The following is a 269,680-nucleotide window of genomic DNA, read 5'->3' as shown; positions in this document are numbered from 1 at the left end:
CCCCTCACCCTCGCGGGCCTCTGCCCTTTGACCCTGGTCCTGGAACCTTTCCTGACCGGTTGCCTCACCCCTCTGCCCTTGTGCAGGCAGCTTCGCAGAGCAGAAACTCGTCTGAGAGCCTGACAGCCTAGCACCTGACTCTTAGGCGCCTTATTACATTGAAACGGAACGACTTGCCCTCTTTATGTAACCCCTTCCCCTGATTTGGTGGCTATATATCCTGGCCTACATCCCTTGCTTACAAAGCTTCATTCCGCTGCACAAACCTTAACAGTAGCCCAGCTAATTTTGCCTTAGGGCATCTGAGCCCTAGACCTTTTCCTCGGCCTGGAAAACTTCCACCTTTCTCCTTAAGTTCTCAGCTCACTTGTCCCTTCAGAGGGCCCTCCCCTGACCACACGAATATAGCGAATATAGCGCTTCTACCTTCCAGCAACACCCTCCCCCATTGCTGTATCATATTTATTATACTATCAATTATATCACTAGTTTTATTATTTTCTCAGCATATTAAATCTGAAGTGATCTGATTCATTTATTTGCTTCCTTTTTTTTTTCCTGTCTGCACCACATCCATAAAAGCTCCATGAAAGCCGGCCCTTTGCATGTATTGTTCTGTGCCCAGAACAGAGCCTGGCAACATAATGGACAATCTCTTTAATTACAACAAAACCTTCTTGAGTTCCAGTTTCCTTTTTTATCATTGGAATTACTAGCCCTTCATTAGAGCCTTAAGAAAATTAAGTGAGATAAAATATGTAAATATCCATAATAAGCACGTGATAATGACAGGATAAATGGTGGTGGTTATTATTGTAAGTTCCCATTTGGCCTTCTTATGTAGATTGTCCTATCCCCAGGTTGCAGTAATCAAATGAGATAATCCATGTAAGGCACTCCACATAATTCCTAGCCTGCAGCGAGAGCTGTCCACTGATCAGAAAAAATTATACAAATACCAAATCATTATGCTGTACACATGAAACTACTATAATGTTACGTGTCAATTATACCTCAATTTAAAAAATAACAACAACACAATAACTCACCATTACCTACAGCTTCAAATCCTAACATTCAGATGCATGGTGTATACAGTGGAGCGAGCCATCATAACCCCTCTCCCAAACACTGGGTACTTTCACACACCCACATCCAAACACTTTGATACTTTCAGTGTGAATTGAGCACAACTCATTTATGCTTTCTACTCTGGAATGCTTTTTTTTTTTATTAGCTATTCAAATCCTCCCCTTTCTTAGAGTAAGAGGACAACACCTACTTTAACTTTGATACCATCTAGAGTTTGGTTTGCACTCTTCAATATGGTAATTACCAATCATACATGGGGGGATGCAAAAGAAAACCGTGGAATTATCTTCTGGGGGCTGGGCCCCTTGTAGTCCAGGCTTCCCCTGCTAGGTGAATGTTCTAGGAAGCCATCTGTATAAGTGTACCAGCTCGCATGGTTGTGAAAGACTGCATTTAGCTTCAGTGAATTTTTTTTTGAAGATTCTCAACACATTTGCCCATTTCGTGATGCCTGATTTATGAGTGCACCTGCCCACACCACTGTGCGTGTTCAGCATTTGTTGACCCAAAATGGCATGACCCCCTCTGCTTCACCCTCCTTATTCACCTAATCTGGACCCAAGCAACTCTTTTTTTGCTTCCCTGGATGAAAAAAAGTCCTCAAAGGGAAACATTTTGCCAACTTGGAAGAGATGAAACAAAAAAACAAGTACTAAAAGGCATCAAAATTGCTGAGTTCAATAACTGTTCTGAGCAGTGGGAAAAACATCTCAGTAACTGTATTGCATCAAATAGAAAGTACTTTGAAGGCAACTGAAGTTTAAACATAAGAATAAAAACACAATTTTTTATAAATACTGTTTTTTTGGATCTCCCTTATAACAATTTAAAGATTCAATTCTTCAACGCACTAACCATACTTTAAGTACTTGGTAAACACATGTGGCCAGTGACTACTGTGCTAATCAACACAGAAGAAACATTTCCATCACTATAGAAAGTTCTATTAAATGGTGCTAATCTAAACCATGACCATACAGTACAAAGTAACCAGCCACTCCTTAGCCTGCTTATAGGACTTCTCTGTGTTGTCATTTAATGCATAGGTGCACACTGCACCTCTGTTTTTAAAATACTTACCTTATTAGCTCAACTAGATTGTTAGCTCCTAGGTCAGGGCTGACTTTTCTTTTTCTTCCCCAAAACTTAATAGCATAGAAAACAAATAAGAGAAGGGGCCTCATATTTAACTGAGGAGGAAACTAGGATGAGCAGAGATCTTTAAATTCCCTTCTTACTTTGTATTGGCCTTTCTACCCAATGCATAACTGTTTTAGGCCTAAACCTTGGTTTGTCAGAGAAGGGTCTCTAGAAGCAAGAGGAAAAAAATTCAGTTTTCAGAATTATAAATTATTTTTCTATGGTTGTATTTCTGCACACAAGAAAAAAAAGAATCTACGCACACAAATACCACCTTAGTATCAAATGGACTCTTGCCCACATTCAGTTCAGTCTGGAGAATCTGTCATTTGCAATCGTTCTGAACCTTGCTCTGATTCGCCCCTCCACTCCAAATTCGATTCTCTGTAATATTTAAGTAAACATTTTTCTTTTTTAAAAAAAGGAGACCAAAATACATATTCAACTGTAAAAATAAATTAGAAAACACAAAAAAGTAAACAGTAATCCCATGAAATCCCAAACCCCAGGGGAAAAAATCAGTTTTAACATTTAGGGTGAATTTCTAGAGTTTTTCTTGTGAATACAAATACACATCTATATGTGCATTTTTATAAAAAGGTAGCTATTATTATATATATTTTGTAAACTTTTTGATATCCACTTCAAAACATTTTTCTAACAAAAAATAGTTTATGGAACTGCTTTTGACATCTTTTTGAAATGTTAAATAGCTGTTACATATAACTACATCTTAGCACTCACCCTTATTCAATATATTTCATGTAGTCTATTCACTTTATTTTCAAAACCCTGAAACTAGACAGAGGCCAGATGAAGTCAAAATTTCATTTTTTAGATTTGAGAATTTATTTAAAAATTGCTTTAGAAATGTACTTTTATGCAAAATATACTTTCAGGTAAGGGTAAGAAAGAATATGTTTATAATTATTTTTTTAAAAAGGCCTTATGGAAAAGACCTTGCTAATTTACTGACTATGCTAGCTGACAGACACTATAAAGCCATGGGTCAACTGATAAAATGTGTTATTATGAAATACTGAATTATGAAAAATGTTATCCCTTTTCATCATTATTTAAAATTTCATTATTTTCAAGCCAAAAAAAATTTCCACATGAGACATTCCTGGAAATTGCTACTAAGACCCAAGGGGGTCCGCTTCCAGACCACAAAGTCCCCTGGTTTGTCACAAATGAAATAATGAGTTGTTCCAAACACCATTTGCCTGTCAAGGAAAGGGGAAGGTGATTCTCTCTAAAGGAGAATGCCCTGGAACCCCTGTGCTCATTAGTTTTTACTGAGAGGGTTACAAGCCAGGGATAGGTAGCAGGAATGTATAGGTAATCCAATTACATCAGTAATTTAAGCTTACAGACAATAGGTGTTTTTAAAGAAGGCAATGGCAGAAACACACTGACCTGCTGCTTTGGATCTGAGTTGAGCAAACATTATGCTGCCAGGTGGGATTTGGGTCAGGGTCTAGGAATTTTGTAAATTTCTTTCCTAGCCATAAACTGGTTATCTGGTATAAGATTAACAGAGCTTGAGGGAGAAACAAAGCATGCTTCAAGGAGTGTAATTTACTTCTAAATCTGATTTCTCCTGGGGCCCCTTGGAGTTATTATTGGGTCTTGCTTGTCTCCGCATTACCAGTGTTCTGACCAAGTCTTGAGGGTCTGCTCCCAGGCCCCAGCTTGCGTGGGACTTCAGTTCCTGATACCACTCTAAGCGGCCCCCTACAAAGACCAGTTTGAGAAATGGATGAAAGCACAACTATTATTAAAAATATTAATCTGAATGTTTTCTACTTTTAGAAACCACAAATTTCTTGTGGTTTGGGGACACATTGCTACTTAAATGACTGTTTGGTGGCTGGCTGGATGACACTTGCTCCCATTAAAACTGACTTTTAGGAATTGGATAGGCCATGTTGACAATGATGCCTTTTCGTCTTTATCTACTACCCCCTTCTTTCAGCCCCACTAATGTTTGTACAAGACACCCTCTCTCACCATCAAAGCCCTCCCAATGTAGTCTTCACCACTTGTGAAGGCCAGGGCGCTTCTCATTGGATGCCTACCAGTCAATCTACTCCCTTTCTCTCTCTCTCTCTCTCTCTCTCTCTCTCTCTCTCTCTCTCTCTCTCTCTCGATGGTATTTAGGCATTGCCCTCATATATGGTGCTCAGCCTGTAGGGGTTATTTATACCTTTTAGACCTGCTCCTTCAGGCCTTATTTATCTGAATCTTTTTCTTTCTGGAGTATGGGGTGTCTTTGCACACTTTTGTTTTCTGCTTACTCATTTGTGTGCTTTACCAAGTGTAGCAGGAAGGGTATTAGCACTGTAACCCTAAAGCAATTCATTCAACCTCGCCCAGCCTCTGTTTCCTTATCTATAAAATGAGAAGCTTGAAATAGATGACCTTTAAGTCCCTTCTAGTTAAAATTACAGAGATGGCAATGTTTATTAAGCAACATGTGAGGTGCTACACAACCAAACAAGAATGGACAGATGCACCCTCCCTGCTCCTGAAAGCTTCGAGTCTGAATCATTACTTCCTCGTTATGGAAATGCAGTGGGGTTTTTTGCTTTGTTTATTTTTAATAATAATAACAGCAGCTACCATTTATTAAGCCAGGCACTTTGCTTTAAATAATATGTGATTATCCAATGGGACCTTTTAAATTAAATATTGTGATTCTCATTTTACAGATGAAGAAACTGAGGCACAGAGGGGTTTAAGTAATTTTTCCAAGATTACACAACTTAAACATGGTGTTGTTGGAATTTGAATTTAAATCTTCCTGACTTTAAAGCCCATAAGGTACTGTACCTCAAAAAGACAAAATCATGCTCCATAATTACTTGTCAAGCATGATATTTCTGATAGAACAAAGAATCATTTATCCTAGGTAGTGTGGTTTGGTAATAGGAGCCCAGAGCTAAAATTCACAAAAATCATAACACTTGTACTTACCAGCTCTTCAACCTTAGGCAAGAAACTTAACCAAAGAGCCCCTTCTTTTTAAAAATAACAATACCTACTCCACCTACTTTGTTAACATTGTTGAGAATAATTTTTATATATATACATATAAATGCATACATTTAATTAATAAATGTATAGAGCATATGTATATAAAAAGTGTATATTAAATAGGATCCAGAACCTTATCTGTAAATCATGAAGCCCTACATAAATTTAGGGTGCTATATTCCTTTTATTAGGAATGCATTTGATTCATCTGTTTATATATCTTACTATGCATCTGTTCAGGACAGAGTCTTAGTTGTAAATTGCTGAAATACAAGATTCACAACTTTTGACAACCTGGAGGAAACTCCAGGTGGTAAATTAAGCAGGTGTTTAAAAAATGGCCTTTTGAGGAGACTTACAGGTCCACTAACATGAAATAATCCCATTCCTCAGTAAAAACTCTGGACATAACACACACAAAAAGCATGGGAATACTTTGAAAAGAAGTTGGGCTACATAAGGATCTTGGCACTTAAGGAATGACACAGTAGTAAGTTCCTGGGTTTCTTTTTTCTCTGTCATATCTCAGGGCACTGCAAAAACCTCAAACCCAGCACCACAAACAGTCACAGATAATAAATGCTCAAGAAAAGCCTGTATTGCTTAGCCAAACGATGGGAAAAAGGGTGGCCTTACAATCGTCTTTATCTACTACCCCCTTCTTTCAGCCCCACAGTAAACCTTACTGGCAACATCTGTCTTACTCCATTCAAACCCAGAGAGACTGCACTCTCTCCCACAGCATGGTTTCAGCAGATCTGAGAAGGGAGTTATTTTTCCTCTTAATCCCCCTAATCCATGGATGGAAGAGCCAGCAGTCCAATTCTCCTGCAGAATAGTTTTGGAAGGGCTGAGTGAGGAACTGACCTTCCATCCTCTGCCTAGCAAAAGAGCGTGGTGTTCCAATTCCCCCAGCATGTGGGATCAACAGGTTGGGCTCAGAGATGAGTTTATACTCCTACTCAGAGGAACAAGACAGTGGGAGTCTGTGCCCCATTTTCACTGGGAAGTTGTCGGTGGAACAAGGGGCGAGCTGAACAACCACCCCACCCATTTGCAACAAGGCAGTGTGATTCAGTGGTCCATTTTTGCCAAAGTGGTGTCGGCAGAGACCAGAAAAAATATAAACACACACACCCAGCAGCCCATGTGCAAAATGTCAACAGGGGACTGCCTGATAAAAGAAAAAGATTAAATAAAATCCTGAGCTGTATAATATACTATACAAAGTGTTCAGCATACAACTTAAAAAAAAAAAACCACAGCATGAATGAGAAAAGACACTTGATGGATGTCAACAACAGGATGAATCAAAAGTTGAGATTATCTGATAATATGTTAAAGCAATTATAAAAGACTTCAACAATCATTTACAAATTCTCTTGAAACAAATTAAAGATAAATGATTCAGCAAATAAATAGAAGTTATCAGAAAGAACTAAATAGAAATCGTAGAACTGAAAAATACATACATAAAATAAAATTTTGCTGTATGGGCTCAATAATAGAGTAAAAATAACAGAGATAGAATCAGTGAACTCGAGGAACAGACCAATAGCATTTACCCAACCTGAACAACAAAGGGGAAATAGTATGCAATAAAAGGAAGAGAGTCTCAGGGACTATAGGATTTTTTTAAAGGTAAAAATCATATCATTGTAGTCACAGAATGAAAAGAGTATGAAAGGAGGACTGAAAGTGTGTTCAAGGAAATAATAGCCAAAAACTTCCCTAACTTGGTAAAAAACATTAACCTACAAATTCAAGTTGTACAAATCGCAAATAAAATAAGCCCAAAGAAATCCACTCCAAGACATATGACAATTAAACTTCTGAAAACTAAAGACAAGAAAATATCTTGAAAGCATCCACAGAGAAATGATGCATTAAAGGAGAACACAAATATGAATTACAGCAAATACCTCACCTTTACCATGAGGGCCAGAAGGAAGTGGCACAACATTTTTTAAGTACTAAAAGAATTGTCAACCCAGTGTTCTATATCCAGTGAAAATTTTTTCTCACTGCCTTTGATTGAGTTCTTATTCAAAATTAGATGTTCAAAGTAATTTACCCTTCAGGGAATAAACAAATATAACTTTATGCAAGAGGCTTCTTTTCTTATATGGTGGTTTTTCTTTTCTGTGGGCTTCTCCTCAGCTTCTGTCTTTTTTGGTAGTGGCAGCTTTTTTTCCCATAAAATGCTTCTTTTGCTTCATAACGCCACCAGTCTTCTTTTCTTTCTTCTCTACCCTAGGCTTCTTGCTGGAACCCCTTCTCATCTGATTTGGCTTCCAGAACTATTGCTGCTTTATACCCCTGGAGCTTCTGGTTCTTAGCCTGCCAAAGATTGGTGTTCTGACACATGGTCTTTGCATATGGGTTTAGCTTCAACATGATTCTCAGGTTTTTCAGTGGATTCTTCTTCAGGATTCTGCAATAAATGTCCTTGCGTAGTGCTCAGAGGGCTCTTGGGGTCTCCAGGGTTTTCAAGATTCTGCTAATGTCTGTGTTGAGCATCTTGTGCATGGGAAGGCTGAAGCTAGTCTTGAGAGGGGCAGCTTACACCAAGTGCTGTACAGATCATCTAATTTGCAGAAAGCACTTTCAGTCCAAATACAGAAACAGCCCACATGTTCACCAGGAGCAAGTTTCAAAATGTTCAATTTGCTTACATTAAGCAGAGTAATTCCATTCCTAAATCTCAGCGTTATTTTCTCCTTTCTCTGTTTCCTATTTAAAGAAAAAACAAAAAACAAAGAACAAAAACCTTGTTAACATAAGAAACATCAAAACCTGTAGGTAACTTTTATGATTTTATTTGAAAACAAAAACAATTAATTTAAACAAAAAAAAGTTTATTTGAGCCAACTGACAAAATGTGCATGAGAATAAGGTCTCAAATGCTCCCCTAGGGATGTTTCTGAAGACTTTGATGATACCACTGCCCTCATTATAGATGATAGAAGAATTGCACTGGATACAATGACAGTTTCTTATTTTACCCTTGACTGCTCTCATTCCCTAAGACTCATAAACCTTTTTGATATCATTCCAGGACTAAAGTTTCTTAAGAAGCAAAACAGCCTCTTAGTCTTCTTGCAGCCTTCAACTTTATCTTTAACCACCAAAGGAAGTTCAGGAACTTTTTTCATATAATGGCCTTTAGACATGACCAGCATTAATAAGGCCAAGCCTGCCAGCATAGAGCAGATGGCATATCGCTTCCATGTTGTGTTCCCTCTGTGGTGCCAACAGCACCAGGTTTTGATGGTGCAAATGTGCAGCCCCCACAACACGTATGTCCAAAAGGACCCTGGCCAGAATGATGAGTTTCCCCACCTGGGACTTTGGGAATTTGAGCCACAGCTCTGCTGGTACCCCAAGACTCAGCACTTGTTTGAAGACCTGTGAATTCACTGATAGCATAGGGCTGTCTGTTGTTTTTGCACAAGTTGGTGTGAACTAAGTTCACGCTATCTGGTTAAGTGGGAGCCTTGAACATAGCAGGCAAAATGACACTTTTGTGAGATGATTCCCTCTGTTCAGAGTACACTGATATTTGTGGCCACACTCCTCTCAAGCTGGTGGCTCCCATAGGAAAAAGGGGAAATATTCTTTAATAATGAAAAGGAAATCAAGATGTCCTCAGATGAAGGAAAACTAAGAGAACTCGTCATAAGCGGACTTACCAAAAACAGTGTTTTTTAAACAAAGAAAATAATAACCAAAGGAAACTTGGGACATCAAGAAGAAAGAAATGACACAATAAGCAAAAATATCAGTGTATGCAATAGTCTTTCCTTTCCTCTTCAGTTTTCTAAATTTCAAAATTAATAATGAAAGTAAAAACTATAAAAATGTTTGATGTGATTCTAAATGTATGTAGAATAAGTATATTGACCTAACAATGTTCAAACTTGTAGAAAATTTTTATAAAAATTTATTTGAATCAAACAGAGGATATACATGGAAGAAAGATCTCAACAGGTTGAGATAAATGCTACCAAAAAAAACTACAGTTGCCAGCTTCTTTTATGCATTGGAAATTAAGGAGGGAATGTAAGGAAGGTTATACAAAAGTGATAGAAAACAAAGTAGGGATCAGGTAACAGGGAGGTTAAGATCATGTGCTCTCTTTAAGATGGTCAGGTTTTAGTAAGAGGGATCTGAAAAAGAGGCATTTCAAGGGTGTGTTAACCTAGACATGCAGAAAAAAATGGGCAGGAATTGCTTAAGGCAAAGATAAGCCTTTTGCTAAAGAAGCAATGTGCCTGGGACATGCCTACCCACCATGACCTGCCCAGTTAGGAATTTATGATCATATAATCCTGTGAGGTTACTTTTCATAGAACCCCTTTTTTGTTCACAGTATTTAAGACAATTATATTATAAACAGAGAGGTCAAAGATGTAAATGAAGGTAAGGTTTTTATACTAAACTTGCACTAGTAAAATGATGACACAAGTAGATTGTGATGAGTGTGCATAATGTAACACCTAGAGCAACCACTAAAATTACACAAGGCGTAAAATTTTAAAGTACTCTAGATAGGGGGAAATGGGGAGTTACTGTTTAAAGTGTACAGAGTTTATGTTTGTGATGACAAAAAGTTCTGGAAATGGATAGTGGAGGTGGCTGTATGTACAATATTGTGAATGTATTTAATGCCACTGAATTGTACACTTAAAATGTTTTAAAATAGTAAGTTTTATGTTATGTACATTTTACCAAAATTTTAAAAATAGGTAATAAAAATGGTAATTAAAAAACTATAGAGGTGGTGATCATTTTACAATACATAAGTTTACCAAATGAGCATATCGTACACCTTAAAGTTACACAATATTATATGTCAATTGTACCTCAGTAAAGCTGGTGAGAACTCTATAGTGTTGACAATAAAAGGATTCTATGGTAATTAACATCAGGGGGTAATTTGCTCATAAATTCCTGCTGGGGCAGGTCTTTCTACAGTCATTCCCCAAGCATATAACTTTTTAATAAAAGGCTTATCTTTGCCTAAAGCAAGCCCTGTCCATTGTTTCTGTGCATCTAGGCTAATACACTTTTGAAATAGCCTGTAACCACTCTCAAGAGAGCACATAATGTTATCAGCTATCCTGTACTCCAATTCCCACTTTGCTTCCACTCAGCTCCATGTAATCTTTTTTACATTTCCTCTTTAATTATAGTGCATAAAAGAAGCTGCAAAATCATTATTCTCAGGAGCATTTGCTCCCTGCCATATGTCATCAGTTTTGCTCAAATAAACTCATAAAAACTCTCTACACATCTGGCCATTTCTTATGTCAACACTAGATAAATCAAAACAGGACCCTTCAAAAATGTTCAAGTAACCCACAGGATGGCAGGGAAAAAAAAAACCCTAGAGAAATGGAAAACAATGAGAACACAAATAAAACAAAAATATAATGCAGACCTAAACTCTAACATATCAATAGTTTCATTAAATATAAATGGTCTAAGTACACCAATTAAAAGACAAAGTTGGCAGAATGGATTAAAAAACATGACCTAATCCTGACCAAGTGGCTCAGTCAGTTGGACCAAGGTCCCATACATAAAAAGGTTTTGGGTTCAATTTTTGGTCAGGGCACATACCTAGGTTGCAGGTTCCATCCCCAGGTCAGGGCGTGTGTAGGAAGCAATTGATCAATGTCTCTCTCACATTGATGTTTCTCTCTCTCCTTCTCTCTCTCTCTCCTTCTCTCTCTCTCTCCCCCCCCTTCCTCTTTCTCTAAAATCAATGACCATATCTTCAGGTGAGGATAATAAAAAATAAAACATGACCTAACTATATGATGTCTACAAAAAGCTTATTTCAAATATAATGAAAAAGCAGGTTGAATATAAAATAATTCTTTTTTATCCTCAACTGAGGACAGTTTTTCATTGTTTTTTTTGTTGGTTTTTTTTTTTTTTTTAGAAAGAGAGGAAAGGAGAGAGAGAGAAAGAGAAACATGGGCTGGTTACTTGCTTATACATGCTCTGACCAGGGATCTAACCCGAACCTTTTGGTCTACAGGACAACGCTTCAACCATCTGAACCACACCAGTTAGGGCAAAATAATTTTAAAAGACTTATTATACAAACAATCAAAAGAAAACAGCAAATGATATATTAATATTCCATAAAAAAGACTATAGATCAAAGAAAATTACCAGAGATAAAAATGGCCATTCCATCATGACAAAAGAACCAATCCACCAAGATGGCATAGCAATTCAAAATATGTATGTCCCAGACAACAGAACTGCAAAATATGTGAAATAAAAACTGATAGGACTAGAAGAGGGAAGAGACAAATTCACAATAATAGTTGGAGCCTTCAACACCCCTCTCTGAACAACTTTTAGAACAACTAGGCAGAAAATCAGCAAGGTTATAAAAGAACCCACCACTGCTAACAACCAGCAAGATCTGATTAACATTTATAGAATATTCCAACCAATAACAGCAAAATACACATTCTTATTAAGTGTCCATGGAACATACACCAAGATCAATCATATCATCAACCATAAAACAATTTCACTAAATTTAAAAGAAACAGCCCTGGTTGGTGTGGTTCAGTGGATTGAGTGCCAGTCTGCAAAACAAAGGGCCACCGGTTCAATTTCCAGTCAGGGCACATGCCTGGGTTGTGGGCCAGGCTCCCAGCAGGAGGTGTGCGAGAGGCAATTACACATTGATGCATCTCTCCTTCTCTTTCTTCCTCCCTTCCCCTCTCTCTAAAAATAAATAAATAAAATCTTGAAAAAAATTATACTAAGTATGTTGTTCAAGCACAATGAAATCAAACTAGAAATAAATAATAGAAAATAACAAGAAAATGTCCAAATACTTGGGAACTAAACAACTTCTAAATAATGCATGTGTCAAAGAAGAAGCCTTACATCAAGAAACTAGGAAAAGAGCCCTGGCTGGTGTGGCTTAGTCGATTGAGCACCAGCCTGTGAAGCAAAGGGTCTCTGGTTTGATTCCCAATCAGGGCACATGCCTGGGTTGCAGGCCAGGTCCCCAGTATGGGGTGTTCAAGAGGCAGGCACACATTGATATTTCTCTCCCTCTTTTCTCTCTCCCTCTTTTTCTCTCTCCCTCTTTTTCTCTCTCCCATCATCTTTCTCTAAAAATAAATAAATAAAATCTTAAAAAAAAAAACTAGGAAAAGAAGTGCACAAATAAATTCAAAGCAAACAGAAGAAATAATAAAAACAAAAGCAGATATCAAAAAATTGTAAATATGAAAACATTAGAGAAAAATCAGTAAGCAAATTAACAAACCTCTAGCAAGACTGACAAAAGATAGAAGAGAGAAGATACCAATAACCAGTATCAGAAATGAAACAGGGCATATCAAATACAGACCCTGCAGACATCATAAAGAGAATAAGGAAATACCACTGCAACTCTAAATATATAAAGTCAATGACTTAGATGAAATAAAACTATCCTCAAAAACACAAGCTAGCACAACTCACTCTGTAAAAAATAGATCATTTGAATAGCCCTATATTTATTAAGAAAATTGAATCCATAATTTTAAAGCTCTTAAAAAATAAATCCCTAGGCTCACATGGTTTTACTGGAGAATTCTGCCGAACCTTTAATGAAGAATATACACCAATTCTATACAATTTTTCTCAGAAAATACAGAGGGGAGAATACTTCCCAATTCAGTCAATGAAGCTAGGATTACCCCAATGGCAAAACTAGGCCAAGACAGCAAGCCAAAAGAAAACTATAGACCAATATTTATCTTAAACTTAGTTGCAAATATACTCATGAAATAGTAAATCAATTCCAGCAATATATAAAGAGGTTTATACTTTAGATAACATGATATAATAGGGTTGATTTTAGGAATACAAGGATGGTTCAGTGTTCAAAAATCAACCACATTAATAGGCTAAAGAAGAAAAATCATTAATTATATCAATTTAACTAGAAAAGGCATTTCATAACATCCAACATTTGTTCATGATAAAAAGTTCCAGTGAGCTAGGAATCAATGGGAATTTCCTCAACTTGTTAAGGAAGGTCTACAAAATCTGCAGCTAACCTTGTACTTACCAGTGAAAAGTTGAATGCTTTTTCCCTTAAGATGTCCTAGGATGTCCGTTCTCACCACTCTAGTGAAGAACCTGGAAATTCAAGCCAGGTCAATAAAGCAAGAAAAAGAAATAAAAGGTATTACACACCAATTGGAAAGGAGGAGATAATACTGTCCCTATTTGCAATGACATTAATGTCTACATAGTAAATTTCAAGGAATCTATACATCCATACAATCTCAGAACTAATAAGGGATTTTAGCAAAGTCACAGGATACAGTAAGATCAACACAAAAACCAATTACATTTCTATATACTAACAACATAGAGAATATTTAAAATACAATGCCATTTACAATTGTTCCAAAAATAGTTAGGTATAAATATAATAAAGCATATACAGTATCTGTATGCTGAAAATTATAAAATGTTGATGAAAGGAATAAAACAAGACCTAAGTAAATTGATGAACATGCTATGTTCATGAATTGAAACACTCATTGTAGTAAAGATGTCAGTTCTCCCCAAATTGATTACTATAGATTTAATACAATTCTGATCAAAATCTCAGCAAGATATTTTCTAACATAGACAAGCTTGCTGTAGAATTTATATGGAAAGATGTAGGACCTAGAATAGCTAAAACAATTTTGAAAAAGAAGAAAAAATTGGGAAGACTCATTTTATCCAATGCTGTCTTAATACATAGCTACATACGCAATACATAGCTTAACATATAACCAAGACTATGATATTGGCACAGGAATAGACAGATGGATCAATGGAATAGAATAGAGAACCAAATATAAGTCCATGCAAGTATGCCCAAGTGATTGTTAACAACAGTGCAAAAGAAGTTCAACAGAGGAAAGATAGCCTTTGTAGAAAACAGGGCTGAAAAGTAATTGGACATTGGGCATTCATTGGCAAAAAAAAAAACAAACTCTACCTAAATTATCTCAAAAATGAATCATTGACCTCAACGTAAAACAGATAAGGTAAAATGTAAAATAACAACAAAAATATAGGTAAAAATCTTTGGGACATAAGCAAATAATTCTTATATTTGACAGCAAAAGTACAATATACTAAATGAGAAATTGATAGGTTGAATCTGAGAGAATATATTTGCAAACTACATATCTAAGAAATTGTATCTGTATCTAAATTACATACAGAAAACTCAACAGTAAAAAGAAACAAAAAAAGAAACAGAAATCAATCCAATCAGAAAAAAGCAAAGGGCATGAACATTTATATCACTAAAGAGGAAATAAGCACATGGCAAATAAACACATAAAAAACTGTTCAACAATCATTAGCAGTCAGCACAATACAAATTTAAACCACAATAAGATATCACTACACACCTATCACAATGATTAAAATAAAATATAGTGATATATGAAAAGGAGGTGAGGATGTACTAAAACTGGATCACTCATTCATTGCTGGTGGGAACATAAAATGATACAAGCATTCTGGAGCAAAGTATGGCAGTTTCTTATAAAACTAAACATTCAACCTGGCTGGTGTGGCTCAATGGATTGAGTGCTAGCCTGTGACCAAAAGGTCCACAGCATGTGAGAGGCAACCTATCAACGTATCTCTCACACCTTGATGTTTATCTTCCTCTCTTTCTCCCTCCCTTCCTCGCTCTCCTAAAGTAAATAAAATCTTTAAAAGAAAAAAGACTAAACTTGCACTTACCATGGATCTCAGCAATTGTGCTTTAGGCATTTCTCTCAGAGAAATGAAAACTTACGTTCACATGAAAACCTGTACACAAATGCTCATAGAAGTTTTATTTGTGATGGCCCCAAACAGGAAACAAACCGAATGTTCTTAACAGGTGAATAGTTAAAACTGTGGTAATACATACCATACAACAATAAAAAGAAATGATTTATTAATACATACAACATGGATAAATCTCAAGGAAATCTTGCTAAGTTGGAGGGAAATCTCAAAAGGTTCCTTTTATATAGCATTCTTGAATGCCATAATTAGAAAAATGGAGAACAGACTGGAAATTACCAGGGATTAGGAATAGTAGGAGGGGCAGTGGTAGCTGTGGCTACAAAAGAGTAACATAAAGAAACCTCTGTGATGGGGCTCTGCTGGCATCTTGACTGTGGTGGCCACACAATTCTACACATACGTGATAAAGTTGAATAGAAGTAAGCTTGAGCCTCTCTGTGTGCACATGCACACAAGTGAATGTAGAACTGGTGAAAATTGAATAAATTTGATGGGTTGTACCAATGTTAATTTCCTGATTGTGATATTGTGCTATGTAGGCTCTCTCTGCATTATTTCCTACAACCGCATATGAATCTATAATCATTTCAAAAATACATTTTTAAACTGGTCTTTTGAGGATAATTATGTTAATTAGAAGAGGCAACCACTCTCTTTAGGTCCCTAATTATTACATCTACAGTATCTTCTCTTTGTGTATAGTTATCTTGTTTACTTTTTCCAGTGATTAATTCTGAGTTTCGATTAGTCACCCCTTTTCTGTCCTCTCCATTTTTCCTGTCAAATAAACAGTAGCTTATTTGGTTCTGATGCAAGATTATTTCAAGTTACATTTAAATGTAGAAACTTGATTGTGGTGCTCAAACTGATGACTGATCTTCCTCATCATCCCAAGGGTAGGGAAAGTATTACAGTTTTTCGTTCTGTCTAGTGGACAGCACATGGGAAGTCTGTAAAAAGTCTGCTTCTGTTGCTACAAAAGACAAATGCCCCCATTACTAATCCTATGTGTGTTGAAAGGAGTTTTCTGCCCAACTCATTCTGAACTCCTGCCTTTGCCCTTGGTTGAGAACCACAAGGCACTCTTTTCTAAAAAGGGTCTGGCTTACTAGAATTCAGAGAAGGTAGTGTTTACCAATAGAAATAAAGGTCAGAATATGAAAAAGACCACAAAATGGATTACAAACATTTGAAAAGAATAGTAACATATGTTGCCCTGGTCAGATAGCTCAGTTGGCTAGAGCATCATCCCCATATGCCAAGGTAGGGGGTTCGATTTCCCATTGGGGCACACACAAGAATCAACTAATGAATGCATAAATAAGTGGAACAACAAATCAGTGTTTCTCTCTCTTCCTCCTTTCCTCTCTCTCTCTAAAATTAAAAAAAAAAAGTTAAACATATAGTACCATATGTCCTTGGCAAGTACAATGTTGTTTTGTGCCCCATACCTTAGCATACACTATTCCATCTTCCCGGAATGCCTTCCTTCCACGCTACAAATCCTCTTTAAGTGTCTGCGCATCCCTCTAACCCCTTTGTTGTATGGACATTATCTTTCCTTATGTTGTGCTACATCTGTAAAGTGTACAAATTTCTATCATGGTATATAAACTTGATTATGCAGTACAATGTAGTGATTAAAAACTTGAACTCTGGCACCAAACTGAGTTTGAATGCCAGGTCCACTAGCTGTGTGACTGTGAGCAAGTTACTTAACTTCTTGTTTTCTCAATTTCCTCATCTATAGAATGGCAATAGTAGTAATACTTAACTCACAGAATTGTCTTAAGGATTAAATTAATCATATGTATGGCATATAGTAAGTACTATACGTGTTAGTTATTATCTTTATATATTTATTTCACTTAATTAGATCGTAAGCTACTTGATGGCAATGTAAGTTACCTACTGCTCTACTCATACTACTCCAAAACTTAATGACTCAAACAACAAATTTTACATCATGGTTTTGTGAGTCAGGAATGTTGGAGCACTTGACTGGGTCCTCTGGTTCAGGGTTCCTCACAAGGCTGCAGTCAAAGGCTTGGCTAGACTGGCAGATATTTGAAGGATCAGCTAGGGGAGGATCAAGGGTACTGGCAGGATTAAATTCCTCACAGATTGTTGGACTGAGACTTCCTTACTGACTGTTGGCCAAAGGCCACCCTCAGTTCCTTACCACCGGGATTCTTTACAGGAGACCTCACAACATGGCAGCTGGCTTCCATCGGATGAACAAGCAAGAGAAAGGAAGCAAGGCAAAAGTCACCCTATTTTATAACCTAATCTCGGAAATGACATACTCATCTTTCCCGTATTCTATCTGCTAGAAGCAAGTCATGAGGTCCAGCCCACTTTCAAGGTGGGAGGATTACACAAAAGCAAGAATAAGAGGAGCTTGGATCACTGGTAGCCATCATAAAAGCTGCCACCCCAATGACTGACATTCCTCCCACACACAAAATATACTCATTGCCTCCCAAAGTCCCCAAAGTCTGATCTCATTTAGGCAGGGACTGTATCTTATTCATATTCATAACTATAACCAATTTTCTTACTGATTTAAACAAAAGGAAAAGGGTAATGTTCTTGTTATGAAAGAAAAGTATAAAATCTCACGTCATTAAACGTAAGCTATATGAATATAATTTTATAAATAAAAATGTAATAAACAAAGTTTATTACAAATGTAAGGTTTTCTTAGCTGTTATTTGGAATGCTGTGAAATTTTCAAAGAATGTAATAACTATACAAATTTTAAGCATTTATTATTTTATTCATTTTTATGTTTTGTTTGAGTAATCCTATATCTTAAATTTTGATAAACTCATCCATATAATGTTTATCTTCTCTATTTACAGTTGGGTTCATGATACTATGAAATGTGGATAATTTAAACTTTTTTTATCAAATCAAGTGCTGATCATGGTTGTCCAATAAGGTAGAACCAACTAAAAACATCATTGTATTCAAATGGAAGTTTTCCCATCTAACTGTCTCTTAGAACATTTCTCTAATCTCTAACTATACATGCATTCACCTATGATATGAAAGGAACACTGTAGGGATATGCCAAACCCAGTGACCCTTTGCTGTCTATCCTTCCTCTCATGATACACATTATTTTGAAGCTTAAGCAAAATCCACAGAACCAACTGCTTTACCATGGAGCCTCTGGCTGGATCTGCAACAGCCTGTAGGAGTAAGACAAATGGGGGCTGGGCGGGAGGAGACTTCTCCTTATAAAGATCTGAGTTCAGTGTCATGAGACACACCAGAAGAACTGAATCTGAATGCAACAGTTCTGCTCAAGGTATATATTTTAATAACACAATAATTAAAATCTTTTTTTTTCTTTTTCCCAAACCAGTTGGGCAGAAAACCTTTTTCTTCCTTTAAAACACTAGAATTTTTAAAATAAACTTAAGTTTTGAGGTTTAAACTATTGAAGTAAAGTCATGTATTCAAGCTACTTCATCTATCAGGGCTAAAGATCCTGGTACCCTGTTCTTATTTACTCCTGCTTTTAAGAAAAAAAAGAAAGAAAGAAAAAAAGCATAAAAATTTCTGTAGGGATCTTTGGGATAATAGTGTTATTTTTCAAGAGAAACTATGAAGGATATTATTCACAAAAAAATCAAACAGCATGGTATAAATAATAAATAATTCTGTCCATTAACCACCAATCTCCTGAAATATCACTTCTAGGGATTTCCATGTGCTGCTCACTGATTAAATTCAGTAACCTTGCTTTTCCTGCCCACCACTTACCCATTTATCCTCAAAACTACTTCCCAGCATGAACCTTCAGCTCTGACCGCAATCAGTCTCATTTCTCTGCCCACGTTGTTCTTGCTTCTGTCCCATCCCTCTGCAAATCTAGTGTCCTTCTCCCAATCCCCTGAAGTCTAATCCTATGCTTCCCAGGCCAACTTAAACCACTATTTCCCCTCAAAGCCTCTCTTCCCCAAGAGCCCTCCCAAGTCTCTCCCTTCTGTGGATTTCTCTTGTAGATAAAATTGTCAGTATTTACTTTGTTCCTTAACCAAATACTCCATTTTTACTTACCATATAACCTTTTCATGAGTGAGTGTCCATCACAAAGCTGTCATCTCATGGTATTTGTTTTGCAATTTTAGTCCTTTGGAGATTAATATGAAGTAGGAGTTAGTCCTACATATGCTGTACAATGCTACCAAGTGGTGGTAAACAGTACTGCAAATTCTTGGTAATGAAGAGTACAGAAGCAGATTTGCTTCATTTGCTTACTTATATTACTTAGTATAAACCCTCTAGGTCCAATCATGTTGCTGCAAATGGCAAGATTTCGTTATTTTTTATGGCTAAGTAATATTCCACTGTATACATATACTACTTCTTTATCATACCTATTGATGGATGCTTAGGTTGCTTCCATATCTTGGCTATTGTAAATAATTCTGCAATAAACATAGGAGGGGATATGTTTTTTTCAAATTAGTGTTTGGATTTCTTTGGATAAATAACAAGAAGAAAAAAATTGTTCGGTCATGTGGTAGTCCTACATTTCATTTTTTGAGGAATCTCCATATTGTTTTCCATAGAGGGCCCACCAATTTACAAACCTACCAACAGGGCACAAGGGTCCCTTTTGCTCCACATTCTCACCAGCACTTGTTGTTTATTAACTTATTGATGATAGCCATCCTAACAGGTGTGAGGTGATATCTTACTGTGGTTTTAGTTTGCATTTCTCTGATGATTAGTGATGTTGAGCATCTTTTCATATGTCTATTGGTCATCTGTATGTCCTTTTTAGAGAAATGTCTATTCAGGTCATCTGTCCATTTTTAATTGGATTGTTTATATTTATGGTGTTAAGTTGTATGAGTTCCTTATATATTTTTGATATTAATCCTTTATTGGATATATCATTGGTGAATAGCTTCTCTTTAACATTTCTTGTAATTCTTGTTTTGATGATGAACTCCTTTAGCCTTTTCTCATCTGGGAAGCTCTTTATCTGTCATTTGAGTCTAACTGATAGCCTTGCTGGGTAGAGTAATTTTGGTCATAGGTCTTTGTTTTTCATCTTTTGAATATTTTGTGCCAATCCCTTTTGGCCTGAAATGTTTCTGCTGAGAAATTGGCTGATAGTCTTAAAAGAGCTCCCTTGTAGTTAACTAACTGCTTTTCTCTTCTTTTAAGAATATCTTTGTCTTTAATTTTTGGCATTTTAATTATGGTATGTCTTGGTGTGGGCTTCTTTGGGTTCATCTTGTTTGGAATTCTCTGTGCTTCCTGGGCTTGTATGTCTATTTCCTTAGCCAGGTTAGGGAAGTTTTCTATCATTATTTCTTCGAATAGGTTTTCAATTTCTTTCTCTCTTCTCACCTGGTACCCCTATGATGCAAATGTTCTTATGCTTGATGTTGTCCATGAAGCCCCTTAAACTGTCCTCATTGTTTTGTATTCTTTTTTCTTTTTGCTGTTCTGATTGGGTGTTTTTTGCTACCTTGTATTTCAAATTGTTGATTAGATCCTCTGTTCATCTAATCTATTGTTGATTCCCTGTAATGTATTCTTCAGTTCAATTATTGTATTCTTCATTTCTGGCTAGTTCTTTTTTATGTTTTCTATTGTATCTGTGCTGAAACTATTTTTTTGAACAAGACCTTTTCTTATTTTTGTTTTCTTAGTTCAAACTTGCCTTGTTTAGCCTGATGGCACCATGACTCACTTGCCTCCTTTCTTTTTTTTTCCTTAAACCTTTAAAGCCCTTAGAACATCAGGTTCTTGTCAGTGTCAATCTGTCTTAAGAAAAAGCCTCAGGTCTGTTGATCAAGGGAACAGAGTTTCAGTCAAACTAAAGATAACATCTTGTCCTCCTTGTATTTCAGCCCCAGGCCCATGACACTAGAATGGTCCTTTTGGCCACACCCTCATGAACCCAGACAGAATAGCACCAAGGCTGACATTAGGACCTGATACAACAATCAATTACTCCCTGCCCTAGCCCCAACCAATAGTAGAGCCCATGACCCTAACTCCCTTAATCATCACGAATCATTTTTTCCTCTATATAATCTGTGCCCATGCGGGCCATGGAAGAGCCAGGTGTTAGACCACTAGTTCATCTGTGACTCCAGGATCAGTGCCATTTCCTTAAGTAAACCTTTATTTTCTTTGCTGCAAACTTATTTATGTTTGACTGAACTTAATGCAAGACGCAAACAAACCCCTTTACTTTTATAAACTATTTCCATTTTTATGTTTCCTTTCTCTTTGTTAAAATTTTTACTGAATCGATCTACTCTTCCCCTAAGTCCATTGAACATGCTGATAACCAGTGTTTTGAACTCTGCATCTGTTAGATTGCTTGTCTCCATTTAATTTAGTTCTTTTTCTAGAATTTTGTTCTGTTCTTTCATTTGGGCCATGCTTCTTTGTCTCCTCATTTTGGCAGCCTTCCTGTGTTTGTTTCTAATTATTAGGTAGAGCTACTACATCTCCCAGTCTCAATAGAGTGGCCTTATGTAGTCAGTGTCCTGTGAGGCCCAGTCTCTCTGGTCAACTGAGCCGAGTGCTCTACGGTGTCTCTTGTGTGTGCGCTCCTGTTGTAGATGAGCCTTGATTGCTGTTGGCACAAATGGGAAGGATTGCCCCTCAGGCTGATTAGTCATGAGGACTGGCTGTGACTACAGTGGAGGAGCTGTTGCATAAGGCTGACCCCACACAGCGGGATTCACTTTAGCAGGGCTTTGGTACCTGTCTAGCCTGCCCTTTGGGTGTGTCATTTGTGGAGCTGATCAGGTGGTGCTCTGGTGTGGTCTAAAGCTGGCCACCAGATGCATTGGTTTTGGTACTTCTTGGGAGAGGCTCTGGTGTAGGTCAAGGTAGGCCCATGCCTATGCCCTGCTGGGACCACTTGCTATGAACTACAAACTGACCTGCTTATGGCTGCCTCTTGTGCTGGGCTTGGAAGCACCTGGGAGAGGCTAAGCTCTGAACTGAGGCTGACTACCACTAGTGCTGGAATTGGAGCTTTAGCAAGAGGTACAGGGCATGTTGAGGACAGATGCTGCTTTTGTTTGGGTTTTGTAAACCTTTGAGAGATTTTAGGAATGTCTGAGGCATGATCCAAGACAGACTGATTATATGGAAAAGCCACTGGAAGTGGCTTGGATGGGCCTGCAAGTTGGGTGTCAGGGTCTTAGGGAATCATGGGGTGGGGGCATTCAAAGGGTGTTAGCTAGGTTTATGGAAACTGACACCTGGAACTTACCTGTGCCTGCAGGCTGGGTGGGGAGAGGGCTCAACAAAAAAACAACAGCTTCTGCCCACTTCTGTTTGAGAGAGAACTGCCCTCCAGCCCTCATCCAGCCAGACTACATGTGTCCCTGGTGCTTTTTGAGCTGCTGCTCCAGCTCTTGAGCTCAGAGAGAGTAAGTCAATGTATGGGCCCTTTAAGAGGAAGACTTGAGTCTCTAGCAGCCCTCTGTCTCACCTGGATGGAATCCCCACTGATTTTCACAGCCAGATGATAAGAGGGACTTCTCTTCCTGGCACTGTGCTCCAGGCTGGGAAGTCCAGTGTGGGGTCAGGTCCCCTCACTCCTCGGGGTGCACCTCCACAGCTAAGATATCCCTCCTGATTTTTAACCACCACACATAAGTGTGGGACCAGCCCAATTCAGTGTCTCTGTTCCTCCTATCTATCTCCACATGATTTCTTCTGTATATCCTTAGTTATAGAATTTCTGTTTAACTAGACTTCAGGAAGTTCTCAATGATGGTTGTTCTGTAGTTTAGTTGTAATTTTGATGTGGTCTTGGGAGGAAGTGAGAGCCGTGTTTACCTATTCTGCCATTTTGACTGGAACTTTAGCTCTGAGCAGTTTATAAGTATTAATGAGTATTATTCTCATAATCCAAGATGTAGTTACTACTATTCATCCTACTTTATAGATGAAGACGCAAGCAAGAAGGAAAAAAGGAAGGAAATGAAGAAAAAAAGAAAGAAAAGAAGCAAGGAAAAACATTTGGGTAACTTCGTCAAGGTTACATAGACTTTAAGTGAACTGAGACTTAAACACCAACAGTCTGTCTCTGGAATTTATAATATATAAATTATTTTAGGTGTAAATGGATTAAGTACTCCAATTCAATTAAAAGGCAGAGGTTATCAGATTGTATTAAAAATATCAAGATCCTATTAAATGCTATTTACAAGCAACAGACTTTACATTTAAATACACATTCAGGTTGGTAGTAAAGGGATAGGAAAAAATATACCATGCAAACATTAATATTAATAAAGCTGGAGAGGAGATATTAATATCAGATAAAATAGACTTTAAGACAAGGACTATGAATAGAAATAAAAAGGGACATTTTAACAATAAAAAGATCAATTCTTCAATAAGATATAATCATTATCAATGTATGTTGCACCTAGTAACAAGGTTTCAAAATACACTAAGCAAAACTACAGAACCAAAGGGAAACATAGAAAAATGTGTAATCATGTTTAAAGAGTTTACTATACTTTTCCTAGTAATTGACAGAACAAGGAGGCAAAAAAATCAGTAAAGACACAAAAAAAATCAGTAAAAATCAATAGTATTTCAACAATACTATTAAGCAACTTGATCTAATGGACATTGATAAAACATTACCTAACAAACACAGGATACATGTTCTTTTAATGTGGAAATCATCATCATAAAGAAAATATTGCACATGTTCATTTTTTGTAATGAAACTCTTGAAAGACATAAAACTGGAAAATTCACAAACTAGAATTTTTATAAAAGAATAATCGCACAGCAGCTAAATAATCAGAGCTAATTTCATGCACATTGATTAATTGGGTAAGTTTCAAAAATCTAATAAGTAAAAGAAGCAAGTTACAGAATGAAAAGTAAAGTACCAATTTATTAAAAGTCCTTAGGCACTCGCCCTTTGGGGAGCATGCCCACGCCTTTCCTTTTTTCCTTTCCCCCGGGTGCATTACCTTTGCCTTTCCCTCTCCTAAACTCCAAGTGACCTTCTTTTGCTTCTGAAACTTGTTCCCTGAGCTTACGGAGCCCAGCTGGCTCACTTCTACTACATCTATCACTTTCTAAGTAAACTTTCTCTTATAATTTGAAAAAAAATAAAAGTCTTTAAACATACAAAACAATGTTGTATATAAATTATATACAACTAAATACTTATTAAAAACATATTAGATGTATGGGGATGACATATTGTCAATTCAGGACACCGGTTACTTCAAAGGGGAGAGGGGGAAAAAGTATATCAGGCATTTAAATGTATTAGTAACATAATTTTTTAAGGAAAAAGAAACTGATGACAAAATTACTTTTGCCATTATTTAAAATACTGAAAAATTAGAAACTATCTCACACTAAGCAAATTCAACATTCTACCTACACCCAGGATGCCGAAAACTTCTGGGGCAAACCACACCAGGAAGCACATCAGGAAACCACCTCAACATTGATTTTTATTTTCCGTTGGGGTCTTAGCCTTCCAGGCTCAAAGGATGAGGTGGTCCTCTTCCTATCCAATCTCTTTATCACTACATTTAATGCCTATTTCCTACTCCCAACTCCAGAGTCCCATTCCATCAATTATCGCCTCCCTCCAATGCTTGTTCAATCTCTTGTTCTCTATAGCCTGTAAACAAGCTCAAATATTTGTCACTTTAAAAAACAAACAAACATCTAGAACAGGAACAGAATCACAGAAATGGAGATTACACAGAAGGAGATCAGTGGGAGTGGGGAGAGGGGAGAATGGGGAAAAAGGTACAAGGAATAAGAAGTATAATTGGTAGGTACAAAGTAGGTAGGGGGAGGTTAAGAATAGTATGGGACGTGGAGAAGCCAGAGAATTTATATGTACGACCCATGGACATGAACTCAGGGGGGACAATGCTGGAGGGGATGTGGGTACTGGGTGGGTACTGGATGGAGGGAGATAAAAAGAAAAAAGAAAAGAAGTGGGACAACTATAATAGCATAATCAATAAAATATACTTAAAAATAAAATAAAATAAACAAAAAACTTATCTTACCCTTGATATCATCATCTTTTTATCTGCAGCTAAATTTTTCAAAAGGGAAATCTAATTACCTCTATTTATTTCCTCAATTCTGCAACCTGGTTTCCACTCCTACTACTTGTTTGAAACTGCTATGGAAAGCCCACCTATTGTCTAATTTCCAGATCCAGAGGTTACTTTGCAGCCCTTACCTCACCTACCTCTCAGTAGGTTCTCTTTTTCACTCTCTCTCTCTCTCTCTCTCTCAATTTTTAACCACGGACTTCTAAGACCCACATCTTTCCCATTTGTCTTGGGTCTCTCTTCTTCAGGCTCCTTCTTTGGCTTCCCTTCTCAAAGCTCAAGCCTTCCTCCTCAGTTATTATTCTAACTAACCTTATTTACCTTCTATGATCTTCTTCTGCCTTTGTGCTGATGAGCTCCCAAATCTCTATCTGTAGCAGGACCACTTCCAGAACCCTACACCTACATATCCAGATGACAAATAGTCCTTTCCACCTGTACATGCCATAAGTACCTCGAAAATGAACCCATTGTCTTTTCTGTGGTGCTATATCCCCCTGCTCCCATCTCCATTCCTTATCTTAATGCATCTGTTGCTACCCCAGTTACCCAGAAGAAACCCTTAGTTAGATCTTCCCACTTCCTTTTGCTGCTATGTTAGTTGAGGGCCAGCTTGTCTCACCCATGCTATAGCCAGTCTTTCTGCCTACACATCTTTTAACTCCAGGTTTTCGTTCAAACCATTTGTTCTTCTCCCTCCTGCCATAATTATTTTTCTAAAATGCAAATTTAATAAATTCCCTTCCTTGCTTCAAATCCCACAGTGACTTCCCTTTGTCCATACCACACAGTCCAAGCTCCTTAGCATATCTCACAAAGTCCTATATAATCTGGTTCCTGCTCACTCATTCAGGCTCATCTCTAGTCCCTCCTCTGCTGTGCTCCAACAGTAATTGAAGAATTTAATATTGAAACACCTCTAAGGTACCAATTCACATCTACTGAACTATTACAATAGGTGAATAGTACCAACCTGAAAATTACCCAAATGTTCATTAAATGAAAAATGGATAAAGAAATTATGGTAATACTCATTTAATGAAATAATATTCATCAATAAAGAGAATGAGCCACTGCCATACACAACAAGAATATGGATAAATTTCATAGATATAATGATGAGGAAAAGAAGGCAGGTACACAAGAGTGCAATCTGTAAGATTCTATTTATATAGAGTTCAAGATCAGGCAAAACCAATCTACAGTGATAGGAACAGCATACTGGTTACTTCTGGGGGTAGTGATGACTAAGAGGGGCACAGAGAAGCTTCTTGGGGGCTAAAAATATTCTGAATCTCCGTGGGGGGGTGATTACAAGGAGTATATCTATATAGCTCTTTATATCTACCTGTAAATATTAATCAAGATGCACAGTTAATATTTGCATACTCAGCTCTTCATATGGTACACCTCAATTTAAAAATTGTTATATTTATAAAAAGTTTGCTAAATGGGTATGGGAAGATAGGTATGCTGCTGGCTGCACACTAAATCGATGATAATCTTTTGGAAAGCAGTCAGGCAATATGTAATTAGAATTAACATGTGGCATCCTTTCACCCACCGATTTCACTTTTTTTAAAAGATTTTATTTATTTATTTTTAGAGTGGGGGGAAGGGAGGAAGAAAGAGAGGGAGAGAAACATCAATGTGTGGTTGCCTCTCACGCATCTCCCAGGTAGGGGCCTGGCCCACAACCCAGGCATGTGACCTGACCGGGAATCAAACTGGTCACACTTTTGTTCTCAGGCCAGTAACCAATCCACTGAGCCACACCAACCACTGCTGATTTCTTTTGATAAGAAAATTTCCTAAAAGAATAACAGGGAAAAAAAATTAGAAACCACTTGTACAAAGATGTTTAGAATAATATTATAAATAACTTCCAGTCAATATGGTGGCATAGGTAAACATAGCTCATCTCCTTACACAACCACATCAAAATTACAACTAAATTATAGAACAACCATCATGCAGAACTGTCAGAAATCGAGTTGAATGGAAGTCTGACAGCTACAGAATTAAAGAAACCATGTCCATCCAGACTGGTAGGAGGGGTGGAAATGCAAAACAAGCTGGTTCCATACCCACGTGTGGTGAATAAAAATTCGGGAGGAATATCTTGAGAGAGAGGAGTCCCAGCCCCACAACAGGCTCCTTAGCTCAGGGCTCCAGTGCCAGGAAGATAAGTCCCCATAAGTTCTGGCTGCAAAAATGAGCAGGAATTGAGTCGGTGGAAGAAACTTCTGGAATCCCAAGTAATTCCTCTTAAAGAACCCACACACAGACTTACTCAGACTTACTGCCTCTGAGCTCCAGCACCAGGGTGGCGGCTTGAAAGGCATCAGTGGTATAGAGGGAGGAATTGAAGTGTCTGGCATCAAGGCGAAAGCTGGGGGACAGCTTTCTCCCAAACAGAATGCATGCAGAGGTCATTGTCCCTTTTCTGAACCCACCCCCACAGAGCCATAGAGCAGGCAGGGGGGTGCCATATCTGAGATTCCATCAACCTGGCTAACACCATTTAGCCTGCCCTGGAGATTTCCTGAGACTCCTTCCCACCCAACTTAGGGGCCCACCCAAGCTGTTAACAATGACTTTTCCATATGAATGGCTGGTCTTGGCTTATACTTCACAACTTCCTAAATCCTCTCAAATAAGCTACAGTTGGCCTCATTCAACCTCCAGCCCCCATATCTCTTGCTAAGTGGCCCAGCACTAGCCACAGCCAGCCTACATTCACAGCTTGGCTTCACCAGGGAATCTACAAGCCCAGCACAAGTAGCAGCCATCTCAGATTGCTTTATAGCTCAGGAAGGGTGGCTCTGGACAGGACACAGGTCAGGGCTGACCTCAGCCTGTACCACCTGGGAAACCTCAGAGCCTGCATGTTGGGAAACGCCCTGTCTGGTTTCAGGAACTGTAACCCAGCCAACAGACTGGAGGGCCCCAAGGCTGGAAATAATTAGGAGGCCTTGGAGAAACAGGCTCCTGAGGAGACATAACCTGTCCCCCCGGCAGGGTTGTAGCTCCTGCCTCTCTGCTTTGCCATGGATGATCAGTGATCAAAGACAGGTAAGTTATCTTGAGCTGAGGTATACAACTTAAGACAGCTGCCAATCGAATATTGGCAGCATACAAGAAATTGGGGGACACGGAGAAAGGGCAAAAAGACCCGAACCCCTTGGCTAGGCTTGGACATGGCTGGAGTCCTCATTCTATCCGAAAGAAGTCTCCTTGTCTCTTGGCAGCTCCCTCCCCCTTCCCGACTTAGGCTCAAAACAATACCGCAGAATCAGTCCTAAACCAGATCTGGCGGTTCCCAGGGAAATCAGGCCTAAAAGAAAATTCTTTAAAGTGTGCTTTGTTCTTCCTTCAGAAGCCCTAACCAGCTCATGCTGGGAAGGAAATTTACATTATTCACAGACCCTAACCCTACACCCTTAGGCACTGTTATGTGTACTATGCTCTCATGTTTAGTCTCTCTCTTGTTTACTACTCTCCTCTCAGACCCATGTAAATCAGTGTGTTCCTGCCATTTGTTTTCTTCAAAACATCACCCATTCTCTGTGAACATTAACATACGGATGTAATGAGATAACCTGTGCATTTCTGTTAACCTGGCCCCACTGAGAGATAAGCTTTTCAATAAAAGCCTTTGAACAAAGGGATTTGCAACGCAACACCTGTGCACCTAGTGGGCAGCTGCAGGCCACGTTGGAGCACCACCACGCTGTCCCTACACAACTGATCTTCCACACGGGTGGAGTTTTGTGGTCAGTGGTCACAGCCAGTCCTTAAAGCTGGCTGGCCTGGCTAAATCCCTCCCATTGACCTGCCAACTGCAATCAAGGATCAGCTACAAGAGAAGGGTGTACTCAGCCTACCCCAAGTACCAAACTTGGGTCATAGGGGAGGCTATGCCACTGGACCATACAGGACACCCACTACATTAGGCTACCTTACAAAGATAGGGAGTCATAGCAGCTCTACCTAATACATAGAAACAAACAAAGGGAGGCTGCCAGAACAAGGAGATAAACATGGCCCAAGTGAAAGAAGCGATCGAAACTCCAGAAAAAGAACTAAACAAAATGGAGATAAGCAATCTATCAGATGCAGAGTTCAAAACACTGGTTATAGGGATGCTCAAGGAACTTAAGTGAGGATCTCAACTGCATAAACAAGATCCAGTCAGAAATAAAAAGTACAGCCCTCGCTGGTGTGGCTCAGTGGATTGAGCAACAGACTGCTAAACCAAAGGGTTGCTGGTTTGATTCCCAGTCAGGGCACATGCGTGGGTTGCAGACCAGGTCCACAGTTGGGGGCGTGTGAAAGGCAACCACAGATTGATGTTTCTTTTCTTCTCTTTCTCCCTCCATTCCCCTCTCTCTAAAAATAAATGAATAAAATCTTTTAAAGAAAAAGAAATAAAGAGTATATTGATTGAAATAAAGAACAATTTATAGGGAAATGACAGTACAGTGGATGCAGCCCAGAATCAAATTGGTGATTTGGAACATAAGGAATGAAAAAACAACCAATTAGAACAAGAAGAAAAAAGAATCCAAAAAAACAAGGATAGTGTAAGCAGCATCTGGGACAACTTCAAGCATTCCAACATTAGCATCATAGGGGTACCAGAAGGAGAACAGAAAGGGCAAGAAATTGGAAATCTATTTGAAAAAATAATGAAAGAATACTTCCCTAATTTTGTGAGGGAAATAGACATGCAAGTCCAGTACCAAGCCAGATGGATGCAAAGAGGCCCACTCCAAGACACATCATAATTAAAATGCCAAAGGTTAAAGATAAAGAGAAAATCTTAAAAGCAGCAAGAGAAAAGAAGTTAGTACTTACAGGGGAGTTCCCATAAGACTGTCAGCTGATTTCTCAAAAGAAACTTTGTAGGCTAGAAGGGATTGGCAAGAAATATTCAAAGCCATAAAAATCAGGGACCTACTGCTAAGATCGCTCTACCCAGCAAAGACATCATTTAGAATCGAAGGGCAGATAAAGAGCTTCCCAAACAAAGTAAAACTAAAGGAACTCATCATCACCAAATCATTATTATGTGATATGTTAAAGGAACTTATTTAAGAAATAGATTACCAATACTATGAACAATAAAATGACAATAAAAACATATATCTATCAACAAATGAATCTAAAAAACAAGCTAAGCAAACAAGAAGAACAGAGACAGAGTCATGGATATGGAGAGAGCTTTGATGATTGCCAGATGGCAGGGGGGTGTGGGAGAATGGGTGGAGAAGTGAGGGGATTAAGAAGTACAAGTTGATAGTTACAGAATAGCCATGGGGATGTAAAGTAGAGTACAGGAAATGGACTAGTCAAAGGACTTATATGCATGACTTCTGGACATGAACAGTGATGCAGGGATTGCCCGAGGGAGTGGAGGGTGCTCTCTGTAGGGGGGACAAACGGGGGAAAATGGGACAACCATTGTAGCATTTTCAAGAAAATATAATTAAAAAATAAAAATAATAATAAATAAAAGGACTTATTTAAAAAAGCAAAATTATGACCCTAGCTTGGTATCTCGGTTGGTTAAAGCATCATTCCAATATGCCAAGGTTGCAGGTTTGATCCCCAGTCAGAGCATGTACAAAAATCAACCAATGAATGCATATGTAAGTATTAATAAAACAACAAACTGATGTTTCTCTCTCTCTCTTTCTTACATCAATAAATAAAAATATCTTTTTTCTTTTCCAATATTGTATTTATTTTTAAAATTTTTTCGTTATTGTTCAAATACATTTGTCTCCATTTTCCCACCACTACTTTCCCCTGCCCCACTCACCCCTGCTCCCACCCTCAATCCTTCCCCACTTTGGCTTCGTCCATGGGTCCTTTATGCATGTTCCTTGACTTGACCCTTCCCCTTCTTTTCCCCATTACCTGACTCCCTCCTTCCCTCTCGTTACTGTCTGTTTTTTCTTTCAATGTTGCTTGTTATATATTTCCTGCTTGATTGTTTTGTTGATTATGTTCCACTTACAGGTGAGATCATAGGGTATTTGTCTTTCACCTCTTGGCTTATTTCACTTAACATAATGCTTTCCCGTTCCATCCATGCTGTCAGAAAGGATAGTAGCTCTTTGTTTCTGCTGCATAGTATTCCATTGTGCAAATGTACCATAGTTTTTCAATCCACTCATTTACTGATGGGCACTTAGGTTGCTTCTAGCACTTGGCTATTATAAATTGTGCTGCTGTCAACATGGGGCTGCATAGGTTCTTTTGAATTGGTGTTTTGAGATTCTTAGGGTATAATCCCAAAAGTGGAATTGCTGGGTCAAAAGGCAGTTCCATATTTAGCTTTTTGAGGAAATTCCATACTGTTTTCCGCAGTGGCTGCACCAGTCTGCATTCCCACCAACAGTGTCCTAGGGTTCCCTTTTCTCTACAACCTTGCCAGCACTTGTTGTTTGTTGATCTGTTTATGATGGCCATTCTGACTGGTGTGAAGTGGTATCTCATTGTGGTTCTACTTTGCATTTCTCTGATGGCTAGTGATACTGAGCATCCTTTCATATATCTCTGGGCCTGTGTATGTCCTCCTTGGAGAAGTGTCTGTTCATGTCCTTTGCCCATTAATAAACTTAAAAAATCTTTTAAAGGAATAATATTATCCATAAGATGGAAAACTGTATACAAACCAAATGTTTAATTATCAAGAAAAGTTTAACTAAACTATGGTAAAGTAATAAAACATAACTGCATATAGTCATTTTAAATGGTTATCTTGCTACTTGTCAAAATACATAAAAATTATATTCAAAATAATGACAATTCCAAATTGAAATATCACGTGCCCAATTACATCAGTTAACTATTATTGCATATAAACTACTTAAAAGTTATAAGTGGCTCAAAACAACCAAGCTTTTATTTGCTTACAATTCTGTGGGTTGACAGTTTGGGCTGGGTTTACTCATGTGATGCATGGTGTGTTAGCTGGCCTGGCCTGGGGTTACACAAGTGACTATAATCTTCTGGCAGCCTGACTAGGGTGGACGGTCTCAGATGCCTTTGTTCACATGTCTGGATTTTGTTACTGGCTGAAGGGTGGTCCTTCATCTCTGTACATGATCTCTCATTGGAGGGAGGTTAGGTCAAACTTCTTTACATTTTGGTGGCAGCATTATGAGAGGACAACAGAAGAGACTACAATCGTTTGGCCAAAGTCCCTCCTAAGGCCAGCTGAGATTCAAGAGGACAGGCAATAGGTTCCATATTTTGATGAAGAGAATACCTAGGTCACATTGCAAAAAGATGAGTGGTCATTAGTGAATTACACACTGATGATTCACAGCCAGTCCCACAGGAGCATTAAATCATATGTATGTATGCTAATGAAAATTGAACAAAGATCCAAAAGCTCTACCAAGTTGTTTTCTACATATTTTTTTCTGTAAAATTGTTAGTAAAATTTTAAAAAATAGAAAAGAAATTTATGTTCCAAAATGCATTCACTTGACCACATTAAAAGGGAACACAGAAGACTATTTTGTGTACAACGAGTGCTCATAAAAGGTATCAGACAAGTAACTCCAGGATCTTAGACTCTAATATCAGAGCAGATAGGGCAAGGACTGGATTGACTTTCCTGGTAGCTTCAAAGTTTTTCTGAAAGATTTCCTATAGTTTGTTATAGAAGAAAATGCTACATACTTTTGCTTATGAGCAAAGGTTTTTATTTAATCTATAACTTCTTAGTAGCATTGCCCTACACAACTAAAAACAGCTCCCACCATTATTTTAGAATTCCACTCAATGAACATGTCCTAACATTCTCATTTCTAAATATTTTTTACTTCACATTCATGTTTATTTGATACCCATTACTGTATTTATTTTACCATTTTGTTCTGATCTAGGATTTCTCCTAGATATATGGATATACAGCTCCTAAAACTTAGGGTGACTACAACTGAGTTCATATTGCCCCACAAGCTACTGCACTTCTTGCCTCCCTCCTTTAATGGCACCCTTATCATTCTACGCACATCCAGGCTCGTAACTCTGGAGTCACCTTTATTTCTTCCCTCGCAATCTCCTCTTGACATCAAGTTGGCTTCCTCAGCCAGCTGAGTTGACCACTGAAAATTCTCTTCTGGCTGCTTCCATTCTAATTTTCAAGAACCCTTGTCAATTCTTGCTTGATATAGCTGCTTCTCATCTCTTCATGATTCTTTTCTATGCCTCATACTGACATCTGTATTATCTTTTTAAAATAGATCCATCGAGATAACCTGATGAGGAAATAAGCACCATTAGTCTTCTAGGTCGTCACGCCCATGTGCTTTGTGTGCTTAAAGCTCGGACACCGAGTCTGAGCTCTTGGAGAAATAGAAGGAGAGGTAGAGAGTTGAGGCTGAGATGCATGTCTGTTACGATGTAATACTTTATGGATCAAAATGTGATCTGCGGACCACCAGCAACAGCAGTACCAGAGAGTATCCAGAAAAATGTAGAGTCTCAAGTGCTACCCCAGATATATTGAGTCACAATATGCATTTTAGCAAAATCCCTAAATGATTTGTGCACACAGTAAAGTTTGGGAAGAATTCTGGGGGGCACCTCTTGTGCAACACTTTAATCCTGTTGGCCTCACTTCTTACTCCAGCAGTAGGTAGGAGTGGTCAAGAGTGGCCAGCTCACCTATATATCTATACATTGCCTTGGCCTCTTTCGCTCCCTGTATCTTTCATTCCTGCTTCTAGGTCAACTTCCTAAATAACTACTGCACTCAAGTCCTTATTTCAGGTTCTACTTTCAGGAAAACCCAGGCTCAGATAATAAGAAAGTTAAGGGGGGCCTCAGCCAGCAGGGCAGCAGTGCTCTAGAGATGCAGAATCACAGCCGCTGGTGATGAGGGGAAAGCCCAGGGCCTTGGCAACAATCACCGAACTTTGGGGGAAACACAGGGGAGAATATTGGGGCTTGGTTTGTCAAAGAAGTGTATCTCACTGGAGGTTGCCAGCCCTCAAGGCAGGGCCAGCTTTATGGGTCTGAGATCTGTGCAGTAACACAGAGCCCCACATGCAGAAGGACCCCACACTAGGTTTAATGCTCTGCTGTCACTATCTTGAATTTCTTAATTTTTGAACAACGGCTCTGAAGTTTCATTCTGCCACGAGCCCTGCAATATGTAGCTGGTTCTGCTCAGGGTAAAAAGAAAAAGCAAAGCTGAGGCCATAGGCTGATTGACCTTGTCTTTAGGACACCAATAAATTTCCAGAACTCTCTCATATGATCCTAACAGAGTTGGGAGGGTGAGGAGAATTCCTCCCCAATACCACCATTTCCCACAAAACTGGGGATTTGCCAATTGTGGTAAATGGGGAATGAAGCAAATGTGATACCCTTTTGAAAAACAAAAGGATGTAACATTTCTTGTACTTCAGGTGTTACAGAGAAAATGCTTACCCCCTCCATAAAAATTTTATTTCAATCTTCTGTTTAAAACTCTATAGTGTTTCTTGCCCTGGCCAGGTGGTTCATTTGGTTGAAGCATTGTCCCATGCACCAGGGGGCTGTGGATTCCATCCCCAGTCAGGGCACATACATAGGTTGCAGGTTTGATCCCTGCTTGGGGCACATATGGGAGGCAACTGATTGATGTTCTCTCTCTCTTTCCTTTTCCCCTTTCCCTCTTCCCCTTCTTCTGTCTCTAAAAATCAATAAATATATCCTTGGATGAGGATTTAAAATTAAATTAAATTAAATTCTGTAGTGGTTCTCGATTTCCTAGAAACCAAAGTACAAACCCTGTGGTAAAGCATTCAAGGCTTTGCATGATCTAACACCACCCTAGCACTGCTGTCCAATTCTCTCTTGGATATTAAATTCTAGTCCCAGTAGCAAGTTTTCCCTACACCCTTGTCCCCCTCCCCCATCCACCCAGATTCCCTACCCACCTCCAAATAGTCAACCCCTGAGATTAGTTTCTTGTAAGAATACAGAAAATTTAAATATTTATACAAGCAAATAATACATACTTTATTTTCCTGTCTTACACAAAAGGTAGCATACCATGTTCACTATTATATCCATTCTTTTATTTATGCTACTGCCCTTGGCCTGGGATATTTTTCTATAGTATCTTCATCACTAAGTCAAGCAGTCTTCAACACCCATTGCAAACACCTCTTCTTGAAGCATTCTCAAATCCCTCTAGTTGCAATTAAAGATTAAGTTCCTGGAAAATTAAACAGGAACTTTGTAATTAAACTGCATTTAGCTGTTTAATATCTCAAAGTATCTTGGTTCTTATTCAGCATAACAAATACCAGAATCTATATATTAGGGAAAACCATATAAAATTGTTGTTATTTCACTGTTTTAACTGAAAACTGACATTTCATAATAGATTGAAATTTAAGTAGGATTTTCCCCTCACCTCTTTAGTTTCCTACAGGATTCTCTTTTTTCCTACCAAGAAGCATAGCATCTAGTGACCTATATTCTTTTATTCCAATACTTCCCATTAATAATATTAACTTTGTATGAATCTAAGGCTTTCTAGGATTATAACTGCCTTTTATTTCCATATTACATATGGTTCTTACTCAAGAGTAACGACCCCTCTTTTACTATCTCTACCATCCTTTTCACTAGTATGACCTGTTCACATTCTTATCACCCTTACAACCCACTGATTTTCTAAGGCATGAAGTCACTCAGACATTGCCATTGGTATTGCTTTCACCTATGTTTCTCTTGCTCTGCTTGCAAGTTCTAGATGAGGATATAGCAATAGCAGTTGATGCATCAAGCAGGTCATGCTCTCCATTAATCACCTCATAACTTATTCATGTTAAGAAAATTTGTGCTAAAATCCTCCTCTTGAAGATGGACTCTTAATGCCTAGCAGGAAGCATGCCCTCCAACAGTTTTGGGCTTACAGAGAAAAAATTCAGTGACCAAAAGGGAAGAAAAGAATATCAGTCCAGTTAGAAAATGTTTGGACAAGAATTCAGATTGTCCTGCCTGGCATTATATGCCCATCCCTGAAACAGTCACTGTGGCCAGAGGGATATAATAGTATTATTGCCAACTGCTATAACCAAGGACCAGGTTACTAACAGAAGAAGCTGGGGAGGAGGAGGCATCCTGAGTAGACAACCATATCAATCACTGCTCCATGTTGAATTGAAACAGATTCTCCTACCTGCACCTTCACTACTAGGTTTTGTTTTACCTCTTGTGTTACGAATACTTGTCACATACTTGTTATATAAATCAAGTTTAATCTCTTTCCCACAAGAAAACCTTCAACTATGTTAACAGCGCATGTTTCCTCCCTGTTTCTTCCCTTCTCTAGCCAGCGACCTCACTGCTGGTTTCCCCCTGGGTGTCTGGCCATTCCTTCTTTTTCTCCTTCTCTGGTCCTTCTTCCTTGGCCCTTACCCCACCCCAAGATGTTGGCCTTCTCTGGATTTTTCCTTAGCCCTTCTCTTCTTTCACGACACATTTCTCTCTGGGTAAATTAGACATTACCACTAGCACGCCACCCCAGCACTTTGGACTCTTCAGTACTCCATGTTTGTTTGTTTGTTTGTTTGTTTTTTAAATACAAGCAAAAGTTTATTTAGAAAATCACAAAGGTAGAAGAAATGAGCCATGGAAGAAGAGTCACCTGGGCTGCATGGGCTCAGAAAGGAAGTTACAGAGACAAAAGAAGGGCCTTTGGAGCTCAGAAAAAAGGAAGCAAAGAGACACACCTAAAGGAAAAAGGTGTGGGTAGCTCTAGAGAGAGAGGGAGTCGCCTCCTGCTTTTTCTGTGACAGAGTTTACGTGTCACAGTTACATAAAATCTTGCAACACCCCTGCCCCTTAAAAATTTTATAAATTATTTAATCACTTGTAAAAGCTAGGATTGCATTTATCACATAAAAGATAGATGGTGTCTTAGTCTGTTCAGGCTGCTATAAACAAAAATACCATTGACTGGGTGGTTTAAACAACAAACATTTGTATCTCACAGTTGTGGAGACTGAGAAGTCCAAGATTAAGGGGCAGACACATTTGGCGTCTGGGGAGACTCCTGGTTCATAAATGGCAGTCACAGCAGAAAGGGCACTAATCTCATTCATGAGAGCTCTATCCCCATGACCTAGTCACCCCCCAAAGGCCCAGCCTCCAAATACCATCACACTGGGGGTTAGGTTCAACATATGAACTTTGGGGGAACACAAACATTCACTCTCTAGCAGCAGACTGCTGTGACTGAAAAAGTAAGTGGTTTCTATGCCTGAAGTCACAAGAAGTTAGGAGGTGCTCAGTGCAGTGCTAGTGTAGACGCTCCCCAGCTCCATCCATGACCATGGTCCTACTACAACAGATCTCCTACTATTTCCCTGCACTTCATTAAAAGTACTGTCATACCTCAGTGACTGTTGGCTTTAGAGCTCATCAAACTCTGTGCTTGTCTCATTTTGACGAGAAAAAAAATGTTTCAGCATTCGGCGCTTGCTCAGGACTCGTCGCACTTGTTAGAACTCTATGAGTCACGATGCCACCTGCAAGGGAAAGTGCTTCATCACTTATCATTTGCTTGGTGCTCATCAGTTTCAGCATTTCGTCGTAAGTTCCGGAATGAATCAACAAGTACCGAGGTACCACCATATTTTGTAAACCATAAAGCGCTGTGTAAGCATGAATTGCTAACAATTAATCCTTAGATTTTTCTATCTGGACTTTCTGAGATTCTCTCTTCTGCTGGCTTCTGAGCCTGTAAGCCCCTTTCTGGCTCTTTTGCCCTCCAGCCTTGGAATGATGTCCCTGAAGCCCCTTTGTTCTTTTATAAAACATATACTGATAGAAGCAATTTTACAACATAAGCAAAAATACACAATGATTGCTTCACCTTTCCTTTAGTAGGTTTTTCCTTTCTTCTATTTTTATCCATTGTTCTGTGTTTCAAGCTCCCAACCCTGGGAGAAATCCATCTGCCTAGCCCTGATTACCTTGAGCTACCTACCCTAATCCCACTTTAGATGTAGAAAGCAATTCCATTTGCACTGTGTTTGACTCACAGATGAAAAGGGATACACGTGAGCTTATAACAATCTTTTTTTATGGAGTTTGTCTTAAAGTAACAGTATGTACACTGACAGTGGGAGTGATAAATCAGTATAACTTCTTTGAAGGACAATTAGAAAAATATATCAAAATATCTTTTAAATGTTCACATCCTCTGACAAAGCAATTCCTCTTTTAGAGAATTTCTCCTAAGGAAACTATCAGTGATAATAATCCATGCAATCATGTGATAGAATCAAAGATGACCAACAAAGCCTTCTTTGGAATCTCAAAATTATTGATTGATTAAATTGATGATTATATGTCTACGTAAAAATTACTGATGTTGCAGAAATGCATCAACTAAAATGAAAAAATTTTCAGTATAGCCAAGAAAGTAATTTATTTTAAAAAGTGCATATTGTGCTATTATTTTATTTTTGTTTCTTTTAAAAATGCATAGAAGGATTCTGGAAAGGTTTTCACTAAGGTTTTTATAGATAAGTGAGATTACAAGGCTATGATTATTATAGTCTCTTCTTGCTTGCTCATGTTTTTCTATTTTTCTCTCAAGATCACCAAGTATGGAAAAACAGTTACACTCTGTTTTGGAAAAAGTTCTCATGTTACACCCTGACCATCTCTACTCAAATAACTGCAGAACTATCAAGAATTTCAGGTTTCACAGCTTGATGCTCTGATGCAGACAATTTGCCCTAATTTCAACAGATTTACCTATTTGCTAAAGGAATGAAGACTGCAAACCTCATTGTCTGCAGAATTCAGTAGTATTTTATTAAAATTTGACATTATTTCCTTTAAAAAAAAGAGCTCTCTACATTTACTTCTTTAAGATAGATGGCAAAATATGGCAAAATGTTCTGTACATCCTAGATTTTCTCAATTATAGCCTCTGTCTTCATGGTTTTTGAAATATCATTGACCTACAATAAAATCATTATCGTTGCCCTAGCCAGTTGGCTCAGTTAATTGAAGCATATTCCTGTACACCAAAGAATGTTGAGGGTTCAATCCGTGGTCAGGGCTTATGCCTGGTTTGCGGGTTTTGTCCCCAGTTGGATGCTAACGGGAGGCTGCCGATTGATGTTTCTCTCTCACGTCAATGTTTCTCTTTCTCTCTCACCTTTCTGATCTCTCTAAAATCAATAAACATATCCTTGGGTAAGGATTCTAAAAAAATCATTATCATCAGCAATCACATTATTGAGTACATACAATATGCTAAACATTATATTATGTACATTTTGTGTATTACTCAATTTGAAATTCCCAGCCCATTTTGAGCTTTGAGGCAGCTCAAATATGTATATATTTTAAGTCAGATTTTATTATTAGCCTCTGTGGTAGATAAGTGTAAGTGACCAACTTAGCACTTCACTTCCCCATTTTCTAACAATACACTGGAAAATGGGGATAATGGGAATATAGAACTCATAGGATGTCTGTGAGTTTTAGCTAAGTGAATACATGACTATCACAAATAAAGCTGCTATACACATTCATGTACAAGTCTTTGTATAGATATATGCTTTTCTTTCTCTTGGGAAAATAGCTAAGAGTGGAATGGCTGGGTAAGTTTTAAATTTTAGCCATTCTAGTGAGTTTGTACTGGCTACTCACTGTGATTTTAGTTTATCTTTTACTAATGGCTAATTATGTTGAGCACCTTTTCATATGTTTATTTGTCAAACATATATCTTCTTTAATTAATTGTCTATTGAAATCTTTTGCCAACTTTCGCATGGTTTGTTGGTTTGCTTATAATTGAGTTTTGAGAGTTTTTATATATTCTGATTCAAGACGTCTATCAGATATATGACATGAAAATATTTTCTCTCAGTCTTTGCTATGCCTTTCATTCTCTTTACAGTGTCATTGGAAAAACAAAAAGTTCTGAATTTTTATTAAATCTAATTTATTCATTTGTTTTTTATGTATAGTACTTTTGGTACATATCTAAGAAATCTTTACTCAATTCACCAAGGTTAATGCCTATCTTTTCCTCTAAAAAGTTTGTAGTTTTATATCGAAGATCTATTTTGAGTAAATTTTGTATATGGCACAAGTATGAATTGAAGTAAAGTTTTGTGGGGGCTTTTTGCATATGGATATCCAGTTGTCTCAGCACCATGCAATGACAAGACTATTATTTTTCCACTAAATTGCCTTGCATCTTTGAAAAAAATCAGTTGTCCATATATGTATAGATGTATTGCTGGATTATCTATTTTGTTTCACTGATACATTTTTCTAATATTGTTCCAGTACTACATTGTCTTGATTACTGAAGTTTTATAATAAGTTTAGAATTGGATAGTGTTAGTTCTCCATCTTTGTTCTGCCTTTTCAGTATCTTTTTGCTTTTTCAGGTTCTTTGCATTTCTGTGAAGTTTAGAAACAGCTTGTCAATTTCTACCATAAAAGGCTGATGCAATTTTGATTAAATTGCATTAAACCTTTGGATCAATATTAAGTCATCTGACCCATGAACACAGTATAGCTCTCTATTTTATTAATTTCTTCAATTTCTCTTAGACATGTTTTGTAGTTTTCACTGCATAGGTCTTTTGTCAGGTTTATCACTAACTATTCAATATGTTTAGTGTTAGCATTGTAAATGCTAATTTTTAATTCAACTTCCAATTGTTTGTTGCTAGTATATAGAAAAACAATTGATTTTTGTCACTTGATCTTGTATTTCAGAACTTAGCTAAACTCACTTACTCTAAACCCACAAAAGAATTAAGAGATTCCATTGGATTTCCTACAGAGATTATCATGTCATTTCAAATAAATAAAGCTTTACTTCTTCCTTTCCAATATGGATGCCCTTTATTTCTTTATCTTGCCTTACTGCACTGGCTAAAACCTCAAGCATAATGCTAAGTAGAGAAGAAAAGCATTCATTTTTTTCACCATTAAGTGTGATGGTATTTGTAGACTTTTTGTAGCTGCCCTTTATCAGGTTGAGGAAGTTCCCTTCTAATCTCATTTGCTGAGAGTTTTTGTCAGGAATGAATATTAGATTTTTGCCAAATGCTATTTCTGAATCTGTTGAGATAAGCATATGTCTTTTGTTTCTGAGTTTATTAACATGGCAAATTACATAACTGATTTTAAACCAATTGTGCATTCTTGGGATAAAACCCACTTGCTCATGATGTATTATCTTTTTGTTCATTGCTGGTTTAACCTGCTAATATTTTTAGAATTTTTGAATCTATGTTATAAGGGATATTGCTCTGTAATTTTCTTCTGTAAAATCTGTTTGGTTTTGATATCAGAGAAGAGTTTGTATAATATTTATTTCTTAAATATTTGGTAGAATTTACCAGTGAAGTAATCTTTGCCTGGAGCTTTCCTTGTGGAATGGCTTTTAACTACAAATTTAATTTCATTAGTAGCTATAGGGCTACTCAAGTCATCTATTACTTCTCAAATAAACTTTGGTATTTTGGGTCATTCAAGGAATGTGACCATCTCTTCTAAGTTGTTGAATTACTGGCATAAAGATGTTTATATTATTCCTTCATTATGCTTTTGTTATCTGTAGAAGATGTAGTGATGTCACGTTTTACTCTTTATGTTGTCATATATATTAACTATACATGTGGCATAAACTCCATAATGCATTTTTTATTATTTCATAATTATTTTCATTACTTTTATTTTTAATTGATTTTTTTTTAGAGAGAGACAGGAAGGGAAAAAGAAAGGGAGAGCAAGAGAGAAAAAGAAACGATTTGTCATTCCACTTATTTATGCGTTCATTGGTTGATTCTTGTATGTGCTCTGACCGGGATCAAACCTATAACCTTGTCCTTTTGGGATGATGCTCTAACCAGCTGAGGTACTCAGTTAGGGCATTATTTTCATTTAAAACATTAAATTAAATTATCTTTAATTTAATATAAAAACATATAATTAAATTATCTTTAAAAGAGATTTAAATAATAAGAAAAATATCATATATTTACCAGTTATCATTTCCAATGCTCTTTATTCCTTTGTGTAGACCTATAATATATTTCCATATGGCATCATTTTCCTTCTGTTTGTAGGATTTTTTTCAACATATCTTAGAATGCAGGTTGGCTCAAGGTGATTCTTTCATCTCTTATATGTCTGAAAAAGTCTTTGTGTTTTTTCCTTTTCCTTTTTTTTTTTTCTAAAAAATTGAAATATATTTCACAAACCATAATATTCACTGTTTAAAAGTATATAAATCAGGGGCTGGCAGTGTGGCTCAGTTGATTAAACCATCATCCTATACACCAAAAGGTAGTGGGTTCAATTCCTGGTCTGGGCACATACCTAGGTTGCAGGTTCAACCCCTGTTCAGCATGCATACAGAAGGCAACATATCACATTGATGTTTCTCTCTCTCTCTTAAATCAATAAAAACATATACTTAGGTGAGGACTTTTTAAAAAGTATATGATTCATTGGTTTTTACTATATTCACAAAGTTGTGCAATTATTGTCACTATCTAATTCTAGACCATTTTATCACCTCCCAAATATCCATTCCCATTAGTAGTCACTCCCCATTCTCCCCTCCCCCTCAGACCCTGGTAAACACTAATCTACTTTCTGTCTCTATGTCTTTCATTTTTGAAAGATATTTTTATTTCCTAAAGAATTCTATGATGAAGGTGTTTTATTTACAGTTCTTTAAAATATTTTTTCACTGCCGTCTCATATTATTTTTAATTTTTAACTTTTCATTTACAGTTGACATTCAGTGTTATTTTACATTAGTGTCAGGTGTACCACATAGTAGTTAGACATTTATATTGATATAATTCACAAAATGATCACCCTGTTAAGTCTAGTACCTATCTGGCACCATACATAGTTATTACAATATTATTGACTATACTCCCTATGCTGTACTTTGTATCCCCATGACTATTTTGTAACTACCAATTTGTACTTCTTAATCCCTTCACTCAGCCCCCAATCTCCTCCCCACCAATCTGGCAACCATCAGTCCATTCTCTATATATGAGTTTGTTTCTGTTTTGTTTGATTATTTACTTTGTTCCTTAGATTCCACATATAAGTGAAATCATATGACATTTGTTATTCTCAGTCTGATTTCATTTAGCATAATACCCTTTAGATCCATCCATGTTGTCACAAATGGTAGGAGTTAACTTTATGGCCACGAAATAATACCAACTCTACACAAACTCTTCCAAAAATATCAAACAGAAAAGAATAGCTCCCAGCTTATTTTAGGAGGCCAGGATTATCTTTAAAGTGAAACAAGACAAAGACACTATAAGAAAAGAACACTATATGAAAATCCCTCATGAACAAAAATTCTATATAAAATATTAGCAAATTAAATTCAACACCTTATTAAATGGATAACATATCATATGACCAAATGAGGTTTATCCTTGGAATGCAAGGTTGGTTTAACACTTGAAAATCAATCAATATACATCAACATATAAGCTAAAATTAATAACTGTATGCTCATCTATACAGATATCAAAAAAGCATTTAACAAAATTCAACATCTATTATTGTTTAAAAGATTTTATTTATTTACTTTTAGAGAGAGGAGAAGGGAGGGAGAAAGAGAGGGAGAGAAACATCCATGTGTGGTTGCCTCTCACGTGCCCCCTACTAGGGGCCTGGCCTGCAACCCAGGCATGTGCTCCGACTGGGAATTCAACCGGCAACCTTTTGGTTCACAAGCCGTTGCTCAATCCACTGAGCCACACCAGCCAGGCTCAACATCTATTCTTGATAAATACTCTCAGGAAACTAAAGTTAGAAGGAATTGTCCTCAGTCTCATAAAGGCCATCTGAAGAACTCTATTGTTCCTGTCATAATGGTAAGACTTAATACTTCCCACATAAGATGAGGAGTCAGATTTCTTCTCTTATCACTTTAATTCAACACTGTACCAGTGTTTTAGCCAGTGCAATCAGGCAAAATAAGAAATAAAACCACCCAGAATGAAAAGTAAGAATTTGAACTGTTTTTATTTGTAGATTACATAATCACCTATATAAAAAATATGATGGAATTTTTTAAAAAGTTAGACCTAATAATTAATTCCAGTAAGGTTGCAGGATACAAGATCAATATACAAAAATCAATTGTATTTCTCGGTACTAGTAATAAGTAATTAAAAATTTGAATAGAAAAACATTAGCATATATTATAACATGAAAATATGAAATACTTAAGAGATGAACTCAACAAAAGAAGTGAAATATGTGTACACAAAGATTGTAAAATATTGCTGAAAGAAATGAAAGAAGAGCTAAATAAATGGAAAGATATACCTTGTTCATGGATCAGAAGTTTGAATATCATAAAGATGCCAACTGTCCTCAAATTAATTTATAGATCTATGCAATGCCAATCAAACTCCCAGCAGGACTTTTTATAGAAACTGATAAGTTGATTCTAAAATTCTTATGGAACTGCAAAAAATCTAGAATATTCAAACTACTCTGAAAAAGACAAACAAATCTGGAGGCATAACACTTTTGATTTCAAGATTTATGATAAAGCTACATTAATTAAGGCATTATTAACATAAAGTTAGACAAATAGATCAATGGAATAAAATAGAAAGTTCAGAAATAAACTAATCACACAGTATGTCTGGGCAACTGATTTTTTAACAAAAACACAATTGTAATGCAGTGGAGAAAGGATAGTCTTTTCAACAAATTGTGCTGGAACAGTTGTATATACATATGCAAAAAAAAGAACTTTGATCCACATCTCATATCATATGCAAAATGTAACTCAAAATGGGTCATAGACTTAAATGTAAAAACATAAATCTATAAAACTCTAGGAAGAAAATAGGAATAAATCCTTCTGACCATGGGTTAGGCAAAGACTTCTTAGATATAAGATTAGAAGTACAATTCATAGCCCTGACTGGTGTGGCTCAGTTTGTTGGGTGTTGTCCTGCAAAGCAAAGGGTCACCAGTCAATTCCTGGTCAGGGCACATGTCTGGGGTGCAGGTTCTGTCCCTGATTGGGGCATATATGAGAGGTAACTGATCAATGTTTCTTTCTCATATCGATGTTTCTCTTCCTTTCTCGGTCCATTCCGCTGTCTCTAAAAATAAATAAAATCTCTCTTTAAAAAAAGTACAATCCATAAAAGAACCAGTTGATTAATAGGCTTGGTTAAAACTTAAAACTTCTACTCTTTAAATGACACTCTTAGTATAATGAAAAGACAAAACACAGACTGGAAAAAAATATTGGCAAATCTGTTAAAAGACTTGTATCCAGAATATATATTTTCAAAACTAAACAATGAGATAACAAACAAACCAATAAAGAATTGAGTAAAAGATTTGAACAGACTCTTTAAGATACACAGATGGCAAATATACATAAAAAAGATGCTCAACATCATTAGTTATTAGGAAAATGCAAATTATTTTTTAAACGTTTTTTAGATTTTATTTATTTATTTTTAGAGAGAGGGGAAGGGAGGGAGAAAGAGAGGGAGAGAAACATCAATGTGTGGTTGCTCCTCGTGCGCCCCTTACTGAGAACCTGGCATGCAACCCATGCCTCTGCCCTGACTGGGAATCAAACCAGCGACTCTTTGGTTCTCAGGCCAGCACTCAATACACTGAGTCACACCAGCCAGGGCAGCAAAATGCAAGTTAAAACCACAATGAGAAAACACTACGTAACTATTAGAACAGCTGAAATTAAGGAAGACTTACCATTGCAAGTATTGAGGAGAATAGGAAGAACTGAAACTCTTGCAAACTTCTGGTGACAATGTCAATATTACAACCATTTTGGAAAACAATCTGACAGTTTCTTAGGTTGAACATACAAGGAACATATGATCCACTCAGTATACTCTCAGGTATTTGCTCAAAAGAAAAATAATTATTGACTACATAAAGACTTGTACACAAATGTTTCAGAGCTTTATTTATAATAGTCCCAAACTGGAAACAGCTCAACTGTCCATCAACAGGTGAACAGATAAACAAAGCAGCATATTCATAAAATAGAAATCACTCAGCAATGAAAGAGAATGAACTCTTTCATTGCTACACGTAACAACATGGGTGAATCTTAAAATTATCATGCTGAGTAAAAGAAGCCAGCCAAAAAATAAAACATACTGATGAATAAACTGTAGAGAATTCAAAACTAATCTATGATGACAGAAAAGAGATTGGTGGCTGTTTGGAGATAGGGGACAGGAAGGTGTGGGAGGGAAAGATTACAAAAGTACAAGAGAAAACTCTTGGAGGTGAGACGTATGTTCACTATCTTGATTTTAGCGATGACTTCATGGGTATATATAATATTGTACATTTCAAACACATGCAGTTTATTATAAACTACATAAACTTTAGTAAATTTATATGCATATAAACTTTGTATATAAAATTAAACCTCTTTATTGAGGTGTAAATGACATATAATAAACTATATATATGAAATTTTTAAAACTTTATCTCAGAAGTGAAAATGTTACTTCCTCTCATGTTTCATTGGCCAGTGAAAGTCAAATGTTCACCCCTCACTATAAGGGGCTGGGAAAGTGCATTCTTACCACATGCCCTGGATAGAGTTGAATATTTGTGTTTGTGTATAGTTCTAATGAGTCCGAATATGACTCAGCAGTAAGCATGCTGCTTTTTATAAGTAGAACACTTACCCTAGTTATTATGCAATAGAATTCACATTTATTTGTAGAACCAACAAACAATAGTAGACTTAGCTACCCTCACTCAAAAGTCCTACAAAGTTTCAGTTGTTTTGCTTATAACAGTCAGGAACACAAATTAAATCATATTGTCCAAGTAACCCAGACCTTTCCCTACTAATTCTGAAATTAGTGTTTCTTAGAATCTAAGAAAATAAATAGAACTAGGAGAAAACATGAATAACCATTTGGCCTAGTTCCTGTCTCCTAGATGATTAAATTTAATGCCCTAGAAGACAGATGGAGGGTCAGAAATTTTATAATGATAAATTCAGCCTTCTAAATTTATTCTCTTTATGGCCAAGAAATTGTTTCTCATGTTTGACTAAAAAACTTTTTTTTAAAATTTGAACTAATCTATTTTTGTTCTGTTCTTATCAGTCACTTTGATGAATTGGTCAGAAATATTGAAGCAAGAGTTCTATGGCATAGGAAAAGATTAACATCCTTATTGTACAGAAATCTCTTGCACATTGACAAGGAAAAAATATAAACATTTTACTTCTTTTTTTAGCAACATGGCAAATAGTATTACTACAGCCTCTATCTCACACTAGTAGGGCTTCTCTCTGAAAAACACATAGAAATTCTGCATCTGCTCTATTATTTTCTGTAGTTTTTTATATGTACTTTAAAATATTTCTAATTTTTTAAAAGAAAACAAAAATCTTAATTAAAAATGGTCTATGGACACAGGCAATTCAGAAAGAAAAATTTATATGACAGTAAACATATAAGATGAGAAAAGTAATTTATTATTCAAAACAGTAATTTAAACAAAAATAGCGATAAGATGCCATTTCAGCTGTAAAATTAGCAAATATATGTTAAAAATGAAAATACTCAGTATCCTTAATGGCATCAAATCTGTTTACAGTAGGATAATCAATTGGTACAAACTTTTTCATTGTATGAGAATGATGGGAGTGTGCATACTTATAATTCTTTCTTTTTGCTAATATGTATTTTCTAAGTTTTCTGTAATAAACATGTACTACTTTTATAACAAAACATACAGTTTTAATTGAAAGCAATATTGCTATTTTAAAGTTCTCTCTTACCCTTCTCTTCTCCATGTTAACCAACTCCAATTTCTTTCATCTTTCCTTTCAAGGCCTATTTTTTCAGCGTTTTCAGAGCTTTTTTCATTTTCTCCATGTTATCAGTTCAGTTGAGCTTACTGTCTGAATTAGTCCACTATAACAGGTTTGAATTTTTGAAAAATGCTTTTCTGGCTTCTCTTTTAAATAAGTTACATCTTCATTGCATATTGCCTACAGTGTCCATTAGCTTGACTGACATTTAAAAACATGTTCATACTAACTGTATTCTTTAGTCCAAAAGTACTTATTAAGTACCTTTTATATACTCTGGTACTGTCCCTCTGTGCCTAGCAGAGATGTATGCGTGTCCATGTATGTAAATACATGGTAAGTACTACCTATGTGTATGTCCATGTGTTTAAAACATGTGTTTGTCACTGGGCTTAGTGCCTTATAAACTTTACTTCATTCAGTCCTCACAACAATCTTATGAGCTTATTACATTATTTCTCATTTCTCACTCATGATTAAGAGGAGCTGTAATATGCCAGAGAATAGTTGGTAAGAGTAGGAAGCTAAGCCTTGCAGATGGTATCCAGGAAGGGAAGAAGGTAGAGAAATGAAACTGTACGAGGCCATATGAGAAATTCCACAAATGTGACTGAGAAAACAAAGAGCTTTCTGGGCCTTCACTGGTTTCAATAATTTTATCCCACACATCAGGCTTCAGGGGTGTGTGAATAGAGCCATGGCATAGGACCCCATGTTCAGACAGGCCCCACATTTGGCGTTTAATGCCCTGCAATTGCCACTTTGGAATTCTAAGTAATTTTTCTTTAAATTTCTGTTTTGTAAATGAAGTCTGACGAACATTGGAAGCACGTGCCTTGGAGTCTTCAGCTCCCAGTCCATCTGCCTGCTGTCAGCTCCCCACTTCCTGGCAGCTGGCTCTCTGTCACCTGGTGTCTGGGGCCTTGCCCCACCGCACCCTCTCCATGTCTGCCATCCCGACTGTGACCACTGCTGCCTTCCACCCAGAGTGGCAACTGGGTTGTGTTCTGCTGTGAGACCCATGTTATGAGGTCCATGTTCTGTGCTGGCCCTCTGACTTCAGTAGGGCCCAGGAAGGCTGGGATTGGTCACGTGCATCCCAGGAATGCTTTTCAGCAAGGCATGGGTAACAGCAGCCATCCCTGCCAGGGCTGACAGCACCACAGCTGTTGGGCGGAAGGGGAGTACTTGCCAGTGAAGGCCTCTTGCCCACCCCTGATCCAGGTACTGAGTGTGTTCTGGTGCTGGGGTTGCAAGCGGTTTCGAGACTCACCGGCTGCTGCAGGGGACTGCGGCTAGAAGGAGGGGTCCATGGCTAGAGGGACGGAGTCCAGGTGCCTGACAGGACCCACACTAACCCTGTGGGTATCCCCTGTCCAAGGCAATTACATTAAATAGCAAATTTAAAAACACCATGACAGGTCAAGAGAGAAAGTGGGAAAGAAAGGGAAAGCTTCATATAGTACCGTTTACAGTGCTTTTTTTCCTGTTTTTTTAAACAAGGGGAGTGTATTTTCATTTTGCACTGGGCAGGAAAGTTGTTGCCAGCCCCGCTGTCCTATGATCAGACCACATATCACTGTAAGTACAGATGACAGAGGAGGGAAGGAATGGTTTACTCTAAGAGGAAAGGTGACTTATTTGATTACTCCACCCTTATTTACCTTTGCCTTCAAAGTGTTTATCAAAGAGTCCTACTGCTTGCTGTTCCTGGTATTGGAAGGTGAGGACACACAGGGGATTGCTGGCTGGCTGGCTGGCCAGAGGAGAAGGCTGTTTGTTATATGGGAGGTAGTGTACAAAGCAGAGCTGCCCCAGGGTGCATTCCTTTCAGCTTTATTGAAAGCCACTTTCTGTAGGGATCTCTCTGCTGAAAAGAGGTTCTTCCTTTTGAAGATGCCTGCTTGAGTGCCAAACAGGTCTCTCGCACTACTTCCCCAACATTGCTTATTCCTGCAGATAACTGCCTTAATGCACTAAAAAAGCAACTTGGTACCAATGCTGTGATGACAGTCAACAGGATCATCTCGACATAGAGAGGACAGACAGGACAGACAGGACAGACAGTTCTCAAAACACAGCCAGGCATGTCCCTGGAGAAGGCACTCATGGGTTACTAGGATTTTCTCACACAAACAATGTAATTAGGTAGCTACATACCTAAGGGTTAATCTGAACTCTTCTCTTTTAATGACCATAAGTGCCATATTCAAATCAGCTGTAAGTTATATAATTGTATACTGTCCAATAGTAAGCTTTCAAAATGTAAATCAGTCTGATTATAAGGAAATACATCTTATAAACTTTCAGTCACCTTTGTTTCATTGTTTAGAAGATTCCTCCAGAAAGGGGTGTACGCACCGATGGGAAGAATGGGGAGGAAAGGACCAAAAGAGGGCAGAGGAGCTAAGGGCAGGGAGGGGAGGATCCAGTGGACAGTAGGTTTCAGGGGTACGCACTGCCTGGCATCACCTCATAACAGTGTGTGCCTGGCAAAATGCTCCCAGGAGAAATTGCTGAAGAGTGAGCTGCTCTAGGTCAAGGGCTACCCTATCATATTATTATTGTTAGTTATTAATGAAACAAACATTTATATCCTTGAAATGAGAAACATCAAATATGTTTTTATGCTGGAGACCAACTTAAAATCACTCTTTTACCTGCCTCAAATCTATGGTTAGCTGGGTAAAACCACACATAAGATAGTAAACACCAAAATTATCTACACAGGACTTGGATTTCTAGTCATTTTTTAAACCATTTCTCACCATTTCAACCCCCCTTTACTTTTTTTTTTTAACCAAAATGTGTTCTTGGTAATACAGTAAGAGAGAAAAGTAAAGAAAATGGCATTATTCCTTTTCCATTTATCTGCCACTCTCCTCGCCCCCATCAGAAGGCAAAGTGAAATGTTGGGATACCTTTTCCTATGCTTCCTGTCTATCATTCTGAAGTTTCTGCAGGTCCCACCGTTCCTCCTCTAGCTCTGTGGAATTGATTGTGTCTTAGATACAGAGAGCTCTATAATCAGAAAAAAAAAAAAAATAGAGGCAGGAAATCGGAACAAATCCCAGGGGCCCCAGGACGTGTTGTAGTACAGAGGTCTCAGGATCCACTGCCTGACCACCCAATCTGGAGAAGGCTGGTAGCTGAAAGGGTTAGACGTCACTACTTGTCTCCTACTGGCTGCATTTCAGTCACAGAAGCTAAATGCAAGAAAGGCTAAAAGCTGTGGTCTGTCGCACTAACTCTGCCACTCTAAACAGTTGATGCCACAAAACCTACGAAAAGTTCAGAAACTGTAAGAACAACACTTTGGAAGCCTAGAGTGGTGGGTGGGGCTGAAAACTGGAAGATTTGCTAAAAGTTTTATTAGATACAATTAGACCCTGTGCAGCCAGATACTTGCCTCTCTCCCACCCCAGGAGCAGATGGGAAGTTTATCCTTTGAAGTAGACATGCAGGCTGTAGACTTGGAAATACCAGCATAGATATGTGAAGGAGATAAGGAACCTTACTGAAAACCATGGCATTAAAGTTCAAGACTAATGACTAAGATTTGATATTCCCAGCCTCTTCTCCCACTCAGTCCCAGGATGCTGGAAGCCATACTTGAACTTTCCATTCAGGAATCCTTTTCAACAAAACCAAATAGCCTACGAGAAAGGACTTACAGATCCTCCAGGTGAAATGGCTGGGCCCTGATCATTCACCTGCAGTGAGCTCATGCACTCTCAGGGAATCTTCCAGTAAGCTTTTCAGCGCCTCACATTTATGAACGTGTGAACTAAAAGAAAGCCAAGAATTACCAAGTAATTAAAGAAAGCCTCTGAAATGAAAGACAAAGTCTAAAATACACAAATAGAAAATGAATCCAGATCTAAGAGGCAATATAAAGTGCAAAAGAAACCTTGGGTGGGGGGGAACATTATTAACTAATATATCTTGAGAGAGCTATGAGAATGTATTGCATACCTAAAACAAAAGAAGAAAACAAGGTTGCTATTAAAAAGCACATCCCTGAGACAAGCCAGAGCTTTTGAAAATAAAAAAATAGGATAGACAAAGTTAAGAATTCAGTAGAAGGGGCAAAAGAAAAAGTTGAAAAAGTCTCCCACAAAGTAGAACAAAAGGCAAAGAAAACAGGAGAAATAAGAGAATCAAATTAAAGGATCAATATAAAAGTTTCAATATCTCACTGACGGGAATTCTTAAAAAGTGAGATAATGGACAGGAAATATTATCAAAGAATTTCCCAGAACTGAAGGTCACAAGTTATATTGAAAGGGTCCACTGGGTCCTTCAACACAATGAAGGAAAGGAAATTTGCAGTAATGCACAGCATTGTAAAAGTTCAGAACACCAAGAATGAAGAGTTGAAAAACGTAGAGACCACAGACAAGTCAGAGCAGAAGCCAGAAGATGATGGCAACACCAAAAAACAAACAATCCAATTAAAAAATGGGCAAAGGACCCAAATAGACACCTCTCCAAAGAAGACATACAGATGACCAATTGACATATGAAAAGATGCTCAAAGTCACTATTTGTCAGAGAAATGCAAATTAAAATCATGAGATATCTCCTCATACCTGTCAAAATGGCTATTATCTATAAATCAACAAACAACAAGTGTTGGTGAGGCTGTGGAATAAAGGGAACCCGCATGTGCTGTTGGTGTGAATGCAGATCGGTGTAGCCACTGTGGAAAACAGTACAAAGTTTCCTCAAAATATTAAAAATGGAACTGCCTTATGACCCAGCATTTCCACTTCTGGGTATATATCTGAAGAAACCCGAAACACTAACTCTAAAGAATATATGCACCCCTATGTTCATTGCAGCATTATTTAGAAGACCCAAGATCTGGAAGCAGCCCAAGTGTCCACCAGTAGATGAGTAGATAAAAAAGATGTGGTACATTTACACAGTGGAATACTAGTCAGCTGTAAAAAAAGAAATATTACCCTTTGCAACAGCATGGATGGACCTGGAAAGCATTATGCTAAGTGAGATAAACCAGTTGGAGAAAGACAAATACCATATGATTTCACTTACATGTGAGATGTAGTGAACAAAATAAACTAACAAAATAGAAACAGACTCACAGATAGAGAACAGACTGACAGCTGTGAGAGGGAAGAGTGGTCACAGGGCTAAGTGAAAATGGTGAAGAGATTAAGCAAAAACAAACCAACCAACCAACCAAAAAAAAAACCCCTCATAGACACAGATAACAGTATGGTGATCACCTGAGGGAAACGGAATGTGGGGGAATGTAAAAGTGAGTAAAGGGGGGAGAAATGGTGATAGAAAGAGAGTTGACTTGCGGTGGTAAACACACAGTACAATATACACATGATGTATTATAGAATTGGACACCTGAAACCTATATAATTTTATTAACCAATGTCACCCCAATAAAATTAAAAAGTAAAAAAAAAGAAGAAGAAGAAAATAATGGATTGATGCCTTCAAAATTCTGAAAGGAAATGATTTCCAATTTAGAATTCTATACTTGGCCAAACTGTCATTCAAATATGAAGGGTAATTGCAACTAACTCTTGAATGGTTCAAGAAAAAATATTCATATACAATAAGGGGAAAAGACATGATAAAGCAAATACAGCAAAAATGTTAAAAAATGGTGAGTTATTAAAGGTACTGAGGAGGTTTGGGTAACATTCTTGAAAGTTTTTAAGTTTGGAAAAAAAGGATAAGGGTAGAATAAAGGAATTTTTAGATGTGTAAGGTCTCTAAAGTTCATCTCCAGGTCCACTCTCTTACTAAACCACTGTAGAATGGGATTGTTCCATGCAAACAAGGAAGTGAAAGAACAAAGTACAACCATGGGATCAAGAAAACAGAATCCAGCTGTGTAGTTGGTCTTGAGAGTAACCAGTCTAGCCTGGAGCAGGAGGACCAAGGATGGAGGTTTATTTTCAATAAAATTTAAAAAAAAAATAGGTTGATTGGAATTGATAGATTAGCCACTGAAGTAGTTTTATAGTTCAGACAGAGATGAATAAGAGGACAGGACCCTAGAAAATAGAATAAAGCAAAATTTGAGTTAATTATTAACTCCAGGGAAAATGAACAATTGCATAAGAACGGAAATATAAATGATGTGGTTCAGCCATGAACAAGATTTATATGGTTGTATTAATATAAAAATGAATATATAATATAATTACATTGGGAATGAGTGGAGGAAAATGGTATATGAATGGTGGTATAAAAGAGATCATTTCTCACCGTGGCTAGTGTGGCTCAGTTTGTTGGAAAATCGTCCCATAACAGAAAGGTTGTGGGTTCAGTTCCTGATCAGGGCACATACTTAGGCTGCAGGTTCAGTTCCCAGTCTGGGCATACAGGAGGCAACCAATCAATGCTTCTTTCTTGTATTGATGTTACTCTCTTCCCCTTCCTCTCTCCCCTTCCCTCTCTAAAAGCAATGAAAAAAAAATGTTCTTGGGTGAGGATTTAAAAAAGAGAGACAGAGAGATCATTCCTTATATTCCACAGTAAGAAATCAATAAATAAAGTATAAAATGGGAAAATCAAGAAAAGAAGTAGAAACTTTTATTGGAAATACAGGGGAAAACATGAGAAAAATGCTTAAAGAACTGTTTCTGAGAATTGGGAAACATAGTGGATATGGATAAGAAGAGTACCTTTTTTTTTTAAAGAATTTATTTATTTGTTTTTACAGAGGGGAAGGGAGGGAGAAAGAGAGGGAGAGAAAAACATCAATGTGTGGTTGCCTCTCGCACACTCCTTACTGGAGACCTGGTCCGCAGCCCCGCAATGTGCCCTGGACTGGGAATCGAACAAGCAACTTTTGGTTCTCAGGCCGGCACTCAATCCACTGAGCCACGCCAGCCATGGCTATTTTTTAAATTTAATCCTTGCCCGAGGATATCTTTTTATTAACTAGAGAGAGAGAAATACCAATGAGAGAAACATAGATTGGTTGCTTCCTGTATGTGCCCCAACCGCGGGGATCAATCTCACAACCCAGGTATATGCCCTGACCAGAACTGAACCCACAACCTTTTGGTGTACGGGACAACACTCCAACCAAGTAAGCTACACAGGCTGGGGCAAGGATCTTTTTTTTTTTTTTTTAATAAGTAGAGGTTTTCTGGGACAATCCTAGTTTATCCTTGTGAGTCTAGCATAATTTTATTATCATTGTCCCTTTTGTTCTCAGGATTGTCCTAATTTGGATGAAGACTTGGAAGTGTGATTTGACTTTTAAAACTATGTATGGGTAAAAATTTGATAAAAAATAAAAAGAGAGCACTCTTTGGATCCTAAATAAAATAAATCTGTTTCATCCAGCTCAGCCAAAAACTTTAATTTTCTTTTCCTCTCAAGTTAATTCTTCATTTAAAATTAAATATAAGCAGTATGCCTGTTTCAAAGCACTTTTTACATTCACTACCTCATTTAATCCTTACAACAGCTTCATGGGGTCAACATCCTATCCCATTTTATAGATGATAAAAATGTGGTTCAGAGAGGTCTTGTGACTTCATAAAAAGGTGACACAGCTTGTAGATAATAGTCCACACTGTCCCAGGCCCACTAATGACAGTTTTCATGCTCTTGCCACAATATCAAATGACAAAGCATTTAAGCCATCCCACAAATGAACACAATCTGAGATGGAAAACCAAGAACCCAGATTAATAGCCTAGCTGTTAGAAAAACAGATCATGAAAAGCAATGAAAAGCTCGAACATCCTTTTGTCAGCCTTATTTTTGAACGAAAATTCTAATTAGTTTACCCAATTAGGCATCGTAGAAACTGAAATCATTGTTGTGGGGAAACAGCCCATACTTGTTTGGAGTCCCAAAAGGATGAATTTCTGCTACTAAACCTCCAGACCATGGAAGCAGTTATAGTGGTTGCCTTATTTTTAGAAACATATCTTAAAATTATAAAAATAATGCATAATTAGTTCAGAAAAATAATAAAAGAGATAAAGCACAAAACAAAAACTGAATTCATCTAAATCTCATTGCCTAAAGATGAATATGGTTAATTTTAGTGCATCTTTGCCTTTTTCTTATACAAATGTAAAAATAAGATCCTATCATGCAAACTTTTCAGTAATCTGCTCCTCCCCACTAAACACTGCATTTTGGACATGGTTTCAAGTCCATAATCATATGTCTATATCTTTATTTTTAGTAGCTGCCTAAAAGTTCATCATTTTGATTACTGTATTTGACCAATCCTCTGTTGCTAGATAGTTGGGTTGTCTTTGTTTTCTTGATTTCTTATTATTAACTTCACTCAACAACAAAACTCTGCACAGACATCTCTGTGTACATGTCCAGTTATTTCCTCAGGATAGCTTACTTGAAGTGAGATTACTGTGTCAAAGAGCAAGAATTTCAGGGGCCCTTCTAGCTCACACTGTAAATTGCCCCTCTGAAAGGTTATACATTGCCATCAATAGAGGACATAAATGTCCATATCCCTATGTCCTGCCAACACCACACACAAGAAATGTCAAGAGTTCTTTATTCCCTTCTTTCTCTAATTTTTTTCCTACTTTACACCTGGCCTGACTGGTTCCATCTTCAGCTCACACCCCAGCTTTCCCCATTTGCCTCTCTTACATTATTTGAGTTTAAATTAGTCTTTCCTCACTTGATAGTACATTCCTTTGCTGTGAAGGACTTCACCCTGTATATCAGGGTTTGAACAGCAATAGCACCCAGTAACAGGGTCACTGTGACATGCCCAAGAATTCTGGAATTTCAGAACCACGTGTGTTAGAATGAACTGTTTAATACAGTCTCCCACATTGATTTGCCAGTCATGGAAACAAAGCCACATTGAAGCTAGTTAATACATAGGAGCAGAGGCCAAGAGCTGGTTGTACATTCCTTCACCTCCCACTCTGATTCTTTCTCTGTGCCCCAGAGGCATCTCCTCCTTCACTAGCTGTGCACTGAAATGCTTTTGTGTTCTTTTTTTTTAAAAAAAGGTACCATTTGGAGACTACATTCCCATAGTCCATTGTTTGTTTCTCATTGCTCATTCCTCCAAAAGTGAGGATCACACCCCCGCCCTTCCTAAAACTTTCATTCCTAGTTCAAGATATGTGATAGCTTCGCACAATGTTTGGCTAACATTTCTCCCAGGTCTTTTCCTTCATGATGAAGAGGGCTGGTGGAACCGAGCCTTTTTTAGTTTATGTATGCAACCCCCTTCTCCCTCAGGACTGGCACAGAGATTATCGTAAGAGTATGCTCCAATGGGGTTAAATTAACACAGAACCAGGTACTGCATGCTCTCCCACACTACTCATTTTATATAAATTGCTCTTGCTGGTGGTGCCCATACTCAGGGAGGTTAATGAAAGAAACCACAGGTAAACTTTGCACTAGGACATACTAACATTCAACAACCTTTGTCCTGGGAACTGAGCGCTTCAATCCCTGGCTTTTAACAACCCTTAGACTGAAGGGAGGAAGGGAAGAGATCGTAACAGGGAGGGACCAGTGGTCCTAGCTTTAACTGCCATTTCAGCCAAACCTTTTCTAACATATGAGCATAAACTACATTCTCACTTAGAGATTGAAAATCACTGTTTTCTGGGTTTCACCCTCTACCACCTCAAAGCAACTACGCCAAAATTTAACCAACTCACCAGGACCTGGCATAAACATACTCTTTTATTTTTACCGATTGTAAGAGGATAACTAAATGGCCCATTTTTACAAAAAAAAATACACAAAGCGACATAGTCCAAAGTCTAACGCTCAGACAGAATCAATTACTAAACATCTGCAGGGCAAAAGGAAATAGGGTGGAGAAGTCTTCGGAGAGACACCTCTGGGAGGTTTTCGGAAGCCCCGTGAAGGTTCCGGTTTCTGGGCGCCCCCAGCTAGACAGCCTAGGCTAGGCCGCCCGGGTTCTCTGGCAGCCGGGAGAGCGCTCCCGCTTGGCGCTGCCCAAGGCCCCGCCCCGCCGCCGACGTCACTTGTTATGTCTCGGCTGGGGCTGCGGCCGCAGCCGGTCCTGTGCTCTGGAGGCGACGGTCGCGGCCTCGCGAGGTAACTGGGGCGTTGGGTTCCGCGACTGGGACCAGTGGCGCCCCTTCGAGCCGTGCGGGCGCAGCGTGGCTGGAGACAACCCAGTAGCCGCCCGCGGAGCCATCTCGGGCCTGTTTTTCCTTTATTTCTCCAGGATCTTTACCGCGCGCGCCCCATTGCCCTCTGCAGAGACCGCGACGCCCCCTCTCGGGCCGGGCCGCGGTGCCCGCCCGCCTGAAAGGCGCCGCCCGCCGGCCGGAGCGAACCTGGAGCCGCTGTCGCCGTCTCCGCCGCCGCCGCCGCCGCCGCCGCCGTGCCTGCCGCGCTTCTCGCGGAGCCTGGGTGGCCGGCGGGGCCTGGGCCCTGGGCACCGGGCGCGGTGCTGCGGCGTCCGCTTCTCGTCGCGCGGGGCCCCGGAGCTGTCCGGGGCGAGTGCCGCGCCCTCCTGACCCGCCGCCGCGGGATCCCCGCCCGCCCCTCCAGCCCCGCCTGCAGCCCCGACCCGGCTTCCTTTGTGGATCGGAAATATTTTTTTGGCTTCCCCCGTCCCCTTGAGGTTACGGTGCTGGAAGGACGACCCCGCCAACCTCGGTCAGTGCTCCCTGCCCGGGCGGGCTCTCCCTGCGCTCCTCTCCTTTCGGTGTTTAATTGATGGGGCTTTTAAAGTTTTTTCTTTTTATTTTTCTCGCCTCTTGACTGGAAGGCCCGGAGTGAGGCTCTGCGCCTGAGCCTCTCGTCGTCTGGCCCTCACCCCGCAGATACCCAAGTCTACCTGTCCCCGGGCCGGGGATGTTCCGACAGTGACGGCGGCGACGGCCGGGCCGCACTAGCAGATCGTGCCCCTCGCCCAGGCCGGTGTGAACAAACACTCCCCCACCCTCCTCTTTTTCGCAGTCGGAGCTCTCTGGAAAGAGAGGAGACGCCGGGAAAGATGTGGCTGAAGCTTTTTTTCTTGCTCCTCTATTTCCTGGTCCTGTTCGTCCTGGCCAGGTTTTTTGAGGCCATTGTGTGGTATGAAACTGGCATCTTTGCCACCCAGCTGGTGGATCCAGTGGCGCTGAGCTTCAAGAAGCTGAAGACCATTCTGGAGTGTCGAGGACTGGGGTACTCGGGGCTGCCGGAGAAGAAGGATGTGCGGGAGCTGGTGGAAAAGTCAGGCGAGTATCGGGCTCCCCTGAGGTCTCCTCTACCCGGGGCCGGGGGAGGGGGCGAGCTGTACTTCCTCATACCTGGTGATACCCCAGAATGAGGCCTTACCTGGAAGAATTAAGGCGATTCCTTCGAGAGCTGCCCAGTTTTTCTTTGTCTAGGTTTTCTACAAAAAAACATGTGAACCCCGTCTTGAGAAGGGGTCTGGAATTATTTGTAGGGGTGTAAGTGTGTCTTTTCAAGGTTATTTTAAAGTTTAAGAGTTCAAAGTGCAGCTTCTTAGTATTGTTTACTAAGTTCAGTGATTTTTCTCAAAATTCGGGAATGTTGCAAACTGGAAAGCATTAGTTGGTCAGTTGAAATTCATAATGATAAAAGAAAAACCATCACGTTGTCTGTAGATAGCAATATTTGTCATGATAATAATAGCAAGTTACCTAGAGGGAAAAATATCATTGAAATTACTTAATGTCAAAGAGGTATTTAGGCCTAAGATTTAAATTTAAAATGATGAGTTTAAGTATAAAGTGTACACTGTACAGTATTAGTTTTTCATACTTTATGTGTGGTGAAAATGAGGTGAATATTTTTTGTGAATGCCTACTTTGTTTTACATTTCCCCGAGGACTTTTTTTTTTTAAAAAAAGCCTTGTATTTTGCATGTAAACTTTTTCCGTTCTGTGTCACAGGCACTGCTGCATCAACTTAAATGAGCTGAGAAATAGAATTGAAATTAGTGTTAAGAGAATTACATGTTAAAGAATTCATTTTCAATTACTATTAGTTTTAGGGTAGGATTGGGTGGCAGATATGGTTAATTTTTTTTTCACCCCTGGATAAAGCATATCCTTTTTCAGATATACTTCCTTGAAGGGGAATGTACTATCATTTGAGAAAGGCATTCTGGGTTGCTGTAGATAACAGTTTAAACTGATGGTTATCTTTTTTTGTTGTTGTTTCAAGTTTGGCTGTCAGCTGTGTCTTTTCCAAGAAAAATATTTTCCTTATTTAGTACCCCATAGCTATATAGTATTATAGACAAGAATATTAACTCCAGAGGATTTAGCACTCACGTGTTTGCCAGTTAAGGGTTATCAAACTCATATAGCCCTACTGGGATAGAGGAAGGAACCCTCTTTGTAAAAATGATACAGTTTTCTTTACAGAGACTTAAAACTGTCTATTATTCTTTCCTCTTGTTTACTGATTAGTTTATGGTGACTTTTATATTTGGGAGGAGGGAATGAAGTAAAGTAGAAGATCTCTAATAAATAAATTTTCTAGGTTTAGAAATGTGTCTTGACCACCACAGCCAAATCATTTTTCATAGTAAAATAGTTTGATAACACTATTTTTTTCCTTTTGACTTTTATTTAGTGTTGTCCTCCTTTGGGCCTAAAAATACTTGTCACTTTTGACTATACCGGGGTATACATATCACTTAAAAAAATACAGCCCACGAAAATATGACTCAGATCACATATTGTACAGCAGAGGAGTCTTGGTATAGCAATTTAATTTTATAATTTAAATATTTGTTGTGTGTGATTTTGCTGCTTTTGTGATAAAGTGCTTATTTTCTCAAGTTTAAAATTTAAGGCAAAAGTTAAAATGATTTGACAATGGTGTTTTTCTTTACTTTTTATTTAATGATATAAATATACATCATCAAAAGCTATAAATGTATACTGTTAATTTGTATTCGAATATAGAGTTTGTTCTTATAGGTGAGCTTTTATATCTAACCTCCAAGTCATATAAACTTTATCGCTATTTTAAGCATGTGGTGACGGCAAATTCTATAAACTCATTTCTAAATGTTTATAAGCATATAAACCATACTGTTTAAAAATTATTTGAAGCCTGGGTATGTTATACACAAAACTAAATAATATTGTAGTGGCCTTGGGACCAGTAGAAATTTAGTGATTCCCTAATAACTTATGTGATAGACCCCCCCACCCCCACCCTTGAATATAAGCCCCATGAGGAGATGGATTTTGTCTTTGTCCATTTTTGCCTGACACATAGTAGGCTCTTGTTACATATTTACTGAATATATGGATCTTAATTGGAAATATTCAGGTTCTACTCATCTATAGATTGCAATGAAAGCATAATGATTTTTAACATTGTGAAATGAAATTAATCATTGAAGTTGGGGAACAGGGGACTTTTGAAATCTTATTAATGCTATTTTTTTTTTGGTCTTTAGGTGACTTGATGGAAGGTGAGCTCTATTCTGCACTCAAAGAAGAAGAAGCATCTGAGACTGTTTCTAGTACCAATTTCAGTGGTGAAATGCACTTCTATGAGCTTGTAGAAGACACAAAAGATGGCATCTGGCTGGTTCAGGTATCAGAAACAATGATAGAACTTATTTTTGCCAAAATAGCATTCACCAGTTGGTAACATTTCTGAGTAATTATATCAGGTTTCTTAGACATAACTCAGTCTCGTAGGGATGTTCCAGTGCCCTCTTAAAGAGGTTTTGTAGACCAAGGAAAATGAAAATTGAAGACTGGGTGCTGGGAAATATTAGGGAAAGAGGGTTGACTGCTTTGTTTAGAATCAACAGGAGAAAATTCATTTAGTTGTTGGAACTTCATTAAAGTAAGAAGCACGCATATGTATTCCTTTAATTTAGTGATTTGTACTATTTCTCTTAATTTTTTTAAAATCCAGTTTTCAAGTCCATGATCCAAATAATTCTTATATTTAAAGGAAGAAACTAAAGTAAAAAAAAAGTAAAAGAATCCTTCTATAGGGAGATAGCCAACTTTTGTGACTGTAAATGACCTATTGTAGGGAATGGTAGGGGAGTACTCTTTACTTTGCTCATGAAATTGATGAGATTATAATTTTAAACCCTACTGTTGTGAAAACTAGGATTTAATTAGTATATTAGACTTTTAGAGCTATGAAGGACTTTAAAAATTATCTTTTATGCTTCCCAGTGTGTAGTTTTTGTACCATTCATGGTAAATGAGCACATATTATCTGTCATTTACATATTTTAATATAATTTAGAAAAATCAATATATCAAACAAATTTCATAAATATTACTTAGGGCAAGGCTAAAGTTATTTAAATTTTTAAAATGTAAGTTCCTTAAAATACCATATTAAGTAAATTAACAGCATGAATTCAGCTAAAATTATGATTATTGAACAAGGATCAAATCTCAGGTCCCCTCATTTCTTGTCTAGTGCTGTTGTCACTTCACGCTGGGGCTGGCAGTTTGATTCAGGGTATAAAAACCAAAATAGCCGTGTTTTCATATATCTTTCAATATGGGAACATGACTGCAAAATGTGGTAGAAAAAGCTGAGTTCAGAGACCTTTGTTGCAGATCTGGTTCTGTCACTGATTTCATTATGATGGTGGATAGACTTTCTATTGCACATGGTCTCAAATAAATACATACAGATTTAAAGAGGATGAAATAATACTGTAGCTAAAGGGTTAAGATTTGGGAATTCTTCAGGTGATTACATTGGATATCCATGACCTTTCCTTTACTTGCAATCTTCCTATTGTGTTTGACTTACTACCCTTCAGATAATATAATTCAGTAATTTATAAAATGAATTTATTTTCCAATTACAGTTAATGTACAATATTAGTTTCAGGTGTACAACATAGTGATTAGGCATTTATATACTTGACAAAAGAACACTTTGATAAGTCTACTACCCATCTGACACCATATATGGCCATTACAATATTATTGACTATATTCCTTATGCTGTATTTTACATCCCTGTAACTTTTTCTTTTTTAAGATTTTATTTATTTTTAGACAGAGGGGAAGGGAGGGAGAAAGAGTGAGAGAAACATCAATGTGTGGTTGCCTCTCACATGCCCCCAACTGGGGAACCTGGCCTGCAACCAGGCATATGCCCTGGCTGGGAATTGAACCAATGACCCTTTGGTTTGCAGGCCTGCACTGGATCCACTGAGCCACACTAGCCAGGGCATGTCCCTCTAGCTATTTTATAACCGGCAATTTGTACTACTTTTTTTTTCCTTAATGCCTTTCAACGTTTTCATCCTTCCCCTCCCCCCCCCAAAATCTGGTGACCATCAGTTTTTTTCTCTGTATCTATGAGTTTATTTTGTTTTTTGTATTTTTTTTAGATTCTACATATACGTGAATATGGTATTTGTTTTACTCTCTCTCTCTCTGACATTTCATTTAGTATAATACCCTCCGTATCCATCCATGTTGTTGCAAATAGTAATTTTCCATTCTTTTTTATGGCCAAGTAATATTCTGTTGTATTTATGTACCCCATTTGTATCCAGTCATCATCGATGGACACTTACATTGCTCCCATCTTGGCTATTATAGATAATACTGTGTGGACATAGGGATGCATATATCTTGTCAAATAAGTGTTTTGGATTTCTTCAGATAAATTCCCAGAAATGAAATTGCTGGGTCAAATGGTAGTTCTGTACTTAATTTTTTGAAGAACCTCTATACCTTTTTTTAAAGTGTCTGCGCCAATTTGCCCTCTTACCAACAGTGCAAATGGACTGCCTTTTCTCCACAGCCTCGCCCACACTTGTTTATTGATTCATTGATGGTAGCTATTCTGACAAATGTGAAATGATACCTCCTTGTGGTTTTGATTTTCATTTCCCTGACAATTACTTACATTGAGCATTTCTTTAATGTCTTTTGGCCATCTCTATGCCCTTTTAGGAGAAATGTCTAGTCAGGTTGTCTGCCCATTTTTAAATCAGATTGTTTGTTTTCTTTGGTGTTAAGTTGTATGAGTTCCTTACATTTTAGATATTAACCCCTTATCAGATGTACCATTGGTGAGTGACTTCTCCCTTTCAGTAGGGTGTCTAGTCTTTTCGTTTTGTTGATGGTTTTCTTTACCATGCAAAAACTTTTTAGTTTGTGGTAGTCCCATATGTTTATTTTTTCTTTTGTTAACTCTTGCCCAAGGAGATATGTCAAAATATATATATATATTAAAAGTGATGTCAAAGAGTTTAGTGCTTATGCTTTCTTCTAAGATTTTATGGTCTCAGGTCTTTTACATTTAACTCTCTAGTTCATGTTGAATTTATTGTTGTATATGGTATAAGAAAGTGACTAGTTTCATTTTTTTGCATGTATCTGTCTGGTTTTCCCAACACTATTTATTGAAGAGGCTGTCTTTACCTCATTGCATATTCTTGCCTCCTTTGTCATAGATTAATTGACCATATTGGCGTGGGTTTATGTCTAGGCTCTCTCTCGTTCCATTGATCTGCGTCTGTTTTTATGCCAGTACCATGCTGTTTTGATTACTCTAGCTTTGTAGTATAGCTTGCTATCAGGTAGCATGATACCTCCAACTTCGTTGTTCTTTGTCAAGATTACTTTGGCTATTCAAAGTCTTGTGGTTCCATATATATTTTAGGATTATTTATTTTAGTTCTGTGAAAAATGCCAGTGGTATTTTGATAGGGATTGCATTGAATTTGTAGATATCTTTGTAATCAGTATTTTTTCAATTCAGCAGAGGGAGAACCTGGGAAGGTATAGTTCATACCTTATCCATCAAATTCTAGTTTATTTCTGTGTTAATTAGTTGGTGTTGAAAAATAAACTGTAACACCTTTAAAGTTTTATAAGTAAATTGTCATTCCATTTCCTTTTCCAGATATTTATTTCTGATATTCTGATTAAGAAGGACTTACTGATTTTGATAATTTTAGTTTTATTACCAAGGTTGAGTTGAATAGCCAGTCCTACTGTCCCGTGTTCTGTGTTTAAATGTTTGTCTACACGTTGAATAATCCCATGGAGACGAATGGTAAAAATGCTGAGCACTTTCCAAACCTGGAAAAGCCATGTCAAAAGTCTGGAAATTTTTTGGTACACATAGAGGGTGTTGTTACCTATAGACAACAAACATATTCTGGTTCACTAATTAGCAATTTATTCTTGGCTTTAAATGATCTAATATTTTTTGATGTCCTATTAAAGGTAACCATGGATTTAACTCCCCTATGTGACAAAATTCACAAAATATGTGTATGCAAGACCCTGGAGATATATCAGGACATATACCAGGCTAAGTCCTTGTTCGTTCAGGCAGATTGAATTCTATTTGGGAGAGGTAGGCACTAAATAAATAAATACTTAATATAACACCAATTTGTGGAAAGTGCTAAGAAGAAAAATAAACTAGGTAAGTTAGGGTAAGAAGACAGTGACAAGGAATTCTCTGATAAGGTGACACTTGAATGAAGTGAAGATGAAATAATGAATGATAGTGAATGTTAGCATTATAAATTCTAATCACTAAATTATAATTGTCTGAAAATGTTTTTTAAACCTCATCGATATTAATAGTTTAGAAATGATTTCTAAGAAAAGTGGAATGCATTTATTTGTTTTTTTTACTGTCTCTTAATGATACAGTAGGAGACATATATACAGAAACTTAATTTTTCCAGGGACCCTCAAGATTTGAACTGACCAGCACTGTCTGAACTAGTGGCTTTTATCTGTCAAATGGCTGAATTGAAAGAACAGTCTCTGTTAGAACACTGAGAGATTAAAACCCTGTCTTTGGCACTCTGTACTCACCAGCTAACCTATTAGCACAGAAACTTTGGTGTAAGCTCTTAAAACAAAACTGTATTTTTTTTTTTAATTTAAAATAAAAATATCTGCTAGAAATAGAAGAGAAATATTTTCTTGGTTGCTTGTCATTCTTTCATCACAGATCATATTTATCTAATCTCTCGTAAAGGATAACTTTCAAAAAGTAGTTATTAACAGTTTGAATTACTATTCTTTTCTATTTATCATTATTTTAGAAGAAGCTGACTAATTTGTTTGCTGTCTTTTATTTTTAAGTGTGTTTCATTGAGTATGCTATTACAGTTGTCCCATTCTTTTTTCTCCCCTTTATCCCCCTCCACCCAGTACCCCCATTCCCTCCTGCATTCCCCACCCCGCCTTAGTTTTTATGTCCATGGGTCATGCATATAAGTTTTTTGGCTTCTTTATTTCCTATACTATTCTTAACCTCTCCCTGTCTATTTTGTACCTACCATTTATGCTTCTAATTCCCTGTACCTTTCCCCCCATTCTCCTTTCTCTCTCTCCCCGCTGATAATCCTCCATGTGGTCTCCATTTCTGTGATTCTGTTCCTGTTTTAGTTGTTTGCTTAGTTTGTTTGTTGTTTTTTTTTTTAGGTTCAGTTGTTGATAGTTGTGAGTTTGTTGTCATTTTACTGTTCATAGTTTTGATCTTCTTTTGCTTAGATAAGTCCCTTTAATATTTCATATAATAAGGGCTTCGTGATGATGAACTCCTTTAACTTTACATTATCTGGGAAGTACTTTGTCTGCCCTTCCATTCTAAATGATAGCTTTGCTGGATAGAGTGATCTTGGACGTAAGCCTTTGTTTTTCATGACTTTGAATACTTCTTTCCAGCCCCTTCTTACCTGCAAGGTTTCTTTTGAGAACTCAGCTGATAGTCTTATGGGAACCCCTTTGAAGGTAACTCTCTTTTTTTCTCTTGCTACTTTTAAGATTGTCTCCTTGTCCTAACCTTTGGCAATGTAATTGTGATGTTTCTTGGTGTGATCCTCTTTGGGTCCAACTTCTTTGGGACTCTCTGAGCTTCATGGACTTGGATGTCTATTTCCTGCACCAAATTGGGGAAGTTTTCCTTCATTATTTTTTCAAATAAGTTTTCAGTTTCTTGCTCTTCCTCTTCTTCTTCTGGCACCCCTATGATTTGGATGGAACATTTAAAGTTATCCCAGAGATTCGTAAGCATCTCCTTACTTTTTTGAATTCTTGTTTCTTCATTCTGTTCTAGTTAGATGTTTTATGGCCTTCATTTCTTCCTTCATTTTACAGCCATACTCAGACATTTCTGTGAGCATCCTTATTACCAGTGTTTTGAACTCTGCATCTGATAGATTGGCTATTGCCTCGTCATTTAGTTCTTTTTCTGGAGTTTTGATCTGATCTTTCATTTTGGGCCATTTTTCTTTGTTTTGGCACACCTGTTGTGTTTAAGGGGCGGAGCCTTAGGTATTATCAGTGCGGGGCAACCCACTCTGCGTTGTGGTGCTGGATCAGTGGGGAGGGTTCAGGGAGAGAACAATACTACTTGCTGGGCTCTCACCTGGCATTCAGGAGACTGTCAGTTTCTCCTGCTGCCACAACCTCCACATCCAGAGGTTTACATCCAGAGGTTCTGAGGCTTTATTTTCCCGTCACTGGAACCCTAGGTTGTGCTGTCTATCTCACCCCCTGTTGTTCTCCCGGTTTAACTGAACGCAGGGTCCATCAGCCGCAGCCTGGTCCTCCAGCCGTGGCCTTGCCAGGTGTCCTTTCCATCCCAGCTGCCCATCTCTGCCCCTCCCACCCATCTGGATGAATGTTTCTTCTTTAACTCCTTGGTTGTTGTACTTCCATACAGTTCGAACAGTTCAGTTTTCTGGCAGTTTTCGTTTTTTATTTTTAAATTGGCTGTTTCCTTCTTTCAGTTGTGCAAGGAGGTGAAGAGTATCTACCTATGCCTTCATCTAGGCCAGAACTACTTTTTTTTTTTTTTTTAATCTGTGAGGATGCATAAATCCTGGCCAATTCAGTCCTCCTCAAACTGCCATTATTTTAGGTATCCTGTGTAAAAAATAGTTAAGTACACCCCAGTTCTTTCTTCTTTTCCTCCCGCAGAAGGATTATAGTTAGTTTCCTTTTGTATTTATTGAGGAAAAAAATGTAATTAAGTGGCATATGACCGATAATTAGGACTTTAAACTTCATATTTTATTTTACTGAAAGGATGTGTGGATTTAATTATTTACAGAAAATTTGACTTTAATAAATGGGTATATTAGCCCTGGCTGGTGTGGCTCAGTTGATTGGAGTGTCATCTGGTAACTGAAAGACTGCAGGTTCAGTTTCCAGTCAGGGCTCATACCTAGGTTTCAGGTGCGATCCCTGGTCTGGGTACATACAGGAGGCAGCCAATCAATGTTTCTCTCTTTCCCTTCATTTTTCTCTAAAAATCAGTGAAAAAATGTCTGCAGGTAAGGATAAAAAAATAACAAATAGGTATATGACTTAGAAATTCTGTCACTTGGTAAGTTTATTATTTTTCTGAAATGTATTGATGAATAATCTGGATCAGTTATCTTTTTTGGTGACACTTCATGTGAATGACACTATGAAAGGAAAAATGAATTTCTATAACTTATTTAATTCATCCTGTATTTCTTATGATATCTACCTTCTCTACAATTCATGTGTTTATTTTCCGAATAATACATATTAATGGTCTTTATATTTTCCTCCTCTTAATTGTTTGAAGATGTATTCATGCTCATGAATTATCCTAATGTTTGAGTATTAGGATTCTCCTTTTCATGTCAAGCTTTTCTTTCTTTTCTTTTTTTTTTAAGATTTCATTCATTCATTCATTCATTCATTCATTCATTTATTTATAGAGAGGGGAAGAGAGGGAGAGAAACATCAGTGTATGGTTGCCTTTTGTGCACACCCTCCTGGGGACCTGGCCCACAACCCAGGCATGTGTCCTGACTAGGAATCCAACTGGTGACCCTTTGATTTGGAGACTGGCGCTCAGTCCACTGAGTCACACCAGCCAGGGCCATGTCAAGCTTTTCTGTGTCTATCTTATATTCTCTGTAGTGTGAGGTGAAAGGAACTAACTACCCTTTTTTCTAACAATTCTTTCTAACATTCTGTTAGTTCCTGCTTTGTTTCTAAACTAAGCTTATTTCATTAACTATTTTTCAGTTTTGTGGATTCTTTGATTCTATTGTCACCCAGTCTTCTTATCGTCACAAAACAGAAGACAATTACTTTTCTTTCAAAAGATTCTTAGGCAGATGAAGAGTAGATACACTCTTCTGAAATAGAAAAATTTGCATACTTTATAGGTTTTATGGATTTATCCTTATCTTAACATTTCTATTTCTCTGTTTTGACTTTTGTTCAAAGAAGGATTATGATATTTGTTCCTTACTGGCTTTGTCACATCATAAGAAAATTTAACATCACTGGAACTGAGATAGGAATGAAAAGCATCATAGTATTTGAAGTAAACTTTGAGTCAATATCTACTGAGTATTATGCTAGTATATTTCCTGTTTGGCTGAAAAGAGTTAATAGCTCTTTTAAAATTTATTCATCTTTGCTCCTAGATAATAGTTTTGTCTCGGGAGATTCTAACCTATTTATTCCTTTCTTGATGCTACTCTAAATGCAAAATACAGTCAAACCTCAGTTCTCGAATGTCTTGGTTCTTGAACAGTTGGTCCTTGACCAAGTTGTTAACACACACACACACACAAAAATGTCTCAGGTGTCTTACAAAATTGGCGGTCTCAATTCTATACCTTTCATCCCTTTTTTCCTGATACATGTATGATTAGTCATGAGTCTCTCAGGCTATAAACAAAGGAGATTCAGTTTTTGGAAAAATCACTTCTCAAACAGTTTCAGAATGAATTAAATTCGAGAACCAAGGTTTCACTGTATATGGCCAGCCATTTTATCCTTTATTTTATGTTAGTGAAAAACTTTTGTGTTTACTCATATAGAAAGCTTGTGAGAATACTAAAGAAATAATTAAATGACATTGAGTTTTGTTTTTGTCAATCACTCGTCCCCACTTTTAATGTTTTTATATAGCTTGTGTATATATATTTAGGTTGGTCTATGATTTTTACAGTAGGATATTCCCTCTTAAAATGAAATATTGAGAGATGCAGAAAAATATTGCACAGAACTCCTGTGCAGTTATGTTGTTTAATTTAGCCTAGATGTTATATGGAGATTAATGAAAATAAAAGACATATGCCAAATGTTCTGATTAGGAATAGAATCTATCTCTAAAAGATAGGCAAAATTGTGTGGCTTTTTCTTATAACAGTGTAACACCCATAGTACATGTGGAAAAGAGTAGACAATAATCTGAGGTCCAGTTTTTCTTTGTAAGTTTAACTGGACTACACAGGTTGACATCAGAAAATAAGAGCATTTGGCATCACACACTGTCCAGCCCAGTTCCATCCAGTGATGTGCTGGAGCTTGCTCATACTGTTTCATGAAGGGCCATTGTTAACACCTCTTCACAGCTCCGCATTTAGAGATGTCATGTTGCTAACTTGAAGTCAGCCATCTGGGACTATTTACCCTAAGGAAACCAGCAAAATCAGAGCTTCCTGCTTCTTCTGGAGAGCTAGTTGTTAAACATTTACTAGGAAACCACTGGTTCCATCCATTCATCCAGCCATCTAACAAATATTCAAATTTAATGTGTACCAGGTGAACCTTGCAATGAGCACTGAGGGCACAAAGATGAATAATGATAGTCTGTGCCATAAAACACCTTATAGTTTGATTAACTAAAATGTGTGGATCAGTAAAAATCTTAGTATATAGTTTATTATCTTTCGCTGCTAGGTTAGATGGTCCACGATGGTGCTAGCATCTTAAGGGATCCTAAAGAAGTCTATTAGACAATGAAGTGGAACCCAGGAAAATTGCAGTAGTTTCTTAATGAAAAAAGTAGTATATTTTTAAATACATTGGGTTGGAAGTCTTTATGTTTGGGATTAAACACATTGATGTGCAATTGCATAGCAAGGTATTATTTATGATAATATTTGTTCAGAAAACATTCTAGATGACAGGTTGTTGAGAAAAGGACTTTCATTCTAACAGTAATTAAAAACTTGGAGACTTTAGAGAATCTATATAATCAGTAGAAGATTGAGTTACTAAACCATAAAAAGTTAAAATTGTTTGGTTCAATGTAAATATTTAACAAGTACCCATATGAGTTAGGCTAGTTGCACCACGCTAGCTGCAGGAAATACAATGGTGAGCAAGTGTCAGGATGCCAGTTAGAGAGGCAGATGCCTTGGGGGCAGGGAGTGGGGTAAAAAAATTGCTTCACTTCTGGCCTTTTGCCAAGTCTGTCCCAGACTTGGAACTCAGGCTGTACTTTTATCTAGTTTTTTTCCTAGTCTCTGATAATATTCCCATAGAGAAATCAACGGCCAAGAAATATGCCTCATTTCTTAGTAAGACCAGAGCATGAATGCCTCTCAGAATCATTGTGCATTCTGTTCGGTGTGAACTGTAGTTGGGAACTCTTACTCATGCAACACAGTATTAATAGGCTTAAAGTATTTTGCTGTGTCATGTGACTCAGCCAGATGAGTTATTTTGTGAAAATATTAAGATTTTTAGTGGTTGTTTAATTCAGCCTCCACCAGATTTAATTTACGCTAAACCTTTAGTTGAATGATATGACTATTTAGGACATTGGACAAGATAATTTCTAATTGTATAAACATAACTGCAAAGTCAAATAAAATGCTTTCATGCGATGCCTAGTAGAGCTTTCATTTCTGTATCGCGTTCTCAGTCAGGGATCATTAAACTCTTCAAAAGCATATGTTGGAACAGCTTGCTGAGTAAATAATAGGCTCTGGGGTTAAACATTGTCATGTACTTGCCACAGGGGTGTTCCTACCTCTCTTCACATACTTCTGTTGTCTGTGCAGCAACCTGAGTGCCTGGGAACAACCCCCTCATTCCTACTTCCTTTCCTAGACCTGGAGCTCTTACATGTCTGAAAGATACCTGTGCAGTGATCAGGATTTTCACTGAAAGATGCCCTTAGACTTAGGGCCATATCTCTTATTGATTAAAGCAGTCTCTTGATGCAATATCATTTTAAACACAGACCTGAAATAGTTGGGTTATTTGCAACCTTGATTAGGAAATGGGAGTGAAAGGAAGTTCCTTTTTGGTTTTTTTTGACGCTAGTGCAGGTGTTCCCCTCCCCCTCTACCCCAGACCGCTTAGGAAGGCAGAACGGGGAATATAGTAGTATGATTGCACAGAAACTTCTAAACCCTGAGTAATCTGAGAAATAAGTTCAAGATTTCTTTCATTACTTGACAGAAAGAAGAACTACTATATTGACTCTTGAATGGTAGGGAAAAAGAAAAGAAATGCCTGTTTTGCTTGATCTCCCTTATTCTTCAAGTAAAATTTATACAGCACTTTTGGACCGTGGAAAAAATGCAAAAGCTAGGGACTTAAATGTAACCAATGTGAACCTCCTTAGAAGGAGCTTTCAGCCCTGGCTGGTGTGGCTCAGTGGACTGAGTGCTGGCCTACGAACCAAAGGGTTGCCAGTTTGATTCCCAGTCCAGGCACATGCCTGGGTTGCATGCCAGGTCCCCAGCTGGGGACGTGCAAGAGGCAACCACACATCCATATTTCTCTCCCTCTCTTTCTCCCTCCCATTCCTTCTCTCTAAAAATAAATAAAATAAAAAAAGGAAGGAGCGTTCACCTCCTAAGACCATTTCCTCAAATTACCGTTTTTCTGGTTACCTCCACCATCTGAGCATTTGAGTAATAACTTGTGTCCTCTCCTGTAAGATCATTTATTGTCATTAAAATGTACTAACAAAACCATTTGTTTATGCCTTGAATTGTGTGTGTGTGTTACTAAGCATCAAATTTATGTTATAAACTGTTACATAGGCATGTATGTCTGTAGGTTTGAGGATGATAATATCAATAGTATATGTCAGTGTTTATTGGACTGTTGGCACATAAAGTGCCATTTTTCATCACCATGTGCTCTCTCTCCTTCTGTTGCCTTTGAAAATCTGTTAGACTTCCAGCAGAGGGGCCACAGATGAGGTAGCTGTACCATCTCCTGCCTCTCCCTGGGAGTTGACTATTGGCACTCACTTCACACACACCCCTGCTATTTTACTTCCTGGAGGCTTTGTGAACATGAAAATAGCTCTTCCTTCCAGAAAGATTAGAGGCCCTCAGAGTATTGTGTTATAATTTTGAATTAAATAGTACTAGTAATACAGCATTCATGGAAAAAAAAAAAAAAAGAGTATATACACCAGGGCTTAAAATAAATCAAATGGATGTTTTCATGAAGAGGTTTTTGACTTTCCTTTAAGTTCCTATTTGGTTATTTTTGTGTTTCTGTTTTTAGTATTTTTAATTTTTGTTTTTTACTGGTATCTCTATTGGAATTCTGCCTTCATTTAAAGCAGGAAGATTGAAGAATGAAGGGAAAAGGTATTAACTATTAGAAAGGCTGAGAAAAAAAGTCATTATATATTTTGAAGTTTAATTTATGTTTCTTTTTTTTAAAGAAATATTTCTCTTATCCCAATCCTAATTGTGTTTGAAAGCAATTTGCAAATTTGAAGTAGCAGTTCAAAAACGTAGAATTCATTATGGTAATTCTTTTTATATGTTAGAACCTTTCACGATTGTTATGGAAAGACCATAGAAGTAGTAATATTGGTTTTAGTCAAAGCATTGTTTAATAGAATACATGTGTCTGACTCTGGCTCCATAATCACACTTATGAAAAAGTGAAATTTGAACATGTCAAATCCACACATGATCATTTTAAGTAAGCTTTATTTGGATTATTGTTTAAAATTTTCAGAGCAAAGAAACAACTCTAAGGGCCATTTTCATAAACCATATGGTGGGGAAGGGATATGGCTAGCTTCTTAATACAGCTTTGACTCCCCTTCTTTTGTAACTGCCACGGAGTGGGAGTTGAATGAACTGTATGCAGTATTTTAAGTCTCTTCCAGTTGGACAGTTGCTCCTTCTACAAGATTGTAATGAGAATGTGATATAGTTAAAAAGAACTGGGAACAGGATATCTTTTTCAAGAAAGTGATGTTATAAATGGTTGGTTTGATTCTATTTTAGGTAATTGAAGTTTCTGTTTTTCTTTTGCGGGGAATAGGTCATAGCAAATGACAGAAGTCCCTTGGTGGGTAAAATCCACTGGGAGAAAATGGTGAAAAAGGTGTCAAGATTTGGAATACGGACAGGCACTTTTAACTGTTCCAGTGACCCCAGGTAAGTTGATTAGGCAATTCGTAGAACTTGAGTTTTGACCAGAATTTTTTAAAATAAAGACAGTGGTATTAGAAGCTTCTTTAAAATGAAAGCTGTTTACAACATTTAGCATACTGTTAGTTACAGAGGTGCTTGATTAATAGTTTTTGATAAGCTGGCAATTAATTTATTTTTTCTCTGAAACCTCTTTTTTGCCCTGATTCTTCTGTGTTCTTTCTAGTGGGGGTGACTTTTAAGAGTATGCCTTTGGTCCTTTTGTTTTACTTTTCTTTCCCAGAGAGACATCAACACATTTATGGCTTTAGGTGATACCTTTGTGCTGACCTAAATCTTCCATAATTCAGATCTGTGGTTTGCATTTTGACACTCCTTTTCATCTGTTCTATCCCTAATATATCCTGTTCCCCAAACCCAGTGTTCAAATTCAGATTCATTCTCTCTCTCTTTTAAAAAAATTTTTTTTTTAATTTATTGATTTTTAGAGAGAGAAAGGGAGAGCGAGAGAAACACCTCTTTGTTGTTCCACTTATTTATGCATTCATTGGTTGATTCTTGTATGTGCCCTGACCAGAGATCAAATGAACCCGCAGCCTTGGCATATAGGGATGATGCCCTAACCAACTGAGCTAGCCGCCCAGGGCTGCTTCTTTTTCTTTAATAAACTATATGTTTTTTCTACCTTTCCTTTTCTGTCTTTTATTGTTTGTTTGTTTTGTCCACTTTTTTAGACAGGAATCCTTGTGGATGTTTTTATTTTTCTTTTTGTCATCATCTCCAGTATTTAGCCTGTCAAATGATACCTTGTTTTATTATTCCATTATTTGTTCTTTATAATGCATTTTATTTCAATTTCTGGTGCCACCAAGTTATAACTTCATTTTATCTGTTTATTTAATTATCCATTTGATAAACATTTAATAAAAAAATAGCATGGATAGCATGTTTTATTTAGTGCTGAGGAAGGGGCTTATGATATGTATGTAGAAAACCCCACAACATTAGTTAACTTCTAATGTAGGTAGATATACCCGACTTACTTATGTTCCTTATATGTGGCCACAATGGGAAACCTGTTAGCTGGAGAAAACCTTCCTGCACTACTACAATACCTTGATTTTCCTGCCTTTTTCCTTTAAGCCCATGTTTGCTTTAATTCTCTCGACTCTCTCCTTGATTTGCTCACTTATAAGGTGAGAGCTGTTATAGCAGGATGCTCTAAGAGTTGGGGATAAGAAGAGAAGGTCTTGTATCTCCTCACATTTAATTTCCCTCTTTTACCCACAAAGCTCCATTCTCATCTTCACCACAGAAACTTGATCAAAGTCCAGTGCCTTTTGTTGAAAGTTCAAGGCATCCTAAGTATTAATGTTCTCATGAAAAGGAAGTCATTATTTCTGTTCTTTGTTTACCAAAAACAATTGCATTTAGCCTGGTTCCATCATTCCCAGAGTCTAAGTGAAAGATACCCCACTTGGTGATCTCAATATCAGAACAAATGAGAATGCTGGTTATTTTGATATTTTTCCAGATTATGCCTAAAATCAGTATTTTATTGAGAAATATTGAGAATTGATTTGTTTTTTAATTCAGTGAACTAAATAATACATTTCAGCCCTGGCAGGCGTGGCTCAGTTGGTCAGCATTGTCCTGCAAAACAAAAAGTTGCTGGTTTGATCCCACGTCAGGGCACATGGCTTGGGTTGCGGGCCTGGTCTGCAGTTGTGGTGCATGGGAGTGGCATTTGATCAAGGTTTTTCTCCCTTTCTTTCTCCCTCCCTTCCCCTCTCTCTAAAAATAAATAAATAAACTTTTTAAAAAATAAAAAAGTAATAAATTTCAAACACAGCAAATTATAAATATTGGGTTGGCCAAAAAGTCCATGTGTTTCTTTCCATAAAAGACACATTTTTCATTTTCACCAATAACTTTATTGATTTGGATATTTTGAGTATATCAGCTATCTCCCATGTGGTATAGTGGTGATTGTTCTCAGTTAATGTCTCAATTTGATGGCTATCAACTTCAATTGGTCTACCAGACCGTGGAGTGTCTTCCAGTGAGAAATCTCCAGCACGAAACTTCACAAACCACTTGCGATCTGTTTGATCAGCCATAGCATTTTCTTCATACACTGCACAAGTCTTTTTTAGCATTTCAGTTGCTTTATTTTACTGAAATAATAAAGCATAATATGCCAAAAACATTGCATATTTTCTTCCATCTTCAGTATTAAAATGGCTACACAGAAGTTCACCAATTTTGATGTTTTTTTAAGTGCACACTGGTATGACAGCTATTACAATACAATCTAACAAAATTGTTTTGAATGAAGTTAAAGACAACTAAGCACTATTAGAGCCATCTTATGGGAAAAAGCAAACGAACTTTTTGGCCAACCCAATGTATTAGAAAATAGCAAGTAAAAACAAAATTACAAAAATGTAAAGGTTAAACACATATTACAGTCTAATATAAGTTAGATAACATTAATAAAGAGTTAAAAAATAAAAGTAAGCACAACATAAAATAATCTATTAAACATGAGAAACTGAAGGTAATAGTAATATTTGATTCTTTTGGTATAAGTTTATAAAGCAAAATATGTCAGAAGCATCATATTTGACGCCAGTGCATTTTAGTGCAAATTTTTCTAGCTTCTTTTGGGAAAGCTCTTTTTGATTCTGTACTGCCTGAAAATGGTGAAGATACATATAAGCTACCTCGATACATTTTCCTCTAAATCCTTCATCTTCAAATAATCCCACTTTATTTATAATGAAGAGATATTTTTGAGCAACATTTTGCTTTTTTGTTGAGTGCAGCTATAATTTTTTGTTATTAAGAAAGCACTTTACCTGAATTTTCATCACAAAGATGAAGATTTTGATGCACAGTTACTTGTATCAGTTCTAATATTGTCATGTTCACGTTGCCTTTTTTTCAAAAAGTCTTCCAAGATAAGAACTGTTCTTGCTCTGGAAGCTGTGCTTAGTCAGGGTTTTTTCTTCTTTTTTCTTTTGAGGATTCTGGAGATAGAGAAGAACAAAATAGAGGAACTGGCGAGGGAATAGTGTTACTCAGCAAGTGTTTTAATCTAATTTTGAATAATTGAGTCATCAGTTTGATCCCAGGTTCTTAAAAACACCAAATCTCTGTACTCCACTGTCATGTTGCTTTCTTTACTGTAGTTCCTTCACTGGGTGGCCTCCAGGACAGCCTCCTCTGTCTAGTGTGCCAGTCCCATTGCACAGCAGTACTTTCTTGACCTGTTTCACCCCGCCAAGACCATTTAGGACCACCGCCCCTGGGCAGTATCTGACTTTGTCCATGGCAGGAGTTTTAATTTCTTTACCCGTGTGTACAACTTGCCTGGTAATAATCCCATCATTCCGCAAATAAGCAATCTAGCTCAGATGGCTGTATCTTTCAGGTCTATTCTCTGACCTTTTTTTGGAGAAAGTACATAATGAAGTGGGTATATATCTTGTGGGTGTTGGAGAGATCAGAGTTAAGAGGGGTAAGGGGTGCTTATGGTGAGAGCATCAGGGGAGGGGGCCCATGGAATAAGCAAGAAAGGTGAGATTGGAGGAAGGGCCAGGAAGGCCAAGGAGGCTAGTGACTTCATCTGAAGAAATAGCATTATATAAACCGAGTACCAAGGTTCCTTTTTAAATATAGCATGCCACACCAGAAACTGGAGTACCAAAACTCGCAAGCCATGTTTTCTATCATTTTTTGGTCTTCATAATCTCTTAAGAGATCGCAAAAGATTTACTTTAAAAACTATAGGATATTTTCATGGTATTGTTACTGAATTTATTTAGACCTTTAAAAAGCTTTTCAAAAATTGACAGTAAAAGTTTTCATGTGGATAATAGGTAATATAACATTCTTTAAAAATAATATGTACATTAGCCTTTATTTCTATTTAGCAGTAAGGTTTAAATTAATATGATATATTTTATTTGTATATTGGATTTCTTTAGAAGAATGTTTAAATAAATATATATTAGTAGCCTGGTGTTTTATAAGTATTAGAGTTTTTTCCAAGTCTGGGAAACATAATTTAATTTGAAAGATATATGATAACATACAGAATTATTTTTTCCTGACTCTTAAATTCTATCTGGAATGATAAACCTTAAAACTATCACTTAGCTCAGAACTGAAAAGCAATCACATAGTACATTCGTTTTCTTACATGAAAAAATAATATTCACTAAATTGCCCGTTTTTATAGACTAAGGTTTTCTATTAGAAAGATTGTCATTCAACTTATAACACAAATCAGAAGCCTTCTCTGATTTCCAAATTCTCTGGAGTGGTTTCAAAAATAAAAGGTATGACTGAGAGTAGGACTGTGTAACCAGAAGTGTCATATGCAATTAAAAAAATGAAAGCTATTTAAAGATATTTAAGATGTAAATAAGACAATTATCTATATGTGCATTTGCTGATTTGGAGGGAGAGTAAAAATAGAATTAATGTCAATGAATTATTATCTTGCATTAGACAAATACATTGTTAAGGATAGAAGATATTTTACTTTTTTAGGATATACAATTCTCAAATCATTTTAGTTGAAGCAATATTCATATTAGTGGAATCTTATCTTGTTAAGGAAGTGAATCAACTCATAAGAAGCTGAGTTGTGGTCTGTGATTCTGAGCCACCTAGATAGTTTTCCAGAGTCATCACTAAACTTGACTTTATGACAAAACATGTCCTCTTTGCTTTATTTATGTATTGCCATCCATTTACAAATCTGTAGCAAACAAAATGTATCAACAGATAGTTGTTTGGACTCCAAAAAAGAAAATGTATCCTCATGATAGCTTTTTCCCAATTTTATTGAGGTAAATTTACATAGCATAAAATTCCACAGGGCATATTTTTGAGAAAAAAATACCCTTTTTTTTTTTTTTTTAAAGAACCATTTCATTTATAATCTTGCCACTGTAATATAATGGCCATTTTTATTATTTATTATTTCCTAATTTGTCAATTAGGTTTTTTGTAGGGAGAGAGTAATGTCCCAAATATTATAGTAAGAATCAGTCCATTTCCAAAAGGACTGGAATTGTGACCCTACTGGGTAAATCTAAACAAGTAATTTAATTTTAGATAATTCTGTACTCTGTAATAAAATGGGGTCATTGTTGGACTGAATTTCTTCTTAATCTGAAATCTTACTGTTTTTATTTTTTCTGTGTTAAATACTCCTATTCATGGTCTTTATTAAAGAAATGAGAAAATACAAAACAATATGGGACTTGCTCTTTTCTAGATGAACTTTTGTGCACATTACTTTGTAACAGTGCCTGGGTCTATCAGGCATTATGGTGGGTGTTTAGATTAATAAATAGGTACAGCATGGCTCCTCTCATCACAGAGCCTTCATTCAAGTCAGGGTCTTAGGGTGTAGGATGATCTATCTCCTTCTCTCTTTGCTCATCTGAATCTAACCATTCTTAAGATCTAATTTCATTCCCAGACCTTTCATTAAATTTTCACCAGTTCAAACTTAACAACGATATTCCTTTTTTGAACTTTTTCTTAACATTATTTAGAAATAGAATATATATAGTTTTATACTTCTTTTGTTTCCTTAATAGGATTTTAAATTCCTGGTGATCAGGAATTATTTTCTTATAATCTTTTGGATCTTATCAACACCAGTGCTGAAATATCTGCTGATTCCCTTGATTTTTAAGCTACATTTTTATTTTTTAAAAAGACAGAGAGATATAAAACAAACTACAAAAAGAGAGCTTGCTTTTCTTCATGTGCAAGCTGCCAGATACTGGTACTGCCTTTGATTTTGTAGAGGTTATTTGGTTTGAAGGAGAGAGTATTTTTCAAATGCTAAAGAAATTTATCAGGGGTGAGAGATTGTTTGCACAACAGTGAGGATGAGCAAGCTATCTTATCTTGCAGCCTAGCTGTTTACTTACAGTTTACTCTCTTATAGATACTGCAAGAGAAGAGGCTGGGTGCGATCCACACTCATTATGTCTGTTCCACAAACAAGCACTTCAAAAGGGAAAGTCATGCTTAAAGAATACAGTGGACGCAAGATTGAAGTAGAGCACATTTTTAAGTGGATAACTACTCATGCAGCTTCTCGGATCAAAACTATTTATAATGCTGAACATTTAAAAGAAGAATGGAATAAAAGTGATCAATATTGGGTAAAAATATACCTGTTTGCAAACCTTGACCAACCCCCAGCTTTCTTCTCTGCACTGAGTATAAAGTTTACTGGAAGAGTTGAATTTATTTTTGTTAATGTGGAAAATTGGGACAACAGGAGTTACATGACAGATATTGGCGTATATAACATGCCATCGTACATACTTAGAACTCCTGAAGGAATTTACAGATACGGAAATCACACAGGTGAATTTATATCCCTTCAGGCCATGGATTCATTTTTGCGCTCATTACAACCCGAAGTAAATGATTTGTTTGTTTTGAGCTTGGTCCTGGTTAATCTTATGGCTTGGATGGACTTATTTATCACACAAGGAGCTACCATAAAGCGATTTGTGGTTCTTATAAGCACTTTAGGGACATATAATTCTCTATTAATTATTTCCTGGCTACCGGTGTTGGGCTTTTTACAGCTCCCTTACTTAGATAGCTTTTATGAATATAGCTTAAAATTGCTGAGATACTCTAATACAACCACACTGGCTTCCTGGGTAAGGGCGGACTGGATGTTTTATTCTTCACACCCAGCCCTGTTTCTCAGTACATACCTTGGACATGGTTTACTAATTGATTACTTTCAGAAGAAGAGACGGCGCAACAACAACACTGATGAAGTCAATGCCAATAACTTAGAGTGGTTATCAAGTCTGTGGGACTGGTACACCAGCTACCTCTTCCACCCGATTGCTTCTTTTCAGAACTTTCCTGTAGAATCAGATTGGGATGAAGACCCTGACTTATACTTGGAACGATTGGCTTTCCCTGACCTTTGGCTTCACCCATTGATACCAACTGATTATATAAAAAACTTGCCAGTGTGGCAATTTAAGTGTCTGGGATTCCAGTCTGAAGAGGAAATGTCGGAGGGTTCTCATGATATTGAAAATGACTCAGACATTGAGAGCACAGACACTTTTAGCAGTGAGAAGGAAGTATTTGAAGATAAACAAAGCATAGTTCACAATTCTCTAGGAAGAGCAAGTCACTGTGGTGCTGAGGCTTGTTCATGTGCCAATAAATACTGTCAGACCAGCCTATATGAAAGGAAGGGGAGGTCATATGGATCATATAACACTAATGAAGATATGGAACCTGATTGGTTAACTTGGCCTGCTGATATGCTGCACTGTACCGAATGTGTTGTTTGTTTAGAGAATTTTGAAAATGGATGTTTGTTAATGGGGTTGCCTTGTGGTCATGTGTTCCATCAGAATTGCATTGTGATGTGGTTGGCTGGGGGCAGACATTGTTGCCCTGTTTGCCGGTGGCCTTCTTATAAAAAAAAGCAGCCATATGCACAACATCAGCCCTTGTCAAATGATGTCCCATCTTAACCATGTGCAATTTGTCCCTTATAAGCTTTGAGTATCTTACAGCTTGCCTTTTTAATGTTAGTCACAATGTTTTTGTGGTTTGAAGTTTAGTTTAATGTTAGTGCAGTGACAGGAAATACACATTATGCTAATGTTGATGAAATTACTTGGTTGTGTGTCAATTGAATGCATACTTAATTGTAAAGATTTTTATTTACAACATTGGCAATTGAGAAGTTAATGTTTTTTTGTAAGCACAAAAGAAGTATGATAGGAATTTATCCTAGCAAAAATTTATAAAATAGGATCAAATTCTAATGGAATTGAGGCAGTTTCTTATCCTAAATGTTTCCCTTTTTACAATATCTGTCCAGCACCTCTTGGTTAAATAATGTATGCTCTGAGACATGAAATTAAAACAGATCTATGAAATAAATTATTTTAAAACCAGAAGATTACAGTTTTTCTAGTGTTAAATCATTTTTGATAAGGTGCCTGAATTCTGTTGGCGTTTTATTGATTTATTAGTTTCACAGATAAGTCAAACATGACTCATGACCCACATGGGGAAAAAAAGACAAAAGTTAACGTTGCTAACACTGGCCAGAGGTGATGTTAGACTATCTTTTAGGCTGGTTAGCTTTAATGGGAAGGAATTTAATGGTGGGTTGTTTTTTTTTAAGTATTAAGTCATTTGTGAGTATTTAGCATATTCATCTAAATTAAACCAACTGTAGCAAATAACTACCTATAGATTGCTTTATATATTTTTCCTGACTTAATTTTGAAAAATTTCAGAACTACAGAGATGTTGATATAATGAACATTCATTTCTTAACCTAATTCACCAAGCATTTACATTCTGTTACATTTGCTTTCTGTCCTCTATGTATATTGATCTTTCTTTTCTCAGGTTGTTTTTCTTTTTCCCGATTCATGTGAAAATATTAATAAATTTCAGTATTCATGACGCTTTACCACTAAATATATCACCATATATCTCTCAAGAATAAGGGCTTTGGTTTTTTTTTTACTTAGTCATCATACCATTATCATACCCAACAATTTTAACATTGATTCAATAATATCTATTACCTATATTCCGCAATTGCTTTCATAATATTTTGTTATATTTTCATGTGTGTTTGTTTTGTTTTCATGAACTCGGACAAGGTTTATGCATTGAATGTAGTCTCTTTCCATTTCATTCTTTAGAGCTGTTCCTCTGCCTTTTTGAAAATTTTTTTCTTTTTCTTTTTTTTATGTCTTAACTAATACTAACATTTTTGAAGGGTACAGGTTAGTTGGCTTATGCAATGTTCCACATTCTGGATTTGTTTGAATGTTTCTTCATGATTAGATATAAATTAAAGATTTTGCTTAGATAAAATGTACTTCCCATTTGCTTAACTCAGGAGACACATGGTGTGAGTTTGTCTCACTTTATAATTAAGAATTATAATTCTTAACATCCTGTTTCTCAATAACCTTTAATCCAGTGGTTTTAATATCCATTGATGATTATTAACCTGAATCAGTCATTAAATAGTTGTAACATGGGGATTTTCTGGTTTTATCCTACATTTATTAACTGCATTTTTTTGTGTGTGTATGAAGAAGAGCTTTCCATTTTCTACTTTCTTTCTCACACTTTTGAATACCACTGTGGATTTAACAGATTCTTTTTATATCCAGTGTATCAAAATTCATTTTTCTTTTTGATGCTCAAGTCGTCCCAAACTTAGGGGGTGAGAGCACCCCCTAAGCCAGCTTACATTTCCCAGTGGCATGTCCCTTTCAATCTGGAAGCACTTCCTTGCCTTTCAGTGTAAGGTATTTCAGGCTCACTTTGCAGTTTCCCTGGTGCAGCTCTATAATCAAATCATTTCTTCAAAAGGACTTTTACTGACTGACCCCCAAAACATTAAGAAAAATTTTTCATTATAGATTGCTGTTGGGTCACTACCAAAATATTTTTCTTCATGGTGCATTCAGCCTCATTTTCATACACTGATGGAAATAGTGAGGACTAGCAGTTACTTTGTATTATACTTGGGAGCTTTTAAAAAATTTTTAAAAAGGCAAACACTTCTTGTGCTTCAATTTTCTAATTATTGTAAATGTTGGTGTTGCCCCGAGATCCACCATTGGCCCACTGTTCTTTTCTCTCATGTGTTCAGCGGATATCCCAAATCTACATGTACAGGTGCTGAATAAGCTCCTCCTTCATGTTTTCAAGTACTTAGTAAATCTAAGACAGCTTTTCATTCTCTCTCTGCACTCCCAGTCCTCTCATAGTCCTGATTTCAGTTAGTGGGTCATATACATGTAATATTGTCCATCATGAAATGTACACAAAAGTATAGACTTTAAAAAACAATTAAAATTTCTCCTCCATCCCTGGGCACACCATACTTTTGGAGACTACTAGCCTAGAAGGTAAACCAATCTTAACACTGACTTTCAAGGCCCTTCATAATCTGTTAATGATCCACATCTTAGACTCACTGGGACTCTCTACTGCTTGTCCCTCCAGGGACATGCTTTAGCTTTTCTCAGCATGGTGCTTTGCTACATCCCTTCTTCCTGGTATTTTCACCCGTTCCTCTCTGCCTTGTTCCCTAATAGGCTTATAAAGAGGCAAAGATACCTTTACAGTGAAAACTCAAGTGGCTGTCTCATAATTCATGTGATCAAATTTAGCATCACCAACAATGGAGCAAACGGGTATGTGCCCTTCTTATATACCAGAGATTCCTTGGCCTTTCCTGGTGTGTGTGCACCCTTCTTAGATCCCAGGGATACTTTGTATGTGCCTGTCATACTTAGCTGCATTGTATTAAAACTGCATACATCTTTTTTTTTCGGGTGAACTCCCTTAAGATATGAACTGGGCTTTATTGATCTAAATATCCATAGTCGTGGCATAAAGAAGAGAGAATACCTTTTGGATGTTAGACATGCAATAAAAATGTTACAATGAAGTCACAGAGAAAATAATTGCCAAAGGTTCAGTTCTCCAGGGAAGCATGACTCATCCCATAATTGTTAAGCATAGCAAATAATGCTTTTATCAGATTTTCCTGGAGGTGGAGAATTAGAAATATTCAAGGTTGACAGACTCTAAACTTTAACTGTGTTTAGAGAGTTTGAGTTCTTAAAGCAACCTATTAGATTTAATGAACTACACGTTCCAGGATGTGGGCTTCGAAGTTACTGAACTCCATGGTTAACTGTAACAGTAGGACACATTATTGTTCTGCTCAAGAGTTTCTCTACTGTCTATTTCTTGTATTAGTCTTTTGTTTCTTTAAGGATGATAGGGAGTAATGCTGTAATCTCTTACATCCTTAACGTATTAGACTCAGTAGATATTCACTGGTGGCTTAAATTTTTTAAATCTATTTTAATTTTTCCCTTTGCCAAATTCTTCCCACCCATCTAGTAATGTAGGTAAGTAATGTGGTATAGAAAAGATAAAACAAAAGAGATTATATTTTTTAGTACCCATTTGTAGTGATAAAAACAGCAATATTTTGGGTCTGCTCCAAGACAAAAGTTTTGATTTTTTTTTTCCCCTGTAGTCACAAACTTCTTTTCATCTCTTCTTTAGATTATTTGAGAGCCTAGAATATTATTCATGTAATCTCTCTCCTTGCTCCCACATTTTCCTCTTGGCTGTTTTATTATTCCTTAAAACTCTACCAAAGGAACAAAGGTGGAGAGAGGTGAAGTGCTGGATATGATGAAAATTTTAGAGTAAAAAAAAAAAATGGAAATTTAATTAATTAAAATTATATTTTTAATCTGTGCTTGAACCATTCTTGTTCTTTGTAGTTGATAATTTAAGTATATTGATTTATGATCAGTTTAGGGAATTTCTTTGCTTAATTTTTTAAATACTATTTTCTCACCAAGTTGTTTTTTTTTAAGATTTTATTTATTCATTTTTAGACAGAGGGAAAGGGAGGAGAAAGAGAGGAAGAGAAACATCAATGTGTAGTTACCTCTTGTGCACCCCCTACTAGGGACCTGGCCCAAAACCCAGGCATGTGCTTGGACTGGGGATCAAACTGGCGACCCTTTGGTTCTCAATCCACTGAGCCACACCAGCCAGGGCTATCACGAAGTTTTTATTGTTTCATATATAGTAGATCACTTTACTTCCTAATATCCCTGTGCAACAGGTAGAACAGAAGGAATTCTGACTTAATAGATGATTAGAACTCAGGATAACTAAGATAGATAAAGAGGTAACTAGGACACAGCTTTCAAGTTTGAATGTCTTCAGGACCCAGGGAAACAGTTCGGGTAAGCAGTGGTGGGAGCAACTATATGTATGCTCCACCTAAAAAGGTATTCAAATATTTTTTTAGAACATTGTATCAGCAAACCAAAGTTTGTGGGAGCCTCTTTGTAGTCTCGGGATAAGATTGTCTGTCTTGCTCAAGGCTCTTTCTACCATATTTTTACTTAAAACTGTGTTTTTGGAAAAGACATAGGGATTTGCCTTGTGTCAAAATTCTGTTATCCTTTATGCTGGTGCTAAATTGCATACTTGTTATTGTCAAGTTCTCTTAGTTTATGTGCATGATTCAACTGGTGCTTGAATGTTCTTATTTACAGTCTGTTTTGAAGTGCACTCTTAGTATTGACACAGAGGATATCTAACTGAATTTATAATGTATTTAACAATGAAGAGCAAAAGTAAGTTTAAAAATAGAAAAACACAGATGTCAAAGTTCAGGCACCAGTGTTTTCTTTTTTTGTTGTTTATTTTTCAAGCTTTATTGAGATATCATTGAAATATAGCATTGTGTAGGTTGAAGGTTTACAATGTATTGATTTGATATATTTATATATTACAATATGTTTGCCACTGTAGCATTTGCTAACACCTCCATCACATCACATAATTATCATTTCTTTTCTTGTGCTGAGAACATTTAAGATCTACTCTCTTAGCAACTTTAAGTATATAATACAATATTGTTAATTATAATCACAATGCTCTGCATTACATCCCCCAGATTTATTCATCTTCAGACTGGAAGCTTGTACCCTTTGACCAGCTCCCCATTTCTCCTTTTGTGTTCCATATAGAAGTGATAAACACTTTTGTCTTTCACTGTCTGATCTATTTTACTTAGCATAATAGTCTTAAGGCCCAAGTACATGTTGTCACAAATGGCAAGATTTCCTTCTTTCTCATAGTTGAATAATAGTCCATTGTGTGTGTGTGTGTGTGTGTGTGTGTGTGTAATGTATATATAGAGAATGTCTTTTTTACCCATTCATCAGTTGATGGACACCTAATATTTTCCTATAAACATCTGAATGAATGAAAAGCAATGCAGATGCTTAGAGAAAATTTATTATTACTTTCCATAGAATTTGAATGAGCTTGGTGATCTAACTTGCTAGTCTATAGAAGAAAAGTGCCAGATAAAGAGATTATGGAGTAGGGGTAGAGCCTGCTAAAAGCAGGCCAGACAGAGAAGTTATCATTACAGTAGCTTGATAGTAAGGGGTAGAAGGTATTAAGGGGGTGGGGCGTGCGGGGGGGGGGGGGAGTGGAAAGACCAAAACAAAAAACAGTCTTTTGTGGCCAGGGAGTAAGATGGCAAATAATTTCCTGAGAGGATATCACTCTCTTACCAACAACTCTGTTGTCACCAAAAAAACATTTTATGAGTGCTATTTGCACAAGAAGTCAGGATAAGTCATTTTATGATATTCAAAATTGTTAACTTTGAAACGTTTTAACAATATGAATAGTTTCGGTATCTTGGAAAACTCATTTAGGGAGATGAGGTGGGAAAGACAGAAATCTTGTTTTGTCTTCTTTATAAAAGGTTAATGCTTAACGGCCTTACTTGTTTTGCCATAAACCATGCCATCAGTTTTATAATGACTTTCATAGACAGTGCATATCTAGTCAGTGTCACAACTGTTACTAGAATCTGTGCTCTTTTAATTTGGTTCATGTACTTTGAGACCATTGTCTACTTGTTCATAAAGCAGAATCCGGTGACATGTTTCACATGGGTAACTCATTTGGAGTTTTGTGAAGTCCTTTCACAAAGACAAAATAGAGTTTTAGACACAGCAAAAATGAGAGTAGAACCCTGATATTTTCAGGGTGCTTCTGTTTTTATTGTTTAAGTGCTCTCCATTTAGTTTTACTTAATTCCTGAGCCAAGTGGCTAACACAACAGGTTTTTGGAATAAAATACCTCAAGCTGACTCTCGGCTTTGTTGCCAGAGGCTTGTATAGAAAACACCTCTTAAAGTGCCAAATAACAGTATCTTGCTTGGGCTTGTAAAACAGTATTGTTTAAATAGTATTGAACATGGTGGACTGTGAACAATTTTGATGTATATTGTTTTACTTTGCTTTAAAACACCTCATTTTGTTTGATAAGAAAAAAAATGCGATTTTTACAGTTCTCCTGTTAAAATAATAGAATCTAAGTGTCAGAAGTTAAAGCCATCTTCTCCAATCTTCTGCCTTAGATTGTTGATGTCCCTGTTACAACTAAATTGGCACACTCATCACCTAACAAAAAGCATGCTACATTTGCAAAAATCGATAAACAGTCCACCTGCCAGGATCCACAGAAAAGCATGTAGCTAACTGGCAGTGTAACAATAGCAGGTGCCAGAAGCCAAGATTTAGACACTTAGTTGGACACGTTCCCTGTCACCTCCTTTGGGAAAGAGAACAAATCAGGAGTTTATCTGTTGAAAAAGCTAGTCCTTATATAACCAGCTTGATTTGAAATGTAAATAAATATTTACATTCATTCACCAGATACATATTTAACCAGGATTTTTATTTAGAAACCTGTGAACTATAAGGTATTAAAGACCATCCTCATAAGTTGAGGTCCATACTCATTCCATTACCCTGAATATTTCCAAAACGGAACAGAGACATGAAAGCAGTTTTCTTCTGTGTTAGCCAAGCATATTCTCTGCTGTTACTGAATGAAGGCAGATTTACACAGACTCTGCTGTCTTTTCATGGCAATGGAAAGGATGAGAGGTAATATAACCAAAGCAAAAGACAGTTTATAGCATAATATGCACAAGACAGGGTTATACAGAAATTGGAGAAACAATCCTGTACATTTTCAAAGTTTTCTAAGGGCTAAAACAAGACTGCCATAATTTAGTTAAATTCCTTTAACTCTAAGGAAAAATGTATCTGACTCATTTGGGAAAAATACGGGTTTTATTTAGAATCTGAAAATAAGAGACCTACAGTTTGTTCAAATAGCTTAGAGTTTTTAGTCAAGGAGAATGTGGTGTTAACTATGTTGCTTGTTTATCTGGGAATTACTCCAATATGTTTATTGGCCATTTGAATTACTACCTCTTTTTTTGAAATTTTTGTTCAAATATTTTGCCCATTTTTCTACTGGATTGCTATCTATCTTTTTCTTATTGAATTATAGGAGTTTTTTTTAGATATTCTAGACATAAGTCCTTTGTCCAATATATGCATTGCAAATAAATTCTCCCAGTCTGTGGTTCAGAGTAAGAAATGATTTTTTAAAAGTATTTTTCTTGGAAAATTTCAATCATATACAAAAGTAGATGTTAATGTAATGAATCCCCAGGTACCCAACTTTAGTAATTATCAACTCATGGCCAATCATGTTCTAGTTATATACCCCCACTAAAAATCACCCTCTTTCATCACCCTAATATGTCCTTTTGTTTCCGTTATTAATCCTTTAGGCCTTTATTACTTCATTAAACATTCTTTTGTTTTCTCCATATATTAATTGGATTAAATCCAATTGAAATAATAATTATATCCAATGAATGCATTTTTGTACTTATATTATCTGAGCTCTCTGAATATGGTGGTTATGTAGACCACTTACTCCTTGAAATTCCTTTCCTTTAGGCTTCTACCTGGTTTTCCGCACTACTCTTATTCTTCATAATTTCCTTCTTGAGGTCTTCTTCCTACCTTGCTTCTTCAGAATTATTGTTCTTCCAGAGTTCTGATCCAGTTCTCAATTCATGTGGGTGATTTTATCAGTGTTCATGTCCTTGATTCCCAGTTAATGCTTATGGCTCCCCAAGTCCATATCTCCAGTCCAGAACACTCTATTCAATACCAGATCCCTACGTAGAGCTATCTGCTGGGAATTTCACTTGGATGACCCAAAAGCATCCATGGAAGACTTGCTGATTGTCGCTGCCCCCAAACCCCACAAACAATTTTTTCTCCTTTTCTTCCATTAATAATGCAATTTTAGCTGAACACATTCCCAGCTATTGCCTATATTTCTCAGTCCACATTGCAGTTAGATGTGAAAAATGCAATTCTTGACAATGCAATGTAAACAAAAATGATACATGCCACTTCTGGATTTTGACTTAAAACATTGGTTATGTGTATTATCACTCTCTCTTCTCTACTTCCGACCTCCAAAAAATGATAACTGATGCAACGTTCAAAATTAGGTATGACCAGTACACACAGCTACCTCACCAGCTTGGGTCCCTGCATTACCTCATAGAACACAACTATGTTCACTGTAGAGATCACTAGACTATTCCAAAAATAAAAATAAACCTCTGTTTAAGTCATTACATTGTTGGGTGCTCTCTGTTATAGATTATTCTTTAACTATTACAGCATCTCAGTCATATCATATCCAAGCTTTACTAACCATCCACCTAAATAACCTGCATCCATAGTTCCAGTATGAGTAAAAACTCATGTAGTTACCTAGTCATCTCTACTCACAACTCCTACATCTAATTTTCCTAAATGTAGTTCATATGACTTCCTAAAAACTTCAGGATTTCTACTTTTGGCCATGATTGGGCAACTGGTACTACATCAGCTCTCTTGTCATAAATAACTGTAAAACTAAACAAAAATATATGGGGAAGTTGTTTTCAGACAGTGGACAACAGGCAGTAAAAGACTGATCCCTCAAAGGGAAATTAACAGGGTTAGCCCTATGTATGATTACCCACCTGTCTGCATAGGGCAATTTCTTGATTGTGGTATAGAAAGCTCAAGTCCAAGCAAAACACAGTGGTCCCACTGAGATTCAGCCATGATGTGGCATGTATCTATAGTTTATTTTTTCTACTACTGCATGAGGTATGTTTGTATGAATAGATCACAATTTACATTATGAATAAGCTGTTTTGAATATCATTGTACATGTCTTTCAGTGGACATAAACACTTAGTCATACTTAGTATATAGTAAGGGATGGAACTGCTATATCATAAAGTCTATATATATTTACCTTTAGCAGATACTGCTAAAGTATTTCCAAATGAGTTGTACCAAGGTACACTCTAACCACCAGTGTGTAAGAGTCCCATTTGCTTTATATCATTTTCCAGCATGTGATATTGTTCTTGTGGGAATGTGGTGGTATTTCACTGTAGTTAGACCTTTACATCACGAAGTGAACCCCCCAATAAGTCTAGCACCCACCTGACACCATACATAGTTATCACAGTATTATTGACTAAATTTCCTGTATTGTACTTTACATTATCATGACTTTTTTTAACTGTCAATTTGTCCTTCTTAGTCCCTTCACCTTTTTCACCCAAACATTCAATCTCCTCCTATCTGGCAGCCATCAGTTTAATCTGTGTATATACTATGTTTTGTTTGTTCATTTATTTTGTTATTTTTAAATTTCACAAATAAGTGAAATTATATGGTACTTGTATTTCTCTATTTACTTAGCATAATACCCTTTAGATCTATCAGTATTGTCCCGAATAGTAAGATTTCATTATTTTTTAATATTCCATTGTATATATGTACACATCTTTTTTTATCCAATCATCAATCCATGGACACTTGGGTTGATTCCATATATTGGCTATTGTAAATAATGCTTCATTGAACATAGGGATGCATATATTTTTTGAAATTAGCATTTTCGATTTCTTCAGGTAAGTAGGAGTGGAATTTTGAGGTCATAAGGTAGTTCTATTTTTAATTTTTTGAGGCACCTCCATACTGTTTTCCTTAGCGGCCACACCAATTTGCAATACCAACAGTACAAACAGGTTTTCTTTTCTCTGCATCCTTGCTAACATTTGTTGTTTGTTGATTTACTAATGATAGTCATTCTGACAGGTTTGAGGTGGTATTGTGGTTTTAACTTGAATTTCTTTTATTTTTAAGTCATGTTTATTCTATTCCAGTTGTCTCAATTTTTTCCCCTTTGCCCTCCTCCACCCATCCCACCCTGCTCCCCTCTCTCCCACAGTCAATTCCCACTCTGTTGTCCATGTCCATGGGTCATTCATACATGTTCTTTGTTTAGTCTCTTCTCCTTCTTTCCACCATTGTCCTCCTTCCCCATCCCATCTGGTCACTTTTGCTCTGCTCCGTGTTTCCTTGCCCATGGTTTATTTTGTTCGTTAGTTTATTTTATTGAATAGATTCCACTTATAGGTGAGGTCATATGGTATTTGTCTTTCACTGATTGGCTTATTTCACTTAGCATAATATTCTCCAGTTCCATCCATGATGTTGCAAAATGTAGGAGTTCCTTTTTTATTTTTCTTAATGCAGATTGATTTTATTTATTTATTTTTTTAAATGTCAAGATCCATTGTAAAATATTAAAAAATTTAAATCCATTATAAAGTCTCAGCAATTAAAACAACATGATACCAGCACAGAAATAATCAAGTAGAACAATGAAATAAAATGGGCATTCTAGAAACAAATGTATATATCTGTCTAACAATGTAATATATGATTCAACTGATATTTCAAATCAATAGGCAAGTTAAGGCCCATTCAACAAATAAGGTGCATGGACCACTATTACTTGAAATAAACCAAATATAGAGTTCTATTTCACACATTATACAAAAAATATTCAGGTGAGTTAAAAAATATGTAAAATCTAAGGAGTTTTCAGAGAAAATAAAAAATAATATTTTTCTTACCCTGAAGTAACATATTCAAAGCCAGGAGCTATAAAGTAAAATATTGACAATATGACTATATTAAACATTTAAGACTATATAGTAATGTACATATAAAAAAGTTAAAGGACAGGTAATAGAATAGGAAAGTATTTGCAACACATCTAAAAAAGGGTTCACAGTTTTGTGTTTTTGTTTTTTAGGGCAAAAATTCTACAGACATGTAATCAAAAAATGAATAAAGAATACCAAAAAGTCATTTAAAGCTTTTTAAAATAGAAATAGACAAGAAATACACAAAAGCAGGTTTAATTTCAACAAATAATAAAGTAACAAAATAACACATCATTGTCACAATCAGATTAATAAGTATTAAAAAATATTGGTAATATCAAGTTTTGGTGGCTGTGAAAGGAACTGGGTATTCATAGACTCTTTTTCTTTATCTTAAAGCAGTCCCTTTAGCATATTTTGCAGTGCTGGTTTGGTGGAGGTGTATTCTTTTGGCCTTCTTTTGTCTGAGAAGCTCCTTATTTCGCCTTCCATCTTAATTGGGAACTTTCCATTTTTATTGGGAGCAGTCTTGGTTGCAGGCCTTGGCCCTTCATGACTTGGAATATTTCTTGCCATTCCCTTCCGGCTTGCAGTGTTTCTGTTGAGAGGTCAGCTGCTAGCCATACCAGGGCTCCCTTATATGTTACTACCTGTTTCTCCCTTGCTTCCTTTAGGATTCTCTGTTTGCCTTCGATATTTGCCATTTTCATGATGATGTGTCTTGGAGTGGGCCTCCTTGGGTTCCTCTTGAATGGGACTCTCCGTGCTTCCTGGACTTGTGTGACTTTTTCTCTCCTCCAGTTAGGAAAGTTTTCCATCATTACTTTATCAAACAGGTTCTCTATCCCTTGCTCCTCCTCTTCTACTTCTGGTATCCGTATTATACGCATATTATTACATTTCAGGTTGTCGTGCATTTCCCTCAATGCCCCTTCATTCTTTTTGAGTCTTTTTTCATTTGCTTGCTCTTTCTGTGAGCTTTTTGCTACCTTATCCTCCAGCTCGCTGATTCGATCCTCTGCTTCATCTAGACTGCTTTTGATTCCTTCTACTGTGTTCTTCAATTCAAGTACTTCATTGCCTCGTGCCTCTTATTGATAGTTTCTGTGTCCTTTTTCATGCTGATAGAGTTTGCAGTAAGTTCCCCTAAGTGTCCCTGCAGTTTTCTGTAATTCTCTCTGAGCTCACTGAGCTCATTGAACTTCCTTAGAACCATTGTTTGGAACTCAGTATCTGATAGTTTACTTGCCTCTATTTCATTTAGTTCTGTTTCTGGGGATTCCTTCTTTCCCTTCAACTGGGGGGGGGGGGTGTTTCTTTTTCTTCCCATTATATGTGAGACTCCTGTTTTGCTTCTGCTTCTTAAACTGATCAGTCTTGATTTCCTGACTTTGTGGTGTGAACATCTATGGTAGGAGACCGCTGTTTTTTTCCTTTCTGGATCTGCCTCTGATGATGTCAGATATTAGCCCTGTCTGACCTTAGGCAGTCTGTTCAAGACTTTCAGGAATCTACTATCTGTAGCTGTCTCCTTCAGCTGTTAATCTAGTCACTCTGCACTCAACAGGCCGCCTTAGAGACACCACAGGGTGGGGCCGAGGCGCCCCTGAGGGCAGGGTTATTGAGTCCTCTCATGCTGCTGTTGCTCAGGATAGTGGTCTGCGTGAGCCAGATGGCTGCTGCTGTATGGGAAAGAAGTCAGCACCCAGTTTCCACTGGCTACTCTTTCTGTTCTCTCCCCAAAACTCCATCTCCAGTCTCTCCTCAGGCATCTCTAGCCCACTCTGCCCCGACCTTTGCCAAAGCCCACAGCAAGTGGCTGCAAAAAAAAAACACAGCCAAACTATGTTTGGCCCTTTAAGTGGCTCTTTGCATCTCCAGCCACCTGTCTCTGTCAGAGAGCAATCCTGACATTTTTCACAGCTGGCTGTTATCTGTGTACTTTTTGGGCTCTGGTGTTGTAGGCTGGAAATCCCCACTTATTGTTTAGACCCTGCTCTTCTCAGGGGGATCCAGCTGGCCGTTTCAATATCCTTCTGGTGCTGCTGCCCGTGGGCACCCCACCCACCTTCTCGAATCTCTACTGCACTCCTAACCAGTTAGGTTGTGCTAAAGCTGATTCTTCTGTCTGTCCGAGGTTATAAGGCTCCTCTCTTGCTATTGTTCAGTTGTTTATTGCAGGTGATTTCTCCACAATTTAGTTGTAATTCTAGGTTCGTCCTGGGAGGAGGTCAATGTGACTTCCACTCACTCCTCGGCCATCTTAATTATCCTTAATTTGCATTTTTTTGGTGATAAGTGACTTTAAGCATCTTTTCGATATGTCTATTGGCAATCTGTGTATTCTCTTGGGAAAAATGTCTATTTAGGTCCTTTGCCCATGTTTTAATTGGATTGGTTTGTGTGTGTGTGTGTGTGTGTTAAGCTGTATGAGTTCTTTATATATTTTGAATATTAATCCCTTATTGGATGTATCATTGGTGAATATCTTCTCCCATTCAATAAGTTGTCTTTTTGTTTCGTTGATGATTTCCTTTGCTGTTCAAAAACTTTGTAGTTTGGAATAGGCCCATTTTTTTTTCTTTTGGTTCCCTTGTCTTAGGAGATACATCCAAAAAAAAATATTAAGAGCAATGTCAAAGTGTTAACTGCCAATATTTTCTTCTATGAAGTTTATGGTTTTAGGTCTTACATTTAGATCTTTAATCTTATTGTTCTGAGCTTATTGTTTTATATGGTATAAGAAAGTCATCGTTTCATTTTTTGCAGGTATTTGTCCAGTTTTCCCAAAAACATTTATTGAAAAGGCTATCTTTACCTCATTGTATATTCTTGCCTCCTTTGTCACAGATTAATTGACCGTATTGTCATAGGTTTATGTCTGGGCCCTCTATTCTGTTCCATTGATCTATGTCAATCATCAATTGCTTTTTTTTTTATCAGATGCTTTTTCTGCATTGATTGGCATGCTAGTACCATGCATTTTTTATTTCTCTAGCCTTGTAGTATAGTTTCATATAAGGTAGCACGATACTTCCAACTTTGTTCTTTCTCAAGATTGCTTTGACTATTTGGGGTCTTTTTGTGGTTCCATATAAATTTTAGGATTATTTGTTCTAGTTCTGTAAAAAATGCCACTGGTATTTTGATAGGGATTGCACTGAATCTATAAATTGCTTTGGGTAGTACAGACATCTTAACAATGCTAATTTTTTCTATCTGTGAGCACAGTGTATGCATCTTTTGATATATATATGTTCTTTAATTTCTTTCTTCAATGTTATAAAATTTCCAAGTACAGGTCATTTACCTTCTTGGTTAAGTTTACTCCTAGGTATTTTTTGATGCAATTTTACATGAGATTGTTTTCTTAATTTTTCTGATAGTTGATTATTGTATAAAAATGTAACAAATTTATAAATATTAATATTCTACTGCTTTACTGAGTTTATTTATTAGTCCTTTTTTTTTTTTTTTGGTAGACTCTTTAGAATTCTCTCTATAGAGTATCATGTCATCTGCAAATAGTGAGTTTTACTTCTCCTTTCCAGTTTAGATGCCTTTTATTTCCTTTTCTTATTTGATTGCTATGGTTATGTCCTCCAATACTATGTTGAATAGAAGTAGTGAAAGTGGACATCCTTATCTTGTTCCTGATCTTAAGGAAAACACTTTTAGCTTTTCATCATTGAGTATGATGTTAGCCATGGGTTTGTCATACATGGTGTTTATTATGTTGAGGTATATTCCCTCTATTTCCACTTTGCTGAGATTTTTTGATCATAAATGGGTGCTGGATTTTATCAAATGCTTTTTCTGCATCTATTGATATGATTATATGATTTTTATGCTTTATTTGTTTATGTGGTGTATCACATTAATTGATTTGCAGATATTGGACCAAACTTGAATTCCATGAATAAATCTCACTTGATTATGGCATATTATCTTTTTTAATACATTGCTGAATTTGGTTTGCTGATATTTTATTGAGAATTTTTGCATCTGTGTTCATCAGGGATATTGGCCTATAATTTTTTAAAAATGTCTTTGTCTGGTTTTATAATCAGGGTGATGTTGACCTCATAAAATGAGCTCAGGAGACTTCTCTTAAATTTTTTCAAATAGTTTGAGAAGGATAAGTGTTAATTCCTCTTTGAATGTTTGGTAAAATTCACCTTTTGCTTGTGGAGAGTTTTTTCATTACTGATTCTATTTAGTAGTTATCAGTCTGTTCAGATGTTCTGTTTCTTCCCTTGTCTCAGCCTTGGAAGTGTTATGTTTCTAGCAATTATTTATTTCTTCTAAGTTGTCCAACTTCTTGGCATATAATTTTTTAGTTTTTTCTTATGAACTTTGTATTTCTGTGGTGTCACTTGTCATTTCTGATTTACTCCTTTGGGCCGTCTCACTTTTTTTCTTGATGAGTCTGGTTAAAGGTGATCAATCTTTTTCAAAGAGCCAATTCTTAGTTTCATCAGTCTTTTCTATTTTTTAAGGCTCTATTTCATTTACTTCTGCTCTGACCTTTATTATTTCCTCTCTTCTACTCACTTTGGGCTATGTTTGTCCTTCTTTTTCTAGTTCCTTTGCAGATTTAAGGTTTCTTTTCTTGAGGTATGCCTGGATGTTTATGACTTTCCCTTTTAGAACTGCTTTGACTGTGTCCCATAATTTTTGGGTCATTGTGTTTTCATTATGATTTGTCTCAAGGTATCTTTTGATTTCTTCCTTGATCTCATTGTTAACCTATTAATTGTTTAGTAGCATATTATTTAGCCTCCATGTGTTTGTATTTCACTTTTCTTCTGGTAATTCATTTCTAGTGTTATACCACTGTGCTTGGAGAAGATGCTTGGTATGATTTTAATGTTCTTAAATTTACTGAGCCTGGTTTTATGGCCTAATTGCTGTATCCTGGAAAATGTTCCATTTGGGCTTGAGAAGAATATATTTTCTGCTGCTTTGGAGTTAAATGTTGTAAAAATGCCAACTAAATCCATCTGGTCTACTATGCCATTTAAGGCTGTGGTTTCCTTGTTCCTATTCTGTCTGGATGCTCTACCCATTGATGTCAATGGGTGTTAAAGTCTCCTATAATTATTCTATTACTCTTAATCTCTCCCTTTATGTCGGTCAATATTTGCTTTGTATATTTAGGTGTTCTGATGTTGGGTGCATAAACATTTCCAAAGGTTATATTCTCTTTTTGGATTTATCCTTTCAGTCCCTGTGTGTGTGTTTTGGTCTGAAGTGGGTCTCTGGTAAACAGTGTATGTATGGATCTTGTTTTCTTCTTCATTCAGCCACCCTGTCTTTTGATTGGAGCATTTAAACCATTTACATTTAAAGTGGTTATTTAAGGTATGTAGTTATGGCCATTTTATTATTCATATTTATGTTCTTAAATAGAATAAAATTCCTTTTTCTTAAAGAATTCCTTCCAATATTTCTTGTCATACTGGTTTGGTGGTAATGTACTCCTTTAGCTTTTTCTTATCTGGGGATTTATCATCTTTTCATACTCTAACAATTTGAACACCTTCCTCTGTGAAGTGTCTATTCTAGTATTTTGCTTATTTTAAAAATTGAGATAAATCTCTTATTATTTTGTAAAAATCCTTAATACATACTGGATTGAGTCTTTGTAATTTAGTAATATGGAACAGTTTGTGGCTTCCCATTTTACCCTCTTAGTTGTCTTCTCATGGACAGTTCTTAATCTTAATTAATTTAAATTTAACAATGTTATAGCTGCTTAAAATTTTGTGTGTTTAAATCTAAATCATATTTGCCTACCCCAAAGTCATGAATATATTTTCCTATCTTTTTCTCTAGAAGCTTTAAACTTTTTTTACCTATTATATTTTAGTCTGGGATTCATCTCAACTGAATGTTTATGTGGTGTAAGGTAGATCAAATATCTTTTTTTCTTCTTACTGATAACTAAATTGACCTAGCAAAATTTAATGAAAAGAATATCATTTTCCTCACTGATTGTGATGGCATTTGTTGTAAATTATGTGACAACATTTATATATAGTTCTGCTACTGTGTTTTCTATTCTGTTCTATTAGTCTCTGTAATAATTGCATACCATCACCACTTAGTTTATTTCATCTTTCTATCTTTAAGGTTTTATTTATTTATTTTTAGAGACAGGGGAAAGGAGGGAAAAGAAAAGGAGAGAAACATTGATGTGTGAGAGAAACATCAGCTGGTTGCCTCTGGTATATCCCCCAACTGGGAACCAAACTTGCAACTCAAGCATGTGCCCTGACTGGGAGTTTAACCAGCAAATGACCTTTTGCTTTGTGGGACAACACCCAGCCAACTGAGTCACACTGGTCTGGGCCACTTTGTTTTATTATTAGAATTTTATGATACTGTTGATATCTGGTAGCATAAGTCCTCCAACTTGGGTATTTTTTATTTCCGCATTAAATTTGCAAATTGGCTTATTGAAATCCAACACAAAATCTTTAATGGGGGTTTTTAATTGGGATTGCATTAAATCTATTGATCACTTTTAGGGTGACTTGATAGCATTACAATATTGAGTTCCATTTCATGAATATAGTATAGCTCTCCATTTATTTAGGTATTATTTAATTTTTATCAGCAGTGTTTTATAGTTGACTGTAAAAAGGTCTTCTACATTTTAATTTATTGTTAGGGTTTTTTTCATGCTATTGCAAATGATAAGTGTTTTACTGTTTATTTTTTAATTGTTAATTTTATGTAGAAACAATATATTTTGTATACCAGCCTTTTTTGGTAAGAATTTTGTTAAATATTTATATTCATCTGGGGAGAACTGACTTATTTATTACGTTGTGTTTACAATCCATGAACATTGTATGTGTCTCCATTTTATTTAGGTCTTCTTTGATTTCTTTCATTAGTGTTGTGTAAATTTCTGCCTACAAGTACATATTTTCTTAGATTTACACGTAAATATTTCATTTTTGATGATTTTTAAAGTCTATTTTGATAATACCTTTAATGTACTGTTAAACTTGGCATGCTAGTAATTTTTGAAATGAAGGCATCTTCTGTTCATCAAGAACATTGGCCTGTAATTCTTTTTTTTGGTAGTGTATTTGTCTCTTTGGTATCAGGGTAATGCTGTCCTCACAAAATGAGTCTGAAAGTGCTCCTTCCTCTTCAATTTTTTTTTTAATAGTCTAAGGATAGGCACTAATTCTTTTTATTTGGTAGAATTCACTTGTGCAGCCATCTGGTCCTAGGCTTTTGTTTGTTAGGAGCTTTTTGAGTACTGCTTAAATTTCATTGCGAGTAATTTGTCTGTTCACATTCTCCTTCTTTGCCTGGTTTAGTCTTGCAAGGGTGTGTGTTTCTGGAAATTTATCTATTTTTCTAGATTATCCAATTTTTGGCAAATAATTATTCCAAGTATTCTCTTATGATCCTTTGTATTTCTGTGGTATTTGGTTGCAATCTCTCTTTCATTTCTGATTTTATTTGTGTTCCCTATCTTTTTAGCTTGATGAGTCTTGCTTGGGACTTGTCACTCTTATTTATCCTTTTAAAGAACCAGCTTTTAGTTTCAAGTGATTTTATTTTTATGTATTCTATTTTATTTATTTCCTCTCTGATCTTCATTGTTTCCTTCTTTGTACTTACTTTAGATTTTGTTTCTCCCTCTTTTTCTAGTTCCTATATGTGTAAATTTATTTATTTTTACTTATAAATTTTATCAAATACATAGTTTATTATTATTTTTAGTGGCAATATAATATTACAGATCCCAAAATTTGAAGCCACTTTATAAGTTTTAAATTTTTCAAATAAAGTTGACATAAAATATTATACTAGTTTCAGGTGTACAATCTAGTGATTAGACATTATATCACTTAATAAGCGATCACCTCAATAAGTCTAGTACCCACCTGACACCAAACATACTTATTTCAGTATTACTGACTATAGTCTATGTTCCTCTGAGCATGGAGCCCAGATGTACAGTGTCCTTCTAGTTGCTGAGAAGCAACTACACTGATATGTTTATAGGTTTCTGTATTTCAGTGACATGCCACAGATCAAACTAAACCTTCCTCCACCCTCTGTCTGGCCTCTACCCTCGAAGACCAACTTTAGAAATTCTAGATTTAGGAACTGAAATGCCTACAGTCCAAAACCCCCACCTAGAAACCGGGAAAGCTCTTTGATACGTGCTCTTTCGTTTGCGATACTCTTCATCTCTACTAGCTCAGCCCTCAGGTCCCACCGGCCCAGGAAAGATTCACTGATCACCATGTTCTTCTTAATTGTCAGAATTTTGCACATTTGTAGTAATTTACTTAATTTTGTCTATTACCATTGTTTTTATTTATTACCACTGTCTTCACCAGATTGTATGAAATTCTTTATGGTTCACTGAAGTTTTCTTAGAGTCTGTAGAATGCCTTACACATAAACATTTTGACAAATGTCATTGACTAATTGGAAATCCAGTGCCCTCCTACCTGAAAAATTGCTGCTTTAAAGTTCATTCTAAAAAAAAAAGAGAGAGAGACATGGTGAAAAAGTATTTAAAAATTCCACAGAACTCTCATTTTAAAGAGCTGCTTTCCATTTAAAAAAGAAAAGGAAGGAAGGAATGGAGGGAGGATAGGAGGAAGGGAGATAATTCAATGGAAAATGGGCAAAGAATAGAGGTAATTCATAAAAGAAATTCAAAGAGCCAACAAATAATCAAAAAGATGTTCATTTAGATTGTTAATCATAGAAATGAATATTAAAAATAATATTTTATACCATCAGAGTGGCAAAAATGCAAAAGGTGGCAAAAGGCTGATAATAGTCATTGTTAGGAAGGATTTAGGCAACAGGATGCTTTCATACACTGTTGGTAGTTCAAAACTGTGCAACCTGTATGAAAGACACCTGTAGGATGTTTAAAATTTAAACTGTGTCTATGTTTATTACTTAATAAGAAAAAAAGAGAAACCACTTATTATGCGCAATAGAGAAATTGTTAAATAACTTTTAATACACTCCTACAATGGAACCTCTTAGCTATAGGTAGTTAACATCAATGAAAATTTATGTAAAACTTTTTAAATAGGGAGATTGTAGAACAATATGTATAATATGCCAATTAAGTAAAATTATATTCTCCAAAGAAAAAGTTCTCAAATGATTCACACTATTTATAATCATAATATTATAATATTGACACTAACTAGTTAGTGTGAATCCTTTGAAACCTTTACCCTGAGGAAGTATAAATGGGGAGTGGGTTACTTTTTACAATGAACATGTACTGCTATTTTAAAAATAACTATTGGCATATGATTGATATAGACTGCACATATTTAGTGTCCAGTTTGCTTTGACATTACACATATCTGTGAAATCATCACAACTAAGATAATTTCCATCATCCCTAAAAGCTTCCTTTTGTCTCTCTGCAATTCCTCCCTTTTCTGCGCCAACCTCTGTGTACCCCAGCAACCACTGATATACTTTCTGTAACTATAGATTAGTTTTCATTTTCTAGAATACTATATAAACGAAATCATACTGTATGTATTTTTTTCTGGCTTCTTTCACTTAGCATAATTATTTTTGAGGTTTTGTTGCTGACAAGTATTCCGTTATATGGATCTATCACAATTAGTTTATCCATTCACCTGTTGATGGACATTTGAATTACTTTTAGTTCTTGTCTATCACAAACAAAGATGCCAAGAACATGCATGTACAAGTCCTTGTAAGGCATATGCTTTTTCTCCTCTTGGGTAAAGAGCTATCAGTGGAATGACATAAGATAGTTGTATGTTTAGCATTTTAAGGAGTTACCAAAATGTTTTCTAAGTGGTTATGCCATATTACAGTGCCTTCCCACCAGAGATGGGAATATGGGGTTGAGGCACTAAATGTGTGGTCTCTTCACTCTCATGGGGCGAGTTAATGACAGCAACCAGCAGTTCACAGGTGTAGTTCAGGGCTTGGTGTAGTTCAGAGATTGGCCAGCTAAAAGGTGTATATTTCATTTTAGTCACGGATTCTTCTGAGACTCTGGTTAAGATCATGGTCCACTTGGAATATAGGAACGCACACACACGTCATGCATGGTCCACTTGGAATATAGGAACACACACACACGTCCTGGAGGTTTGAAGTGGCTAGGGCCTGAATAAAAGCTGTGCCACTAGAGATGGAAAGCAAAGGGCTGGAGTTCAAACTTATTGAAAAGTTACAATTGTTGGAACCCGGTAAGAGGGGGAGAGAAGATGATGCTCAGGTTTCACATACTAGGTGACGGTGGTGACAACAGCGGGGAGAAACTGTTGGTGGCTGCCTGTGAGTTGCCAAGGTGAAGCTGTTCAGAAAGTGGTTGTGTCTGTACCTTGTCTGGGTGGAGATAGACTTCCGGTGCAATAACATATACGTGTAAATGAAGTACCAGGAGCAGCTGTAATCACCAGGTGTAATCAATAAATTCCTGTTCCAGATGAATCACCTCACGCCAAAACACTTAATTCGCCACCTCCCTTTAGAAATCCCCGCCCAGAATATGCGCAATTGCGTCACTGTTTCTGACAAAATTCCGCCTGACCCAGTTCGGCGCATGCGTACTACTCTATTTGTGGCCGCTCCCTTCTCAGGGCGTGTGGACTCCTTTGCTCTCTTCGGCCCCGCCCAGGCGGCTGCCCGTGACCTGCCTGGGCGCAGGGAACGAAAAGCCGCAAGGGGCAAGACAAGTACACTAAGCAATGGGGCTGTTTGGAAAAACCCAGGAGAAGCCGCCCAAAGAGCTGGTAAGGGCTACGGCGGCGGCAAAGGAATGGGTGGATTTGTTTGGGGCGTATTGGAGTTGGTAAAGCGGCTGGACACTCTCCCACCCCGACTGGCCAGGTACCACTCGGCCGCCATTTCCGGGGCTTGCCATTCGACTGGAGTGCCGGAGGGAGAGTCTCTAAGGACACGGCTGTGGCGAAGGAGCCCCAGTACGTCAGCACTCGCGCCTTAAGGGAGGCGAGGTCTGGAGTAAGAGCCCCTCAGTCTTGGCACGGCGCGGGGGTAGCCAAGTAGTGATAGCCCTGGAAACCACTTCCCTGCGTGCGTTGGTACGTCCCGCCCGGAACTTTTTCGCTGTTGCAGGCCCCGCCCCCTAATGTTCGCCTGCAGAAAACCGGCGGACCTGCGTCGGCCCGAGAGTTTTTTCCCCGTCTCTCGCGGGAAGATTCAGGCAACTGCCAATTCTTCCCCACCTTTCTTGCTCTACTGAGAGGGAGCGTCTGTTTCCTCCTTCCCGTGACCTGCATTATTTTGACCCGACAAAGTATAGCAAGACCCGAGTCGGAAGAGTGATACCGAACATAACTGACCCTGGCTTTAAATTCTGATCTGCCTGTTACTTGAGATAATGTGGTTAAGAGTGCCTGCAGAGTCAGTCTACCTAAGTTTGAGTTCTGGTTCGCTACATATCAGCCTTGCGATCGATTAAAAGTTCCTTTCTCTCTGCCTTAATCTTGTCTGTCTAGTAGGAATAATAGTATCACTTTAGAGTCATTGAAGGACAAAGTTTTAGCTAGTAGTGCCTAGGGTTAATTCTTTAAAAAAAAAAAATTTTAGAGAGGAAGGGGGAGAGAAGCATGGATTTGTTGTTCCACTTATTTTTGCTTTTATTGGTTTCTTGTATGTTCCCTAACTAGATATCGATCCTGCAACCATGGTGGATCAGGCCTAAGCTCTGACCAACTGAGCTACCTGGCCAGGGCCTAGAGTGAATTCTTTATAAATCTTACAACCTTGCTATTCAAGTGCAGACCAACGGCATCAGCATCACCTAGGAGCTTATTAGAAAGCTCGGGTTCTACCCCAGACCTGGTGAATAATAATTTGAATTCTGAAACGATCCCTAACATCCTTTATTTAATAGATAATCTCACCTATTTATCTGTGGCAGGTGTATTTTTAAAACCAATGTCGTGCGTCCTGAAGTTGCTGGCGTATGTGTTAATTTTTATTGTATTTGTTAATCATCGGTTCTAGAACAGTAGGTACTCAGTAAATATTAGTTCCCTCAGGCAGTGAAGTACTGAAAACTCAAGATCCTAGAGAAGAGGGAAGCTTAATTATAGAAGCCCAATTATTTGGGACCACTTTGCCCCAAAAGAGATCCTCTAATTCCAAATGCAGTGGTTGAGAAACTGAGAATTTGAGTAGAACTTTTGAGGAATCCTGTGGTTAGGGGGTTCAAAAATTGGAGTTCACCAAGGATAAGGGACTCAGGTAAATCCCAGGACTTTTGGTTGGGACAGTGATGCATCTTAGCAGTAGCAGTGAGCAGGAAATAAACTGGCTTTCACAAAGACCAAAGTCCAGTTTCAAATTATCTCTATCCCTGTTTGGACTCATTAAGCTTAATTAAGAACCAGTTTCCAGTGCTCTTAGGGGTAGATGTTCACCAGAAGCAAATGTTAAGTCTTGTCTGGAAGAGGATAACATCACCCAGAGACTTAGGTTATCAAGCAGATTTTCATATACAATGTTCAGAATTCAATTTACAAAGAAAAAGAGACATTGATCCATAGGAAATCTTTATTTATTCTGGATACAAGTCTTTGTAAATGCTTTTTATTTGTTACCAGTCATATGGTTACAAATATCTCCTCCAAATTGGTGATCTTTTTCCTTTAAATGGTGTCTTACGCATAATAAAAAAATTAATTTTAACATAGATAAAACATATCAGTCTTTTCCTTTGTGCTTATTGATTTTTGATCTAGTTTAAGAAATCCTTTCCTAATCTGAAATCATAAAGGTATTCTGCTATACTGTCTTTTTAGAGTAAGACAGTTTTGTCTTATATAGTTAAGTCTTCAATCCACCTGGAATTAATTCCAGTGAATGATGGTAACAGTCAATCATTTTATTTTCCATTGGTCTTACCATTTGTCTCCATGGTATTTATGGAAAATGCTTTCTTTTTTGTTTTAGTCTCTGTACCTAGTTTGCTTGGCATGCAGTAGACTCTCTATGAATGGATTTGAATAAAGTATGTATCTTGATAAAGTCTATAGATTCCTTATGGTTTTCACAGCATATTATTTAATTTATAAATAGATGTCTCTATATACAATATACTCCTTGTTTATGTTCTGTTTTATCAATTATAAATATTACTAATTTATTACTAAAATTATTGATTGTAAATGTCCAGTTTCCTTTTTATCTTATTAATTTCCTGTTGTTTATTGTGATCTTTACAGTTATGAAACTTGTTTGATACATTTTATTGAACTTTTTGTCTTAGGCTGTGCAGTGAAACCTTGGTTCTCAAACTTAATTCCTTCCCTAAGGAATTTGTTTCTTAGAGAGAGGGAAGGGAGGGAGAAGGAGAGGGAGAGGAACATCTATCCATTGCCTCTCTTGCCCACCCCAACTGGAGACCTGACCCACAACCCAGGCATTGTGCCCTGACTTGGAATCAAAACTGCGACCTTTCTGTTTGCAGGATGACACTCTACTCACTGAGCCACACCAGTCAGGGCCACTTAGAGAGAGTTCAAGTACTAGCTATCATTGGGCTTTACTCCTAGCCCAATTAAATAGGTGTTTTGTAAGTTTCCCACGTGACTTCTATGTGAAGTCAAGAATCACTGGTCTGGGACCTGGCTGGATAATTGTGACCATTCCCATTTCTCTTAGGTAAGTTTTTCTTTTGTAAAAATCCCTTTTGATTTCTTAAGAAAATTTTTTTGACAGATTTTATGAAACTTTTTTCTCTGACATTTAAAAACATAGAGAAAGTTTCTGTATATTTTTGTTAATGTTACTGATGGCTGAAACTTTATGTTCCTTCTTCATAACACATATTCCATGCAGTTAAATTCAACAGATAGTCATTGAGCATCTGCTTTGTGCAAGACATTGTGCAAAGGCTTAGTGAATAAGAAAAGGTCTTTGACTTTCTGGAGCATGGAGTCCATCATTATAAGTGCAGTGTGGTTTACAGAAGAGAGGAAGTATAGGGTTCTATGTAATTATACTACATGGGAATTTCACCTATCCAAGGGGTCAAGTAAGCCCTCCCCAAAGTAGCATTTAAGCTGAAACTTGAACAAATTCATAAAATATGCCCTTTATTTTCCTGACTATCGCCAACATTTGGGAAAGCGAATATTTTCTGTTGGTCATGTGAATTTGTTCTATCAGCTAGTTGCCACCTTCTGCATAGTTAGAATTGCTCCAGTTAAATTGCTCCATAGTTAAATTGCTCCAGTTCATGCCTTGTGCTTCCGATTATAGAAATACTTCACCAAATATAAGCATAAGGTAGAATTTATTATTTTGGAATGTTAATAAAATGGAGATGGAGTTTAATTAGCATTATCCTAAGGATATAAATTTAGGCTATTTAAAAATAACCAGTGGAAAAATATCTGTTATATAATCAACAGTTGCATATATTTGTGTGGGTGTAATTCTAGGCTCTCCTGTTCTGTTGATTTAGGTGTCTATGAGGTATTTGGCTAATACTACTCTTCCTTTCTTCTTTTTTTTATTTTTAGAGAGAGGGGATGGGAGGCAGAAAGAGAGGCAGAGAAACATAGATGTGAGAGAGAAACATGGATTGGTCACGAATCGTAAACCCACTAATGGGCAGCTGAACCTGCAACATAGGCATGCACCCCGACCAGTAATTGAACCAACAACCTTTCGCTTTGTGGGACAGTGCCCAACCAAGTGAACCACACTGATCAGGGCTCTTGAATACTATAGCTTTGTATTAGGTTTTGAAAGTGTGTATTTGGGAAATCCTCTAGCTTTTTCTTCACTATTTTATCTTTTGTAGGTTATTTGTCTTTTTATATAAACTTTAGAATCAGTTTGTTGATATCTACAATACAGATTCTGGTGGTTTTGAATAGGATTACATTGAATGTACAGATGAAGTTAGGAATAGTTGGTATCTTAACGTTGGGTCTTCCAATCTGTGAGCATAGAACGTCTGTTCATTTTTGTATCTTTGATTTCTTTCATCAGTGTTTTGTAGTTTTCTACATGTAGATCCTGTGCATGTTGTTAAATTTATACCTGAGTCTTTTTTTTTGTTTGGTGCTATTGTAAATGTTTTTTTATGTTTCAGAATCCAGTTATTTATTAATGTTATATTGGGAAGCAGTTTACTTTTGTATATTAATCTTCTACCCTAAGACCTTGCTTTACTTGCTTATTAGTTCCAGGAGGTTTTTGTTTTTTTCCTAAATCGATTCTTTGGGATATATAGTTTTTCATTCAATTTGCTAACACTGTTGAGAATTTTTGCATCTGTGTTCATGAGAGATACTGGTGTGTAATTTCTTTTAATGTCTGTCTAGTTTTGGTATTAGGATATTGCTTCACAGAATGAGTTTAGAAGTATGTTCTTATATTGTTTCAAATATTTTATAGAGAATTTTATCATTTCTTCCTTAAGTGGTAGAATTCACCAGTGAAACCAGCTGGACCTGATACTTTCTTTGTTGAAAGGTTAATTACTGATTGAATTGCTTTATTGTAGGCCTATTCATATAGTCTGTTTCTCCTTGTACAAGTTTTTAATAGTCTTTCACATAACTGGTCCATTTCATCTGAATTACCTAATTTTTGAGTATATAGTTGTTCACAGCATTCTTTTATTCTTATATTTTTTTGGACCAGTAGTGATGCCCCCTTTTGCATTTCTGATATTGGTAATTTTGTCTTCTCCCTTTTTTTCTTGGTTTGGCTGGCTAGAGGCTTCTCAACTGTGTTGATCTTTTTAAAGAGCCAGATTTTGGCTACATTGATTTTCTCTATTATTTAGCTGTTTTCAATTTCATTGACTTTTCTAATTTTTATTATTTCTTTCCTTCTGTTTGCTTTTGGTTTAAATTGCTCTTCTTTAATCTTCTAAGGTGGAGCTTTGGCCAGTGTAGCTCAGTTGGTTGGGTGTCATCATGTGAACCAAAGGGCCGCTGGCTGAATTTCCCTGTTGGGGCACATTCCTGGGTTGTAGGTTTGGTCCCCTGGGGCCTTAACAGAAGGCAACAAATGGATGTTTCTCTCTCACATAGATGTTCTCGTCCTCTGTCCCTCCCTCCCTTCCCTTCTCTCTAAAATCAAAAATACAATGTTTAATCTTCTAAGGGTGGAATCTTAGATTATTGATTTTAGATCTCTCTTCTAAGGCATACATTTAATGCTATAAATACATTTCTCTCTAAGCAATGCTTTTGCTGCAGCCCAAACATTTTGATAAGTTGTATTTATTTTAAATTTTATTTAATTCAAAATAGTTTAAAATTTCTCATGAGACTTTTTTCTTTTTAAATCTTCACCTGAAGGTATTTTTTATTGACCTTAGAGAGAGAGAAAAGGGGAGGGTGGAGCAGAGAGAAAGAAACATCAATATGAGAGAGGAATGGATAGGTTGCCTCCTGCACCTCCCCAGACCTGGGACATAATTCACAACCTGGGTATGTGCTCTGACTGGAAATTGAATCCCACAACCTATTGGTGCACAGATGACACTCCAGCCAACTGAGCCACCTGGCCAGGGCATACAACTTTTCTTTGACCTGTGAGTTATTTAGACATGTTGTTTAATTTCCAAATATTTGGGGATTTTTGAGCTATCTGTGTTACTGATTTCTAGTTTAATTCAATTGTGGTCTCAAAACATACTTTGTATGACTTCTATTCTTATAGATTGATTATAGTTTGTGTGTTACGGCCCAGAAAGTCGTCTATCTTGAGGAGTGTTCCATTTGACCTTGAGAAGTATATGTATTCTGCTGTTGTTGGACAGAATGAGTATTCTGTAGATGCCAGTTGGAACTAGTTGATTGACAGTACTGTTCAAGTCAGCTTTGTCCTTACTAATTTTCTACCTGTTCCATTTGTCAACTTCCTAAAGAGAGTTGTTGAAGTCTCCAGTTGTAATAGTGGATTCATCCATCTCCACTTTCAGTTCTATCAGTTTTTGCCTCAGGTATTTCAGAGCTCTGTTATTAGGTACATGAACATTAAGGATTGTTACAAATTTTTGTTGAATTGTGTATCATTATGTAATGTTCCTCTTTAGGTTTGATAAATTTCCTTATTCTAAAGTACACTTTATCTTAATCTAGCTACCTCTCCCTTGATTTCTTTTTTATTGAGGTGAAATTCAGTTAACGTAAAATAAACCATTTTAGCCTGAACAGTTCAGTGGCATTTTGTACATACTTAACATTATGCAGCTCCCTGCCCCGCATCTAGTTCCAAAACATTTTCATCACTGCAAAATAAAACCTCATACCCTCTAAGCGGGTACTGCCCATTTCTCTTATCCTCCCAGCACCTGGCAACTACCAATCTACTTTCCTGTTCTAGATATTTCTTATAAATGGAATAATACAATATATGACCTTTTATGTCTGGCTTCTTTCAGTAAGTATAATGTTTTCAAGGTTCATCCATGATGTAGCTTGTAATGCTTCTTTCTTATGGCTGAATAATACTACATTGTATGCATGTACCACAACTCATTTATCCATTCATTCATTGATGGAGATTTCAGTTGTTCTAATCCTTTGGTTATTGTGAACAGTGTACTGTGAACATTGTGTACAGGTATTTGTTTGAGTATCTATTGTCAGTTTTTGGGGGTATATACCTAAAAATAGAATTGTTGGGTCATATGGTAATTAAAAAAACTTTTGCGAGAGTTCATTTGAGCTAACTGATGACATATGCTGGAGAACACGATCTCAAATGCTCCAGAGAATAACAGCGGAATATTCATGTTTAACACCAAAATTCTCTTGAAAATTTTATTAACAATAACAGTAAATTATTCAGCTTTTTTACAGTCTCTCTGAATTTTTGATTTAAGGAAGAAATTTATTTTAAAAGTCCTCAATAAACCAATCAGACATAAGTAAACTTTTGTAATGAACTCTCAAAAGATGTTTTTTTAAAAAAAGATTTTATTTTTCTTAGAGAGAGGGGAAGGAAGGGAGAAAGACAGGGAGAGAAACAGCATGTGAGTAAAGCATCAATGGGTTGCCTCTTGTACATGCCCCAAGTGGGGACTAAACCCATAACCCAGGCATGTGCCTTCACCAGTTATCAAACCTGTGACCTTTTCCCTTTATGGCGCAATACCTAACCAACTGAACCAAACACGTCAGGGCTCAAACAAATCTTTTTAATGTCTTTTTCTTGGGATGAAAATAGAATTACTACGATAGTATTGTTTTCTTTTTTATTTAATTAAACTGTTTTTAATATTAATGGTTATTAGCAAATCTTGATTTTTATAACTGTTGAAGATAGGAACCTGATACTTTAAGCATTCTTTTCAATTTCCTGTGAACTATTTTATAGTAAAAAATTATTTGGTACTGTATTTTGTGTGTGTGCGTATGTGAAACAGTTTTTTTTAATTATGTTTTATCAATTATGCTATTACAGTTTTCCTGATGTTGCCCCCTTTGCCCCCCTCCACTCAGGAACCCCCACTCCCTTAGGAAATCCCCACACCATTGTTCACGCCCACAGGTCATGCATATAAGGTCTTCGGCTATTCCGTTTCCTAGACTCTACTTTACATCGCTGTGGCTGTTCTGTCACTACCTATTTGTATTTTTTAATCCCCTCACATCTTTACCCATTCCCTCACACCCCGCTCCCATCTGGCAACCATCAAAATGCTCTCTGTGTCCATGACTCTGTCTCTGTTCTTCTTGTTTGCTTAGTTCATTTTTTAGATTCAATTGTTGATAGATTTGCACTTTTTGCCATTTTATTGTTCATAATTTTGATCTTCTTTTTCCTAAATAAGTCCTTTAAACATTTCATATAATAATGGCTTGATGATGATTAACTCCTTTAATTTTTTCTTGTCTGGGAAGCTCTTTATCTCCTCTTCGACTCTAAATGATATCTTTGCTGGGTAGAGGAATCTTGACTGTAGGTCCCTGCTCTTCATGATTTTGAGTATTTCTTGCCAGTCCCTTCTAGCCTGTGAAGTTTCTTTTGAGAAATCAGCCGATGGTCTTATGGGAACTCCCCTGTAGGTAACTAACTTTTTTTCTATTGCAGTTTTTAAGACTTTCTCTTTAACCTTTTGCACTTTAATTATGATGTGTCTTGGAGTGGGCCTCTTTGCATCCATCTTGCTTGTCACTCTCTGTGCTTCCTGGACTTGCATATCTATTACCTTCACCAAATTAGGGAGCTTTTCTTTCATTATGTTTTCAAATAGGTTTCCAATTTCTTGCTTTTTCTTCTTCCTCTACCCCTGTGATACGAATGTTGGACCTCTTCAAGTTTTCCCAGAGGCTGCTTTTACGATCCTCATTTTCTTGGGTTGTTTTTTCTTTTTGTTGTTCTGATTGGTTGTTTTTTGCTTCCTTACGTTCCATATCATTGATAGGATTCTTGGCTTCATCCACTCTACTGTTGTTCTGTAAATTGTTCATTATTTAATTTAGTGTATCCTTTGTTACTGATTGGATCTTTTTATGTTGTTGAGGTCCTCACTAAGTTCCTTGAGCATCCTTATAATAAGTGTTTTGAACTCTGTATCTGATAGACTGCTTATCTCCATTTTGTTTAGCTCTTTCCCTGGAGTTTTGATCTCTTCTTTCATTTGGACCATGTTTCTGTCTCCTCATTTTGTCAGCCTCCCTTTGTTTCTATGTATTAGTTAGAGCTGCTTTGACTCCGTGTCTTGGTAGTGTGGCCTAACGTAGTAGGTGTCCTGTTGGGTCCAGTAACACAGCTTCCCCTATCACCCAAACTGGGTACTCAAGGTGCGCCCTTTGTGTGGGCTGAGTACACTTCCTCTTGTAGTTGAACCTTAGTTGCTGCTGGCAGATAAATGGAAGGGATTTAACTAGGCCAGGCAGCTGCAAGGATCAGCTGTGGCCATTGACTATGAACCTTTGCCCTCTGTGGAAGATCAGCTGTGCAGGAGCAGGGTGGTGGTGCTGTGATGTGGTCTGTAGCTGTCCACTGGGTGCACTAGCCCTGGGGATTCCTGGGTGGTGCAGGCCAAGGTCAGCCCCCACCCTGTATTTTGCCTGAGGCTAGTCTGCCTGGGCTATAAAGCAATCTGAGATGGCTGCTATTTGTGTTGGGCTTGGAGGTCCCAGGCAGGGAAGCTGAGCTGCAAATGTAGGCTGGATGCTGTTGGACTTACTGAGGCCAGCTGTTGCTTGTTTGATAGGCTTTAGAAGTTGTGAAGCATGAGCCAAGACCAGCCATTCACATGGAAAAGCAGCTTGAGTGGGCCTGTAAGTTGGGAGGGGAGGGGTCTCTGGGGATCTCCAAGGCCGGTCAGTGTTAGCCAGATTGATGGAGCCTCAGATATGGACCAGCTTGCTGGCTCTGTTTGGGGAGAGTTTAGTAAAGGGACAATGGTCTCTGCTCACCTTGATGCCAGACACTTGTTTCTCCCTGTATACCACTGGTGCCTTTCGAGCTGTGACCCTGGTGCTGGAGTTTAGCGGGGTAAGTCTGAGTAGGTGAGTCTGCTTGCAGGTTTCTTAGGAGGAACTGCTCAGGGCTTCATCATTTTCCTCCACTGACTCAGTCCCTGCTGATTTTTGCATCCAGAAGTGAGGGCTTATTTTCTTGGCACTGGAACCCTGGTCTGGGTTGCCTGGTGTGGGGCTTGGACTCCTCACTCCAGGGATATTCCTCCCAAGTTTTTATCCATCACACATGGGTGAGGGACCAGCCTGTTCCGTGTCTGCGCCCCTCCTACCAGTCTGGATGGATGTGGTTTCTTTAATTCCATAGCTATGAGACTTGCATTCAGCTTGACTTATTACGGTTCTGAGTGATGATTGTTCTATATTTTAGTTGAAATTTTGATGCGTTTGTGCTAAGAAGCAAACCATGTCTGCTTACACTGCCATGTTGCCCAGCAGCAGTTCCTAAGTGTTTTTATGATGAAATTCTAAAAGTAGTCTTTAGTCCCAAGTAAACTTGATACTCCAAGAGTTAAAAAAAATTTTGTATTGATATTTACACAGTAAATATAGTTTTAATCACTAAGTTATTTCTCATCATTGAAATATGTGTTTTTCTATATCTTTGACACCCCGAATCATCTGGTGTTGACATACCTGCCCTGAACTGCCTTTCCATTTTTTTTTGTTCCTCAGTTTTGGCTTGCTGGAAAGCTAGAGCCTGACTGGGGCTGTCAAGAGCAGTATCTTCCCCTTCATCACCACTTTCTTCTACTTCTTCTTTTAGTTCAGTGATTTTCTTTCTCTTTTTCCTCTTCTCTTTCTTCTTTGGAGGTTCATGTTCTTCAAGTATATTTTTAGGACAGGCATAATTTAACTGTCTTTTCCCACATTCATAACACATAGATTTATTAAAAATAGTTTTGTCTTCTGATGAACTCAGCTGCTCTTCCGTTGTTAATAGCAATCTTGCTTTTATCATTCTACCAAATAAATATTTGTCATTTATTGTCCTGGTACAGTTTTGTGCAGTCTTTATCAAAAAATAAAATAAATGCAATCCCTTTACTTCTTCCTGGTATTTTTATATTTCATTATAGTAATCTTTACAGCTTTGCCATATGTGAAAAATATCCAGCATAAGACATTGTTGGTCAGGGAAAAGGGCAAATTGGATACGTACACTGTGGTTTTATTTGGGACCAGTCCACCACTCATTTCTTCAGATGGGGCTGGCCAAGAGATCAGCAGAGCTGGAGCCCTCTGCTCAGCTGGGATTCAGACCTGACTGTTCCTTCCCCCTGCAGTGGGCATGGCATCACAAGTGCTGGTAGGAGCCAGGTACTGCAGATGAGAAGGTGGCAGCAACAGTGCCTCTTCCCGGCTCTCCTGGTAATTTTTAATGTACCTTTTTAAGGAACTCCAAAACTTTTTCACATTAGTTTCACCATTTAACCATTTTGAAGTTTTGGGTGTTTAACAGAAAGGATGACAGTGGCACCTGAAAGAATTTTTTAAAAATATTGTCAATGAATGTTTTTAACATTACAATATGTAATATAAAAATACTTCTTCCAAGCAAGGATGACTTAAAGCAGTTCATGAACCTGGTGTTTTCATAATTCTTTTAAAAATTTTATTAAAAATGTTTCTTGAAATAGGTTATATATGTACATATTGTAAAATTAAAAAAGCAGCAAAGTGTATCCTAATGGAGAGTAAAAAGTAAATCTCCTTTTCACACCTGTGAACTATTTAATTTCGATCCTTGAAAGTAGACTCATTTCTTGTGTATTGTACCATTGATATTCTATAATGCATAAACATGTATCTTTGTATCTCTACCTTATTCCACCATCTTCTCTTCCTCCTCTTCTCTTCTCCTTCCCTCTTTTCTTCTCCTCTTCCTCTTTTTCTCAGTTTTCTTCCTTTAACATATGTAATGTCATTCTGTATATGTTTATTACCTTGCTATTTTCACTTATATTTTGAGAATTAATTCCATTGGTAATCCTTATTGTATTGTCTTTTTCTCTTTAGCTAGAACATATTGCCCATTTATAGAAATTTTCTAATATGTTTAATAATCCCCTATTGATACATATTTTGGCAATTCCTAATCTTGCTACTGCAGACAGTGCAACACTGCATTCATATAAAAGTCATTTCTCCTTTGTCACCTGTTGTCTTAGAGTGAATAGTCACCCCTTAAGGAGTATGAGCAGTTAAATAGTATAATGATTAACTTTAAAACAGCCATTTATTTTTTCTTTTAATCTGTAAATCCATTCACTTTTTTAAATTTTATTTTTAAATCATGTTTATTCTATTAAAGTTGCCTCGATTTTTCCCACTTTGGCCTCCCCCACCCATCCTACCCCACTCCCCTCTCCCACAACAGAGTCAATTCCCACTCTGTTGTCCATGTCCATGTGTCATTCATACATGTTCTTTGTTTAGTTTCTTCTCCTTCTTTCCACCATTGTCCTCCTTCCCCATCCCATCTGGTCATTTTAACTCTGCTCCATGTTTCCTTGCCCGTGGTTTATTTTGTTCGATAGTTTATTTCGTTGAATAGATTCCACTTATAGGTGAGGTCATATGGTATTTGTCTTTCACCGATTGTCTTATTTCACTTAGCATAATATTCTCCAGTTCCATCCATGATGTTGCAAAAGGTAGGAGTTTGTTTTCTTTCTTTCTTTCTTTCTTTCTTTCTTTCTTTCTTTCTTTCTTTCTTTCTTTTCTTTCTTTCTTTCTTTCTTTCTTTCAATGCAGTTTTATTTTATTTTATTTTTAAATGTCAAGATCCATTGTAAAATATTAAAAAATTTAAATCCATTATAAAGTCTCAGCAATTAAAACATGACACCAGTACAGAAATAATCAAGTAGAACAATGAAATGAAATGGGCATTCTAGAAACAAATGTATATATCTGTCTGACAAGGTAATGTATGATTCAACTGATATTTCAAATCAATGGGGAAATTAAGGCTTATTCAACAATAAGGTGCATGGACCACTATTGAAATAAAACAGATATAGAGAGCTCTATTTCACATTATACAAGAAATATTCAGGTGAGTTAAGAGTGAATATGTAAAATCTAAGGAGTTTTCAAAGAAAATACAAAATAATATTTTTCTTATCCTGAAGTAACATATTCAAAGCCAGGAGCTATAAAGTAAAATATTGACAATATGACTATATTAAACATTTAAGACTATATAGTAATATACATATAAAAAAGTTAAAAGACAAGTAATAGAATAGGAAAGTATTTGTAACATCTAAAAAAGGGTTAATAGTTTTTGTTTTTAGGACAAAAATTCTACAGACATGTAATCAAAAAATGAATAAAGAATACCAAAAAGTCATTTAAAGCTTTTTAAAAGTAATAGAAATAGGCAGAAATACAAAAATAGGTTTAGTTTCGACAAATAAAGTAACAAAATAACACGTCATTGTCACAATCAGATTAATAAGTATTAAAAAATATTGGTAATATCAAGTTTTGGTGGCTGTGAAAGGAACTGGGTGTTCATAGACTCTTTTTCTTCATCTTAAAGCAGTCCCTTTAGCATATTTTGCAGTGCTGGTTTGGTGGAGGTGTATTCTTTTGGCCTTCTTTTGTCTGAGAAACTGCATATTTTGCCTTCCATTTTAATTGGGAGCCTTACTGGGTAGAGCAGTCTTGGTTGCAGGCCTTGGCTCTTCATGACTTGGAATATTTCTTGCCATTCCCTTCTGGCTTGCAGTGTTTCTGTTGAGAAGTCAGCTGCTAGCCATACCAGGGCTCCCTTATATGTTACTACCTGTTTCTCCCTTGCTTCCTTTAGGATTCTCTGTTTGCCTTCGATATTTGCCATTTTCATGATGATGTGTCTTGGAGTGGGCCTCCTTGGGTTTCTCTTGAATGGGACCTTCCGTGCTTCCTGGCCTTGTGTGACTTTTTCTCACCTCCAGTTAGGAAAGTTTTCCATCATTACTTTATCAAACAGGTTCTCTATCCCTTGCTCCTTCTCTTCTACTTCTGGTATCCGTATTATACTCATATTATTACATTTCAGGTTGTCGTGCACTTCCCTCAATGCCCCTTCATTCTTTTTGAGTCTTTTTTCATTTGCTTGCTCTTTCTGTGAGCTTTTTGCTACCTTATCCTCCAGCTCGCTGATTCGATCCTCTGCTTCATCTAGACTGCTTTTGATTCCTTCTACTGTGTTCTTCAATTCAAGTACTTCATTGCCTCGTGCCTCTTATTGATAGTTTCTGTGTCCTTTTTCATGCTGATAGAGTTTGCAGTAAGTTCCCCTAAGTGTCCCTGCAGTTTTCTGTAATTCTCTCTGAGCTCACTGAGCTCATTGAACTTCCTTAGAACCATTGTTTGGAACTCAGTATCTGATAGTTTACTTGCCTCTATTTCATTTAGTTCTGTTTCTGGGGATTCCTTCTTTCCCTTCAACTGGGGCGGGGGGGGCGTGTTTCTTTTTCTTCCCATTATATGTGAGACTCCTGTTTTGCTTCTGCTTCTTAAACTGATCAGTCTTGATTTCCTGACTTTGTGGTGTGAGCATCTATGGTAGGAGACCGCTGTTTTTTTCCCTTCTGGATCTGCCTCTGATGATGTCAGATATTAGCCCTGTCTGACCTTAGGCAGTCTGTTCAAGACTTTCAGGAATCTACTATCTGTAGCTGTCTCCTTCAGCTGTTAATCTAGTCACTCTGCACTCAACAGGCCGCCTTAGAGACACCACAGGGTGGGGCCGAGGCGCCCCTGAGGGCAGGGTTATTGAGTCCTCTCATGCTGCTGTCGCTCAGGATAGTGGTCTGCCTGAGCCAGATGACTGCTGTTGTATGGGGGAAAAGCCAGCACCGGTATCCTGCCAGCTACTCTCTCCGTTGTCTCCTCAAAGCCTCCATCTCCAATCTCTCAAGTGTCTCTAGACCACTCCAAAACATCCATTTCTTAATGAATTTTCTTTCACGCTTCTAGATTCATTTAATCACATAACCTCAAATTAAAAGTAGGTATAATCATAAACAGATGTAATAAGGTAGTTTCTTATTTCTTTGAATTAGACTTTTCTCAGTACTAATAAACATGTAAAACCATGCTGAGGTTGATATAACACTATAGAAACTAATTTAAAGTTCTGCAATTCATGAGAACAGATAGATTTAATCTCATTTATTAATATTAATAAAAGTTTTAATCCAAACCTACGTGATAAATGTATGTTATCATAATATTTCTTATATCCAAGGAGTACCATGTTAGACTTATTTGAAGGATTCTGCTGCTGAAATAAGGGTACTGGTTCATTCTTCTTCATTATAAGGTTTAAATTTGAATTGTGAAAATTATCCCAGGTATTACCTCTGGAGTTCTAGTAACTGCTGCAGTTTGGTACTCCTCATAAGTGCGTTGCTTCCAATAGATTGGATATCCTCGTCAGTTGAAAGTAGAAGTTGTCGCCAGTTCGATTCCCAGTCAGGGCATATGCCTGGGTTGCAGGCCAGGTCCCCTGTAGGGGGCGGACAAGACGCAACCACACGTTGGTGTTTCCCTCTCTCCTTCCCTTCTCTCTAAAAATAATATAAAGAAAATCTCCTTTTAAAAAGTAGAAAAAATGGGAGGTAATTAATAGTTTTCCCTGAAAATAAAAATCTAAATTAAACTTACATTTAGCTGTATAAGAAGCAGAATTAAGAGTAATTTACTGCCTTATAATTAACTGCCTTATATATAATAGGTAATTTTTTTTATAATCCTGAATTAAAATGGCTTTACCCATCAAAGTTACTAGTTCAAACAAAAATTATTTAACTAAATCCATTTTTGTACCCCATCCCTTAGTTTGTAATGAAGGGCATTTTTGTATAGTCCTTTATTGGCTTCCGTTTTTACTCAAAAAATGCCACAGCCCCCCCCGCCAGCCTGGATAGTGGATAGTCATATGTTGTCCCCTTGCAGATTTCTTCAACTCTCTGCTCAAAAGTCATCTTAGCATTTGAGCTTTCTTTTATCACCCTGTATAAAATAGCAGTCTTGCCCCAACTGCCCTCTTCCTATTTTCCTTGCTTTTCTTTTCTCCATAACACTCATTCTTTGACATATTATACATTATGCTTATCTGCTAGTCTTTTTTTTTTCTCATTAGAACGTAGGTTCTTAAGGTGGAGTCTTTCTTTTGTCTCCTATATCACTAGCATATTAAACAGTGTTTGGCATATAGCAGGTACTCAGTAAACATTTGAATCAATGTATGAGTCTTGGTTTTCCTTTTCTGCCTTTTCTAGAAGTTCTAATTAGATTATAACATTGTCTTTAAATTTCTTCATATATCACCTGAAATAATTTTGAGTACTTATGTACCATCTTGTAGAGTTGTAAATCAGTATTTTATATTTTTATCATATATTTAAATACTGGCATAGGGTGTAATTTTTGACATACAGTAAATATTGTTGTGCTTAAGTAAAACTGTTGTGCCAGTCTTTTAAAAGTATCACAGTAATTCAGTTCTCATTGATATTTATTTAAAATATACACACACAAGTTCTTATTTATAGTTAGATTTTTTCATTATTCTTTTTCTCCTTGAGGATGTCCATGCATTTCTTCTAATGTAATACTTTATGCTTGAAATAATTTAATAATCATTCTATTCTTTTTTTTTTTTTTTAAGATTTTATTTGTTTTTAGAGAGAGGAGAAGAGAGGGAGAAAGAGAGGGCGGGAAACATGAATGTGTGGTTGCCTCTCACATGCCCCGCACTGGGGACCTGTCTGGCAACCGAGGCATGTGCCCCAACTGGGAATTGAACTGGTAACCCTTCAGTCTGCAGGCTGGCCCTCAATCCACTGAGCCATACCAGCCAGGACTCATTTTTATTCTTGAAATAAAAATATGTACATATTTTTTATGATAAAAGCACTCAGAAAGCTAGGAATAGATGGGAACTTTTCTTAACATGATAAAGGGTATTTATGAAAAACTATAGCTTACATTATACTAAATTGTGAAAGACTAAAAACTTTCTCTGTAAGATTAGGAACAAGACAGAGATACCTGTTTTTGCCACTGCTATTCAACATTGTACTAGAAGTCCTAGCCAGAGCAACTGGGCAAGAAAAAGAAATAGAAGTTATCCACTTTGAAAAGGAGTGAGTAAAACTGTGTATTTGCAGGTGACATGATTTCATATACAGAAAATTCCACTGCTCAAGCACACAAAAACCTAGTTATGCCTTAACCAGTGTGGCTCAGTTGGTTGGGCATCGTTCTGCAAAGTGAAAGTGTGCCAGTTCAGTTCCTAGCTAGGGCACATGCTTGGGGTGCTGACACAGTCCCCAGACTCAGAGCATATATGAGAGGCAACTGATTGATGTTTCTCTCACATCAATGCTTTTCTCCCTCTCTCTTTACCTCCCTTCCCCTCTCTCAATAAATAAATAAAATCTTTTTTTAAAAAACCTAGTTATAAGTGAATTAAGTTGCAAGGTTTCATGATAAACATTAAAAAAATCAGTTTTTTTTATACTAGCAATGAAAAGTTTAAAAAGGAAATAAGGAATTAATTTAACCAAGGAAGCAAAACATTTGTATGCTCAAAACTAAAACAGAGCTGGAAGGAATTTCAAGTTTATGGATTGTAAGACTTGGTATTGTTGAGATGGAAATGCCACTGTGATCTTTAGAGTCAGTGCCATGGCTGTGAAAACTCCATGTGCTTTTCTTGTAGAAATATAAGTTTTATCCACAAATTTATATGAAATACAGTAAGCTACAAATAGCCAAAACAGTACTGAAAATGAAAAACAAATTTGGAGAACTCGCAGTCATATAGGCCCATATAGTAGAATGGAGAGTCCAGAAGTAAACCCATACATGCATGGCCATTTGATTTTTTACAAAGGTGCAAGATCATCCAATGAGGGTAGGATAGTCTCTTTAATAAATGGTGCTGGCAAAGGTGGATATCCACACACAAAGGAATGAAGCTGGATTCCTACCTCACCCCTTATACAAAAATTAACTCAAAATGGATCAAAGACCTAAATTAAAAGTCTTTGACATAAAAGCGTAAACTCTTAGGAAAAAAACATAGGGCTAAGTATTCATGACTTCCTATCTGACAATAGATTCTTAGCTGTGATCCCAAAAGCACAAGCCACAAAATTAAAAACAGACAAGTTAGAATTCATCATAATTAAGAGCTTTTGTGCATCAAATGGCATTATCAAGAAAGTGAAAAGATAACTTAGAGAATGGGAAAAATATTTGCAAATTATATATCTGATAAGATTCTAACATGAGAATATGTCAAGAACTCACACGACTCAACAACAAAGAGACAACTGAACTTAAAAATAGAGAAGACATGAGTAGACATTTCTCCAAAGGAGATGTGCAAATAGTCAGCAAGCCCACAAAAAGATATTCAGCTTCATTGGTCATTAAGTAAATGAAAATAAAACCACAACCTGCTTAACAGATCTAACATACTGACTATAATAAAAAATAATGGAAGATAGAAGTGGTATCTTCCACATCCATTGTTAAGGATGTGGAGAAAAAAGAAGCCTTGTACATTTCTGGTGGGACTGTGAACTGGTGCAGCCCCTTTGAAAAACAGTTTTGGAGTTCCTTGAAAAGACAAACATAGAATTACCATATGACCCAGAAATTTCACTCATAGGTATACTTGTATACCCCAAAGAATTGAAAATAGGTACCCAGATACTTATACACAAATGTTCGTAGTGGCATAGTTCACAGTCTTGAAAAGATGGAAACAGCCCAAATGTTTATCAACAGATGAATGGATAAACAAGTTGTAGTATATACATACTTCGGCCATAAAAAGAACAAGTATTGGTACATGTTACAACATGGATGAGCCTCAAAAACATATTAAATGGTAGAAGCCAGACACTAAAGGCCACATATGGGATGACTCGTTTAATGTGAAATATTCAAAATAAAATCAAAAGAGAGGAAAAGTCACTTAGTAGTTGCAAAGGAACGGACAGAAGGGGACATAGCGAGAGATTATTTAAAGGGCATAGTGTTTTCTTCTGACATGTTGAAAAAGTTTTGAGATTCGGGAGAATTTGTGATTGCACATCATGAAGACCCTAAATGCTGCTGAATTGTACTCTTTAAAATGGCTAGTTGTGTTACGTGAATTTTCACTTAAAAATGTATATATACTTCCCTGGCTGGTGTGGCTTAGTTGGTTGGAGCATCATCCTATAACCAGTGCAGGTTTGGTTCCTGGTCCGGGCACATATCTAGGTTGTGGGTTCAATCCCTGGTCTGGGTGTGTACAGGAGGCAACCAATGGATTGAAGTTTCTCTCTCTTCCTCTCTCTCTAAAAGCAATGGAAAAATGTCCTCAGGTGAGGATTTAAAAAAAATAAAAAATGTATATTTACCTAACATTAAAATTTTTAAAAATTGTATAACCAAATGCTGTAGGTGCTTTAATATTTATTCTTGGTGGAGTTATTATACTTGTTGCATAAATGTCTTACAGATTTTGTTAAATAATGACTAATTAAATAATTAAAGGTCAAATTTATTAGAACATCTTCTCTTAATGGTATGGATTTTTGTGCCATGTAGTTCATGTATCCATGAATGAAAGCTAAGGGGTTCAACATCAATTCTATTCCTGTTTTATTTTATTATTATTTTTAACCTTAAATCTCACAACCATTGTTTATTATAAATGTGAACCTGATTCTCATGATGGGCTTTTTGGTAGGAGTTCTGGTAGTGATCATGGGCACCAAGATCTCCAAATTTTGGGGTTGGCAGCAAAGGAGGTCAGCCACCAGAATGGTCTGGTCATACGGATGAGAATGTCTTTGATCTCCTTCTTGGAAACTGATCCACATATTTTTGGTAATGGGCCACCAGGTCTTTGAAGATGGGCCGACAGATTGCATAAATCTGGGCCATGTGACAGCTGCCCTTCACATGGACACCGAGCCAGCTAATCATTCCTTGCCCAGAAGCAGAATAGGTTCCTTTAGCTTCTCTTGTAGCACGTGGTTGGATCATGTCAAGGGAGCACCCATTAATCTAATGAGGCAGTTCCCCCGTTTGCAGTGTGCCGCAGCTCTGGCAGTTTTCTTGTGCCTGAAGACCTGCACCAACCACAGGGGAGCCTTGGATGGCATGGCTGCAGGTGTACACGAGATATCTGCATAGTGAGGCCCTGCAACCAGAAAAAAGGCCCAGTTTATGTTTTCTTAGACTCAGGCTGAGAAACATTGTTAATATAAATAAGTCAATTGTAATGAACATTTTGTTATGTCATTCAGTTCTTCGAATTTCTGTGTCATATGCCAAAAAGCTTGTAGTGAGTTAATGTAGAGTTTAGTTTTAATGATTGATCAGTTGATAGCTCAGATTTTCCTTCAATTTTTTGAAACTGAAGAATTGGAAAACACTTTATATTTGCAAAAGAATTTGATAATCATCAGTCAGTCATCCAGTATTTCCAGTTGTCCTTGTATTTATCGCTTTAGGGATTTTGCCTCTCAGGGAAAGGGACATAGATAGAGGAATGCCTTTCTTTTGTGAAATGAAAAAACATTGTTAAAGGGAAGAGGTAAAATGTGAACTCTCATGACACAGGCAGAACAGTTTTTGAAATAATTATCTGTAAGAGTTGTAAAGCTTCTGATACCCTTAAAACCTCTCTATGCCCATGCAACTCTTTGAAAAATCTTTCTTTACCTGCAGAGTACTGAACTCTCTGAGATCTTGTATAAAATGCTTTTTACTGCCTGCCTTCAGATAAGAATCTTGGAATAACTTGGGACTTCCAGGTACTGTGATTAAATAGATGAAAAAATGGAATTTGGCCCTAAAGCTCTTTTTTGAAAATGGCCTTATTTATTTTGTGCTTGGAATAAATGTAGAATTAATATAAAATTCTTTAAAATTTGGTGAATCAGGAAGTTGGCTTCTCTTATAATTACTTTTCTAAAATCTTTCCCAGGTCAATGAGTGGTCATTGAAGATAAGAAAGGAAATGAGAGTTGTTGACAGGCAAATAAGAGGTAAATTATCATTTTATGTCTCCTGTTCCTCACTCTCTTGCTGTATTTTGCATTAGTTCGTAAAAATAAACTGCTTCTACATATTGTAAGAAATAGTTGATTCTTGTATTATTTACAACTGTCCTAATTATTTTCCTTTCTAATCATTATAAGAAAAACTGAACTGTAATAAATTCAAAGAAACTTCATATTTTGTTAGAATTAAATCTTTCTCTGGCCTGGAATTCAGCTATTCAAGGAAGAAGAGCCATGTTCATTCATTTGTGACTTTCTATAGCTCAGGTTTGCGTTGGAAACAAAGCAGGTGCTCACATACTGTGGTAAACAGAATAATGGCCTCGAAAGATGTCCACATCCTAATCCCCAGAACCTGTGAATATGTTACCTTACATGTCAGAAGGGACTGTGCAGATGTGATTAAATTAAGGGGCTTGAGGTGGGAAGATAATCCTGGGTTATCGATCTGTGCCCAGTGTAATCACAAAGGTCCTTATAAGAAGGAGGCAATATATTGAGGAAAAGTGAGAGAAAAGGAGATGTGACCACAGTACCAGAAATTGGAATAATGTGCTCTGAACATGGAGGAAGAGGGCCATGTGCCAAAGAACACAGTTGTTCTCTAGAAACTAGAAAAGACAGGGAAGTGTATTCTTCCCTGAATCTTCCAGAAGAAACACAGTCCTTCCAACACTGATTTTTAGACTGTGACCACCAGAGTTGTGAAAGAATAAATATGTTGTTTTAAGCTATTAAAAATTAAGAACTAAAGAAACTTGCTCTTCCTACTTACAAAGAAATGATTTTATGGAATTCAAATTAAATAAACTGTATATAAGTAAGGAATGCTATTCCATTTTCACTATTCTATCTACTTTAGCCTAGCTGTAAATTGAGAAAAATGTATTTATAAGTAAAGTTAATTGTTGTAGATCACCACTTAAAATTACAGTGACTTGGCCCTGGCCAGGTAGCTCAGTTGGTTAGAGTGTTATCCCAGTATGCCAAGGTTGCAGGTTTGATCCCTGGTCAGGACACATACAAGAACCAATCAACGAATACATAAATAAGTGGAACAACAAATCAATCTTTCTCTCCCCCTTCATCAATTAAAAAATTAATATGACTTGCGAAGAGATAATAATGGTTAAAACTTTTATGATTTTTGACACTTTCATGCTTCGAGAAAAATTAAAACTGTAAAGATAGCCCAATATCACTTCCTTAAAAAAAGAATTGGAGCGGGGAATTCCACTCCCAGTCATGATGGAGTAAGGATTTCAGACTTGCATTCCCATTGTCAATAACGAACTGGACAAAGCCTATGAAATATCTCTTTGCAAACATTGAACAACTGGCAGTGCAGAATTTTCATTACTGAGAGAAGGGAGACAAAAGGAGAGAGCCCTAATATGTTCTTGATTTTCTACCTGGAGAAACTTTCTGGGTCATACATAGCACATGGAAGGGGATTCCAAACAGAACATGGTGGTCTCACTGAGTTGAGGAAACAGATCAGGGATCAGGGAGGCTGCTGTGGTTGGAATTTGTGGAGCAGAGTATCAGAGAGAAGGGCATTGCCCAGAGAAAAAGCTCCAAATATCTGCATGGGGTCCCATTGAATCTTTAGCTGAATACTAAGCTCTGCATATTTAGAATGAGATTTCAAGGGGTTGGATAAAGAACAACTACCAAGGACAGAACTACTAGGAAGCTATAAGCTAATCAAATCCCAGTGCTAGCATTTGAAAGATGGTAGAGTTCTCATCCTACACAGTTATGAAACTTTGCTGAGCATCAGGGACATTCAGAAGAGACCCCAGAAGGCTCATGCCTTAATATTAAGGCTAAAGTAGCCCTAGATTAAAGGCCACCATAAGTCCACAACAACAGAGCTCAAAATCAAATCTTAAAAGCTGATCTGCAGGCAATTTAACTGTCTTCCAAAATAAAGCTAAATATTCTTTAAAGGAACAAAAAATGTAGACATTCAAACAAAAAATTTAGACATTCAAGAATTAGTGGAGAAGCAGAAAAGTGGGACCCAAAATCAGAAAAATTGGGAAATATAAATAGACCCAGAAAAAAAAGAGATGATCAAAAACAGACAAGGATTTCATACAGCTATTATAAATATGTTGAGAAACTGAAAGCAAAACACAAACATAAAAGATAAAAAGATATAGAAAAGAGCAAAATGGAACTTCTATAGAGATGAAAGCTCTGAAATAAAGTAAAATAAAATAAAAACTTCACTGAATGGGTATAACAAGCAGAATTAGATACTGCAGAAAACAAGATCAGTGAAATTGAAGATAGCAAAACTAGAGAGACAAAAAAAGTTTATAAAAATGAATGGAGCATCAGTGACCTGTGGAACAATAGAAAGTGGTCCAACATGTAATCTGAGTCTCAGGAGAAGAGTCAGGAAAGGATCAGATAAAATGATAACAAAACTGCAAAACCAAAGATAATGAATTTTTTGAGAAGGACAACACAAAACCATACCAAGACATATCACAATCAAATTACTGAAAGTTAATAGATAAAACAGTGTGAGGAAAAAGACATTAAATAAGAAAATGATAAGATTAATAAAAAATTTCATATCAGAAACAATGCAACATCTTTAATATGAAAGAAAAAAACATTATTTTGGGATTTTATATCCAATGAAAATAGCATTTAAAGGTGAAGGTAAAGATATTTTCATATACAAGCCAAGAGAATTGGTTGCCCATAGATCTACAGTACAAAAAATTTTAAAGAAAGTTGTAAGATGAAGGAAAATTATACCAGATACAAATTTGGGCCTACCCAGAAGAATGAGGCATGCTGGAAATACTAAGTATATAAATAAATATAAATAATTTTCTTCTTTTCTTAAAATTTCTTTTAAAAAGTATTTACTGTGTAAAGTAGAAATAATAAAGTGGGGCTTATAATATGTGAAGAAGTAAACTTTATGACAGTAATAGCACAGTTGATTAGTGTTATTTTAGAAACCTAAGTTCAGTTAGTGTCTCAAAAGCCTTGTTTTATTCCTGCTTGTGTACCTTCTCACATCTACATCTCACTTATCTTGTTAAATGATCTTGAAACCTGTTTCCTTTATGGTAGTTCCTATTATTTTTCATACATAACAGTTTATTAACTAACTCTAAAATGGTATCAGAAAAAGATTATGGGTTTTGAAGTTTTAATACTATGCGGTTTAAACCCTGACTTTGCTATCAGTTAGTCATCCATCCATATTAAAATTCTTTAAATCTCATAGAATTGTTGTGACAAATTAGCCCTGGCTGGTGTGGCTCAGTAGATTGAGTGCCGGACTGTGAAGCAGGTGGTTGCTGGTTCGATTCCCGGGCAGAGCACATGCCTGGGATGCAGACAGGGTCCCCAGTGAGGGGCACATGGGAGGCAACCACACAGTGATGTTACTCTCCCGCTCTTTCTCCCTTCTTTCCCCTCCCTCTAAAAATAAATAAATAAACTCTTTTAAAAAAAACTTTAAAAAAAAAGAATTGTTGTGACAATTAAATCTACAAATGTGTGTAAAGTGTTTAGGACGATGCCTGTCAGATGGTAGAGTTTATCGATGCTGATACAAAAAAAAAGTACTTTAGACAAAATAGAGGACTTTGAGGTAATGTGATTGTTTTAAATGTTACTTACTTATGCGTATTTATCATAGAAATACTTTTAGCCTCTTTCATTTGGGTTTTTTAAAAATTTTATTTATTGATGTTAGAGAGAGGAGGAAGGATGGGAGGAGGGAGGGAGGGGGAGAGAGTGGAGGAGAGAGAGAAACATTGATTTGTTGTTCTACTTAATTATGCATTCTTTGGTTGCTTATTTTATGTGCCCTGACCAGAGATTGAATCCACAACCTTGGCATTATAGGGATGATACTCTTACCAATTGAGCTACCTGGCAAGGGTCATTTGGTTTTATATTAGCAGTCACAGTGACTGGATTTAAATATATAAATACATTTATGTATTTGTGCAAAAACAAGTACCTGCAATACCATGATCTTAAAAGTCAGGATATTGGTTATTCTTGTTGGGAGCATGGCAAATGAAGGGGGGCATAAAGAGAGATTATGGCATGTTGATAATGTTCTCTTAATCTGGCTCTAGTTACCTGGATGTGTTAAATTTATGAAAATGTATATAGCTCTACAGTTTTATGTACTTTTCTGTAAATATGGTATACTTCCAAAAAGTTTAAAGAGAAAAACAGTGGTAACTTCAATAAAGCAAAGTATAACTACAGGTCCTTCTCATATCATGGAGGACTCATGGTAGCTTTCAGTCAAATGTAACATATTCAGAGCACTCATGATAGTTAATATTGGAGTAAATTTGGGTCATTTTTTCTGTCTCAAAGGAACATGGTTAGCTTGCTCTCCTCACCTCCAACTGTAAAGGTAATAATACACATATTGATGTAGAGAAGTATAAATAAGACAGCTAAAATCACTGAAATTGTACCATCCAGAAAGAACATTTTGGTGATCGTCCTTTAAGACATATTTCTCTCTATAGTTGTAGTTAAATTACACACAAACACTTGTTTATAAATCGGTTATAATATAGTTGCTGCTTTATTTCTTATAATAAAATATACATAACATAAAATTTACTCTTTTAATCATTTTTAAGTATACAGTTCAGTAACATTAACTCTATTCACATTGCTGTGTAACCGTCATCACTATTCCTCTCCAGAACTAACCCTTCACTCCGTACTGAAACTCTACCATTAAACACTAACTCTTCATTTCTCCCTCTTCTACTTTCCTTGATAATCGCTGTTCTACTTTTTGTCTTTATGTATAGTTTGACTATTCTAGGGACCTTGTAGAAGTGGATTTTAACAATATTTTTTTCTTTGCATCTGTGTTACTTACCACAATGCTTTTAAGATTCACCCATGTTATAGCATATATCAGAATTTCCTTTTTAAGACTGAATAATATTCTATTATATGTATAAACCTCATTTTGTTTATTCTTCTATCAATAGACATTTGGCTTGGTTTACCTTTGGTCTGTTGTGATTATGCTTTATGAACATGAGTGTACAAAATCTGTTTGAGTACCTGCTTTAAATTCTTTTGTCTGTATACCCAGCAGCGTAACGTATGGGTTAAATGGTAATTCTGTATTTAAATTTTGAGGAACCACCATAGTGTTTTCCACAGGACTACATTATTTCACATTTTTAACAGCAAAGACTAAGATTCAAAGCAACCACATATAAAGGAGAATATAGAAGGTCACTGTGCATGCCCAGGGAAAGATGTAGACTCTGAAAAGACCTGGGAAGTCTTACACCCCAAGCTGATTTTCAGCGGAGACACCATACAACAATAAAAATACAGCAAATCCTGGGGAAGTGGGAGACTCTGATTTCCAGAGTTATCATGTGATGAATCAAATGTCCATTTTCAACAACATAAGAATCACAAGCCATATAAAGAAATAGAAAGTATTGCCCATTCAACAGAAAATACATCAACAGAAAATGTTCCTGAGAAAGGCCAGACAACAGATTTACTAAACAAGACTTTAAACAACTGTCTTAAAGATGTGTAAAAATAAGATGTGGACGCCTTTGTCAAATGATGTATGAACAAAGTGGGAATATCAATAAAGAGATAGAAAGGAACAATAATTGAAATGAAAAATTTGATACTGTTATTTAAAAACAGATTTGAGCAGACAGAAGAATCTGAACTTGCAAAATAGTACAATTGAAACGATCAGCTCTGACAAATAGAAGGAGAAAATTTTGAAGCAAACAGGGCCAAAGGAACCTATGGGGACATCATTAAATACCCAAACATACATATTGTGGGAGTTCCAGAAGGAAAATAGAAAGGAGCAGAGAGATTATTTTAAGAAATAAGGACAAAAATATCCCAGATTTTATGAAAGATGAGAATATAATCAAGAAGTTCCACACACTCCCAAGTAGGATAAAGTGAGAGACCCATGCCAAGGCACAAACTGTAGAAAGACAAAGATAATATTTAAAGCAGCAAGAAACAAGTTGTCATACACAGGGATCCTTCATAATATTTTTAGCAGATTTCTTGTAAGAAATGTTGAGAGCTAGAAGGCAGTAGGTTGATATATTCAAAAGCTGAAAGAAGTTGTCTTATCAACCAAGAGTCCTATCTTCTGCAAAATAAGGGAGAAATTAAGACATTCCCACATAAACAAAAACTGAGGGAGTTTGTTACTACTAGACCTACCTGGCAAGAAATGCTAAAGGATATCTTTTAGGTTGAAATAGACAGTAACTTGAAGCCACAGAGAGAAAAAAATATATATCTGTTAAGGGTAAATACATGGGCAATTATAAAAACTGGTATCATTGTAACTTTGGTTTGTAACTCCATATTTTATTTTCTACATGATTTAGGAGACTTGTTCATTAAAAAATTATAAGTATGTTTTGGAACACACAGTGCATAAAGATTACTTCTATGACATCAGTAACTGAATGGGTTGAAGACAGAGTTCTATAGAAGCAAACTTTTTGTATGCTGTTGAAGTTAAGCTCATATAAATTCAAATTAGAGTTATACCTTTAGGATGTTAAATGTAGTCCCTGTGGTAACCACAAAGAAAATAGCTATAGATTATACACAAAAGCAAATGAGAAGGGACTTGAACAGTTTCACTTTAAAAAAGAAACTAGTAAAAACAAAAAAGACATTGATACAGGAAATTAAAGCAAAAAAAAATACACAGGCCTACAGAAAAAAATGACAAAATGGTATAAGTAAGCCCCTCCAGTAATGACATTAAATGTAAATGAAGTAAACTGTCCAATTAAAAGAGCTTGGCCGAATGGATTTTTTTTTAAAAGTCCCTATTGTATGCTGTCTAGAAGAGTCTCACTTAATTTTTTTTCTAATTTATTTTACTTATTTGTTATTTAAATCCTTATCTGAGGATCTGGAGGGCAGGAAGAGAAACATCAGTGTAAGAGTGAAACATTGATTGCTTGCCTTCCATATACACCCCAACCAGGAATTGAACCTGCAACCTAGGTATATGCCCTGACCAGAGATTGAATCCACAGTCTTTTGGTATACTGGAGGATGCCCCAGCCAACCTAGCCCACTGTGCCAGGGCTAGGAGAGACTCACTTTAGATCCAAAGATATAAATAAGTTGAAAGTGGAAGGACAGGAAAAAAAGGTATTCCATGGAAGTAGTAACCAAAAGAGTGGAGGTTGCTATACTAATATAAGACGAATCCTTAAATAAAAAAAATTATGAGAGTCAAAGAAGGGCGTTATATTTTTTTGGTTTTTTTTTTTCACTTTTAAAATCCATTATTTATTTATTTATTTATTTATTTATTTTCTTTAATTTTTTTAAAATTTATTTTTTCAAATACATTTGTCTCTGCCTATCCCCACCACTTTGCACCCTCCCTCCGTCCCTCCCTCAGCTCTTCCCCTTTGGTTTTGTCCATGAGTCCTTGCTATATGTTCCTTGACTTTCCCCTTCCCTTCCTTTTCCCCGCCCCTCCCCCCCACACTCCTTCTCTCTTATCTCTGTTGATTTCTTTTCCTTTCAGTGTTGCTGGTCTTTTTTCCTTGCATCTCTGTATTGTTGGTTAGGTTCCGCTTATAGGTGAGATCATATGGTATTTGTCTTTCGCCCCCTGGCTTATTTCGCTTAGCATAATGCTCTCTAGTTCCATCCATGCTGTCACGAAGTTTAGTAGTTCTTTTTTTCTTTCTGTTGCGTAGTATTCCATTGTGTAAATGTACCATAACTTTTTGATCCAATTATCTACTGATGGGCATTTAGGTTGCTTCCAACACTTGGCTATTGTAAATTGTGCTGCTATGAACATTGGGGTGCATAGGTTGTTTTGTATTGGCGTTTTGGTGTTCTTAGGGTATAGTCCCAGCAGGGGAATCACTGGATCAAAAGGCAGTTCCATTTTCAGCTTTTTGAGGAAATTCCACACTGCTTTCCACAGTGGCTGCACCAGTCTGCATTCCCACCAACAGTGTACTAGGGTTCCCTTTTCTCCACAGCCTCGCCAGCACCTGTTTGTTGATCTGTTTATGATGGCCATTCTGACCGGTGTGAGGTGGTACCTCATTGTGGTTTTGATCTGCGTTTCTCTGATGGCTAGTGATGCTGAGCTTCCTTTCAAATGCCTCTGGGCCCTCCGTGTCTCCTCCTTGGAAAAGCGTCTGCCCAGGTCGTCTGCCCATTTTTTGATTGGATTGTTTATCTTCTTGGAGTGGAGTCGAGTGAGTTCTTTATATATCTTGGAGATCAAACCTCTATCTGATGTATCATTAGAGAATATATTTTCCCATATGGTTGGTTCCCTTTTCATTTTGCTGATGTTTTCTTTTGCCGTGCTGAAGCTTCTTATTTTGATGAGGTCCCACTTGTTTATTCTTTCCTTTATGTCCCTTGCTTTAGGAGACATATCAGTGAAAAAATTGCTGCGTGGGATATCTGAGAGCTTCCTGCCAATGTTCTTCTCTAGGACTTTTATGGTGTTGCGACTTATATTTAAGTCTTTTATCCACCTTGAGTTTATTTTTGTGTATGGCGTCAGCGGATGATCCAATTTCAATTTTTTGCATGTAGCCGTCCAGCTCCCCCAACAGCATTTGTTGAAGAGGCTATTATTGCTCCATTTTATGCTTCTGCCCGCTTTGGCAAATATTAGTTGCCCATATAGACCTGGGCTTATTTCTGGGCTTTCTGTTCTGTTCCACTGGTCTGTGGGTCTGTTCTTGTGCCAGTACCAGATTGTTTTGAGTATAGTGGCTTTGTAGTAGAGTTTGATGTCCGGTATTGTGATCCCTGCTACTTTGTTTTTCTTTCTCAAAAGTGCTGTGGCTATTTGGGGTCGTTTATGATTCCATATAAATTTTTGAAATGTCTGTTCTATTTCTGTGAAATACGTCATTGGTATCTTAATAGGGATTGCGTTGAATCTATAAATTGCTTTGGGTAGTATGGACATTTTGATGATATTAATTCTTCCAATTCATGAGCACAGTATATGCTTCCATTTATTTGTGTCTTCCTTAATTTCTTTTTTCAATGTATAGTTTTCTGCATACAGGTCTTTTACTTCCTTGGTTAAATTTATGCCTAGGTACTTTATTTTTCTTCTTGCTATATCGAATGGTATTTTTTTTTCTGATTTCTTCTTCTATTGAATTGCTGGTATACAAAAATGCCTTTGATTTCTGAATGTTGACTTTGTATCCTGCTGTTTTGCCAAATTCACTTATTAGGTTGAGGAGGTTTTTGGTGGCCTCTAAAGGATTTTCTATGTACACTATCATGTCATCTGCAAACAATGATAGTTTTACTTCCTCCTTTCCTATTTGGATGCCTTTTATCTCTTTCTCTTTTCTGACTGCTGTGGCTAGGACTTCCAATACTATGTTGAAGAGAAGTGGTGAAAGCGGACATTCTTGTCATGTTCCCGATCTTAGTGGGAAAGCTTTTAGTTTTTGCCCGTTGAGTATAATGTTGGCTGTAGGTTTTTCACATATGGCCTTTATTACGTTGAGGAATGCCCCATTTATTCCCATTTCTCTGAGTTTTTTGATCATAAATGTGTGCTGTACCTTATTGAATGCTTTTTCTGCATCTATCCAGATGATCATGTGGTTTTTGTCTTGTCTTTTATTTATGTGATATATCACGTTTACTGATTTGCGTATATTGAACCATCCCTGCATGCCTGGGATGAATCCCACTTGATTGTGGTGGATAATCTTTTTAATGTTGCTGGATGCGGTTTGCCAATATTTTGTTGAGGATTTTAGCATCTATGTTCATCAGCGATATTGGCCTGTAGTTTTCTTTCTTTGTAGGGTCCTTATCTGGTTTTGGGATCAGGGTGATGCTGGCCTCATAGAAAGAGTCTGGGAGTCTTCTCTCGTCTTGGATTTTTTGGAATAGTCTGAGAAGGACAGGGGTTAGCTCTTCCTTAAATGTTGTGTAAAATTCTCCTGTGAAACCGTCCAGCCCAGGGCTTTTGTGTGCCGGGAGTTTCTTGATGACTGCTTCAATTTCCCCAGCTGTTATCGGTCTGTTCAAGCTTTCCGTTTCTTCCTCCTTCAGTGTTGGAAGATTTTACTTTTCTAAAAATTTGTCCATTTCATCAAGATTTTCAAATTTCTTGGCATGTAATTGTTCATAGTAGTTTCTGACGATCCTTTGTATTTCTGTGGTATCAGTTGTTATTTCTCCTCTTTCATTTCTGATATTATTAATTTGGGTCCTCTCCCTTTTTTTCTTGATGAGTCTGCTTAAAGGCTTGTCAATTTTATTTATCTTTTCAAAGAACCAGCTTCTGGATTGGTTGATCCTTTGAATTGTTCTTTTCATCCCTATCTCATTCAGTTCTGCTCTAATCTTGACTGTTTCCTTCCTTCTACTTGCTCTGGGATTGATTTGTTGTTGTTTCTCCAGTTCTTGAAGTTGTAGGGTTAGGTCATTTATTTGAAATGTTTCTATCTTTTTAGGTAAGCCTGTATTGCTACGAACTTCCCTCTCAGGACCGCCTTTGCTGTGTCCCATAGGTTTTGGACTGTTGTCTGTTCATTTTCATTTCTTTCCAGAAATTTCTTGATTTCTCTTATCTCATTATTGACCCATTCATTGTTTAATAGTCTACTGTTCAGTCTCCATGAGTTTGAAAGTTTTTGAAGTTTCTCTTTGAGGTTGATTTCCAGTTTCAATCCCTTGTGGTCCGAGAAAAAGTTTGGTATTATTTCAGTTTTCCTGAATTTGCTGAGGTTTGCTTTGTGTCCCATCATGTGGTCTATCATTGAAAAACTTCCACATGCATTTGAAAAGAATGTGTATTTTTCTTCTTTGGGATGTAAGGTTCTACATATGTCAGTTAAGTCTATTTGATTCAGTGTGTCATTCAGCTCCACAATATCCTTATTGATGTTTTGTTTGCAAGATCTGTCCATTTTTGACAGTGGGGTGTTAAAATCTCCTACTATCAGTGTGTTGCTGTCTATATCGTTTTTGAAGTTGTCCAAGATTTCCCTTATATATTTGGGTGCTCCTGTGTTGGGTGCATGTAAGTTTACAAAGTTTATGTCTTTTGATAGAGTCTTCCTTTAAGTATTATAGAGTGTCCTTCTGGGTCTTTTTTTATGGCCTTTGTTTTGAAATCTACTTTGTCTGATACAAGTATGGCAACCCCGGCCTTTTTCTCATGCCCATTTGCTTGGAATATTTTTTTCCATCCCTTTACTTTCAATCTGTGTAGGTCTCTTGCTCTGAAGTGGGTCTCTCGTAGGCAGCATATGTGTGGGTCATATTTTCTTATCCATTCAGCTACCCTGTGTCTTTTGATTGGGGATTTAGTCCATTCACATTGAGAGATATTACTGATAGAAACTTACTCATCTTTTCTCTTTGTACCTGTGTTTTTCTCTCTCTCATTCTTTTCCTTCATCTGCTTATACCGGTCCCCTTAGAATATCTTGGAGTGCTGGTTTGGTAGAGATGTATTCTTTTAGCATTCTTTTGTCTGGGAAACTCCATTTTTCTCCTTTTATTTTAATTGAGAGCCTTGCTGGGTAGAGCAGCCTTGGTTGTAGGCCCTTGCTCTTTCCATTACTTGGAGTATTTGTTGCCATTCCCTTCTGGCTTGTAGTGTTTCTGTTGAGTAGTCAGCTCCTAGGCTGTATCGGGGCCTCCTTGTATGTTACTTTCTCCTTCTCCCTTGCTGCCTTTAGGATTCTCTCTTTGTCTTTGACATTTGACATTTTAATGATGATGTGTCTTGGAGTGGGCCTCTTTGGGTCCCTCTTGAGTGGGGCCATCTCTTCCTCCTGGATCCATGAGAGCCTTTTCTCTCCTAAAATTAAGGAAGTTTTCCATCATTACTTTTTCGAGGAGGTTCTCTATCCCTTGCTCCTCTTCTTCTCCTTCTCGTATCCCTATTATACGGATATTATTGCGTTTCACGTTGTCCTGCATTTCCCTAAATGCCTCCTTATTCTTTTTGAGTCTTTTTTCCATTTCTTGTTCTTTTTGGGAGCTTCTTTCTACCTTATCCTCCGTCTCACTGATTCGATTCTCAGCTTCATGCAGACTGCTTTGGATTCCTTCTACTGTGTTCTTCAATTCAGAAATGGTATTCTTCATATCCTCTTGTGTCTTCTTGATAGTTTCTATGTCCTTTTCCAGGCTGATATAGTTTGCTGTAAGATCCTGGTAGTTTCTCTGCAGTTTCTCGTAGTTATCTTTGAGGTGGCTGAGCTCATTGAGCTTCCTTAGAGCCATTGTTTTGAATTCAGTATCTGATAGTTCCCTTGCCTCTATTTCATTTAGCTCTCTCTGTGGGGAGTCCCCTTTTGCACTCATTTGGGTGGAACTTCTTTTTCTTCCTATTTCTGTGAGAGTCTGTTAAGTATTTTTGTCCTTTACTTTTCTTTCTGGGCCTGCCTCTGATGATGTCAGTTGTTGACCCTATAGGACCTTGGGTTGTTTGTTTGAGCCTTCCAGGAGTCTACTGTCTGTGTCTGACTCCTGCTTGGAGCAGCTCTGTGACCCCTTGGGTCAGGGCTGAGCTATTTTTTGGGATATCTCTGCACTCTCACGCGGGCTCCTTGAGCGTGCTCCCAGCGGGGCAGGATCCCCGCCTGCCTGGGCTCGCATGTGCTTGCCCCAGACCAGGGGGCTTCTGCGCGACCTCGCGTACTCATCTGGCCCCTCTGGCTGGCGAGCTCCGCGGTACTGGTCAGTTTGGGGTCTCCTATTGTGTGTTTTCCCCGCTTTTGGCTCTTTGGGTGCGTTGCTTGCCCTCACCAAATGGGGACTGCGGAAATGGGAGGAAGTCAGCTCCAGGACTCTCCGGTTAATCCTGTCTCTGGTCTCTCCTCCAGGGACTCTGGGCAGCTCTACTAATTTTGTGGGCCGCTCCGCAATCACGGGCGGGCGGGTCAATTACGCCTGCCCTTGCCGCTCTGTGCAATCCCTCACAGGCCGAATGGGTGCCAGTCTGTGGGAGGCCTTGCCGGCAGGTGCAAGTATTCGCCAGCCCGCACGGGTCACACACACGCTCGCCAACCCTCGTCGGTCACTCGGCGCAAGTGTGCGCGCCTGCACTGGGTGTTTTGGGGGTGTCTATGTGTGCTTTTTTAGCTTTTGGCTCTTTGGGGGTATGGCCTCTTCCCGCACAATGGAGACTACGGCAAGGAGAAGGAGTCGGGACTCCCCTGTTCCTCCTCCTGTTCTTTCCCCAATGCCTCCGTTTCTAGTCCCCCCTCAGGGGCCTCTGGGCAGTTCTGTGACCCCTTCAGCCAAGGATCCACCCCCTGTGCGGACTGCGTTTCAATCGCAGGCAGTCTGGTTCCTGCGCACCCTGCTCCTGCCTCTTTGGGGGCGCGCCTTTCCAGCCCACAATGGAGACTACGAAAGGGGAGGGAGTTGCGACTCCCCGGTTCCTCCTCCCGTTCTTTCCCCAATGCCTCCGTTTCCAGTGTCTCCTCAAGGCTCTCCCAGCCAGTCTGCACTCAGCCCCACAGCTCACACGCGTACAAGCAGTGTGCAGAGTGCACAAAAGGCAGGTTAATTGATTCCCTTATGCCTGAGAGAGATGGAAGCTGCAGAGTGGGAGGCACGCCATCACCCGGGCTCCACCGGTCGCTGTGTCATTTCTCTTCACAAAGTTTTCCTTACCAGTCTTTTCCCAGGCACCAGCCCACCCTGCTGCCGCCTGTACCCAGAGATCAAGGGGCGTGGCTGCCACTGCAACTTTTGCGTTGGCCTTTTAAATGTCTCTTTGCATCCTCAGCCACCTGTCTCTGGCAGAGAGCGCCCCTAAGCTTTTCGGGGTTGCGTTTTGTCTGTATTTTCTTGGTTTTAGCTGCTGTAGTTTAGGAGTCCCTGTTTATGATTCAGACCCCGTTCTTCTCGGGGGAAGCTAACTGGCCGTTTCAATGTCCCTCTGGTGCCAGTGCCCGTGGGCACCCAGCCGACCCTCTTGAGCCTCCACCGCACTTCTCACCCGGTGGAGATGTGTGAGAGTCAAATCCACTGTCCGCGGCACCAAGGCTCCTCTCCCACTATCACTCCACTGCTTTCCAGGTGATTACTCACTATTTAGTTGCAATTCCAGTTTGGTCTTGGGAGGAGGTCAGTGCGACTCCCATTCACTCCTCCGCCATCTTCTCTCCCCCCAGGCGTTATATGTTAATAATTTTAATACAACGGGAAGATAACAATGATACACATATATTCATCTAATGACAGATAATCAAAATATATGAAGCAAAAGTTGACAGAATTAAAGGGAGAAGTAGTTCTACAATAATAGTTGGAGACTAATAGCCCACCCTCAAAAGTAGATAACAACCAGACAGAGAAAATAAGGAAATGGAGGACTTGATCAACACAATAATCAGCTAGATCTAATAGACATATAGAGAATTTCTACCTCCAAACAACGAAATGCGCATTCTTCTCAAATGCACATGAGACATTTTCCAGAATAGACCAAAATATTAGGCCAGAAATCAAGTCTCAAGCATTTTTAAATAATAGGTATATAAAGTGTCTTCTCTGCCCATACAATGGTTTGTTAGAAATCAATAGCAGAACACTGGAAATTTCACAAGTATGTAGATACTAAACACTGTTAAACAACAAAAAAATCACAAGGGGAATTAGAACATACTTAGAGATGAGTGAAACCCACAACACAATATCCCAATCAAAATTGATGGGATGCAGCAAAAACAGTGCTCAGAGTGAAATTACAGCTATAGCTGTAAAAAACACATTGAAAAAGAAGATCTAAAAGCAACAACCTAAATTTTACAACTTAAGAATTAGAAAAAGAAGAGCAAACTCAACCTAAAGCTAGGAGAAGGAAGAAAATAATGCAGATTAGAGCAGAGATAAACAAAATAGAGAATAGAAGAACAGTTAGTGAGTTCTTCAAAAAGATCAAGAAAAAATCGATGAACCTTTAGCTAGATTAAGACTCAAATTCTTAAAATCAAATGAAAAAGGGAGCATTACTAATGATTCTACTGAAATAAAAAATACGATAAGAAAGTACTGTTAACAATTGTATTTCACACCAGCAGATTGGATAACCTAGATGAAATAAACGAATTCCTAGAAACACAAAATCTATGAAGGCTGAAACATGAAGGGAAAAAAAGAACAACTAAATAGATTAGTCATCAAAACTTTCCTGACGAAGAAAAGCTCTAGACCTGATGTATTCACTGATGATTTCTACCAAACATTTAAAAAACTAACAGCAATTCTTCTCAAACTTTTACCAAAAAGAAAAAGAAAAGAAGGGGCCACTGGAACAGAATGGATGCATTTTGCCTGTGAGGAGGCCAGATTGGGAGGGCCAGAGATAGAATGATATGGCCCAAATGTGTGTGTTTCTTCTAAATTTTCTATGTTGAAGCCCTAATCCCAATGTTAGTAGTAGTTGGAGGTGAGATCTTTAGGAGGTAATTAGTTTATAAGGGTGTAGCCCTCATTAATGGGACTAGTTTCTTGATAAGAGACAGAAGGTGATCTCTCTCTGGCCATGTGAGGATCCAGCAGGAAGCCTTCTATTTGCAAACCAAGAAATTGTTTTTCACAGGAAACAAGTTGGTTTTGGGCACCTTGATCTTGAACTTCCCAGCCTCCAGAACTATGAGAAATAAATTCACGTTTAAGCCACCCAGTCCATGGAGAAATAAGCATACACAAAAGATTTGAAAGCAAGGCCTCAAAGAGACACTTTTCATTCAAGTTCATAACAGTATTATCATATTAACTAAGGTGTTCACTTTGGCAGCACATATACACAGTAGCTAAGGGTTGAAAGCAACCCAAGTGTTCATTGATAGATGAATGGATAAACAGAATTTGGTATATTAATGCAGCGGAATATTATTTAGCCTTAAGGAGATTCTAATACGTGCTGCAATGTGGATGAACATTGAGGGCATTATACTAAATGAAATAAGCTGGTCACACACACAAAAATAAATATTTTATGATTCTACTTATTTAAAGTATGTAGAATAGTAAAATTCGTAATGACAGAAAGTAGAATAGTGGTTGCCAGGGGCTAGTGGAAGGAGGGAATGGGGGGTTAATTGTTAAATGGGTTTGAGTTTCAGTTTGAAACTGGAAATGGATGGTGGTGATGTGTCACCAAAGTACTAATATACTTAATATCACTGAACTGTGTACTTAAAATGGTTAAGATGGTATAAAAATAATCTTGACTGTTCAGAAAGCACATAATATAGACATATCAACACTAGTTGATGCTATTATACTTTAACTATGTTCAGGTTATCCCTTAATTTGCAGATTTTTACAAGGAATTAATGACTACAGAGCTTGTGCTCCCACATTTGTGGCAATACAACTACTGATTATTAGAGCAAGCTCTGGAATGCATTTGCAGAATTAAAGTTTTTTAGTACCAATACAAACATTGGGGGGGGGGGGAATTGCCAAAGCAGTTTTGAAATTTTGTCTTAGTGTAATAGGATTTATTTTACTCTTAAATTAATGTTGTATCTATAAATAACAAATACGCATCACATAAATTGTGTATATCCTGCTACTAGTTTTCCTTTTTAACAAATATATTTAGATCACAATAGGAACAGATTTGAGTACTAATAAACCTCCTAGTTTGCCCGTAATTTTTTGATGTTTTATGTTGTGCTTTAAATTAGATATTCAAAGAGAAGAAGAAAAAGTGAAACGGTCTGTGAAAGATGCTGCCAAGAAGGGTCAGAAAGATGTCTGTGTGGTTCTGGCCAAAGAGATGATCAGGTCAAGGAAAGCTGTAAGCAAGCTCTATGCATCCAAAGCTCACATGAACTCTGTGCTCATGGGCATGAAGAACCAGCTGGGTAAGATGGCCATTACCTTAGAGCCACCTAATTAATGCTGATGCTCTTGCTATTATCAGTACTGGTTTCCATGAATAGGAAGAACAGTCTCAGCTCTGATTTTTATTCTTTAACCATCTTAGTTTGGGTGTTAACACAAAATACACAATATTGCTGTCATTATTTTATTGTTATTTATTTTCTTTTGCTAGTGTTATTGAAGTAATGGCAAAATCTACACATAAAACTGCTTGGTTTAAAAGTTTGAATGTATTTCCTCATGTGAACAGTGTTATAGAGTGACCTGAGAGTTGAGTCATAGGTTAAATTTTACATCCAGTTGGTTTCTATTCTTACTTAACTTCTGTTAAATGAAAACGTCCTAATTCAGAATTACAGTTGCTGTCAGAAATTCAGTGACTGTCAGAAATTTAGGCTGAGTATGGACTCAGAAATTATGGAGAAATTTTTCACTAAGTAGTATTTTCAACTCTATCAGATACTACATTTGGTTAGAAGACAAAATGTTTCAATTTGAAGGCTAGTGCCAAATTATTACCTAATCCATTATTTGGTTGTATTTGGCTGTGAAGTTACTTTTAATTTAACACTTGGATGTGGTTTTTAAATATGCGTAATAATGAATATATTATCAGTTTCTTTCTCCAGATACTGAAGAAAATAACATTTGATTGGGAAAGAGTAAAAATATGACAAACTGTATCACATCTTCTTAACTTTTAAAAACTGATTTCAACCCTAGAGTAATGTATTTAGGTTCTTTAAATACTGGATATATATCACTTAGCTATAAGCCTTTTGAGCAAGCCAAGTATTCAGTACCATGAAGAAATAGTTTAATCTTATCTGTCATTTTGAAAGCTCAAGTAAATACTCTGACCTTTTATATCCAGCTTTGAAAGTTTCTTGTTTATTCCCTATTTTTTTATTTCCTATTTTTTGTGCAACATGCTGAAAAGATGCATGTTCAGTTGACCATGAGAAACTTATTTTAAAATTTTTCACAATTTCTTTACTGAGTCAACATCAGAAAACATTGCTTATTCTGCCTTTTTTCCCCTACATGAATAAATCACTGTATGCACAGTTTCTTTTTGCCTCCAATTGCAGAGATAAAAGTACACAGGATAATACAGTAGATGCTTATGTACTTATCACCCAGAACCAATACAATTTGATATTTTGTAATATTTACCTCAGTTTTTATAGTATAAAAGAAATAAAACATTATTACTAAACTTGAAGCTCCTTTAATACGTTTTCCCAGTTCCATCCCCTTCTCTCTCAATCTCCCCAGAGGAAACCAGTATCATGAATCTTAAAATTTGTATAAATGGTATTATAATATACATGCTGTTCTGTGTCTTTTTCCCATTCATCATTGTATTTTTAAAATACACTCATAATGATAAATATAATTTAACTAGTGGATGGTGTTCTGTCACATGGATGTATCATTTTATTTTTCTTTCACCTGTTGATGAGCATTTTCATGTTTTGCTATTACTAACAGTGCTGCTGTGAATGTCTGCTCATTCTTGCACATGTGTGATGGTTTCTTCTGGGCAGTTATACACTCAGAAGTAGAATGGCTGGATTTAAATTATTCTAGAATTCTAAACTTGCTCTCCAAAGAAGTTTTACTAATTTGTACTTCCACCAACAGCAGATGAGAATTCATTTTTCCTTATCTTTTGATATTGTCAGACTTCTTAAGTTTTGAGAAATGTTAATCATGTTTTAACATTTCTGTAGAAGCTAGTGAACTTGATCACTCTCTTCTGTTCACCTTTTCTTCCTGTGTACTGGCTCCAAAAAACTTTTCAAGCAATTACAGCTCACAAATAATCATTAATTTACATGAAAAAAAATCTTTTCTCCCATAGCAGTACTTTCAGTAGAAAACCTAACAGAAGCTCTCTATGTACTGCACATTAAGTCAAGAGCCTGTTACCCTTTAAATATTCCTTTGTAACAATATATAATGTTTCAAATATATATTATTTTGTGGCTTTATCACAGCTAAAAAGTAAAATACTTGCTCTTGATCTTTAAATGTCAGGAAAGAAGGGGAAGAGCCTAGTAAAAGAACAAGAATAATGACCCATGAACATGGAAACAGGGTGGGGATTGACTGTGGGAGCTGAGGGGTGGGCGGGGCAGGGGAGAGCAATGGGGGAAAATTAGGACAACTGTAATAGAACAAAAATTAAAAAAAAAGAAAAAGTGCAGTAAGGCTCCCTGTTCCAGATCCTCTGCTCTTTTCCATCTCCACTTGTGATCTCATCTAGCTTCCTGCCTTTAAATGCCACTGATTTTTGAATTTTTATCTAAAGTCCTGACTTTATCACTTAAGTGTACAGTCGGCATTTCTACTCATATCTTAATGGGTACGTCAAAATTAATGTACCCACAGAAAAACCTTGGCTGGTCTTGTTACAGGTGGGCACAGGTAGCCAGGTTCTTGGTGATCGCAGACAAAAAATTGAACCAAACACACAGTTTATAGAGAAACAGAGAGAGAGCAGATATATTAAGCCACACAGAACATGGGAGCAGGCCAACTCTGAGAGGAGCAGAGAAGAGCAGAGCAGAGCTGAGCACAGCCTAACAGCCTTGACCTCAGGGGCTAGAGGGCTTTTATTCCTTTAGGGTGGGTCTCCCATGATTTCCTTTATTGGCTACTGGGAAGGGGGTCCTACAGTGCTAATTTATTATAATGATATTATAATGAAGCAGGGGTCAGGTAGCATGTTCTGCACAGGTGCACTCCTGATTCACTAGGGATTCAGTACTTTTCCAGACAGCATCCATGTTCTTTATCTTAGCCCTGGGGCACCCCTGGAGTTTTCGCCTTCCTGACTATCCTGCCTCAGTATTACTTCATATGCATCCCCAACTGCTCCCTGTAGTTTCCTCTGGGAAGCAAAGGCAGCATATAATTTCAGTAAATGTTCCACATGGATTTCTAAAAGACAAGGGTTCTAGCCCTTCCGTTCTTTGGTCTTTCAGTTTGATTGTTTAATTTGTTAGCTTTCCTATTTTCTGTTTTGGAGACTAATAATAGTACCTTCCTCATAGAGTAGTTGTGAGGCTTAATTCAGTGCCTGGCACATGGTAATTGCTATACATTGTAGGTTCTAAATATTATCATCACTGTCATCATCAATTTAGTCTTTGTTTCCTACTTTCTGAGAAATTCCTCAACTTTATATACATTTGTTCTCTTGAATTCTTTTTTTTTTAATTTATATATTTTTTCAAATACATTTGTTTATGCCTTACCCCCACCACTTTCCCTTGCCCCCTCCCCCCTCTCACTCCCTCAATCCTTCCCCTTTGGTTTTGTCCATGAGTCCTTGCTATATGTTCCTTGACTTTCCTCTTCCCTTCATTTTCCCCCACCCACTCCTCCCTCCTTCTCTCTTGTCTCTGTTGGTTTCTTTTTTCTTTCAGTGTTGCTGGTCTTATTTTCCTTGCATCTTTGTATTGTTGGTTAGGTTCCGCTTATAGGTGATATCATACAGTATTTGTCTTTCGCCCCCTGGCTTATTTTGCTTAGCATAATGCTCTCTAGTTCCATCCATGCTGTTGCTAAGTGTAGTAGTTCTTTTTTTCTTTCTGCTGTGTAGTATTCCATTGTGTAAATGTACCATAACTTTTTGATCCAATTATCTACTGATGGGCGTTTAGGTTGCTTCCAACACTTGGCTATTGTAAATTGTGCTGCTATGAACATTGGGGTGCATAGGTTGTTTTGTATTGGCTTTTTGGTGTTCTTAGGGTATAGTCCCAGCAGGGGAATCACTGGATCAAAAGGCAGTTCCATTTTCAGCTTTTTGAGGAAATTCCACACTGCTTTCCACAATGGCTGCACTGGTCTGCATTCCCACCAACAGTGTACTAGGGTTCCCTTTTCTCCACAGCCTCGCCAGCACCTGTTGTTTGTTGATCTGTTTATGATGGCCATTCTGACCGGTGTGAGGTGTTACCTCATGGTGGTTTTGATCTGCATTTCTCTGATGGCTACTGATACCGAGCATCCTTTCAAATGCCTCTGGGCCCTCTGTATCTCCTCCTCGGAAAAGCATCTGCCCAGGTCCTTTGCCCATTTTTTGATTGGATTGTTTGTCTTCTTGGAGTGGAGTTGAGTGAGTTCTTTATATACTTTGGAGATCAAACCTCTATCTGATGTATCATTAGAGAATATATTTTCCCATACGGTTGGTTCCCTTTTCATTTTGCTGATGTTTTCTTTTGCCGTGCGGAAGCTTCTTATTTTGATGAGGTCCCACTTGTTTATTCTTTCCTTTATGTCCCTTGATTTAGGAGACATATTGGTGAAAAAATTGCTACGTGGGATATCTGAGAGCTTCCTGCGAATGTTCTCCTCTAGGACTTTGATGGTGTTGTGACTTATATTTAAGTCTTTTATCCACCTTGAGTCTATTTTTGTGTATGGCGTCAGCGGATGATCCAATTTCAATTTTTTGCATGTAGCCGTCCAGCTCCCCCAACAGCATTTGTTGAAGAGGCTATTATTGCTCCATTTTATGCTTCTGCCCGCTTTGGCAAATATTAGTTGCCCATATAGACCTGGGCTTATTTCTGGGCTTTCTGTTCTGTTCCACTGGTCTATGGGTCTGTTCTTGTGCCAGTACCAGATTGTTTTGAGTATAGTGGCTTTGTAGTAGAGTTTGATGTCCGGTATTGTGATCCCTGCTACTTTGTTTTTCTTTCTCAAAAGTGCTGTAGCTATTTGGGGTCGTTTATGATTCCATATAAATTTTTGAAATGTCTGTTCTATTTCTGTGAAATACGTCATTGGTATCTTAATAGGGATTGCGTTGAACCTATGAATTGCTTTGGGTAGTATGGACATTTTGATGATAATAATTCTTCCAATCCATGAGCACGGTATATGCTTCCATTTATTTGTGTCTTCCTTAATTTCTTTCTTCAATGTTGTATAGTTTTCTGCATACAGGTCTTTTACTTCCTTGGTTAAATTTATGCCTAGGTACTTTATTTTTCTTCTTGCTATATCGAATGGTATTTTTTTTTCTGATTTCTTCTTCTATTTTATTGCTGGTGTACAGAAATGCCTTTGATTTCTGAATGTTGACTTTGTATCCTGCTGTTTTGCCAAATTCACTTATTAGGTTGAGGAGGTTTTTGGTGGCCTCTAAAGGATTTTCTATGTACACTATCATGTCATCTGCAAACAATGATAGTTTTACTTCCTCCTTTCCTATTTGGATGCCTTTTATTTCTTTTTCTTGTCTGACTGCTGTGGCTAGGACTTCCAATACTACGTTGAAGAGAAGTGGTGAAAGCGGACATTCTTGTCATGTTCCCGATCTTAGTGGGAAAGCTTTGAGTTTTTGCCCGTTGAGTATAATGTTGTCTGTAGGTTTTTCACATATGGCCTTTATTACATTGAGGAATGCCCCATTTATTCCCATTTCTCTGAGTTTTTTGATCATAAATGTGTGCTGTACCTTATTGAATGCTTTTTCTGCATCTATCCAGATGATCATGTGGTTTTTGTCTTGTCTTTTATTTATGTGATATATCACGTTTACTGATTTGCGTATATTGAACCATCCCTGCATGCCTGGGATGAATCCCACTTGATTGTGGTGGATAATCTTTTTAATGTTGCTGGATGCGGTTTGCCAATATTTTGTTGAGGATTTTAGCATCTATGTTCATCAGCGATATTGGCCTGTAGTTTTCTTTCTTTGTAGGGTCCTTATCTGGTTTTGGGATCAGGGTGATGCTTGCCTCATAGAAAGAGTCTGGGAGTCTTCTCTCGTCTTGGATTTTTTGGAATAGTCTGAGAAGGACAGGGGTTAGCTCTTCCTTAAATGTTGTGTAAAATTCTCCTGTGAAACCGTCCAGCCCAGGGCTTTTGTGTGCCGGGAGTTTCTTGATGACTGCTTCAATTTCCCCAGCTGTTATCGGTCTGTTCAAGCTTTCCGTTTCTTCCTCCTTCAGTGTTGGAAGATTTTACTTTTCTAAAAATTTGTCCATTTCATCAAGATTTTCAAATTTCTTGGCATGTAATTGTTCCTAGTAGTTTCTGACGATCCTTTGTATTTCTGTGGTATCAGTTGTTATTTCTCCTCTTTCATTTCTGATATCATTAATTTGGGTCCTCTCCCTTTTTTTCTTGATGAGTCTGCTTAAAGGCTTGTCAATTTTATTTATCTTTTCAAAGAACCAGCTTCTGGATTGGTTGATCCTTTGAATTGTTCTTTTCATCCCTATCTCATTCAGTTCTGCTCTAATCTTGACTGTTTCCTTCCTTCTACTTGCTCTGGGATTGATTTGTTGTTGTTTCTCCAGTTCTTGAAGTTGTAGGGTTAGGTCATTTATTTGAAATGTTTCTATCTTTTTAGGTAAGCCTGTATTGCTACGAACTTCCCTCTCAGGACCGCCTTTGCTGTGTCCCATAGGTTTTGGACTGTTGTCTGTTCATTTTCATTTCTTTCCAGAAATTTCTTGATTTCTCTTATCTCATTATTGACCCATTCATTGTTTAATAGTCTACTGTTCAGTCTCCATGAGTTTGAAAGTTTTTGAAGTTTCTCTTTGAGGTTGATTTCCAGTTTCAATCCCTTGTGGTCCGAGAAAAAGTTTGGTATTATTTCAGTTTTCCTGAATTTGCTGAGGTTTGCTTTGTGTCCCATCATGTGGTCTATCATTGAAAAACTTCCACATGCATTTGAAAAGAATGTGTATTTTTCTTCTTTGGGATGTAAGGTTCTACATATGTCAGTTAAGTCTATTTGATTCAGTGTGTCATTCAGCTCCACAATATCCTTATTGATGTTTTGTTTGCAAGATCTGTCCATTTTTGACAGTGGGGTGTTAAAATCCCCTACTATCAGTGTATTGCTGTCTATATCTTTTTTGAAGTTGTCCAAGATTTCCCTTATATATTTGGGTGCTCCTGTGTTGGGTGCATGTAAGTTTACAAAGTTTATGTCTTTTGATAGAGTCTTCCTTTAAGTATTATAGAGTGTCCTTCTGGGTCTTTTTTTATGGCCTTTGTTTTGAAATATATTTTGTCTGATATAAGTATTGCAACCGCTGTTTTCTTCTTTTGCCCATTTGCTTGGAATATTTTTTTCCATCCCTTTACTTTCAACCTGTATAGGTCTTTTTCTGTTCTGAGGTGGGTCTCTTGTAGGCAGCATATGTGTGGGTCATGTTTTCTTATCCATTCAGCTATCCCGTGTCTTTTGATTGGGGCAGTTAGTCTATGTACATTGAGAGTTATTACTGATAGAAACTAACTCATCTTTTCTCTTTGTACCTGTGTTTTTCTCTTTCTCACTCTTTTCCTTCATCTTCTTAAACCAATTCCTTTAGCATATCTTGGAGTGCTGGTTTGGTAGAGATGTATTCTTTTAGCATTCTTTTGTCTGGGAAACTCCATTTTTCTCCTTTTATTTTAATTGAGAGCCTTGCTGGGTAGAGCAGCCTTGGTTGTAGGCCCTTGCTCTTTCCATTACTTGGAGTATTTGTTGCCATTCCCTTCTGGCTTGTAGTTTCTGTTGAGTAGTCAGCTCCTAGCTGTATCAGGGCTTCCTTGTATGTTACTTTCTCCTTCTCCCTTGCTGCCTTTAGGATTCTCTCTTTGTCTTTGACATTTGCCATTTTAATGATGATGTGTCTTGGAGTGGGCCTCCTTGGGTCCCTCTTGAATGGGACCATCTCTTCCTCCTGGATCCATGAGACCTTTTCTCTCCTCAAATTGGGGAAATTTTCCACCATTACTTTTTCAAAGAGGTTCTCTATCCCTTCTCCTCCTTCTTCTCCTTCTGGTATCCCTATTATGTGGATATTATTGCGTTTCAGGTTGTCCTGCATTTCCCTAAATGCCTCTTCATTCTTTTTGAGTCTTTTTTCCATTTCTTATTCTTTCTGGGAGCTTTTTTCTACCTTATCCTCCGTCTCATTGATTCTGTCCTCAGCTTCATCTAGCCTGCTTTGGATTCCTTCTACTGTGTTCTTCAATTCAGAAATGGTATTCTTCATATCCTCTTGTGTCTTCTTGATAGTTTCTATGTCCTTTTCCAGGCTGATATAGTTTGCTGTAAGATCCTGGTAGTTTCTCTGCAGTTTCTCGTAGTTATCTTTGAGGTGGCTGAGCTCATTGAGCTTCCTTAGAGCCATTGTTTTGAATTCAGTATCTGATAGTTCCCTTGCCTCTATTTCATTTAGCTCTCTCTGTGGGGAGTCCCCTTTTCCACTCATTTGGGGGGAACTTCTTTTTCTTCCCATTTTTGTGAGAGTCTATTATTTATTTATTTATTTATTTAATTTTGGTTCTTCAGTTGATCCATATAGATTTCCTGACTGTGTGGGTTAAACCTCTATGGTAGTAGGTGGGTCTTTTATTTATTTATTTATTTTTTCTTTACTTTTCTTTCGGGGCCTGCCTCTTTATGATGTCAGTTGTTGACCCTATATGACCTTGGGTCATTTGAGCCTTCCAGGAATCTACTGTCTGTGTCTGTCTCCTGCTTTGGGCAGCTCTTTGATCCCTTCAGCCAGGGATCCACTATTTCTGTGGATCATTCTGCACTCTCACACTGGCTCCTTGAGCACGCTACCCGGCCCAGCAGGATCCCCTGCCCGCCTAGGCGCACAAGTTTGCCCCAGTGGGGAGGCGGTGGGGCTTATTCGCCCGACCTTGCACACTTGCCTGTTGCCTACGCCTGGTGGGCACCCCCACACTGGTCAGTTTAGGGTCTTCTATTGTGTGCTTTCCCCGCTTTTGGCTCTTCAAGGGCATGATCTGCCCGTGCAAAATGGAGACTAGGGAAATGGGAAGAAGTCAGCCCTGGGACTCTCCGGTTAATCCTGTCTCCAGTCTCTCCTTCAGGGTCTCTGGGCAGCTCTCTGACCCCTTTGGCTAGGGATCTACTTCATCTGCAGACTGTAATTGCGAGCCTTCTGGCCCCCATGCCCGCTTCTGCCTCTTCGGAGCGCAGCCTGCCTGCACAAATGGGGACTACGGAATGGGGAGAGACTGCTCTGGGGATCTCAGATAATCCTCCAGTTCTTTCCACAACCCCTCCGTCTCCAGTCTCTCCTCAAGTGTCTCTATGCAGCTGTGTGTCCCCTTTGGCCAGGGATCCTCTATTTCTTCCAGCCAGTCTGCCCTCAGCCCCTAGGCCCACATGCCCACAAGCTGTGTGCAGAGCGCACAAAAGGCAGGTTAATTGATTCTCTTATGCCTGGGCGAGGTGGTAGCTGCAGAGTGGGAGGTGAGTTATGACTGGGGCTCCGCTGGCCACGGTCTCAATTCTCTTCACAAAGTTTTTCTTGCCAATCTTTCCTCAGGCACCAGCCCACTCCCCTGCTGCCTCTACCCAGAGATCAAGGAAGGCGGTTGCCACCGCAAATTTTTGCGTTGGCCCTTTAAATGTCTCTTTGCATCTCCAGCCACCTGTCTCTGGCAGAGAGCACCCCTAAGCTTTTCGGGATTGCATTTTTGTCTGTGCATTTTCCTAATTTCAGCTGCTGTAGTCTAGGGGTCCCTGTTCTTTAGGGGGACCCAACTGGCCGTTTCAATGTCCCTCTGGTGCTGGTGCCCGTGGGCGCCCAGCCCACCCTCTCGAGCCTCCACCGCACTTCTCACCCCTTGGGATATGTGAGAGTTGAATCCACTGTCTGTCCACAGCTCCAAGACTCCTCTCCCTCTATTGTTCCATTGTTTTCCAGGTGATTTCTCCACTATTTAGTTGCAATTCCAGTTTGGTCTTGGGAGGAGGTCAGCGTGACTCCCATTCACTCCTCTGCCATCTTAAAAACCTGTTCTCTTGAATTCTTTATTTTGGCTATCTTAATTTTTATTTTCAGGAAAGAGTTCTCTGTTAGTTCCTTAAAAAAAAAAATCCTATTCTTATTTCATGAATGTAGTATTGTCCCTTATTGATAGTCTTCTTTTTGAATTTTTTTCTTCCTTGCATTGGTTCTCAGAGCTCTGTCTCCCCACCATCTCCTTCTTCCCTACCCGCCTCTTCTTTCTTAAGAAAGAAAGAGAGAAAGGAGGGGGAGAAAGGGGGGAGAATGGGAGAGGCTAGATTAAGTGTAGGCTCCATAAGAACCTTCTACAGTCTCCTCAGCAAATAGACTAAGCTACAAAGAGCAAAATGCTACTACATTTAATAAATACATTTCTTTTAGCCCCTGTTATGTGCCATATACATTGCTGGGCACTGGAGATAAAATAATAAACATTACATTACAGGCATAGTCGTTGCCCTCTAGGTGTGGGGTAAAAAGCAAATAATTTGATAAATTTAATAAAAATAAAAATAAATAAATGTATATTTATAATTGTGAATTGTGATATATCAACACTAGGAGACTGTAAAAGGGAAATGCAGTCAAAGATGCCTCCTTATAGGTGAGGATGAAATCTGAAGGAGGATGAGCAATTAAGTGTATGTGTTGGGGAGGATATGCCAAGTAGAACGCCAGCATGTGTAATGGCCGTGGGGCCATAAAGAGCAGTGCACTCCAAACACCGAAGGCCTGGGAGGTTGGGTGCCCCAGCTCTCAGGTTGATGGCCAATGAGGATGAGCAGGGGAGTGAAGAAGACAGTTTTTACAGCTGTTAAAAGCATGGGTTCTTCGAAACAAGTCTAGTTGAGATGTGCTGTGTCAATGGTACAGATAAAACACAGTGGGAGTTCAGAGGAAAAGTATCTGGGGGAGAATCAGGGAGGCAATTGAGTAGAGGAACTAGGGTGCACAAAAGCTCAGGTGAATATTTCAAGCTGTGTTCAGCCAACAGCACTTGATTCAGTGTGACAAAAATGCATGAAGGGGAGCAGTGGGAAGTGAAGTCGAAAAGGTAATTTGGAGCCAGAGTTTGGAGAGTTAAGCTGAGGAGTTGTAACTTCATTTCATAGGCATTGGAGAGCCTTGGCCCATGGTAAGCGCAGACTGCAGATGCAGGGACGAACTGATGCAGCAAGATGGGGGGCAGTGGGACCTGGGAGGTAATGGGTAGGGCCTGGATAGGTCAGTCTAATGGGATGGCGTGAAAGAGAGGACAAGAGGAAGAACTGTTCTGGATGCGGAGTAACTGGGACTTGGCAAAGGTATAAACAAGCTTGAGATGCTTCACACCTTTGAACATGGAAAGACTACAGAGCCATTAAAAGACTGGAAGCCTAGGAAGAGAAACAGACCTAAGAGAGAAAGGAGATTTTATTTGGGGCTGTCCAGATCCACTGAACGAGGATCACCTGGCTTCCCTAGCACCAAAGACAGTCTGGTTGGGAGAAACCGCCAGGGAGGGTTGTTGAGAGGGTTTAAGGAAAGGGGTGGAGGGTGGGGAAAAAAAAAAAAGAGAGAGGGTTTATAGTAGGGTGTTGCTCTTTGGCAAGTTAAATACAATAGAGAAAGTAACTGAGGATAGAGCCTGGCACAGGTAAGAGGGAGGAGTGTACATTTAGAAAGTGAGAAAAAGGAAAGATAGAAATAGTGTCATAAGTTACTGAGAGGTCTTGCTTTGGATGTGCCTTGTCCCACTCTCCATCCCCTACCTGTTGGTGCTTTGAAAAACCACCATTTAATGCAGTAATTTTTTTTTCCCTTAATATGTTCCTCTATTAAAATGCAGGTATCTCTGGGCGGGGTAATATATTAAGTCTTGTCAGCTATTAATACATTATCATGATTAGATGCTTTCCACATGATAGCTTTCTGACAGCAGCATCTCACAGAAAAGAGGTGATGAGTATGTTTTGATCAAGGGGATAAAGTTAAGAGAAAGATTCAAAGGTGGGACAGGAAATAAAATTACCCTATAACCTAACAATTCCACTTCTGGGTATATACTGAGAAGAATTGCAAGCACGGATTGAAACAGATATTCCCTAGCAGCATATTCACAATGGACAAAAGGTAAAGGCAACTCAAGTGTCCACTGAAGGATGGATGGATAAACAAAATGTGGTATGTATACACAATGGAATATTATTAGTTCACCTAAAAAGGAAGGAAAATCTGATGCATGTTACAAATGGATGAATCTTGAAGGGATTATACTAAGCGAAATACAACTGTCACAAAAGGACAAATACTGTATGATTCCAACTCCTATGAGGTACCTAAAATAGTCAAATTCATAAAGGCAGAAAGTAGAATGGTGATATCAGGAGTTGGGAGGAGAGGGAAATAAGAAATCAAGAGTTAATTGTACAGAATTTCAGTTTGGGAAATTTGAGAAAAGTTCTGGAGATAGATAGTGATGGTGGATGCACAACAATGTGAATGTACTTAATGCCACTGAATAGTACATTTAAAACTGGTTAAAACATTAAATTTTATGTTACACATGTGTTGCCACAATTTAAAAAAAGGAAGGGCAGGCCCGGATGCTCAGCCATGGTGGGGTCCTGGCAGCAGGGATAGAATAGGAGCTCTAATAGGAGACTTGAGCGAGGGTGACAAAGAGTCTAGGGGGACAAGAGGCAGTCAGGGGAGGCCAGGCTAGGGCAGTCCCTCTCCCTGGGCACCTTATTGTGGTTTCCTCCTTTGGCTTCGTTTCTGTGTTTCATTTTGTGCTTTGACTGGAATACTTGACAGTGAATTTACAAAGTATGGATATTTGAGGTGAAACATCACTGTGGTGAAAATTAAACTAATTTGTTGAATGAAAATTTTTATAATTTTTTAGTATTTTTAACTCAAAAGTTATGTAGGCTTACTGTAATTTTCATTCTGGTTGTAGTAGCTCTTCTAGCTTAGGTCAGTGATTCCCAATCAGCAGCAGTTTTGCTCTTAGGGGGCATTTGGCAGATTCGGAGACATTTTTGGTTGTCAGAATTGGGGAAGGAGGAATGTTGTTATCAGCATCTAGTGGGGAAAAGCCAGGGATGCTGCTAAACACCCGAGAATACATAAAATAGCCACCTAAAACAAACAAATATACAAAATAAAAAGTAAATGTTCACCAGTTCCCCTGTCTTGGTTTCAGCCCTCTTATCCACCTGCAGTTCTGCAGTTTGCTTTTTTCAGTCTAACAGTATGTATATATGTTTATACACACACACATATATATACATACATACATTTACAGTATTTAGTACGCAGGTCTACAACTCCGAGCCCTTAAATAAACAAATAGGAACAGACTTTTCCCTTTATTTGGCATTCAGCATTTAACTGTCATCTAGCATATGAAAGGTTAAAATTCATTTTTTAAGGCTGGTTGAGCAATAATATTCTAAATAAATATATATCTGTATTATTAATTGTCCATAGTAGTGTTTATTCAGTAGTTTTGTTTTCCTTCAAAACTTTTACAAATACAAATTTTATAGTGCATAATTGTCTTTTCCAAATGAAATATTTTCCCTTGCACAAAATACAGCATTGAAATTTTTTTAAAGGGTGAGAAACATCCACCCCCTCTAACAAATTGATTGTTCACATTTGTTTCATATTCAATTTAGTTGTTATTCATACAAATACTTATTTTGCTCAGTTGTAAATACAATGTAAGAATACACAATTGGCATTTAATTAAGAGTGACACAAGACAGTCATTCCTCTAGAATTTTAAAGTCCTATTCTTGTAGCAAGCTAGATCATCAGGAAGCTGCATTTTCACACCACCCCCACCCCCGCCGGCCCTGCCTTACTTAGCTTTGCTGCACAGAAATCCCTTTACTGAGCTACATTTTCATAGTATTCCTTTGCTTTTTTTTTAATGGATAAGAAATAGCTGTAATTAAGAATAGTTCTGTAACTTCTATGCAGCTACTAGTACAGTCAGTAAAGATAGTGGTAAGACACTTAGTGCTGGAAAAAAATTATCTTTCCCAGTGAAACAGTATGATACTAGCAGTGAGTGTCCTACAGCCCAAAACATAATTAACCTTTGTGTTATAGCTGTTGAGATGATAAATTTAATCCCAGTTGCAATAGCTGTTCCAGCCTAGACCAATGCAGTTTTGTTCTTCAGATGATGTTTGGCAGTGTTTGGAGACATTTTTGATTGTCAAGACTGAGGTAAGGGAGATGTTGCCATTGGCATCTCATGAGTAGAAGCTAAGGATGCTTCTAAACATCCTAGAACACATGAAATGGCCACCTACAACAAAGAGTTACCCAGCCCAAACCATCAATATTAGCATTGTTGAGAAACTTGGGCCTGCATTTATAGCTTCAATTTTTGAGCTTTTGTGTAAATTGCTTCAAGTTATTTTTTTCAATTTGTAGCATATAAGTTATAGGTAAACCTGACTTTAAATTTTGAAAGTGTTCCAAATGTGCATGGTCAGTAATTCCCTTTTATGGCCATTGGCTTGGGTTCCCCATATTACAGAATGTTTATACACTGTTAATTTTTATCTTCTTTATTTATTATGTGTTGGATATTTCCTTTTATATCATTTATTGTTTAACTGTTTTTCTTTGTTTTAAGGAAAAAGTACCTTACTCTCTCTAAACATACTCACTTTTGAGGCTCAGATGTTTTTGATACCACTTCTCCAAGCTTTCACCTGTCATTATTGTGAAATGTCACTGTAAGATTCTATTATTATCTTATAATTTTATTCATTCTGTTTGTAATTGCCATATATAAGTTGGCTCTTAAAATCCAGTCAGTCTAGTTTGTGAGTCTAGTTAGGAGTCTCTGGCCCCTTGACACCAAGGAGCTGCATCTTTGCCGTTGATGCCACTTTCATTATTCATTTTAATTTTCTTATCTGATTTTTTAAAATTTAACTGTAATTCCCAAAAGAGCCTGTTATAGGTAGAGAGCTTTGGGTTTTGGTTGCTGTCTTTCATTATTGCTAGCAGATTCTTTTCAAAATATTTCTATTTATCTTTGTGTCAGTCAGTTATGAAGGGAAGTCTCTATTTAGCTTCTTTTTCTTGTTCATTTATTTTTAAAAAAGATTTTGTTTATTTATTTTTAGAGAGAGGGGAAAGGAGGGAGAAAGAGGGGGAGAGAAACATCAGTGTGTGGTTGCCTGTCATGTGCCGGCTATTGGGGACCTGGCCCGCAACCCAGGCATGTGCCCTGGCTGGGAATCACATCATCAACCCTTTGGTTTGCAGGCTGGCACTCAATGCACCAAGCCACACCAGCTGGGAATAGCTTCTTTGTTTTCATCTTTGGTTATTGTTTTTATAATATTAATAGGAGAAGTATTTTTATGTGTATAATGTCTTTTTTCCTAGCAGGCATAGGATTATAATGTTGCTTTATTTTTATATTTTTTTTCTGAGATTTTTTTAAATTAAGGCTTTTATTTTGAAATAATCATATATTAACACATACAGTTATAAGAAATAATAAAGAGGTTCTGTGTATCCTTTACCCATTTTTCCCCATTTAACATCTTGCAGAATTATAGTACAATATCACAACCAGGATATTGGCATTGATACAGTTAAGTTTCAAGGATCCCTCATGTTGCCCTTGTATAACCACACCTTTTCCCCTCCCATCCCCTCATTAATTTCTGGTAACCACTAATATGTTCTTCATTTCTATAATTTTGTCATTTCAAGAATTTTATGTAAATGGAATCATATAGTATATAAACTCTTGAGATTGACTTTTTTCACTTAGCGTAATTCTCTGAAAATTAACCCAGGTTTTTTGCATGAACCAATAGTTTGTTCCTTTTTTTATTGCTGAGTAGGTAGTCTTTGGTATGGCTGTACCACAATTTGTTTAACCATTCATATGCTGAAAGACTTCTAGGTTGTGTTCAATTATTAGCTATTATGAATAAAGCTGATATAAAAGATTACAGCTTTTTTCACGAATGTAAGTCTTCATTTTTCTGGGAAAAAAATGCCCAATAGAACAATTACTGGATTTTATGGTTGCATGTAAGAAACTTTCAAACTGTTGTCCAGAGTGTCAGTACAATTTTGAACCACCACCTGCCAGTGTATAAGTGATCCAGTTTTTCTGCATCCTTGCAACATTTGGTGGTGTCACTGTTTTTTATTTTAGGCATTCTTATGGGTATGAAAAGCTATTTGATTGTGATTTCAATCTGCATTTCCCTAATGGCTAATAAAAGGAACATTACTTGCAATACATATCTCTTTGGAGAAATGATACTTCTCTACTTTTGTTTCTGTTCAAAATTTTCCACAGTGAAATTCTAAAAGGTTAATCCTTTCATATTTATTTCTGGGTTTTAGTTTCTGAGATCAGTAGGTCTGTTCCTGTCACCAGTAAGCTGTCACCAGTCATTGTATGTCTGTAATTGTAAATATCGGGAGACCCGGTTTTCTATTTGTTGAAATCTCCCCCCTGCCACCTTTGCCATATGAAACTGGTTACTATTTTATTTCTATAAAGAAACGTTCTAGAATTTTTATGGTCAATACAAAAGAGGAAAAACATACTTCTGATCTAATACTAAAGATGTCATTATATGTAGGAGCGCTGAGTCTCTGTAAAACCAGCTGTGTTGTTTGCCATTAAGACACTAATAAGTTGTTGTTGTTGTTCTTTTATATTTACCAATTAAGATATGATAGTTTTCCCTATTGTCTTCTAAGTTCATTCCTTGGGTTATTCAACAAAAATTTGTGTCAGGCACAGTGCTAGGCATGAAGAATAAAATCCTAAGTCCACCTTCAAATAAAGAGATCTAGTGCTCTCTTCAGTAGCATATGCACAAAAGTTGAAACTACCTAGAGGATTAGCATGGCCCCTGCACAAGGATGACCTGCATATTCATGAGTTATACCATATTTTTTTTTTTTTAAAAGGAGTCTCTCCATCAAGTCTCCACTGTATTGAGCTACTAGTTGGGCCCTGCACTGTACAATGAGGGAGGGCGGAACATGTGGAGGGGCCCTGAAATCGTAGAGAGCCTGGAACACTGGAAGACCTGGAGCAAGGTCTGCCAGTGGCCAGAGGAGAAAGGGGCTTAGCAGAAGAACTGTAACTGTGAAGGGCTGCTTATTTTATTTCATGATTCCCTCTGTTTGATTTTTAATTTTAATTGTCAGCTATTTTTGTAATTCTAATTTATTTTTTTTATTTTGCAGATTTTATTGTGAAATATATATAGCATAAAATTTTCCATTTTATCCATTCTTAAGTATACAGTTCATCGTGAACATTTTGATTAAATATAATACTTTGAATACTTTGGTTTTTAGATATTTTTTTATTTTTATTTTTAGAGATTTTAGATAGAAATTTCTTTCAAACTATGCTTTCTCTGACTATATGCCACTAAATGATTTTTTTCTTTGTAGGTTGATTGCTTTTTAAATTCATTTAACAAGTATTTATTGTTAGTATTCTATGTGCCAACACATTGCTAATATAGTGGGATGTGGTCACTACCCTGGTGCCATTTATTTTCTCATATATAATGTTCCCTCTAGTTGTACATTTATTGGTTGCTTCTTGTATATGCCATGATGGGAGATCGAACCCACAACCTTGGCATAGGAGGGACAGCTAACCAACTGAGCTACCCATCCAGGGCTATATTACTGTTTTTTGAACATAAATTCTAATAGCTACTCATGTCTATTGAGTATGAATCTATTTTGGTCTTAATGTTATATAGTCTTATTTGAGGACATTTTTGGTATTTCAAGTAGTATATAAGTTCATTAGAATGTTAAAGAGCAACCTATGAGTAGGGGGTTTGTTCAGACTTCATTGATTGTACAAAACATAAAATAGGTGATATTTTTACTGTTTTGTTGTATTAGTTTATCTGTTCAGCAGCCAGTAACAGAACACTTGACCCCAGTGGCTTACATTATAGCAGAGTTGTGGGATTAGGACTATTTCTCTGTAATTGCCTGTCCCTGCATTCAGCTGTTTGACTTAGTTCAGGCCTGTGCATCAGTGCTCTCTCAAAGCCAGGGTCTGACCTTCAAGAGGCATGCATCATAACCAGCTCACACATTTAGGAGATTCTTAAGTTACATTTATAAATATTTATATTTTTTTAAATTTATATTTGTGTGTGTGGACAGCTCACAAAACTTGTTGACATATGTGATCTCAATCAGTCTTCACAAATAAGGAAAACAGCTCAACTTGCTGAAATGACATATCCTAAATCGTAGTCAGGAAGTAGCAGGGCTGGGGTTCAACCAGATTCTTCTGGTCCAAGTCCTGTGTGTGCAAAACAAACCAGGCAGGGAGTTGGGGAGAAACCCCACTACTCTCTTACAGACTGGTTTACTCTTTTTGATTGTGTAGAGAAATCCCGATGTTTCAGATGTTAGTGCAGTTAGGTCCTGCTAGTCTCATCATGCAAAATGGCCATTTTTAATCCGGGGGACCCTCCACATCAAATTGCATAACCAGGACTTCTGGTCAAGACGGTGGTGTAGTAAACATGGTACATACTTGCAGCCTCCCACAACTATAACAAAATTACAACTAAACTGTGAAACAACCATCATTCAGAAATACCTGAAATCTAGCTGAAAAGAAGTCCTACAACTAGGGAATTAAAGAAGAAGCCACATCAAGACTTATAGGAGGGGCAGAGACATAGAATGGCCTCGTCTCACACACACGTGTGTTGGATAAAAATCAGGAGAGAGATCTTGGCTGTGGAGATCCCCCCGAGGAGCGAAGGGTCCCAGCCCCATACCAGGCCCCTAACCCAGGATTCCAGTGCACCCACCCTGGTAATTCCATGAGACTCCATCCCACCAAACTTATAGGCCCACTCAAGTTATTCCCAGTGGCTTTTCCATATGAATGGCCTGTCTAGCCTCATGCTTTAAACTTTCCTAAAATCTCTCAAGAAGCCTCTGGCTTCAGCTTCCCCATACTTCTTACTGAGTGGCCCCAGGCTTGGCATGAGCAGCAGGCATGGTTCACATCTTGGTCTCTACTGGGACCCTCCCAGCCCAGCACAAATAGCTGGCAGCTGCAGATCACTTTGTAGCTCAAGCCAAGTGGCCATGGGCAGAACACAGGCAGCAGCTGATCTTGGCCTACCTATCCCAGGAGGCCGCAAAGCCAGCTACAGACCACACTGAAACATCACCCAACCACCTCCACAGCAGCAGCCAAGGGGCAGACTCAGCAGGCACCAGAGCCCCACTGAAGTGGGTCCTGCTCTGTTAGACAGGCTCCTGCACAGCTGGTCCTCTGTGGTGGAGGATGGTCACAGACAGTCCTTGCAGAGAATTGGCTTGGGGGTAAATCCCTCCCATTGAGGTGCCAACAGCAATCAAGGCTCAGCTACAACAGGATGTTGTACACTGCTCACATGGTGGGGGTTGTGCAACTAGAGAGTCCAGCTTGGGTGATCAGGGAAGCTGTGCCATTGGACCCTAGAGTGAGACACCTATTGCATTAGGCCACTTCGCCAAGCCCAGGAGATGTAGCAGCTCTACCTAATACACAGAAACATGAAGAAACAAACATATCCCAAATGAAAGAACAGAAAAGAACTCCCAGAAAAGAACTACCAAAATGGAAACAGTCTACTATATTTAGAGTTAAAAACACTGGTTATAAGGATATTCAGTGAACTTAGGGGAAGAACAGATGATCTTAGCAAGAACTTCCAACAGCATAAAAAGGACCTGTCAGAAATGAAGGATACACTAACTGAAATGAAAAATAATTTACAGGCAATCAACAGTAGGTAGATGAAGCCAAGGATCAAATCAGCAGTTTGGAATATAAGGAAGCAAACAAACAAACAAACAATCACCCAATCATAACAGCAAAAAGAAAAATAAAAAAATGTAGAGTAAGGAGCCTCTGGGACAGCTGTAAGTGTGCCAACATTTGCATCTTGGGGGTGGCAGAAGAGGAAGAGAGACAAGAAATTGAAAACCTATTTGAAAAATAATGACAAAACTTTCCTGACCTGGTGAAGTAAATAGACATAAAAGTTCAGGAAGTGCAGAGAGTTCCAAACAAGATGAACCCAAAAAGGCCCACACCAAGACACATCTTAATTAAAATACCAAAGGTTAAATGCAAAGAGAATCTTAAAAACAGCAAGAGAAAACCAATTAGTTATCTACAGGGGAGCTCCCATAAGACTGTCAGCTGATTTCTCAAACTTTGCAGACTAGAAGGGATTGGGAAAAAGTTTTCAAAGTGATGAAAGCAAAGACCTACAACCAAGATTACTCTACCTAGGGAGAATCAAGATGGTGGAGGAGTGAGTGGAAGTCATGCTGACATCCTCCCAGGACCAACCTGGAATTTGCCAACTAAATTGTGGAGAAACCACCTGGAACAAACAACTGAACAATAGCGAGAGAGGAGCCTTGTAACCTCGGAGACAGAAGAATCAGCTTTAGCACAATCTAACTGGTAAGGAGTGCATTTCAGACTGGAGAAGGCGGGCAGGACACCCACAGGCAGCAGCACCAGAAGGATATTGAAATGGCCAGTTGGATCCCCCTGAGAAGAGCAGGGTCTAAACCAAAAATAGAGATCTCTAGCCCACAGCACCAGAGCCCAAAAAGTACACAGAAAACAGCCAGCTGTGAAAAGCGGTAGGGTTGCTCTATGCCAGAGACTGGCTGCTGGAGACACAAAGAATCATTTAAAGGGTCAACGCATAAACTTTTATTTGCAGCCACTTACCCTGATATCTGGCAAAGATGGGAGCAGAGTGGTCTAGAGACACCAGAGAAGAGACTGGAGGTGGAGGTTTGAGGGAGAAAACTGAGAGAGTGCCGGCGGGATCTCAGTGCTGACTCATCCCCCATACGGCAGCAGCCATCTTGTTCAGGCAGAGACCACTCCCCCTGAGCGATACCAGCATCAGAGGACCCAATAGCCCTGCCCCTAAGTGGGATTCCACCCTGCCCTGTGCTGTCTAAGCTGCCTGCTGAGTGCAGAGTGGCAGCCACAGACATTAGATCCCTGGCTAAAGGGGGTGCAGAGAGGTCTGGAGACACTTGAGGAGAGACTGGGGACGGAGGTTTTGGGGAGGGAATGGAGAGAGTAGCCAGCAGGATCCCAGTGTGGACTCCTCCCCCCTACGGCAGCAGTGAGAGAGGACCCAATAACCCTAACCCCAGGAGGGTCTCCATCCCACTCTGAGCTGTCTAAGGCGGCCTACAAAGTGCAAAATCACTAGATTAACAGCTGAAGGAGACAGCCACAAACAGTAGAGTCCTGGAAGTCTCAAACAGACCGCCTAAGATCAGACAGGGATGATATCTGACATCATAAGAGGCGGATCCACAAAGAAAAAACAGAGGTCTCCAAGCATAGAAGTTCACACCACAAAGTCAGGAAATCAAGACAGATCAACTTAAGAAGGAGAAGCAAAAGAGAAGAGTCTCACAAATAATGGGAAGACAAAGAAATACGCCCCACTTGAAGGGAAAGGAGGAATCCCCAGAAAGAGAACTAAATGAAATAGAGGGAAGTAAACTATCAGATACTGAGTTCAAAACAACAGTTCTAAGGAAGCTCAGTGAGCTCAGAGAGAATTATAGAAAACTACAGGGAAACTATGAGGAACTTTCTGCAACTATATCAACATGAAAAAGGAGATGGAAACTCTCAATAAGACAAGAAGAAATGAATACAATTTCTGAATTGAAGAACACAGTAGAAGGAATCAAAAGCAGGCTATATGAAGCTGAGTACCAAATCAGCGAGCTGGAGGACAAGGTAGGAAAAAGCTCCCAGAAAGAGCAAGCAAATGAAAAAAGACTCAAAAAGAATGAAGAGGCATTTAGGGAAATGCAGGACAACCTGAAACGCAATAATATCCTCATAATAGGGATACCAGAAGGAGAAGAAGAGGCGCAAGGGATAGAGAACCTGTTTGATAAAGTAATGATGGAAAACTTCCCTATATGGAGGAGTGAAAAAGTCACACACATCCAGGAAGCACGGAGGGTCCCATTCAAGAGGAACCCAATGAGGCCCACTCCAAGACACATCATCATTAAAATGGCAAATATCAAAGACAAACAGAATCCTAAAGGAAGCAAGGGAGAAAGAGGTAGTAACATATAAGGGAGCCCTGGTACGACTAGCAGCTGACCTCTCAACAGAAACCCTGCAAGCCAGAAGGGAATGGCAAGTAATATTCCAAGTAATGAAAAGCAAAAGTCTGCAACCAAGACTGCTCTACCCAACAAGGCTCTCAATTAAAATGGAAGGCAAAATAAGGAGTTTCCCAGACATAAGTCTGAAAGAATACACCTCCACCAAACCAGCACTGCAAAATATGCTAAAGGAACTACTTTAAGATGAAGAAAAAGTTTCTGTGAATACCCAATTCCTTTCACAGTTGCCAATACTTGATATTACCAATATTTTTAATACTAATTTGATTGTGACAATGATGTGTTATTTTAATTGTTCCTTTATTATTTGTTGAAACTAAACCTGTTTTTGTGTATTTTTTGCCTGTTTCTATTATTTTTAAAAAGCTTTAAATGACTTTTTGGTATTTATCCATTTATTGATAAAGGTTTGTAGAAATTTTTTCCTAAAAGAACAACAACAACAACAAAAAACCCTATTAACTATGGTTTAGATGTGTTGCAAATACTTTCCTATTCTATTTCTTGTCCTTTTACTTTTCTTACATGTATGTTACTATATAGTCTTAAATGTTTAATACAGTCATATTGTCAGTATTTATAGCTTCTGGGTTTGAATATTTTACTTTGGATCATGAAAAACATTACTTCTATTTTCTTCTAAAACTCCTTAGATTCTACATACTGATTTTTAACTCACCTGAATATTTCTTGTATAATGTATGAAATAGGGCTCTGTATTTGTTTTATTTCATGTAATAGTGGTCCATGCACCTTATTTGTTGAATAAGCCTTATTTTACCCATTGATTTGAAATATCAGCTTAATCGTATATTATATTGTTAGGTATATACGTTTGTCTCTAGAATGCTCATTATATTTCACTGATGTATTTGATTATTTCTGTACTGATGTCATGTTGGTTTAATTGCTGAGACTTTATAATGGTTTTAAATTTTTTAATATTTTATCATTAACTTTGACATTTAAAAAAATAAATAATATCAATCTTCATTTAAGGAAGGGAGGGAGAGAGGGAGGGAACTCCTACCTTTAGCGACCTCATGGATGGAGCTGGAGAATATTAAGCTAAGCGAAATAAGCCAGTTGATGAAAGACTAATGCCATGTGATCTCACCTATAAGTGGACTCTATTCAACAAAATAAACTAACAAACAAAATAAACCACAGGCATAGAAACATGGAGCAGACTGAAAGTGACCAGAGGGGATGGGGAAAGAGGACAGTGGTGGAATAAGGGGAAGGGACTAGACAAAGAATATGTATGAATGACCCATGGGCATGGACAACAGAGTGGGAATTGACTGGGAGCGGGAGCTGGGGGTGGGATGGATGGAGGGGGGTTAAGGGAGAAAAATTGAGACAACTGTAATAGAATAAATGTGATTTACAAATTTAAAAACAAAGATTAAAAAAGTAAACAATAATAAAAAATAAAATTAAAAAATAAAAGATTACGTAGCAAATCTATCATTTAGAATGAAAGGACACATAAAGAGCTTCCCAGACCAGAAAAAGCTAAAGGAGTTCATCACCACCAAACAAGTATTACATGAAATGTTAAAGGGTCTTTTTTAAGAAGGCAAAAAATGATTAAAAATATGAACAAGTAACTACATATCAACAAATGAATCCTTTAAAAAACCCAAATAAATGAAAAAGCGGAACAGAAACAGACTCATCGATACAGAGAACATTCTGGTGGTTGTCAGATGGAAGGTGGTTGAGGGGATGAAAAAAGGTAAAGGGATTAAGAAGTACAAATTGTTTGTTACAGAATAGTCATGGGGATGTAAAGCACAGCATAAGCAGTATAGCCAATAATATTCTAAATATTATGTATTGTGTCAGATGGCACTAGATTTATCAGGATGATCATTTAGTAATTTATATAATGTCTAATCACTAGGGTGTACACCTAAACTAATAAAATATTGTATGTCAACTATAATTGAAAAAAATGATTTAAATTTTTAAAAAATTGCAAGACCAATAAACAGACTGCAAGTGAGGGAATGGAAAAAGACACAAGTAATAACACAAGGAAAGCTGGGGTAGCAATACTTGTATCAAACAAAGTAGACTTTAAGACAAAGAATGTTATAAAAGATAGAAGGGCATTACATAATTATAAAGGGGTTAGTCCAAGATATAAATTGTAAATATTTTCACATCCAACATAGGAGGACCTAAATATATAAAGCATATATTAATAGACATAAAGGGAGAAATTCACAATAATACAATAATAGCTGGGGATTTTAATACCCAAGTCACATCAACAAATAGGAAAATTAATAAGGAAATAATGGCTTTAAATGTTATATTAGGCCCGATTGGTTTAGTTGACATTTATAGAACATGCCATTCAAAACCTGCATAATACACGTGTTTGGGTTTTTTTTCATGTGCACATGAAACATTCCCCAGCATAGAGAATATATTAGGTCACCGCGAAATACCTTAATAAATTTAAGAAGATTAAAATCATATGAAGCATATTTTCTGACTACCATGGCATGAAACTAACAATCTAGTACAGGAGGGAGACTGGGAAAAGACAAACACAGAGACTAAACAACATGCTACTAAACAACCATTTAAAGAGAATATCAAACAAAATCAAAAACCACCTTGAGACAAATGAAAGTTGAAACACAACTTTTCAAAATTTATGGCATACAGTAAAAGCTGATCTAAGAGGGAAGTTAATAGCTGTTCAGGACTACTACAAGAAACAGGAGAATTCCCAAATAAATAATCTAGTGTTACACCTAAGGGAACTAGAAAAATAAGAACAAATAACCCCAAAGTAAGTAGACAGAAGGAAATTATTAAGATCAGAGTAGAAGTAAAAGGAAAAATTTGAAAAATAATAGATCAGTGGAGCTAGTGTGTTCTTTGAAAAGATAAGCAAAACTGACAAACCTTTAGATAAATTCATCAAGGAAAAAAGAGCTCAAATAAATAAAATCATAAATGAAAGAAAAGTTCCAACCAACACCACAGCTATGCAAAGAATACTACAAACAAATGCCTAGAAGAAATGGATAAATTTCTAGAAGTTTATAACCTTCCATGACTGATTCTGAAAGAAACAATGAATCTAAACATGATTACTAGTAATAAAATTAAAGCAATAATCATAAAACTCCCAAGAAATAAAAGGACCAGACTGTTTCACAGGTGAATTCCGCCAAACATTTAAAGAAGAATTAATGCCTATCCTTCAAAAAATTGAAGGAATGCCTCCAAACCTTTCTATGAAGCAAGCATTACCCTGATACCAAAGTCAGACAAGGGCATTTCAAAAAAAGAAAATTGCAGGCCAATAAGCTTGATGAACGCAGATGCAAAAATTCTCAACAAGGTATTAGAAAACTGGATTCACCAATACATTAAAAGAATTATATGCTAAGATCAAGTGGATTTTATCCCAGAGATGCAAGGAGTGTTGAACACCCATAAGTCAATTAATGTAATACATTAAAATCAAGGATAAAAATCATCAAAATTAAGAATAAAAATCATATGATCATCTGTATATATGGAGAAAAAACAATAAAATTTAACTTGTTTAATGATAACTCTCAATAATAAAGTGGATATAGAAGGAACATACTTCGACATAATAAAGGCTATATGTGGTAAAACCACAGTTAATATCATACTCAGTGGTGAAAAGCTGAAAGCTTTTTCTCTAGGATCAGGAAAAAGATGAGGATGCCCACTACCACCACTTCTATTCAGCATAGTACTGGAAGTTGCAAAATACAAAATCAATATGCAGCAATCTATTGCCTTTTTGTATACCAATAACAAACAATCAGAAGGAGAAAGTAAGAAAATAATCTCACTTATAATTGCATAAGAATATACCTAAGAATAAATTTAACCAAAGAGGTAAAAGACCTGTACTCTGAAAACTATAAGATATTCAAGAAAGAAATTGAAAAGGATACAAATAAATGGAAATATACACCATGGTCATGGATTGGAAGGATTAATACTGATAAAATGTCCTTACTAACTGAAGCAACATACAGATTCAATGCAATCCTTATCAAAATAGCAGTGTCATTCTTCTCTAAATTAGAACAACTAATCCTAAAATTTAAATGGACCCACAGAAGACCTCGAACAGCTGAATAAATTTTGAAAAAAAACAAAGTAGGAGATACTACATTCTCCAATTTCAAATTATATTTTGAAAAGCTACAATAATCAAAACAGTATGGTACTGGTATAAAAACAGATATGAAGATGAGTGCAGTAGAATAGAGAGCTCAGAAATAAATCCTGGCTTAGAGTCAATCAATCTACAACAAAGGAGGCAAGACTATACAGTGGGGTAAAGACAGGCTGTGCTATTAGGGATGTTAGACAGATACATGCAAAATATGAAATTGGACCCTTTTCTTAAGCCATACTGAGATTAAACTCAAAATGGGTTACAAACTTCAATGCGAGACCTAAAACTAGAAGAGAACATGGGCAGTTAAAATCTCTAACATCAGTCTTAGCAATCAATACCTGCTAAGCCTCTTTGGGCAAGGGCAACAAAAGAAAAAATGAACAAATGGGACTACATAAAACTAAAGGTTTTGCACAGTAAAGGAAACCATCAACAAAATGAAAAGACAGCTAACTGAATGGGAGCAGATATTCGCAAATGATTCATCCAGTAAGGTTTAATATCCAATATCGGGAACTCATACAACTAAACACCAAAAAAAAAAAAGTCCAGTTAAAAAATGGGCAGACAACCTGAGGAACCAAAGAGGACATACAGATGGCCAAAACATATGTAAAGATGTTCAACATAACTAATCATCAAGAAAACTTAAATCAATGAGCTATCACCTCACACCTCTATCAAAAATGGCTATCAAAAAATCAACAAATAACAAGTGTTGATAAGGAGGTGGAGAAAAATTGAACCGTTGTGTAAATTTGTACATCCACTATGGTTAACAGTGTGGAGATTCCTCAAAAAATTAAAATTGGCTGTTAAATGTAAAATTAAAACATGGGCTGTCATACGACCCAGTAATTCCACTTCTAGGTATTTCTCCAAAGAAAACAAAACTAATTCAAAAAGATATTTACACCCCGTGTTCATTGCAGTGTTGTTTATAACAGCCAAGATATGGAAGCAGCCTAGGTGCAATAGATGAATGGATAAAAAATAATTGTTTTATTTTATTTATATGTATACATACACACATATATATGCATATGAATTCAGAATACAGATAGTTTTTCCCTAGCAAGGAACTGTAACCATATTATATTAACATATATACTCACTGTATCTTATTCTGATTTTTCTCATTTTCCTGAAAACCAACAACAGGTTCATCACAGCAGCTGTAGTCCATAGGGTGGCCTAAAGCCTGTTTTCCAGTTTGGCCCTGGGAAGGGCCTTCCCAAGTGTGACTTAACCTGGGTGTCATGATCATTCCTAGCTGGCTTCCTTCCCTAAAGGTCAGCTGCAGGCCATCAGGTCATTCTCCAAATTGGCCACTTGGGCGTGCTCAGAAAATTTACACCAGTGTTAGCAAAGTAGCACAGTTTAGAAAAGTCAGTTTCTTGGTCAACTAGTGCAATGATATATTTAGCAGGTACATAAATAGCTTTAGGAATCCACATACTACTCTTCTCTTTTATCAGAATGGCTTGTAGTTTGAGTCTTCTTTCTGTCCTGCGTCACCTTCTGTTTAGCAATCCTGACCATTACCTCTCTCTTTCAGCGGTTTTGCGTGTGGCTGGTTCCCTGCAGAAGAGCACAGAAGTGATGAAGGCCATGCAGAGTCTTGTGAAGATCCCAGAAATCCAGGCTACCATGCGGGAGCTGTCCAAAGAGATGATGAAGGTGACCAGGGGCTGACCCTGAATCCCATTCTAAACCACTCAGTATCACTCTCAGCAAGTGGCAGGGGCCAGGGCTGGGTTGGGAGGGAATGGGCAGGCTGCTATTGCCGGACACTGAGAACAGGATGGAGGAGCAGCTGTCAACATTGGTTGAAACCGTCTGAGCTGAGCATGGCAGAGGCTGAGTCAGATTGCCAGAGTGACCATTAGAAGAAGTAAAAATGTACTCAGAGCTTTGGGGGAGGTTGGAGGATCCAGGAAGCTAGGGTTTACAGGCTCTGCCATGAGTAAGGAGACAGAAAAAAGCCTGAATATCTCTCTCTGATCCAGGGAAATGTTAGTGAAGCTGTTATGGGAGGTCCTTCTACCTGTCTTGCCAGCAAACTTTTGGCAAATTTTTTCTGTAAAGGGCTAGATTTTAAATGTAATTTCTACTTCGTGGGCCGTACATCTTTGTATAACTACTCAACACTGCTTTGTAGTATAAAAGTAGCCATAGGTAATATGTAAACAAATAAGAGTGATTGTGTTCCAGTAAAACTTTATTTACAAAAGCAGAGAGAGGACGAATTTGATCCCATGGTCTGTAGTTTGCTGAGGCCTGTTTTAGACTAGGATAGGAGAGACTGAGAAACAAATAGAAAGCAATAAATAACCTGCCATCCCCAGGATTGGGGCCTGGGAAGGACTATAGTGATGGACAGGGCTCAGGATGGTGTGGTTGCTGAGTCCCCTGCTAGCCAGCTGGGCATCACACGTTCTGTCCAATTAAGTCCACCCAGTGACCCTGTGAGGTAGGTATTTTTGTCCCCATTTTATATAGGAGGAAATTGAATCTTGAAGTTGCTGGGTAACTTATAAATAATGTTGATAGTTAGTGACAGATCAGAGGTTGGAGCACAGATGTCTGACCTTATTGCTGAGCTGCCTCAGAGTAAATGGTGGTGGAGATGCCTTGTGCAGCTGCTAATTCATACTCCAAACATGTGTCCTGAGAGTCAAGATTGTATACCTCAAATTCTTGTATGTAATTTGTAAACAGAGAAATAGTCAATTGTCTTCCTTCTAAGGAATTTCATTTATGAACTTGAATTATATATGAATCTCTAGGGCATAGGAGAGAAGAACTGGAGAAGAAAATTAATGGTAAAGAAAAGAAACATAAAAAGCCCAGGGTCCAGTCCTTGGAATGAGAACTCCTTGGGTAGTAGCAGTAGGACGGAACCAGGCAGGAGGGTATGTCTTTTAAAAGTGGATTGCGGGTTTGTCTCATCCCCCATGTTGCGATGCATTTATGCGTGCTCATTCTAACACATGTAGCCATGAGGACCTGAGGGGGAGTCCCTTTTTTAGAATCTAGGATCTTTCCCACAATGGTTTCTGAATACTGAAAGTAATATAGACTTGAAGGGAGGCTTTCGTGTTGCAGATAATAAATATTTATGGAATTCATCCAGTGCTGCATCCCCAGGTACAAACTGAAGCCTCCAGTGCGGGTCCAACTTCTCAAGAGCAGGGACATGATCTTAGTCATTTTATTTAGCCTGTCAAATGGCACATAGCAGGCATTTGAGGAATGGTTGCTGACTGAATTAATGAATGACAACTTCTGCCTCCAGGATGTGGAGGGCTATTATAGTCAGGTCTCCAGTAGGCTCTTTTAAACGGCAAGTTTGTATTGAACCTCTTTTACATAGTCTCCAGCACTAAGATGACTTCCAGAGTGCTCCACCTGTGTGACCTTGAATGTGAATTCGTTTGTTCATTTCTGTTGGGAGGGAAGGTTCTGCGAATGGGCAGAATGTGGTACTAGTTAGATTCATGTCATTAAGTCACTCGGGTAATCTGGGAGCAGCGAAAGGGCAGGGCAGAAGAAAGGGCCTGTTTTAAATTTGATACCGTCACAGCTCAGTGAGAGTCCCCTGTCTGAGTGCAGGGGAGCTAGAGGCTGAGCTGCCACATGCGACCTGCTGTTTGTTGAGTCATTGGGATGTCAAGGTACCAAGCAAAAGGCTCAGTTCTTGTAGGATGCAAAGCAGTCAGGACTTTTTTCTTTTAGCTTCTAAGAAGCCTGAATCCATGCTTTCTTTCTACCCTATGCCACAGCCACTCAGCCCCTTCCTACCTCTTCTGCCCAGGAATGCTATTCACTCCCCTTTTTGACATTGTGGGGTGCTATTCTGACCTTTTGCTTTAAAAACAGTCATCTGGGAGCTGAGGACATTGCTAAGCAAGGAAGACTACAGAGGGTGCTTGTGTTTGCCAGTGTTAGAGAGCAGCTTTCTTATGTTTGCTAGTAGTGTCATGGTGCCACACTATCCTGAGAGCAAAGGAGGCTGACTGGCTGGCATCAGACTGCCAGGCACAGGGTTTCCAGTAGAGAGTCTGGGCATTACCTTGTTGGGTTCAGAAAAGCTCTTATCAGTTCTCTGAGGAGAAGATGATCAGGCTTTAGTGAATTGACTGATCCTTGCCAGACCCACCAGATTGACCCAGTGCTACTGAGCTATAACCTGAACATGCTGAAGTACTCTTCAGGCCTTTTTGGGGGTCCCATGAAGCCCCACTCTGCTCTTGGTATTTATCAGTGTGTACTATGACTCCAACCAGTTTTCATACTGTGTTTCAACTCCTGCACTCACAGGTTATATTTACAGTGTTATGGCAAATGTCAAGACGAATCAGTGCATACACTCACCTGTCAGCAAGTTGTTCCCCACACACTACCATTATAGTGTGGGTTACTTTGTGGAGCTCTGCTGATAGCCATTAAAGGCCCACCTCCAAGCTTGGTGCTAAATTTAGAGAGCAGTTTCCTTTTGGTCTTTGGCCTTTGTGCAGAGAGAGAAGGCAGCATCCAGTGTCTCCTGTGGCCAACATTCTTGTGTGTTAGCCCTCAAAAGGATGGCCTGGCTGTGCAGACTCTAGAGTTCACTTGGTGATGACCTTAAAGTGTATCTTTTGGAACAGATTTAACAGCTGGAAATAACATGATTTATTCTGTGTTTAGGCTGGGATCATAGAAGAGATGTTAGAGGACACTTTTGAAAGCATGGATGATCAGGAAGAGATGGAAGAAGCAGCAGAAATGGAAATTGACAAAATTCTGTTTGAAATTACAGCAGGTATGACCCTGATTTTCATCATCCTTCTCGCCTGCTTTTATGGCCATTCTTCCTGTGTTCTCTAAATTAACTAGTAGCTTTTTCTTAAGGCTATAATTTCCTTCTACATTTTTAATTTTAGATTATACAAGTTATATCTTGAAAAATAAGCACAATACCTGTAACCATCTTTTTTTAAGACAGATAAAGAATTTTTTTAATTCGTAGAGTTTCCAAAGTGGAAAGGTGAAATATTGCTGTCACAAATGCACTTGGAAGCTACATTGGTATAGAATTTCTAAAAAGTAATCTGGCAGTAGCTCTTAAAAGCCCTTGACCTGAAGATTGATTTCTAGGAGTTAGTAATTAAGGGTAACTGAATGATTTAACTTAAGGGCATCTATAGTAGACTTACTTATAATATTGAAAAGTTTGAAACAAGCTAAGTGCCTAATAACAGAATATTGGTTGAATCAATTATGTTATATATGTTTTAATGGAATATATTATAGTTGTGATAGATAATGTAGGAATATATTTACTGACATGGAAATGTGTTCACAATATATCATGAGGGGGGGAAAAAGCCTTGTTATGAACATACACACTATTATATAAAAACCACATCTATAGAAAAATTGTACAAACCAGGCTTTCCAGGCTGGGGCTCCAGTGCTTGGAAAAGGAGTCCCCTCTATATCTGGCTGTGAAAATCAGCAGGGATTGCTTCTGAGAAAGACAAAGGGCTGTTAGAGACCTAGGTGCTGATTGTAAAGGGCCCCCACACAGACTCACTCAAGCATTGGGGACATACAGGGAAGAACTAAAATGATTAACTTTAGAATGAGGCCTGCACAGCAGGGGAGATGGCAACTCTTTTCAGGGGACAAAAGTGCTAGAAAGTATCAAATCCCTGCTCTCCTTTAAATTGGCTAACACCATTTGCCTTGCCTTAGTGATTCCAAAACTCTGCCCCACACGAGTCTCTTGTCTGGCCTGAGCCTCTTCCAGCAGCTCTTCTACACAAGAAACCTGCCTAAGCTCAAGCTATGGACCTTCCCCAAAATCTACACACCTCACATGAGCAATGAGTGCCCTAGACTTGCACTGTAGACTTTCTCAAAGGTCCACAAATCCCACAAACGTGTTAGCTGGCTTCAGCGAGCACTGTAGCGTCAACCAAGCAATTCCAAGATCAGCGCAAATGATGACCAGTCTCAGTATACCTTGTAACTCCCATCAAGTAGCTCCAAGCGTGGCATAAGTGGCAGCTGGACTGAGCTCACATCGTATGGCACAGCAAAGGGTCACAAGTCTGGCACAAGTAGCAGCCAGCCACTTTGCAGTGTAGCCTCTCCCAAATACCTCTAAGCCCTGCACAAGTGGCAACCAAAAGCAGATCACTTTGTAGCTCATACCAAGTGGTCCTAAGCCTAGCACAAGTGGTGGCTGACCTTGGTCTGCACCAGAGTCCCTTACCTTGGCCTGTACCAGGGCTACTCCCAAGGGGCACGAGACTCAACAAATCTAGTGGCTAGCTTCAGATCAGAGCAGAGCCCCTACCAATCAGCTCCACGACCAGCACACCCCAAGGCATGACTTGGCTGGCACCAAGTTATGCCAGCTCTGTGGGATCAGCCCTATACAACGCCTTGTCCACTATACTGGTGACCAGCACTTACAGCCAGTCAGCCTGAGGATCAGCCCAAACCACTGACATGCTAGCAGTATTTGGGGCCTAACAACAACAGGAGAGCACACACACAACCCATACAGGGGGCCCCTCTAAAGTACCTGGCTAAGATGACCAAGAAGCCTGTGCCACTGAGCCCCACAGAACATCTTCTATATAACCTCACTCTATCAAGACTGGGAGACATACCAGATCTACAGGATACATAGAAACAAACACAAGGAGTCAACCAAAATGAGGAGCCACAGCATATGTCCCAAAGAAAAGACCAGGACAAAACTCCAGAAAAAGATCTAAAAGAAATGGAGACAAGCAATCTACAATACATAGAGTACAAAATAATCCTTATAAACTGCTCCATGAGGACTTCTGGTCAAGATTGAGATATAGGCAGACATGCTTTGCTTCCTTGTTGCAATCATAGGAAGAATTACAACTAGATCTCAAAACAAAACATGCAGAACTGTCAGAAAATCGAGCTGTATGGAAGTCTGACAAACAAGGATTTAAAGAAGCCATATTCATCCAGATGGGAAAGAGAGGCAGAGTCGTGATGGGTGGAGAGGTATAAAGATGAAGTGTGGCACGGACATGTGGCAGTGGCGGCAGAGGAAGAGATGATCTCACATTCACATGTGGTGGATAAAAATCAGGAGGCACACCTTGGGAGCAAGTGACCCCAGCACCAGGCCACACCACACAGCCTAGGGTTCCAGTGCCGGGAAGATAAGTCCCCATAACTTCTGGCTATAAAACTAGTGGGGGTTAAGGTGGCAGAAGAAAATGCCTGATTTTCAGGAGACTCAGATTAAAGGGCCTGCATGGTCTTAGGCAACATATGCAAACTCACCCCCACTCTGGGATTCACTATCAGGGCAACAGCTAGAAGGGCGCCAGTCACATTCGAGAAGTTGGTGAAGAGAATGGAAATGGGGTGAGTGCTGGGCAAACCTCCAGGAGCCAGGCAGTGACACTATCCCGTTTCTGAACCCTCCCCTGACAAAGAGCCACAAAGTGGTGAGGTGGGTTACCCCACCCTGGTGATTACCTAAGTCTCCACTCCACACAATTTACAGGTGCCTTTTCTACAATAGGCCATGCTACTAAGACAGGGAGTCAAAGTAGCTCTACCTAATACACAGAAACAAATACAGGGAGGCTGCCAAAGTGAGGAGACATAGAAATATGACCCAAATGAAAGAATAGGAAAAAAAATCCAGAAAAAGAAGTAGACAAAACAGAGATAACCAGCCTATCAGATGCAGCGTTCAAAACAATGGTAATCAGGATGCTCCAAGAACTCACTGAGTATGGCGACAACATAAAGGAAGAAATGAAGGTTACACTAAGTGAAATTAAAAAAACCTGCAGGAAATCATCAGTGGAGGGGAGGAAGCTGGGATTCAAATCAATGATTTGGAACATAAGGAAGACATAAGCATTCAGCCAGAACAGCAAGAAGAAAAAAGAATTTAAAAAAAAAAAATGAGGATAGTATAAGGACCCTCTGGGACATCTCCAAACGTACCAACATCCAAATCATAGGGGTGCCAGAAGGAGTAGAAGAAGAACAAGAAATTGAAAACTTCCCTAATTTGGCAAAGGAAATAGACATACAAGTTCAGGAAGTAGAGAGTCTAAAACAAGGCGGACCCAAAGAGGACCACACCAAGACACATCATAATTAAAATGTCAAAGGTTAAAGATAAAGAGAGGATCTTAAAAGCAGTAAAGAGAAAAACAGAGAGTTATCTACCAAAGAGTTACCATAAGACTGTCAGCTGATTTCTCAAAAGAACCTTTGCAGGCAAGAAGGGAGTAACAAGAAGTATTCAAGTGATGAAAAGCAAGGACCTACAACCTAGATTACTCTATCCAGCAAAGGTATCGTTTAGAATGGAAGGGCAGATAAAGTGCTTCCCAGACTAGGTAAAGCTAAAGGAGTTCATCATCACCAAGCCATTATTACATGAAATGTTAAAGGGACTTATTTAAGAAAAAGAAGGTCAAAACTATGAACATTAAAATGGCAACAAATTCACAACTATCAACAACTGGATCTAAAAAAACAAACTAAGCAAACAACCAGAACAGGAACAGAATCATAGATATGGAGATCATTTGAAGGGTTATCAGCTGAGAGGGGGAAGAGGGAGAATGGAGAAAAAGGTGCAAGGATTAAGAAGCATAATCGGTAGGTACGAAATAGACAGGGCGATATTAAGAATAGTATAGGAAATGGGGAAGCCAAAGAACTTATATGCATGACCATGGGCATGAACCAAGAGGGTGGCAGGATTGCTGGAGGGAAGGGAGGTACCAGGCGGAGCAGGGCAAAGGGGCAGAGATTGGGACAACTGTAATAGCATAATCAATAAAGTATATTTTAAAAATGTTCAGTCTGACAACTGTAATAGAATAAACATAATTTAACAAAATAAAAATAAATAAAACCTAAAAATAAAATAAAAAATACTCAATGAACTTGGTAGAAAAACAGATGAACTCATTAAGAACTTCAACGAAGAGAAAGAAGACAATAATAAAGGATATAGATATAAAACATTGAAAAGAACAAATCAGAACTGAAAAATATAACTGAAATGAAAAATACACTAGTGGGAATCTACAGCAGATTAGATGGAGCAGAGGATCAGGTCAGCAATCAGGAAGACAAAGCAGTGGAAACCACCCAATCAGCAAAAGCAAAAATAAATAAAGAATTTATTAATTAATTTTAAAAATGAGGGTAGTTTAAGAGATTTCTAACACAACATCCTACATACCAACATTCGCATTACAGGGATACCAAATGGAGAAGAGAGAGATTGGAAACCTATTTGAACAATTAATGATGGAAAACTTCCCTAACCTGGCAAAGAAAATAGACATGCAAGCTCAGAAAGTACAGAATCTCAAACAAGATGAACCCAAGAGTCCACACCAAGACAAACCATGAATAATATGCAAAAAGTTAAAGATGGAGAATCTAAAAGTAGCAAGAGGAAAGCAGTTATATACAAAGGAGCTCCCATAAGACTATCAACTGATTTTCAACAGAAACATTGCAGTCCAGAAGATAGTGGCATGAAATATTCAAGGTGATGAAAGGCACAAACCTACAAATATGATTATTCCACCCAGCAAGGCTATCATTTAGAATCCAAGGAAGACAGTTTCACAGACAAGAAAACCATAAAGGAATTAAACATCACTAAACCAGTATTACAAGAATTGCTAAAGAGATTTCTTTAAGTAGAAAAGATTCGCAGAAGAAAAAAAATCTCATTGACAAAGGCAAACAGTAAAAGAAACCAATTATAAAGCTAGTACAAAGGTTAAAAGACAAAAGTAGGACTATCACGTGTAATTACAGATATACACTAAGGGTTACACACACACGAGAGAAGTAAAAAATAATGACAAAAACATAAGTGTGGAGGGGGTGGATAAAACAATAGTTATTTTAGAATGTGTTCAAACTTATGTGACCATCTACTTAAAACAGACTGCTATATTGATAGCTTACTATTTATGAAGCCCACAATAACCACAAACCAAAGATATGTAAGAGATATACAAAAATAAAGAGAGCAGAATCCAAGCATAACACTACAGAAAGTCATCAAAACACAGGAGAAGAAAGCAAGAGAATAAGAAAGGAAAGAGGAGAACTACAAAACAGTCAGAAAACAATAAAATGGCAATACCTACATATTATCAATAATTACTTATATGTAAATAAACCGAGTGTTTCAGTCAAAAAACACAATACAGCAAGATGGATTTAAAAAAAAAAACAAGACCCATATACATATACATAAGACCAACTTCAGATGGAAAGACACACACAGGCTGACAATAAAGAGATGGAAAAAGATATTTCATGAAAATGGAAATTTTTTTAAAAAGCTGGGGGAGGAATACTTTGATCAGACAAAATAAGATTTTAAAACACAGGCTATCACAAAAGACAAAGAAGGACATTTTACATACAATAGCTAAGATACGTAAGCAACCTAAGTGTCCAGCAATAGATGATTGGATAAAGAAGATGTGGTACATGTGTATAATGGAATATTACTTGGTCACAAAAAAGAATGAACTCTTACCATTTGCAACAACATGGATGGGCCTGGAGGGTATTATCCTAAGTAAAATAAGTCATACAGAGAAAGACAAATTCCATATAGTTTCACTTACATATGGAATATAAAAAACAAAGTACATGAACAAACAAAGCAGAAGTAAACTCATAGATACGGATGAGAGGATTGGGCATATGGGTGAAAAAACTAAAAGTACAAATTACCAGTTACAAAAATAGTCACAGGGATGTAAAGTGTAGCACATATATATGTATGGTAGCAGATGGGTACTAGACTTATCAGGGTAATCACTTCCTAAGAAATATAATTGTGTAATCACTATATTGTACACCTGAAACTAGTACCATATTGTATGTCAACTGTGTTTGGAAAATAAATTTTAAAAAAGGAACAGGAAACAAACCAAATAAACCTCATTAACCATTACTGAGAGACAACAGGAGGGACCTCTGCAGCCAGGATACCCTTCCCATTTCTCAATTGCCACACTGTGGTTGAGATCTGCCCAGTTCACATCTCCGCCCCTCCTACCCGCTTTATATCCTTAGTTACAGGAATTCTGTTCAGCTAGTCTTCAGGTGGTTCTCAGTGATGGCTGTTCTATAATTCCGCTGCAGTTTTGACCGTGGGAGGAAAGCTAGTACAACATTTATCTCCTGTGCCATTTCAATCAAAAGTCAAGTTTTAAATCTTTATTTTTACTTCTGGATTTTCTGAGTTTTATGTTTGTTAAAAATATAATTGGTGAGATTTAATTTTCATTTGTTTATTTGTTAGGGGGGAAAATACTAGTTATACCATACTCCAGAAAAACATTTTATGAAGATATAGAAACAATTTAGTTAGATTTGAAATCTTCATGAATCTTGAAAATTGAGTATTCAGTATTGTTTAGGAATGTAGATCAAGAGCTTCAGAACCAAAATTCTTAAAATCAAAATCTCTTTATAGTTATTATGACTTTGTTATCATTACAAGGTAGTGTCTGAACATTTGTCATAGTGAACAAAACCTCACCAGAACAGCTTGTTTTATTGCCCCTTCTCTGACGGATTGATCCGGGTATGAAAGGCAGGGAAGATGATGGATCACTTCCTTAAACCAGTTTTTGTTAATCTATTCACTGTTTTTTTCAGGTGCCTTGGGCAAAGCACCTAGTAAAGTGACTGATGCCCTTCCAGAGCCTGAACCGCCAGGGGCAACAGCTGCCTCAGAAGAGGAGGAGGAGGAGGAGGAGGAAGCCCTGGAGGCCATGCAGTCCCGGCTGGCCACACTCCGCAGCTAGGGGGCCACCCAGCTGGGCCCTCAACCTTTTCTCATGGCCTGTCTGCCAGGTGTGCGCACACTCCTCTGAAACAGCAGCCATTTATGTATCTCTTGCACTACATCTCTGCGATGAGGCTTTGCATTATAAAGGTTTTCTTCACTCCGCAGAGGTTTTTGGGGATTGTTCTTGAGAGGTGTAATAAATGCTTCATTTTCAGGGCTATAAACAGAAGTATCTTTTTTGGAGGGAGGGCAAAAGAATTTGGTCTTCTTGCAAAACACTTCTGAGAATGGAGTTCATTGCCTGAATGTTGAGATTCTGTACATTTTTTTTTTGGTCTGTAAAACACTATATAAATGGATTTTAACAAATTTCTGCTTTAACACTTGGTCTTATTTTAGATTATCATGTGCAGTGAACTTTCAAAGTGTTTGCTATTTCAAAGTATTTCATATGTGGCCTTGGAAAGAGATGTATGAGACTTGGAAGCTCAGAAGAAAGGGCTTCTCCTCTGTGGGTGCTTCTCCCCAGCCTTCACAGACAATGTGTGGGAGCCACTTTGTGCTTTTTAACATCTGTTTAACCAGAAAGATGATCGGGGATTGTGACTCTGTCCTGTTTGGGTGGATGTATTACATCCTTGGAGGTATGTGGGGGGAGGGAGTCAGGGGACTTTTCTTCCCTTCCTTCCCATTGCAAGTTGAACCCATAGCAGGCAACTAGGAGATTAGAATACTCTCTGATTGCCTGGCCCTGCTTTGGGCTGGTGGTTTGGACACGGGATATGGGCCTACCCATAAGTGCTTTCTCAGAGCCAGGAGCTGACCAGTGAAAGGTATGGTGTGGTCATGCATCACCATAAACAGCTCTCACACATCTGAAATATTCCTAAGTTACATTTATAAATAATTCAACAGTGGCAATTTATATTTGTGTTTGACAGTTTATAAAGCTCTTTGACATATGTGGTCTCATTCAATCTTAACAAATAAGGAAAACAGCTCACCTTGTACAACTGGGACTTGACCCAGATGCCTCTGGTCCAAGTCCTAGGGATAGTAAATCAGGCAGAAAAAAACCCAACCACGCTCTCACAGGTTGGTTTTTGCAAATTGTATGGAGAAATCCTGATGTCTCAGATATTGCTGCAGTGAGGCCTTTCTAGTCTCCTCATGCAAAATGGAAATCTTGATATTTATCTTCAGGATTTACTTTCTTATTTAAGTAAACATGTTTTAGAGCAGTTTTAAGTTCATAGCCCAATTGACTATAAAATACAGAGTTCGCAGAGTACTGCCTGTCCCAGCGGGCACAGTTTCCCATTTTGTGTATCAACATCCCTCCCACACCACAGAAGTACATTTGTTACGGAAATCATACAATGTGTAGCCTTTCAGGTTGGCTTCTTTCAGTTACTAATATGCATGTAAGTTTTGTTTTTTGATGGCTTAGTAGCTCATTTCTTTTTATTGCTAAATAATATTCCAGTGTCTGTATGTACCACACAACCCATTCACCTTGTCGAAGGACATCTTGGCTGCTTCCAAGTTTTGGCAATTACGAATAAAGCTGTAAACATTCATGTGCAAGTTTTTGTGTGGACACATTTCAACTCATTTATTTAAATACTGAAGAATGTAACTGCTGGATCATATGGTAAGAGTATGTGTAGTTTTATAAGAAACTGCCAAACTGTCTTCCAAAGTGGCTGTGCCATTTTACATTCCTACCAGCAATGTATGAGTGTTCCTACTGCTCTGCGTTCTTACCAGCTTCGGTGGCACTGATTTGGACTTTGACCATCTTAATAGGTGTGTAGTGATGTCTCATTGTTTTAACTTGTAGTTTCTTAATGACATGACGTTGAACATTTTCTCAATTTCTCAATGCTTTTTTGTCATCTGTATATCTTCTTAGGAAAGGTGTCTGTTTAGGTCTTTGGCCTATTTTTAATTGGTTTTCCTTATTATTGAATTTTAAGAATTCTTTGTATATTTGGGATAATAGTTCTTTATCAGACATGTCTTTTTCCAGTATTTTCTCCCAGTCTGTGGCTTGTCTTCTCGTTCTCTTCACGTTTTCATAAAACAGAAGTTTTTAATTTTAATGAAGTCTAGCCTACCAATTATTTCTTCTTCCATGATTGTGTTTTTGGTGTTGAACCTCAAAAGTCATTACCATACTCAAGGTCACCTAGATTTTCTCCTATGTTACATTTTTGGAGTTTTATAGTGTTGTTTTTTTTTACATTTAGGTCTGTGATCCATTTTGATTTACTTCTTGTGAATCATTTAAGGTCTTTATTTAGATTTTATTTTTGTATATGGACCCAGTTGTTTCAATACCATTTGTTGAAAAGACCATCTGTGTTGTATTTTATGATCCCAACAATAATTGTGTTCCCTTGTCAAAGATCAGTTTACTATACTTATGTGGGTCTGTTTAAGGGCCATGTTGTTTCATTGCTATATTTACCTATTCTTTTGACAATACCACACTATCTTTTCTTCCATACTGTTTAATAATTTACCTTTATAGCAAGTGTTGAAGTCAGATAGAGTCAGTCTTCCAGTGTCATTTTTCTCCTTCAATATTGTGTCAGCGCTTCTGTATCTTTTACCTCTCCATATAAATATTGGAATTGATTTGTTAATATCCACAGATTAACTTGCTGAAATTTTGATTGGGATTGCACTGAATCTATAAATGAAGTTAAGAAAAACTGACATATTGACAGGATATGGTTTTATGATTGCATTTACCTGGCAAGTTTATTCACAGTGTGATATTGAAATTAAAGAATGCTCATAACCCTGGGCATTTTTGTTCTTATGAGGATGATCAGAATCTATCCAGGTGGATGGATGGACAATCAGAACAAATAATGACAGCTACTGTCCCAGCCATTCAAGTAAAATGATACAAATATAGGGTTTGTTGTAATTGTTTAAAGAGGTTCTGTATTCTCCATTCCTGCCTTGAGGCCAGGAAAAAAACATTGTTGGCTCCTTATCATGTAAATATTCCATTTCTCCTCAGTACTCTAATGGACATCATTGGAAACAAAGGTGAGTCAGATACTCTCCTGGCCCTGGAAGGATCCACAGCCTGGGAAAGGAATTACGGTGTAAACGACTGCATTAGAAGTTCCCTTCAACTTAGGTCCAGCACCAGTGGCACCAGCTTCTACTCTTCCCACTTTAACTATTTGGTGCCCTCAAAAATAAATCAGTTTCAAGGGTACTCAGAATAGCATTCCACACCACCAACTCATTTGTTTTGTTTTTGAACACATCTTACTTTTTAAAATCACGGTTTTGCTTATGGTAATCACCCAGCAGTTCACTTTAGATAGATTGTAACCCCACTTTCCCTGTCTCTCCCTCCTCTCCCCGTGCTTTCTATCAAAGATGCCTTCCTGAGCACGCACAGCTCACATGGTCTTAGGCCCCCTTGTCCTGCATATTTCCAGGTGTGTCTCAGAACCCCTTGAGGGAAGAGGTTATGACTCATTTGTTCTCAGTACTTGTGCCTGCCTCTTCACTTCTCCCTGACATCCAGCCTCATGACTGTGGCTATGGGAACAACTGTAAAAAAAAATCATAAAGCTTTCAAAGCTTTGAAGAACTGGGACCATTTTTCTTGTCCTATCCTGTGACAGATGCTCTTGAAATGCTAATGTGTGTTACCAGTAGGAAAGGCTCTTAAGTGAAATAAACTTGGAAAATGGTTAAAATAAACAAAGCAGGTTTCTTTACAACTTTGTAGAGCCTTTCATATGCTTTTTCCAAATTTATTTGACCAAAACGATTTTATTTTTGAGATACCAGAGTTAACATTTTTTAGCTCCTAAGCCATTTCAGAAATGCAAGTCTAAATCAGTAGGGAAATAACCTTTTCTTAAGCTAAGAAAATTTTACACATAATTAATTTCAGGTTTAAAAAATGTGCCTGGGATCCAGTGCAGGGAAGAGCAGGGAGTGCACCAAGGTCAGAGGCTCCAGTGGGAACCAGCACAAGGACCACCCACTCCCCTGTCCATTCACAAGCCAGCCTCTGGCAAGCCTCAGATATTGGGAGACCACGCCTGGTTTCTTCCCCAGAAATGGCTGGGAGCTTGGAGAAGCGACCCCTTCCTGCAGGAAGGCAAAGGGGCCTGCAGGGGACCTCCGGCAGGAAGCCCCAATTCAGGCATGGAGGGAGACGTGCAGAAAAGCAGCCAGGAGGCAGGCCCCGGGTGGGCACTGGGGAGAGGTCCACAGACTTCTTTCCTAGTAGCTTTACAGTTTCACACAGTTTGTGCCCAAAAGCACAGGCTGGGAAATGCCCTGGAGATGTCAGAAGGCTCAGTCGGCAGCTGCTGGTGGGTTCCAGTCGCCCAACGCTGAGGAGTATCGATGGTGCTGAACCACATCAGCTTCTCTGCAGGGCCCTGGGTCTACATCTCCTGAGTGGAGAGCAGGGCTGTGGGCCTGGTGGGGATCCATTAACTTCTTGAGGAGTGACCTGGCTGGCGAGAACAAGGATGTCTCCATCAGAGCCTGAATTAGCCACTGGAGTTCATTTTGAGCTCCTCAGCAGGGAAGTGCCCAGGCTCTGAGGAAGGCAGGATACAAGGCGGGGTTTGAAGGTGAAAGGTCTCCCGGGAGAACCTGGCTCCCAGGTCCAGCCGAGCAGCCCTCAGGGGGAGCGCCGTGGCCCCGCTCAGCTGGCAGGTCCAGTCTGCTGACCTTGTTCATGTCCTCACTCTGCCTGGCCCTTAGGTAATAAACAGTCCTGTGGCCACTTTAGATCTCCAACACTGTGTCTTTTCAAATTATAATATGCAGGTGTCCAAGCAGCACATTAGTCATCATTTCAATCTTCTTCAATAGTAAGGCTCCTTCCCTGGCCTGGGGAGGGGTGGGGGTCTTGTTTGCCTTGGAAGGGGGCTGGTTGTCTTCCTCTCTCCGTGGGTCACTTCCTCCCCCCTCACTAGCCTGGACAGATTGCCCAGCAGGGAGAAATGGATGGCAACGTGAGAGGCCAGACTAGCTAGGAAGGTTTACAGGTGAGGGCTCCTGCTGAGGAGTGGCTCTGTGCTTCACACACCTTGGAGCCCCTCGCGCAAGCCCCTCTGCTCCTGCAGTCCTTGCTATAGACAGGGCATCTCAGCTGGCTGCTGCCGACCTCCCTCTGTCAGGCCTTCGCTGGGCAGGACCCCACATAAAAGGAGGCCACTGGAGTCCCACTCCAGCCTCGTGGCTGCACTCGCTTTGAGGCCACACTTGGCACCACACTCTGGAAGAGAGCCAGGGCCTCAGGGTCACCAGCTGGCCCTTGGGAATTCCCTTTGACAACCTGCTCTGTTACAAGATTCCTCATGGGACTCCCATCACCTTTAAAAACATTTTCTCCTTAATACGTACATGATGGGACTGCTTATTCAGACTTTTAACATGATGGGACTGCTTATTCAGACTTTTACTGGACCACACAGACAATTTTGGAGATAAGAAGACTTAGGAGATCAACTGGGCCAACTTCCCGAATTTACAGGTAGAGAAACTGAGGCCCAGGGTCGGGGAGGGATGCGTAAGGAGATGGTTGGTTGAGGAGAGAGCTGGAGTGGACTGGAGCCCCCGGAGAGCTCCTCAGATAAGCCCAGGGATCCTCAGGCCCTGGTCTCTGCCCTGCTTTCCCACCCCAGCCCTCCCGTCACTCTGTGCACGCTGCTCTTTTTGAACCAGCTGGTGAGCTCTTTCTGAATCCTTTCTCCGCCCCTCCCTCTCTTCCAGCCTCATTCAGTCAATGCCTCCCCAGAGCTGAAGGCCTCAGGAAAGCCTCTGACCCCTCACTCTCCATCCAGCGCCCCAGCAGACCACGCTTAGCCTCCCCTCTGATGGCCAGATAGGACAAATGAAAACAACCAGGTGCCATGGTCACACACCAAATTAGCAAAAATCCAAAAGAGCAGTGACACCCTGATTGCCTGGGTGTGGGTGAAGAGCCAGGCGTGCACAATGGTGGAAGCAGAATTGTCCAGTCTGTTTTGCAGAGCAGTCTGGCAATATCCGTTACACTTAAAATACACATGAACTCTAACCTGGCAGTCCCACTCTGGAGATTTTATCCTATGAAAATAAAGCACCAATATACAAGGAAGCAAGGATGTTTATTACAGGACTGATAGAAGTAACACACACATGCGCACATACACATAGAAACCTGCAAACAACATAAGGATGTCAATAAGGATGCTTTTCCCTTTTTATTGAATTTATTGGGGTAACACTTGTTTAAAAAATTACACAGGTTTCAGGTGCACAATTCTACAACACATCATCTGTACACAGTGTTGTGTGTTCAAATATCCATCCAAGATGAAGACTGTTGACCAAATGGCAGCTATGGGGTTTCAAGCAGCTCTTACCAAGTGAGAACTGCTAGCTGTGGACATGCACGGCAGGGTGCCATCTTTGACACGTATACCCCTAAAAACCCTCCTATGCCCATGAGGGTGGGCTGTGCCTGGCCCCCGATTATCAGGGGTGGGATTGGGGTAGGAGAGGGGAAAAAGAGGACGATGGCTTTGAGGGTGCAATGAGACCCCCAGGTTGGGGTTCCGAGACTGGACTCTAAATGGAGGTGAGTGCAGCCGCTGGGGCTGGGGTCCAAGGCCAGGGCAGGCCAAGCAGCTAACCTGGGCCAGACTGCACAGAGCCCCTCCTCAGCGCAAGGTGGTGGTGGTCCTGGACCAGGACTGGGGTGGCTGGTGCTGCTATAGTTGGACTGAAGCTGACCCAGCCCTGGGTTAGGGGTGAATCATATGGCCCAGACCTGCCCCTCAGTGAATTTCATCATCTTTAGCATGAGATGGTTTCACGGATGGGCATTTAACCTTACTTGGGTCCACCAAATACCTAGGACTCAAGCTAAGCTCTGGGGAAAGAAGTCTACTTTCACCAGGGGCTTGAAGTTGTGAGAATGTGAAGTTGGAGCTGCAGCAGCCCTCTTGGCACCATGAGAAGGCTCCTTGTCTGAGAAGGGAATGCCCCAAGGGAAGGGTGACAAGAAAGTCGGAGAGAAAGAAACAGTTTGTCCTGTGGATATCATTTCAGATGTCCAAGGCCACTTTTTAATTTTGTGAAACAAATTCTTCTTTTTCCCAATTCAGCCCAAGTCACTTTTTGTCACTTGCCATGCAATCATGATTGATCCGCTAGCTCTTGTCAACTTCTGCCTCTTCTTGTGGCTGAGCAAGGCCTCCCCCACCACCCGTCCTTGTGTAACCAAACAAAACAGAGGTTCGCCTGCCTGCTGCAACAAAAGCCGAACTTGTGAGGCAGGTGCTGGTGCAAAAGGAAAGAAGTTTTATTCCCATTCGCCCAACCTGGGAGAATGGTGGACTCCTGTCTCAAACACCACCTCCCCTTTCTGCTCAAGCCTGTGGTTCTTAAAGGGTTAGGGAAGAGAGGGCTTTTCTTTCTATCCTATAATCTTGCTAACTTCTGGGATGCTAGACGCCCTGTCCTCTTTATTGCTTTTGGTGTGCTAGGTGTAAGACCCTCCCCGCGCCGCTGTCTTGGCCAATGGGGGAGACTCCGCGGTGCTCGGACAGTCTTGGGTAACGCTGGGACAGGTCTGACACAAAGTGGGCATCCCACTTATTTAGTGACCAGTTCTGGTCCCCAACGTGTCTTCCTGACTTCCACCCCCAGAGCTGAAATGGGCCTTCAGGCAAGGATTGCATCCAGTCTCCGCAAGCTTTGCAGGACTAGGACTAGGCGAAAATACGACGAGGCGGCCCCTTGTGCTCCGGAGATGCCCGGTGGGAACCAGGTGTCCTGAGGAGGACTCTCCGGGGTGGGGGCGGGGGGATGCCTGGGTGCCCACAACCCTTCCCAGGTTTTGTGCCAGGAGGGCAAGGGGCGCACCAGTATTGGCTAGAGGCGGCCCCCCCCCCCAACACCTCCCCTCCTCCCGCCTGGCACTGGCACCCGTCGCCGCCTCAGGGTGGCTCTGCTTCGCTGACCGCCAGGAACGGGGACTGTAGCAGTAGCTGTGGTTGTGGCGGCAGCCACGCTTAGAAGCGTGGGATCATCGTAGGCTGAGGCACCATCCCCCCTCCCTTGCCTTCTCCCGCCCGCCATCCTCCCTCGGTTCCCCGCTTCCCTCTCAGCCCTTTCCCTCTGCGCCGCCGCACTCTCCTCCGCGCCTAGCCTCCTCTGCCCAAGGACTGCTGTGCTGCAGCTGAAGGCAGATCCTGTTGCCCCCAGAAGTGTGCTAGGTGACACGCGGGGAACTTTCTCACAGGTTGCAAGGGCTGGGTCCCGACCGCCGTCCAGCAGCCGTGGATCCGCCCGCGAGTGCCAATAGGCCCCTGCTCTGCGCTGCGCGCCCCGCCCCGCCCCCTCCCCCGCTGCTGCCACCTGCGAATGCCTGGCTACCACAGCCGTCTGCTCCCACCATGCCCCGGCCCCAGGTTAATGAGGCCTGAGGTCCTCATGCCTGGAACCCCCTTCTGCAAAGTCAATTCCTCTGAGGCCCACTGCCCTCTCTTCACCTCCCCGAGGCGGCTTCTAGCCAGAGTTAGATGAACTCAGCGCACCCGCCAGGAGGCCGAGTTGCCCAATTTAAGGGCCAGATAATTCCTGCAGGGGGCACCCCGCAATGCACCCAGGCACGTGGAGAATGTGTGTGTGTTGTGGGGAGGCGGGGCGGTGGTTAGGGGTGAAGCTTCGTAGCTCTCCTAGCTTCCGGGACAGAGAGCTGGCAATGGGAAGGCCAGGAATGTCCTGGCGGAAGCGCGCAGCGCAACCCCTGAGGGTTCAGCAGTTTCAGGGCCAGGGGGTCCCTGGGTTGCAGTCAGAGCACGCTGTAGAGGAGCTGAGTTTAGAGCCTGCTACCTGGGGGCCTGAGGATTGGTTCCTGCATCTTGGACGAGATCCCTGAAGAGTCAAGGGACTCTGCCCCACTCCTCCAAGGTTGAGGAGAGAGTCAACCCGCAGTGGCCTCAGTGGGAGCTGGACACAGAGGATAGGCCACCCGCGCCCCGGAGAGCAGAGTCCTCGCAGTCCCAGCGGCCACGAAGGTAGAGGCACACGTGTAGGGGACCAACTGGGAATGGTTTCAGTGCGGACCCATGTCCAACCAAGGACGGTAGGTTCATGCGGAAACAGAATGCCCAGCCCGGCCATCTTCTGGGAACTGTGAAGAGCCCAGAGCTCCAGCCCAAAAACGGGCAAGGGGCAGAGCTCTAGGCTTACAAGGTCCCAGAGCAGGATGGCCTGAGGCAGCATGGTTCTGGAGCGCTGGCCAGGTTAATACCCTTCCCGGTAGGGAGAAGGCCAGGAAGATGCAGGCTAGTTTCTGGGGGGTTGCCTGGGGGAACCCCCGCCCCTTTGCGGTGAGGGCTGGGTTCCGGAAAGCAGGGCCCAGTGGCAGCTCTGGGCTCAGAGATCTTGGAAGCTCTAAAGCCCCTTCGTGTTGCAGGTGGCCCCCTAGGGCATGGGGAGGAGCGCATGCTGGAGGTGCTGGTGGGCACTGACCCCCAGGGCCATTTGTGTCCAATGATGTCTGAGGCAAGGCCCTGGAGGAGGTTCAGGGCCACAGGCCTGCCCCAGTCCAGGCCCCAGGCTTCTGTAGAGGCAGCGAGGAAGACCCTGGTGCAGCCTCTTCTAAGATGTCAAGGTCTTCTGCCAAGTCCTGCACCGGTGGCTGCAGCCCAACACATTGTGGCACCAGGGACCACAGTGGAGAGGAAGGGCAAAGTCAGCACCAACAATGTGAACCTCTTGCTTGGGACCTGTCCCTACATTGGCCACATGGGGCCAACCTGACTGAAGCCTCCTCCATGGTGCTCAGCAACTGGACGGGCTGGTGAGTAGGCACTTCCCCCTCTCCGTTCTGTTTGGCCCATGCATGGGCTTCCAAAGCTGGGAGCCGGTGACCTGGGGGTTCCTTGGGAGAGCGAGGCCTGCACTGAGGACCTTTGCTGCTTATGGACCGTGGGTCATTGACTGAAGAAGTTGTCTGGAAGGCAAGTTATTTTGATTGGCAGGAGAGTGGTAAGTTATGCAGGAGAAGGGCCAGGGTCTCCAAACCATAAAAATCAGTGCCTTCTGATCAAGTAGCCATGGCCATGTGTCTCTCGTAGTCCAAGAAGCAGAGGTTGAGAATCCTACCAAAGAGACCATTAAGGGGCCATCCAATGAGGTAGTGGGGCTCAGGTCCTACAAGACAAAAAAGGAAAAAGAACATTTTTAATGAACTGAGGAAAGGTCAACAGTTTTTAGTGCTGTTTATAGGTCAGATAACACGTGACCACTGGATTATCAATTGGCAGGGCGTTTACTGATCTTGAAAAAGGCAGTTACTAAAGAAACAAGATTGGATCGATTGAAGCAGATGAGAAGTAAGGACTTAGAGAGAGCATGGAGACATCATTTGTAAAACTGGCTTGTGTATCTAGCCATATATTTTTTTTTGGTCCTAAACCATCATAGTACAATGTATTCCCAGTGGAGTTTTGCAGAACTCCATTTGAGACATCTATATTCCTTTCCAGCTTGGAGAAAAAAGAAAAGAAAATGTATTCCCTGGGATAAGAGCCAAATGCTATTGAATGAATATTTTGAAATTGTCCAGAATTTGCACAGTGTCTCCAAAAGCTGGATATTAGAGCTTTAATCTTAATTCAGACTTCTGGGATGATTCTGCACTTAAAATGCATTTTAAAATCATAGAAGGTAAAAACAGATAAAGTTTAAATATTAGTAATAACAATCTAATGAATGTCACATGGCAAAGGATTTATTTTACTGTCCCCTTTCCTCAAATCTTCCAAGTCTAGAAAGCAAACCCTAATAAGAAAAATAATTCAATCCAAGTGTAACCTTTTCAATACTGCAGAGTAGAAACAGTCAAGTAACACTGGGTGTTCTTTTTTTTTTTATCATGTACAAAGTGTTTCCCTATTGGGATATTATTTTTTATTTGAAAAAGAATAATGGGGATATTATTTTTGTTAAAATAAAAAGACTGAAGGTTATCTTTAAAGAATTATCAATACAATGTTTACATTCTGGGAGAATTTTTTTTTTTTTTGTCCAGCCTAATTACATTAGATTTCCTCTGTCTATGATGTCATGATGATAAAAGAGCATGGAACAAATTAGTTTGAAATGTGAATACAAAAAAAATATGTATTTTTGACAACTTTGTATTTTCTTTCATATATTTAAAAAGCATTAAATGGACTAATTAAAATAACTGATACAATTTTTTCCACAAGCAATAATTAAAAATTTAAAAATACTCTCTTTATAGATAAAGCAAGAGAAAACACTATTTCCCATTAAAAAATTAAGTTCTTTTTTAAAAGATTGCATTTATTTTTAGAGAGAGGGGAAGGTAGGGAGAAAAAGAGGGAAAGAAACATCAATGTGCAAAAGAAACATGGATTGGTTGCCTCTCGCACACCCCCAACTGGTGCCTTGCCCACAACCCAGGCATGTGCCCTGACCAGAAACTGAAACAGTGACCCTTGGGTTTACAGGACAATGCCAAACCCACTGAGCTACAGCAGTCAGGGCAAAAAAAAAAGAAAGAAAATGAAGTTCTTTTAGCACATAGCATTCTTTTTTAAAGAATCCCACAAGATTTCCTAATTGTAATCATTATAAATACACACACATATACATGCATTTATATATGCAATAAATATAAATATGTGTATATGCACATGTGTATATATTAAATAAATGTATTTATAAAATATGTTTATATAAATGCATATGTACAAAATAAAACACCCAAATCCTCCAATGAATGGGTTTTTTTTTAGCATTGACTGACATATAGAAGCAACTTGTAAGCCCCCCAAAACACATAGACAACTAGACTGCTATTGTTCCTGAGAAGTCACTAGGAGAGAAGAAAAGAAATTTCTACCTGATATGACAAAAGATGCTTTTTGGGAAATTCACACATGTAACTAGAACAAATTACATCCTTGTCATCTTAGAACTCTCAGGGCAGGGAGCTAGGCTTGTAGTTGCCTCAGCTCTGTGTCGATAACACGAATGACCTAAATAGCTGCGTGCCAGCTTTTCCTCCATGGCTTCGCTTCTTCTTGCTCCAGCAGGTATCACCAGCACTTCCATATAACCTGTAAGAGTCAATAAAACATGAACTAAATCTCAGATTCTTCTAAGATCTCTTAGTTTACCTGTCCTTTCTCCCTTTGGTTTTTGTGTTTACTATGATGTTTCAAGGTCTATGGAAAGGAAAAAAATAGGTACAAAAGCTGCCATAATTTCAAATGGAGAAGTTACTTGGAAAGTTGTTAAGTCCACAGCACTACCAAGGACAAACAGACAATTGCATTTTATGTCAAAAGCTCACTGATGTGTTGCGAATTGTGAGAAGAGAAAAGGCATGATGGGACAGCCTAGTTAGAAACACAGTGGATCTTGGAACAGAGCAAATAACCACAAATTCTGCTCCTGAAACCCCTTTGAGTTAGAAAGCGAGGGGAAGAAGGTGAAAGCACAGTCGGTGGGAGATCAGTCCCTGGAGTAGCTGAGTGCAGAACAGGAGAGGCTGGGCACTCCTGGAGGAGGCCGACAAAGGCTGTTCAACCGGGGGGTCTAGACAAGTTGTAAGGCCCCACCAAGCAAGCTAGTGTCAGACAGGTAGGAGCAAGACACAATTAGCTGTGTATCAGGAAAGTTTTTTCATTGGAGTTTTAGTAATGTAAAGCTTGCAGTGAAATCAGATGATAAGATAAAGTGGGATAGAAGAGAGAACGCAGAAAAAGAAAAAAATGAAGACTTCATTTAGTGCGCAATAGTATACAGTAGGTGCTTACTTCTGACTGAATAGTTATGCTTTATAATTATATTGAAATAGTATTTATTAATATTTGTGTAGCTTCATATATCTGATAGAAGTCTAATTTCAAAGCTACTTTTAAAACCACACAATAATTAATCCAAGTTGTCTACTGTTGATAAATTATTCAAATTCCTGAAATTGTTTCAATTATTTGGTGTATACTAAAAAGTAGCATATACCTCATCTGGTGACAGTGGTTGGAATTATGCTTTTAGAATCATAATTTCCATTAGCGAACCCTGCTTATTCAATTTAACCATTTTTAGTAATACCACACCCTGCAGGCACTATCATTTTATTACATGAACAAATAAGCAGCGATGAAAATAGAAACAAATGCTTTCTGCCTATTTGTACACAGAAGTAAGGTAAGAAGGTCTTTGAACTCCATGAACTTATAATTCAATTGGAAAAATGACACAAAAATACCTTATATAAATATTGGTTAAATAAACCTTCAGAAATTATGTTTAAAAGATCATATGCAAAGTGATATGGTTAACTCCCTGCTAAAGAATATAAACCATGCTGTTTAAATTGTCCCCCTTCTCTGATCACATCACCACTTAAAAGGTCTGCTGCTATTTTTAACTCACAGAAGTGGGATTTATTTTTTATTTTTCCCTTGTAAATGGTTATATACATTACTCATGCTTGAGAAACATTGACATCAGCTGGAGTCACTATGATTCAGAGGAGAGAACAGCTTTTAAAGTCAAGGAAAACTTCACAAAGAAATAAATGAACTGTCTTTGAAGCATGGACAGGATATGCCCTGGCTGGTAGGGCCTAGTGGGTTGAGCGCCAGCCTGCAAACCGAAAGGTCGCTGGTTCAGTTACCAATCGGGGCACATGCCTGGGTTGTGGGCCAGGTCCGCAGTTGGGAGGGTGCGAGAGGCAACTGATCAATGTATTTCTCACACATCGATGTTCCTCTCCTCTCTTTCTCCCTAAAGAATGGATAGGATATGGATATTACAGAAAAAGGATGAGTTTATTCTATGTAAAAAAAAAAAAATAAGTGGTATCCTTAGTAGCAAATGAATAAAACAATTCTGACAGAATAAGATATAGGAAGATGGCTCTATTGAAGATAGTTTTAACATATACCTAGGATACTGAATTTACCAGTTTTCAGCTACTGAACATTCCCTAGTGAGGACCTTGGTAAGGAGGTACCTGACAGCAGGATGCAGCACGCCCAGCAATGCAGTTGGGGACAACGGTGTCAGGAGTCTAATGTAAACATCCAGGAATGGCAGGGGCTAAGGTAGACATTTCAGAAGGCATCGTGAAGGGGAAAATATTCTGAACTTGACAACCAACAGAAAGTGGGGAAAATAAACATTGAACTCAATGCTTTATTATTACTTATGTAAGAATAGAGCCATTGCTTACAAGAATGGGGAAGTCTGTAGTAATAATCAGGACATTTGAGCGGCAAGGGTCTCAACACAAGAAGAGCTGATCCCACATAACTCAGTGGGAGGATGATGGTATGAAATGCCACAGCTGAGTTAGTGCACACCAGGCAGTGTCACCCTGGGATAGCGGCTGGCTGCCAGCACAGATAAGGCCCAGTGATTTCATCCTGCATTCAGGTGGTAAATGTGACATATGTGTGTCTTAGAGTCCTGGACATGCACTTTTGTTATTATTTTTATAATGTTACAAAAGATTTCTGGACTAAGAACTGACATGAAACTCCCGGGCTGGGAGGCAGGGCAGCTGCAGAGGCCACGGATCACATCAGAGGGATGAGACCCTGCCTGCTGTGGGAGCAGAACTTTCAAGGATTCAACTTCAAGCCAGGGTAGTCCTCCTTTTAAAGCAGAGATTGGGACCACATGACAAAAAAGGTGTGTTTTTGTTTCATGCAAGGTTTGTCTAAGGCTCACTAGTGGCCAGTCTGGTTGGGACAGAGCCTCTGAAGGGATGATAAAAAGTGGCTCAAGAGCTGTAAACAATTGGGAAGCCTCGAACAGACTGCCTAAGGGCAGACAGGTTCAACATCGGACATCATCAGAGGCAGATCCAGAAAGAAAAAACAGTGCTTTCCTACCATAGAAATTCACACCGCAAAGTCAGGAAATCAAGACAGATCAACTTAAGAAGGAGAAGCAAAAGAGAAGAGTCTCACAAATAATAAGAAGACAAAGAAACACCCCCTAGTCGAAGGGAAAGGAGGAATCCCCAGAAACAGAACTAAATGAAAGGCAAGTAAACTATCCAATACTGAGTTCCAAACAATGGTTCTAAAGAAGCTCAATGAGCTCAGTGAGCTCAGAGAGAATTATAGAAAACTACAGGGAAACTACAAGGAACTTACTGCAAACCATATCAGCATGAAAAAGGACATAGAAACTCTCAATAAGACAAGAAGAAATGAAGAATACAATTTCTGAATTGAAGAACACAGTAGAAGGAATCAAAAGCTGGCTAGATGAAGCAGAGGATTAAATCAGCAAGATGGAGGATAAGGTAGAAAAAAAGCTCCCAGAAAGAGCAAGCAAATGAAAAAAGACTCAAAAAGAATGAAGAGGCATTTAGGGAAATGCAGGACAACCTGAAACGTAATAATATCCATATAATAGGAATACCAGCAGGAGAAGAAGAGGAGCAAGGGATAGAAAACCTGTTTGAAAAAGTAATGATGGAAAACTTCCCTATATGGAGGAGAGAAAAAGTCACACAAGTCCAGGAAGCCCAGAGGGTCCCATTCAGGAGGAACCCAGTGAGGCCCACTCCAAGACACATCATCATTAAAGTGGCAAATAGCAAAGACAAACAGAGAGTCCTAAAGGCAGCAAGGGGGAAAGAGGTAATAACATAAAAGGGAGCCCCAATACGGCCAGCGGCTGACCTCTCAACAGAAACACTACAAGCCAGAAGGGAATGGCAACAAATATTCCAAGTCATGAAGAGCAAAGGCCTGCAACCAAGACTGCTCTACACACCAAAGCTCTCAATTAAAATGGAAGGCGGAATAAGGAGTTTCCCAGACAAAAGGAGACTAAAAGAATACACCTCCACCAAACCAGCACTGCAAGATATGCTAAAAGGACTGCTAAAGAGACTGAAGAAAAAGAGTCTGAAAAAATACATGATATAGGGCTCTATATTTGTTTTATTTCAAGTAATAGTAGTCCCTGCACCTTACTTGTTGAATAAGCCCATTTTTCCCCATTGATTTGAAATATTAATTTAAACATATATTGTTAGACAAATATATATGTTTGTTTCTAGAATGCTCATTTTATTTCATTGATCTACTTGATTATTTCCATGCTGGTGTCATGTTGTTTTAATTGCTGAGACTTTATAATGGATTTAAATTTTTTAATGTTTTATGATGGATTTTGACATTTAAAAATAAATAAATAATATCAATCTGCATTTAAAAGAAAAGAGAGAAAGAAAGAAAAAAGAAAGAAAGACAGAAAGAAAGAAATTCTATCCTTTGCAACAACATGGATGGAACTGGAGAATATTAAGCTAAGTGAAATAAGCCAATTGGTGAAAGACAAATACCATATGATCTCACCTATAAGCGGAATCTATTCAACAAAATAAACTAATGAACAAAATAAACCACAGGCATGGAAACATGGAGCAGACTGAAAGTGACCAGAGGGGATGGGGAAAGAGGACAATGGTGGAAAGAAGGGGAAGGGACTAGACAAAAAACATGTATGAATGACTCACAGACATGGACAACAGAGTGGGAGAGGGGGGTGGGGTGGGATGGGTGGAGCGGGGCAAAGGGGGACAAATTGAGACAACTATAGTAGAATAAACATGATTTAAAAATTTTTTTTAAAAAGGGCAGACATAAGAGAAAAAGAAGAGCTGTGAACAATTGGAATATACCATTGACTTTAAATAACGCAAGGACTGGAGCACTCACCACCCACGCAGTTGAAAATCTCCATATAACTTAAGTTGGCCCTTCACAGATGCAGATTCCCAACTGCCAGTGCACCCATAAACAATGCAGGTTTGAACTTTGCCAAGTCAATTGAATTGCAAGGGTCAAGTGAAAACTAAGAGGAGGAGGTTAGGTCCACATGTGTCCAGGCAGCAGTTGTTGTCTCAGGATATTTATGGCGGAGACTTAAGCTGAGTTTAGCAATGGGTTAGCAACTTAATAGCAGCTGGGAGAACTGAGGCACAAGCCATGCACAGGCTCTGCTTCCCAAATAGCCCCCCAACTCTATTTTATGTTACTCTGTTAGCAGTGCTTTTTCCCTGAATCACTTTTTGTAGCCAATCTCCCAATCCTGTCTACTTGACTTGGCAGATAAATTCCATCCTCCTTGATTTGGGTGTTGTGGATCATGGGGCAGAAGCTTTCCAGTGTCAATGCTGAAATTGCAACGTTCAAAAACACCAGGTGCAGTCCCTTCTTCCTTTTCTCTCCTCTTCCAGTCTCCTTTCTTCCCCAAATTTTCATTGAGGACCCTTTTTATGCCAGGGCCTGTGGCCAAAACAGAACAGCCCAGTGTCTAGATATAGGGGCTCAAACCCCAGCTCTTCTACTTATGAGCTGTGTGACCATAGACAAGTTATATAATGGCTCTGAAACTCAGTTTCCTCATCTGTAGAATGGGGATATTAGTAGTGCATACTTTATGTGCCTTATAGCACATATAGCACAATTACTATGAAGAGTTTCTGTCCAGAAAGTATCCTGCTATATACTATGAAAAATAGACATTTATTGAAGAAGATACAAGACCCAAGAAACATTGTACATAAGACAATGGCTGCCTCAGCCTCCTATAAAGTAAGCACCTTGGGACCTCACACAGTTCTCTCAGCTGCAGCACAATGTTCCTTCTGCTTTGTTAGCAGAAGCCACAGAACAAATTTTGCCACAAGACTTTACATGCCAAGAACCTGTGTCAAAGTCTCGAACACAGTAGTTTTTGCAATCTCCAGATCAGCTTCTAGTTCTTGTGATGTCAGTTGCTGATCTTTGTTGATTACAACCTGTACACATTCAACATTCTCAGGTGTTCTTCATGTTGCAGGCCTTCCAGAACATGGAGCATTTTCAACAGATTCTCAACCATCTTTGAAGTGTTCGTGCCACACTTTTATTTGCACTGCACTCATTGCATCATCCCTGAAAGTCTCCTGAATCATCTTAATAGTTTGAGTGGAGGAATGTTCAAACTTAATGCAAAGTTTGATGCGGATTCATTGCTCTACTCACTCCGTCATTTTGAATGTGATGGCTACACGGTACACATGCTCACTCAATAGTATCTACTGCCCCCACTGACTAGCACAGAGAAGTCGTCATTGTTCACACATGCGCATTCCAATCCACTCTCTTTGGCTGCCAGGTTACATTGATGATGCACACACTGTTTTGGTTATATTAACAATAGCAGGACATTTTCTGAGGGGGGTATCCCATTCCCCGCAGAGTCCCCCTGGGTTGCCACAGATGAAGAAATAAAATAAGTCATTCCAGACACTCATGGTCTGCCAGGAAAAGGGGGTGGCAATTCCCTCTAGTGGAGAATGCCCCAGGCCCTTCTCTTGAAGTGGCTTTTATTGAGAATGATATGCGCAGGTATATATGGCATGCATGCAAAGCTCATCAATCAATGTCAAAAGGCTATGATTGAAGGAACACAGAAATTTGCCTCAGGTCAGGGTCTGGTAGACAGGATGGCGCCCATTTGGTCCTGAAACCTGGGAAACTGATCGCATGCTATACTTGACCCCAAACATCAGTACTCATTAACTGGAGGGCATTCTTAGCAAAGTAAGTTTCATAGGATTTAATGCATTCCTTTTCCAGGCCTAATTGTCCCTGGGAACTGCCCGATCCAGTTTAGGACTGTACCTGCCTTTAGTATTGTTTCACTGACCTGGTCAGGCAGCAGAGCAGAGCAGCCAAGAGATAAGGAGACTTCTTTCAGATAGAATGAGGACTCCAGCTAAGTGGCCCCAGGCCTGGCACTAGCAGCAGCTGGCCTTGGTTCACAGCTTGGCCTTACCTGGGCACCTCTAAGTCCAGCACAAGTAGCTGCCATCTGCAAATTCTTTCATGCCAGGTAGCACTGGGCAGAACACAGGCTGTAGCTGACTGTGGCCCACCCATCCCGGGAGGCCCCAGAATCAGAGCACCCAGCGGGCAGCTTCAGATCGCATCAAAGCAGCACCACCCAACCACTTCCACAAACGGCACACTCAAGGGGCAGGCTCAGCAGGCACCAGAACCCTGCTGAAGTAAGTCCTGCGCTGTGGGCCCCTGCACAGCTGATCCTCCACAGCTGTCAAAGGTCGGTGGACAGAGGTCAAAGTTGGCCGTTAGGTAGTCGAAGAGGATCAAGTGGGCCGATTGCACCAGGTCCAACGGCTCCACTGCAGTTAATCAGCTTCCCCCGCCCAGTGCACAGGGGCCACAGATGGTCTGCCCTGGAGGGCGAGGGCACGGGCACCACCACTTCCATGAGGCTGGGCGGCCAGCATGTCCAGAGCAGCCTCAGGGAGCTCCTCCTGCCCCTGAGCCTCCCCCAGGCCAGTGCCATCGGCTGCGCATGGTGCTTGAGGCCCAGCAGACTCGCCAGGTGGGAGGACAGGGCCTTGCCCTGCATCTGCTCAGGGTTGATGTCACAGCACTCTCTGCCACAAGTGCCTTTGGAAAAGTACACCAGCATCTACAGCCCCTGCGCTCCAGGGCCACCACCGGGGTGCCCTGTGCCACCTCCTGCCATGCCTCCTGGGCTTCCAAGAAACCCCAAAGCACCTGTTCTCCAAGGCCGAGGCTCCAGAAGACGCCCAGCGCAGCCAGCGTCTCCGGGGTGGAACGTGCTGTCTGCGCTTGCCCGGGGGCTGCCCCAGCAGGCCCCGTCCCATCTGCCAAAGTGAGCAGCACCCAGAAAATTTTCAGGGAACAGCCGCCAGTGTCCCATGCCAGGAATGGCGGCTGAGGGAAGTGAGGCGGGGGGCCCTGGGCTGTTCTTCCCTGCCAGGCAGGCGCTGAGGGGTTGGGTCTTTGGGTCCAGGAGTCTGGCGTCTTGATCCACGTTGCCGAAGTGCGCCCCACGAAGCCTGCAGTGTGTTCGGGGCCAGCAGCCAGAGCCCAGCTGTGGCAGTGACATCAGGCGTCTCTGCCCGTGCTCCCCAGGGCCTACAGGTGCCACCCCCTCTTTTTGCAGAGTCCAGGGTCCCGCCGGGTCCTGGTGGGAGGCGGGCTGGCAGTTTGTCGGCTCTGGGATTCCAGGCGCCTCGGCCCCGCACGCTGTGGGCCGGCCCCGCCGGGCTCTGCCACCCCGGGAACTTGCTTCAGGGGTGCCTTCCCGCTGCTTTTGTATTTTGCTGTGAGACCCTCTCTGCATATTCTTTATTCTTATTTTAATCACATAGGATTGCATATTAAATAAATTTTACCTAGTTTTTAATAAAAATTGATTCTCAGATGAAAGAATTTCAATGAAGCGTAGTAAGTTTTAAAAAAAGCAACGGCTATCATAAAAAATTTATATTTAATTCAAGATATAAATTGTACACCCATATCCTTTAGGTCTATACAATCTTAGTATCCATCTAACTATTAATAAAACTGTAAAACAAGTCATTCAACAAATGATTCCCAAGACTTTCCAGATTATTTTAAAATGTTGGTATAATATTTAATTTTTCAGGGTTCTCTATAGCTAAACAAACGTCCTCTGAGCCATATTCAACTTTGGAAATCATATCAGACACTATAAATAGTTTTCTCATTAAGTTATAGTTCATTAATGACCCTAGGCTAAATGATTAAACAATGTCTATAACATCAATGAGCTTGTTCATGATGTTAACTTCATTTGCAGTTGCTACTGAGGAAAAAGACATTCAACTTTTTTTCACCCTTATAATTTTGGCTTAGCACTTTAGATTCTGAGTGTCTTCCTTATCTACCAAGTTATAATTGCTTGTTTTAATGTTATACTTAATTAGGTCAAGCGTGGTTTCAAGCCAGACGTCACATGGAATCAGTTAAGTGTGAGCTTGGTTGCCAGGCAGCAGTGAGGAATGTCTGTAGCACAAATCAAGTGTCCTGGCTTCGGGCACATTAAGGCATTGCCTGCTTTTATGCTGTTTGCAATGATTGTATAAAAGCAAAAGTGAGTAAAACTGGTTTCTGTACATAAATCAAGGCAGTGGCACCAAACGGTACTCGCAGTCGTTCTATTTTTCACTGCCACTTGCAGCTGGGAAAAAAAAAATCTGCTTTACTTAACATCTTTGATAAAATAGTATAGATTAATAGTATTATTAAACCTTGATCCTTCTTTTTACATTCTGAATAAATGGAAAGTATGCATTAAGCACCGTGATAAGGAAGAGCACTTGTGACAGAGCTGTGAGCTGAACAAGCCAAATTTTTCATAGAATAATGTTTTTATTTGATAGTACAACTGTCATTCTCTCAAAAATAAAAAGTGAGCTTGTCACTTCAAGGCTAATAAAAGGTATATTTGTTGTCAATGATACATTCAAGCTATCAAGCTAACGACTGGGATTTGGCAAAACGTGTACTCTCTTTTGTGAGCTTGACAGCTTTTCGATACTTAAAGACTTTTCTGGTAAGATTGGTGGTGATACTCACAAAAGTGAGTTTTTGACACTGTATAAAAAAATGTGAATCCATACTTTTCAAATGACCACTGCATAATATTGTCATAAAATCATGTACAAGTAATAGATTCATTCAGTGTACAAGATCGATCAGTGGGTATTACTTTAACTGAGCACTTACTACAAGTTCATGGATATGATTTCAAATTCCATTGTAACTAATATAAGAAACCAGCACTTGTGAACTTTTGGTACAGTATTAAAGAATATTCACAATCATCTGAAGGCTTTTGAAATACATTTTTTAAGCCATACAGCCACATGAGGCTGGGTCTTCTTCGTATTGTGTCTTCAAAACGAAGGATTGGAATAAGTGAATTGCAAATGATTGACGACAAAGCGTAAGTGAGAATCAGTTGTCTTCTATCAAGCCAGACATGAAAGAGACGTGCAAACTTGTAAATAAATCACATGCTATTTCCTCAACTTTTCTGTTGGGGAAAATAGTTATTTTTTAAAATAAAAGGTTATGTTAAAACCAGTTTCCAAATGGGGCTGATTTTGTCCCCCAGGGGACGTTTGGCCATGATGGGAGACGTTTCTTACTATGCCCACGTGGGGAGGAGAGGGTGCTATTGGCATACAGTGAGGAGAGGCCAGCGATGCTGCTGAGCGTCCGGCAGTGCGCAAGACAACTCACCACAGTAAGGAATTATGTAGCTCACAAGTTCAGTGGTGCTATAAAAGCCCTGTTTTAGCAGAGAATGGACTTTGAAATTCTCAATTTTAATTTCTGTTACACTAAGTATCAATATAATCCACATAAACACTCTTCTGAGATGCTCAATAACTTAAGCATTAAGAGTTCTAAAACAAAAACAAATGATTCACTTCAATGATGTCATAAAAGCACTTTATAGTTCATGCTAATTATGTCTTTAGTTATTACCTATTATTAAATGATATCTTATAAACTTATTTGCTAGAATAACAAGACAGGTTTTTAAACTCACCTGTTTGTTTATGTGATAATATATGGCTATGGTCACACTGTGAAAGAAAAAAAATTGAACAATTGGTTTTATTATGTAAAAAAGTTACACATGGCTTGCTGCATACTTCACCAGATTCTCATTCTTAATTTCTTGGGCAAAATAGCAAAGTACTTTTTAAGATTTTTTTGCAAAGCCGTCATTGCTTAACCATGCACTTATATGCCCATATAACTTATATGCTTAGTTTACAAATGACAGAATAAAATGTTTTAGCAGCTTGTACTCTATAATAATACTGTTATCCTAAGTTTGAAAGATTGTAACACTGTTGGTATGTAGTTTTAAATTTCTCAGTGATGCCAAATATATTTACATCAACAGACGATGATTCAAAATGCTGGAGTTCAACTTAGCTGAATACCAGGGCACTGACTCAAATATATCTTTAACTCAAATAGAAAAACATTGAAAACTCAGAAAATCTGTATTACAGTTGGGAAGCCATAAAACAGGATACTTCAAGAAAGGCTAATACATTTGTGATTTCTTTTATTATTGTTACCCATTTTAGTTCACATCTTTTCTCAGACATACGAGGTCTGTCTGGAAAAAGTCCATTGTTAATATAACAAAAACAGTGTGACATCAATGTAAGCTGGCAGCCAAGGAGAGTGGACTGGAACGCGCATGGTGAATGATAATGACTTTGCTGTACTACTCAGTGGGGGCGATAGATGCTGTTGAGCGAGCATTTGTACTGTGTGGCTGTCACATTCAAAATGACTGAGCAAGTAGAGCAACGAATCTGCATCAAATTTTTCATTAAGCTTGAACATTCTTCCACGGAAACTATTCGGATGATTCAGAAGGCTGCAGCTAAGGGCAGTGGGTGACTGGCAACTTCATCACAACACGCCCACACATGCATCACGTTTCGTGCAGAGTTTTTGGCAAAACATCAAATTACCCAGGTGACTCAGCCCTCCTACAGGCCAGATTTGGTGCCCTGCAACTTCCGGCTTTTCCCAAAACTAAAATCACTTTTGAAAGGGAAGAGAATTCAGACCATCAGTGAGATTCAGGGAAATAGAACTGGGCAGCTGACAGCAATTGGGAGAACTGTGTGAGGTCCCAAATGCCTACTTTGAAGGGGACTGAGGCGTCGTTGTTCTATGTACGATGTTTCTTGTATCTTGTATCTTGTTCAATAAATATCTCTATTTTTCACCATATGTGGCTGGATACTTTCTGGACAGGCCTCATATGTAAAAATGCTGTTTTTTACTAACTCATGATAGCATCTAATTAATTAATAATATCACATCAGTGTTGTTGAACATGTAAAAAAAATCTGTATTATACTATAGAATTGTTCAATACAGTAAAATACCAATAGTTAAAGTAATGATAATTACCAAAGCAGTATCTAACTGTGACTGAGTACTTAATATGAACTAGATAGAGGCTTTGTTAAGTGCTTTTCTGGATTGTTTTATATAAACAGCCCAACAACCTCATGAGGTAGGAAAAGAAATTTACTGATTACTATTGTATTCTAGTGAATGGCTAAGATTTTTATTAAGAACTTGCTGTGTGCGAGGTGCTGTTCTCAGTGTTGCACATGTATTAACTTACTCATCCTTCACAACTCCCCACAAAGTGGGTGCTCCTGTTATTCTCACTTTAGGGATAAGGAAATTGGGTTGAAGTGACATGCCCAAGGCCACATAGTTCCAAATGACATAGCCACCCCTTGAACTCCTGGCTCCAAGCTCAGTGTCTTCCTCACCGTGCAGTTGCCCAACACTAGCTATACAGGGGTGGGCAAAAGTAGGTTTACACTTGTAAGTACATCAAAGTTTATTTTTGTATTATTATTTATTGATTATTGTATTATTTACTTGTATTACAACTGTAAACCTACTTTTGCCCACCCTGTGTTACTTTGAGCCATTTTATTCCAGGCATTTTGTTAAATGATCTTTGTGTTAATTATCCCCCCTTGAAAAGCTCATTGTTTTCCCATTTTTCAGATGAGGAAAGTAAGGCCACTTGCTCCGGGCTCAAAATCTGGTCTTACCTGCCTTCCAATCTCATATTATTTTTATTTTATTGCACAGGAAAAGTGGGTATGGCTTCAAAAGGTGCATAGTGACTCTTAGGGAAAAGTATGTGCACTGTGAGAAGTCAATTAATCAGGTCCTAAAATAAAAGGAACACCCATAAACACATGAGACATGGAGTTCAGAATGAGACCGCACACTCTGTTTTTCTCCCTGCACCTTCCAGGGCGCAGAGTGAGGAGGCTACCGTCTTCAGAAGTCAGCCTAGAGGCCCCCGCCAGCCGTGTGGCAAGCTTGCCTTTTAATGCGTCCTGCCCAGGCTTGCAGACATGGTCAGAGTCTATCCTCATGGGTCCCCATTCCAGTCGTTTCTTTGATTTTTGAGTCCTTTGTTTAGCTCAGTGATTTAAAAAGGTTCAAGTCACAGGCCAGCAGTTGAAACACAGGAGAAATTATTCTTGCAGAGTAAAACCAGCTTGTCTTTTTTCCTGTTACTTGTTTTGAGTTTCCTCTTCCTCACCATTGAACATTGTTTAAGGAACATTAAGTACTAAATTGTAGTAAGTTCTATTTTCTTTTTCTTTCTATTCCTTGTGGGGGTATTCTTTTCTTTTTCTTACTTATATTTCAATTATAGTTACCTTACAATATTCTGTTAGTTTCAGGCATACAAGGTAGTGATTAGACATTTGCATACCATAAATTTTTTTTCTTAAATTACTTTCTGATATGTCTCATAGCCTCAGCTTTTGACAGAATTTGGTGGTATTGCCAGCCTAGTTTCATGCAAAATACATTTCCCCTATTAAATGATGTTTCATTTTACTGTACTATGTACACAGTTGTCACTTTCCTTGTTTCTTTGGAAATAAGTCCCTTTTTACAACAAACTGTTGTCATTTCTTCTTTCTGACGTCATCTCAGCCTGTTGTATTATAGACATAATCACACGCTGACTTCCAGTGCTTGAGTCCTCAACCAGCACTCTCAGTGAATGTCGTTTCTTACAGGGTTACTGAGTTCGCAGACATACTACCGCATGCAGAGTCCCAGTTTGATCTCTTTGCTAGAACCAAGCATTGGAGCTGAGAACTTAATAACAGTATTTACTGTCCTTTGATTCCCACCGCCCGCCAGGTTTATTTACACCCCTTTACCTTATTTCCAGATTTTAACACTGTAACTTTTAAATTCTTTTTTCTGCTGTTGCGCAACCTGAACAAACAAGTAAAACAGTGCATTTACATTATGTGCATAAGACAGTAATTCAGTTGTTGGCCCATTTGACATACATTCAATTAAATTTATTTTTTTAATTTAGATTTCCTGGGACATGGTTGCTATGAAGTAAATTTAGTTCATAGGTTTAAAACATGTTGCTTCTCTTAGTTGAAATATGTAAGACCTGGAGTTTGAGTCTCTGGCAGATGGTCTTGGTTGAATAAACATTTTGATAAGCTAATATAATTGTCAAATGTAGCTACAAAAATTGTGATCAAATTCTAGGATTAGAAGAGAAGTCTGAGAAGGAGGTAATCTGGTTCACCTTTTTGCTGGTTCACTTCAGACATACTTTAAAGGTCAAATGAAATAAACCAACACTCCATAACCAGCAAACTTGTTTTGCAGACTTTTTAAGTGCTCAGTAAATGTTCTTCTAATTGAAGTTTTCCTTTTGCTGGCCTAGATTCTATAAACTGAACGCAGAAGTTAGCTGAACTCCTTCAGTTTTATTCTTCCTTTTTCCTACACACACACACAAGCCAGATTTTCTACAATGCATGTAATGATTTTGACAATGACAGGAAAGGACACAATAAGTTTATAGGGGAAAGCTCTCTCTTTTTTTTTTGGAGGACTTTTTTTTTAATTGTACTTTTTCCACCACCAGGTAGCCCCCTTATGCTCCCTTTCCCCCCATAATCACCGCACTGTTGTCCGTGTCCAGGAGTCCTTTTTCCTTTTTGCTCTCAATAAATTGTGCTGAGTTGAAATAAAACACATTTGAAAACATGAATAGTAAAAGATTAAGGCTTGTCCCCTGGTTTTAAAAATCATAGATCTAGCCTAAGGACATAATCAACCATATAAAAAGATTTATGCAAAAATATTTACTATATAGTTATAACAATAAAAATTGAAGTAATCTAAATATGCAATATGAAATAAATGGTATATCTTTGAGGAATATTATGTAATCACTTAAAATTTATTTGTTTTAAATTATTGGGGAAATAATTAAGACAAAATGTCAAAGTTATAAAATTAAGGGTATACCTCATGGTATTTCAGTGTAAGTTCAACTCCACAAGGACACACTGCACAGTAAGAACAGGAGGGGAATGTAATAAGATGTAAATTGTACTTCAGGTTAGTGAGGCTATTAATATATTTTTCTTTTTTCCATATTTCAGAATTTGTCTCAAATAATGAAAAGGTATTATTTTGATAATTAGAAAAAAGTTTAAAACTAGAAAAACATTCCTATGGGAAAATTTATTTATAAAGAAGCTAAAAATCCAACAAGTGTATGCATTTATGATCTAAACTATATTTATCAGGTGATTTTAAATATAATCTATGAGAGTCACATAATTCAGTTTCCATAATCTCTACAGGCAATTTATTCCAAAGTATAACAATAAAAAAATTTAAAGCTTACCTACAATTCTTTGGTTTCAGTTAGAATCCATCATGAATCAGTGAGTTGTGGAAATGTCTACTTACGTCAGATTCTAGCATCACTTTTACTAAGCAACCTATTCCTTTCACTTTTTCCTTCTTGTGTTTTCTTATTTTGTCTCTTGATGTTTATTTTATTCTTTACCATCTCATGTTCTTGGGGTGCTAATTCTCCGATTTATTGTGTCCTGACTCTCCTTCACGGTGGATTGTTTCCTCATGCATTCCTCTTAACTTTTCATTGTGCACGCTTCTTTAGCAAGGTGCATTTTTTTTAAATGTTCCATGTGCCTTAACTCATAAAAGTGTACCCCAGAGAGATTTTGCATTTGTTTCTGTCATGGCTCTAGGGAATTCCATACCATTTGGGACCCATTTCTGTACTAATATCTGGGCTTGGTAATCTCTTATCATATGGCCAGTACAAATTCATATCTTATACCTTTGCTTAGGTTTTAACTTCTCAGAGGAGCCTCCTTTTTATGCACAAAGTGCTCAAGGCAAAACTTTTTTAGGCCATGGTTGTGGTCTGCCTAATGCTCTTGTCACAGAGGGGCCAGCCCTCCCAAGATGCTGGTCTTAAGCAGATGTCTCAGTTCCCATTACTTACCTGGTGTGAGCCCTCATTTGAGACCTCCATCTTGGAATGGATACCAAAATGTCAGCCCACGGTCTTTCAAACCTACGTCTGTTTTCAGAGTACTTGGGAATTCTTTGATGGCACCTCATACACGTCTTGCTTTCGTTTTGAGTTCCATCTTGTTATAACACCTAGGTACTCCTTTTCAGGAAAAAAGTTAATGCATATTATCTGGAATCCTGTTCGGCGTGGGAACAGTCCTGCAGAGCTCTTAAAACGTTTGGAGTGGGAAGAATGGCCTCAGCTGCATTTCAAGTCCTCAAAAAGTTTTCTAGACAAGGCTCTCACAGACTATATTATCAGTCACCTGGTGTGTTGCCATCTATTTTGAGGCAATTCGCAGACATTAGCCATTAATGACAGAGCATCAATGTTTTTCAATTTTTTGCCTTTTAAATAAATTCAAGTCTCTTTCTATTTGTTAGCATGAGCCTCATGTCATTAAATTCTGTACTGTTAGAAATGTTTTAACAATGTCATCTCTTGTGTGGAGGTGGGCAAAGCAGCTGGGTAAGTCACTCTGGGCTCTATTTACCACCCTCTTAAGTATCATCTGAAGATAAGGGGAGTCCTTCTTTAGGCTAAAATGAAAGCACACTAGTAACTTAAAGCTGAATGAAAAAAATAAGAAACACTAGTAAAGGTAAAAATAAAAGCCAATACTGTAATTTTGGTTTGTAACTCCTCTTTTTTTTAATATATGAGTTAAAGACAAACACATACAAAAATACTTATAAATATATTTTAATAGACATGCAATATATAGAAATGTAGGCTCTGACAACAATATAAGGAGGGGGAGAGATGTTTAAGAGTGTTTTTGTATACTATTGCAATGAAACTGGTATTATTAAAGCTAGGTTGCTACAAGTTTAAGATGTTAATTGTAATCGCTAAGGTAACTACTTAGAATATAACTAAAATATACACAGAGAAGAAAAGCAAAAGGGAAGCAAAATGGTACAGTATAAAGTTTTAACTAAATGTTTACTAAGTGTGAAAAAAGGCAGTAATGAAGTAATTGAACATAAAACATACACAGAAAACAAAGAGCTAAGCAGGAGGAGTCTTTTTTTTTATGAGTAATTAAATATAAATGGATTAAAATGCAGAGATTGGGAGAAAGAATACATAAAACACAATTCAGCTATATGTTGACCCAATTTAGATACAAAAACACAAAACACTGAAAGTAACAAAATGGAAAAAGATATTCCATGGCAATAGCAATCAAAAGAAAGCCAAGGTGTTTATATTGTTATCAGACAAAGTAGATTTTAAATAAAAAAAGGTTACAACAAAGGAGATTAAATATGGATTAAAGGGTCACTCCATCAAGAAAATATAGCAACGTATGCACCTAACATCAGGAACCCATGGTATGTGACAAAGACCGTCAGAATTGAAGAAATAGACAATTCTACACTTTTGGAACTTTCAGTAATTAACAGAATAGCCAAGCACACAATAAGGAAATAGAGGACTTGAACAACACTATATAGTTACATCTAACACACATACAGAATATACTACACCCAGCAACAGCAGGATACACATTGTTCTCAAATGTAATACTCTCCAGGATAAACTATATGTACAACCACAAAACGAGTCTCAAGAAATTTTAAAAGATTGGAACTAGCAATCAGTAAGAGGGGAACTGGAAAACTCAAATATGTGAAATTAAAAAACATGATCTAAAACAATTCCAGGGTCAAGGAAAAACATCACAATGAAAACTGGAAATATCTTGAGAGGAATGAAAATGAAAAGACAACAGGCCAAAACATAGGGATGCAGCAAAAAAAATAGTGCTCAGAGGAAGATTTATAGCTGTAAATGCTTACATTAAAAAGAATAAGACCTCAAATCAATACCTAACTGTACACCTTAAGTAAGTAAATAAAGAAGAGCAAACAAAATCCAAAGCTATAAGGAAGAAAATAAAAAGATTAGAGTGGAAAGAAATGAAAGTGAAAATAGAAAAATAGAGAAAATCAACAAAACCAAAAGACGGTTTTATGAAAAGATCAACAGAACTGATCTTTAGCTAGATTGACTAAAAGGGGGAGAGAAAGGAGGAGAGCAAAAAGATTCAAATTACTAAAATCAGAGGGAACATTACTACCAACTTTACACAAACTGAAATATTATAAGAAGCTAGTATGAAGAACTATATGCCAACAACTTAGATAAGCTAGGTAAAATCGGAAAATCCCTAGAAACACACAAACTACCAAAACTAAAGAAGTGAAAATCTGAATAGACCTGTAACAATGAAGAACACCATTAGTAAAAACAAAACAAAATAAAAAAACGCCAACAAAAACATCAGAACCAGATGGCTTCCCCAGTGAATTCCATCAAGTGTTAAAAGATTTAGCACCAAACTTTCTCAAACTCCCTCCCCGCCAAAAAATAACAGGGATTACCTAACTCATTCTGTAAGCAGCAATATCTCAATACCAGAGCCAAAGATCCTACATGGAAATAAGACCACAAATATCCCTTATGGGCATAGATGCAAAAATCCGCAACAAAATACCAGACAACTAAATCCAGCAGCACATTATTGGATTGGCCAAGAAGTCCATTATGTTTTTTCCATAAAATAAAAGACACATTTTTCATGTTCACCAATAACTCTATTGATTTGGATATTTGGGTATGTCGGCTGTCTCCTATTGTTGCTTTCTAGTGGGTGGAGGTCAGAGGTGCTGCTGAACATCTTCGAATGCGTAAGACAGCCCCACAGCAAATAATTACTTGGCCAAAATATCAATAGTACTAAGAAACTTCACAAACTACTTTTGACACATTTGATCAGTCACAGCACCTTCTTTATACACTGCACAAATCTTTTGTTTCAGTTGTTTGTACCTTTCTTGAAATAATAAAGCATAATATGCCAAAAATATTTCGTTATTTTCTTCCATCTTCAATATTAAAATGGCTGCACAAAAATCACCAATTTTTGTCTTTAAATGCACACTGATATGACAGCTGTAACAATACAATCTAACAAAATTGTTTGAAATGAAGTTAGAGACAACTAAGCACTACTAGAGCCAATGTATAGAAAAATAACAATTGAACTTTTTTGGCCAATCCAGTAATTTCCATCCCCCTTCCTCCCAGCCCCAGTAACCATCATTCTGTTTTCTGTCTCTACGAAATTTGACCATTCTAGGAATATAATTTACTCATATTAGTGAAATCATGCAATATTTGTCCTTTTATATCTGGAATATTTCACTTACCATGTTTTCAAGATTCATCCACGTTTTATCATGTGTCAGAATGTCCTTCCTTTTTGATTTAAAAATATTCTATTGTATGTGTATGCCATTTTGCTTTTCCCACTCATCTGTTGATAGACATCTGGGTTGTTCCCACCTTTTGTCCATTGTGAATAATGCTGCTGGGAACACAGGTGTACAATTACCCGTTTGAATTCTTGCTTTCAATTCTTTTGAGTATATAACTAGGAGTAAAGTTGCTGGGTTATGTTTAACTTTTTGAGGAGCTTTACCTAGACTTCTAACAATACTGTTTCACACCGCTTTTGTTTAATTTTATTCAAGAGTTCAAAATTTCCCTTGAACATCATGTTTTTCCCTTGCATGACGTGGTTTAATTTTCTTCCCTAAGCATATCCTTTAAGATTCCTTCAGCAAGGGCCTGAAAAGAAACTGCTTTTTCGGGGGGAGGTTGTTTAAAAATGTCTGTTAAGAACAGGGAAAATAATTGTGCTGTGTGCAGACTTTTGTATTCAAATATACTCTGAACACGTCTGAAAATTAAGAATGACATTTACTTTCTTCTGATTTCCACTGTTGCTGTTTCAAGTCAAGCATTGATGTCACTTAAAAAAGGTTTTATTTATTCATTTTTAAAGAGAGAGGAAAGGAGGGAGACAGGGAGAGAAACATCAATGAGGGAAGCATTGGTTGGTTGCTTCTAGTATGTACCCTGACGGGGAACCAAACCCACAATCCAGGCATGTGCCCTGACTGGGAATGGAACAAGATTTTTCGCTTTGTGGGATGACACCCAACAACCTGAGCCACACCAGTGAAGACTAATCTGTCACTTAACGTTTTTTTTTTTAATGTATTGATTCTAGAGAAAGGGAAACATCAATTTGTTGTTCCATTTATGCATTCATTGGTTGGTATTTGTACGTGCCCCGACTGGGGATCAAACCTGCAACCTTGGTCTTATCAACTGGAATGACATCCTAACGAACTGAGCTACCCCACCAGAGCTAAACTGTCATTCTGTTGAACGCTGTTTTCTGCCTTTCTTGCTGCTTTTTAAAAACCTGTTTGTGTGGGGTATTCTTTAAATTTATTAGTATATGCCACATAGGGGTGGATTTTAAAATTTAGTTTTATTCATTCATTCAATCACTTATTCATCCATCTTGCTTGGGCTTCTTTAGTCTCATGATGTATGATCAGTACTGCAGAATTTTTGATCTCTGAACATCACGCCCATCATTTTTTTGGCTGTCACTGATTACCAAATCTCTTTTTGTCCTGCTTGTTAAAATCTCTCTATAGCTTCCTGTTTCTCAATGCTGTATTGTGTATTTTTACCAAGTTTTCCAGTTTGTATAATACTTTTCTGCTGTTTTATTCTAACTGGCACTGGAGTGGTTTTCTAATTTCCACCATCATGCCTTTCTAAATCTGACCATGATGGCAATCTAATTCTTTCATCGTATTTCCCATATACTCATTTCCTTAAACATATTATTTCAGAATATAAAGTATTGGATCATTCTACAATCTGCAAACTTTGCAAGTTTCCTATGACAAAAAGGTTCTTTTGACTCTTGCTTATGGTGACTTTGTTCTTGTATCTGTTGTTATAAAATATTTGATTATGAGTAATAGTCCATAATTATGGAATTACAACTCGAGGACTACCTTGAAGGTGGCTTCCTCTCAAGAGGATCCAAGTTTTCCTATTCTTTTGGCTTAGGGAGATTTTGAAGCAATCGTGCCAATTCTAGATGCAAACTTTTATGTAAATGAATGTCAGTACTACAACTCTATACTTAAAAGGGGGAAACTTTTCCTACCAAATTAGGCAGCTGTATCTAGTAATTCTCTTCAGGGAATTTTTGTATTTTTGAAATGTTCATCCATTAAAGGTTTGGGCTTGGAGGGCTGGCGTTAGGAATATTTAACCTCCTACTCTGAGCCCATCAGTAAAAATCCAGGCTTTAACCTTTGTCTAGCCTACTTGATTTCAATTCAACTTCTTTTAGTACAGATACAGCTGTCTATGAGAACCTGTGAGCTATAAAAAGGTGGTTTCATGAATTTTCTCTCTTCATAGAGATAAATATTTTAGGTATTATTGTTCTAAAAATATTTTAATAATTTACTTTTTTAAAAAATTCTTACATTATAAAGGGCCAGAAGAGAAAGTATTTCGATCTTCTTTACAGAACGATTTAACCAGTCGTGTGTGTGTGTGTGTGTGTATGTGTGTGTGTGTGTGAATTCCCACTTCTAAATTTAGTTTGTTGGTGTGTTCCTTTGCAAAATTGTGACATGGTTTCCATCTGCCTGGGGAGAAATTTATTTCCATGTTAACAATATAATAATCACTAGGGAATCGCTATAGCATCTGATTTCTTTGTTTTTAAGATGAGTTCCCAGGGCAATCTCGCACACCTGTAACATGTGATGAAAGGTGTGTAGCATCCACAACCAGAGAATAATGCCAATAAACTGAGTCAAAATATTATATGAATACTTTAATGCAAAATGCTTAACACTTAGAATTAGCAAAGCTTCATTTAAATTAAAATTCCATTTAACTAAAGATGGTTAACCCCAAGAATTGTACAGTAGTTCATTTCTGCTATATAATGCCAGTCCTAATGCCAAACGGTAAGAATGGCATCGTTAGCTGTCCTTTCCTCCATTGCTCTTCTAAACACTAAGGCGGGGGAGGGGGGGAGGGAGAGGAGGGGGCACTCAGACAGACACAGAACAAAATACAACCCAAATAAACTGCACAGTTATTCCTAGTAGTTATAACCCATTTTGACTAAGCTGTCAAACCAAACAGCTAGAGAATAACTGCAGTATTGTTCCAGAGCTGAGAAGAGGTTTTATTTTTTACAGCTTGGTAGAAGTTCTGCACTAGGTGAGAAGTCACAGTTTAAGGATGCATGTTCTGTAAATAGTTACTACATATACACATTTAGTGTCTGTAAACACTAGAAATATACATTAGACGGAGTACCCTCACCAGGTACAGTTTAAAAAAGAAGATGAGGTAACATGAATCTCAAAGTCCACAGGAATCCTGCCTGAAGAGTTTGAGCAGCTGCCAGTATTCACGTCCAATGTGCAGGGTTAAGGCGACTCTGGGCCCTCAGGGTTTGCCAAAGCTGGATTCACTGGCTTTCAGCATAGCAACTGCATCTTTGACTGCATGGTAGATAACGTTCTTCACCTACAGAAATAAAAGGAAATATGGTCACCTTACTAATAAACCTAAGATCTGTTACTAACAACAAGCTTTCCCCCTGCCAAGCTTAATATCATTCTCTCAGAACTTAACACTCAATATTCAGTATGAAATGTCAGTACTTGAAAGGTCCCTGGGCAACTGTAGGCCAATATTTCAAATATATTTTAAACTCATGCCTCCTCTGAAGAACTTAAAAGACCCCTTCCATAGGCTTTGATGCCACATGGCCCTCATTCCTGCCAAGTGGAGGGATAAGCAAGTCCAAAGGTACAGTTTTACTTTTCAGAGTTTATATTTTCCCTTAGTTTTCCAAACATGAAATTATATGTCACGTCGTTGACTACTGAAAGCCCCTAAAAGACCTACCCTCCCAGGCCCGCTATGGGTCCCAGAGATTCTGACCTGCCGCGCCTGAGGCTGAGAATACTGGAGCACTAACCAAAGGTCTCTGTTCAAAACCCATCTGCAGCTGAGCCAGGATCAGCAGTCAGATCTATTTTCAATACTAAAGACTTTCTCTTTGGATGCAGTCTCTTAAAGAGTCTAACCAATACCAAACCAAGTGAGAGTTCCTCTGTTTGTTTGTTCCTCCTTTGCATAAGTACCCAGTGAAATTAGAAATAAATCCAGTTCATCAACTCACTGTACCAAGTGTGAGTTCACTGACTCTCTTTATAAGGTAAGTAATGGACCATGAAGCCAGAGTCAGCAAATGCCAGGAATCAGTGCTGTTTTTACCTGTAATTTATCTTCATGATTGGTGTGAGTCTGTGACAGATAACGGAATTCCTGAGTAAGCCAGAAGCAGTGTTTAACATGCTCTGGAGAAACAAAATCTTCAGCCACTTTGATACAGCTATATAAGTTATGAACCTGAAAAACACCAAGCCACATCAGTCACATAAACTAAAGTTCGTAGTAAAATGAGAATAAAAAAAGAGTAATGGTTCTTGCCTGATGTGGAGCTCCTGCTGGGATAAACACCACGTCCCCAAGAAATTGTACAATAGCCCAGCCTTGAACTCCATACTCTTGCAGAAGACGCTTTCTTAGGGATCGATCTAAATACCAGCTCTGATCATGAATGGGGTCATGGTCCGCTGGGTTTTCTTGACCTTGCTCTTCTGATACCTAGAATATTCAAAATATTATGAAACTGAACAACACGCTAAGGCTCAGTGAGGGCACTCCCCACCCCGCGCAGTAACTATCAGGCCTTCTTTAACACAAATGCCTTGTTGGCAGAGACAAGTAGTACCCACAGACATTAGCTGAATGAACTAAAGAAAGACTGAAAGAACACATGGCTCCCTTTCTCTCATTTCCTATAAACTGAGACTGATGGTCTGTATATTTTTGTAAACATGTATCTGGGCAATATTTTGGTCTAGACTTTTAAATATAAGTTGGCTGAAGCTCCTTAGAAATAGAATTGTTAATTTTGCAGTTAATAAAAACTGGTATCCACTTAACAATCTGAGTTTATGAAACAGTCACAAAGATGGCTGTTTATTAAACTTGTTTATTCTAGATCCAGGTTTAGGCAGTACAGACTTAGGGTGACAATATCAAAGGAACAATATGGTGACTAGTAGGTTTTCTTAAAGAGTCAAATGATCCTTAGAACCACTTTGATTAAAAAAAAAATGCTGGTCAAGGGCTAGGAGTGTTCACATCCATTGCTCATGAACTTCTTTAGTTGTTCAACTACAGATATCTGAGCTGCAACCAGCAGTCTCATTGGTGAACAGGTTAAAAACTGAATACACCCATCTTTCCAGTTAACTAGAACTTCCACATATAGCCCTTTGTGAATAACCTGCCAACTACAGGAGACTCTCAGAATCTTCAAAACCCCTGTCTCTTTGACCCTTCCCAAGCTAAGAGCCACAAGTAGGGCCAGAGGCCTCCCTGACCTGCTACAAGGTGAGGGTGGACACAGCCATCAGGGTCTCCTGTAACTCACTCTGAATGTGCTAACCAAGGGCCCAGGAATGATACAAGAACTTGTTTAGTGCTTAGATTTTCAAGGCAATAAAAACAAATACATGCCATGAGATGATCAGAGGAAATAAATTACAGAGCATAAAAAAATCTCCAAAAGCACAACATAAAACACAGATTTAAGAAAAAAGACAAAGGATCCTCTTTTCAGAGGTCTGAGCCAATCAAATAGAAATCTTTGTTTCTTAACAACTAGCTTCAGCCAGTCCAATCTGACATGAACAAATTTAACTTTTGATGTTGTGACAACTCCCCAGTAACCCCCTCAGTTTCTGACATGCAGTCATTATGATACTGCTATCCTCTATGCCTCTCTTTCACACGGCATAGAGTAAGGAGCACACCTTTTTAAGGAATTCTCGTATTTTCTCTGTGTCCTTAGCAGCATATATATGCCAGAGGGCTCCTGGTTTCTCTTTTCCTTCAATAAATCGCTTTATTGTGAGTTCATCTGAGTCTCCATCTTGAATAGTTTTAAGGACTTCTGGAGCAAGAGAAAGCAAATATCAGACCTCAGCCTCCAGCTTAGAGAGAAAGCCCTACTTTCATGCCCAGCACCCTACCTTCTTCTTGGTCACACTGTCCTTTGGGGATTCCCACATAGACCATGACATTAGCTGCATCAGATACATCTAAATGAAGATTTGTTGTTCCATATTTCCGATCTTCTGGAGTAATTAATCCTGCAAACAGAAAATGCCTTAAATTTACCGAAGATAACAAAGGCTCCCAGTCTTTCCCACTCCCTGGGAGACACCTGGTCACAGAATTTAAAAGCTGCTTCTCTCATCATGTAAAAGAGAACATATTTAATATTAAATTATTTTATCCTTTTAACTATAAAAGAAGGTCATTTCTTAAATATTTAATCATAAAAATAACGAACCAGCTCCTAATAGGACTCTGGTTTCTTTTGATAATCAAAACGGGTCCCTGACAGACCCTCTGGCTGAGAACAACTAAAAATCCTGGATTAAATGTGTTAGCAAGGAAAGAAATACGCAGAATCCACAATGAGAAAGCAAAACCCGGGAATGGTAAAGTGGACTAATGAAGTTGGGGTTTGGTGAAAGGACATTTGCTCACCCAGGTGAGCTCAAGCTTTGCTTGCCACAGCCTAGAAAGGCTCTAGGGCAAGGCATAAACCCCATGGTGCACTCCAGACATGCAGTCTAAGAACCACCCTCCCCCCCCACCCTCCCCCCCCCGCCCAGACACACAAAGCTGAGGCCTCAAGTAGCTAGACACTCAGTGTAAGAGGGCCTGCTGCTCCACATGCTCCTTGGTTCTCTCGACTGTAAAAGAACAGGAGTGAGCTGGAGCATGAGGTCCCTGACGGTGCTTGCAGTCCAAGCCTCTGATCTCTGATCCCCAAGAAAAGGGCTCAGACACCCAATCTCTGAAAAATGACTGCTCTTTAATGATGTCTATGATAAGGTATGAGATGTTTGAAAATGAACACACTTTTATTATTTTCAATTCCTAACCACTGTATTTTGCCATGTCTAATGCACACCCATGTTTTTGTGTGCATTATTCACGGGATAATGTGATCATTATACCCATGTATAATGCACACCTTTATTTTCCCCTCAAAAATGAGGGAAAAACCTGTGCATTATACAAGGCAAAATACAGTACTTACTGTAGATGGAAAGAAGCTCGTCACAGAAAAGGCTTTTGTAGAATAACACTGCCATCTATCTATTGGTTTCTAGAGGGAAAAGATCTGCTGCCAAGCTACTTAAAACAAGCAGATAATTTATTTCCAACACTTCTCAGATGACTGTTTCTGGCCTATAAAGGCTTCGTTTTATTAAAACATGGATAATATAATGCAATATTATACCATTTACTTTAGCAGAAAAATGTTTTCATTTACATAAATTCACTGTAAACCCGTGAACAGAGTCTGTCCTGAGTTCCTAACCATGCAGCTACTTTGAAGAGCTTTAGGGAAGTGAACTTAGGGAACACGATACAGACCCACAGATATATTCAGGGCTCTCTAATCTGAGATCTGAGAAGCAAAGGAAATAAGTAAGCAAGGGGATTTCTGCCTGTTGTGTCCTCTCTCCCACAGACATTTCCCGCCCTAAGCTGGCAGGACTATCAAGGGGCATCTGGCCTGTGGGAGTTTCCCCAGCAACCCTGCTCCTGGCGGTGCCCTGGGCTGACTCCCCCACACCAGAACGGTGGTACTGAGGTCCCAGCGCTTGCTCCCCCCCGCCCCCCGGCCCCATGTGGCAAAGATGCTAAAGACTCCGTCCTTTCTTCAGGAGAACTGCCATCCCATCCTCAAGTCTGAGAGACTAGAGTTGGAAGTAATTATGGGAGGAAGGAATACAAAAAGTAACTTATAAAAGGACTTGAAAAATGTATAAATAGTATAAAACAGTAATTCAAATTCACCGAATAATTCAAACTGCAACTTCAATCAACAATAAATTGGTAAATAACCCTTTCAAAATGGTCAACTATAATCCAGACCTGAACAAAGCCCTAAAACACTGGTCAAGGTCACGACAGTGACAGAACCGTGTTCTGGTAACACGGTTACCAGAAACCGACCCTGAGCCATCCTGCTTGCTGGCGGTTTGCCGAGTCATGTCCAAACAACACAAACCTAATTCAAAGGGTACTTTAAATACCACCTTTAACTAACCACTACCCACCAACACAAAACATTGCATTTACGAGTAGATGGTACAACAGCTGGAGCCCTTACAGGATGACCTAAATGTCCAGCAAAAGTAAAATGGTTAATAAAATTATATTCATTCAGTAATGTACGATGCAACTATTAAAAATTATCTTACTAAAGACAATTAAGGACTAATATGAGAGGGTTAAATCAGCATCATGGAGGAGTGAGAAAACTCCTCTGTTTCTCCCCCTTAAATTTACATCAAGTAGGATAACTTGTAAGTTATACAAATGTCTAACCACTATACTGTACACCTGAAACATAATATGGAATGTCAACTGAAATTGAAAAAAATAAAAAAGTTGTACACCTGAAATTTGTTTTTAACTAATGTTACCTTAATAAATTTAATTTTTAAAAAATCTGAAAAGGACCATTAAGCAACATGTGAAGATTTTACAATATAATATTAGATGCAGAAACGAGAAAAAAATTGCACATGCCTGACAACTATAAAAGGAAATACACATACACACAACCAAGGAAAGGAAGAAAATATGCAGTTAAGCCTACTGCTTTATTGTGTTAGGATTATACATGTTTTTCGTCTCTCCCTCTCCCAAATAAATTTTCCAAACATCTGATTTGCTTTATGTCCATTATAATTTTTTCAAGTTAGCCACTTCCTCCTTACCGTAAGCATTATACATCTTGGGACCCAGATCTGGCCTAACAAAGTAGTTTGGCAGCCTAGAAGCCAAGTTCAGTTTGCCGTCTCTCCGTGTGTACTCAGGCAGTGGAATGTTGGCCATCAGATCATCAAACCTGGTACAGAAAAAAAAGAGTTTGAAAGATAGGCTTCCCTTGCTAATTCATTATTGTCATTTTTTTAGTTCCTTCTTCACAAAGTATCTGTGCTCATGAAGATGGAGACAGCTAAACATTAACAATATTTAAAATCAGAATTATAGTAGTTATGAATAAGTCTTCTTCCTTCCTATTCCTCACAAATGCATTGAAATGACCTGGAATAATTCAGACAAAAAGATTTGAGCAATGAATTCTACACACGCAGGGATCTATTTCTACATTAGCTCTGAGGATCCTTTTCAAGGTTCAACTCAAATAAGAAAAATGAATCTACCAATCTATAGCTATCTTGTTGTCTAATGCAAGACATGACTACATCCCACGGAATCCTGGCAGGTGCACAGCTGAGCCGCCTCTTCTCTGGCAGAGCACTGCAGGGAAGATGCGTGGAGCTCTCATTAGTCAGCCAGACCTAAGAGTCAGGAACAGTAACCTAACCTCACTTTAAAGTACACATCTCCAATGTTTATAGACTGGAAATGAAAAATTAGTCCCAGTGAAGTTACAGGAATTTCATATTTCCCCAAAAACTATTTTCTCACCATCTCAAAAAAGAATTTATCCTACCAAGTCAAGGACTGGATCATCGACTCCCAAACCATACCTGGAAGGCATCATATCTCTAAAATCTTCTCCTGGTGGCCAGTCCTTAAGTTTCAACACCATTGGTTCTTTTTCATTTTTCAATCGGTCTGAAAAATAATCAAAATAACTGAATTATTCCTATTCTTAACTCAGAAACAGACCAAAATAAATGGCCAATTAGCATTTTATACTTAACACAAATAAAATTTCTCTGCAAAATCTATTTTATAGCCTGATATATTTTATATATGTTATTTTTCTTTAAAATTCCCCATCAATTGTTAAGCATTTTTTACAGTGCCAAGAAATCCATTTGTACCCAGGAAGCAGCAACCAGCAGCAAAATAAAGATCACCAACTCATTTGTATCAGGGCCCTGTCTTTTTGAGATGCTTATTAAACTGCTGCTCATTCCTTGAGATTTCAGCCACTCCCTTTTGCCCATTACATATAGTGGGGCTCTGACGGTTGTCCCCCTCACTCAGATCTAGTCTCCTCCTGCATACAGCATTCTGGAAGAAGTGAGCAGCTCCCCAACTAACTAATACATGGCTATGCACTGTTAACAATCAAAGGCCACAGCCAGGGGTGGGGACAGCTTTCTGAGGCTGGCATGAAATAGAATGATTTGTTTTACTCAAAGAAACAAACTAGCTGATGTTCTCTCCAGGGAGAACTAGGGCCAACAGGGCTCACTCCCTGCTCCCAGCTTCTGATGACACACATGGTTTAATCAGACTTATTTTCTTGTAATAGTCAGAACTATTACCTGTTGTGGGTAATGCCGAAGAACTAAGAACCAAGGAGCTCTAACTGGAAAAGACATGCTGATAATCATGATCAACAGCAATGACAACCATTATTTCATTTATTGCTGTGTTCCAGTCTCTACTAAGTGTTTTAATGATTTAATCCTTATAATTAAACCCAATATTTCAATGAAATTAAGCACTATTTAATCTCAATTTTAGATGAGGAAATTAACAGATACCCATGGTCATCCAGCAGAACTGGAATTGCAACCCAGGTTTGACTTCAGAGCTCGGACTCCTGAGGACTAATATCTGTATAATGTTTTACAGTCAACCAAGCACTGTTCCATAACCCAGTTTAAATATGTGCATCCTCCAGAGGGCAATAAAGACAGGAAACTGCAGGGTACAGCGGCGGTTCAGAACAGCAGCAGCAGTTCAGTGCGGGTGGCACACCGGGGGTGCATGCAGCAGGATCATCAGTATGGAAAAGGCAAGCTGAGGTTGACTTTGGAAAGTCTGAGCTCCAGAAAAAGTAAACTGCCAAGCTCACATAACAGCACGTACGCATCAACAGTCAGGATCTGAACCCAGGCCTAACTGGGCAGCACACTGTGGGAGCCGTCATCAGGTCCCCTTCAGAGGACTGGCTGCCCAGACACAGCTTTAGGGTCAGCCTCGGCTGCAGAGAGCTGCCTTGGCAGGGGACTGCCTGTCCCAGGGCACCAGAATCTAGAAACTGAGGGAGGTGGGGGAGTAACGGCCCTGACATCTCCCACTTCAGCCCAGTCTGAGACAATGAGGGGCAACACTTGCTCCAGAACTCCCTGCCACACCGGCTGAGCCTTGCTGAGACTGCGTTACAGCCGCCTCCTTTTGTGCCCAGTCCCGCTCCTCACCTCTCTTCATTTCACAGATGTTGATCCCTAGGTAAATACCTTATGTCTGAAACTTCATCTTAGCATCTATGGAAAACCCCATCCTGTCTTACATTCGCGTTAGCTATAACTTTATTATAAAGTTTGTTTATGTATGGGCCATGATCTATAAATGTGAGTAACGGGGAATTAGGAAGTAGGAGATTAAAAGGTGAAAGTATGTCTAAAAAGAATGAGAGTGATGAATGAGCATACTTGAATTATTGAGTTTGAAGAATAAATGGGCCAAATCTCCCAGCAGGAATGGGGACATGATGACCCACTGCTGTGCTGATGTCAACCACAGGGTCTGTGTGCACTTCATGCTCTTGGAAACAGTTTAATGACGGGCCAATCCATACAGAGGGCCAAACCTCAGCACAGGACACACAAGCCTTCTTACAGCCACAATCACCTCTCACCCATACGAAGTAGAGAGTAACCAGGAGACTCTGTATTAAATGAATTCACATTCTCTGGCACCTTCAGGTCCATTTACCTTGTTAAACAACGAAAATTTAAAAAAGAGGGAGATGTATGGCGGTGAGACACACATAAAACCACCAGTGCTGAGTCATAAGCCCTGGCTGTGCGGTCCCTCCCGCTGGGCACAAACAGAGGTACAGCATTCCTGTCACAGGGTGGACATGGAGGCACCTGAAGAGCAGATGCTCAACACCTCACCTTTCTATGAAACTATAAAATGAATTTGTCTCAGATCAAAAACAAACTTTGTAAAAAGAAAGAGGAGGAAAAGACACTAATTTTAAATTCCAAAATCCTGAAAAATGCTGTTGTTGCCACCGAAGTTTCAGATTCCTGCTATTCCTGTGCCCCTCCTTTCACATCCTCAACACCCCTAAGCAGGCCTTAAATACATACTTGGAACATCTTCGAACCCGTCCCAGAAGTCTCCTACTGTGGCTCCTGTGATGATTTCATTGGTCCTACAGTTAACTAGGTCGACTTCCTGACCTCCGAACTCTTTCCTGAAGGATTCAGGTTTCCAAAGTTCAGTGTTCAATTTGTGATGCACTCCTGACACCATCACTGGCTAAAAAAAGAGAACAAAGACGTGAATTTAAACTCCCCCGGCTCTGACCCCATACCCGTGCAACTCCTGGTTTGTTTCTCTGTGGGTCATCTTTTCGCAGATCCCCACGTGCCAGCCTAGGCTCTGAGGTCCCACAGCATTTCCTGTGTTCACCACTCGTCTGTTACACACTCCCCGTGTTCTCAAACTACATTAGTATGCTTCTAGGAGCAAGGATCACACCCTCTGACTCCGCTCCCATTATCCACAGAACACCAGTGCCAAGGCTCAGGGCCAGGCAGAAGCTGTGGCCAGACAAAGGCCTGCAGGGGAGTTCTGTCCGCCTGGGGTGCTGCCACTGGCCTCCACCCTGTTGTTAGGCAGGAATATGGACCTGAGGTTGCCAAATCCTTTGGTTATCTAAGATGAGTCATGCATTCCACTTTTTAAAAACATGTTATCCATGCTGGTGTTCTAATTTCATTAAACTCAGTCATTGTCATCATGAGTAAATCTTATTAGAACACAAGGCTGAAAAAAAATTTTTGTAATTTTTGTTAAATATGTTCCTTTTTCTATATGGCAACTCCCCAAGTCCTAGCTATGTCCAAGAGCAAAGTATTCCTATAGTGAGGACTCCATTTAACCCAAAAGAGAAGCCAAAGTTCAGAAAACCAAAACCAAAACCTAAACTGTCAACCAAAACTTAAGATGGAACAATGGTGCCCTGTAAAACAGAACCCTTGGGAAACCATACATTGACTATAAGGTGAACCACTTGGCTCTGTCCCACCTAAAACTGTAGTCACAAGACTTTAATTCACAAGACTTAAGAAGCACAAGATTTTAATTCATGGAAGAGGGACACATAATTACCACATTTTGTCTAAACCCCCAATTCCCATCAGCCTCCTAGTCATACTCCCACTTCTCCTGTTGAGGTTTAGCTCTCATCAAAAACCCCATGACTAGCCAGAAGCAATCAAAACCTCACAGCCACACTCTGCCTTAATTATATTCCCCCTAAATTATAAAATACAGTAACAGGAGACAAAGTATATACAACTTCTATTTGGGGGGGATATTAGAAGGGGATGTCAGGTCTGACCTGGACCAAAGGAGCAGAGGGCCCTCCTACCTGCCCTTGTTTCCAGCACTCCCTAAATACATTCCAGTTGCTCTTGTTGTTGGGGTCTTGCAGGCACAGCAAGCGATTGTCGCATAACCAGTAGTGAGGAGTGTCAAAGCCCAGAATGCTGGGCTTGATCGTCAGTCCTTGAGGCCTCTTAGATAAATCAGAGGAAGTCTTATTTTGCACCAAAGAGGCAAAGATGTCATCAAGAATTTTTGGTGTATTCTTGAGTCCATTTTCTGTCTGAATATGAGAAGGAATACAAGTCTTAAGTATGTTGTTCCCTACCATCAAAAACCCATTCCTATTAATGGTGGGACAAGCATACATTACATATCCAGAAAACAGTCCAACCCAGGACCCTGAGACAAAAAGGTAAGTCTCCTTCTCTGACCTGACAGCACAACTCACAGAAGTGGGTACAGGAAAAAGTTTAACAGGAAAAAACTTTCCAACCCAGTACTATGACCCTATGAGGCCCACCTGCCAGTGACACAGCCTTCTGTACCCACGAAGGAAAGCCTAGGATTCATAGGATTTGTTTCTACTTTCTTTCAATTTTCCTAGTCTCATCTACTCATCTTTACTAGGCGTAGTATAAAAAGCAAATAAATGAATACCTTTCCTGTAGAAGAATTCAAGAGATTTCGGAGGAAACCAGAACTGTTGTTGCTTACGGGTGTCAAAATCGTGCTGTTAAAAGTATGGAGGACTGTGCTGGATTTGTTTAAAGGGGGGAGGGGTGGAAGGCATTTGATTTCATTCTTTAAAATTGGCATCATTGGTTGTTTTTCTAAAAATAAGACCAAAAACACCTAGATTAAAAAAAGCATTCTAAAAAGCAAATCCCTTACCAATATTCTATTAAGAGAATTACTTTGGAACTTGTTTTCATTTATTGGAACCAAAAAGCTTAACAGGATAAATACTAATGACACTCCATTGGTTTAGACAAGAATTTCCAACTGGTATTAAAAATAAAAATATCCAATATCCAAGATGATACTATGGTAAATCGTATTTTTTAAACTTCTGTTTTCTGTTTGTTCCTGGTATGCAATATGCAATTGATTTTTGTAAATTACTGTAACTAGCAACCTTGATAGATATGTTTATTAAAAATAAAGATTCTTTTAGATTTTTCACCTTTATAATTAGATTGTTTACAAATATCAACAGCTTTATCTCCTTCTTTCCAATTCTAATATCTTCTTGTTTGTTTGCCTTAATGTAATAACCAGGACTCGCACTACAATATTTAATAAAATAGTTCTAGCAGGTATGTTCATTTCTTTCATAAACACAGAGGAAAACTAAAAGAAAAACAACAAAAAACTATTCAACCAATTCAAAAAATTCAATCACTATTTATATTTGTTGTCAGTTTTACTGTAGAAGCTGATTATATTACGGATATTCCATTCTGTTCCTAATTCAAGATATTTTTTTTTTTTTTTGTGAAGTTTTAGAAATACTATGACTTATTTCTTTCTTTCTTTCTTTTTTTTTTTTTAATTAATTTATTTACTTTTTTAAATACATTTGTCTCAATGTATTCAAGATATTTTTTAAAATCATGAATAGGTATTGAATTTTACTACTTTTCTGTGTCATCACATGATTTTTCTCCTACACCTGCACTTTTGTATCTCCTGTTAGTGCTGTATAATTTCTTTATTTATAGTGCTGAATTCTATCCACTGACATTTTGTTTAGGTTCCTTGCATGAAAAAATTGACCTGCAATGTTTCTTTCTTTTAACATAACCAGAAAGCAGACTCATGTAAATTCTAACTACCTGATTCCAAAGGCCATTTCTTTATATTATCATTAAACACAGAAGAGACAATAGCACAGATAACGAAAAATAAAACTAAAGCCAGGACATTGCAATTCAGACGGAAGAGGAACTGTATGTAGGGTAAGAATTAGAAAGCAAAAAAGTCTCAAAAGCAATGTTAACCTAGTGTTCTACCATCAGCAAAAGGTCTCCTCGCTGGTGCTGTATTTTGAAAACACCTGCATTTGTGTCAGGTCTCAGGGTGACTATAACCACTTTCCATTCTCCATGAACTCTAACCACTCTGTTCTCACAGCAACTGAAGTTGCCAAGTCCCTCCCCAAGTGGACTAAAGCTTCCAGGAACCCACAGGAAAGCAGGAAATGCTCACCCTTGTTTTCCTTGTTGACATTCCCACTGGTCAGGTCTGCCAGCCAGTTTAAAGGAGATGTGCTGGCGGGACAGGCTGGCTTTATGCTGCTGGCTGGCTTGGAGGAAGCTCCTCCACCCATGGCCACCGGCTCCAGCACCGAGGGGTTCTGCTGGAGCATGGCTCCGAGTGTCGGTTTTTCTCCAGCTAAGGAAGTCTGAGTATAAAAGGAGAATTTTAGACAAGCTGAAAAATTAAATTTCCCTTTTCTTACCTTCTCCCCCAATAGCTCACCAGTAAGAGACAAATATCTAAAACAAAACCAACTAACAGCCCTGGACACCATCACAGCTATAGTAATCTTGCAATTATAGAGCAAAACCGTTAGATAGGAGAGATTTTACAATTTTAGCTTTTATGTATTACTAGTGAAAACATATGATGTTAGGAATTTAAATACAGCAAAATTTTCCCCCCACCACCCTTTTATCACCCATCTCACATTCATACATATCCTGATCACTTCATCTACTGTGCTGCTTTAAAATGACCAGGTTGTGACTACCTCCCCTGGGAACTTACCCCAGTATCCTATATAGACACTCAAAAGAATTGCTGAATGAATGTATAAATGAGGCAAGACAGGAAAACTACAGCTGTGATTTCAGAAGGAAACAAGATACAGAGAAAAGAAAATGCTCTGATTTAGCACAGTGAAACAGGCTTTAAAATGTAATGAACATCTCTTAAAAGAAGTCAAACTGAAAAAAAAATGCTAACCGCACATCACTTATCTTTCTGTTATTTAAAAAGCTACCTTGACAACTCAACTGGTGAGGTTATACATGCATTGAGAAGAAAAAGGCCCTGGCCAGTGCAGCTCCGTTGGTTGGAACTTTGTCCTGTAGGCTGAAAATGCTGTGGGTTCCATTCCTGGTCAGGGCATGTGCCCAGGTTGCAAGTTTGGTCCTCAGTGGCCAGGCACATACAAGAGGCAACTGATAGATGTTTCCCTCTCACATAGATGTTTCTCACTCTCCCCCCCTTGCCTCCCTTCCCTTCTCTCTAAAATCAAAAAGCATCTCCTCAGGTGAGGATAAAAAACAAAAAACAAAAATAAAAGAGAGTCAAATTCCTGTTTCATGTCCTGGCCCTCCCTTTACATGTGATATAATCCTGTGATTCCCAATTATCAGTATTGTTCATTATTCCTCAATTACTGATGAGAAAGCTGAAGCACACAGAAATCAGTTAATCTGGAACAAAGTTATACAACTAGAAAGTGGCAGAAAAAAAATTCAAATTCAGCTCTGACTTCAGAATCACAACTCTTCTGCTCATGTTGCCTTTTATGTAAAAGTAATAAAATTTCTGGTTATTAAACACAATGTGGAACAATGATTACTGGGGTGAGGGAAAGCAAGGGAGACAGTGGGGAGCAGATGTGCTGAAGGCAGATGAAGGGGGTGCCTCCAGGAAGATCACGAGCAAGTGAAAATGTGTATTTCTTATGTTGAGTGGTAGGGCGCATAAAGATTCATTTAGATATTTCCTTCAACTCTTTACATATATTACAGGCAAAACATACTTAGTAATTTAAAAAATTTAGAGCTTATCTGAATCATTTTAACTCTGCAAAACATGAGAAGTTTTTTAAAACCCATATAAACTTGATAGTAACTTATTAGGTACTATTACAGAAGAGGTTTTTACTTTTTTCAAAAACAAAAATTTAAAACATACTAAAAGAGGCTACAGATGAGGTCGACCAAAGTAATGTGAAAAGTGAGAATGGGTCTATGAAGTGTCACATGAAATATGAATTCTTTCCACTGACAGCCGTCCCTATGTTCCTTTCAAAAATACTACAGAAATCCTTGGGTTATTTAAATGCAGACAGACAACAATCACAAGGATGGTGAATCTAACATAAATGGTAATACCTGTTTTATGTCTTCCTTTGAGGCTGGCTTGGAAAAGAGTTTGAATTGCCTGTTTGAACAGGGACAATTTGCCTTTATTCCCCATTTTGCTCTTACAGAATGAACAATGTCTCCAACATCATAGAGTGCTAAAAAAAAGGGCATAGGCAAATATCTGAACAAGGATATTGGGTATTTTGAAACTGCAACATTACAAAGCACAAGGTGACGTTTCCAACAAAATTACTATTTTTTAGCAGCATAGTGCTTACACTGCCTCCTCTTCACCCTGCTAAGTCTGTCTACCCCAAATGCACCATTTTCATTCTTTCCACAAGACTACTTACAAGGCTTTAATCAAAAAAGTTTTGTGGGTATTACTTAACACATTTCTGGATTATGGTGTACACTAAAATAAAGTTAGCCATAATTACAGTACACAAAGTAAAATTAAATTATCAGCCCCTTTAAACTAACCAAAACGGGGGGGGGGGAGGCGTGAAAAATCATGCACCATATGAAATACCTTTTCCAGGAATGATCTGTGTAGGCATTAGGTTCTCTGGTTCATGTATCTGACTCTTTACACATCTTATCCAAGAGAAGGTCTTGTAGGCAGCACCTGCAAATAACTGATTTGTAGTAACCACTCTTCGTGGACTCTGGCCCCCAAAACCTCAGGAATCCAATACCACATATCAATAAAAGGCTTAATTTAAGTGTGTAAGGGGCCTGGGAGAATCAAGTCAGTTCTCACCCTGTTGGCAATTTTTCCTCTTCATCCGGTAGCAATCTACACACACTCCGAACCCACACCGAGGACACACCCAGTGCAGGTTGAAGATGGTGGTGTCACACACGTCACACATTTCTCGAACACCTTTGACAGCTCGCTTCCAAGCAACCTGTCCTACAAAAAGCAATAAATCACTTAGTCTTGGGGAGGAGAGGGCTTTTGAAATAAAATGCATAGGGGAAAGGTGTTGGTGTTATTCCTCCCTGACTGGAATTCCCATTAACTCTGTTCAACATCCAGAGCCCATCTCAAATCCACCCCATCCTTAGGCCTCTTCACACCACAAACAGTTGGGTGCAGCTTTTCCCTCTCCAGGGAATTCTTAAGCTCTGCTCCCCTCACCTCCTACCCTCCAAGGAGCTCTGCACACCACTGGTGTGCAGTTATCAGGCACTGCTGAGTAAATCAATGAAAAAAGCAGCAGTGGTTTATACTGGAGTTCAGACATAGGTATCACACGGCAGTGGTTCTTCAGCTTTGGGGTCATGAGCCCCTTTGGGAATGTGAAGGCAGCACAGTCCGTGCTTTCTCCAAAGGAAAATATTATAAAAATGACTCAGATACACAAACCTAACATTTGGTGTAGTCTCAGGTTATTCACAGGGCCCCTGAATCCACTCAGGTTGCCCATTAAAAAACTCAGAGCACTTAGGGAAACAGAAGGAAGCAACACATTAACTTAGCGGGGGTACAAAAGTCCATAGTTAGTTCCTTTCTAGGACAGAGTCAGAAACTTGATTTCATTAGTGCCAAGAATGCTGTGGTCACCCAAGATGGATTCATACTCATCAAATATCCAACAGATAAAGGCATAACCCAGAATTCTACAAAGTGGCGTTTTCCATTCCAGTGGCCAAGCTCTGATAACTGTGGGGAAGGGCCTTCTGACACTGGGCAGGACATATACCTGACCCCTACCTCACCCACCTATGGAAATGCCAGGTCAAGTGATCAAATCAGGTGTCATAGAATATGACAAGCTTCAAGAGTATGAGCAGGGGGAGGACATTTTCCTGGGTCACAGAAAAGCCCACTGTCTACTGGTCAGAATACTCATTTTTTGTATATCTCTCTCTCCTGAACAAGACTGGATCAATACTGCCACATTCTTTCTCTATGGAGAACATTCCGCCCCCCTCCCCGCCCAATCCATTCTGTGGTTAATTCAGTCATTCTTCAGACTGACCACAATGCAAATGACCAACTTCATTTTGCACTGAATCCAACCACTGTGTGAACTTATGACATTTCATTATAATTCCAATAGCTCAATGCACAATACACAGAGGTTTAAGCATTTTGCCAATGGGATTTTATGAACTTCACCTTGTTCACTTGGATTAAACTGTTTTATTAGAGAATATTCTTAGATCTCTGAGTCACCGTTTAATGATTTTTTTGTCACTTAAAAGACAAAGTAAAAGTATAAAGGTTCAGATCTGCTTCCTAATCACAGGATGAGAGGGTGATCCCCCGGGGAACACTTTGTGGTGACATCTTTCAATATCACTCAGAGTGAATTCCTCTCTCCAACTGCCCTGCTAGTCAGAGTAAGTAAAAAGAAACAGAGCAATCAAAAAGGCAAATTAGAAACGTTAATCACATTTAAACCTTCAAGGACAGAGTTTCTTAATTATGCCTATTTCTGTATGAAAAAAATGAGTTTTTCAGATGACTCACCTATAGCAAAGAAAAAACAATGGTTGCTTAAAACAGCCTTGCAGGTTCAGGAATGAAGCAACTAATATATTTATGTACCACTTTCTAGACCAGCTACTTAGAAATTTTTCTTTAAATCTACTACTTTTACTTAAATGCATATAATAAAGAAACTTTGTATCTCCACCAAAAATAGAAAACCAGTATCACTTCTCCTAAATAGAAGATTATAGGAGAAACCACTTTAATATGATTCTTGACTTTATTAGAATCTCTGTGACCCCAAGAGAATGGAGTGATTCTGAAGCTGCTCTTCTCTTCAGCATGACTTTGGCTCCCCCAGAGCTCACAGTCTCATTTTTCCTCCACCTAGATCTGAATTCCTGCTCCAGGGAATGCCTCAAATTCCATTCCTTGGACTCTGAGATGTAACAGTATCCATACCTGTCCAATAAATTATTTTTGTTTTTAAGCTAGCTTCAGTTAGTTTCTGGTACCCACAATCAAAATTCTTAACACTGGTATGTGTAGATGCTTGTATAGAAACATTATTTGTGTATGCAAAGTCTGAAAAGATATGCACCAGAAGAATGGAAAAGCTCTACTTTAAACTGTCAAATACTTGGGAAAGAAAAAAATGATGGAAGAAAATATGAGACTTAAAAGATAGATGCTCCTTGGTGCTTGTGGTGGGATAGCTCACTTTTACAGAGGGAATGTGAACAGACTGAGGTGGACCGTCCTCCCAGACATCACACCTTGAGATGTCATGAAGGAGTTCTGGCTCTCATGTGTCACCTACTGACCGATCCCTGTAGTTCACCGGGCTGCCAGATCAGTGTGAGAGTGGAGGACACCTGTACACACCCAGCTGGGACATCACGTATTTCCTTATAACCTTAACTCTAACAGAATCATTTTCATCTGAGCTTCCTCCCATTCTCATTCCTGAGACCCAGCCCCCCAGACTGAATCCATAGGTCTGGGGTAAAGCCTGTCCATTCTAATTTTCTTTGAAATGTATTCCAATTTAAGAATATCTTAAAATAAATCAACCTGAGGCCTCAACCCCTTTCGGTGAGCCCACAGTGCTGGTAAGGCTGTGTGAATTTCACCACCACATCACCTTCACCTTTCTTAATAAAAAGGAGTAATTACCCCAAAACAAAACCTACAGATAGGCAACTGGCTCTGATGAAACCAACAGGCAGAATCTGCTACAGAAGAAAAAATGTAGCTTCATTATACCAAAGTCATCTCGGGGTGAAAATGAAACTCATGCAATCAAGACTTGGATATCATTCGGGAACAGAAATCAAGTTGGACTCAAAAATCCTAACCCCTGCCCTAGCTGGTGTGCCTCACTGGACTGCATGCTGGCCTGCAAATCAAAGGGTCACTGGTTCAGTTCCCAGTCAGGGCACATACCTAGGTTGTAGGCCAAGTTCCCAGTAGGGGGAGAGAGGCAACCACACATTGATGTTTCTCTCCCTCTCCTTCTCCCTCCCTTCCTCTTTAAAAATAAATAAATAAAACTTAAAAATAAAAATCCTAACCCCTAAGAGATGCTCTTACTGTGTGGCTCAATAGTTGACATAGCTTCCTTTTCAGAAATCACCATTTGACAGAAGTGGTCTCCAATGTTGGCCAGGATATACTTTGCTGTGTCCAAATCAGTCCCCACAATGTTTTTGGTTAAAGGCAACCACAAGCCAATTGCTTCACTGTCATACTTGTTCGGTGTTAAGAAGCCTGCTACCCGCAACACACCATGTTTGTTGAATTGTAACCTAGAGGAAGTAGGAAAAAAAAAAACCAAGTGCATTTCATGTACACGAAAAATTAATTTACAACTTATAGTTACTGTTTAAATCAACAAATTCCTTCCCAGTTTTCTATAATCTCCATGGTTAATTATAACCAATTGTTATTTGGCAATGTCAGTAGAAAGATAAGAAAAAACCTGCAAAAGTGTGGCAGGGAACACCTGCCAGGCTTGGGGACAAGAACAGTCACAAGTCAAATGTAAGTAAAATGATACACGCAAGGTGATAAATAATCTGACCAGATCTGAATACAAAAACTGCTTCAAGAATAATGCTCAGCAATAGAAAGCTAACCCTGGACAGTCATTGAAGCCATGGCCTCGTAGATCCCTAAGGTATTTAGCACCAGTATGAATCCTAGTTGCAAATTAAGGTGCAGGGTTCTGGAATGAGAGGCAGTGTTAAAATGTGCCTCTATACCTAAGAAAGTAAAGTAAAAAGCAGAGTACTTTCTCCATATTCTATTTCAATATTTTGGACACTTGAAGTTTTCTCTAAGCTATGTGTTAGTTTTTAATTTATTTTAAATACAACATTATATGTCTATCTAGTTGGAAACACATAGAAATAGACAGTACATACTCAGAGAAGTAGGAGGATGACAGGTATAATAGTCATTAAATTTTACAGGAACCAGAGGAGGAAGTGCTGACTATGAGGGTTGTGGACTAATGTAAAGATAGAAATAGTAACTAAGCGTGACCTTAGGTGGGGAGGGGAAAAAGGTAGACACTAAAAAAAGGCATGGCAAAGAGACACTACCTCATACAAAAGCAAAAAAAATAAAAAATAAAAAAAAATTCAGGGGTTTTGATTCCTCCTCTAGCCACTGGCAGTTATTAAAACTCTTAATTAAATCTATGAGACACACACAAACCCCTAAGATAACCATTTATCTAGAAGAGCACTGAATTAACTAGAAATACGCTGAAAGCTGCGTAACAGATGCAAACTTATTTTAGGCATTCCAAAGGAGAGATGCAAGTTTTTAATTGATAGCTTAAATTAGAAATAGTTATTATACAAAAAAAGGGACTCTGAAAGCCATTCCAAAGGGGCAGGAGATGGCAAACAGGACTTTACCATTGAGACCCTACCCTACCCCTTCCTATTTTATCTGTAGAAGTTTATGAGAAACAAACCTGACAAGGAAGCTAATGACAGCCTCAATCTTCACTCTCAAATATCAAGAGGGAGGGGGAGGGGAGCTCTGTTTTTCTAAATTATTATATTCTTTTTAACCAAAGAGGTGAGTTTGTTCTAGTTTCCACTAGACTGGCTTCTACTATAGAACATTAAGCAAAGGCACTTGCCCGCCCCTTCACAGGCCAAAAATGGGAAAATAGCTAAGTCATAAAACCAATGATTTCTATACAGTTGCAAAATAGTGTCTTTTTCTCTTTAATAATATTCAAAAGAAAGAAAAATTATCCCCTCCCTGAAGTGAGACAAAACAATCTCTCAGTCAGTCAGTCCAGTTATACCTTTCATAGCAGAGGAGCAAATGACATGAAATCAAGTCTATAACAGGACTACAGAGATCTGTACAAGGCATTACCGTTTTGTGCTTTCTTCCAAAACAGATGCAAGTACCCACAAATGCATATACACCTTAACACACTTACCTGTGTTAAAAAAAAAAATTCTACAGTGAGGAGATACAACAGAGCTAACCTTTACTGAGAAATTACTCTAGGCCAGGTGTTATTTAAAATATTTACTAATATACGTGTATGTTAACATGCTAGCAGTTATCACAGCTCTAAAGGCTACACACACAATTTATCATGGTGCTTTTGAAATTTTCTCAGGAATGAATGGGACGAACTACTATCTAAAACTTCTAGTTTATTAGCTAAGCCTCAATTTAAAAGTTGCCAGCACAAGTATAATTAATTATCTAAAATGCCTATGCACTTAATTCAATTCAGCAGTAATCTTTAATCTGGATAGAACTAAAAGGTAGAAGGAAATGGGAAAAAATTAAAAGTCAACGCTTCTGTTTATGATTAGAACCAGTTGAACCTGAAAGTATCTACATTTCTGATAAAGTCAATAATATCTAAAGTTCTGTAACAGAACACACTATTCACTTATGTATCAAAAAACCAAAAATAAGATATGGCTGCCTTTCTTCATTCAGGATCAAAAATTTAAAGAAAATTAATTTGGCTTTTAATAGATACAATATAAAAATTATTTTGTCTATAAAACTGGGAAAGATTTTTTTTTTAAAGATATGCTTCTTGCTGGCAAAGGTACACAGAAATAGGGATGTTCAAACCCTACCAATGGGCATGTATGCAGGTGCAACCTTCTTTCTTCAGGGCAATATGGCAGAACATATGTATCAAAGCCTTAAAATAAGCACATCTTCTCGCCTGGTACTGCCACTTTCAGTAATCCTTCCAAAGTAAGTAATCAGAGATATGAAAAGGAAGATGATAATTTCTACATTATTTTTAATGGCAAAAAATATAAAATATTCCTAATACCAATAAGGGAATTGGTTAAATGAATTATCAAACAATGTTGTTATGGATTCTTACATAGTTATTCAAAAGTATCTGCAGAAAAAAGTTACCACGATCAAGTGGTTCCTACTATAGGTTGGGAAAGTAAGATTCAATACAGTACATACAAGCATACCTTGGGCATGTTGTGGGTTCCATTACAGACCACCATGTTAAAACAAACATTGCAATAAAGCAAGTCACCTAAGTTTTGTTTTCCAGTGCATCTAAGTTATGTTTACATTATACTGTAGTCTATTAAGAGTGCAATAGCATTTTGTCTTAAAAAACAATGTACAGAGCCCTAGCCAGGTAGCTCAATTGGTTGGTGCATCATCTTGATATGCCAAGGTTGCAGGTTTGAACCCTGGTCAGGGCACATACTAGAAACAGCCAATGAATGCATAAATGGGTGGAACAACAAAACTGATATTTTTCTCTCTCCCTTCCTATCAGAATTGATAAATTTTTTTTAAAAATGTAAATGTCTTACTTAATTTAAAAAAAACTTTATTTCTAAAACATGCTAACTATCATCTGAGCCTACTGGAAAAACAGTGCCGACAGGCTTGCTTGACTTAGGGTTGCCACAAACCTTCAATTTGTGCGTGTGTGTGGAGTGAAAGCAATACCCACAGAGCACAATAAAATGAGGTATGCCTTTACAACACACCAAGTGGGTATACCTGTATATATTTTATGAATATATACACATTAAAATGCACTGAAAAGTTAAAAGTAGTTATTTGTATTGGTATTCCAGAACTTTGAGCATTTTTCTGTATTTGTTACTTTTAGAAATAGAAATTTTTGTTTTTAAGCTTCTTTGCTGTAAAAAAAAAAAATTAAGTAATATGCAATAAGGTCTAGATTGCTCTGGGTGGAAGAGAGCAAAGGGGGGAAAGTTGGGACAACTGTAATAGAACAGCAATAAAATATTTAATTAAAAAATAAACAATTATATACATTTTATAAGAAAAGGTCTAGATTGCCCAATGAGAGAGTAAAAATACTACTACTCTTTTTAGTTCTAGATTTACTATTCTTTTTAAATTTATTTTTATACAGAGGGGGAGGAAGAAAGAAAGGGAGAGAAACAGCCAGGTGTGGTTGCCTCTCATGCACCCCCTACTGGGGATCTGGCCCACAACCCAGGCATGTGCCCTGACTGGGAATCGAAGCAGAAACCCTTTGATTTTCAGGCTGGCACTCAATCCAATGAACCACACCAGCCAGGGCTAAATTCAGTATTGATAGAGAGAGAAGAAAGTATGTTATAGGACCCAGATTATCCAAGTTTTCTCCCAAATGCCTCACCTTCTAAAGTGAAAGAAGCGACAAAACACAGGCGAGTCTTTCTGTTGTTCCTTATCCTTGCGGAGACTATCCAAGCGACACTCCCGACACTTGGGCAGTTGTGCAACAATGTTCACACAGGAGTCATCCTGGACAAAGGCCTCACCACTCTGCTGCAGCTTCTTGACTTTGACTGCGTCTGTCAAAACTGACTTCCGGGATGGGGCTAGGAAAACAAAAGATTAAGGAAATGGGACCTCAAATTTTTAAAAAATGACATCAATATGTTACTGAATTCTATTCGAAAGGCCAGTTTTCCCAAAAGGAGAACTCCTTGATAACTGGTTAAATTGTTATTTCTAAAAATGGCTTAATAGAAGACAACTATCAGAACAATGAGAACTTTTACTCTCTTTATAATTTTCATTTGGGAACGTACATGGCAACTTAAAACCCCCTAATTCAGCAACTGGACTCACAATTCCAAGAAGTGTATTAGACTTCTAGTCACAAACCTAGGTAAGAGAAATATTTCAGGAAGGTTTTTTCCATATCAGAAACTTAATTCAAACTCACTGCAGTATTAACAATGCACAGAGATAGATTCACCTCAACTAACAGAACACTGTACAGAAGTCAATCCTGTCACTTTCCACACTTAAAACAAGACTGGTTTAAGGTGTGTTCTCTGTAAAAGCTAACCGTTCTAATAAAAAAATAAAAACCAAATAGCTCTGCTACACAGGTCTCTTGATCTATAAAAATAAGAGCTGTCTTTTAAATGCTTCCATGAGATGTCACTTGACATGTCTTCAATTTCCTTCAAACGCATGTTCCACTTGGGGTTAAAAGCACTGGCTAGTGACAGGATTATGATTCTAAGTAAACTTAGGTTTGAAGTTTTAACTTGTAATGGGCAGGAGAACTGGAAATGTTAATGTGGTTTCTAAAGAAAAAGGGAAAAAGTAGAGATGAAACAGGAAACAGCAATCACTCTGTCAGCCTAAGTAACACAGAAAGGAATCCATTCATAAGCCAAGAGCCTTGAAGAACATTTCATATGAAATTGACAGAAAGACCTTTTCTCCTCAGGGACCAAGGGAGCTGAGAAAGGGGAGGTAGATTCTTAGGCAAACAAATGAAAAACAAAAAACAGACCCAAAAACAACTTCAGGGGAAGCAGTCCAGAGATAGGTGAGAGAAAGGTCTCAAATCAAAGAAGGCTTTAAATAAATAAGCATCTTTAATATTGCCCTGGAGGTGATCTAATCTTACCTCTCTTTTAAAGCAGGACTAGAGCACACTGTAAAACGCTAGGATGTTGTCAGGCCTTGATCTCTTAAACATTATTATTCAGTTATAGTGAAAGAGAAGGTAAAGTAAGAAAGAGAAAATAAAGAGGTCACTAGTTCAAGGATGCAATTTTAGTTACTCAGATATTGAAAAGGCAACATCCTTTGAATTGAACCAGGTTTTCAGAGACCAGGGGTGAAAAACCCAAAGGTTATCTTATCTGTTCTGTCCTGGCTTAAAAGAGGAAATATCTAGAAATAAGCAAGTTGAACTATCTAAATCTAGCTTTCTATTGAGGAGGGCAATAGTTGATCCTATCAATGATTCTCAATTCAAGGCAGAGCCCAGAAGCAAAGCAACACCAGCTTCTGAGGACTCATACATAACCTATCCATCTGGCAAGAAAAAGGCTGCTGTTCCACTCTAGCTTGCCTTAGCTCCTAAGCAGATCAAGGGTGGAGAGAGAGGAGGAGCTTCCAGAGAAGACTTTCCATACCCACAAGCAATATAAATGAAAACAACACAAGAGATCCTGGTAGGCTTCTGACTGCAGTCTCCCAGGCCTCAGCCAGATGTCCCAGTAGACAGGACACACCAGAATGTGACTAGGTTTTTCCCTTAAAATCACTTTAGAGAGGACATAGTTGCACAGCATACTAAGTAAAACAAAGTTGGACTCGCAATTCACTTATGTACTATAATGTGCTTACCAATGTAGAATTTTTATTTTTAAAAATATAATATTAAAATACTTTGCCTCAAAACCTAGCTGAATGTGAGAGCTGATGACTCAAAAAGAATAAAGAAATAGAACAGGCACATGGTTATGAATATTCAGTTTCTTTTGGGAGTTACACAACTCCTGAAAACAGTATACTCTTATGCAATTAATTTGATGCAAATTAATAGCTATCAAATTCCACCTCAAGAATGAAGCTGGATTAGAAGTACCACTAGGCAAAAAAGTTTTTTCTATTCCTACAATTCTATATTAAAAAGACCCACAGTTCAATCCATCTATCTTGCCCTGTGGTTTCAGAAGCCTGGAGTAAAAGCAAGAGTGTGGATACATTCTTATGTAGCCAAACGTTTTTTAGAAGTTATCAAAACCTACACTAATTTTCCCACACAACTGACAATGATCAAAGGTACTTTTAAATTGTAATAGCTCTGAACCTTTGACATACTGAAGCCATTTAGTTCTCCTATTTAGTAAAAGAGCTTCTGATAACTACCATCATTAAAAGGCATGCTCAAACTTAATGTAAGTAAATGAAATACAGTGTACCATTTTCTCTATAGTAAAAGTATTCAGTTTTAAATCATGGGTGCAGCAGAACATTGCTCTTAAGCAAACAGACTCTGTAGGGTGTTTCAGCCCTGTCCTTAAAATCTGTAACCAAATATCCATTTTCTAGAGGAGGTGATGCAATTCTTTGTCTTATAAACAAAATTTCAGATCTGAACTACCTATGTGAGTATAAAGTACCAATCACCTCTTGCACTTCAACCTGGAAAAATATATCAGGCTGAAGATAAAGTAATTATCAGATTCGTTTAGATTTTGTTCCGTTTAAGTCATATGGTAAATGCATATAATGGAATCCTTAGAGCCTTTAAAATGTTGGTCCTTAAAATACAGTTTATCTGTATTTCTATATACATGGAACCAAGTCCACCAAAATATTAACAGTAATCATTTCTGAGATTTTGGAACTTTACGTTCTTTTTTGAACTTTTCTGATTGTATGAACTTTTTCTATAACCATTTTTATATGTTTTCCTCATAAGCTAAGATGAACTACCATCTCTTAGTTTCTACAAAAAATCCTATGTAGAAATACTCACCATTCTGAATTTTATTGTTGCTTCTTGTACAATAGCTTTCATTATCTACTTTTACTGAAGAGTCCTTTAAATTCTGTGACTGGCAACCTAAAGTCGAAGGTTCTACCTTTTTTTCCACACAACAATTAGGGTTATCACCACTGATACCAGGTTTCCCTTCCAGCTTACTTGGAGGAAGATCAGATGTGGAAGGGGCATGTTCTAGGTGCTTCTGCAGTTCAGGAGTATTAGCAATTTCCAATTCTCCCACAGAAGAAACTTTTGTAGGTAAGCATGCCTTCGGAAAGCCAGTCGATGGTTGTGGAACAGATTCCAATCTGTTTTCCTGATCAGTGTTGGTCTTCAGCTGGGTACAGCTACCTTTCGGTTCACTCAGGGTTTCTAAGTCTCCAGTTCCAATCTGAGGGGACTCTGAAGAGAGGAACTCTACTTTGGAGACATCTGGTTTTGTTCTCGGTATTTCAGGCTTCCCATTTAGACAGGAAGAAAGTTCTTCTGGTAAACTCTGTTTATGACATCTAAAAAAGATAATATGAAAAACTAGTATCTGAGGCCTCTTTTGTCTCTTCCCTACCAAAAACAATTGGTTTCCTAAAATGACCAGAATGAAAGAGGAAAAAAAAACCCCTTATATTAGAGAATTTAGGATCGTTTCTGTGAGCTAGAGTTAAAAGAAGTCAGTCAATGGCTCTGCAAAAATACTTTAAACATTCAGAAAATAACAACTTTAAATCCTATCTGCACATTCTCATGAATCCTGAACTACTTCAAGTTCGTTCTACTTACAGCATAGAGAGCTTTAGCTTTCCCTCAAAACAAACAGAGTATCATAAGGAACCAAAACCACCAGCAGCACAAACCTCTATCTTGCTATGAACATTTAACCAAGGCCCAACACTGTATAATTTCTTTGTTGTTTGGTCAGTTATCAGGACCCAAAGTAGACAGAAGAGCCAATTGATTATTTTGTTGTTCACAGAACAAATTGGTAACCTCCTCACTCCCCAATTTTAATAGGGGTACCCTTGAAGAACTTTGTTTCTCTGAAATTCATCCTGAAGTTCTTTACCCAGCAAAACACAAAGTCCTTTTTCCTGTTATATTTTCTCCCCCTGCTTCTAAGAAAGGATTTCATCCTGAGGGGAATTTCCCCTTGTAGCACTCACATTAGACATATTTGCTTGGATACCATTGAACTTCTTACTGCTCCCTCTTCCTACTCGGAAGACAGCTCTCCTTTCCATCTAACTACTATGTCATCCTCCAAGTTCTATCCCAAGGAGCCCACTTTCCTCCCAGTGAATTAATGTGCTCAAAACTCTCCCACCTTTTTGCAGCAATCTTCCAAACCTGTTTCTACACCAGTCTCTCTGGCTCATACCTTAAGTCTTTACCAACTGCCTGCATTCCACCACCCTTCCTAAAAGACAATTCTTCCCTTAAACTCTTCTCTCTGTTAACCTATCACCACATCTCTCACCTATACCTGGGGTCTGGTCTGATAAGAACTATGTCTCCCTCTTTTCCACACTCCCAATAACCCCAGTTTTGCACATACAACCAATATTATCCTTTGTTCTTGAAAGCACACATCTATTTTACAACTGTTTGTATTATGTCAATTGACTGTTCTCACTATATCAAGAAAGCTGCTCTTTCTTCATTTCTGTAACATTTTCATTTCTGTACATTTTCTACATTCCTCCTACTAACTTTTCACTTCTGAAGGCACCTGACCAATTTGGAAACTAACTAAAAAACTATATAAAGAATGATAGGTCATTTCACCAAATTTTAGCTATACTAATTCTCTGTCTATGAAGAATTGAATATAGGTAAGTCCTACACCTGAGCAATGTTAAGCTCATATAGGAAGAACCATGGCTAACATAGTTTTTCTTATTATGACTCTCTTTTACAAGTATCAAATAACTCACGCTTGAAGAATTTTTGCTCCAAGGTTAGGTGGAGAATTCGCAGCTTGGGGAATACTCTGCTGTCTTGGGTCCTTACTAGGTGGAGTTGCTGGAGTACAGCCGAGTAGTATATCCTTACAAACTGTTGTGCGAACAGACTGTGCAGGAGGACACATACTGGGAGAAGCCTAAAAGATACCAAACCAACAGATAGTAAAAGGAAAAAGTCCCTATTTGGGGAAATATGAAGTGCTAGCAAGATTCACGTTTATTTGTTTGGTTTAGTACTAAACAAGCATAATACCTTCACCAAATAAAAAGAACAGGACAGGAGAACAAGTGATAAATCACAAAATTAAGGACTTTATCTGAAGGCTGTTAATTAATCACTCTGGCTTTTCACAAAATGACTCTTCCTATAAAAAGTTACAGCAGATCTTTTTTCACAGACCTCTGAATCATTGTGCCAGGAAAATGCAGCCAGGTGGCAATTACTTTAATAATGCAATGCACAGAAGTGAGCTTTTAACAGTCTTCAAATGGTGGCAGCTTCACATGCATTCAGTTTAACATTACTTGAGTGCCCACCACGCACTTACTGTGTAGACTGGCAGGAGACCAGACCACATAGGACTCTTGTAGGCAGTGGTGCCTACTGGATACCAATATAAGCCTTTACAATGCAGTAAAGGTTGAGGACACGGTTCTTGTTCTTATGTGGCTCATCAAGTCACAAAGGTCATCCCATGCTGCAAAAAATATCAAGTCAGGGCTGTGGGACAAAGCTGGGACACCCGTCCCCTTCCCTTTTCACGTAGTTTTATCTTTACAAAACTGTAAGAAATGGACCCACTTCTTCCCAGTTTAGATTATCCACAAAAATAAACTTTCTATATGGGAAGAGAAGGAAGAGATTAAACTAATCTCCAGACAATAGCCTATAGCTAAACCAGGTGAAATCCATTCACCATCTTCATCAGCCTCAAGTCATCTGCGATTCTTAAACCTATCTCTTTCACACTACAGTGATCTTTACATACCTCACCACCTAACCTAAACTTGAAGAATCTTTCAAGTTTCTTCACCTTTTAGTTAACTTCTAAAATTTGATGTACAACTTTCCTATGTGAGTTTTTAAAACCTCACAATCCTAAATATATTTATATGTAGTTTACTCATGAAATCTTTTTTCCAGACATGTACTCTAGAGACCTTGAAAAGACTGCTAAATAGAAATACATACAAAAATTTACTTACTATCAAAGTTTTGCCATAGCTTCAAATTATTTTAAAGTACTGAATTATCTGATCATATATTATACTATTTTAGTTAAGTCAATTTTAGTTAAATATTAGTGTTCTCTAGAAGGATTTTTTGGCGGGAGGAGTCTTTGGCTATTGTATAATTATCCTTGGGATAAGTCAAATTTACCTCTTTGGGCCTCAGTTTCCCAATCCTTAAAATGAAGACATTAGATAAATTTTATTCCTATGTCCTTTTCAACTCTATTTTATAATTCTTTTATTAAAGGTTAACCTCCCAACGTTTAACTACCAAGTCATTTCAAAATGCTTATTCAAGGCTCACTTTTACTAAGCATCTTCCCTCATCTCATCTTCCTTACTCTAAATTATGTTTAGAGTTGATGCACTAATACAGTATCTTTTCTTAAATTACTCTCCTGAGAATACGAGGTCTGTCTGGAAAACGTCCAGCCATTGTTAATATAATGAGAACCGTTTGGGTAACATTGATATAACTTAGCAGCCAAGGAGAGTAGACTGGAATGCACATGCGTGAGCAATGATGACTTCACTGTACTAGTCAGTGGGGGCAGTAGACACCCGTGAGTGAGCATGTGTATTGTATTGTGTGGCCGTCACATTCAAAATAACTGAATGAGGAGAGCAATGAGTCTGCATCAAATTTTGTGTTAAGCTTGAAACTATTCAGGTGATTCAGAGGTCCACAGCTATGGGCAACTGGAGATTGGCAGCTTCATCACGACAATGCACCCACCCACGCATCATGTCTTGTGCAGTTTTTTGACAAAAGTTCATCCCATCTACAGCCCAGATTTGGCGCCCTGCAACTTCTGGTTTTTCCCAAAACTAAAATCATCTTTGAAAGGGAAGAGATTTCAGGCTGTCAGTGAGGTTCAGGAAAATACGATGGGGTAGCCGATGGTCACTGGGAGAACTATGTAAGGTCCCAAGATGCCTACTTTAAAGGGGACTGAGGCAATTGTCCTGTATACGATTGTATACAATGTGTACAATGTCCTGTATACAATGTATCTTCTTCAATAAATATTTATATTTTTCACAGTGCATGGCTGGACATTTTCTGGGCAGACCTTGTTGCATACTTAAAAAATTTAGAATTCAAACCTAGGCATACATTTTTATTTTGTGTAACATCCATTGAACTACTCAAGTCAAAAAACCCTCCATCTCAATTTCCATAGCCAATCAATGAACCAGTAAATGCTGCCTATATTTCTAAACCATTTGTCGAATCTGTCCCTTTCCATGCCACCACTACCACCATCTCTCCCCCAGACTTCATGTCTCCTAACTGGCCTAAATTCCATTTTTGCCTGAACCTTCTGCCCAAAATTAATTCTACTACAGAGCAATCTTTATACAATAGGAGCCAATCAGATCATAGTACTCCACTGCCTTCAAGAACTCTATGTGGTCTGGTCTCCCCCAGCCCCCTCCATTCATTTTATTCCATTTTTCCACACCGTTCCAACTACACCACCTTATTTTCTGGTTTTCAAATGTTTTAAGTTCTTTCTTGCCTGTGACTTTGTACTTGCTATTCCACCTGTCTGGATAGCTTTCATGTGGCTGGCTGGTTCCATCCTTCACCCTCACATCTGCTCAATTATAACCTCCTCAGAATCTCCGATCACTTTTTCCAAAGCAGTACCTCACAAGTCACCCCTTTACTCTTTATCATAATACCATGTTTGTGTCTTTCATTGCATTATCACGTATATATGCACATACAGTGTGCAATATAATGTACACTCCTATGGGGAAGAGACCCTGCTTGTATCCATTGTTATACCTCATAAAGCCAGCCACATAGCAGATACTCAACTAGTAAGACTGGTGGAATGCATGAATAAACGAATGCTGTTAGTATTTCAAAATAACTATGAATAATTCTTACGAGTTACCTCCAGAGCCAGGCAGTAACATTCACCAATATTTAGCGCACACTAAATTTCAGTAAGTATTTGTTGGAAACAGGGATGGAAGGATAGAGGAAGGAAGGAGGAATCTGCTGCTTTTACAATGGTTGCTCACCAAACCAAGAAAAAGATCTGGAGAGAAGTGGCAACAACACAATGGTAGAGAGTACTGGGTTTTGGTATCAGACCTTGGTTTGAATCCAGGCTCTGACACTTCCTGGCACATCATTTAACCTCTCTAAGCTTCAGTTTCCTCAATCATAAAATGAGAGCAATGAAGCATACTTTATAGGGCTGTGCTTTACCACAGTGCCTGGCATACAGATGAGCTGTCTCAAAGCAGAAAAACATCAAAGAATTTTTCTCAGTTCAGTCACCATGGGTTAAAGTTAGCATAACTTAGGATGCTTTTCCTTAGAAACTGAATTCTATCACCCTACAACCTTCCTAAGGGTTGGCTCAACAGGGACAGGGCTTCAATTCCAAGGCCCATCTTCACATACACACTGCTGCACTGGCCTCTGACTTGACAAGGGTCGAAATTTCTTCTTACCTGAAGGGTTTTCCCTGAAGGTCTTCTATACCAGTCATGGCAATAGTTCCTCCCTGCCAGCAGACGGAGATAATATAATTGAGTGTATGATGATATTCTAAAAAGAACACTGCTGGCTGACACTCCTTAGCAGACTTTCCCAATTAACCAAGCAACATCCTAACTTTGAGGAACCGTCTGCTAGGCAGAGAAGACCTTCAAGGAGCCAGATGTTACTGGCGAACAAGTTTGTCTTATCCAAAAATATTCATCAGAGCAATCAAGAGTCTCCTCTACCTATTCCTAAACTCCTGTCATTCAAGAGCACCCTAAAAGTAAACTCTTTGCCGGTCCACACGTCTGGAAGTGCAAACACAGTGAGACATGTGCCAAGTGTGTTACTGTACTCATCTTTCACTCGCACATTTAAATGAACTACCTTTACCCACTTCTTCCACTACCCCTCTAGCTGTCTCGAAATCTAGGCCAGGCTAGTGTTTCTGAAACTTGTCGGATTACTCAGGATAAAAAAGAATATTTACTGATATCCACAATATAGTGTTGTAAAGGAATCATGGAGACTAAAAAGAGTATCATTTTTAGTTTAAAAAAGGGGGGAGGGCTCCATGAATACATAGTTAAAAATTAAAAAGACAAGAAGACAGGTAATCCCAAAATATAGTCTCTGAGAAGCATGATTTTAAGTGACACTTCTTTACTATGCTTTTCCTGCTTAACAACAACAACAACAAAAAAAAAGACAGTAACTTTTTAAAATGTGATAATCTTTATTTTGACAAATAAGTGAAGTAGAAAAGAGAATAGCCTGTACAGGGCTTAAGAGCTGAAACAGATGATTAAAACCTCAAATTTAGTTTCTTATTTTTTGAGGCAGAAGTTAAGGCTCAAATAGGTTTATGGAGGACCTATCCCTCACACAAAGTTCAGGCTTTTTTTTTTAAAAGGCTTCTATGGCACCCAACAATTAGTTTGGTAGCACGTAAACCTACTGAGCTTAACAATTTGTTGAGAGAGCTCAAAAACACAGATCAAAAAGACATGCTCCATGCTCCCTGTCCTTCAGAATGTGAATCAGGTAGAGAGGATCACTTATTAGGTAAATATTAGCACATTTCACAAGTACCTCCTTGAAAGTTATAAAGTGACTTGCTCAGTTACGGGTCCTATTACTGATAAATATGACACTTTGAAGAACTGGTACCTTCCCCCACAGGAGGTCCCCACTGACCCCAGACCTGCCTGTATGCCAGGTTGATTCCTCCATGATCCATCAGGATGCCATTTCCTATTTATTCCTTGCCCCCCTCCCTCCACAACAAGATGTGGCTTTCCTTTTCATCACATTAACCATTTATACTGATGCATTGTCCCTGACAAACAATATCCAATCAACTTCTCCAAACTGGCCTGTATTACCTCTACTCAAGATCACTAACAATTTATCCAATTTCAAAATGTGGTGGGTTATTATTCTACTGTTTCCCTTTCAGCTTTTAATACTATGGATTATTTGACAACATCCTCTGTGAGCTTAACTCTAAGATGCAATAATCACTTGCTTTACATCCTTACTACAGTAGTTCCCCTTTATCCATTGTTTCAACCTTCCATGGTTTCAGTTATCTATGGTCAACCACAGTCCAAAAACATTAAATTCAAAATTCCAGAAATAATGCATAAAATTGAAACTGCACACTGTTCTAAGAAGTATAATAAAATCTTACTCCATCCCACCCAGGATGTGAAGTATCCCTTTGTCCAGTGTATCCACACTGTACATTCTACTCAAATGCTAGTCACTTAGGAGGGGAGCAGGTTATCAGATCCACTGTCATTATATTGCATTGTTTGTGTTCAAGTAACCCTATTTTACTTAATAATGGCCCGAAAGCACAAGAGAAGTGATGCGGGCAATTCAGATATGCCAAAGAGAAGCCATAAACTTTATTATGTAGGTAGAGGAAAAAACATAGTATATATAGGGCTTGATATAATCCATGCTTTCAGGAACCCACTGGGGGTCTTGGAATGTATCCCCCCACAAATAAGGGGAGGACTCTTGTACATTACTTCACCCTTATAAACTTGAAAGCAAAATGAAAGGTAATAATACTAACTTCCACAATTACCTTTTCATTCTTTCCTTAACAGCCTGATCAGGCCTATATACTAGGAAGGAAGGTAACGGTATTAGATACCTTGATTTACAAAGTTGTTAGTGAAATATCAAAGTTCCCATTGCATGTATAAAGGCTTATACATAGGAATGCTAGATGCCCAGATTCTTAAGTACTTGCATAACAGAGGATTATATTATATTTCTATTTCTGTCCTATTTCAGACCAGAATTAAATCCAATACTTGACCTCATGGTGGCATTTATAGAAACCTATACTTTCCTGGGCAAAAATTAGTAATGACAAACCAACTACTTCTCTCAAAAAACAAGTTATTTGTCTACCCAATCAAAAATGACCAATCAAACCTTGTTTTTATTGAGGAGGTGGGAGTCTTATTTCAACATCAAATGTACTCAGAATTCTAAGGTTCTTGCCCTCTTCTCATTAGAGGCGTTCTTCGATTCGATACACACAACTCAATTTATGTTCAAAAACACCTCCATATCGTGAAATTGTCAAATCTATGGAGAATTTTCAGAAAACGTCAAAACAAACATTTTACATAAAAATAGTGAACCAGAAACTTATATTATCTCCATCTGCTTGAGTGTAGAAATTATGGCCAAGATCTGGAACTAGAGAATAGCAGGTAAGACAGCACAGAGGAGCACAGAAGACAGCTTTATAATCACTAAACAAACTGATCACATACTGTTACAGTCAAGGAAAGCTCTGGGAAAGTGACAAAATAAATCAAGGTTACCTCGGAGCAAGATTTTGCTTGTTTGGAAACCAGGCTTCCATTATTCTCAGAAGACTTGCGTTTTACAGCTCCAGTTCTTGTAGAATTACCTAAAATATTTAAAAATAGTTAAGTTGGCTTCCCTGTTCCCTTAAATGAGGAGAAAAGAGGGAAAGATAGGAAGGAAAAGAAAAACTTTAATCAGCAGTATATCTTACCACATGTCACAAAGTTATCATGTACAACTTCAACATGAATCAGTGATGGATCGACAATTTTCAGTGCTGGAATCTTAAAAATAAACAAAAGATACTGGAAAATTTTAAAATGCTCTGGAACATACAAGAAATTAACTCTATTAACATAACAATAGGGGCTTCTTAAAAATACTTTTTTAAAAAATAAGTGTGATATTTCCCCTTCCAATCTAGTATTTTAACATAACAAAAGTGTTTAGCTCCTACAAGCTATAATTCCTTTTTATAATTATCTTCCCGTCATATTATATGCAATTATCATCATCTTTACCTCATCACAGTTGACTTGAAGAGTTTTTGATGCTGGGTTTCCATTTACAACAGTTGCAGAAAACCACTGAGTTGATGGGTCCAAGCTATAAATTTTTACTTCAGAACCAACTAAGTTTTTGTCACCTTAAAAGAAAAAAACGTCCTTAAGCAATTTGGGTTATCTCTCAACACCACCATCATCCAAGATAATCTTTTCCTAAGTCTTTTAAAAATGGAGTAGACAAAAGTAAACATTAACAGATATTTCTATAAACAAGAGAAGACATTTCTGCAAACCTTGGAGAAAAATTAAACTTTTTTTTAAAAAAGATTTTATTTATTTTTAGAGAGAGGAGAAGGGAGGGAGAAAGAGAGGAAGAGAAACATCAATGTGTGGTTGCCTATCACGCGTCCCCTTCCAGGGACCTGGCCCGCAACCCAGGCATGTGCCCCGACTGGGAATCGAACCAGCGACCCTTTGGTTCACAGGCAGCACTCAATCCACTGAACCATCCAGTCAGGGCTAAACTTTTTATTTTAAAGCTGCATTTTTCTATTGACTTATCTTAGAGTGGCAATAAATATATTCTAGCATTTGTATCACATCACATAGTATCAGAAAAGTCACTGAGACCTAACTCACTGTCCTTGGAAGAGTTTTAGAAGATTCATATTCAGGAACCTGAATAGAACTGCTAAGTATGATGAAAAAGACTTTGCGAAACTGACCAAGAAACTCAGTGACAGTAAATGGGAAGCTCAGGATTACCAAATTAATGTTTTATCAATTTTGTAAGACTGAAATTCCAAATATATCAAATCCCATGTCCAATATAGCTCAACTTTTAAAATATCTACTTTACTTTTATGGTTTTCACATAATCCCTGAACTATCCAAATTTCAGAGGCTTTAGATATTATAGAATATATAAAGTTCTTCAACCAGCTTGTTGCATGGGAGAGAGCAGCAAAGGAATTTCTAAAAAATGAGAAATTTCAATCACAAAATGAGGAAGAAGGGCTAAAACATAACTTCTTAGAAGATAATCACTGGTGAACTCATAAACTATACCCATACCTTGTAAAAGATGGCTTTCATCCAAATGTTTCACAATTAAAGCTTGAAATTCCTTACTGACGTCATGATTATCCATAAGGGAAAGTCGAAGATTGTTTACATCCTAAGAAATGGAAGATCATCACATTTTAAGGTAACAAATAAAAGGAGTTGTTGAAATTCCAGTGGATATTTCAATCAATTTAATCAGAAGGGTTAAAGTAGTGTCAATTAGCCATTTGATGGCACCAATGAATCAGACAGATCATAGTAGGAGACCATCAAATGATCAGAGGTATAAAACAGACTGAAGTGAAGTCACTCCAAAATAAGAGCATGACAAATACTAAGAGTGGCTCAAAGCACAATTTTAAATATGACATAACTGATATGGGAAACATAATAAGCAAGCAAAAGTGTAGATGAATCTGTGTCCAAAACACTTTATTCCAACACTAGGGATTAGGGGATTCAAAGATCCAAATCCAAGAGGCAAAAGATATAGAAACACAGAGACTCAAACTGTCAACTCATTGGAACTGCTGTTTTTAACAAATCATTGCACACAGATTCATTTAACCTAACTAGAATTCCAAATGCATTCTTCTTTACAAATGGTAAAGGGGTCTAGGGCTGTGGTGACAAAATCTGAATGAACCGCCTAAATCCTTGGCGGGCTAGTTTTGAAACACCCAATTCGTGGAAGTAGCTTCATTAGGGGCACTATCCCATAGTCTTCTGGCTTTGTGCATACACTCAGTTATGATAAATGTACACAGAAACTGTCTATAGGAATAACCTGCCAACCCAAAAAGTATAGCAGAGAGGCCTTCCAAGATCAGGCCTTCATGCTTTTCTGCCAATGTGAAATGCACACACAGTGGCCAAAAATAATTTATCCATTTCTCACATTAGAAAGGATAACTGGCCTTTTAGAGGCCATTCTGAGAAAACTCAAGTACCATTAGACTTAACCCATGGTCTTGTTAAGAGCTCAACATTAATTACCAGACTAGGCAATGCGTGGGGATTTTTTCCTCATGCTACTGCCATTTCAAAAAAATCTTAATGTGCTTCTACTAAAAGATACAACAGCACATTAATGGTGAAAGCCACAAATGACTCTTAAATACGGTAAACTAATTCTACTCTGACTAGGAAGGTTTTAGAGCCCATCAGAAGTGCCAGAGAGTGGACCTAGATAATCTTCTTTTTCCTTAACCACAGAAAACTGAGCCCAATTCAATTTAAAAGGCAGACCTTAAGCTTCAATTCCAACTTTTGCCTATGCCAAATGATTTTCAGGTTCTCTGTGCATTATTTAGGGCAAGTGTCCTACTGTGGTAATCACAGTCCCCAACACAGTTTCACATAGTAGAAGCCTGACGTGACCATCCATATCTATTGTACAAGAGCATGCCCTAAAGCACCAAACTTTGACAACTATTATCATTAATAAAAGTCAAGAGCACACATCATAGTCTCCCTCAATTAATAGTAGTAACATTCACATTGAGAGCCCACAATGCATCTCCCTTGAGAACAAATAAACTAACTGATGGAGATTTTTTTCAGTATCAATAAACAAAATTATGAGTTCCACTTTGACTGAAAAGCCTGAACACATGCAACATGTAAAACAGAATTTTCCAGCAGAAAACACTGCTAAGTAAAAATTACTTTATCACTCTGTAAAGTTAAGATATGTTCCTCTTCCTATATGTTCCTTGGTCCTTCAGAGGAAGTCATTCTTTAAGACAAGAAAAATGCCAAGATGCTTTATCTGACATATGAAGGTAACCTGAACCTGCAATTAAGTAAAAGCATCTTCCTCTGTTCCATTATAAAGTAAGTTTGAGAGTATGAACTTTTTTCACCCACTTCCAGGATATGGAAGTAAAACTGAGACTTTAGTAGAGAAAAAAACCAGCGCTTTGGCTTTTCCAATACAGGGCCAGCAAAGGCAATGCCCATTGGCCCTAAACTGCCTTTAAGCAATCAGTAGGTTTAATTTTTCTACAGGTCACAGAATAGAAGCAGATAAAGGGGGTTAAGAAGCTTTATAAATGACATCTAAAAGATGGATGTTATTGTAAGACCAATACTGTTCCCAAGGGGATCTATGGTGATAAATTAATCTGTGTTCTTCCCCTCCCCTCTCAACAACTTCATAATAAAGAAAATCACATATGAGCAAGACTCAGGAGACTAAATCTTGTGAAGAAAAAGGTGGAAGTTTTACAAACTAATTGGAAAGAACACAGACACAGGCACACTTGCTTCTCATCATTCATGGTAGTTATATTCTATTAAGTCACCACAAACACTGAACTAGTGGATAGTAAACCACTGCCCCTAAAGGAAAGATAAGGACAGGTTCCTTCAAACCTCTGATCACAACACTTTTATCAACCAATCAATATATAACCTTGTTTTATGTGTGCTTCTGTTGAAAGACACATTTTTTTAGTATATACTACAACATTAATCTTGAACTCACAACAAAGAGCTTATTTAACATGTCTTTTTTCCCTAAGACTAATCACAGCCTTCTTGCACTTAAAAACACTAGACAGCACTCCAGCACTACTTTTGAGGGCCATTTTAAAAAGTGAAGTCATCAACAAAAAGCACCAAAATTCAGCACTAAGTAGGTCTTGAAGTAGACTTTTTTAAAAAACATGAGAGAGAAAACAAGAAGGCAGAATGTCATCTTATTTGACTTCAGCTGGGAACATGTATGAGGCAACTCAACTTTTTTGCTATTCTCTACATGTCTGTGAATGACTGTGAAAGCACCAAAGTATTGATTTGGGGGCTACAGAAATATTTTAGCAAGTAGGCAAATTCACAAATATAGAACCCATAATTAATGAGGACTGACATGTATGTGCAATGTATATATGTATATAGGTATATGTATATATAGATATGAATGATAGTCAATCTTTTAAAAACTCCTCTTATTCACTTAGACGTTTCCATACACACACACCATGAATTGTAGTACCTTTGTCCTTCCAACTTCATAGAGTTTGCATGAACCCAATGTCTAACACTGAGGGGTAATATCTAACAACTGTTGATGGGATGGGTTCTTTTCTCTGTTAGGCATCTAAATTCAAGCAATTAACATCAATACTATAGTTCTCATGTTAAAGGAGGATTTTTTAAATTCTATTTTTAGAGTTTAATATTGTTTCTGTGTTATACCTGTATAGGCTTCAAAAGATCTTTAGAAAGAAATACTCTCTGTTGATCTCCTAGAAAGCGAATAGAAGTTATGGATCCCAAACCAGCTTTGTCCAACAGAGATTTGTATACCTAAAACAAAACAAAACATAACTGCTTTCAGCATAATTCTGAAAATGGGGACTGGTAATATCCTACACATACAGAAAGAGATAAAGCCATTAAGTTTTTTTATTCACTGCAAATATCTCATTAACAACTATTTATGCAACCACAATAAGATTACACAATTTTTATCCAATCAATAATTTAAACCAGATACACATTTGGGAGTCATTAACATATAGGTCTGGGCCCAGAGATGCATGGCTCCCCCAAAATTCATGCAAGAAATTATGTGTATGTATATTTTCCTAGAAAAACAGGGCGATATTTTCTGCAAAGTCTTAGTAATAGTTGGGAGGAAAAAAACACAAAGAGCAAAATATCTCTTTAACCAAAATCCTACATCTCTCAAAAACTTCCAGAAGCTCTTCTGACACATGGGCAAAATCTTAAATTTGCTAGCACAGCACACAAGGCCCTTGACAATCTAGTTAGCCTTTCAATCATCCAGCCTTCCAACTATCCAAACCTGGCCCTTCTGCCCTCAAGCCCCAGCTTGTGTCCCATAAAGTCTCAGCTGTCTTCCTCAGACATAGTAATGACTCTTCTCTAACTGTACCCAGCTTAACAATGTGGAAATGGCACAATCATATGCTGGCCAGTGTGGCTCAGCTGTTTGGAGCGTCACGGGTTCAATCCCTGGTCAGGACATGTACAAGTAGACAATCGATCCATGTTTCCTTCTCACATCAATGTTCTTTCTCCCCAATACCCAAAAGCAGTGAAGAAAAAAATGCCCTCACGTGAATATTTTTTAAAAAAAGAAGAAACAGCACAATAATATCCTATCAGTGCCTTGTAAGCCAGAGGAAAACTTAAGAGATCATGATACCAAGACTGGAAACCCCTATTATTCAGTTTTAGCCTATAATGATAAAGAACTTCCATAAGACTCCAGTGTGGCCACGTCTTAGTTATTTTCAAAAGAAACTGGAAATCTCCACATTCTCAAACATAGACAGCTAATTTAAACTTTCTTAAAATGCTGTGAGGGTCAAACCAAACAGATCTGTGTGTCTGTGTATGTTTGCTTGTTTCTGACCCCTGACTTACAGACATTCCCCATATTACCTCCACCCCCAGTTTCCAAGTAAAGAAAGTGAGACCCCAAAAAGTTAAGGGTCCAGAGCCCCTAGCAGGGCTGACAGGAGATTGAGGGTGCTCTTCTCACTCATCTACATTGTCATATATCTATTGTTATTTTCCAGAGGGCCAAATATAGGCATTACATACAGATTGTATTTTGCCAGGTATAATGCACTACCCATGTATAATGTGCACCCTTACTTTTCCCTCAAAAGTTTGGGCAAAAAAAAAAAAAGCACATTATACACAGAAAAATATGATATTTTTCTTATTTCACTCATAATGGATGAAATACCCTCTCACTGATTTCGATAAGCCCTAGTTTGTACTCACTATCGCAGGCCACTGTACAATTCGTTCAGAAATTTCAGGACACTTTCGTTCAGCCAAAACTAGGTTATGTTCTACTAAAAATGCTCTCCTTAGAAGGCCATAGACTTCTATCCATCTTCTCTTCCTCCAGGATTCCCCATCAAACTCCACACACACCTAGACAAACAGAATAGAAAAGAAATGATTTGATTAACAAAAATAAACAGAAAAAAATGTCCAAGTTGAATTACATCCTTATTATCCTACTCAAATATCTGTATGTGTCGTTCCCCTTTCCTGTTCTTACTGTCTTTCACACAATAAACCAATCAGACATGGACCAAGCTGTGGCTCCCAAATCACTCTGGGAAACAGAAGCCAAGGACTTTGAGGGCTAGTCTCTGCCCTCAAAAGTTACCTCTCAGAAAACCAAAAAGCACAGAACCCCCTTTATAAGATTTTTACTTTTGTTAAGTAGACACCAGAGCTCAGAGAACTGAAAGGCAGAATGTAAAAGTACTCATTGCTTGGCACTCTATGTTGACATTGTGTGCGGGCTTAAGATGACTCCAATGACCACAACCCACCACTTGCTTTTGAATTCCTCTGGTATCAGTAGGACTTAGCCAAAGGCTTAATAGATGGCACTTCCTTAGAAATCCCCTTTAACTGAATAAACTGGGAAATTTATCTCAGATTCTAAGACTATTTTGCTAAGTAAACGAAAAAGTAATTGATAAATGACCTCTTGACCCCAGAGGTCTCCAGAACTACTTTAGCTTCTTATATAAAAGTTACCCTTTGCAATATCATTTTCCAAGTAATTGTGAAGTTTTCTGCTTCTGACCTGTAAAATAAATTTTAACCCTAAAGATAAAACTCTTACAATTTGTATACATTTTAACACTTAGAAGGAAGCCCCTGTCCCTCCCAAAGCTGAAGCCCATGCAAAGGCTTTGAAAGCAAAAAAAAAAAAAAAAAAAAAAAAAAAAAAGCAGTACTAAAAGGCATCCACAGCCACAAAAAAAAAAAAAAAGATCGCATGTCACCCACCTCCTGGGAGACCTAAGACACTGCAGCTCCAAAGGCAGCCTAAATCCTCAGAAAAGTGCTCCCCAGAGAAACATGGTTGGCAGCTATGCTACCATCAAGTTCCCCCTGACTACCAGGTTAGTCATGAAGGAGATATAAGGCAACAATACACTTGTGTTCACTGTGGAGGTCAAGACCCACAAGCATCAGATCACACAAACTGTGAAGAAGCTCTATGACACTGATGTGACCAAGGTGAACACCCTGATCAGACCTGATGGAGAGAAGAAGGTATATATTTGACTGGCTTCAGACTGTGATGCTTTGGATGGGGCCAAAAAAATTGGGATCATCTAAACTGAGTCTAGCTGGCTAATTCTAAATATAAAAACTTTATATTATTAAAAAAAAAGTATTCAGTCCAAAAGTGGATCTCTGACCCAGAAGTAGAAATCATTCACAAAACCTTAAGTTCACATAAATGCACCAAAACACTCTAGCTTATTTAATCCTTTATAAACATGCTACCCATTAATTTATTCCAAACCTTTTAATTTTTTTGGTACTTTAACAATATACAATAAACTTCCTCAATATTTAGTGTAATAATCACTATTTCTATTTGATTTAAAATTCTTCCTCTACTAAAGAGGCCGCTCATTTTTGGTTTCAAAGAATTAATTAATAAATCTATCAACACTGTTCATAATTTCATAGACAATAGCTCCCTTTTCAACCTTTATCTAAAAGAAAAAAAAAGTGTTACTTAACTTCCATTTATCTGGCAGAACCAAATTAAAAAAATCCCTGCTTCAAAGAAGCCTTCCCTTACCAAGGAGCCCCTCTCTCCCAAGAGAGATCCCCTTGCTAATTGTACTTAAAACCCTGTACTTTTCCTCCCAGCACTTATCCACATTTTGAATTATTCATTTGTGGTTACCTGACTGACACATTACTATAAATTCTAATAGGTCAAAGTCTGTGTCTGCTTTTACTTACCACTGTGTTTCACTGGTATCCAGTCCTGCGTCACTACTCAAATACTTGTTGAATGAATAAATTTCTCTCTAGATTGGGTTCCTACCTTCTGTTTCTGTCATCCATTTAGAAGGGAGAAAGTTCCTAACTGATATACCACTGGCCCCAATCCCAAACCTTCTCCAGTTTTATGGCTACTGATAAAATTTAAGACCTACCCTGGCCTTCCCCTCCACCAACAAGATGTGCATCCTTAACTTTCCCCAAGAAGCTGCATATCTTCTTGATATGTCAGGCTTTTAACCTTGTAGTTATTAGAGAATAAGTGCAAATATGTTAACACCTTGTATGTGACAAGGCTCCATGTACTCTCTCTTTGGTTCTGTGTGTTCCATCCATCACTATAGTCAACCAAATGTCCTTCAGGGGTATTCAAAGACTGTCCATCTTCCTTTATTTCTATTCTATTTCCCTAGCCATAGAATCCAGGTCCTCTAATATCTTCTTTTCTGACCCACATTACATCAACCTCAAACCCAAGCTAGCTTTGGATGAAAGCTTTCCCATCAAAGTGGTGCAAGAGGAGTGAGCATATACAAATTTCAGAATCAGAGAGGTCTGGGTTTAAATTCCAGTTATGTTGAAGTTTTCTTACAATGAATTTAGATGCATAAAATAAAACACATATGACTACAAAAGAAATCAGTCAACCTACACCCCAGGTTAAATCTAAGCTCTCTGAGTCATCCTTGGCTAGCTTGAAAATGAAAGTACTAACACCTACTCTCACTGAATTGTAAAGTAGATTTTAAAGACAATGTATGTAAGTTATCTGGCAAGATTAGGTAGTTTTAAGACCTCTGTGGGAATTCAAATCTTAATTTAATTATCAGGGTACTACTCTTTCTGTTAGGAATGGGGGAGAGAATCTTCAATATGATTATCTAACATCTATTCAGCAAAAATATAAAGAATTAAGATCTTAAAGGGTTTCACAACACTTAAGCAACACCACAATTCTTATATTGCTATCTATAAAGCTTATGATCAACCCTAAATCAAAATTTATACAGAGCCTCTCTTTACATCCTAATTTTTGAGTGATTTGAAAATTAAGCTTAACTCCTTAAAAATAATTTACTTCAGAACTTTAGAGTATTAGGTTGCATTGATTAAAAATTTACATTAACTTTAGCTTGTAAAAAAAGATGACAAAAAAGATATAAAACCAATAGATTGTGAGCTTTCTTCAATATTCTTTCAAAAGTTTCCTATCAAAACCATGTATGTCTTTTATTTATGTCTGAGGCTTGAGGTTCTATGTATAGGAATACTACCCCTTACACCAAGAAAAGCCTCTTCTGCAGAAATTTCTACAAAATGACATCTTAGTAAGAATTCAAATCCAGGGGGAACTAAAGTGGGATCAAGATCCAGGGGGATCAAGCTCCGGCAGGCTGACAGATATAACTAGTTTTCATCTCTAATTATGTTCTTTCCTCCATGTTCCCTTGATTTATCTACAGAAATGTTATTTATGCTGTCTGACTCCAAAGGCCAAAAAGAGGCCTATCATTTCCAATTTTGCTATTCCAGATAAAGAGAATACCACTGCTCCAGTATTAGATTATTGCTCTAAACTGCTTTTCCATTTAGAGATAATAATTATATGATTTTTTCATTTATCCATTCAAATATTTTGGCTAACACTACACCCAAGCAGTGTTTTAGGTGCTAAGGATATAGAGGCCAGGAAAATAAAGTATTCAAATCTCACTCTACCTGAATATTAAAACTCAGTACTTAAGGTCTGGAGACAAATATGGGCAAGTTATTTAACTTCTTTAAAAATTAATTTCTAAGACTAAAAAAATGTGGTTTACCATTTAGGATACTTGTGAGGATTAAATAAAGAAGTATCTACCACATAATGGGTATTTACATTATTATGTCTTCACCTGAACTTCTTTGTAATCTATTAGGTATATTGTATCTGAGTAAGTGACTTTGTTACAAAGTCTCTCTCAAGGTGAAACAATATTAATAAGCCTTGGCCTCAGTAACATCATCCTCAACTAAGCAAGTCTAGACAGACCTGTACTTCTAATACTAAAAGGTTGGACAGTGCTTGAATTTTACTTACTCATATTCATCTCAGCCCTCAGTCCCATCCCACTCCCTAAAACTCAATATCCTCAAACTCAAGTGTAAGTAAGGATGGTCTCAGTCACTTAGTTTCTGCCTGCATTTCACCAAGCACAATTTGGTTCTGTTGTTTTAAAATATGTTTTTAATTAACACAACATGCCTTTAAACTTAAGCCAATTACTCTATTTTCTACTCAACTAAGGAAGGAAGGTAGCAGTAAGTCATCATTAGAAAAAAATCAAGTAGAGTTATACCTTATATGAGACTGAGTTGTGAGGTCCACAGGTAAAGCAAAATTCTAATATAAGTCAAAATTGTTTGAATTAAAATTCCCCACTGTCTCCAGGTCAGGCACCTTAGTTCAGTGAAAAAGACACACAGGGAAACCTAGATTCAAATCCTCCCTCCATCACTTAGTGACTCATTAAGCAATTCTAAACAAGACTCCTTTTCCAAAGTCTATTTCCTCATTCTGAAAACGAAGATATTACCACCACCTCAAAGGCTGGGGGTTAGGGAGATGTGGAGATTAAAAAGTATACACATAAAGGACCTCCGAGATTGTCTTCCTAACCCAAGAGGTACTCAATCACTGCTAGGAAAGAGAACACCTAGTCTCTCATCATCAGCAAAAGAATTAAAGACTGTAAAATGAAACGCAAATCTTGTGTCCATTCCAATCAGAGAAAAACAAATACACAAGAGAAAATTTTATTTGGCAGATGAAATAAACAGCAACAACTGATTGAAACCTAGGACACAAAGCCCATTTTATGGAAAAGTATTAGCCTAAAGCAAAAAGGTTGACCATCTCTGCTCCACACTACATTCTTTCTAAAATATCAACACCTGATTTGCTAGGAGGAGTAAAATGGAGGAGAAAAATCAAACTTCACAGTATATGATAAGAGTCCTTTATGGTACAGTACAGTCCTTCGATCAGGGAGGATGATAATTTAGAGAGTGAGCTCAGAGGCAAAACCTCCAGGGTTAGAATACAGGCTATACCACTTTTTAGGTATGTGACCTGAGGCAAGATACTTAATCTTCCCCTGCCCCAGAATTGTTATCTGTAAAAGGAAGCAGTAACTGCCGTAAGGGTTAAGTAAAATCAAGGCTGTGAAGTGCTCAGTATGGTTCCTGGCACATGGCTAAATGCTCAATGGTCACGCCTCTTTTTTACATGAGACAAGGCACACTATGTAAGCTTTAAAAATATATCATCACACATCCTTTCCCCACACTCTTTGCAAAGTAATACAGCTTTGGGCATGCATGGTCACCTTGAAAGTATTCAAATGAACAGTTTCAGAAATCAACACATATTCAACTACCAATGCTAAAACTTGCTTCCCTTATTTGAGTATAGTTTTCAAGAACAAGCAAAGATGACCAAGATAACTGAAACAGCCATTACCAAAGGTTAGAAATCTCTTCTGTTCTGACAAGCTTCCTTCATGTTATCATCACTTTGGAGTCTTTGTTAGGGACCGTTTTCAGTTATTTTTGCACAAAGGAGTCTTTGTTGGCACTATGGCTTCCTCACTGGTTGTTTCCAGACAATCCTTTCACACCAATACTTCTACTAGGGAGTACAATCAGAATTCATCTCTTTTTAGAAAGGTCTACCTGAAAAAGGTTCTGAGTTTCCTTCTGATTAAAAATCCCTGGCCGCACTTGTTCTCATTTCTCTCCCTGCCCCTAAACACCGGTGGAATATTTCGAAGCCATTCCTCCAACACACCATATAAGGGGAGGCTAGCTCCACCCCATCTCTCCAAATATGGTCCTATCCCACACCCACCCACAAGCAAAACCAAGAACCCACTCCTGCCCCGATCCCCCATATATGGACAAATACCCACCCTAATATGCATAATGGAACCAAACTCCTCCCTCTACACGCACACTTCATTTCTAACAGGGCTAAAAGTTTAAGAAGTTGGGTGAAGAAATTATGAGGTACAAACAAACAAAACAACTGAAAGCCCCAAACAGGAGCCCTAAATTCTTAATGATTCCAACCACCACCCAGTAGCCCTACTTATATTAACAACAACATCCCCCTCCGGAAAAATAATCATACAGTCCTAATGGGGCACAGCGCCGGCAATACTGAAGCATGTCTGAACAAGCCTAAAGCCCATTTTTAGACACAGGCAACTCCAGGCCAACTATATGTCAGCCAAATATACGTCGGCCACAACCATTTCAGAAACTTTTACGGTCTAGTTCTCTGCACCTTCAGATCATATGCCAACTTTCTGATCGCCCCCCTTCACAAAAGGAGAGGAGGGTGCCGGCTGTCTCGTGACCAAGGTAACGAAACGTCCCACTGCCGAGGCCCGGCTGTACCTTCAGATCCTTTTTGGTAACGTCAGTGTGGGAGACAGCTCGAATGGTCCCGGAGAGCCAGGGCCACTCGGCGACGCGCTCCACGTCCCAGCCGTCGTGGCCGGCGTCGCTGCGGTCGGCTGCGGACAGGCTGAGAAATCGCTTCCCTACCAACACTGGCCAACTTTCTCCGAGCGTGAGCACCATGGTTTCCACGCCTGCAGGAAGGGATCCTCCCTGCAAAAAAACCCACAAAACAAAATGCAATGGGGGCGGCAGGTGGTAGGGGGCTGGGAAGGCGGGGACAGAGGGAGGGAGCCTAACTCTATCGGGGGGACTAGACCCCAGACGGCGGCAGGAGCGAAGGACCCCTCACCCAATCTCTCCAACCGCACCCTCTCCGCCCCCCCATCCCTCCCCCACAGCAAATATGGGCCCAAGCGCCGCGTGACCCTCGCTCTCCCAAGTTTCGCTTTTCCAAAACCTTAAACCTAAGCACGGAGAGAGTAAGGGGAGAATTATTTGCGGCTTAAGGGGATTTTAAAGTGTTCGTCGCTCACCCTAGAAAGGAGAAGGCCCCAATGCAGAGAGCCCGTCCCAGGCGACGGAGTCCCCCACGGTTCCGCACTTGCCCCACCCGACACCCCGCTTCCCGGACGCCGATCCTCGGACGCTTCTCGCCCCCGCCTGCGACACACGGGCGGCGGGGCCGCAGGTTCGGTTCCTTCACCTTTCTTCCTCCTCTCCCCACAGCCGAGGCCGCGGCGCTCTTACCCCGCCTCCCTGAGTCACCCGCGGCGGCCGCTCTTTCCAACCACCCAGCCGACTCAGGCTCTGACTTGGTTCAAGAGCTCTCACAAGACACGCACTGCCTCCCAGGCCCGCCCCCTCGGAGCCGCTTCCGTCGCTCATTGGCTCAGTACAAGGAGCTGAGCGAGGCTCGTGGGGCCAGAGCCCACTGCTATTGGCCGGCCGGGACAGGGCGGGGCGCGAGGAAAAAACAATTCCTTGGCTACCTCCTCCCTTTGCCCTCCCCCTTCCGACTCCCGGACGACCCCCATTAGGTTAAAGTACACACAACGTAAGCGAAAGATCCCTCCGCCACAGCCATTCTTTTCATTTGTTGCCTCATGGAACGCAAAAAAGTCCGGCGAAAGCGGTTATCAACTTTAAAGCCCAGAGAAAAATTGCAGTGGTACACAGACAAGACTGAACGGCGAACCCAAGGGCTGTTAGTAGTGCCCTTTGGATTTGTTCCTCAAGTGCATGGGCTGTTGGACGAAGATCGGCTTTCTAGTTGGCGGAAGAATCTCACAGGAAAGGGGTGAAGGCGGCACAGAGTCCGCGGGGGAGGAAAGAGACTGGAACGTGCGGTTTCAGGCGTACTCAACTAGAGGGTGGAGCGACAGTGCTCTGGAGGCTCATGCGCAGGCGCTTCGCGGAGCGGAGGCTAAAGCTTGGGCTGCTGGGCGAAATGGCCGCGGGAGGCGCAGGCGCACGTGGTGCCGATCATGGGATGTGTTAAGTCCGCCATTTTGAAAGAAAAATGAAGAAAGGTTTGGAGTTACTCGGAAATGATGTTCAATAAATTTAGAGCAAAGGAGGCCATTCAGTGCCATGCAGAATAGAATTTTCTTTTTATGTAAAGGAAGGATGAGAAGCTATTGTGAGAGTTAAAAATTGAAAGACTAGATGAAGGCCACAATGCAAGAGATATGAAGAGGCTGTATACTTTGAAGGACAAAGGAGGTAAGAAGTGATTGTGTAACTTAGACCTAAAGTTTCTTCGTGGAATCAAGAAGAAATGGAATGAAGGAACTGAGGACCTCTTTCTTTATAAAGGCTGTCACTTGACACCACATCACATTTCATTCTTAAGCTAATGAGTGAAGAATTTATGCCCTCAATTCCACCAGTGTGAAATCTTAATATGAGAAAAATTAAGAAACGTATTCAAGGGATCATTGATGCAAGCAAACTCCAGGTGTTGCTTTTAAACATATATTTTGACTAGTTGATGCTAATTTTGTTAGTGAAGAGTAAACACTGAAGAATTAAATTGGATTCATAATTTGCGGACCATTCAAAGGGGGGAAATGGAGCAAAGATAACCTAACCAGTCCAGCAAAAGAAAAAAATGGAAACAAGAAAAGAAAAATAGAAGTATGATAAATAAAAAAATAATAAAATGAAAGGAATAAGTCCAAACATTACTATTTACAATAAATATAAATTGGTTAATTTTATTCCTAAATCAGAAGAAACGTGGATTATAAACGAATTCCAGCTACAAATTAACTACAAGCAAACTCCAACAACAGCACAGAAAACTTGAAAATACAGGGTTCAAAGATTTCCTAATCAAATGGTAGTGGAAGGAGAGCAATATACTGATATTAACATAATTGAAAGCAAAATCGTCAAAAGCAAAAAGAATTTTGTAGTAATAAAGTCCATGGAGATAATATAAATGCTTGAACTGTCATGAGTCTGAAAACATAGCCTAATCTCTAAGCTAAGATTAAACTATTAGTACCATGAGGAAATTTTGACAATTTGTAAGTCAGAGTAGAAAATATATCTATCCCAGAAGTAGGTGCCTTGGATAAAATTTTTAAATAAGTGAGGGTATGGAGGACTTAGATCACACAATTAAATATTAATTTGAAAAACAATCGCTAGGGTCAAGTTCTACCGTACTTCCCAGGACATGTAACTTCTGTTATATGCATGGTTCCAGAACTTAGGAAAGATGTAGAGAGATCCAGTGCAAAACTCTGTTACCAAACCTGAACCAGGAGAACACAGGAAAGGACAACCATAGTTCAATTACTCTTATGAAGTATGATGGAAAACATTTTACATAAAATATCATTAAATTAAATCCAACAGTATATTTTCAAAATAATCACCATGGTTAATTAGGGTTATCATATGAGTATAGGGGTACTTTGAGATTAGAAAATTACTATAATTTACCTCAAAACAACTTAGAAAAATATGTTCATTTTAGTAGAAACTAAAAAAGAGTATGCAGTCATATTGAACATTGAACTACCTAGAAAACTAGAGCACACATATGAGTCTGTCGAGAGGTATGTAATAAGAAAAATAGACATTTAATGAAGAAGATACAAGATATAAGACACTTTGTACCTAGGACAATGATGGCTCTGTCCCGCTCCAGGTAGGCACCTTGGGACCTCACTCACACAGTTCTCCCAGTTGCCATCAGCTGTGTCATCATACTTTCCTGAATCTCTTCAATGGTCTGAAATCTCTTCCCTTTCAAAGGTGATTTTAGTTTTGGGAAAAGCCAGAAGTCACAGGGCGCCAAAGCTGGGCTATAGGAGGATGAGTCACTTGGATGATTTGAGGTGTTCCCAAAAAACTCGGCACGAGACATGGTACACGAGTGGGCATGTTGTGATGAAGCTGCCAATCACCAACTGGCCATAGCTGTGGCCTTCTGAATCATCCTAAAGGCTTCTGCAGAGGACTGTTCAAACTTAATGCAAAATTTGATGCAGAGTTGTTGCACTGCTCACTCAATTATTTTGAATGTGAGGCCACACAGTACACATGCTTACTCAGTGATGTCTATCATCCCCACTGACTAGGATAGTGAAGTCATCATTGTTCACACATGCACATTCCAGTCCACTCTCCTTGGCTTCCAGGTTACATGGATGTCACATAAACTGTTCTCATTATATTAACAATGGCTGGACTTTTTCCAATCAGACCATATATTCGATACCTATTTATGATTTTAGAAAGTAGTTTTAAATTTCCTAGAAACCTAGGAATATAAGAAATCGACCCTAGAAAAATATACACATGTGAATTAGGAGTTAATAAGTTTGTTCATTTGAGCTTTGTTTGTGGCTGTGGAAAATTGGGAACAACCTAAATGTACTTCAACTGGGGAATGAATAAGTAAAATGAATAAATGGAATGTAATACGTATCATGGAAAGCAGTAGAGCATGTGAAAAAAATATATTTAGATGTACCAATAATAAGGACAGATTAGCAAAACACAATGTAAATGAAAAAGAAAGTTGTATTTGGAACTATTTTAAAATGCACATACATAAATAACACTATGTATTCTCTGGAAAGTATGTATTAAAACTCATGATGATGGTTGCTGGTATTGGAGGGTATTCATTACAATTGAGGGTATTGGTCAAACGTTATTTAGCATTATTTCTAATTCATTTTTATAAGGCAAATGTATTCATATAGTACTTTTGAAGTTCAAAGTTAAAATCCTGTGAATGGAATACACTACGCTAACACTCAAGAGCATTCGTGACAATTTATTGGAACTAATACAAGAGTCAAAAATGCAGTGCAATAAAAGACCAACGAACAAAAATCTAAAGAATTCCTATTCCATAACAAACATCAATTAGACCATGTAATAGAAAAAAAAGAAACCATTTATGATCATAAAAACTGCAGAATACCTAAGGAAAAAACAACATGAAATAAATAAAATGTATATGAAAAAAACTATAAGACTTTACTGACATGCATAAAAGATTTAAAAAAATTCCATCACCTTATAAAAGATGTCATTTCTCTTCAAATTAAACTACAATTTCAATGAATGGGTCAAAATAGAAATATATAAATAGTTAATACAGAAATAAACCCATGTATATATGAAAATTAGTTTATGATTAATATACCACTTGAAATGATTGTAAATAATAAAACTATTCAGTTTGTGCTATGGGGGCATATTGGTTATCCATTGGAGAAAAGATAACAAAGTCATATCCTTACATCAATATTCACAATAATAAGTTCCAGGAGGCTCAAAGAGCTAAATATAAAAAATCTAGTATTTAAGATTCCTTCCCCCTCACCTCCCTCCCTCTCTTTCCCTTCCTCTTCCTAAACATTTCAGTCCTAAAGCCATTCAAAGTGCAGAGCAAAGAAGGCTTTCATAAGAATAGGCTGCTTGGCATGGAATTTTTTAGCTCAAAAAAGTATATAGTAGTAGCCTGGAATGGAGAGTTAGAGTCCAAGTGGGGTGAGAAGGATAGACACACAGAAAGTCAGCACCCAGCATTGGATAGCTAGAGTCCAAGTGAGGTAAGGAGGGCATCTGTGAATGGGGAGGGGGAGCAGCCTACTGTGGTATGTTAGAGTCTGACCAAAGTGAAGACACTGTCTACATGGTTTGTTTGGGGGGTAAGCCTGGCATGGGGTATCTGAGCTTGAGAAGAGTGAGGTAAAGGACACTGAAAAGACCAGGACAGATCTTAGGAGCAGAAGAAGAATCAGGAGAGAGGTGCGTCCTAGGAACAAAGCAGGAGAAAATTTCAATTTGGAGAACCATTCAGAGAAGTCAAAGAATACATTGAGGTTAAGGTAAATGGAGGACTGAGCAGAAGGATACTGACACCTCCAACAAATATATTTTCATCTGGAGGTATTACCAGAACTCATTTCTGCTGGTTAGTGTAAACTGTGTTCCAGCATAGACATTCCATTCAAAATCCTACCACTAACTAGCTGAGTTTACTTTTACCCCAAGAGATTTCAGGAGTTTCCAAAGTCTTGAAGAAAGTTAGCAACTAGGAATTTGAAATTATTTTGGACATTGATTCTTCAACTGCAAAACAAGTAGAATACAATATTTTCTGTCTAAATCCTCTTCCCTTAAATGGCACAGAAATCGTGTTTGGTGTGAAAATTTAAATGTCTTGTATCTGTTAATGCTGTCCCCTGTGACAGTGAAGCAAAGACAACATTAGCTTCTTCTTTTTCTTTATACACTTTTTCTGTTGAAGGGTAATTAACATCCAGAAGAAAGTACAGATCTTGAGAGCTTGTTTGGAGGTTCTAGCAGCAGAGCGCAGCTACTCAGATACCCTTGACGGAAGACCAGTCCTCTCCTCTAGTTGGGAAGACTGTCCTCTTTGACCGAGCGCACAGCTTTGGGAGGGAGGCACATGGATCAGCGAAGGAGGAAGGGAATACCCGTCTAGTCAGCCAGATCTGCTGAATCAACCCTAGTGATCAGTGGGGTGACAGATGTCGCAGCCAAATCACCCTCCCATCCATAATGTACAGATCTTAAGTAAACAATCTCATCAGTTTTATAAATGCATATGTTCATATAACCCACACCTCTATGAAAATATAGAACAGGGGTCAGCCAACTACAGCCCACTGGCCAAACCTGGCCCACTACCTAATTTTCTACAGCCTGTGAAGAATGTTTTTTACATTTTTTAATGTTTGAAAGGAAACTCAGAAGAATAATATTTAGTGACCATAAAAATTATACAAAATTTAATTTTCAGAGTTGATAAATAAAATTAGAACATAAAAACCCATTTGTTTATGTTTTATCTCTGGCTAATTTCATGCTACAATGGTAAAGCTCAGTAGTTGCAATAGGGACTGTATTACCCTCAAAAACCAAATTGTTTACTCTTCATCTCCTTTCATAAAAGGCTTTCCAGACATTGATAGAGAATCTTCCATCATCTGTGAATGTTCCTAATTGCTTTTTTTTCTAATCAAAACCCTTGCCCACAGTAACCTTTTCTCCCCATTTCTATTACCATAAATTGGCTTTGACTGTTCTTGAATTTTATTTAAATGACATACTACAGATATTACTCTTTTGTGTGTAGCTTCCTTCACTCAGCAAGTTTTCAAGATTCACCTATGTGGCTACATCTGTAAGATGCCGATTCCCTTTCATTACTAGTTATTATTCCATTGTCTAAATATGCCATAGTTTGTATATGTAGTCTGTTGATTGCATACTTGACTTATTTTTCAGTTCCTGGTTATTACGGATAATATCATTATGAATGTATTTCAGTTTAAGTGTACTATCTTAGTGTTTGATTTTTTTGTCTTACCTACTTTATATTTTTCAATGTTTTAACTCTTTTTGCTAGTCTTCATTTCTTCCTGCAAAGTCATATTTCTGTACAATATAGTTTCCCTTCAATCTATTAAACTTTTAAAAATGGATTAACAACTTATTCAGTAATTAGATGGCATGAACACCAATAAAAGGAATAATCTGGTAATGCTCAATGTACAATTCTTCCCTTTGATAACACTAAGCCAAGACTTTTATATTTGTATTACAGTTGTTATATAAGTAAACAATACAATATTAATAAATAATACAAGAATAAACTGTGTTTCACATATTCACTACAACTATAAACCTACTTTTGCCAATCCCTATACATTCCACTCAGTTGTATTATGTTTCCATGTGTGTGATTTGATCAACAAAAAGAAATTGTGTACACAGTGTCAAGCTGTTTTCTTTTTGTTTTTAAGAGTGGCTCAATGATTTGGGGAGTTAGTTATACATTGCAGAGAACAACAGGGGAAAAATACAAAATGGCACTTAGCACCAATGTCCGGACTCACTATGCTTATAACTAAGGTTGCAACTAATTTCTGTGTTATTCATTTTGCTTGAGTTTACAGCATACATTAAACCATTGATTTTAACTTGAGATGTAAACACAATACATACACAATTGTATGAAAAACACTTTTCATAAGCAACATTACAGTTTAAAATATTGGAAACTGAATAGGAAATTATGATTTGTATTTTGATTTACTGGAACCAGAGAACATTCAACTAGGAATGGTTATACTGATGATAAAGCTCTCAAAAACATATGTCTTCCTCTCTCTTTGTACTTACACAAGCTACATAATGTCCTGAGAGGATTCATCATGAGAAAAATGTCAGTCAGAGCTTTAACACCTTACTGTAGAAGAAACTAATGAGAAAGTAAACTGGAAGGCAAGACTTCATCTTTGTTTATAAATAAGTGATCTTGATTTTTCTTTCTATAAAAAGTTTAGTTCTGTTTATTATAAATATATCTAAACCATTAATTTCCACAGCTTTCCAGCGGAGTTCAGCATGTCTTTTATATTAATTAACTTCTTTTAGACCTTGGGATGCAGGTCTGCTGGAGATAAATTCTTTCACCTTTTGTCTGTTTAAAAGTCTCATTTTTTTACCTTCACTTTTGAAGGATACTCTTGCTGCATATAGAATTATTGATTGGCAAGGATTTTTCCCTTTATCTTTAAAGATGCTGACACATTATCCCCGTTATTCCTAAGGAAAAGTCAGACATTATTTTCATCATTGTTCTCCTGTATGTAATTTATCTTTAGTCACTGCTTTGAAAATATTTTCTTTACCTTTGGTTGTTAGCAATGTGACTCTGACATGCCTCGGTGTGATTTTCTTTGTATTTAACCTATTGTAGGATCACTGAGCTTCTTAGATCTGTAGGCTAATAACATTAATTAACTTAATTTGGTAGATAGAATACTCATAAAGTAATAAAAGTGACTAAGAATAAATAAGCATAAAACTACTTGGACAGAACTGCCACCAGGAAGATAAACATTTCAGAGTCATATAATTAATTGATAGCTTTCTGATAGAATTAAATATTGTTAAATAGCATTTCTGTTTTCTTCTGATATACCTGTAAAATCTGTTTTTTTTTCATTTTCTAATCCATCTTGTTTATCAAATTTTAGAAAAATTCTCAGTTATTATCTCTGCAAATGTTTTCTGCTCAATTTAATCTCTCTCCTCCTTATGGGACTCCACTCACACATATATGAAGCTGTTCAACATTGTTCTATACAACTCAGATACTTTGTTCTTTTCTAATTTGGACTTTTTCCTATTTTTATTTTGGTTAGGGTGATTTCTAATGACTTGTCTTCAAGTTGGCTGATGTTTGTGTCTAACCTGCCCTTTAAAATAATTCTGTATCTCTTACATCATGTTTTCAATTTCTGACATTGGCCTCTTTTTTTGTAGTTTTCCTCTCTCTAGAAATCTCATGTCTGTTAACATATGTCCACTTTTCCCACTAAATCTCTTATATATTTATTTTAAATTATGAATTCTGATTATGTTAATATATGGGACACTCGTATATCTGGTTCTGCTGCCTGCTTTCATTCTTGACAATGGGCTTAATTTTTTTGCTTAAAAAAAACTGTGTTGTTTTTCATCTCCTTATTTTATTTCCAATCTTTTTTATTTCCTTCCTTCAACTAGCTTTGGATTTAATTCGTTCCCCTTTCCTAGTTTCTTTTTTTCCCTTCCTTCTTCTCAGTATTAATATGATATCACTTTTACCTTTTCCTAGTTTCTTAAGGGTTGTAGTTAAGTTGTTGACTTTGAGATCTTTTATTTTCCTCCGAGCACTATTTTCGCTGCATCCCTTAAATTTTGGTATGTCATGTTTTGTTTTCATTTTTTTCAAGATATTTTCCAATTCCCCCTTGTGATTTCCTCTTTGATCCATTGATTATTTA

At 38.3% G+C, this 269,680-nt stretch overlaps 2 protein-coding genes, 1 long non-coding RNA gene, 1 other non-coding gene and 3 pseudogenes across 10 annotated transcripts; 2 read left to right on the top strand and 5 right to left on the bottom strand.

The window, feature by feature from the left end:
* Positions 1–7,348: 7,348 nt before the first annotated feature.
* On the bottom strand, positions 7,349–8,869 carry LOC129073993 (60S ribosomal protein L4-like; annotated as a pseudogene).
* Positions 8,870–32,395: 23,526 nt separating this feature from the next.
* LOC129073979 (uncharacterized) lies at positions 32,396–42,447 on the bottom strand. The gene is made up of 3 exons (XR_008529482.1): positions 42,281–42,447; positions 37,647–37,780; positions 32,396–32,508 (listed from the first exon to the last, which is right to left on the bottom strand). It is a non-coding gene; the product is annotated as an uncharacterized LOC129073979 (long non-coding RNA).
* A 16,031-nt stretch (positions 42,448–58,478) lies between these two features.
* CHMP3 (charged multivesicular body protein 3) lies at positions 58,479–180,982 on the top strand. Of its 5 annotated transcripts, XM_054577688.1 has the most exons (7): positions 58,515–59,342; positions 61,550–61,689; positions 124,285–124,345; positions 141,097–141,276; positions 169,089–169,210; positions 172,220–172,334; positions 179,252–180,982. In XM_054577688.1, exons 1-7 carry the CDS (start codon positions 59,117–59,119, stop codon positions 179,398–179,400), a joined length of 993 nt encoding a protein of 330 aa, XP_054433663.1. In that variant the 5' UTR covers positions 58,515–59,116; the 3' UTR covers positions 179,401–180,982. The 5 variants fall into 5 exon arrangements, with proteins under 5 accessions (XP_054433661.1, XP_054433660.1, XP_054433659.1 ...); XM_054577687.1 differs by lacking the exons at positions 58,515–59,342; positions 61,550–61,689 and adding an exon at positions 103,425–103,589 and having other exon boundaries at positions 179,252–180,977; XM_054577686.1 differs by lacking the exons at positions 124,285–124,345; positions 141,097–141,276; positions 169,089–169,210; positions 172,220–172,334; positions 179,252–180,982 and adding exons at positions 74,160–74,275; positions 80,247–82,802 and having other exon boundaries at positions 58,479–58,776; positions 59,080–59,342.
* LOC129073978 (zinc finger CCHC-type and RNA-binding motif-containing protein 1-like) lies at positions 113,840–114,500 on the bottom strand (annotated as a pseudogene).
* Positions 123,123–123,457, bottom strand: LOC129073980 (40S ribosomal protein S16-like; annotated as a pseudogene).
* On the top strand, positions 157,944–158,048 carry LOC129073997 (U6 spliceosomal RNA). Its single transcript, XR_008529485.1, has one exon. It is a non-coding gene; the product is annotated as a U6 spliceosomal RNA (small nuclear RNA).
* Positions 180,983–212,939: 31,957 nt separating the features above from the next.
* On the bottom strand, positions 212,940–261,173 carry KDM3A (lysine demethylase 3A). 3 transcript variants are annotated; one of them, XM_054577681.1, is made up of 26 exons: positions 261,093–261,173; positions 260,340–260,555; positions 253,848–254,003; positions 252,285–252,395; positions 249,093–249,195; positions 248,034–248,158; positions 247,724–247,796; positions 247,527–247,615; positions 240,906–241,072; positions 238,969–239,486; positions 235,849–236,053; positions 231,768–231,982; positions 228,495–228,647; positions 228,264–228,359; positions 227,759–227,886; positions 225,837–226,032; positions 224,286–224,458; positions 223,672–223,908; positions 222,383–222,554; positions 219,851–219,938; positions 219,071–219,201; positions 216,293–216,412; positions 216,074–216,213; positions 214,680–214,856; positions 214,464–214,598; positions 212,940–213,707 (listed from the first exon to the last, which is right to left on the bottom strand). In XM_054577681.1, exons 2-26 carry the CDS (start codon positions 260,523–260,525, stop codon positions 213,627–213,629), a joined length of 3,975 nt encoding a protein of 1,324 aa, XP_054433656.1. In that variant the 5' UTR covers positions 260,526–260,555; positions 261,093–261,173; the 3' UTR covers positions 212,940–213,626. The 3 variants fall into 3 exon arrangements, with proteins under 3 accessions (XP_054433656.1, XP_054433658.1, XP_054433657.1); XM_054577683.1 differs by having other exon boundaries at positions 212,941–213,707; positions 239,137–239,486; XM_054577682.1 differs by lacking the exon at positions 261,093–261,173 and adding an exon at positions 260,879–261,056 and having other exon boundaries at positions 212,941–213,707.
* Between the last annotated feature and the right edge of the window lie 8,507 nt (positions 261,174–269,680).

Source organism: Pteronotus mesoamericanus, unplaced genomic scaffold (genome assembly GCF_021234165.1).
Source record: "Pteronotus mesoamericanus isolate MK-2021 breed Mesoamerican mustached bat unplaced genomic scaffold, CSHL_Meso_final contig_44, whole genome shotgun sequence".
NCBI classification, from domain to species: domain Eukaryota; kingdom Metazoa; phylum Chordata; class Mammalia; order Chiroptera; family Mormoopidae; genus Pteronotus; species Pteronotus mesoamericanus.
This window is presented reverse-complemented; position numbering and strand designations above follow the sequence as displayed.

Excerpts from the sequence above, each read along its gene's own strand:
- CHMP3 (XM_054577686.1), top strand. The coding sequence starts at position 59,117 with ATGTGGCTGAAGCTTTTTTTCTTGCTCCTCTATTTCCTGGTCCTGTTC. Across the intron at positions 59,343-61,549 it reads GGAGCTGGTGGAAAAGTCAG|GTGACTTGATGGAAGGTGAG; the intron begins GCGAGTATCGGG and ends TTTGGTCTTTAG. Across the intron at positions 74,276-80,246 it reads AACTGTTCCAGTGACCCCAG|ATACTGCAAGAGAAGAGGCT; the intron begins GTAAGTTGATTA and ends ACTCTCTTATAG.
- KDM3A (XM_054577681.1), bottom strand. The coding sequence starts at position 260,525 with ATGGTGCTCACGCTCGGAGAAAGTTGGCCAGTGTTGGTAGGGAAGCGA. Across the intron at positions 228,648-231,767 it reads GTCAACTATTGAGCCACACA|GACAGGTTGCTTGGAAGCGA; the intron begins GTAAGAGCATCT and ends TGCTTTTTGTAG. Across the intron at positions 227,887-228,263 it reads ACAGATCATTCCTGGAAAAG|CACTCTATGATGTTGGAGAC; the intron begins GTATTTCATATG and ends CCTTTTTTTTAG.